The 288358-nt window shown below is 48.1% G+C and overlaps 4 protein-coding genes and 2 long non-coding RNA genes across 9 annotated transcripts; 2 read left to right on the forward strand and 4 right to left on the reverse strand.

Annotated features, from left to right (window-relative positions):
- Positions 1-5357: 5357 nt before the first annotated feature.
- On the forward strand, positions 5358-7724 carry TUBB4B (tubulin beta 4B class IVb). The gene is made up of 4 exons (XM_067561462.1): positions 5358-5514; positions 5662-5770; positions 5864-5974; positions 6495-7724. Exons 1-4 carry the CDS (start codon positions 5458-5460, stop codon positions 7553-7555), a joined length of 1338 nt encoding a protein of 445 aa, XP_067417563.1. The 5' UTR covers positions 5358-5457; the 3' UTR covers positions 7556-7724.
- Positions 7002-44773, reverse strand: CIMIP2A (ciliary microtubule inner protein 2A). Its single transcript, XM_067561436.1, has 6 exons — positions 44718-44773; positions 37891-38044; positions 29566-29683; positions 26598-26692; positions 21343-21460; positions 7002-7802 (listed from the first exon to the last, which is right to left on the reverse strand). Exons 1-6 carry the CDS (start codon positions 44771-44773, stop codon positions 7717-7719), a joined length of 627 nt encoding a protein of 208 aa, XP_067417537.1. The 3' UTR covers positions 7002-7716.
- Positions 44774-54561: 9788 nt separating this feature from the next.
- Positions 54562-146044, reverse strand: LOC137161956 (discoidin domain-containing receptor 2-like). 3 transcript variants are annotated; one of them, XM_067561447.1, is made up of 17 exons: positions 145501-146044; positions 99250-99388; positions 96533-96635; positions 91331-91559; positions 89742-89889; positions 89391-89496; positions 86828-87014; positions 81642-81888; positions 80820-80912; positions 80065-80222; positions 79594-79789; positions 75127-75371; positions 73466-73587; positions 71769-71966; positions 65349-65583; positions 62101-62250; positions 54562-56857 (listed from the first exon to the last, which is right to left on the reverse strand). In XM_067561447.1, the coding sequence occupies exons 1-17, from the start codon at positions 145603-145605 to the stop codon at positions 56717-56719; spliced, it is 2802 nt and encodes a 933-aa protein (XP_067417548.1). In that variant the 5' UTR covers positions 145606-146044; the 3' UTR covers positions 54562-56716. The 3 variants fall into 3 exon arrangements, with proteins under 3 accessions (XP_067417548.1, XP_067417549.1, XP_067417550.1); XM_067561448.1 differs by lacking the exon at positions 71769-71966; XM_067561449.1 differs by lacking the exons at positions 54562-56857; positions 62101-62250; positions 65349-65583 and adding an exon at positions 68639-69120.
- An 8717-nt stretch (positions 146045-154761) lies between these two features.
- LOC137161986 (uncharacterized) lies at positions 154762-178568 on the reverse strand. Its single transcript, XR_010922230.1, has 3 exons — positions 178409-178568; positions 178062-178166; positions 154762-154982 (listed from the first exon to the last, which is right to left on the reverse strand). It is a non-coding gene; the product is annotated as an uncharacterized lncRNA (long non-coding RNA).
- Positions 178569-222748: 44180 nt separating this feature from the next.
- Positions 222749-259088, reverse strand: TOR4A (torsin family 4 member A). 2 transcript variants are annotated; one of them, XM_067561463.1, is made up of 2 exons: positions 258969-259088; positions 222749-226834 (listed from the first exon to the last, which is right to left on the reverse strand). In XM_067561463.1, the coding sequence occupies exon 2, from the start codon at positions 226795-226797 to the stop codon at positions 225520-225522; it is 1278 nt and encodes a 425-aa protein (XP_067417564.1). In that variant the 5' UTR covers positions 226798-226834; positions 258969-259088; the 3' UTR covers positions 222749-225519. The 2 variants fall into 2 exon arrangements, with proteins under 2 accessions (XP_067417564.1, XP_067417565.1); XM_067561464.1 differs by lacking the exon at positions 258969-259088 and adding an exon at positions 235480-235504.
- A 20456-nt stretch (positions 259089-279544) lies between these two features.
- On the forward strand, positions 279545-286624 carry LOC137161988 (uncharacterized). Its single transcript, XR_010922232.1, has 2 exons — positions 279545-279625; positions 282190-286624. It is a non-coding gene; the product is annotated as an uncharacterized lncRNA (long non-coding RNA).
- Positions 286625-288358: the final 1734 nt, after the last annotated feature.

Here is a 288358-nt window from a genome sequence, read left to right on the forward strand (position 1 = left end):
ACTAAAATTCTACCTATTTTCCATGGCTAATTTCCAAGCAGGCAAAAAGTTATATGTTACTGGGACATTTTATGAACTGGTGTACACACTTTTTACATTTGAGCTTACAATTAGGATCCAAGTTTTAGGTCCAATAATGACAGCTAACTTCCCACACCAAGCGCTGACAGTGTTCAGGGCCATCCCCTGTTGGCCTCCCACATCCAGCACCAGCAGAGCACGTGTACCAACTACAGCTGTCCTCCCAGAGCCAGCAGCACCCAGACCCTAGGCCCCACCCCTTGGGGGACTCTCTAGGCATCACCAGAGACACACAGGGCCCACAACTAGCTGGCCTCTGTGACTACTGCTGGCAACATCCATGCCCTACTCCATGCTGGCCTCCCAGAAATCAACACTGGTAGCACCCAGGCCCTACATCCTGATGGTCTCCCACACTCATTGCCAGCAGTTCCCAATCTCAATCGCCGCCGGCCTCCCAGGGTATGGTTACACTGCAAAAACCAAAAAACTCACAGATTTTGGCAGCAAGCCTCAGAGCCCAGGTCTACAGACTCAGGTTCGTGCTACGGCACTACAAATAGCTGGCTCTGAAGCACAGGGAGCAGGGTAGATCCCAGAGCCCAAGTTCAGCCTGAGTCAGAATGTCTATATGGCTATAGAATGAGCCCCATGAGTCTGTAGACTTGGGCTCTGAGACTTGCTGCTGTGGGAGCTTTTTGCCATGTAGACATACACCCAGAGCCTGTGTTGGTGGCACCTGGGCCCCATTCACAGCTGGCCTCCCACATCAAGGGCTGGTAGCACACAGGACCATCTCATACTGTGTTATGGGGTGTGGGGGGGGGGGGAGGGGAGGGAGTTCCCAGAATTGGGGTCAGGGTCTCAGATCCTATCCTCACACCTCTGCACAAACAACAATCTGGGGGGAGAGGGTCAGTATTAACTCCCAAGCACCACACTTAATAGTACAACGTTTATCTAACCCAGGCAAAGCCAAGAGTAGACCCAGGTCTGGATCTCTAGCAGACGTTACACAGATTCCCTCACCCCTGGTGCAGCATACAACAAAACAGCTGTTCCCCACACCTGGGTAGACACACACAGACTCTCTGCCCCACACCACTGTGGATCAGTTCAACCTGTCCCTGAGCTTTGGGCTGGTGCTGGCATGTCCTGTGAGCTCAGCACAGTGAGTCGGCTGCTGGTCTCAGCTCCTATCAGCTGCAGAATAGGCATTTATAAGGGTCCCTTTTTGCCAGGGATCAGTTCTCCTTCAAATAACTTCCTCTCTCCAGCCCAGGGCTCCTGCTTCACCTTTGTTTTTTCTCCAATTTCCATCCCCCCCTCTGTTCAACCTCCCCCCCCCCCAAGAGGAAGAGTTAATTGTCTGTGTTTGACTGGCACTCTCCCCCAGCCAATCAGGTTTGTGAAGAGTAGTAGGGACATGGGAAGAAGGGGAAGGAGCAATCCCACCAGCTCCATGGTGGGGAGGGGAGAGCAGGGGTGCACAGTGGGCAGGGCAGGGCAGGGCGAGGGGCAAGACCGTGGGGAACTCTGTTTGGGTGCAGGGTGAGAGGCAGGGCTGTGGGAAGAGCTGTGTTGGGGAGGGTAGGATGAGGCGATGGCCTATAGGAGGAGCTGTATTGGGGGGCAGAGGGCTGTGGGGGTACAAGGTGAGGGGTGGGGTTCTGTGGGGTCTGTTAAGGGGGCAGGGCCATGGGAGGAGCTGTGTTGGGGGAACAGGAGGCTGTGTGGGGAAGCAGGTTACAGGCCAGTGATATAGGGGACTCAGTTTGGAGGGAGGGGTGAGGCTGTGGAGGACAGGCTGTTCGGGGTCTCTGTGTGAGGGGGGAAGGCAGGTGTAAGTGTGAAAGGGGGTCAATTTATGAACTTGCCAGGGTGCCAGTTAGATTTTAAAGCTGAAATCTAACAAACTAGATTTGCCAATATATAATATAATCCAATAGGATAACCCCTTTTGTTGAGTCCAGGGACTAGTTTAACGCTGGGTTGTTTTCAGATCAACTTTTAACTTGAACACTATTTCTCAAATCAGGACACTTGCTTATTCTTAATCAACCAATAATTTATTAATTCACCCAGAGCCACATCAACAGTTCACAACTCAAACATAGACACATCCAATTGTGTACACTACACACACAGTACACACTTGCAAGCATTTATCAGCCTAGAGTTGTGGCTCCAGTTATACCAAGGACCAATGCAAATCACCAAGATTCCTTATTACATTAACTTATGATAATCAATTCTGAATTGTTTAGTATCTAACATTTATCAGACTTCCAAAGATGCACTTGTCTTTAAGGCACTTTGAAAAGTTTGGTTATTTCTCTTTGACTAGACTGGTCCAAAAGGGATAAGTTTAGAATATTAAAAGCAACTGCTTAAAACAATTCTTTTTCAAACTCTCTTAGGCCACTTTGGACTTATAAAGCAGTTAAAATGTAAAATATGGTTATTTGAGGTCTCACTAGAGAGTGTAGACTCAGCAAGATAACCTACAGTTATTTATGTTAAAGAATAGAAGGAGAAATACAATCTTTGAAAGGAAATCTTGCTCTCTTAACTCTGGGATGCGGGAGAATACTTTCCACATGGCTGGTCTAGGCATTGGTCATACTTAGAATTCTGTAACTTCTTGTACTGGATTCAATCAACTCCCTTGAGCACAAACTGGTGAGTGACCTCAGGATATATACCCTAGTTTCCTTAGAGGAGGCCTCTCTCTGATTCCTATTGGACATGTACCAACCAACTGGGTCCTCAGATTTCAGCTTAATTTTTCTGCAGCTCCCACTGGTACCCAGTAGATGACACTGGTGTATAACAAATGTCCTATATCTTTTTCTTATCCAAGGTTTCTTTTTAAGTTTGATTCATTTCATGTAGTATATTTCATTATGTGCCCCTACTATCAATTGGGATCCCTACTTTTAAGCAATTTCTCTTAATATCCCAGTGTTATACCCTGGTTTTTATCAACATTTCCTTTTCCTTGTGCCAGACAATTCCTATTACTTCTAGAGTGTAACAATTATTTACAAAGAAAACCAACAAAATCCTTATACTCTTCTAAATTTGGAGGATACTCTATGTTCTTTGATTATACCAAGAATTTCACATTAGTTAGGACTTAAAATGGAACAAGATACGTTTTCCACATATAGAAAGATATGGATCTGACACGAGGCAAACAAATGTGCAGATTCTAATTTAAGGTGAAAGACAGATTATTCATGGTATTTTTGATTTACAAGGAAACAATGTATAGTTTATAATTTGGGGGTGAAAACCTGTGGTTTAGATTTCTTGTGGGTAACAGTTTGCCTAATTTGACCTTCAGTCTTACAACCACACTTCTAGTTTGTTTAACTTGCAGTTTCCCTACTCATCTCGTCTTGATTCATTCAACATGCAAGGTGCCACTTTGCATTGCAAAGGAAAGCAGGGTGTAAATTGTTTGGTAACGAGTTTTTTAGCTAAGCTGGGGGACAGAAAGAGATGTATACATACACAAATAAGAACTTTTACTTAAGTGATTAACAATACCCTTATTTAGCCATTTTAGTTTCTTTAGCTGGAGAGGGGAATGCCCAACCTGATCTGTGTGGCTCCTTAAACAAACTGCCTCCACATGATGGCCTTATCTACCCTAGCACTTATGTCAGCAAAACTTTTGTCATTCAGGGGTCTGAAAAAAAAGCACACCCCAAGCAGCATAAGTTTTGCCAGCATAAGTGCTAGTGTGGACAGTGCTATGTTGGTGGGTAACACTCTCCCACCAACATAGCTACCAATGCTTGTTTAGGTGGTTTTATGATGTCGGAGGGAGACCTCTTTCCCGTCGCCATAACATGCTACACAAGTGTTTTTACAGCAGCACAGCTATATCGGTATAGCCGTGCCGCTGTAAATTTTAAGTGTAAACTAGCTCAAAGGGCCAGTCTACACTTAAAACACTGCATTGCAGCCGGAGCACTTTAATGAAAGCGCTCTGTGATGGCAGGAGTTAATCCATCTCCCTGGAGGCAGTAACTATGTTGATGGGAGAAGCTCTCTCTCCGACAAAGCAGTCTATGCCAGGAGTTAGGTTGGGATAACTACATCGCCCCGAGCAATGTAGTTATCCTGATGTAAGTCTGTAGTTTTCTTTCTGAAGGCTGGGACTCATTAATCAATCATTCAAGGCGTATCAATCAGTCCCACATATCCCTCACGAGAGAGATGGGGCTGTGGGGGAGTCCTGTGTGGTGGGGCAGAGGGCTGTGGGGGGATGGCAGGGTGGGTTCAGTGGGAGAAGTTGTATTTGGGGGGCAGGGTGAGGCGCAGGGCTGTGAGGGGCACTGTTGCTGGGCAGGGGGCTGTGTGGGAGACAGGGTGAGGGTCAGGAGCTCTGTGGGGGGCAGAGGCTGGCGCCAGGCAGTATGAAGGGGTGGGACGGAGGGCTGTGCGAGGGGGCCGGGGCAGTAGTCAGGCAAGGCTATGGGGGATATATGGGGGGCAGGGACTGTGGGAAGGGGCAGGGCTGTGGGGGGCAGGGGAGCTGTGGGAGGGAAGCAGGGGGGCAAGGCTGTGGGGGGCTCTGCTGCTGGAGCAGGGGAGAGGGAGGCGGGGCGCTGCTGAGGCAGGGGCTAGGGGACTGGGAGCTGGGGGAGGCAGTGTGAAGGGTGGGACTGAGCGGGCTCGGGTGGGGTGGGGCTGTGGTGACAGGCGGCCTTGCAGGGGCCTGTAGCGCGGCAGGGTGAGGGCGGTTGGGCAAGGTGCTCGCCGTGTTTACATTCCGCTGCTTCCAGGGTAACCGCGGCCTCCCTCCGCGTCCACCGCAACCGGGCAGCGAGACAACTCCGCTTACGGTCCTAACGTAGCGCTCCAAGGCAGCCCGCGCTGCATAGCTCACCCGCTGCGCTACGTAAACTACGCAGATGACTTCAGGAATACGCCTTCCTTCGAGGCGCAAGCCACCACCTAACGCCAGTGGGTCGCCCAGCAGCCGCGGTTACTAAGACACTGCGTCTTCACCCACTCAGCCGGACGTTAGCTCATTGCTGAGGGAGCCAGCCAATCATCCACGACATCAATCATTCAATCGAACCAATGAGCAGCGCCCTGAGGAGGGCGAATGCGGCTTGTGACGACGAGAGCCGTTGAACAGTCTGACCAATCGAGAAAAGGGTGCAATGGGGCGGGATTAGTCATTTGATTGACACGTCGTTTTAACCGACCGGAGTGCTTAGTTTGCCGGGCCTCGTTCTGAGCGCCCATTCGTTGCCGCCGGCAGTCGCTGTGGGCGGGGGGAGGAACGGCGCGCGCGCCATCCGTTGGTATATAAACGGTGGGCGGTTGGCTGACGCAGCTAATAGGAGACTGTGCCGCGGGCTGCTACGTGAGGGCCGTCGTTGTTGCTGAAGAGCGTTGGGTGCCGCCACCGCCATGAGGGAGATCGTGCACCTGCAGGCTGGGCAGTGCGGGAACCAGATCGGGGCCAAGGTCAGCTCTGCGGCGACGCGGGCGGGAGGGGTGGGGCGCGGCCCGGCCCGGCCCGCTCCAGCGCGGCGGCGGGGAGTAACGGCTGCGGCAGGGGGGGGGGGGCGGGGCTGGGCCGCTCGCTCGCCCTGACCGCTGTGTCCCTTGCAGTTCTGGGAGGTGATCAGTGACGAGCACGGCATCGACCCCACCGGCACCTACCATGGCGACAGCGACCTGCAGCTGGAGCGCATCAACGTCTACTACAACGAGGCCACAGGTAGGCGAGGGCTCCGCCCGCCGCCGCCGCCCTTCCCTCCCTCCCCCTCCCCGGCGGCCGCGGCCCGCACTCACGCGCCTCCTTGTCTTGCAGGCGGCAAGTACGTGCCGCGCGCCGTGCTGGTGGATCTGGAGCCGGGCACGATGGACTCGGTGCGCTCCGGGCCTTTCGGCCAGATCTTCCGACCCGACAACTTCGTTTTCGGTGAGTGGGGGCGGGCGGCGGATTTGCACGCGGGCGCTGGCCGAGCGGCGGATCGGGGGGTAGGGTGGCTCCGTGGTTCTCGTGCACGCTCGGGGCTTGTTTTCGGGGCGGGGGGGATGATTGTCAGCAGCTTGGTAAGCTGCCCGTGAGCAGATGAAGGGGAAGTGCTGCGTGCACCTCGGCCATGCATTGCGGTGCATGCGGTGAGCAGCAGTTAGTGTAAGTAGCTCAGCGCTAACGTTTTGTAATGCAGATTTTAGGTAAGTAAACGGGCTATGAGTGTAACCGATTTTGTATGTTCTTTTTTAACATTAGTTTTTGAGTTGAAAGCAGAATTACTGTACAGCACTGAATATTGCTAAAATGTGTGGTGTCTTCCCTATACCTGAGATGCAATGAGAACAAATACTTAAAGGGGGGAAATATTTTCCCTTCTCATCATTTGGGGCTGATCCCTCATTTTGCTTGTAAGCCAAAAGGCTTAGTGTATTAATCCAATGTGAAAATGGCTCTCTTCCAGGTCAGAGTGGAGCAGGAAACAACTGGGCAAAGGGCCACTACACTGAAGGTGCGGAATTGGTTGACTCTGTATTAGATGTTGTAAGGAAAGAAGCAGAAAGCTGTGATTGTCTGCAGGGCTTTCAGCTTACCCACTCTCTTGGTGGTGGCACTGGTTCTGGCATGGGCACCCTCTTAATCAGCAAGATTCGTGAAGAGTATCCTGACAGGATCATGAACACTTTCAGTGTTGTACCATCTCCTAAAGTATCGGACACTGTAGTGGAGCCCTACAATGCCACTCTTTCTGTACACCAACTTGTAGAGAACACAGATGAAACCTATTGTATTGATAATGAAGCACTGTATGACATCTGTTTCAGAACCCTAAAGTTAACTACTCCAACATATGGTGATCTGAACCATTTGGTGTCAGCAACCATGAGTGGGGTTACCACCTGCTTGCGTTTTCCAGGTCAGCTTAATGCTGACTTGCGTAAACTGGCAGTTAACATGGTTCCTTTCCCCCGTTTGCACTTCTTTATGCCTGGCTTTGCTCCACTCACCAGCCGTGGGAGCCAACAATATCGTGCTTTAACTGTACCAGAGCTCACACAGCAGATGTTTGATGCAAAGAACATGATGGCTGCATGTGACCCACGTCATGGCCGCTATCTCACTGTAGCTGCAGTTTTCAGAGGCCGCATGTCAATGAAAGAGGTGGATGAACAAATGCTTAATGTACAAAACAAGAACAGCAGCTACTTTGTTGAATGGATTCCCAATAATGTTAAAACTGCAGTCTGTGATATCCCACCCCGGGGCCTGAAAATGTCTGCTACATTTATTGGTAATAGTACAGCTATCCAGGAGCTATTTAAGCGTATTTCTGAGCAGTTCACTGCTATGTTTCGCCGAAAGGCTTTCTTGCATTGGTACACTGGAGAGGGCATGGATGAGATGGAGTTCACTGAGGCTGAGAGCAATATGAATGACCTGGTATCTGAGTATCAGCAGTATCAAGATGCTACAGCTGAGGAGGAGGGGGAGTTTGAGGAGGAAGCTGAGGAAGAGGCAGCATAAAACTTGTGCAGTAGCTACTTCTGTAAATTATGTTTAAAGCTGTATGAACTCCATTCACACTCAAACTTGTCTTTATTCATGTCTCTATTGTGCACTTTCCACTTCTGTTTCCTGCTGACTTCATGTCAAATGCTGTACAGACACCACAATTAAAGCATTTTTCACAGCGCATAGTTTTGTGTCTGCCCTTTCTGGTAGGCTTTTCGGGTACTGTTGCCAAATGTTAAGGCATAGCTGTGTCTGAGGGCTGGAAAACATCAAAATACAGTAAGTTATATTTGCATAAGCATTGGGCTCTTTAGCTCTTAATTTTAACTGGAGAAAATACTGGAACAAAAGTGGTTTTACAGCTGCTGTGTAAGACTCAATAGGTATGTCTAGCTGCAGTGCTGCCTCTACTAATCAGACAGAATTAAGGTCTCTACTAGAGGTGAGAAGCAGTTATGCATCTAATTAATTGTATAATTAGAAATACACTTTCTAGCTGTTAATTTAGGGCAGACTTACTAAATATCTATACTGAATACTCTATAACTTGCAAACATTTGCTGCAAAACTAGTGGATTTCTTTGAGTGATGTTAAAGATCTGCTCAACTTGCATGGGCCCAGATAAGTGAAATGCAAGGATCTTGCATTTTTAAAAATTTTAATGGGCTTTCAAAAACACAACCAGCTCTAATTTTGCAGGTTTGCCGGTTTTGGGGGAGGGCTGCTTTTAGATGAAGGTAGGGCCTGAACGTCCATCCTGCTTGCTGATAACTCAAAAATGATGCGCAAGACTCAAATAGGAGCCTGTTAATTTGGGCCATTTTTGGGGTTTGGGTGCTGGCCTAGTAAGTCTGGTTTATATGGTGGAATCTCCTATTACAGCTTTTTTAAAAATCTTTTTGAAGTAAAACAAACCTGAGCTGGCTTTTTAATGGCACATGATGATGCCTTTCAGGTCTTCAGTCTACCAGCGAGCAACAAGCCTTTGCTTCTGTAACCTTTAATGGTTGTGTGCTCTCTAAAGTGCCCAAGAGTAATGAGAGCCCTGACCTATAGCAGGAAGTCATACAGGGGGCTAGAATCACAAAAAAATTTAAGTGCCTAAGGCACAGATTTCTGCAGTACTGAAACTCAAAAATCCCTCTCACCTACAGAGTACAGTAGCAATCTAAACTCAGTGGACTCTTAAATCTTTGCAGTAGAAGTTCCCTGATCAGCTAAGGGTAGCTTTAAACTTAAAATGCTGTAGCGCCTTCTTCTGCCAGCATAGGTACTCTGCCTCCCAGAGAGGCAGCTATGCTAATAGGAGATGTCTTCCTGTTGACGGTACTATCTACAGTGGTGAATAGGTGGTTTAACTTGCTTGGAGGGTGGATTTTTTTTTTTTACACCCTTGAGTGATGTAATTATACCAACCTAATTTCCTAGTTTAGAGCTGGCCTAATTTTTTGCATCTGAGTATGTACATGACAGTTGTGCTTGTGCCTGATGGAAAAGGTTTAGAGTACTTCATAAATACAGGAAAGCCTGCCTAACTCCTGTGTGGGCCTGAAGTGATAAGTATGCTCACTGTTGCTTAACTCCATAGAAAATAGCTGGGGCAGCTAAAGGAGCACTCAACCTTTAACCCAGTGATTAAAGTAGTTATGGAGGAAACACCCAGCTCCAGTCACCCTTCTGCTGTATGAGGAAAAGTCAGGAATCCAGTCCCCCTACTCTGCTGGGGGTTGGTTTAACCAAAGTGGAACAGCTTCAAGGGGAGAGACTGATAGACCTCCACATCAGAATATCCCATGGCCCAGTGGTTAGGGCATTCACCTGAGGGTAGACAGTCAAGTTCAAATCCCTTTCACAGCTCAGGAGTGTACACTAACCAGTGAACTAAAACCTAGGAGGAAGTAGCTGCTGTTGGCAGCTTCCTGCAAAAGAAGCCTGACTCCAGCAGAGAGGGTTCAGAGGTGAGAATCCCAAGTAGAGATAAGCACCTCCCTCCACTCAGGATTTAGGCATGAACCTCCTGAGAAGGATGATACTTCCATCCCCCTGTGGGATTGAGAACCCCCCTTCCCCTCTCCTTGCCATCTCCTATTGGCTAGTTTAGGTGGGTCTGGGTTCTGGCTTTTGTGACTCCCATTGTCAGGGATCTTGAGTGCTGAATTCAGGTTTTGTGAGTCAGTGATTTTCCAGGTGCCTTTAGTCCCCTGGCCCTTTCTGGAGATTGTTTTCTCTGCTCAGCCACCCCTTCTGAGGCATTTGCTGTGGCTGGTGCCTGTGCAGGCTTCAGGGAGAGAGCTGAGCCAAGAAAACCCAGTGGCAAAAGGAAAGGTCTGTACCCTGCCCCCTCTCCTTGGTGAGTGACTTGATTGGGAGTTTGGCTGGCTCTGGGGATAGTGTGGTTTCCCTCAACTCAGTCTGGGGTGGAGGGGGGCAGGGGGTCACCTCGGGTCCCTCTCCCCCAGGCAGGAAAGGAGGGAGGCAAAATTGTTAAAACAGCTCTGGGGCAAGCAGCTCCTCGCCATGAGGGGAGTGATGCCATGGGGCCTCTGCACTAGATGGAAGATAACACCAAGGTTCCTAGAGCTTGCTCAACAACCATGCTCCTGCCTGCAGATCTCAGTTGTCACCTCCTCCCCCTCTGTTTCCTTGTGTCATGGATGAAGGGCATTGAACACAGCACGGGCACTTCCAGCACTGGAGAAAGCAGTAAGGCTGTGGGGCCAGGATCCCTCCCTCTGTTCCCACATGAATAACAGCCACCCCTGCAACTCTCATGGCCCTGACTGAGGCATCCACAGGAAACACTCATGTGGATCTCGTAAGAGAGGGGTGAAACTTTTGGGGAGATCATCTTGGTACCTCCTTTAGGGGTCCAGAAGGTTCCATGCAGGGGAAGGATGGCAATAAGGGTTTATACACGCTTACGTTGCTCAGGGGTGGAAATAAGCCACCTCCCTGAGCAATGTAAATTACACCTACCTAAGCACAGGTAGGGATAGTACTACATTGGCAGGAGAACTACTTCTGCCAACATCACTACCACCCCTCACAGAGGTGCATTTATTATGCCAATGGGAGATCTCTGTCCTGTTGGCAGAGAGCTTCTTCACCAGACGTGCTACAGCGGTGCAGCTGTGTCAATGTAGCACTTCCATTGTAGATTAGCCCTAAAACCACCCTCTGACAATAGGGAGATCATCACCACTTGAAATATTTTGGAGCAATCCAAGCCTAATTTCACTCCCTGCTCTGAAGCAGGACTCTGGGGACAAACGCTGAAAGGGGAAATGAAATCAGCGCTATTTTCCCCTTCTCATGCTCAGATCACTGCAGAAAAGATCAGCCCCTGGATGTGCTGATTCTTCTAGCCCCACACAGCAAATTCTTAGGAGAACAAGGCCCACTGTCTAAATTGGAGTTGGTGAATCAAATAATGAAATACATATATTAAAAATAAAGACTAGACTTTCAGACATAATATAGTGAAATTGCTTAGGAGATCTGCAAGTGCTTTAGACAAGGTGCAGCTTTCTCTTTCTGTTCTTTGAGAAAATATAATAGAGGAATGGGCATGTCCTACCATACCTAAAAGTATGGGGCCTGTTGTCACCAGCTGTCATTGCAGGTCACCAAGCTGCCTCCTCCTTGCAGTTGGCCCAATGAAGGCAAGAGGGACAGCATCCCAGATGCAGAAGACCAGGCACAAAGGTCTCTTGACTCACCATGTCTTTCTGGCCTTTATTTTATAAGGCCAGAAGGTCCCTCCAGTGTGCACCAGTCTAAATGCAAGCTGGTGTCACTATGAAAGGTAACCATGTCTGTCTTTCCTACTGGTCAAGGGTGCAACAGAAGAGGAAGAGTGACTTCCTCCCTATCCAGCTAGCCATGCTCAAGTAGACATCACCGCAGCTCCCTCCCCAAGGTCTGAAAATTCTGAGGTGGCCTCAAATCAATGAAACAAACTATACAAATATATATGAGCTGTCATCTGAAATTCTAAGTGTCTCCTCCACAGGCTGTCACCATGAGTGAGCACTTTTGCAAATGAGGTCCCTTAAAGCATAACAGTCCAACAGCCTAAAAACTTCTCCCTAAAAAAGACAGAGGCACACATCAGTTGCACGTAGGGTGGACTGATTTTAATAATCAAAAGTTAAATACTCAGTTTTAATTTTTTGCTTTTGTGCATTTTAGTTATATTCTTAAGGATTGATTCTCAAGGGCTGGTATAATTTGGTGTTTTTAACCAACCAAAGGGATAGACTGTATACATATTTATTTATGCACTTACACAGCTTAACATACATTTAATAGATTCTTAATTACATTTTTTATGATGTTAGAAAGTGGTACAAGGCTCTAGTGGAACCAGTGCTGTTCAACATATTCATAAAGATCTGGAAAAGTGGATGAACAACGAGGTGGCAAAATTTGCAGACAATGCAAATTAGGATAAGTCCAAAGCTGACGGCAACAAGTTACAAATAGATAACAAAATGGCAGCTAAAATTCATTACTGATAAGTGCAAAGTAATGCACCTAATCCCAACTGTATATACAAAATGATGGGGGTCTAAATTAGCTGTTTCCACTCAAGAAAGATCTTGGAGTTATCATGGATAGTTCTGTGAAAACATTGCTCAATGTGCAGCAGCAATCAAAAAAGCTGACAATGTTAGGAATCGTTAGGAAAGGGATCGATAGTAAGGCAGGAGACAACAAAGCCATTATATAAATCTGTGATACACCCACACCTTAAACACTGCATCCAATTCTGGTTGCCCTATCTCAAAAAAGATATATCAGAATTGGAAAAGGTGTAGTGAATGACAACAAAAACGTTTAGTGGTATGGAACAGCTTCTGCATAAGAAGAGTAAAAAGACTGGGACCGTTCATCTTAGAAAAGACAACTAAGGGTGGGATATGATAGAGGTCTATAAAATCATGAGTGGTGTCAAGAAAGTAATTAAGGAAGTGTTTTTTACCCCTTCACATAGAACCAAGAACCAGGGGTTACCCAATGAAATTAATAGGCAGCAGGTTTAAAACTAACACTAAGAAAATGCTTTTTCACACAATGCACAGTCAACCTGTGGAACTCATTGTCAGGAGATGTTGTGAAGACCCAAAATATAAGTGGATTAAAAAAATTAGATAAATTCATGGAAGATAGATCCATTAATGGCTATTAACCTAGATGGTCAGGGATGCAACCCCGTGCTCTGGGTGTTCCTAAACCTCTGACTGCCAGAAGCTGGGTCTGGCGACAGGATGGAGGACTTAATAGTCCAATTCTGTTCATTCCCTCAAGCATCTGGCATTGGCCACTCTCAGAAGCCAGGATTCTGGACCAGATGGATCATTGGTCTGACCCAGTATGGTCATTCTTATGTTCTCATGGTGAATTAGGCATTTCTTATTTACTCAGGCTATGTTTACACTGACTGCGGCAAAGTCGCCGCCATCAGATCGACTTATCTGGATCGACTGAGCGGTCAATGAAGACCAGCTCAGTCGATCCAGAAGTCAACATTATTAATCTGCCCCCGCAAGTGGCGTAGCACTGCGTCGACAGGAACGCGGTTCCCGTTGGCACAGTGCAGTGAAGACGGCGCGCAGAAGAGAAGCACAGCAGTCAACGGGAGTTACCCAAGTTCTTTGCGTACTTTGCGTAACTCCCGTCAACTGCCGCTGAATCGCAGAGGTAGGTGTGTAGACCAAGCCTAAGTGATTGATTATTTTGAATTTGGACTGAAACTGGAATTCAATTAAAATGTACAAAACCAGCATTTTAAAATAGTTTGTCGTTACATAAATAAAAATACTTCAAATGTGCTGGAACACAAGAAAAAATGAATTTATCCAAACATGTTTTGCATTTAAAATTAACTAGTTTATTAAACAAAAATAGTATTAATTTTAGTTAGTGAATTGAACTGATAGTTTGAGTCACCATGTCCTTCAAGATTTTAGAATTAGTAGATATCCTCCTCTCTCCATTTTTAGTCAGACTGGAAGAAGAAAACAAGCTTTCTAGTTTTTTGAACTCTGACTCAGTTTCTCAAATTTGAACGAAATTGAGCTTAAGTAGCTGAATAAACGGAAAAGAAGAAAATATTTTCTGTGCACCTCTGGAAGAAAATACTGCTGTCAAAAGCTGGTTTAGCACTTCAACAAAACTCTGGTTCCAGGTGCTTAACCACCAGTTCAGTAGTCTGACTTTCTTTGAAATGGCAGCAGCAAACATGAACAGCTTGAATTTTTTAATTTAATTTAAATAAATTATAGTAAATTTAGGCCTTAATGGAGGTTGTCAATTTCAATTAAATTTTAAATAATTTTTTAAATTTAAATTAAATACAGTTTTAAAGAAACCTATCTAAATACAAAAAAACCTAATTTAAAAAAAAGATTTTTTTTGCAGCCTGTTTGTCATAGAGCTTTGGTTATACTGGGTCCTTGATATCAGGCACTGAGGCAAATCAGTTGCCAGGTCTCTTACTGATAAAATGGGAAACTTTGTGGATAGCTGGAGCTATACAGAGTCATCGGGGAAAGTCAGTGAACTTAAAATCCTAGCTTCTGCCAGACACTGTACAAAGGAATATAGTTGAAGCAGTCTGTGAAGTACAGTATAAGATACCACCACCATGAAGAACCTGGAGTTTAGCTGGACAGGAGTTCTCAAAACATTTTTTGCTGGGACCCCCTTTGAAAATATTTCGGGCTATGATAACCCCCCTACCCCTCCCCCAAAAAAGTGAGACCCCCCCCATGCCATGCCACGCCACCTTTACTTCTGCACTGCTGCTGGGGATGGCACTGCCTTCAGAGCACCTGGCCACCCGCCGCTGATCTCTGGCCACCCAGAAAGGGCTCTGGCTGCATGAGGCTGACAGTTGCAGCCATGGCATGCACAGGGACTGATAACTCATGATCCCCCCAGTAATAACCTCGTGACCCCTTGAGGGGTCCCGACCCCCACTTTGAGAACCCCTGAGCTAGAAGTATACAGTGCTGAGGTGCAGTCAGTATCAATTCAGTTGCCACAGTGCTACCAGGACTCCTAACCAGCCTGTGAGACCCTCATTTTGGGGGAAAATGGCTACCGACAACTGGTCAAAATGCAGTCACTGGACATTATCCAGATGGAGTTGTACACAAATCACAGGAACAGCTTTGTCCCATTCCCAATCTGAAGCAACTCAAGGAAACGTCAAGGAATGAGTGAAATCATCCATCACCTACTGCAAATTACAGCAATACAATACAATTCCCATCCTACTTGTAGCCTCAGGCAACTGAGAACTTACAGGTGAAGGCTCCATCTGAGATCTCTGCATAAATTCCTAAAGGAAACATCTTCATATTTACATTACACCTTAATTTTGCATAGGGAAAGCAGCTTTAGTTCACCTCTGTTACAGTCATTACTAGTTGATCAGACAAGTGATCCCAGGTGCAGCCTACAAAAGTGGTGTTTATGTTAAATAGAAAGTTAATAGAAGTGCGCTAAAATGTAAGCAGAGAACAGGTTTTGATGCCTAAATGTAGGCTTGACAATAATGAGGCCTGGTAAATTATAGAGAAAGTGAAGTGAGACAGCCCAGAGGCAAATTAGCGCTAAGTTAGGACATAACCCAGGTCATGTTGTAAACATGGTTGGTTCTAATTAGTTTTAACAAAAGTTTTAGATGAAATATGAAGTAATGTTTAATATTAAATAGCCAATGAGGGAATAAAAGGTATTTTAAATACGGTAGCAGAAATAGGTATATTCAGGATCTGAATGAGCTCTCTGCTGACATCTGATGATCAGCTGGGGGAAGAGACTTCAGGCACAGATCTTGTTTGCATATACATGCCTGCTCTGCCTAGGTGTGCAGCATGATGGAGCTGCTTTGCCAAAATGATTACTTTTGGCTGGTGTTGGGTTCCAGATCACGTTAGTGCAGGGTAATAAATTTTGTTTTCCTTATGTTATGAGGAAAGGGCAGCAGAACTGTACTTGGCCTGTCCTGACTGAGGGGATCACCCTAAACTGAACCTCACTCATTAAGCTGAGGGTAGGGATGCCAAAGTCCAGTAGAGATGAGAGAGGTTTGGATTCTTAGCTAGTTAAGGTGGCGTCTCCTCCTCGAGGACTAGATATTGTCTGGCTTCTCTTTCTCCAGAATTTAAAGCTAGAGCTGATTAGACTCAACTGAGAGTTATTGTTCCTGTTCAGAGATAACGCACTGATAAGCCAGTCTTGAGAGGCTATGCATAGGGATAGCGATGAAATGAAAGACAGTGCAGAAGCTGTGCCGGCAGCGAGGTTCCCTGCTACCCAGTGAAATCACTAAGAGCTAAAGTCACTAAGATCTTGGGTTCAGGCCAGCAGCAGAGGGAAGTTATGGTCAGCCCCTGCCACTGCAGCAGCGTGGGGCTGCAGCAGGTGTCAAAGGTCAGCCCCTAACAGCGCTCCAACTGCTAGTCCTCCCCAGGTATTTTTAGTACAAGTCAGGAACAGGTTGCGGGCTTCTGAGAATTTTTGTTTATTGCCCGTGACCTGTCCATGGCTTTTACTAAAAATACAAAATCTTAGTCTTACTAATTAATTATGGAGTGTTGTTTTAAAATGGTAGCATGCTAATTTAGCACACTCATCCAGCATCATGGTAGCATTAGAGAAAGGATTACAAATGATTTTATATCTATTATTCTCATCCAGGGACTGATCACCCCAGATGAAACATTTCATCTTGGAATATGAGTATAGATGCTGTGTATGGTTTTATTGTAATTCCTGCTTGCTTTAACCAACTATTCTATCTTAAAGAAACCATCTGTTTCTATCACTCATTGTGTCAACCACAGTTTTCCACTCAACTAATTTATCTGTAGCCACATTGGAGAACATTGGAGAATTTAATCTGGTTATTGGTATAATTATTGACACTTAAAATACTAATTGAAACTATTTAAATCAAAGGTTACACGGAGTCTCTTCAAGGATCATGGCTTTAAAGAAGGAGATTAATTTAACTGTTCCAAGACAATTTTTCTGATCAGGGTTCTGTATAGAGAGAAGGCTGATGGAAAGACAAAGAGTGATGGGGTTTCTGGAGTATCTGGATTCAGGACAAACACAGGCACATGGTGCCAGAGAAGTCAATCATAGGTTGGGCTGAGTATGAATACTGTCAGGTACATGGTCTCATCACAGGAGAACATTAACATAAGATGAAAATGACCATAAAGGAAAGCAAGTGGTGTGTCAAAAACAAAATCCAATTCTTATGAAAACATCTTAGAAATGCTGGTGTCATACCCAGGCATGCTTCAGTTAATCAGAATTCTTCTCTATAATTCAGTAATTCCTGTAAATCCTCACCCTATCACCTCTGTTGGCAGAGATCAAGGTCCCATTCTATATTTTCTTCCTCAGCTGATGAATGTAGAGGATCAGATTTTTGAAGGGATTCTCCTCCCGTAATGAACCAAATAGAGCATCACTCTGTCAGATGCCAGATGGGGATAAAGAAGGGGCTCAGGCTCTGAGGAAAGCCACAGTGCCTTTGTCTAAGGGAAAAGAAAAAGCTCCCGGCTTATGAGTCTTTTAGCCCCGGCTCCAAGCGGGGTGGGCTTTCCTTGCAGTTGGTATCCCCCTGGCCCTCACACAGGGCAGGGCTCGTACGGCACCCATGACTCCCAGCCTTCCCACAGGCGGGCAGGCAAAGAAGTCTTGAGCCCCCGGCTCTCAAGCAGGGCTGGCAAGCACATGCAGTCTATAGTCCTTAGCTCTCAAACAGGACGGGGCTGGTAAGCAGTCTGTTGCCCCCAGCCCTAAAGTAGGCAGGGCAGATAAACAGTCTATAGCCCCGGCCTTCAAGCCGGGCAGGGCTGGCGAAGTAGTCAATAGCCCCCGGCCCTCGAGTGGGCGGGGCAGGTGCAGTGGTCTGTAGCCCCCGGCCTTACAGTCAGGTGGGGCTGGCAAAGCTCGGTCTCCTCTGGCCAGCAAGTTCTGAGGAAGCCAAGCACTTCCAAGGTGATTAGGGAAGAGGGGAGGGGGATGCAGGCCCACCTGACTCCACTGCGTCCCGGCCCAGGGTCCTAGGAGTGGCAAAGTGGTTTGCCACTGGGTCAGCAGGGCTCCAGCCACAACACACTGACTGGTTCGACTTAGCCAAACTCTAGTCGGCTGTCCCTGGGCTACTTCCTCCCACCCGATCCCTGGGTACCTGCATCCACGTATCTCCCTCCGGGTCACTGGGGTAGACAGCAAACGGGCATCCTGCGAGTCCCTCACCATCGACCGGTGGCAGGTCCAGAAACTCCTCTGGGTTGTCCACAGAGGGCAGCTCCTCCAGGTCACAGGGCTTTCTCCGGTACCTGAGGCTCAGTCCACTCCTGTGGGTCCCCCACTTCAGGCAGCTCCACCAGGTCAGGTTTCTTCCACCCACTCCCAGCTACTGGGGTCCGGAGGCCCTCTCCAGTCTCTCCGGCCCGGCAATCTGGGCAGGCTTTGGAGGCTCCGGTTGGTGGGGTGGTTCCTCCAAACAGCCGCAGGGCCTGGGTCAGGCCTGGCCCACAGCCTCGGGGAAGACACGTCTGCCTCCAGCAGCAGCTTCCCCTGTACTGAGCTGCTGGGCCAGCCTTTTATACTTCCCTTCCCTGTTCTGGCTCCGCCCTTCTACTTCCAGGTAGTTTGGCCTGCAGGGCCTGGTTCTGTCCAGTAGGGGCATTGCGACCCTTCCTTGGGCCCAGGCTCCGAAGAAGGCCACAACGCCTTGTTACAAGGAGGCTTTGTACTAATCCCAACATTAAATACTTCCTTAGGACAACAATGTTCTTCCAGCCCCATGAGGTCAGAGAGCATGACTTTGGAAGCACATTCTGCTCCTTACAACACTACCCAGAGTGCACTCTTGAAGGAGGTGTCATCATATTTCCTCTCACTAAAGTGGGTCTCCTGGTAGCTGCTATCTCCAATCTGATGAATTTTTTAATTTCAGAGAACTCTGTTGAGACCCAGTACTGTACTTTTAACTCAGACAAGCAGTCCTCACAACTGCTATAGCATTCAATACCTAACCTACGTATATTCAAGAAATGTCCTTCCTTCTTCCTTCCTTCCTTCCTTCTTCAAAGTTCAGTCCTTAGGAGCATTGACAATTTCAGAGCAGAGAAGTTCTCCTATATAGAGAACTGCTAGGTGACCACATGGCCATCAGTATGTGAACTCACAAAATTCTGTATATTGTCCATTCAATTTAGCCAGTGCTGTTTTTGACAGAAGACTTCTCCATGCCTTAGTGCCCAGGGGAAGATGAAGGATGGAATCATAGATGTGTAGGACTAGAAGGGACTTCACTAGGTGGCCACTCCAGCCCTCATGGTCCTGCTCTCACCCTTGTGAGACATTGTGGAGGAAGAAAACATTGTGAGAGTGGAAAGAAGTATCTTCCCCTCCCTTTATTTCCATTGTGGGAGCACTAGCTCCTCCTCTCCTGTTCTGCTGCCCAGTGCAGTCTCCTCTGGTTAAAGATGCATACGCAATTGTTGAAGTCAGTTCAGTTTAGGAATGCTCTTCGATTCTTTGTTGATACTGAGCTTTCACACAGCACTCTCTGCAAGTAAAGTGTGTACACCTGGCTAGGAGACTGAATGCCCCATCCTTGTGGTGTTGTCTTGGCCTGAGTAATACACACTTGCATTGCTGCTCAATTGGACAACAGCAATGCATGCTATCTGGGCATGAAGTTCTCAACCCTAAGGGTACCTAATATAGGACATAAATGTCCAGGGTAGAGGTTGCTGTCATTAACTCCATGCCAAGGCTGTGGAATGGGTCTCATGCAGGATCTAAGAACTCACTGTTATCCATGCCTCAGCTTCAATTAGACAATGAGAAAGTCAATTGACAGCATCTTCAAGGATGGATGAAATGGAAATTGGCATTTCAATCCATGTCTTATTGTACGTTGAAGAGGAGCGGTGGCAGAGCAGAACTCGCTGGTGCAACATGTGAGATCAGCTTCGGGGCAGCAAAACAATTGTCCAGTAAAGAAACAAAGCCAAAACAGAGCACCCTCATCCTCTCTCCTGTCAGGCTCCATAGGCAAGATATTAGCCCCTTGTGATCACAGGCAGCTGACAGATCTTAGAGCACCTTTTAAAGTATTTATCCACAGTCATTGGGTCAGATAGAGGGCGACCCTGAGAATGATTCTGTACTCTCATGGTTAGGGCATCCCCCTATGAGGTGGGAGACCCCGGCTCCAGTCACTCTTTCATTAGTTATCCACAGTGCATTAATGAGGGCGCACCATGTCAGGATAGCCCATAGCTCAGTGGTTAGAGCACCCCCTTGAAAAGTAGGAGACCATGGTGCAAGTCCTTTCACTTCCTTTGGGAGGGAGGGAGGGGGGAATTGAACTCCCACATCCCAGATGAGTGCTCTAACCAATGGGATAAAAGTCGTTAGATGGGCAGCAGCACCACCTCCTCTCCTGCCATTTAATGTGGACTGAGGCAGGCAGGCACCTACCTTATTCCCTTAAGAAATGCCATAGACATGCAAGCCACCGGACACCAGGCAGTGGGTTCCTGCTGATGGATTGCTAAGCAGAGACAGGTACCTCCCTTCAGCCTGGAGTTAGGTGCCTATCTCCGGGAGAGGGGCAGGGTTTAGCACTCTCCTCTCTCATCAGCATCTGCCATTGGCTAGCTTAGGTGGCTCCCGGCCTACTGTGATGTCTTTTGTGAATCACATTCTAAGGCACGTATCTTTCCCCATTCATTGCCGAGGGAGCCCGGGTGCCTAACTCATCTAGGTGGATCGCAGTGTTTTTCCTGTGATTTTTCAAAGTGCTGTGATGCTCAACATTGCAATGCAGCAGTTCCTTCATGGATCCCACTGAATTCCTCATTCATATTATTTCATAATAAACTTATTTGCAACCTCAGTTATTCTAATGGAGTCTGCTACTGGTATTATAAAAATAACATCTTAAGACAAGAGTCTCCCTAAGGAAGACAACTTACTATCTTGCAAAGTTATTTTTCAGTATCATGTCTCCAATGGCCTCTTCCTGGCCAAAGCTCAGAACCAGGACTCTATTATCACCCTCCTTTACCTGTCAGCTGCCTTTGACATTGGCAACCATGCTCTTCTTCTCGAAATCTTGTCCTTCCTTGGCTTTTGTGACTCTGTGAACACTTGTTCTCCTCCTACCTCTCTAACTGCTCCTTCAGCATTTCTTTGGGAAGAGCCTCCTCACCCCCCTTCCAACGTTCTGTGGCAGTTCCACAGGGCTCTGTCCTTAGATCTATTCTCTTCTCTTAATTCCTGACACTGTGTCTCTGGGCAATCTCATTCGCAAACAAACGCAATCATCTTTATGCTGAAAACTCACAGCTTTCCCCTCAGCTCTGGACTTGTCTCCTCTGCCCTAATTAAACCTTTAGCCTCTCTTTTTGAAATCTCCTGGTGGATGCCCAGACATCAGTTGAAGTTCAACTCAGCCAAAAACAGGCTATTCATGTTCCCTCCAAGCATTCCCTGCTGGTCATGCTGAACAGAACTGACTCATTGTGGCTTTGTGCGTCTCCCATCTGTTTGTTGCATCCACCTGTTGTCTCATGCCATATTTAGATTGCAAGTTCTACAGGATGGATCATCTCTTTGTTTGTACAGGCCCAGAACAATGGGTGTGGAATGAGTGATCCAGGACTCAGGCCACAGGCTGTAGCTTGATACTAATAATTATAAAAATAATATCAGCGGTTCTTGTTCTTTCAGACAATAAACTTACTTGGTACAAAGCCTGTGTAGAAAGGTATCAGTCCAGCGCTGGTGTAAATTTTTTTATTAGGCCAATATGTCTGTGGTAGTCTCTTACCAAAGTTCCACACTGGGTTTCTTATCATAAACTGAAAGAACAAAGAGTAGCTTTTATTTTCAAATTCAAAGCATTGCCAGACAAATTAATACCACTTCAATCCACATTTTACAACAAAAACCAAGGAATTAATGCTAAAGCAGAGTCAGATTGGGAGCTGGTCTGTGGCCGTTGGGCCACCTGGCTCAGCATAGCACAACTGGACTGCAGTGATTAGAACGCCTCACTCACCATGGCACAGCTGGAGTATGGCTGTCAGAACACCAGGCTCACCATCTCACAGGACCTGTGGCATTGCACCACGACGTGGCACTGCTCCCCCCATTCCAACTCTGCAGGGGCAGAAGCCGCATCACCACAATAGTCATCTGCTGAAGAGTATGCCACTGATTCTCTTTGGGCAGGTTGAAGCTCTCATCTTCCTTGGACAGGCAATGAGGCCTCCTCCTTCCATTTCCTGCCCTCCACACAGGCATACAGAGGGATAGGATCCCCAACATTATTTTCAGCCGCTTGGGTGGGGAGGGCTAGACAAACTGCGGCCTTCCCTTTCTGTCACAAACAGGTTTCCACTGGATGATGCTGGGGGAGCCCCTCCAGTGCAGTGGTTCTTGGAGCTAACGTCACACTGAAACACATGAGGCAGCCCCCCACCCTTACAGCTATTGTCCCAGGCTCTCTGCAGACTCGGGCAGACATTGCTGCATTGATTACACTTGAGTCACATTGTAAAGCTTTTCTTTACAACCATGAAGGCTAATAAAAAACAGTTATTTACCTGCAGTACCTGATTCTTCAAGATGTTTGACCATGTGGGTCCCACATGGTAAGTTTAAAGTGCAAATTACACCAGTCACTACTAACAGGTTCTTTTACTTTGTTTGAGATTGGTGAAGCGCACACAGAGACTTTCTGAGCTTAAGTTAGTACCGAAAAGTATAATAGAGTAAAAAAAGTATAGCAAGAATGACCTCCTGGATCATGCATAGTTATAGGCTTAGACTTGTACAAGATAAAGCAATTCTCCCAATACTGACATACTTACAACCTTATGGAGACCTCTAGAAACAAAGATGGAAGAAACAGTCAGTGGAATACACCACAAGAGGAGATGAAGTTTTGGGCAGCCACATACACAATCACTCCCCAGGTCCCACGTGTGAACATTCATGTATCAGGTTTTCTATTCTCCCTTTTTCATACATTTACACGTCCATGACTATATTTACATAGGTCTCAGCTCCTTATCCATATGTGGCTTTATGGGTACCCATAAGTGGGGTTCTGATTGCACACATAAGCTATTTGTATCAATACTACTTTAATACATTACTGCAGTTAACCTCATGGTTACACATACTAAAAATCCCCCCCAAAATCCATTATTTTTTAGTTCTGTTGTGTATTACAACACCATATATATCAACAAGGAGAAGTGCAGAGTCCTGCACTTAGGACGGAAGAATCCCATGCACAGCTACAGACTGGGGACCAACGGGCTAGGCAGCAGTTCTGCAGAAAAGGACCTGGGGGTTACAGTGGATAAAAAGCTGGATATAAGTCGGCAGTGTGCCCTGGTTGTCAAGAAGGCTAATAGCATATTGGGCTGCATTAGTAGGAGTATTGCCAGCAGATCAAGGGAAGTGATTATTCCCCTCTATTTGGCATTGGTGAGGCTGCATTTGGAGTATTGTGTCCAGTTTTGGGCCCCCCACTACAAAAAGGATGTGGAGAAGTTGGAGAGAGTCCAGTGGAGGGCAACAAAAATGATTAGGGGGCTGGAGCACAAGACTTATGAGGAGACACTGAGGGAACTGGGCTTGTTTAGTCTGCAAAAGAGAAGAATGAGGGGGGATTTGATAGCAGCCTTTAACTACTTGAAAGGGGGTTCCAGGGAGGATGGAGCTAGGCTGTTCTCAGTGGTGGCAGATGACAGAACAAGGAGCAATGGTCTCACATTGCAGTGGGGGATGTCTAGGTTGGATATTAGGAAAAAGTTTTTCCCTAGGAGGGTGGTAAAGCACTGGAATGGGTTACCTTTTATGCTGCGGCTTGACAAAGCCCTGGCTGGGATGATTTAGCTGAGGTTAGTCCTGCTCTGAGCAGGGGGTTGGACTAGATGATCTCCTGAGGTCCCTTCCAACTCTAATCTTTTATGATTACATATTGCAAAATACTGTCATGCTAACTCCTTTGTTACTTAGGCTAACTATCAAAACTACTAACAGGCCCACTAGGCCTCAGCTTCTTGTCTATCTTAGTTGTTATACAGATTGAATCTTATGTTTCCTTACTTGCATAATTTGCATTATAGCTCTAATGGCTTTTTAAAGCATTTTAATACGCATTTTTATAATTTTTCTATGTGAGTTCATTTGCGAGCATAGTATTACAGAAAAACAATAAAAGACAAAAACACCATATCCCCTCTTCGATATGTTTATGAGTACATACATGGGGAACAAATATTTGAGAATGGGCTCTTCAATCTAGAAGAGAAAGATAACATGATCCCATGGCTGGAAGTTGAAGTTAGACAAATTCAGCTTGGACATAACAGGGAGAATAATTAACCTTTGAAACAGTTTACCAAATGCTCCATCATGGGCAATTTTAAAATCAAGATTGGATGTTTTTCTAAAAGAGCTGCTCTAGGAATTATTTGGGGGAAGTTCTGTGGCCTGTGTTATACAGGAGGTCAGACTAGATGATCCCAGTGGCTCTTTCTGGCATGGATCTATGAAGGCCTAGTATCGATCAGTCTCAGGATTGCAGAAGTGCAAAGGTGATTTTTTGCATTGCACTGCCCTCCCACTCCCAGCCTCCATGCCTTGTACTTCTCAGCCAGAATTTAGGGGCTGGCCCATAGTTCTTGTCAAGTACAAGCTGTCAGGCTGTCTGGATTAACTCACAAGTGTGAGTGCGAACCTCAGGGTAGGCTGTTAAGAAACAGGGCACAAACCCCCAAATTGCCTGTGAGGCCTACACTTAGGCTACGTTTACACTGACGGCGGCAAAATCGCCGCCGCCAGATCGATCTTTCAGGATCGATTGAGCGGTCAGTATAGACCCGCTCAATCGATCAGGAAGTCTTGGACTGAGTAAGTCCACCCCCTCAAGTAGCGTAGCGCTAAAATCGACGGGAACGCTGTTCCTGTCGGCTCAGCGCAGTGAGAACAGCGTGCAGTGGGGAAGCTGAGCAGTCGACGTCAGTTACGCAAACTACGCAGAGTAGTTTGCGTAACCTCCATGCCTTGACTGCCGCCGAATCGCGCGGTCAGTGTGAACAAGCCCTTAGATTCTTCTTTGAGTGCTTGCTCATGTCCATTCCACTATAGGTGTGTGCACGCCTCCATGCACAGTTACTTGGAACTTTTTTCCCCTTAGCAGATCCCATAAGGCTGGCTCTGGCGCCCCCTGGAGCCCCGCGCACATGCCGCGGTATATGAGGCACTGCCCGCCCTATGCCCCCTCAGTCCTTTCTTTCCGCCCGTTACGGTTGCTGGAATTAGCCTTGCTCACAGCAAGTACTATTCCCCTTGTTTAAGAGACTAGTTTGGTATTCTAAGTTAGTTTTATTGAGTTAAGTAGTTAAGTGTTGTTAAGTGTAGTTAGAGATAAGGCAGTCCCTGTGGGGACTTCGCGTGGCTGGGCCATGCTGATGAGGGCAGCTTGCCGCTGACTCCTACCCACCTCCAAGGTATGGCTATTTAATCACCTATATGGGAATGGATATGAGCAATCACCTGAAGTAGAAAACAGGGTTACTTACCAGTAACTGCTGTTCTTTGAGATGTGTTGCTCATGTCCATTCCACACCCACCCTCCGTCCCCCCTGTCGGAGTCGGCAGAAAGAAGGGACTGAGGGCCCGCAGGGCCAGCGGCACCTTATATACCGCAGCATGAGCGCGGCACTCCAGGGAGCGCCTGAGCCGGCCCTACGGGACTTGCTAAGGGGAAAAAAGTTCCGGGAACCAGTGCACGGGGCACACACTCACCTATATTGGAATGGATATGAGCAACACATCTCAAAGAACAACAGTTACTGGTAAGTAACCTTGTTTGTTTGTTTTAAGTGAAAGCTCAGATGATTCCATAATCACCTGACTCCAAATGCTAGGGATTTAATAAAATCACAAGAGCTGACAACACTGAAACGGTCCCTTTTTAAAAGAAAATTGTCAAAAATGGCAACCAGAAATCTCTCTTCAGTCTCTGGGTAATGCAAGAAAATTGTAAAAGTGCAAGTAGAGGGATGAACCCCAAGGTTTAGCCTTTACTAAGTTCTCCTTCAAGCAAAACTCTCAGTAATACAATAAATGTCTGCGTTAGAACTAAGGGAAGGTCTACACTCAAAATGCTGCTGATGGGAGGGCTTTTCCCATCAGCATAGGTACACCACCTCCCCGAGAGGCAGCAGCTATGTTGACAAGAGAAGCCCTCCCATCGACATAGCACTGTCTACACAGTGAGTTAAGTTGGTATAACTGCATCACTCAGGGTGTGGATTTTTTACACTCCTGAGCAACATAGTTATACTCACATAATGTAGACCTAGCCTAAATAAGTGCTTTGGGCATTGTTACAGAGCCTGGGTCTTATATGAAATTACTGAAGCTTTCTCAGTGAAGAAAAGGAAATGATCTAGCATTAGTATCCTGGTGACACATTATCCATTATCAGGTATTTATTGTGTACGTTTTAGCAGCCATCTAGCGTCATTGTAATGCCATGTTGTTGTAGCTGTGTTGGTCTCAGGACATTAGAGAGACAAGGTGGGTGATGTAATATCTTTATTGGATCAAGTTTTCTTGGTGAGAGAGACAAGTTTTCGAGCTACACGGAGTTGAGGAAGAGCTCTGTGTAGCTCAAAAGCACGTCTATCTGACCAATAGAAGTTGGTCCAATGAAAGATATTGCCCCACTCACCTTGTCTGTAGTAGAGCATCATTGTCATTTTGCTTAGTAGATAAATAAGAAATGGAATGGCTGCCCAGTTCATTATAATCAGTTATGGCAAATGAGATATCTTCAGTTTATTGTCTAGGAGTGCTTTACCTTGAATATACAAATCCAGTTCCTGTTACAGTCAAAGGAAAGACTCCCAATGAGAGATGGGTCAGAGCCTCAGTCAGTTTGCTGAAATAATGCGTGCAGATATAATTTACCTGATTTTGGTCAAATTCATTCATGGCATCTTTAACTCCCTTGAGGTAGTTAACACCCATCATCCAGGTAAAGTGTGGTATGAATCCAGTGTAGCCTTTGGGTGAAGATAAGAGAGCTCATTTATTACTTGAGAATACATCAGTACAAACTGAAAGATACAAGCAGGAGCCTTTGGGAGAACCAGATACATATATTAAAGTCCTATGTTAGGCAAATTCAGATTTTTTTTTAAACCTTCTCTAGATTAAATTCTAAAATCAGGTATTTCACACCTAGTGCTTATTTTGAAACTTGGCTTTTTTCATTATCCCAAGGAAAATCCTGTGAGCTGGATGGGTTTCTTTGCCCACATATGACCTGCATATGATGGGAACAGAAATACTGGAGTTCCATAACCAGTAACCCTGAGAGTGGCCTGTCGTAGTGGAATATGTAGATAGCGAAGTATAGGAAACAGGAAGTCCATCTCTCATGTTCCTTTTCCCACCCAGCAACTCTTCATTGAGGAGCAGAGAAGAAAGAAGCTAGGAAAGGGAAAAACAAGAAAAGAAGGGGGGAAAAGTGAGCATTCAGAATCTCCTCCTCCCACAGACAGAGACTTCCTTTGGAGGCAGTGCAGTTCTACTGCTTCCTCTGTAAACGTTCAGATGTTGGAGCCGGGGTGTACCTCATCCACTCAGTACCTATAAAATTGAGAGGCTTCCTGTACTTTCTTTTCTGTCCCCAACCAGAAGGGATTAAGGAGGGATAACTTTCTGGTGCGTAGGGCCATATTGCTTTTTAAAATAGGCACCAACCCTTTGGCTCAGACTTTCCAAGTGTCATGCATCTCATAGGGCTATAACTGCTCAGGGAGGGAGAAGAGAAGGAAGTAACTTTTTTGTGCACTTTACAACCCTTTGTATGAACTAAGGCCTCATACCTCTGTCTTAGGGGAGGCAACTATCATTCACATGTTTCATAGATGGGGTAACTGAGAGTCACTCCAGGCACAGCTGAGAAGACAATCGCAGTCTAATGTGGTAGACCTAAGTCTCATCCATGTTGCCATACTGTTTTTCAGAATGAATGTGCCAAACTATGTGCTTGTCTATGCAGTTTCTAGCTACACGACCACAGTCTCTTCCCCGACCCAGGAATCCAGCCCAGGAATCCTGATGCCCAACATTCTGCTGTTGTCTTACAAATAGTTGTAAAGCCCACTGGCAAAGCATGTGTTATGCCTCCCTTTGTGCCCCGGTCCACACTGAGAATAGCAAGGTAGAACTGATGCTAGTTACTCCCATAGCTGAAATGACAATGATCTATGTGGTGGAATTTATATCGATATGACACCTTCTTCAATTATTGTGAGGACCTTGGAATGATTGTACTCCATGAACTGGCTTTATTTTCCAAAATACTATATTTAGAATTGAATTTGTACGTGTTAATATTTGATTTATTGTTCCATTTAATGTATGTAATTTGAAGAATAGGAACTCTCACTCTAAGAACATGAGGGGGTACTTAATTACAGCCTATGCTTGAAAGAGATTTTGCCTATATGGACAACAAATGGTAGACTTTGTCCACTCTCATAGAAGGTCAAAACTTGATTTAATAAACTCATTTGTCCAGAAAGCAAGCATTGTTCTCAAGGGTGTAACACTGGCACTTACTGGAGGCCTGGAGGGGGGGTGTCACGAATTTTCACATCAATCAATTAATACATTTTACCTCTGCTTTTTCCTTAGCTTCATGCATATAAGGCAAGCTGAATGCCATATGTTAGATGTAAAAGCAATTTAGCTTACTATTCACACAGGACTAGATAATTTGGATACTCTCCACGTATTTTATCTTGTACTCAGACAACAACAACAAAAAAGGCAGGCCATGTCTTTCCAACCATTATCCAGATGGCTTACGCACCATGTAGTAGTGGCCCACTGATCTCTTCTACATAGTAGCAGGTAGCTGCTGATCGTCTCCTTCAGGTCCCAAATAAGATCCCACTCTATTAAAGCCAAGGCAGCTGCAACAGCATGCCTAAGACACATACCAATTACAGAAATCTGTAAAGCTGCCAAATGGCGCTTCATACACATTTAAAAAACACCTAAAAACAACATTACTCTCTGGACCTAGGGTTCAGTGCTGATGCTCAATTTGGCAGATCTGTCATTCGATCTTTTCTTAATTAAGATTCCTCATCCTACCTTTCTTACGGGACTAGTGTTTGCCATGCTATCCTATGCGTGGGAAGATGCAGAAGCCATTTATTTGTAATCAGAGTTCTTTGAGATGGACTTGGCAAATTCTCACTCCCTCAACAACTTTCCCCTCTGAATTAGAGATGGACTAAAACTGGAATCTTCTATCTGACCTCACCCTCATACTGCAACTGGACTTTGGGGGCCAGCTCCAAACTTGGGTGTTGCAACTCCCAACCTTAGGTCCCCAGGCTCCCCATGCATCTATGGGGAGCCTGGGGACCTAAGGTTGGGGGGTGAGAAATCCTGCATGGCAGGGCACCTAGGGGTATGGTGCAGTATGAGAGTGAGGTCAGATATAAGATTCCGGCTTTAGTTCATCTCTAATTCAGAGGGGAAAGTTTAACCCAGTTGTAACTTTTGGTTTTAAGAAAGCACCTTTTTGAATCTGGGCCTTCGTGATTGGGGGAAAAAAGGACTTTGGATTGTAATCAAAACTCAACCAATAAGGAGTTGCTAAACCAAATCAGGCACCCATGTATCTGTATAACCCAGCTGATCTTGCACCATTCACCCAGTCTCTGTGTGTCTTCATTTCCCCCGTCTGTAAAATGTGGATAATGATACGTATCTTTGCAATTGAGGTGACACCATTGGCAAATCTCTCTGAGATTTTCAAAGGGAAGAGAGGATGAGGAGAAAGTTCATTTTGCAGTGAAATGTCTGAGTTACTGTTTGGGCTAATCTTGTATCTGGTCTTGTTCTCTCCTACCTGAAATGGCTTTCCGTTGGATCAGGTTTGGTACATCCAGCTTTGGGAGCTGATTGTATCTGCTTACATCCACTGTCTCAGTCACTGCTTCCAAAGGCACTCCCTCAATCCTGACTGGCTAAAAACCAAAGTAAAAGAAGTGCCAATGAAATCTTCCTTCCTTTCCTGGGTCTCTTCTGTTCCCGGCCTTGCCAGAGCCCATGATCACAGCTGCTGCTTTGGTTTTTATGTCTTTACTGTACTTTTAACACCTGAGACTAATCTGAGATCCTCTTCTGGAGTCACTAATATGGCAGGCCAGCTGGCTATGCATGGCAGATTTTCAAGAGTTCAGCTGAGAATAAATGGAGCTGTTAGGGGCTGAATTCTTTTGAAAATCTGTCGTATAAAGTAGTGCTTAGAGCATGGGATAAGGATGCCGGACTCCTTGGATCTACATCCCACACTGCTACTGACTTGCTTGGGGAAAATCGCCTCATCTCTGCCTTCAGTGGATTTGCAGAAGCATGACTGAGTGTAACCTAGTGAGCAATCCTATTGACACATAACAAGGAATAGACTCACGCACACTCTCCCATAACTGGTTGGTGCCGCAGGACTAAAAGAAAGAAAACAATACAATCTTGGTTCTGTCACTGAAATCAGCAGATATGACTAGACACACAGGGTACGTCTACACAGTAATCCCCCTGCCCCCACGGCAGCAAGTCTCAGAGCCCTGGTTAATTAAGGGGCTCATGCTACAGGGCTAAAAATAGCTGGGTAGACATTCAGGCTGGTCCTGGTGAGAGGAGAAGGTCTCAGAGCCTGGGCTTCAGCCTGAGCCCAAATATCTTCATGGCTCTTTTTAGCCGTGTGGTGTGAACCCGGTAAGGCTGTCAATTGACTCCGGCGCTGAGACTCACTGCCACTGCTGGGGTGGGGGAGGAGGATGGGGAGAAGGAAGGGGGTTCTTGCTATGTAGACATACGCACTGCAAGCAGATCTGCTGATTCGGAAGGTGTCTGTGCCATCTCTAAGAGTGCAGTTGCACCTCAGTAAATTGCTCATTTTTTTCTTTGCTCGTGAGACTGGTCCTATTAGCATCAATGGGGTTTGAGTAGAAATCCTTCCCCCCCCTCCCCCCAAAAAAAAACAAAAACGAAAAAAAAGACAAAATACAGAGAAAGAGGAAGTGGTTCAAAAACAAAAATATCCAGGCATGGAAAACTCCTTCATACCCAAATAGTAGTTCTGTGCCAGGAGTTCATCTCATGCACCTATAGGCTGCTGGTATGGCTCAGAAAATTCCACTATGACCAGTGTTAGCAAAGCATGAAGATTTATTTATATCCATGCAAAACCCTGGAGAGTGCTGGCATAATACTGAAAAATTCCCCCCCGTGCCTAAATAATTGTGCACAGATTCATAGATTTCAGTATAATGATGTAGTTTGACCTCCTGTATAACACAGGCCAGAAACTCCCCTTAAATGATGGTCACCTCTTAATCTTCCCTTGGCTAAACTAAATAGAGTAATTAAATATTCCCTGCGCCAGAGAGAGTAAAAATGACTCTACAGCTTAGTGCACGCATCTGGGGGGTGGAACTATTGCATTCCAGTCCCTGCTCCAGTGATTATTTAGTTATAGAAAGTGGAACAGCTTCAGACAGGAGAAGCAGAGAGAGGCCGCCCAAGTATGCAATAGCCTGGGGTTAGGACACACCCCAGGGAGGTGGCAGATCTGGGTTCAGGTCCCTTTTCCAAACCAGAGAGAGTAGGAATTTGAAACCAGGTCTGCCACCTTCTAGGTGAATGCCCTGACCTATTGGCTATAATAGGTTCTCCTCCATGCTGCATAAGAAAGAACTGACCTAACACCAGGAGCAGGCTCACAGCTGAAAATCCTGACCAGAGGGAGGTGCCTAAATATATCTGGATCTGCCCGCTTTCCCAGGTACTGTAATGATGAGCCTGGTGTATGCACTTATATAGAATAGAAATAAGGTGTACATTTTTAACAGTGAGGGTAATCAGCCATTGGAACAACTTACCAAGGTTCATGGATTCTCCACTGCTGACAGTTTTTAAATCAAGATTGGCTGGTTTTTCTAAAAGACCTGCTCTAGCACAACCAGAAGTTGAACTCGAGGCAGGAATCACTGTGGGAGGTTCTGTGGTCTGTGTCATGCAGGAGGTCAAACCGGTCCATTCCAGCCTTAAAAAAAACCTGTGACTCCATGAGGTGTGTAGCAGTAGTGAGACACAGAACGCTCCTCTTTGCCCCCATACCTGGGCAGTGCCATTCCAGAATCTCCCTCTTCCAGACCTGTAGGAAGTTCCTGGTAACGCCAGAATAGCATGGAGCTCTCTCCCAGGCTCACATACCTATGCAGTGATTGCGATGTGGCAGAATGAACTCATCACCATCCATCCTGGCCCATCTGTGCAGCTGCACATCCCTTTCCATGCTGAGCAGTGTAAAGACAGCAGAGAGAACTCCCTTTGTGTCCATTTACCTGGGTAGAGAGAACTCCTGCCATGACTACGCACCTGTGTGTTATAGGTATGGCATGGAACGCCCAAAATCCTCACGTGCTCACAGGCCTAGGGAGTATGAATGGTACTATCCATGGACTTCTCAATGGATTTCTCCAGGCCTGCACAAAGCCAGCCTGACAGTCACGCCAGTGTAACAGAGTGAACCTCCTCCCTGCTGCCTACTGCTGCACAGAGATCTCTCGCAACCATGCCCACATACCTGTTTGGTTCCCTGGAGGCAGGGAGCGCTCCTCCATCCCTGCCCACATGCCAGTGCAATGTCAGGATGGCAGGGGCCACGAGTCTTCTGCTGCCCGCATGCCAGAGAAGTGGCAGGATAGTACGGTGCCTTCCTCTCTTCCTGCTCGGATGGCAACTGCGGGCCAGGAGGGCAGGATGAACTCTTCCATCCATGCCCACATGCCAGTCGAATGCCAGGATGGGAGGGGATGGATGTTCTCTGCTCACATGGCTGTGTAGAGTCACCAGTGTCTGTGTCCACCCAGGGCTGTTGTCCCTTTGCTAGCGCTTGCATTGGGGCTCTGGATTCAGCGGCTGGCATTGGAGAGCATATTCTGAGTTGGGCATTTTGGTAGGGAATGAACCCTGTAACCGAGAACAAGCCACGCTTTATGAATGGGTATTTGCAAACAATCAGGGGAAGGAGAGGGTGCCCATTTCAAGGGGGGAAGGTCTGCCCCGTACACCTACGTGCACTGAGGCGGTCCCACTGTCCCCAGTGAACAGGCGTATCGAAAGCTGCCTCATTCACTGCACCGATGGGTGCTAAGTGCTGAAGCTGTGCGGATCTAGCAGCAATTACACAGATATGAACATTTTTGAGGCATGCCATAGGCACTCCCTTGGAGCTAGTTGGATGAGATCAGAGACCTTCCGGTATCCCCCAATCTGTCCCATCCTAACACCTTCGCATAGCTCATTTAATTAGGGCTTTCGGCCCAGAGAAATTGAAGAGCATAACTTTGCTAGACACTAGAAATCATGGACTGAATAGAGATGCTAGATTTATGGCTTATTACATCAATCCATAACCCACTTACAACCCCCCAGCTGCTCCCCTCTTCCTTTCCCCCTTTATGACTGGAGACGTGTTAACGGGCCACTTCACCGTGAATGGTTCCTTGAAATATGCGTTAACTGCTTACACTAAACGATCTGCTCCACCTTGTCTTTAGCGGTGACCCCTGAGAGCAAGTCTACACTACAAAATGAAGTTGACCTAAGTTACGGCGACGTACAGCCACCGCAGTAATTAAATTGCTTTTGCACGTCCACACTACACTCCTTGTGTTGCCGGTGGCGTGTCCTCACCAGAAGCTCCTGTACTGATTTAACTGTCAGCGTGAGGCATCGGGGGATGGCTTCTGAAAGGCAGCAACAGTCGATGTAAGCAAAGCAATGTCTACTCGGACACTGCATTGACCTAACTACATCGACCTAAGCGCAATGCCTCTCATGGGGTGGAGTTATTAAGTCGGAGTAATGGTCGACTTACATCAGTGGGAGCAACATTTTAGTGTAGATGTTACAGAGTTAGATCAGCGTAAGCTGCCTTACTTCAACCTAACTCTGTAGTGTAGAGTAGGGCTGAGTTAGTTTCCCAGGCCTGAAGGAGAGCTCAGTGTAAGCTATTAAATACTTTTGTGAATGACCTGAAAGAAAACAAAATCATCACTGATAAAGTTAACAGATGACACACTGATAAATAATGACGAGGACAGGTCGCTGACACAGAGTAATCTGGATTGGTAGGTAAACTGGGCACAAACAAACAATGTGCATTTTAATATGGCTAAATGTAAAGGTATACATCTTGGAACAAAGCATGTCGGCTATTCTTAAAGTATGGGGACTCTATCCTGGGAATCAGTGACTCTGAAAAAGATTTGGGGAGTCATGGTGGATAATCATCTGAACATGAGCTTCTCATGTGATGCTGTGGCCAAAAGAGCTAATTAGGTCCCATGATGCGTAAACGGGGATCCTATATTGGAATGGATATGAGCAACACATCTCGAAGAAGAACAGTTACTGGTAAGTAACCCTGTTTTATTGCTGCTTCTCTTCGCGGGATGTTGGTAAGATATGTATGAGGATGGGGAATCAATGTCAATGTTAAATTCTCATAGCAGTACTCAACTGCTCATTGGCCAGTTTTGTATGTGCATTACCTACTCATACGGTCACGCAGTATTCAGCAGCTGGGAAGACGAGGGCCAAGGTGATTGTCTGCAAGGAATGAGCATCTGCCCCCCACTGGTCCTGGCTTGTTTGTGGATTATACTGTTCCTCGCCTTTATTCTGGCAGTGGTTTTCATCAGACGTTAGGCCACAATCCAGAACCACACCAAGATATCTTGGGAAATCCTCCTGCCTGAGTTTGGTGTTGCAGGTGACATTCAGGCACGTCTTTTACATGTTGGTTGCTTGGGTGAAATGAGGAGGCAGCTGTATTTTGAGAGCCTGGTCAGAGTTGGCCTAACCAGCAGAACTTCTTCAGGTTCTGCAGATATTGTGTGAGGATGCATTCTGCTTGGGTGAAAGGCTCCCTTGAAGGAGAGCGTGAGATCCTCCACATATCCACATGTTCATGACTGGCTCGATGGCATGCCACTAACATAAGTATTAGAGAGAGACAATGCCAAGACGAATTTCTGTGGGAACCCAAGGTCTGCTGGTCTGTTCCATTAGAAGAATGCCACACTTGCAATTGTGATGAGCATAACTGTCAGCATTGTTGACACTTTCAGAATCAGGCTGTCCTGCCAAACCTTGTCAGATGCTGAGGACAAGTTCACAAAGGCTGCTGCTGTTCTGAGCCCTTATTGATAGCCAGCTTCAATGTAGGTCATCAGTGCATTTACCTGATCACAGGTATTTGAACCTAGATTCATCTTTTGAGATGCAATACTCAAAGAGGGGTGTAGTATCCTTCCCACAAGTGTATACATTATGCATAGTAATGATACCAGCTGCTAATTTTTCAGCTTACCATCTGCTTTCTGCAGTTTCAGGATGGTGGAGACCTGTGCCTGTTGCCACGTCTTAGGCATTTGCTCATGGGCATGCTCGTTGGTAAAGAAGCATGTCAACCAGTTGTGGCCATGATCTAGATTTTTCAGAATTTCTGAAAAACGCCATCTGGACCCGCTGTCTTGCCAAGTTCGGTGAGTTTTATTGTCTTGTCAACTCTTTTCTAGTGAAAGGCTTTGATAGAGTCAGTGTTGCTGGGCAGTTGGATAGGGAACCAATAAAGCTCTGTCTTCACTTTCCTTTTGTGCTGCTCTGTTTGGGCTTTGGAATTCTGGAGCATCTGCGTGGCAATGGTGTCAGCTGTGACATACGGCACTCTGCGATGGGGAGGGTTTGCACTGCCATGATTACGGGGAGGCTTCCAGGCTTCCCTGATTGAGTGGGTGAAATCTAGGCTCTGCATGGCTTTTGCACACCATTCTCATCTAGCAGATATCGGTGCTTCCAGGAGCGCAGTTGCAGCAGCAGTGTTATCTGTTGTCATGTACTCCTTTAGGAGTACCTCACTGCCTACCAGGGAGCAAGGAGTGCAGGTTTCCTGTAGCCACAGGGGATGCTCCTTTTCACAGCCGCTTTAAGGAGATTGATGAACCTGTCATCACTGTCTATGTTCACGAGCCACTTGTTCATGGTTTCCATGTAGTCACTGCAACGGTCCTACCTGAAGTTCCAACATGGTTTTGGTAGCAATGTGATTAAGGGAGACTGGCCTGTGTGACAAAAGGACAGTGTTGGCTATGAGGAAAATCACTGAGGACAGTTTGTTCCACAACGAGGTGCCATGTGTTCCAGGCACCGGACATGAAGCACAGTCTCTTTTCTCCATCTTGCAGGAGGAAAGGTTCGTGGTTGCTTAAGATCAAACAATAGGTGCTTATCTTTGTTCAAGATCCATTTTAGAAGCTGTTCGTCCATGGTATAATTGTTATTAGAACCTCAGGATGTAGGATGGCGATTGAAATCTCCAATCCATATTGAAGGGTGGCTGTGAATTGCTAAAACCAGTGTGGGCCAGGTGACATATGGTGGTTTATAGATACTGGTGAGCTTAAGCTGGCTGACTCTCGTTGTGATAGCATATGGTATTGAAGAGTGTGAGCCCCCAGAGCAGGTGTCTCATGAACATTGCAAGTCCATATATTGGGTGGTGCTGGCTCGCTCCTAAGCGATATCCTGGAATGTGACATTTTGATGATTTCTTGATCTCCAATAAGTGAATCTCTTACAGTGTGAGGACATCGATCTTCTGTTCGTGTATTAGACTGGTCAGGTCATTGCATTTTGCAGGAGAGAGGCCTTCTACATGGAAGTGACATACACGTAGTTATGAGCCTATTTTTCTCTTTCAGTGTTCACCCTGCAATGGGCCATTTCACTTGAGATCATCACACGAGTCACTTTTTAGACGGTGAGTCTATCGATTGGTGTTCAGTTGTCATATTGATGGCGTGCTCGTGCCGAAGCACTTAATAGGGAAGGCCAAGTGAAGATTGTCATCACCTCCTATAGGAGTGTACTCAAGCATATGGAGCATGTCTTGGGAGAGACAATCACTGAGCCACATCAGACAGGGATGGACATTTTGGTGTCATCGAAGTACAATTCTTGAACTCAACACTGTGAAGCCATCCCTGATCAGATCGGGAGTAAAACTATTCAGAGGCACATGATTGTATCATAAAGCAGATCTGCAAATCTCTTCCACCTACCTAGGGTGTACCACACAGCGGAGCAATGCAACACTGACCAGTTGCTATAAACTCTTACAGTCACAACTGCTGCTTCTCAAACATGACCGGGAAAACAAATGAGAAAAAAAGTCTGCTGAGCTGGAGTGAACGAGGAGCTGAACATTGAAGAGGAGCTCATGCTGCGCCCAGGATGCAGCTGATGATGCAACCTTGGTTTCAGATACTCAGATCTGTTCCACAGGGATCACGTGTGCTGCCCAAAGGCACTTCTAGTCTAGAGGAATCCAGGGTCAATCCTGAGGGTGCACGCAAAATCCTGTCAGTGGGAATCTACGTGGGCACTTCTCTAAAGAGAAGAAAATGCTTCACTCTACAGTTGCTTGGCAACAGGAGATCGAGAAGTCCCATTGCATGGGGAGGAAGATTCTTAGATTCATAGATTCTAAGGTCAGAAGGAACCATTGTGATCATCTAGGCTGGCCTCCTGTATAACAGGCCATGGAACATCCCTGAAATAATTCCTGTTTGAACGGGAGCAGATCTTTTAGCAAAACACCCAGTCATGATTTAAAAATTGCTAGTGATGGAGAATCCATCATGAGCCTTGGTAAATTGTTCCCATGGTTAATTACCCTCATGCCAGGCCATTCTACAGGTCTATATTGCTGCCTGTACTGCTCCCTTTCAGACACAGGACACACAGCTCATTCCATGAACAGGTTCATAGAGTTTAAGGCCGGAAGAGACCACCGGATCATCTAGTCAGACCGCCTGTATATCACAGGCCACCTGCACCACCCAGCACCCGCAATGAAACCAAAGTAAATGAGACCCACGGGAGATTGATTGTGGTGCTGTGATTGTTCCATGAAAACATGGCCTAATAGTTCAAATCTTATAAATACAAACCCAGGCCACCTAGGGGAAACTTCTGACTTCAGCTGGAAGAACGTCCCTTTATGTCTATGCCTTGGACAAAGTCCTGAGTTTCACTCACCAGTGTATCCAGGAAAGTAACTGTAGTTTTGATCTAGCATCTGGTTTGAAGGATGCTTTGTACTACTGAAGTCCTCTATGAACCTTGGCTTCTCCAGGGGTGCCAGCACAGAGCAAGGGCTTTTCTGAATACTTGGGTCTGTTAGCAGGCGAGAGGTGGTTTTGCCATAGGTTTCTCCAAGCTGGTAGCGGATCTGAGGATAAAAGCCCCCATATCTGCAGAGGAAATCACAGACATGCTTATTGGTTTGGCAGTGATGAGTCTTTTAATGTTACATCTCCTCAACATATAGAGAGAAGAATTAGTTTCATTGTTATCATTGCATATATCTGAAAGAGTGTGTAATGAGAGTGTTTGTGGGTGCAAACGTGTGGGATGGGCGAGTGTGAATTGCATATGAAGAGGTGTCTGGCTATGAATGTGCACATGCCAATGTGTTGCTGTGTGAAAGGCATGAAAGCGTGCAAATTGGAAGCGTGTATGTGGATGTGTGAGACGCTTTTTTGGGGAGTCCAGCACTGTAAGTCACCTTGTTACCCCTCTGAGAATTTTGCTGCTACTAAACTGGGTGTCAGCTTCTTGACATTTCAGTCTGTTAGCTGGCCCAACAAACTCTTCAGGACTTTGCCAGTCCTTGCCTTGCCATGCAGGTAACCCTGGGTGTACTTCAGTTCCCAAACTCTCTGGAATAGTGTTCCTTTACGGCATCCAGCCCCTGAAATACCAGGTGCGCTGTCTCCAAAGAGACAGAATACACACCAGCCTGTTGGCTCAGCTGAGGACACCCCCCCCCCCCACTTCAGTATAACAAGAGTGAGATGAATTTATGATAAACCAAGAGTAAGTGTAATAATAGAGATTTAAGTGTTACTAAGCAGTGATCATAGAAACAGAAAATGGTTACAAATAAAAGAAAAGAGTAATACGCTGCGAGGTGTCTACATAGAACCTTAGCAGTCTCCAAGCTTTGTCTACACGTGTTTTCTCACCTACGGTTACTTTTCAGGCTCACTAACCAAGGTAGCTGGGAAACCACCGTTCATAGATGCAAAGATCACTGACCTCTTTGTCCCCTCAGTGATGGATAACAAGATGCCTTTTGGCCTCTCCTTATATTCCCTCAAGTTCATTGTCTTTGCCTCAAAAGTCAGGCTGATGCCCCAGGTCCGCCCTGGGGCTCACGCGGTGGTGTCCTACAGAGTGCTGATGACATGGTATCCCCGTGCTCAATTTACATCACAGGCAAATGGGCAAACCAGCCATCCTTTGTCTAGTCTTTGTCTGTTTAAGAACTCTGCCCCCAAACTATAGTTTAGGACTATATTTCCAGCAGACATACATAACTCTGAAAACACCCTCCATACATCACACAATGATATTATTGACCAGTGTGTCACCAGCTTTCATTTGATTCTACACACAACACTCTTGACAGATAAATGCTATGACAATGAGTTAGGTGTAGGAAGTGTGTCACACCTGATGGGAGATCACAGATCAGTGAGCCCTTTCTCTGTCAGTTGACCCCGAGGGGCTTGTATGGTCACCAGGTCTTTAGGTGTGCATGCCGATGTGTATGCGGGGTTTGTAGGGATGTGAAAGTGTGCACCCGGGGCTGCATACAAGTGTGAAAGTTTACTAATGGGACTGTAGCTTGCATGTCAGTTAGTGCTCGTCTGCGCGTGTGTGTGTGAAAGTGTAGAAGTTGTGAATGTGCCTGAGTGAGTGTGTGCATGTGGTAGGTGGAAGAGATGGGCTAAGTTGTGGCCGTTTAATTTTGGCAAAACCTCAGTCACCGTCTGTCATTTTTATAATTAAATGTAAAACCTTTCTCGGTTCCCGATGTGACGCTGGCAGATCAGGTGCTCGCTCATGCCAAGGCTCCAGGCCTTACTGAACACTTACAAATGCAGAGCGGGAAACGAGTCTAGTTTTCTGGTGTGTTAGCATAATCAAAATAGATATTAGCTGTTAAGCTGAGAAGAATGTGTTTAGTCTTTAGACTTTATAAAATGCTTGGAGGATGCTGCATGTATTGATCTCATTTCTCTCTATAGCCCGTGATATAAAGTTGTGTGGAGTGTTTGCATTGTAAACCTCTCACTGTGCAACTCAACAGGAAAAGCAGCACTGGTAAGGTAAAGTGCTTGCCCTGCGTACAAGAGTAGCCCATTGAAGGCAACTGACGTATTGTGTAGCATCCAAAGACAGAGACTTGTTGACTGAATTCTTAATGCACTCCAGGAAGGAGAGCCCTACACATGAACTCACCCCATCAGTTCTGGCCTCTGGAGAGGGGGGGATAAAAATCCCTAACAAGGAAAAAATGAATTTCTTTTATGCTGTATGGACTCGGAGGGGCAAGGATTCCTAAACATAAGCATAGACGGCTGACAGATTATTATAGCTCTATCACTTTTGAAACCATAAACTGACCTCACTTTTCTGTATGTGTTGCCTTCTTTAACCTGTAAATAACTCTTATTTCTTTTTCCTAGTTAATAACCCTTTAGATAGTTTATTACAGGATTGGCTACAGGCATTTGTCTTTGGTGTAAGATCTGGGGTACCCATTGATCTGGGGTAAGTGACTAATCTTTTGGGACTGGAAGCAACCTGAATATTTTGTGATTTTTGGTATTAAAGTGACCATGTATCATTAAGTCCAGCTTGCCTGGGTGGCAAGATAGACTGGAGAGCTTAAGGGGATGGTCTCTGATCCGTGGAAAGATTGTTACAGTGATGCAGGAGGTCACGTTTATTACTGGGTTGGTGAAATCTAATTATAAAACATCACCAGTTTGGCATGTCTGCCCTGTTTTTGAGTCTGCCCTGAAGTAGGCACTCATGGTCATGGGCCACTCCAGTCAGCATGACACCAGGTTTTGTGTTTGCATTCACAGCCTGTAAGAATACTGAATATTTTACAATCTCCAAATGTTCTGTATTCAATTGTGAGTCTAAAAATGAAAAAATGAGCTTTTTGCCTTTAAACAATTCCTGTCCTTCTGCTATAAGGGGATTTTTAAAAAAAGCAAACTCCAGCAAAACACTGAAAAAATAAATATGCAATAGTTGATTTGTATTTCAAAGGGAAAGTTACAGGAAGGTACACAATTCAGTAAGTAGTTAAGGACACGGAATACATAGATAGATGGTGTAAACAGGAAATAGCATATTGAAATAGTACGAGTGTAACTGTGGGCTAACAACTAAAACCAAAGTTTGGTGCAATAAATGAATTTGTAACCAAGTAGCAAGCAAATTATTTACAGGGCTTGGTATGGCATCTTCTTGACTGAGCAGGCATTTAAGATATTTGTTTGACTATGTCATAGTTCACCGGGTCATGAACAAAATCATTTTGTGTTGGTGCATTTGTTCAGAGCCAACATGTGACTACATGGTTTGTTTACTCTTTTGCCTCCTGTAGTACTATGTTGCTAAGGCCCATTAAAAGATTAGAAAACATGCCTTACAGTGAATGACTCAAGGAGCTCAATCCATTTAACTTAACAAAGAGAAGGTTAAAGGTGACTTGATCAGTTTATACGTACCTGTGGCCTTGGAATCTATGAAATATTAAAATAAATATTAAAAAAAACTTAACTACAAGAAAAAAAAAAAAAAACTTGAAGGTTAAACAATAATATGCCATGTAAGGACATCTTTGATAATTAACAAAAACCAGAACATTCCTGTCCAATATACATGCACATATCACATACATACAAAAACTATGTTTAAAAAGAACATCATTTAGGTTGCAAAGTCAAATCCTCAAAAGTTAGGAAATGCCAGTATTTAGGTTGCTTGTGCTACTTTAATTCAATTCTCTGACATGTATTAATTATGATATAGTCTTTAATTACATGATTAATCACATGCTTTTTTTTTTCAGTGGGCTCTGGCCTCCATCAAACGCACAGGGTTGATGGTGGCCAGTGAATGAACAACAATGTATTCATGTTTTCTTTCCAATCTGAAGCCAGAAGGGAATTCCTTTGTATGAAGTGCAAGTCGATGGCTGTGCTGGAGGAAAAACATTTTTTGGATTATAAGGACAGGTACAGATACTACAGCTCCTCAGAGAGTCTGTCTACACTGCATCTGATTGCAAGCCTGGGTAGACAGATTCATTTTAGTGGGGCTCAAGCTAGCATGCTAAAAATAGCAGTGTGGATGTTGAGGCCTGGGCTGGAGCCCCTGCCAGTGGTACGCATTGTGCGTAATGTGTGTATGGCTGCAGGTGGCACTGGACATCCAGACTGAGGAAGCATCACCGCCCCTGATCCCAAGAAGAAAGGAACTGGCAACCCAGGAAACAGAGTGAGGAAATCAGAGAGGAGACTTGGCTGTTCATAACCATCAGAGACAAGAGGATGTGATGGCATTGTACACAGCTGTAGGCAGATGAGGATGGGCAGGCTGTGACCTCCAGAGAGGACCGGGAGGAATTCCACACAGCTAGAAGTTTCCAGTTGATACCATGTCCTCAGCATGGAAAGTGGAAGATCTCTCTGAAGATCCAGATGGTTGGACGGAAGAGAGAGTTGACACCTGTCTCAGCCCCACCTGTAAGAAAATCACGCTTGTCCACAAAAATACCTTCATCCACCCAAGGAAGAAGACGATCCTTGTTGGGGATTCTTAACCAAGAATGGAAAGAACATGCCGCAAGGGCCAGGCTGATGACAGGACAATGCCCTGCCAGAGCCGAGCCATGAGATGTCCCTGCTGAAGATTTCTGAAGTCAGTGGGGAAGGATACACTGGTGATGATGCATATCGGCAATAGTGACACTATTGTGGGATGCTCACAGATTATAGATGACTTCAGGGAACTCAGAAGGGTGCTGAAGGAGAGGAATGTCCAAGCAATCTTCTTGGAGATCCTTCCTGTCCCGTAAGCAGGGAGATTCTAGAAGTGAACTGCTGGCTAGGTAAGTGGTGGACTGTTCTGGTTTTGTGGATCATTGGGCCACCTTCTGTCGGAAGAGGGGGGGGCTGTAAAGTTTGGATGGCCTCCATCTCAGTACAAGGAGAGTGCCTTAACCACTGGGTTAGAAAACTGATAAAGGAAGCAAAAGGACACAAGATGAAACCTATGACCAGTAGGGTTAAGGACAATAAAGGTTTCTTTAAAATATATTAGGAACAAAGGTAATCCCAACAATGATATTGGTTCATTATTAGAGGGAAATGGTAGAACTGTCAATAATAAGGCAGAAAAGGCAGAAGAGTAAATATTTCTGTTATGTATTTGGGAAAAAGCCAGATGATGCATTTTTTATATCATAATTGGATGTTTTTCTAAAAGTTCTGTTCTAATAATTATTTTGGGGAAGTTCTATGGCCTGTGGTATACGGAAGGTCAGACAAGATGATCACAGTGGTCCCCTCTGGCCTTGCAATCTAATGAGCACAGACTTTGTCTATTCCCTCCAAGTTTGACCCCTTCTGCCCCATCCCCTCCAACCTGTCCCTGTTCCATTGCTGTCTCTTCCCCGCCGTCTCCTCAACCTAGTTCCATTCTCCTCGACTAGCCAGCACCAGTTCCCAATCCTCCGTCTTCTCATCCTAGGCCCTGTCTCCCCCTCTAGATTCCCACCCAGTCCCAGTCTCCCCATTCCTATTCTCAGCATCCTTGCCCAGTCAGTCCCAGTTCCCCTCCTCCCAGATCCTCATCCAATCTGTCTCCTTCCCTTCCATCTCCTTCTCCCTACCTTACTGGTTTCCAGTCCTAGTTTCCTGGCCCAGCCAGTCCCAGTTTCTGCCTAGCTCCTCATCGGATATCAGGCTTCCAGCCATCCACAGGCTCCAAGTTCATGCCACACTTCCCTCCCTGGTTCCCTCTAGCTCCCAGTCGTAGTTTCCTTGTCCAGCCAATCCCAACCCATAATACCTCCCCCATGCTTCTTGTCCTAATCCACGCCTCCAAATTGGGAACAGAGGCGAGTCAGGCTCCATCCTTTCATTTATGGTGTTTGGCTCTGGCCTGGCCAGCCAAGAACAGCAATTAAAGAGAAAGATCTGCTCAGCCTTTCCCCCCACCCCCCCGCCAACAGCCTCAGGCTGGAGCATGCTCAATGCAGGTGGAGCCTTTTGGAAATTTAGCTGCAAACCTCTAGTAAATGTCTTCTGAGCATGTGTAAGCTGCATTTTTTCAAAGTCTTATGACTCAGTCAAATTTGGGCATATTTTCAAAGGGATGGCAACATGCACATTCCCTGATATAAAGGCCAAGCCCCTGCCAAATTTCAAATCCCTACTCCAAAGCACACGGGCAGTTGAGGTTCTAAAAGAAAAAGGGCAGCAGAATTTTTTAATATGGGCAAAACATATTTTTCCCTAGCCTTTGTTCTTGGAAACAGCTGAACCATTTTGGCTGCAGGTCTCCAAAATAACTCAGAAACAGGTACTGTGCGTGGAAAATTTCAGCCCAAACAGTCTACATTTGGCAAAAGATTTGAGCCATTGAAAACAGCGTCTTATAAAAGGATGTGTCAGGCAACCTTAATAATAGGTGGTGCTACCAGCCCCACCTATAACATGTAGGTATATACATTAAAAAATCTCCCTCCACCCCCACATACTCAGGCACACATACTTACACACTGCACACAATAAAAGCTATGTTAAAAGAATGTTAAAGTTGCAAAGTCAAGCACTCACAAATTAGGAAATGCCAGACCTTAATTCAGTCCCCTTGTGCATTACACCATCCCTCATTATATTATATGCAAATGTTCCCCTGCCTCGGTCAGTGGACTTTAAATGGAAAGTTTAGTTAAAAGATAACAATACATTTCCCCCTCTCCCTCAAATTACATCAAGTCCCTTCAGCAAGTGTAAGGGAGAGGTTGGTCGTGTGAGAGTCAGCCCTTACCCCGGGATGTAGTAAGGCTCAGGGGTGAAGAGGCTGTGTTTCTGTGGGGCTGTCATTGGAGCTCAGCATCAGTATTGGGTCTTCAATTTACAAGAGGCAGCTGCAGGGCCTGGGTGTGTGTGTGTGGGGGGGTGTCAAACACCATTGCCATGGCAACCATTGTGAAGCTGCCCCAGGCCCAGCAGCAGCAGCAAAGCCAGACAACTGAATTCACTCAGAATTACACATCAAAGCAGAGGAAGCCCTGGAAGTTTGGTGCTTATCAGGTGTCTGAATCAACATGTGCAACAGACAAAAGCGGCCAAGTTCAAAGGTGAGGCTAAGGTCTCTCCAGGACGGTGAATAAAAGCACTTTTCTTAACCGTCGAGAGACTAACCCATTTCTGCAGGCATCAGCTTTCATGGGCTGCAGCCCACCTCATCAGATGCATCGTTGCAGCCCACGAAAGCTTATGCTGCAGAAATTTGTTAGTCTTTAAGGTGCTCCAGGACTCTGGTTGTTTTTGCTGTATACAGACAACCCGGCTACCCCTCTGGAACTTTTCTTAAACTTGCGCTGCCTTACCTGAGTTAGCTCACTACAATTGGAACCCCCCCCCCTCCCCCCGGCTCCGTGAACACCTTTGTAGACACAGTGTAACACCTTTAAGGTTGTGTTAGCAGGTTGTGTAGCAGTCTGTCATATAGCTTCTACCTATGTTACAAAATACCCAGCTAACGTGATTGTCAAGGTGTTAAACTGTCTACACAAGGTGCTAAAAGGGGTTTCAAATCATGTTAGTGAACTCGATTTTAAAAAGGTGCTTCTTATAGCATACTTTTAACACACAACTTGTGTGCTAACACAAAAGTTCTTCAATCATGTCTAAGTCATGGTACTGCATACCATAGGGTCCCCCTTGTGTTTGGCCATGAATCGCATCAGCACAAATCAAGTGATCAGCTATGCTACCCACGCCTGACCCACTGAGCCCTACGAGAATCAAGTTTGCCATGACCCTTGTGACCTTATGAGTGATATGCCAGGCAGGGTGTTCCATTTCAGGAGCCAGAGAGTGAAGAGGATACCGTGGAGGATGTACCATTCCTACCCAGTGAGTCCTGTTGGTTTGCCATCTTTCTTTCCTTGGGCTTTGTGGACAGTGTTGTGAGGGTCCACACAAAGCTGCCTTTGTTGGTGTTGGTGTTGTTATAAGGAAGTTCTGGCTCTATGACAAGGTGGAACTGGTCACCTCTCTCTATAGTTCCCTCCACCCTTTGGTCATGAGGAAAGTTTACAGCTAAACTAAAGACTAATTTACAACTAATGATAGCAATGCTCCCTGGTGGGATGAAGGTGCCTGTGCCACAAGCTTCCAGAATCTTCTGGAGAACAGTGTCCATGAGTGTCACTCACCCTTACAGTGAATGAGATGATTTTTTACCCTGCTGCAGCTCTCACTAGAGAATCACAATGATCGAACGCCATTGTGCCCATTGTTCGGTCTCTTACTGTACAGACACACAGTGAGAGACTTCCCTGCCCACAGACCTCACAGTCCAAAGTGTGGGGGGGAGTTTGTGATGTGGGCGCCGGAACAAATACAAATAATAAAAATGCAACAGTAAAATATTAACACAACATACACATTCACATCTACATACAAAGATTTGCACTATAAAATCATTTCCTGGGGCTGTACATTATCTTTTATATGTAGATGTATGTACTTTTCCCCAAAGCACACAGCTCTTTCACTGTAGCTCTCAGGGTAATTAGGAAAAGGAACATGGCGGAGGGGAAGCATACTGTCATCCTCTGTGTGAACCAGCCCATATAGGTACACCCACCACTCACGCTGTCAGTGGAGCATCGGGTCCATTTGTGGGCACCACACTTTAGGAAAGACATGGATAAATTGGAGTGAATCCAGACAAGAGCAACAAAATATAATAAAAGGTTTAGAAAAACCTGACCTGCGAGGAAAGGTTAAAAACGGGGCATGTTTAGTCTTGAAAAAAGAAGATTGAGGGGGGAATCTGATAGCAGGTTTCAAGTACATATACAGAGGACAGTGAGAGATTGCTCTCCATGTCTACTGAAGGTAGGCCAAGAAGTAATTGGCTTAATCCGCAGTCAGGGAGATTTAGGTTAGATAATCCAACTATAAAGGTAACACAGTGCTGGAATAGGTTTTCAAGTCAGGTTGTGGAATCCCTGTCATTGGAGGTTTTAAAGACCAGGCTGGACACACACCTGTCAGGAATGGTCTAGGTTTACTTGGTCCTGTCTCAGTGTGGGACTGGACTGGATGACCTATGAAAGTCCCTTCCAGCCCTACATTTCTATGATTCCTGAGATCCCAGCATGGATGTGTGAGCTGAGACTTTTTGGAAGAGGGCTGCCTGCCTGTTTGTGACCGCCTCTGTTCCAGGCCTGCTGAATGTGTTAATAAAGCAAGTTACACTTAAGAGTAGACCTCGGTGTCACTGTTTGCTCCTCCACTGGCAAGCCAAGCTACCAGGCCCCAGAATTCTGCTACTGCTCAGCAAAGGGAGATGCTGGTGCCAGAGTGTCACACTGGGGTGGGAAGCAGGAGCAACCATCGGCTGCTTTGTTTCTTCATGGGCCTGGATGAGCCTGTCTGGATTTACATAGGGTCCAAGAGCTAATTTTGACTAATTTGGAGCTGATGGTATTGCTATTTCTGCAGCTGTCATCGTACCTTGGTTCCTAGCACACTTGTGCCTGAGCCAGCAGCCTATAAACAGTTAGCCATAGTCACCTTTTCAAGGTACCCCAGGGAGACTGGGGTAGGTGTTTCGAGATGGTACATGGACTAGCTTTGGTCTTGGTGTAACATGGTTTGTTGTTGGCATGATAAGATGATAACTCTTAAAGGCGCTGTTGGATATTCAGGTGCTGGCTGTGTCTGGTGGAGCACGGTTGTCAAAGAAGCCTCCAGAGTTCAACTCCTAAGGAAGTGTCTGTACTGAAGATTTATATCAGTTGAACCTATATTCATAGGCTAGATTGGACACTGTGATTTGTGATCATCTTGCCTGACTTCCTGCATAACCTAGGCCATAGAACTTCCCCGAAATAATTTGAACTGGAGCATATATTGTTTTTAAAAATCCAATCGTGATTTAAATATTCAGTAATTTAGAGAAAGCTGTAACTGCAAGCGGAATCACTGATAAGTCAATTTACTTACCAATTCTGTGCTACGGAATTGCTGCATCTGACAAAGTATTTGCACAGAACATGAATTCCTATTCCTGCAAGAGACTACAGCTGGATTTTCTAGAGCAGTGTTTCTCAAATAGTGTTCCGCGGAACCCTGGTGTTCCGTGGGCTGAGTTGAAGGGTTCCGCGAAAAAGCGGAACCGCGCCGCCGAAATTAACAGAAATCGCACGCCACGGAACAGCTGTCAGCGCGCCATGGAACAGCTGTGATTGCACCACGGAAAACATCTTAGAGAGCGCACCCCTGAAAGCAGCCTACACCGCGCTGCTGAAAAGGGGAAGATTTCCTGGACTTGTTGGCGGAGGGTATGGCATTGCCGTGCAAGGGAGGCGCAGCGAAATATAATTGAGAAACACTGTTCTAGAGGAACCTACTAAAAGCAGAAATTATAATCGGATTCACTTTCTCTTCTTAGGAATCCAGTATCAATCTTTACCATAAGACAGTTACACACACGTAGTTAATAATTTCAATTACCTTTCTATGGATAACAGTCCAAAGATAAATCCTGACAGCAAGGCAGTTACAATGCACCTTTGCTAGACTAACTAAAAATAGATTTATTTCTCTTTAAAGTAAAGAATGCTCACACACACACACACACCCATCTCTCCCCCTCCCCCCCCCCTTACAAAATAAATACAGGGATTGGAGCTTCTGACAATCAGAGAGCTCCTGCTTTTATGTAGGCTCACCTTGAGTATTATATTGCCTAAATAAAATATTTTGTTCTTTGAGTGATTGCTCATGTCCATTCCACTATCGGTGTGTGCACGCCTCCATGCATGGTTCCTGGAACTTTTTTCCCCTTAGCAGATCCCATAGGGCCGGCTCCAGTGCCCCCTGGAGCCCCGCGCACATGCCACGGTATATGCAGTGTTGCCGGTCCTACGCCCCTCTCAGTCCCTTCTTTCTGCCAACTCCGGCAGCGGGGACGGGAGGTGGGTTGTGGAATGGACATGAGTAACACATCTCGAAGAACATCAGTTACTGGTAAGTAACCCTGTTTTCTTCTTCGAGTGCTTGCTCATGTCCATTCCAATATAGGTGATTAAATAGCCATACCTTGGAGGTGGGTAGGAGTCGCCGGTGAGCTGCCCTCATCAGCACGGCTCTGCCGAATCCCGCGTCCCCTCTCACCTGCTGGACGATGGCATGGTGGGATGTGAAGGTGTGCACCGACGACCAGGTGGCAGCTTTGCAGATGTCCTGCAGGGGCACTCTCTCCAGGAAAGCTGCAGACAAGGCTTGAGCTCTGGTTGAGTGCGCAGTGATGGTTCCCGGAAGCGGCACCCTCATCTGCTCATAGCAGAACTTGATGCACGATGTAATCCACGAGGAGATGCTCTGGGTGGAGACAGGTGAGCCTTTCATCCGGTCCGCTACTGCGACGAGGAGCTGCGTCAATTTTCGGAATGGCTTTGTACGCTCAATGTAGTAGGCCAGGGCTTGTCTCACGTCCAGCAAATGCCATCTCCTCTCCTCCTCCGAACCGTGCGGCTTGGGAAAAAGAACGGGGAGAAAAATATCTTGGTTACAATGAAATTGGGAAACCACCTTGGGCAGGAAGGCTGGATGCAGCCTCAACTGCACCTCATCCTTATAGAATACCGTATAAGGGGGCTCCGAGGTCAAGGCTCTACTCTCAGAGACCCTCCTAGCCGAGGTAATGGCCACCAGGAAGACTACCTTCCATGAAAGGATGAGCAGAGGGCATGAAGCCATGGGTTTGAAGGGGGGCCCCATGAGTCTCAAGAGGACCAGGTTGAGATCCCACAGGGAGGCACCGGGTCATGGACCTGCGGATAAAGCCTCTCCACCCCCTTGAGGAACCTGACCGACATGGGATGGGAGAACAGTGGTCTCCCCTCTAGAGATCCAACTGACAGACTCAATCTGGGTTACTTCTGGTAGCTCCATCTCCCTGCAGGGCTGGGCAAGGTCTGACTGATGCTCTGCCAGTCAGGGTACAGGGCCATGCCTTGTGTCTCAATAATACGTATATTCTCATTATACTTATTTTCCTTCTTGGGCCTAAGACTTTATAGGTACCTTAACAGATAACTGCAGCAGACCAGAAAGGTCCAACTAACCTGCAAAATTACAGGAAACTGCACTGATCTCCAACCCACAGATTCAGTCTGGGTTACCTCTGGCAGCTATCCCTGCTCCCCGTAGGTGCTCTATGTGGTCACCAGCTTTGTATCCCTGCCACAACTCACTACTGATTGGCCAGGAGCTTACAGCTTCTAATTAAGGGGGTATGTGTGCTCCTGCAGGAATGTCTGCCAAGGAATGTCTATCAGGAATGCTCAGTCTGCCACACCAGCTACAAAACAGCTGCTGAGCATGGGTAACAACTTCCAGCACTCCCCCTTGTGTGCTGAAATAGCAACTACTTCTCTGCAGTCACTCAAGACTCAGAACTGTCCACCTTGTTTGGGAACGTTTCCATATCAACTCAGAGCAAGTAGAGGCAGCCATGGTAATGACAGCAATAAGTGGTTCTGGCTGAACACCATGAAATAAGAAAAAGCAATGGCGGTTACGTGTGGCTTACTTAGATACAGAAACTAACAGGACAAGCGATGTGCGTGTTCTGTGCTCCAGGGCACTGAGACGTCTGTAGCTCCATGAGAAGTCATTGCCAAAGGATCCTGTTTAGACAGGTAAAAGTTGTGACTGCTTGTGGTGAAAGTACTGCCCGTGGCCTTTATAGCTGCTACAAATGGCACTTCGGGCATTGCAAACCTACTTCCTACAGCTTATTTTGCATTTGAAAATAAAGGTATTTTTCACTAATCCTGAGTCCCTTTGCTTAGTGGCGGTTACTTTCACCATTCTGTCCCCTCACATGACATCCATTGCGGAGGGCGCAAGGTTCCTCACCAAGCTGCTACTGATAAACAGAGAGATGGCAACTGACCCTCACAGGGCAGGTGGTACAGACAGAGAGGCGGGTAGGGGACAATAAGCAGACTGATTGGTAATTTTCCACTGTTCACTGGGAAATGCCACTTTTTCCACACTGAAATTTGCCACCTGAAATTTCAGTTTTGCTGAAAAATTTAGATTTTTTTGAGCAGGAAAATTGAAATGACAACTCCCTGGCTGCTCACCGGGAAAGCTCTTGTCGACTTCATTTTTCTGGCTGCAGGGAGAAAGCAAAATTGACAAGAGCCTTCCTGGCAGGCAGGCAGGGACCTGCAGACTGGCTGGGCTGGCAGGCTGAGCTTTCCTTTTTCCCCTTGCTCTTCATCCCACCTGGCACTTCAGCCCATTTTAATGTGCCCAACTCATGTTACTTTCTCAGTGCTCACTCATCTGACACCCACATTTTTTTCTATCCCACACACATTTGCTGTCATCTCACTTTTAGCATTATACAGTTTAAACGTCAGAAATAGTGTCTGATGAACGGGACACTGCAGAGAATTCTGAGGAAATTACTCAGACTTCGTTTCCTTCACAGTTGTTTTTCTTGTATATGTCTCCATAGGCTTTACAAATTACATGTTTTTGTGGTCACTGCCCCCAAATTCCCTCCCCCCACCCCTTCTGATCTGTGACCAGTTCCTCTTTTTTTTATGTGTTTGTGGCTAATAACTGAGACCGAATTGCAGCTCTATATTTTAGATTTATAAAATATCATACATCCTCAGTTAGGCCTAGGAAGAGCTTTTGAAGATAAATGTAGTGTAAATGGGTTCTTTTTTCAATCCTTCCCTTCGGGAATTCAGGCCAACGTCTCCTCAAAAGGCAGAATTAAAATGAAGAATTTATTTTTCACTTTTCAGCTTAGAAACCAGAAGGGTATTAAGTCAAAGGAAACATTTGTTGAAATCCTATATATTTCCTTACAAATCTGAATGACCATTTCCAGTACACGCTGTACAAGAAACATACCCCAAATAAAGAGCAGATAATCCAACAAGTTTTTAAAAAATGGAAGAAAATAGCAAGGAGGCATTTTCTGTAGTCACACATCCTCATGAAAAAGATCTAGCAGGAAGTGCAGCAGGAGCAAGGATTAGAATGTCTAGTAAATGGAAAAATGAACGTCTCCTCAAGACAGTTACCAAACTACAACAAAAATCCTCTGGGATTAGGGATGCATTTAGAGCGGAGAAAAAACAGTAGCAAACACTAGAATGAAGAGAAACGTAGACAAATGGTATAGTTGATAGTCCTGTAAAATATACTGTGCTTCCCCCGCAAGTTGTTGGGCGGGATGCAGAGATCACTGGAGAAGGTTCTGTGACCCGTGTTATGCAAATCAGACTAGATGATTATAATGGTCCCCCTCTGGCTTTAAAAAGCTATGAATCTGTGCCCTGGTCTACACTGACCTGGAGATTCGGCAGCAGTCGATGGGAGTTACGCAAACTACGCAGAGTAGCTTGCATAACTCCCGTCAACTGCTGGGCTTCCCTTCTGCACGCCGTCTTCACTGCACTGCACTGACGGGGACAGCGTTCCCGTCGACGCAGCACTACGCTACTTGAGGGGGTGGTTTTACTCAGTCGACTTCATGATCAATTGAGTGGGTCTACACTGACTGCTCAATCGATCCAGAAACATCGATCTGGTGGCGGTGACTTTGCCGCCGTCAGTATAAACATTCCCATTATGTATGTCCGTCTCTTCATTTTGCAAATAAGCATTGCTTTTAACCTGCTTTTATGCAGCACCCTCTAATCTCATTGCTAAACCCTTTTTGTATCAGTGACTTTTTAAAATGGAGTCAGTTCATTGATGTCTTGCAAATGTTCAAGAGACAAGGCGGGTGAGGCGATATCTTTTATTGCACCAACTTCTAGTTGTATATAGTGGTCAAAGGGGTATAGATAGATAGATGTTTTGTTTCTTGCATTTGATCAGGAAGTAGATGTGGCTGTTAACGTTTGTTTCCTTTTTCTTCATGTTGTGGTGTTTCTCTTTCAGACAGCAAAATTCAGTATCTTCCATTGTTGTACGCAGTGCTGTTGTAGCCGTGTTGGCCCCAGGCTAAAACAACACTGCACTCAAGAAACAAGGTGGGTGAGGTAATGTCTAATATCCTGGAATCAACATGACTACAACAGTGCAAATATTCGACATTCTTGTTTAGGGTTGAGCCTGCAAACATTTAGTCACGTGAATTCTTTTGCTTATGTGAGTTGTCACATTGAAGTCAATGGACGATTTCTTGTGAGAGTAAAGTTTTTCACGTGCAGGATTAGTCCTTAGTAATTAGGAGTGACAAATGTTTTTATTGTTGTGCAGAAATGCTCCAGATTAACCCGAACATGACCATCCAAAATTAAACTGGGTAACATCCAGTTAATATCCAAAGTCTGGCATGACAGCACCTTTGCCTTCTTGACTGAAGTATGCACAAAGGAAACCTCCAACTCTATATGGCTGAGCAGCTTCACTTCAGCCAAATGATTACCAGCAGTCATTCTCACACCTCTCTAAGGAATCCTTATGGAACATATCGGAAAATTAATAACCAACATCAATGTACATCATGGCTACGTATCTATTCAGTGCAATCATCTGATCCATTCTATCATCATATACCATAGCTAGCTCTATGGAAGCACTCAGCACATGGAGGAACAGAGAACATCTTGGACATAACATGTCTGCATGTTGAGACAAGTCAGTGATTTCTGAAGACAACATCCTAATGCTCACCAACCCCCTCAAGTCTAGCGTAATGGCAAACCTAGTGTACATCTTTGTCCCCCAGCAGAGGCCATAACCATGATGCAGAATCTTGTACCAAGACTTCTGCCCATATTCTTAACAGTAGATGTTGAGATGGGTTGTCGATGAAGATGACTCCTTGGCAGGATATGCTTTGTAAACCTTACAAGGTTATTTATTCCCAGTGCACAGCTCAAGTAATTGGGCTCCGTGCGGGAGGCAGGAATTGGACAGGGGCTAGTAATGCTATGTGTTCCGGGGGCTAGGATAGGGGCTTCTGCTGTACTTCCTTCATGCGGGTAAGGAAATGACTGGTGCTCCCAAGTAGACACACAGATCCACCACTGCAACAAAACCCTCCATCCACAGCGGTGTGTGAAGATCCGCTGCAGACCTGTGTTCCACGTTAGGATGAGGAAACCCTGCATGGTTAGCCAAATCCTCCTCCCCGCACAGGGGAACCATGCCAGTTCTACTCCAGTTCGGCCCAGCTATGCCTACAGGGCAAAGAAAGCATCTGACACTGGCTGTTTACATCTGTCTATGACCCAAAACTGAGAACTGTTCCTGATTGTAAAACTACCTGTTATATTTCCTCAAGCCAGAATGTTTTGAGCTAATAAAAAAAGGACAAAAATTCTAACGGAAAGAAGTGCTACATTTAAGGGGAGGTATCCCGGGGCACCAGGAGAACAACTCCAGTTATGCTTCCATTTCTCCTTCAGCCCATGTCAATTCTGCATTGATGATGCAGGCCTTTCTTCTCAATTTATGCTTAGGAATTCCTTCCTGTATCCATTTCATGAAATGGGGCCAGTGGATATTTATTCCAAGATCACAAACTACCATTTATATAACCAGGCTACAGCATGTTGATCTAGAGTTTCTGTCCTCAGATAATAATGAGAAATTCACTTCTGTTGAGGTTACCATCAAAATTTATTGATACGAGAGACAAATGTTGCATCAGTCAGTATTTAAAATGAGGGAAACTAAATCCTGATATTAACAAACACAAGAAGTCAGTTTATGTATGCTTACATATTGTGAATTTTTAAAATCAGAAGTATCTGGATCTCTCTCCTAAGGCAGTGAAGATGAAGGCAGAGGTTCCAAAACAAACTATTATTTACTTCTGATTAGCCAGTCAAGAAGCATATAATTGCATAACTGAACTGATTGGCTGAAGCAAGAAAAAATGTTAGCTTCTGAAGAGCCAATCAGGATGCAGTCATTTGCATATGAGATCTAACTGGTTAACATTGCTACAGACTTCAGTATAATTGATCTCTGAGGAAGCAAACAGCAGAAATTTACTGATGCATCACAGGACAGTTTCGAGCCAATTCTGCACCAAGATTTTCTTCTTGCACACAACAGTCATAATTATTTTCATATTGTAGCAATATGCACTTTCCTTTCTCCCCCTCAATACATGCAGAGCTCTTTCACATCAGCCCGTGCTCTGGCAGTGGATAGAATATGCTTGTGACTCAGGAGAGGTTAATTCCTGCTCTGAATTAGGTGCTTTATAAGAGTTTAAAAAGCCTGGAGAAGGAAGTGCTAAATTTTCACGTCTTCCATTTTAAGAGTTTTTTCATTTGGTCCTAAAGCATTGTGTTATGTGATTAAAAAGGGTACAGTGGGACATCCATCCAGACACCTGATAAATCAGCAATGGAAGAAGTAGGCTGAGGCATAAGCTCTGAATTTCCTGCCTCTCTCCAGAGGGATTTTGAGAACATTATAAAACTTTGGGAAAGAACATTCTGTGACATAATCAAAATAAGAAATTATTTGCAGTTCAATGACTAGATATTTTGTAAATAGGAGGCGTATGGTATGAAAAGCAAGTCCACCACGATTTGCGATAACAGCCTCATCTGGTGTGTCAGCCCCTCCTATTGATGCCAAAGTGAGACTGCCAGACAGGGCCAGGCAGGAAGCACATGTTTGCCTGTATGGTACAGCTGACCCTGCCGCAGCAGGAATGTCGGACAAGTTGATAAGATGCCCACCCAGTACAGGTGGGCAGATGCTGGTGTGTTAGGTGCTGTCTCCTTTTTGCTCAGGCAAGCACTGGGCTCTGACAAATGACGCAGCAATTCTGCTTTCACCCATCCAGTCTCATCTCCCTCCCACCATCTAATAGCATTGACCTAGACATCTCATATTAATGGGTATTTATACAGGATTCATTGCACATCAGTCCATTCTGGCTACACGTTCATAAGGATAAGAAATCTACATAGAGACAGTAGTACAGTATCAGCTATTTTCCAATACAAACCTCTACCCCAACCTTTATTTGCAGGTCAAAGAAAGATCCTCTACTACAGTCATCTTCCTGTGACCTTTGACATTCATTTTTTAAGATAAAAATCCAGTGTGGGAAAAAGGCACACATATATAACAAAAGCAGTGCTTAAAAACCACAGGAATAAAAAGACACGGACTTGGATTCTTCTATCCACATCATCTGCAGTCCCTGACAATATTACCGCCAAAGGGTTGCTAAATCTAACTCTGTCTGGTTCTCAAGTCCCTTTAACCACTGCCTATTTCTATTCATTTACAGTTATTTACATTATATATATTTTCTTTAGCAAGGACATATTGAATTGCTTGCTAACGTGCACAGAACTTCTATATTTTTAGAAGACTGGAGCCTTTATTTCTCCACATCCTTTCTTCCAATCCTAGGTCCTGAGCTGTTAGCCTTCTCTTCTCTCTTCAGGGGAGAGCTGGGAGTCCCTTGTAAAGTCTTCTCCAGTTTTTTTGTCCACAGGTGTCTGTAGCAGTGGGGTGCCAAAGAAACCTCCCCTCACAGTATTCCCAGGAAATGATGCAGAACGGGAGATGATTCTTCTACCACTAAGATAGGTTCCTTGGGTCATGTATGTAAGACCATGGCCAATAAAATGAGCAGCTGCCATGGACATCTCAATTTAAAAGAGATTACAGTCTAAGGGAGTGTAGTGAGGACTACCTGCCCATCTGTTTAGGAGATGCAGGCAAAAAGACACACCATCTAAATCATCCCATTCTCAGCAATTTGTCTCTTTTCCACTCAGGTCAAATGTTAAAGTCCATTTGTTCTACCAGAAAGTGGTGAATCATGTCAAAAGTGGGTCGATCCTTTATATCTCGGCTCCAACACTTTAACATCAGGTCAAACACAGAGTTCGGACACAGAGGAGTTTGGGACAGAAAGATCTGCAAGTGGGAAAAATACAACTAGGTCAATGCAAAATTTCAGATAATGAAACCTTACCCAATTAATAACAAGGGACGGCTGTCCTTTCTATAGGTTTTACAAGGCAATGAACAGCCATGCATCATCTTAACAAGTACTGGCGTGATTTTGTCAGGCGAGTAAAGTTTCACTGTCATTTTCTTTGTCTGCCCCACAGAGAGGAAACAGATACAAACACAGTAGTCGTGTGGGTGTTTTGTCAGCTCAGTTGATAGCAAAGCTGTGATCAGAAAATGGGATCTTCATCCAGTGAGAAATTCCAACATTTCAAAATTTTGTTCCAAATCAAAACAAAAAATCAAAATTTTCAAATTTCCTGTGGAACAAAAATGCTGAAAATTTAATAATGGAGAATTGTTTTGTTAAGATAAAAATGTTTCTTGTTAATAATAAAAACGTTGCAATGATAAAGTCAAAATGAAATGTTTTTACCTTATTGAAATGAAACATTCTCAGAACGAGAAAGTCAAAACCACTCCTTTATGTCAAAAATTTAGTCGAAATTGACACGTTCCCATGAAATGTTTTGATTTCAACAAAACTGCATTTTCCAAACAAAAACTCTCTGTTGAAAATTTTTCAACCAGCTATAGTTGACAATCCATTTCCCAGTGTGATGAACTGGGGTTCTGTCTGTACAACTTAGGAATTCTGGTTGATAGTATGAAAAACTGCTGTACTGTGACTGCCTCTACATATCTGAATCCACCATTTCTGATGGGTTCTGTAGCAGGTACACACCAGACAGGGACAATGGGAAATACTTAAGGTTAACAATTGTTCTTACACTTCACAAAAGTTATGCTAAAAAGCAGCTGCATACTTAGAAAAAACAGTTTAAGCTGACTCCTCTGAAGGGAGAGGAGGAGGTCAGAGCCGGGGAAATGTACATGGGTAGAATGAAAGAGGCCAGGGAACAACGGGGGGTTTAAATAAAGAAAAACAAGGTGAAAGAGAGAGAGAAAGGAGAGGAAGCATGGTGCAGGAGAGAGGAAGATCATCCAAGCTGGGTAAAGGATTCCATGCGGGAGAGACCAGCCTCCCTTCCTCGACCCAATTGAATCCCCAAGGACTCCCCAGGGAAAGATGAGCTAGTGAGGAGACTGTGGTTATGGCTACACTGATGGCGGCAAAGTCGCCGCCATCAGATCAATTTCTCTGGATCGACTGAGCAGTCAGTGAAGACCTGCTCAGTCAATCCAGAAATCGACGTATTAAGACCACCTTCGCAAGTGGCGGAGCGCTGCATCAATGGGAACGCAGTGAAGACGGCACGCAGAAGAGAAGCAGAGAAGTCGACAGGAGTTATGCAAGTTTTTTGTGTAGCTTGCGTAACTCCAGTTGACTGCCGCCGAATCTGAGAGGTAAGTGTAGACAAGCCCTGTAGGTGCAGATGTTTATTGGTTCATATAATCTGTGCTCTCCATGGTTAAGCAAAGAGCATAAATGTATCAGGCCCTATGCAAAGTGTGTGACTGTGTGCTCACTGTGTCACAACTGCCATATGCCCCCGAGAGAGAGAAGCTGTAACCCGAAGCGTCATGCCCTTTGGTTGGAGTTTGGGGAGCAGATTAAGTTACTGGGGCAGCCTGAGGGGCAGCACTGGTCAAAGGAGGAAACTGCTGCAGCTTGCTGAGCCCCAGCACGGCTTGAAACACCCCCAGGGATCCATAGCAGCAGGGGCTTGGCTTCCCCTCTCAGCTGTCCTAGTGGGTGGTAAGGAGGGTGACTGGCTAGGATGTGGCACCTAGTATCACAGCAAAGCGCTGTGCCCTCCGCCAGCAGTTGGCCCTTTGCTGGCAGCCTCAGCAGAGAAGCCAAGGCCTGTGCGTCATCATGATATAAACAAATCTCCAGGTTGAAGCACATTGGTACTGTGTGTGTGTGTGTCACCCTGCTGCTCCAACTGTGCTAGAAATAAACTTCAAACCTAAGGGCTGTTGAACTGGTACCTTTCACCTTCCCTCTCATTGAACAATTGTGAACTATTTTTTTTAATAAGAAAAATCAAACCAAGGATTAGATTTTACCCCTGAAAACCCAACTTGGAGCAAATATCTCAGGCTGAAAGCATAACCATCAGGAAATGCAGAAGCCGTTAGGGGCTTTGCTCAAAATTCTTTACCCTGCATTGCAGCAGACTTTGGAAGTGCTTTTCAAAGGAATCTATCCATCTGAAGTAGCTCTAGGGCATTGTTCAAAGGGCTTTTTTCCCTGACCCTTAACTGAAGTAGCTCTAAAATTACTTTACACAGATCCAAAGGTGAGATCTGGGCTACACCTCTGTCAGTTCAGGTGCTCAGACACTACTCCCATAGGTGTGTAGTGAGAGAGCTCCTCATACCCTTAGACAAGGCAATGAAGCCAGTGTACATTCTGGGGTCTCCTGATGTCTTGGGGATGGGCCACAATTATTTGTCTTCCTCTTCTCTAGCCTTTCTCTTGTGTTGAATTGTCCCGAGTGTCTAATTGGCCCCAGTTTGGAAACATTTTGTCCATTTGGAAGAATGAAGAAATCTGGGCAGAGCTGGATCTCCTGAAATGTATTTAATGTTCCAAATTATTCTACATCTTTATTCGTCAATTGTTTTAAGCTCTGTGAGTTGATACCAATTCATTCTCCATGCACTATTTCAGGGGTGGCCAAACTTAATGACCCGCGGAGCCGCATACAACAATCTTCAGCCTCCGGGCTTCAGCCCAGTGGGGTCAAGTGGGACTCGGGGCATGGCACGCGCGCCCCACAGGACAGAAGCCCCACCACCACCCTGCCATAGCCAGTAGGCCTGGCAGATGCCTCCCACGGGGCAGAAGCCCTTAGCCTCATCACCCCACTATGGGGTTCAAGGCCTGAGCCCCGACAGATGTGCCTGATGGGGATGAAGCCCTCAGACCACTCTCCTAGCTGGGCAGAAACCTCTAGCCCCCCCACCGCTCCACTGCTTGGCAGAAGCCCTGAACTCCCCACCCCAATCTGGTAGGCAGAGAATGGGGGGTAGGGGGGGGCGTTGGGGGCTCCACCAGCCACACTTTAACTGTAAAAGAGCCCCACGCAGCTCCCAAGCCACCGTTTGGCCACCCCAGCACTATCTGCTCAGTGCAGGGGTTACCAAATTGGGATTCATCACGTAAAGCAGGTGATGTTTGAACAATCTCTTCCAGTGACCAGCCCTGGAGGTGTACATTTAAAATGTCATGAAGACGTGTACATGTGACTTGGAAATTCATAGGGAAGAACAAATGTTCCTGCAAGGGAAACATTCCCTGGGGGAAGCAAACGAAGAAGCAGGGTGGGTGAGTTCACTTGCCAGGAATTCAATCCAGAATTGGAGTGCATATTTCCCGAAGTTTGTTGCAGTCTTCTCCCCTCCCTTGCAGCTGTGCCTGTCTGCTGCGTGCCTCCAGCGTACCCCGTGCCATATCACATAGAAAAGACACAGAGCCTCCTCCAAGGCGCTTCTGTGCCACGCTAGGACATACCTGAGAACTCGCATTGTCGGCAGCTTCCATTTGCCTGTCTAGCCCAGCGCCACCCACCTCCTTGCGCTCACCTACTCCTAGGAACTGCCCTCACAGGTCAGCTCTGCCTCTCCCTCCATCTCATCTCCAGCCAGCGCTGCTCCCGCTCGGAGCTCCCTCGATCAGAAAGCCCTCGCCAACCCGCACTCCATCGCCCACAGCATCGCCCACAGCCGCCCGTCCCTCCATAGCCTCAGGGCTACCGACATCCACGACTCCTCTGCCAGTCTCAGCCTCCTCAGCACGCTCCCTCTGCTCTGCTTTCTTCTGCCCTGATGACTCCTGCACCCCCCTGCACCGCTACATAGGCTGACTCCCTGGCTCCAAGCCTGGTTCATTCCTAGCAACTGCAAACTGTGCTCTGGCTCTGATGCTCCTGGAGGGACCCGCAGGGAGTCCCAGGACCATGCCTAGTTCCTCCTCTGCCGACTTCTTGTCTCCCACTTTCCCTCTCTCACTGAATCCCATCTAAGCCCCATCACTTCCTCACTACCTCCAGCTTCCTCCTTAAACCCTCTCCCCCTGCTCTCTGGACAGGATTGTACTGACTTCTTCCCACGGCAAATGGACAAAGCCCCGTCTCCTCAAACACCTTCCCCTTTTCCTGACCTCAAGGTGTTTCCCCTGCTCCAGCAATCCTGTCCTATGGCTTACCTCCATTGCCTCCGGTTGCATCCTCCTTCTCAATCTCTCATGACCCGCTGGCCCTTTCCCCTCCTAATGTAAACCAAATGTGGGTCCCCCCCTACCTTCAATAAACCATCCCTCAACTCCTGCTGTCTCTCCCTTCATTTCCAAATTCACTGAGCACGCAGTCTGCAACCAACATGCACTGAACTCCCCTCCTCCAGCTCCGACATGGATCCCACCCTGCCTGGCTCCTGTCCTCCCCACTCCACGGACACTGCTCTCACGCGGGTCTCTAATGACCCGTTCTTGGCCAAATCAAGTCCTCTTCTCCAACCTCCTCAGCCTCTCTGCAACTTCTGACACGGGCTCATAGATTTGATTCTAAGGCCGGGAGTGCGATGACGATGAACAGCGCTTTCCCACGTCCCTTCTTTGGGGTGCACCATGCCCAGGCCTGGCGTCTATGAGACGAGACAGCAGTCACTTGGCTCCCAAGAAGAGGAACAGAGTTCCCGAGGCAGCAAGGAATACAGAGTGCAGTCAGAGAAGGATCCCAAGGATTTTGCCATCTGGCAGGAAGACAGGTGGCAGGGCAAGGCACAGGAGGCAGGAAGGAAGCAGGCAGCAAGAGCCTCCTGCAGGGTGAGCATGAGGCAGGCCAGTGTCACAGAAAAGGCCCCGGCAGAGGGGAGGAGCTGATCCCACTGGAGACAGGTGGAGGAGAGACCAAGAAAGTCAAGGCTGACAGTGAGTGAGTGGCTGCATCAAAGGCAGCAGGAGAGGGCGGAGGGGGAGACGCTCTTGGACTGGGCCAGGGGGAGGTTACGAAGGGACTCCGGGACAACACGGCGGATCCAGCTGGGTGTAAGAGGAGAGGAAGAGCCTAGGCTCCCCAGGGTCTTTGGGGTGAAGGCGGTAGAGAGGGAGGGTAGTTGCTGGAGAGGCAAGGGATGAAAGGCGGAGGATGCCAGGGCTGTTTGAAGGCCAGGAAAAGGGAGCAGCTGAGCAAGATTCAGGACAGCAAGGGGGCGAGGTGGTACCTGAGCTCCCTCACCTGCCTGCCCTGGCTCCGGAAGAACTCCCCTGTGTTCTCAATGACCTGCTCATCCGAGAGGTGGCTGTACGGCTGCTCCTTACACAGCGTGAACATCTCCCAGAGAGTGACCCCGAACGCCCAGACGTCGCTGGCCGTGGTGAACTTGCCCTGCGGAGAGAAGAGCGGGTTGGCTGCTGTCCCAGGCAGAGGGCTGCTTTGTTCCTAGCCTATCGACTTGGGACACACCTGGTGGGGAGATCAGACCATTTCAATTCACTGTTGGTAGATGGGAGCCGTAGGGAAGCACAGGCCCAGCCAGAGGGGGTAACTGTAGCCTCACAGGCTGCATCTCTGGTCAGCCACCCATGGTACAGGACTTTTAACCTTAGGGGGAGGGATGTTGGATGTTGACTGCAAGGAGGCGAAGAAACACATGGTGCCTGCAACCTTGGCCGTAGGGTTTTGAGGAAGCTGCTCTCTTTTACCTGGGAAAATGCTTTCCATGCAGCCCTCCCAGAGCAAGACAGTCTCATAATGCACTGTGACCCCTTCTAGTCTGACCCATGTGCAGCGGGGAGAGAGTGACCACAACAACAGAGCCCCGCTGCAGGGTGGATGGGGGGCGTCCGCTGGTCACCACCAGATGGCCCTAAAAGGCTGCAGCTTGGGGAAGGGTCCCTGGTTCAGAAAGCAAGTCTGAGAGAAATTCAGGGCGATGCTACCTCTCTCTGAGAGCCAGCGTTCGGGTGTCACCAGCAGCAGCAATCCAAGGGGGGAGCCGCTGTGCGCTCCCCAACAGCACTAGCGCTCCCTTTGCTCGGAGCAGCACGCGGTCACTTCTCGGTGGCTGTGTCTTTTTGCATTAACCAGCTGATGAAATGATCGCAAGGTGGAGTGACACCAATACATTAAAGGAGGGGGGCAATGAGTCGCTGGGGGCTTGGCATGGGCACAGGTCATCCTGGATGCAGATTAGGCGCCACAGAGAAAGAAAATGGGCCAGAAGGAGCAGTTGTGTGTGACACATCCCTTAATAATCTGGAAGAGGGGATTAAACATCGTGGCTGACACATACAATGTTTTTTGGAGTTGGAAACACCATTGGGGACAGAGAAATAATACAAAGGGACCTAAGACAGTATAAAAACACACACAGAAAACAACCAAATAAGGTACAAGTGGGGGAAATGTAGGTAATCCACTGGAGACAGACCACTCAAGCACATAGACACGCGATGGGAGGCAAAGCTCTGGGGGTGACACTAGACAGGAAGTTAGTCTTGGGGTTGCAATGAGATACAGCTGCCAAATAAGATCACAAAAAAGCAGCACAGGTGATCAGGGGGTTGGCGGGCCCAGCTTGTGAGAAACCATCGAAGAGGAGGTGACTACAGACAGCATTAGAAGAGCCGGCAAATATTGGAAAGGTGTTCACGCAAGGAGGAGGAGGAATAATGTTGTGTGTTACAGGACAGCATGATGAGGAGCAATGGTGAGAAACTATGAAAAGGTTTACCTACAAAATGTGTGGGCCTCTCTCTTGGGGTGATGATAATTGTATTGGGAACTATGGCAAGTGTGGTGTAACGGCATGACTGGATAGATGAGTTGGACAAGGACAATCAGGCTGAGTACGAGGGGAATGTCCTGAGGGTGAAATGCATCAGGCTGTAGAGCTGTCTCCTGAGGCGAAGAGGTGGGAGCCCCGCTGCTTGGGATCTTTAAAACTAGACGAGGCAAACCAGCAAAGGCCATCCTGCGGAAACCAGTCTTATGGCGGGCTGCGCAAAGGAATGAATGGCGCCCCTCAGTGCTTTTTTGCCTCTAACCCCCATCCCTCTGAATCTCGCTGCCTCTCTGGACCCTTGTTACGATACTGCGGGCAGCTCTGCCTATCTAGTATTTCACTCCAGGGCCAGATTTATCGAGGTAATCAGGTGCCGAGAGATGCAGACAGGCACTTCCTGGCATTTTCAAAAGTGTCTCAGCAGGGTCCAGACCCACAAAGGGACTTAGGCGCTGTGATGCTAGCTTTTTGCAGCATGGACATACCCTTAGGCGCCTGCTTTGCCCCACACAACATGGCTGGAGGAGGCCGTGCTGGTGGTGCCACCTTCTCCCTTTTAGCCCAGTCGTTAGAGCGCTAACTGGGATGGAGGGGACCCAGGTTCAATTCCCCCCCTCTGCCTGAAGGGGAGAAAAGATTGAATGGGAGCCTCCCACCACACAGCTTAGTGCCCTAACCACTGAGCTCCAGGGCAGTCTGGCTCCTTATGTCTCGCTGACTGAAGCCGTTGCAATGTGGATTAAACAATTCGAGAGTCACTGGGTCAGAGAGAGACAGAGAGCCAGTGAGTGACTCTGTAGCTAGGTGGTTAGGGCATGCATAGGGGATGGGAGACCCAGAGTCCAGTCCCCCTGCTTCCGTGACTTCTATTATTTAGCCCCAGTGGAACAGCTTCAACAGGAGAGAGTGATGGAGCGCTGCACGCTAGAATACCCCCGAGCTCAGCAGTTCGCGCACGCAGCTGAGAGATGCAAGACCCCTCTTCAAATCCTTTCTTCCCCTGTCAGAGGAAGACTGCCCAGAGCTGAAGAAAGTGCTCCAACCGGAACTCGTATTTACTCTGGACTTTGGTTACTCCAGAACGGGGAGAGGGTTTGGTTTAGTTAAACATACTCAGCAGCCAGGTGAAACTGAGACCTCAGCCACACTGGCACAGGGCAGGGACGAAATCTGTCACCGGGTAAACACTTAACTCGAGTTTAAGCTAGTGAGTTGAGGAACAGGGAGAAGAAGATCTCCCTCCCTCCAGATTTTGGCAATTGAGAAACTGAGGCACAGACAGGTGACGTGCTCAGATTCAAGTAGGAAATCTGTAGCATTCCGGAGTAGAAACCCAGCCTCCAGACCTTCAGTCTTGTGCTGTAACCACAGAGATGGAGTCGGTACTGTCTGACGGAACAGTGCCATTGCAGACAGCGTCTTTACACGAAGGAGAGGCAGAGGCGGCACACACATGGGATGCGTGGCATACAGGGCGCGTCCAGTTACCACAGGGAATACAGGAGAAGAGGTACAGCCAGCTGCCAAGATCCTACTAATCAGTAAAGGAGGCAATAAGGATAGAAAAGGAGCCTTGTGCTGTGACGCAGTTTCATGTATGAAGTGCACACACACACACACACTCTCTCTCTCTCTTTCTCTCTCCTGAGGGGGCACATACAAAAAGAAGAAGAGGTAGCGTGCTGTGAGCAGCCCCTACCAGGAGGATGCTTTCCCAGGCCATCCAGCGTATAGGCAGCACAGCTCTGCCCTGGATACGATAATAATCCCCGCTGTACAGATTCCTGCTCATTCCGAAATCGGCAATCTTGATGGTGTAGCTGTTCCCAACCAGGCAGTTGCGGGTGGCCAGATCTCTGTGCACAAAGTTTAGGGAGGCTAAATACTTCATTCCAGAGGCGATCTGGGTGGCCATGAACAGGAGGTTGGAATAGCTGCATTTAAAATAAACAAGAGAAAAATCAAAGGAGAGTTTCTTTGCAATCGCCTTTATCTTGCCTGTTCCTGCTGTGGCCACCTTGCATGCTGTGTGCTGTAATGACAGCGTGTCCCTTCCCTCTCTATCGCTAAACTGTGCACTTACAACGAACCAACTGCCTTCCCTGCAGCCCCTGGACTCGCAGGGTGAGCCATGTCTGTGCAGTGACTGGCCAGGAGCAGAGAGGTCGCACCTGCAAGTCAGGTTCCGTCTACATTGCAGCTGGCAGCGAGCGTCTCTGCCTGGCTAGACCAATTTGCGCTAGTGGGCCTTACGCTAGCGCGCTAAAAAGAGCCGTGTGGCTGTCGCAGCACAGATGGAAGCTGGGACTAGCCATCCAAGCATCTCAAAGAATCCCCAAAGCCCTCAGCTCCCATTTAGTCACCAAAATAAGTAGCCAGATTTCCAAGGCTGCTCAACACTGGGTGCTGGAAAATCTGGCCCCAATGGTGGGTGCTGTCACCCAAGTCCCTGATTTATGGGTGCCGGGTGGGGCTTAGGCATCTAAGTGACCGGACTTGCAGTCCCAGACAGAGGCTAGTGTCTGTAAGTCTGGCTCTAAACGACACATGGTTAGTTCTTGAGGAAGAGCTTGTATTCCTGCAGGGCTGAGAAAGGGCAAGACGTCCTGATCACCGCCGTTACCACGTTTCTGGAAATGAGGTTTGTTACTTCTCTTGTGCTTAATCCTGCCCCCTTGTGCGCGTGCACTATAACTCGGTCTTTAATGACATGATCACGCGTGGGGTTTTCCAGAGGACCCTGTCTCAAACGGGGGGAAAGAATAGCAAAGATGGAAAATGCAGCTCCTCTCTGGCGTTGACTCTTCCTTGCAACCTCCCCAGTGGACAAACAGAGGCCCAGGCCACCATCTTATTAGCCACTCCGAGACCTGGCAAACTAGTAGCACCGATGGGCAATTTAGGGCATTGCTTTTAGCTGCCTTTGTCACAGATTCACAGCAGTGTTGCAAAATATGCAGTCTTGGCTGGCTCTTATTAGACAGAAGGCAAAAGGAGACGGACAGGAAAGAGAAGAAATGGGGTGGAAAAGGAAAAGAACATATGGAGGGGTGTGTGGGTGGGGGCAGGGTCCGATGACGTCTCACGTCCCAGATAGTTTGGGATGTGACTGAAGCCAGTGGAGGTGGTGACGTCATCTGGGAGCCTCTCAGGACTGCTCTTGTCATGACTTTGGCTCAGGATCTGGGCCATGAAGGCCTAGCAGTGTTACAGTGGATCGTGGGGGACCTAGCAGATGGTGGGGATGGCAGCCAGGATGGTGGCACTCACTCCTTCAGATTCTCCTGTCTTTCAGTCAGCCAGTTTCTGTGTCTATTAATTCCCCCCCCCCAAGCCCATCTCTTTTTGGAGGACTCCAAAAAACGAGTGATAGGCAAAATAGTTCAGCCCCTCATCATTCAGTCCATCAATTGGGTCTAGTTTCCAACACCCCAATTTCGGTCCATTGATTTTTGGTCCCACGCTTCTTGTTTACCAGGCATTATCTTTACACAGTCCCTGAATCAGGTGGCCTTTTTGTTTAAACTAATTCAGTCTGTCTCCCTTCTGTACCTTTTCCCATTCATATTTATTGCTCTGAGTTATTGTGACATTTTCTGAACCTTTATCCACTTCCCACCTTTCGGTGCACACCTGGGTAGGTCTTAGTGGCCCCAGTTATCACTACAGTAACCAAGGACAAATGTCGATCCTCTTTTCTTGGCTCCCAAACTGAGAGACCCAGGAAAGTGCCACCCACCAGGATTTTGCTGAGAATGTCCCAGTTTTTCCAAGATTTATCCTGATTTTTATACGATGAACCTGAGGAATGACAGAGGGGTCCAAAATGTCACGTGCGCGGTCAAACAGTTAAAAGTGGCAATCTATGGCATGCTTTATATCACCAGAGGTTGTTACGTTTCTAGTAAAGCAGGTTGGGCCCGATTTAAAAAGATATTTAGGCACCTAAAGATCCAAATACGCAGGTGCCTATTGAGACTTACAAAAGCGCCTAAGTGATTTAGGTGCCTCACTTCCATTCTTCTGCTAGACTGACGAGCCCATTATCAAATAAGCTCCCCATGTAGATACTTAACCTTCTCTTTCTGACTCTAAATAGATTGAGCTTCTTGAGTCTTTCACTATAAGGGATGTTTTCTAATCCTTTAATAAGTCTTGTGGCTCTTAACCATACCTTCTCCAATATATCGACATCCTTCTTCAATTATAGACCCCAGAACAGGCCACAGTATTCAAGTAGTGGTTGCACCAGTGCTAAAAACAGAAGTAAAATAGCCTCTCCACCCCTACTTGAGATTCCCGTTTACACATCCAAGGATACCATTAGCTCTTTTGGCCAGAGCATCACACTGAAATCTCATGTACAGTTGATCAGCCACTATATGCCCCAAGTCTTTTTCCAGAGTCACTGCTTCCCAGGACAGAGTCCCCCATTCTATAAATGTAGTGCACGGTCTTTGTTATCACCTTATATTTGCCAATATTATAACACATATGGTGCCCAGCTTACCAGGCAATTCAGATCAGTGACCTGTCCTCCTCATTATTTACCACTTCCCTAACTTTTATGTCACCTGCAAACTTTATCAGTAATGACTTTATGGTTTTTTTCAGGTCACGGATACAAATGTTACATAGAGTAGGGCCAAGAACTGATCCTTGTGGGACATCACTAGAAATACACCCACCCCATGATGATTCCCCATTTACAATTACATTCTGAGACCTGTCGGTTGGCCAGTTTTTAATCCATCTAAAGTGTGCCTTGTTAATTTTGCATTGCTCTAGTTTTTTAATCAAAATGTCATGTGGTAGCAAGTCAAACGTCTTACAGAAGTCCAAGTATATTATGTCAACACTATTGATCTATCAACCAAACTTGTAATCTCATCAAAAAAGATATCAAGATATCAGAATCTATTTTCCATAAACCCAGGTTACTTGGTACTAATTATATTATCCTCCATTAATTCTTTATCAATCAAGTCCATTATCAGCTGTTCCATTATTTTGCCCAGCATCAATGTCAGGCTGACAGGCCTATAATTAACCAAGTCATCCTGTTTACTCTTAAAATACTGCTAGAACATCAGCTTTCTTCCAGCAGTTTTGGAACTTTCCCAGTGTCCCAAGAGTTATTGAATATCAACATTAATGGTCCAGTGAGCTCCTTGGCCAGCTCGTTTAAGAAAAATGTTTCTACACAAAAATTAATAGATGAATCTGTAGTATATCTGATGCAATTGGCCATTTAAAAGTATTTAGGCTCCTTTTCAGCCATTATGTGTCCTAATTGAAAGGTTATATGCTAACGGGTAACCAAAATAGAAACGCTTAGTTGGATACAGTTTTTTTCATTGTACAGACAAAATTCCTCACCCATATACACAAAACTTCTTCATAGGATAAAGTCTTCTCTGTGAGGTAAAAACATCGCCAGCAGCAGCTACATTTTTCAATCAAATTTTATCCTACAATGGAGAAAGTTTTATGAGTTGCTCCAGACACAGAAGGTTTTATCTGCCGGAGAAGCGCAGCTGCTGCTGAATTAACTCTTCTCTCTCAAGCGGGCAGATGGAATCTTCTCTGTCAGTACCTGCACTGGTACTGCACACAAGTTCTGGGAGCCATCCCCCATAGGTCGCCCCCAAGCCCTCACACTCAACTCAACTCTCTTCATTTAAACGTTAAAAAAACCCGGGATATGAATACACAAAAGATTTGCTGTGAAGCAGTTCGGGTTGTCACACACACAAAATACTTGACACAAACACACAAATTCAAGGGGATGAATAATAAAGCCACCTATCAGTATATCCTTCTAGTTGTCCCCCCATAGGCACCCACTTGATCACTGCTACCAGTACTGTCCACAGCTGTGGATATTAGATGTTGTAGTTGTGACCCAGAGGGCACAGAGGCACATAGGGTGAAGGAATCCTCTGGGTTCACCAAAAGGAGTTTTGTAAAGTCTCTTCTGAAAGCCTGTGTCACACTCATCATCATAATCATAGTGAAATGTAGGTGCAGATAGAGTGTAAGGAGTTATGTATGCATACTGAAAATTATGTTCTTAAAGCATGTAAGTTAAGACAAGTCATTAGAAGGTGATAAACAGATTCTAGGCAGGAAGGGGGGAGCAAATCCTTACCTCTCTAGCAAACCATTGTGTATTGTATGCCTCTGTGCCAGTTCAATTGGCATAACAACAATGGCCAGACCTGGAGACTGGCTATGTTAGTTGCCCGGGCTGGGGCAGGCCTGAGGATTTACAAAGACAAAGAAACCCCAAGATAAGCCTCTGAAGAGATAACCTCCTGGGGTAAGGGACCATATTTGTAACTGCATAAAATAAGTGGAGAGGGCAGGATTTCATCCTTCAGTCTGGGAAGAAAAGCTGCCAGCAGGTTTGATCTTTGGAAAGGAAGGTCTCAGCCATCCTGGCTGAAAATGTTGAGAAGATGACTTGGGGCAAGCTATCCTGTGGGAGACGGGAATGTCTCGTGAGTTCAGTTTAGGATCTAGAAAGCAGGTTATGAGTTTATTCCCATTTGTTTCCAATATTCTTTCTTACTTTCATTTGAATCGCTGTTCTCTGATAATAGAGTTATTCTCGTTTTCACTATAAATATATCTCAGGCCATGTCTACACTCAAGAGCTTATCGCGGCACAGCTGTAGCAGTACAGGCATGCCACTGTAAAATCTCTAGCGTAGCTGCTCTATGCCGATGGGAGGGAGCTCTCCCTTTGATCCACCCCAACGAGCAGCGGTAGCTGTGTCAGCTGGAGAAGCTCTCCCGCCAACACAGCGCTGTCCACACCGCGCTTCTGTCGGTGTGACTTATGTCGTTCAGGGGGTGGCTTATTCACACCCTGAGTGACAGACGTTATACTGACATAAGTGGCAGTGTAGACACTGTCTGTGTGTTCTGTGTTAAGCAGAGTGGTGTGATCCTGAGGCGAAACTAGTAAGCTGGTGTATACTACTCCTTTGGGAGTAGAGACTCTGAGGTCTGGTCTACACGACGGACCTATATCAGAATAACTACGTTGCTCAGGGCTGTGAAAAATCCATAGCCCTGAGCGACGTAGTTATACTGACCCAACGCCCCGTGTAGACAGTGCTATGTGGGTGGAAGAGCATCTCCTGCCAACACAGCTACTGCCTCTCAGGGAGGTGGAATGACTACACCGATGGGAGAGCTCTCTCCCGTCAGCGTAGAGCTGTGTCAGTGCAGCTGCAGCGTTTGCCCTGAGAGTGTCCAGGGGCACAGCGGCTGGGCATCCCAGAGGAACACTCGGAGGATGCGGGGGTTGGCGTGTGCCTGTCGCTAACCAGCACAGAGAGAGCGAGGCTGACAGGCTGGACGGCAATGCTTGTGTTGCACAGACTGGTGGTAGCAAGCAGCATCACAAGCTAGGGTACCCCTAGGAAGCGTCGGAGTAGTTTGCTGTGTGAGGAGAGGGTGGTTTGGTAGGGGGCTGACAGAAGCCCACTTTGGCAATTAACTGATCTTTGACTACTAGCGGTAAACATGCCCAACGGACTGTGAAGGGATGTTAGATGGGCGGGTTCTGAGTTACTACAAAGAATTTTTTCCGGGTGTCTGGCTGGTGAGTCTTGCCCACATGCTCAGGGTTTAGCTGAGCATATTTGGGGTTGGGAAGGAATTTTTCCCCTGGACAGATTGGCAGAGACCCTGGTTTTTTTTGTTTTTGCCTTCCTCTGCAGCATGGGGCACGGGTCACTTGCTGGTGGATTCTCTGTACCTTGACATCTTTAAACCATTATTTGAGAGGACTTCAGTAACTCAGTCATAGGTCAGGGGTCTATTACTGGAGTGGGTGGGTGAGGTTCTATGGCCTGCATTGTGCAGGGGGTCAGACTAGATGATCATAATGGTCCCTTCTGACCTTAAAGTCTATGAAGCTGGAATCCTGTGGCAGGCAAAATTAATGTTGTGATACATGGTTTGTGGCGTACACGGTTTGTGATATGTTACATGTGTAGCAACTTTAACTGGTTCACAATTCAGATTTTTTTTTTTTTAATATTAATATACTTTAAGTTAAGGGCGCTGAAAATATTGCATTTGAACCTGCGACTTCTCCTCTTACCTAACGCAGGGAATGTTGTTTGAAATGGCGAATTTACTGCAGATCTCCCGCTGTGACAGGAACTGGTTGAGGTCTCCGTTCTCCATGTACTCTGTTATCATGCACAGAGGGTCATCATGCACACACACCCCCAACAGTCGGATGATATTTGGGTCCTTCAGCCGGGACATGATCTTGATCTCCTTTAGGAAATCATTTCTTAAAAAGAGAAAGACATAAGTCTGATTCCTTGAACACTGTCCTTTTTTCCTTTGCTTGAGAAATCTGGGAGGAGCGAAGGGGAGATAAACAGGCTGTACGCTAAGGGTGAGAGTTTTTCTGAAGTCTCCCAAAAGAGTTATCTGTCTTTTTCTCCCTGAATTATTCTCCCACTGATTTCTTTGTTCTGCTTTGTAACCAGAATGGACCCTCTTGGAATCCCCTTTGTACCCACAGCTGCAGCAGAGAAACAACTTAAGCATGCAGGACTTAGCCACACAGGCTCTGCTCGGACCCCAAGAGGAAATGTAGAAGGGAGTCGTGGGGGAGAAGGTGCAGGGGTTGTTCCAGATGTGGTGCTGTCAAGGTCCCAGGATAAAGGATGATGTAATAGCACCATGCAGGCAGTGAAAGTTTCTATACATCAGTCTCTACTGTGTCCATCCCTGTAGTACCTGATCAGGTTTTTCTATCAACATGTCTGTATTTCTATGGTTTCTCCTATGAACTGCCAGACTGGATCAGCTCCTGGGGCCAGACAGAAGTATTCTGTCACTGACGGTGCCTAGGACCACAGGAAAGGGTAAGAAACCCAAGTACAGGCTGCCATTATGGGAAACCTGCTCTCTGGAAGAGTTTCCTCCTAACCCCTCATAGCTGGAAGTTGGCTCATGCCATATAAACTATGGAGGGTTTTTATCTGGTGTAACGTCACTGTGGATGTTCCTGCTGTATATAAATGTCCAGCCTTCCGTGAAACTGTCCAACCTCATTGTTTTCATGTAATTCCTTATAACTTGCATCCTTTTCAAAGTACTCCTCCTCTGTGTCTTTGTGACCCTCTGCTGGAGGAACTGGACTTGTGCAACTGTCTCTGTGTGCACAGTGTTAGTGGATAAGCCCCACTGTGCCCTGCTGGATAGGGGAGTGATATTATCAAATGTATCATTATTAATCACCTTTGCCCATCAAGTATGGACTATAGCCCCCTGCTCACGAGCGCCACTCGGCAGCCAGGACAAAACTGACATTGCGCTGTCTTCCCATTCTCTCTGTTCAAATACCCAGACACACACTCATTCACTAACTCTTCATATATCACAGAATCATAGAATAAGAAGATGAGGGTTGGAAGGGACTCAGGAGTCATCTAGTCCAACCCCCTGCTCAAAGCAGGACCAACCCCAAATGAATCATCCCAGCCAGGGCTTTGTCAAGCCGCACCTTAAAAACCTCTAGGGATGGAGATTCCACCACCTCCCTCGGTAACCCATTCCAGTGCTTCACCACCCTGCTAGGGAAAAGGTGTTTCCTAATGTCCAACTTAGACCTCCCCCACTGCAATGCACACACCAAGGGCTGATCTGCCCCTCACTTACACAAGTGTGAACTGGATTAGCTCATTGAAGTCAGTGAAGCTACCCTGTGTATAACTAATGTCAGAGCAGAATCAGGCTTCCTATTCAGATGATTGCTGTTGCATCGTGTCGGGCAGTTACCTGGCTGTTTTGTTGACATTGGATCTTAGCATTTTCACCGCCACTAGGACCGGTTGGTTGGTGAGTTCCATAGATGAGAGTCCCAAAAATTCCAACAGGCCATCTGCTTCACACAGGTGCACCTGGAAAAGGGAGTTCAGTGTCAGCCAGGAACACGTGTGTGGTAAGGTCAGAGAAGAAGAGGAAAAACACCTCAGGTTATGGATAATCATGATCAGACTTTATCATGGAGGTCACGGATTCCATGACTTCCAGGGACCTCGGTGAAATGAGTCTTTTCAGCTTTCACCCCTTGACCCTGGCTGTGGGGCGGAAGCTGTCAGCTTCTGAGGGCCACAGAACTCTCAGGGGGCAGCAGTGGGAATCCCCAGCTCCGAGCCCCCATGCTGGCAGCAGGGATCCTGCGGCTCCAAGCCCCAGACAGCTACAGGGACCCTGCTCTGCTACTCTGAGCCACCAGCGGCAGATGACAGGGGGCTCGAAGTCACCAGCGGGCGACAGGGACCCCGCGGCTTGAAGCTGCCGTCACCAGCAGGTGACGGGTGGGCAGCAGATGCCCCGTGGCTCACCTGCGGCATGGAGCCATCACTGCCGGCGGTGGCAGGGACCTCACGGCGGGTGGCGGAGGGACCCTGCAAGCCCCGAGCCACCACCGGGGAACCCCGGAGCCTGAAGCCCCAAGCTGGTGCAGGCGGCAGCTCCAAGCTGCGAGCAGCGAGGGGACCCTGGAGCTCCGTGGTCCTTCCGCCACTCACGGCAGCTCTGAGCTCTCCCCTCTACCCTCAGCAGTGGCTCTGTGCTCTGGGGTCCCCACCACCCACGGCAGCAGATGGCTGGGGTCCCCGGAGCTCTCAGCCATCACGGGGGACCCCGCAGTTCCCAGTTGCTGCAGCTCCCAGGTGTCGGGAGTGTCAGGCAGTGAAGAGAGAGGCTGTGAGTTTTCAACAGTGAATAAGTATTCCAGAGAGCCCAGGAGAAGAGGAGAGTGGGAACAGGGGTGTGGTTAGCAGGGCAGGGACCGTAGGGCTGAGCTGGCTGTGAAGAAGGGCACTGGAGACGGAAAGGCTGGGACTCTCGGCAGTGCCAGGGCGGGGGCAGCTGTGGCCAGAAAGGAGGAGACAGCGGAGGTGGGTTTTGGATTTGTGGGGGTCAGGGAGGGTGGCAAGAGGAGAAGGTAGAGCTGGTGGGAGCAATAGAGGCCGGCGGACAGGAGGGTTGTGGAGATGGTGATGGAGGGAGGGAGGCAGGGAAAGTGAAGGGCAAGTGAGAGCATTTTACAGAGCAGAGGTTTATCGTGGACAGGGCCAGGGGAGCGAGGGGAGAGCACGGCTGGGGGAACCGCCAGCAACTCGTGGGAGTTAAGACCAGGCTGCCCAAGGCTCCTGACACAAACCAGGGGAGGGAGAATGCAGAGAGGTCTGGGTCCCTCAGCGCCGGTGGTCAGTCTCCATGGCCTGCTCGGGGGCCAGGAGGGCACGTGCAGACACCCCTCCCAGAATGCCAAGGGCGGGTACGTGAGCCCTGCTGGAGCCCCCCAGGCTACAGTCTGGTGCAGTGTGGACCGGGCGGGCAGGCGGCTCACAGACCGGCTGTGCCCGCCCCATTGTACTGGGGCATGTGCCTCCATTCCCATTGCAAAAGGGATGGGGAGGCGCCAGTACCTCTCCGAACTGCCCTTCTCCCAGCTTCTCCTTGAGCCGCAGCTGCTGCCGGGGGAACTCGCCCACGGAGATGTCCTTCTTGGTGAGTGAATCGACAGTCAGGGCTGGCACAGCGTACATGTTGTTGCCGGTCACGCCCTGCAGACTGACGATGTCCGTCTCCGCGTAGTGCGGCACGTTGTTCTGGAAGCCCTGGTGCGGGGTGGACTTGGTGAGGTCGGGCTCGGCATAGTCGCCACTGCACGCTGAGGGAAAACCAAAGGCCTGTTTAGTGGAGCAGGCCCGCCTCCTCCAAGCCACTGCGGCCGGATTGCTGCCGGGCCCAGGAACCCCGGGCGGCTCGTCTCAGACGCAACGCTGCTGCTCCTGCCTGCATGGAGATTTCGCTAACTAGGCCCCTGGTAAACCACACACATCAGCACGTGGAGGGTCTGGATTAGCATTGTCTAAGCTTGTGTTAAATGGCCATCGACCAACTCAAGTTCCACCCAGAGACAAAACTCTCCCCTAGAGAGCCCTGGATGTGTGTGACACGGGGCATCTCAGCGTTCCCAGGTAAGGACTCGAGGGGCGGCTGTGCTGTGAACGCTGCCTGGGGCTCCATCGCCTCTCCCCACGCCAAGGTTGGATCGCTACAATGCACTCCACGGGGGGCTGCAGCTCAGCTGGGAACAGGACCTGGCTCTGGGGCAGAGTGCCTGTGGAGTGGTGTTTCTTTGGAGCAGCACACGTCCCCACGGTCTGCACTGGCTGCCTATTGGTTTCTGGACAGAGTTTAAGCTGCTGTTTTTGAGCTACAAATCCCTAACTGGGCTGAGACCTGGCTACTTGAGGGACCACCTCCCCTCTTGCCAGACTGTCTCAGCTGCGATCAGTGGGGGGCACTCTAGCTGGTCCCCCGCCATTTAAAAGAGATGGGGGCTGGTGGCATAGCAGCCTCAGTGCAGGGCTCTCAGCTCAGGAACAGGCTTCCCCTCATCTGAAATAGCCCAGCTCCACTGACCTTGTGAGCACGCCGTGGGACGTGTCTGTTTACATGGCTGCTGCGGGGGGGGTCTCAGAGAGATATCAGCCAGTTGCTCTGCAGCTGATCTCATTTTGGTCAGTAATTTACGGCAGGGGGCACAGGGCCATGGATAGGCCCCCTTTTTATTATTTTGGTACAGCCCTAATGTACTACTGTGATGTTTAATACAAACCCCGCTGTGGTAAAAGGATGCTGCTCAGGCTGCAAAGTCAAACCCTTAGTCACGCGGAAATGACCGAATTAAGGTGTTGATGCAACCTTAATTCCACTGTAAAAACAACGAGAGTCCTGGAGCACCTGAAAGACTAACACGTTTCTGTGGGCATCAGCTTTCATGGGCTGCAACCCACTTCATCAGATGCCTTAACCTCCTCCGAGCAACATGCCATCAAATACAAGTTGCATTGTAATGCAGTTACTCTCAAGGGCCACAGCCAAGAGCTCTGAGGTCACAAGATCGCCTAGGCTGCAGACTGGACACCTTTACCGTATAGCCTTTCGTTACAGGAACACACACTGCTTTTACCATACGGCTCCCGCCTCATTAAGTGCACAGGATGGATGATGCTGTGGGGACGAGGTCGCTATCCAGTGCCTCCTTTTGTCCTGAACATTCAATCCACAGCCTTATTTACTGCTTCCCCTACACTGAATAGGGAACAATGAATGTCCTCACGGGAATCGCTGTGATGCTCATCACTGTAGCATGTGAACCTCACAAACATTAGTGACTTGATCTTCACAACCCACCGGAGAGATAGGAGAGCGAGTGTAACCCCATTTTACAGATGGGGCCTGAGGCCCAGAGAGATTTAAGTCAATTTAAAAAACACGTCCAGTCATTTTGAGTGCTTCAATGACTGCAGGCCCAACCTGAGAACACTTACAGCCCCTGACCTTCTTCACTACATTTCTTCCAGCTTCTGCTGTGAATGGGGCAGGAATGATAAGGACAACAGCCTCATATGCTATACAGCCTCTTCTCATTCATCATCCTTCCAATACACTAACTGAGGCAGGGGTCCTGTGGAAAAGGTGGTATGTGATCATGTAAGAACAAAGGAACGCCCATACTGGGTCAGACCAATGGTCCATCTAGAACAGTGTCCTGTCTTCCGACAGTGGCCAATGCCAGGTGCTTCAGAGGGAATGAACAGAACAAGTGATCCATCCCCTGCCACCCAATCCCACAGCACCTGACAGTCAGAGGTTTAGGGACACCCAGAGCACAGGGTTGTGTCCCTGACCATTTTGGCTAATAGCCACTGATGGATCTGTCCTCCATGAACTTATCTCATTCTTTTTTGAACCCAGTTATAGTTTTGGCCTTCACAACATCCCCTGGCAACGAGTTCCACAGGGTAACAGTGCGTTCTGTGAAGTACTTCCTTTTTGTTTGGTTTAAACCTGCTGTCTATTAATTTCATTGGGTGATCCCTGGTTCTTGTGTTAATGTGAAGGGGTAAATAACACTTCCTTATTCACTTTCTCCACAACAGTCATGATTTTATAGACCTCTATCATATGCCCTGCCTAGCCATCTTTTTTTCCAAGCTGAAAAGTCCCAGTCTTTTTAATCTCTCCTCATACAAAAGCTGTTCCATACCCCTAATCATTTTTGTTGTCCTTCTCTGCACCTTTTTCAATTCTAATGTATCTTTTTTGAGATGGGTCAACCAGAATTGCACACAGCATTCAAGGTGTGGGCGTACCATGGGTTTAGATAGTTGCATGATGATATTTTCTGTCTTATTATCTATCCATTTCCTAATGGTTCCTAATATTTGGTTAGCGTTTTAGATTGCCACTGCACATTGAGTGGATGTTTTCAGAGAACTATCCACAATGACTCCAAGATCTCTTTCTTAAGTGGTGACAGCTATATTAAACCCCATAATTTTGTATATATAGTTGGGATTATGTTTTCCAATGTGCATTACTTTGCATTTATCAACATTGAATTTCATCTGTCATTTTGTTGCCCAGTCACCCAGTTTAGTGAGATCACTTTGTAATTCTTCTCGTACTGCTTTGGGCTTAATATAAAATTACTGAAGATAGTTGTCTGCAAATGTTGCCACCTCATTGTTCACCCCTTTTCCCAGATCATTTATGAATATGTTAATCAGCACTGGTCCCAATACAGATCCTTGAGGAACAACGCTATTTACCTCTCTCCATTCTGAAAACTGACCATTTATTCCTACCCTTTGCATCCTGTCTTTTAACCAGTTACTGATCCATGAGAGGACCTTCCCTCTTATCTCACGACTTCTTACTTTGCTTAAGAACCTTTGGTGAGAGACCCTGTCTAAGGCTTTCTGAAAGTCTAAATACACTATATCCACTGGATCACCCTTGTCCACGTTTGTTATCCCCCTCGAAGAATTCTAATAGATTGGTGAGGTATGATTTTCCCTTACAAAAGTCGTGTTGACTCTTCGCCAACAAATCATGTTCGTCTATGTGTCTGATAATTCTGTTCTTTACTATCATTTCAACCAATTTGCCTGGTACGAAAGTTAGGCTTACCAGCCTGTCATTGCCAAGATTGCCTCTGGAGCTTTTTAAAAAAATTGGCATCACATTAGCTATCGTCCAGTCATCTGTAATTAAAGACCATCATAACGCATGTGCAGGAGGGAACCAAATTAAGTTTGCATGGGCAGCTTAGTTCTGGCATTTCCTAACTTTTTAGTGCTTCACTTTGCAACCTTAACATTCTTTTAATGCTTTTTAATTATTAAGTAATTTCATACAAAAAACGTGGAAAACCAGAAATTCTTTCAGGTGGAGTCGTATTGCCCTCTCAAATGCGCAAATTAGGTCCACAGCACAGACCTCTGTCTAACACGTAAGCTAAAGACAGCAGCAGTTTACCTTCCTTGCAGCATGGTGCATGGATTATCTGCAGGGATCGTCTGGACATAACCCACCTAATCAATTCCCTGCCACTGCAGGGGCCTCGGGCCTTGGTGGCATCTCATTCTCTCTTGTTCTCTGCCAGTGACATACAACAGTGTGGTCTCCTAAGGACTGAAATGCTTCAATTTAACTGACACCATTTGACTCAACAGAGGGGTACCTGTGTGAAATGAAATGGCTGTGATGCACAGGAAGTCAGACTAGAGAATTTAATCATCTCTCCCAGCCTTAAACGCTATGAAATGACAAGTAACGGGAAGTTATCCTCTACGTGGAACAGCCACCAAAGGGGGATGGGACTCACACTTTGCCAGTGACTTGCCAGCAAATTGCTACAGAGCAGGGGACGGCCGAATGTCAAGACTCCTGGGTTCTGTCCCTGGCTCTGGGGAGGGGAGTGGAGTGGAGTGGTCAGAGCAGACTGCCAGGGCACTGGATGGAAATAAAAGGCACGAATATAGTAACTGGACAATCCCCACCAGCACTGCTGATTTCAATACACGGGCCACTTCTACCTGAATCCTCGGCACTCTGGGAGAGTTCTGGCAGCTTGTGGAGCAGTGTCACTGGCTGGTGATATTCCAGGTCCAGCGGGAAGACCCGTTCGTAGGTGGGATTAGACTGGTGGGTCTGGGTCTGGTTGTTGACGATGGTGTAGCTGTAGAAGGAGAGACGAACCATGGCGTCCTCCTCCAGGATTCGCCGCGGGGCCTTCGGAAGAGAGAACAAGCTGCTGAGTGACTCTGAGGTGGCCAGGCAACGTGCTGGCTGATTGGGGCCTGCTCCGTGCTGAGGGGTCCAGGATGCGACGGTGGGGAGCGGGGAGTGGGAGCGCCATGACACCACGGCATCCTGTCCACTGGCGACATCGCAGCACCGCCGCGGCAAGCGGGACAGGGACTCCCCGACACTTCATAATGCAAGGGAGAGCTCGGCAGAGCCAGCACGGCTCCAGCCTCCCACATGCAGCAGCACCGTCACGTTACCTTCTCCAGCCTCTTCTGGACATACTGCTTCCACAGGATGACGATTATAACGATCAGGAGCAGAAGGATAATAGCCACAAGGCAGCCAACCAGGATGGAGGTGCTGGAGTCCTCTGCTTTCTCGCCTAGCCAGGTGCTGGTTACAGAAGAAGTGGTCTCTGTACGGAGGAAGAAATTGAAAAGAAACTGGAGTCACGAGATGTAAGGATTGCACTCACTGGCTAGCTGTCACAGGACCAGATTTCCTTCTACAGTCTGGTGCAGAAGAGAACGGGGGCAACTTCCTGGACAAAGCTAATCTGTGTTCACACTGGTTTAATCAGAAAGCCTCTGTTCCCGGAAGGTCACAAATAACTTGGTGCTAACGGCTTCTGCAGCCACATGCTGCTCTTGCCTTTGGAAATGATGGCTCTGGGCTACTGTAACTCACAGGAGGGTGGGAAACGAACCCGCACTCAGTGTCAGGGGGTAGGTTTCAAGGTTTGATTGGCTGCACGTGTGCGCTTGGGTCTCCTGCCTCCTAAAGTGGCCTGGCCTATCCTATGTCTGGCACTGGGGTGGGGCAGAGACAGCCCTGGATCAGGGGGCTGCAGCATAAAGCACTTAGTAGTGCTAGAGGTGGAGGGTTATGCTGGGTGCATACAGTGCTGCAGGAAGCACTTTGCAGGGAGGGAGGGAAAGAGCATGGCCTTTCACCCCTCAGTGTGGTCTGGCACCTCTGTGCAGTGGGGGAGGCACTGTGCACAAGTCCTTACCCCAGGCTCCCTCAGTAGCGTTGGACTCTGCATCCAGCGGCTCTGCTGTGCTTGTGGCTAGAGTAACCACCATAGGGTTGACATTCTCCATGTCTGTGGAAGGCAAGAGCAGGTGTCAGTCTGTCACGTGCCACCTCTGCCAGCAGTCTCTGGGATCCCCAAGCAAAGCCCGGGCCATTCACACCCAGGCCATTCACACCAGAGGCTGCTCAGAAAGAACGTACTGTGCAAGGGCCCCGCCTGCACACCCTAGTGCAGGAGCGTGGCCTTTGCTCGCTGACTCTCTGGGACTGCTGGCATGGGACTGGCCTTGCAGGACGGGTCCCAGTGCCAGGTTAAGTCCAGCCCAGACCAGAGGAGGTGATGGGAGCCGGCTGCCTCATTGCAGCATGAGGCTTTGGGGGGGTCATGACTAATCCTTGTTTGTAATGAGGCTCCTCAGGAGTTCAAAAGTCCTGATACAGAAACCAGAACGGCAGGAGACTGGCTGGAAAACCAGGAGTTTGTTAAATAAAAACACCCCCAAAAAACTGTTCTTTGCTCTGGCTTCCCAAGTCCTGCCTCCTTGTTCTCCCCAAAACCGTGTGTACTAATCACAAGCTGGAAATTCAACCTCCAGTGCTCCCGCTGTCCGATTTCCCCCCGCCCCTCTCCCCGACTGCCACCTTCCTCCCACTGATGGTCCTGCTTCCCAGCCCTTGAATCCTGTGTATCTTCCATCAACACTGCCTCTGCCAGCCTCATTCCCCACTCGGGTTCCCCCCCGTCTGCCTCCGGCTCCCCACAATACCCTACAGCTCCTCAGACTGGACGGAGACTTACCGGACTGGAAGGAAATCTCACTGATCATCATCCAGGTGTCGGCAAAGTAGAAATGGCAAAGGACAGCTTTGCCCACCCGCTGGTTCAGGGGGATGGTCACAAACCTCGCACTGGGGTTTTTGTCATCCAAGATGGTGGTCACGCCAACAGGTTCAGATTCCCACTCTGCAATCAGCCGTGGTTTGAACTGACATTCCACCTTCTGGAAGATCTTCACCCCTTTGGAAAACATGTTGTTGCAATGCACCTGGCAAGAGTGAAAAAGGACCAACCAGACTGAATTCTCTCCTCAGACTCCCCAGGAGCGGCAGCTTTGTTGACACAAGGACCAGGTCCTAAACATGCCACCAATGCTCTCTATAAACCTAAAATCCTTGCATGGAAACTTGCCTAAATGCATATGGTCACAAGCACAACGTACCCTGCAGAATCTGGGACAAACACTTGAGAACAAGGCCTCTGGCATCTGAGGGCTGCATCCTGAATTCTGCAGAAAACCGGAAATTGTCTTGTCCCCCGGGCAGATTCACACATGGAGACGAAGGTGATGGTTTGTATCACAGGAGTTTTTACGCTCCCCAAGCGGGGCCTCACCATGCTAGTGCTGTACGGCTGCTTTGGAAGCAGTGACTCTGTGGATACTGCAACTGTCCAGTGGAAAAGGGGCTGGACACACCACAGAGACACTTGGGGGACTCAAGGGTTTGGGGATCCCGTTGCTAACCTGCAGAGCAACAGCGGGGCCTGCGAGGCCTAGCGGGGAGTTCGTGTGTTGGCTGTAGCCAGTGGAGCTGGGGAGCTGAGTGCAGCAGGCACAGATAAAGCTTCCTCACACTAAGGGCAGGTGGTAGCGAGGTGCCTCCCCATGCTGGCTACCCCCACGAAGCATCACACCGATGCCCTGGAGCAGGGGTCGTCCATTATTTTTTGTCAAGGTCCAAATTTCTTGGCCAAGGTACAATCAAGGTCCAGACTCCAGGGCAAATAATAATAATTAGTACATAAAAACGTGAGGCTCTGTTCAAAAGTGTCCGGCAGTCCGAATTTGGCCCACGATCCACCTATTGACTACCCCTGCCCTGGAGGGAAGCAGGGAAGAGGCTGACAGAAGCAGCAGCCATGGTCCATGCAGCCTGAATGCAGCTGGGATCGCTGCCAGGTCCATGGGCAGACGAACTGAGAATACAGCTGGACAGGGACTGACCAAGGCTAGAAATGCAGCAGCAAACAGACTGAGAGCAAGAGTGAGCGTACCAGGAGCAAGAGCAAAAAAACCCAGGAAAAACAGCGCCAGCCTGAGGTGAGAGAAGAGGACCAACGGCAGCACGAGGAGAAGCAGTGTCAGTGCAAGGAGAGAGAGGAGGAGAAGGAGGGGCATTATCAGCACGAGATGGAGAAACTGCACCAGAAAAATCCTAGTCCTAATCCTAGCAGGTGAAGCCAGACCCCATGTGCCTGTCCTGGGGGGAGGAATAGATTCCAATGTAATTCCTCGCCTTGGGAAAGGAGAGGACATGGGTGTGTTTCTAAATGCTTTTGAAATGAGGTGTGAATTGCACAAGGTGGGGCAGGAGGACCTGGTACAGTATCTGGCTCCAGTATAGTCAGGGACAAAGGCTTTGGGCATTTTCATTCTGATGGACAGGGAGGACTATAAAAATTATGGGTGATGGAAACAAGCTTTGCTGCAAACGTTTAAATTGAGCCCAGAGGTGTAACGAGGAAGGTTTCAGGGAGGTCAGAAAAAAGGGGGCATGACCTATGCTGAGGTTTCAGCCCAAATTAGGGGTTACGTAAGAAAATGGGGAACTGGTTGGGGGGGTTACCACGCTGAATAAGGCCTGTGAATTCATGCGTTTGGAACAATTACACCCATCAGCAACAGCAGTTCAGCAGGTGCTCAAAGCATTTCCCCAGAGCTGTGTTGGTTCCTGCACCTGCGTGTTCCCAGCCTTTCTCCTGCCTTGGACTCAGCCCTGCTCCGCCCTTGGGGAGATATTCATTGGCTGGAGAGATACAGGGACAGCTAAAAGGATAGTTAAGCCCCATGTCATGAAAGCCCATCAAATGCTCCCAAGGTATGAAATCTGGGTTAAAGTTCCTGGGGTTAAAAGCCTTCCCTCTATCTACAGCATGGATAGACCGAGGAAGAGCCAGGGGTGCTGGCTGTAGGTTGTGGTCAGATATTCCGTATTCTTTGCTTTTGGGGGATAATATTATGGCTTTAAAAGCAGAAATGGCAAAGCAGGCCCCCTCAGTTAGCATCAGGTCTGCAAGGGATTGTGTAGCCAACATGCAAATGGGACGGCTGACTGGGAGGGGAGGATGTTTGTTCCCTGTCAGTATCCAAGAGGAATCAGGTGTATATGGACAAATACCTGAGGAGAGCAGGGGTGACACAGCCTCCTTCTCCAAGGGAGGGAGGAGACCTACTGATGTGAAAGGAAATCTTCTAAATCCTGAAAGCTTGGCTAGGGAAATTAGCTTGCTGCCTACTCTTTCCAGCAACCCCGGGACAGTACAGAGCATGGTGCAGGCAAGTGTCCCCAGCCAGAATTAGCGACACTGAGGCAGCTGAGGTGCACTGCCAAATCAGTGACACCCACCCAAGGTGGGATATGTCCAAGTAGAGTGTAAAAGGCTGCTTGGGAGATGACAATGGTAACCACAACCCGGAAGGAGGGGGAACTTCATCCCCCAGTCTCTGCCTGCCTGCTGGTCTGCGAAAGTGTAAAGACCCTGAGCCAGGTCAGAGAGGAAATTCTGACTCAGTGTGTGGGGAGCCAAAAGCCACTCCAATGGGGTGGGAAATCAGTACTCCTCCGTCTGCCCCAACATCCCTGGGCCCTGCGCTCCAGCGAGGTGAGGCAGAGACAGGAATTTGTTTATAGGGGAGGGTTGAAGAGTCTCTCTTGCTTGACCCCTCTGCTGTTAAAAGCCGTGCATGGCTGAATTTTTAATAGTGAGAGTAATTAGCCATTGGAAAATAAACTTAAAGATGCAGTGGATTCTCTGTCACTTGAAGACTTTAAACCAAAACTGGATTTCTCTTTCTAAAAGGCATGCTCTAGCTCCAGCATCCGTCACTGGGTTGGGTGCAGCAATCAGTGGGTGAGGTTTTTCTGGGCTGTGTTAAGCAGGAGGTCAGTTTAGATGATCATAGTGGTCCCTTCTGGCTTTAAAATCCATGAACCCATGACCTGGATGGGTCAGTTATACATTGCATAAAAACATCATCAGTTTTAACATCTCTACTTTCAGTTTTCATGAATGTCTCTTTGTTCTTTTCTCGTGAGAAAGGGTCTGTAGAAGCAGATGATTTACCTTCTCTACACCATTCATTCGTTTGTATACCTCTTTTTTATCCCCTCCTCTATTTAAACACTCTTAATCTTTGCAAGCTCTCGGGGGTTGAACTGGCTACTTTGTGGTAGATGGTCTAACCGTACGTTTCCCAGGGCAATGCTATCTTGTGCTCAGGAATCTCTGCTTTCATTAAAAAGAAATGTAAATGGTTGTGAAATTGCCCTTTGAACTGTGAATGAGTGAGCCTGAAATGCTAGCTCGGAGAGAGATGCACACTTCTTCTAGTTAGTTCCAAAGATTGTTCACTGAAATTAGCTGATGACAGTGTAGCTCCTTCATTGGCAATGAAAGCATGGGAGAAAGGGAAGGGACAATCAGATTGCAAAGAGCTACTATGAGCGTCGTCTTGTTTGGGTGTCTTGTTTTGGCACGCGAACTCTGGGAGCCTGGTCTCTTTTCCCTTCTAAATTACCCCATCTCCCCTTATGCCTCTGGAGGTTTCTAACCATTCTTGTTACCTGTCACTGGACCCTTCTTTTCTGCTATATCTTTCCAAGATAGGGTGACCGGTACTGAACAGTTTTCCACAGCAGGACGTCATGCCCATTTATATAACGACATTATATTTCCTGTCCCATTCTTTAGGCATCCTCACAGTTTGCTCTCTAGTGTCACTGCACACTAAGCAGGTGTTTTCACTGAAATGTCTAAAGTGATGCCCAGATCTTTCTCCTAAAATGTTATAAGAAGTTTAGATCCCAACACTGTACATGAACAGTTCATATTATTTCTCCCCGTGTCTGGCATTTGTCAGCACTGAGTATCACCCATTCACTTACTGTAAAGTTAGGTTCCTCATGGTCTCCCCTAGACTTGACTAACTTAAATAATTGTGTGTCATCTACAGATTTTACCATCTGATGCTCACCCCTTTTCTACATGATGAATTAATATACTAAACAACATGGACTCTAGTACCAGATTCTGTTAATTGAGCTAATCTTTGTTAATCTTACTGTTTGTTTTCTGCCTCTTAGTCAGTTTTTAACTCATGACAGAACTTTACCTCCCACCCTTCACAAATGACAACTTATATGGGAATTAGCCAAAGGCTGTCTGAAAACACAAATAAATTGCTTCTTCTTTATCAAGTATTTTACTGACACCCTCAAAGTACCATAGTAGATTGGAGAGGCATGTCTCACCTTAACAGGAGCTGTATTTTCCCTGTCATAACATGGTTATCTAGTCACTCTATATATCTGTCTTTAAATTATTGTTTCAACCAGTTTTCCTGATACTTTAGTATCACTGGTGTGTAAATCATGGCATGATTTTAAACTCTGGTGCACCATTTGCTATCTCACAGTTCGGTGGTATAGTACCTTATTGTAATGAGAGATTGCACATCGCTTTTATAAGTTCTAAGTTCTTTCTGAATTCCTGGCTGTAGAACTTCTGTCCCGGTAACTTGTTTCTCTTTAATTTATCACTTTGTTCCAGTGTTTCCTTTTTCTCCTGTCTGCATCTGAGGATGCTTTGTATGTTACCTGGTATGTTTCTGTATCTTTACTGAGTGAGGGTGTCTCTCAGAAGCATGTTTCTAGTCTGAGAACTTGCATTTGAAAGTTCAAAATAATCTCTAAAACCTGCTTCAAATTAGCTATTTCTACAAATATCTCTGCCCGTAAAGTAACTCATTGCAATACTAAAAGCCATAAGAGCCAGTGAAACTTCTTATTTAAATAAATATTGAACAGAGCATGTGTGGAGGTATCATTCGAGAACCAGAACACCAAGGAGAAGCTGGGATCCTGTGTCCCACACAGACACGAAGCCATGAATACAATAGGCTGGGGAGAGGGGAAGGACTGCAGTACCTTCATAGAGGTGAAGTTCCTCTGCCGGTCAAACTGAAACTCCATTTCAACAGAACCTGTGCTGAAGCTCTCATTCTTCCAGCCGACATAATCATACCCTGGCCACACCCGGTACTGGTGACTCTGTGTGAAATCGTCCAGTCCCAGTACACCATCTGTTAGCTGGCCCAGGCCTCCATACAAATGCCTAGCAAGAAATGCCTAATGGTTAGACAGAGCACCAGAGGGGAGTGAGAACAGACTCATAGACTCCTCTCTTGGTATTGGGAAAGGATTGATTTAATTATACCTATGACACCCTGGAGACATGAGTGCCTAGTTTCAGTCCCGACTATCTCCTGAATGTTCCCACAGCTCTCCGTGACTCAAGGCAGCTTGTTCTGTTTTGAGGGATAGTGAAAATCCTTTTCTCTAATCCTGCATGAGAAGATGCAGCCAAGTGGTCGATGCAAAGCCGAGACTGGAGAAGATATTACTGGGCTCCGAGCCTTTCCAGAGTCTGTCAAGCCCCTTGGTGGATCAGAACACAAGTTGCTCAGGACCATAAATCGTCAGCTTTCTCTTGCTGAATGGTTTAGGCCAGAGTCTCTCAACCTTTCCAGACTACTGTACCCCTTTCAGGAGTCTGATTTGTCTTGTGTACCCCCAAGTTTCACCTCACTTAAAAACTACTTGCTTACAAAACCAGGCATAAAAATTTTCACAGTTGTGCAAAACTGGATCTTAAGCATTTTTAATTTTCACAGTTGCAGAAAATGATGGGAGGGTTAGACAATAATTATTTAATGATAGCAGATGTTGAAATTCAAAAAGTTAAAGCTTTATAACCATTAAAACAGAAATTGTCAACATCACAGAGTAAAAATATCCAAAGTAAATATCCTTAAATCAAATGGTGAGGGGGTGTTTACCCCACCCTTCCCCAGAAAGGGTAAATGAAGACTGAGAAGGGGGCTAATTAACCCCACAGGCCACAGCTGAGGGGAATCAGGTGGCTACGTAATCCCATGACTGAGTCAGGGAGTCCATCTGAGGAGGAATAAGCTGGGCTGGTACTATAAAAACAGGCAATTGGAAGCAGAGGGGACAGCTGGGAAACTCTGCAGTCACTCCCTGGGAGAAGAGAGGTGCATTTGGGCTGGCGAACCCAGAGAGGGGGGAAGTCAGGAAGGTAGGACTGGGCTCAGGGAAAGGCAATAAAGTCTAGAAGGGAACAAACCTTGATTGTTGGCTAGAGGGTCCCTGAGCCAGAAGTTGGAGTAGAGGGTGGGCCCAGACTCTCTTGCCAGCCATGAAGGGAGTGACACCATGGGGCAGTGAAGGGGAAGACTGCCTGAGACTGCTAGAGTGGAGAGAGACTTTGAAAGACAGGAGTACCCCGAGAAGGGGAAAATGTTTAGCGTGACCTAGTCAGAGGGCTGAGTCATGAAGAGGCAGCAGCAGCTTGTGGAGCAATAGAGGGGCTGCAGACCCAGACAGAGAGGCAGTGAGACGGCGTGGAAGTGTGGGAAGGGATGTTGACCTCACGAGCCAGTCTCCAGGGTGACCAGGAGGAGGTGCCATCCTAGTGGTGAGTGACGTACCCCATCACAGTTGGTGGAGAATGCGGGCAATGACAGTCACTCCTGATACAAGGGGAGTGCAAGAGACTCAGACAGTTGGAGACAGCTGCCTCTGATACAAGGGGCGAGGGAACAGTTGTAGAAGAGACACTTGAGGCAAAGGGACAATGGAACCGTCGTGTGCAGACACTGGACCACAGAGTTGCCGCCCCCTGTTCATGGCTATCACCGGATCTCCTCAGTGTCATTGCAGGTCTAGTCAGACTCCCAAGTTGTAACCCTGAGGTGCCAATGGTGGCTGGACAACCTCAATCCTAGAGGCAGCTGTAGTTAGCATTACCTCTGTCGTGCCTGGACTGAGCCTCAACCATGCCCCAAACTCTGGAACCGCGCTGGCAGAAAGCCACGCAAGGCAGTGCCCTCCACTCCCACGTGGAGCAGCTGATGGAGTAACAATGTCAGTGATCGACAGCAGTAAAAGCAGCTGACATATCTAATACTACCAGCATGGAGAGCTGATCAGCGCCCATCGCTAGGAGATCACTGACAAGCGCAGCCTCTGAGTCAAACCCAGCCTGTGTCAGCCTGACAAGGGTCACAGGGCTCCGACGCAGACAAATACTGCGCGAGCTGTTTTGCCACAATTCTCTCCATCCCTTTAACCAAAAGTGGAAGGCAAACACCTGCACAATAGCTGGCCATATAACAATGGGTGCATGCAGACCCCCTTCATCCCTTTGTCTCCAGTAATGGACCCAGTACTTTCCCACTAACCTGCACCAGCCAGAAGGGCATGGGTCTCATGCACTACAAGCCTGCATATCTGTAGTTACAGCCTCTGTCCAACACATCACCCAAGGAATTAAAACAACCACATCACTCAACTGGCAATGTGGCAAATGCAAGAAGGATTCTGGAACTAAAAGCGTGGTGATCGCTTCAGGGACAAAGAGGAGATAATGTGCACAGTGCCAGAGAGAGACCAGGGTCACTACACCCACCTGCGCTCCTGGAAGCCATCGTAGGTTGAGTCATTCAGGTAAATGATGGGAGAGCCAGGGGCCGCTATCGTCCCTCCCGCTGGGATGTTGTAGGACGCCAGACCATCTAGAAAAGAAGGCCACAGAGCTGAGAAAACACGTCAGCAGCCACTTCTGATTTTCTCTGCCCTCATGATTTCCTCTTTCTTCTTGATCTGAGCAAACATTGGTCAACAGGAAGCTCTAGGGGCCTGGCACTCACATGGCAAGAGGGGGGCTGCCAGTGTGTCTCCGTCACACCGCTGGGTATGGGCAGCTCAGGGATCATGGGTAGAAGCCACTGTAGAAGTAAAGATGGAAATCAATCCTTACCAAACCAGATGCAGCCGTAGAGCTCCACCCTCATGCAGACAGTCATGGGCAGCTCCGTTACAGGGATCACCCGGATATAACGGGCTATGATGGGGGGCCGAAGATCTTTCAGGACCACATCATATGTATCAATGTTGCCTTGAATCACCTGGAAACAAAGGATGACTTAAATGACCAGCTGCAGAGACAGCAGGACACACACTCATTGCCTTAAACGCAGCCAGAGAAGGTGAGCCTGGAAAAAAGAAGCTGGCAAAACAAAACTCTACTGCCTGACTCCAACACTATCCTGAAGGACAAGGTGGCACAACTGCACAGCCCCTCACTGCTGTGTGTGTGTGATGTGGGGGGGAGGATGGGGAGAGCTAGGGAGAAGCTGGGCTCTGCAGTTTGGAAACAGTGGAAGACAATTCTTGTGTAAGTCCAGTGAAGTGAATAGGCTTAAACAAAGGATGATTTTGGCCCAGATTGGTCAGCACAATGTGGCCTGAACCCTCTGCCTCACCAGCTGATATTCCCTTTTCCCTCACACTGGAGGCTGTTCATGCTATAATAAATGATAAGTTAATAAAAATAATTATTATTAATAACAACAATCTGACAACATGAGGGAGCAGCAAGAGTCTTGTGATAGCTGGCGATACACCAGCAGGAACCTTTTGCTATCCAGGATGTATGTCATTCAATAACAAGAGAATCAAAAGCTGCCAATCAATGTTCACGGTGTTCTAGTCTCAGGTAAAGCAGCTCGTTATGATTTGCTGTGCATTTCCAATGATGGAGAATGTCATTGCGACAGTTAGTATTCCACCCAGAGCTGGATTAAGATCTGGGCCCTCCAGGCCCAGGATCTGGGAGTCATGTGATTATGTCTGAATCCCATCTGCATTAAGAGAAAAAGATGGCCTCTCATGGGTGCTGAAAAAAAATCCTGAAAATATAATCTGAGTGTAACCAATATAGCACCGTCTGCCTGAGTCTGAAGAGAGCCTGAGACGATAGCTCTGAGAGTTGGAACATTCCTGAGTATAACCAATATAATCTTTTTTTGAAAACAGGCATCCTGCATCCTATCCTACCCAACCTATTGATCAATATCCAATCCATGCCCTCCCTCCGAGAAGGGTGCTCTGGGTGGAGACCTGCTGCACTCTGGACAGCAGAGGAGATGGCTCTGCAGTTTGTACTATAGGTGAGGAGAGGAGACACCCCTGGCTAATCGGAAGGTGGTGAGCACATGGTGCGGGATCTGGATTTCAACATGTCTTGGCTGAGCCTCCATGCACGTGGGGTCTGGGGATTAGCCAGGTGATTCACTCTCAGGTGAGAGGAATGGCTGATGCTTGAGTCTCAGTTATAGAGAATTGTGCTGCACATCCTAGTTGGCCGGGGGCTCAGGCCCTGGACTGGACCCCTTGGAAAGGCTGAGCACTGACAGAGAGGTGACCTGCTCCAGAGAAAGGCAGCAGGCAAAGGTGGGGGGGACTGCATCCCCTGGAATTCAGTCTCTGCGGCTTTTACAACTGCTGTGGAAAGGCCAGCGGCTGTGCTGAGGGGATAGAAGCCCTGTAAATCTCCGCTTTACCCACCTGCCTGCCCTGCCGATCCTTCCAGGAGATCCAGCGCTCCCCATTGCGGCTGTAGTCAATGCGGTAGGCCCGGGCGAACTCTTTGCCTGTGGCGCGGGCGTGCCGTCCCTGCGTCCCAATCAGCGTGATGAAAAAGAGCTTGTGCAGGTCGATCTGGAGGAACTGCACATCTTCGGGCTGCAACAAGCCTGCTGGGCACCACGCTCCATCCCCCTCTTCCCTCTGCAACCTGACGGGGTGAGAGAAGCACACCTAAAAGGCCTTACTCCCAAGGATCTAGCCTTCTGGGCAATTGTCCCTACCAAGGAAATCAGGCAAATCAGACTGTTAAAACCATGCTAAAAAAAAGGGGGGGGTAAATGAGTCAGGAAAAGGATGGGTTGTTACTTGACCACTTGTTTTGATGGCTATAAGGGGAAGCATAACAAAAGCTATGGCGGTTACCCCTTTTGAGACTCTCACTGGAAGGGTGGTGAGACTCCTGGAGTACTCATTCATTATCCCAACGACTGACATAATGCAGACTGTAACAGAGCAGTGGGTTAAGGAATTGGCATGATACACAACATAGTGGTGAGAAACTTAAGGCAGGCCCAGTGAAAAATGAAAAGATACTTTGATGGCCAACTCCCTGGCAAGGAGCATGAAGTGGGAAAGCCAGTATTTGTGCCGTATGTCTCAGTTAAAAAGCCTTTTCCAAAGGCGAGTTGGGAGGTCCCCTACTAGGTAATGAACAAAGCTGGTTCATCCGTATATTGGGTTTGGGTAAAGGATGGAAAAGAGATGGTGAATCGATGGTTGCTTGCACTGCAGCTAAGTCACACAGGGAGGAGGGCAGAAAAGAATCTGCTGACATAAAAAGAAGGAAGTGAGGACAATGGTTTTCTCTTTCAGGTGCTGATCCCCATGGAAGGCACAATATGCACTACATCAGGATCTGTGGAATTCAGAATACAGCAGAGGTTCCCCAGTAATCATGAAGGAAACCTGCAGTGCTCTGATACAGACTGGACCGCAGCCAAGCTCCTACAGCACAAGCATCTCACCGGAACAGGGACTCGGGCTGGGGCCTTGACTGGGCAGTGTATTTGAATGGGATGGCAATGGCTAACCTAACCATTCACAGTGCGCAGGTAACACACACAGGAAACTTGACAGTTACATTAGCAGATCACCGAACTACCAGCCATCAATCTACCTAGAAAGTGACCGAGACTGTGACCTTCTTCCTGAATGTGATTAAGGGCTGGGCAGAGTATCACCACCATTCCTGAACATACTGGAGTAGTGAGGCTTCCTACTCCTGAATTAAAGCAAAATGATGAAGACCATGTGCAGAAATGGAAGCAGGGCTCGGTGAGAAATCGTGAACATTGAATTATGTATAACGTACAGTACCAAATGATACCTGTAAGTGTTGACTTTAACCAATTTTACATTACCACAGTAGCTCGATCATGCAAAATATATGCACTTTTATATGCAAACGATAGCAAAAGTGATGCAAAATTTTAGACAGTCAATGGAAGGGGTGGAATCACGACTTGATCACATTTATAATATGCAAGTCGAATAAAGTCCAGACCAGTAATATATATACTTGGTGCCTTCACTGGGCCAATTTCACAAAACTGAAAATAATTATGAGCAAAATCAGTTGGGAGGAAGAAGTTAATCAGAAAAATATTAATAATATTTGGGAATCATTTAGAAATACCTTCCTCGATGCTCAAAAGCCACAATCCCAAGACTGTGCTGCTTAAAAAGCCAACCTAAACAAGGGATCTGTGTAAGCTCAGAAGCTTCTCTCTCTAATAAACAGAAGTTGGGATAATAAAAACATGTTAATTTTTTATTAACATTTCGTGCGGTTCCAAGTCAAAACCTAGATATCTTTTTTGATGAGATTACAAGTGCCTTACAGAAGTCTAAGTATTTTACATCAGCACTATTACCTTTATCAACCAAACTTGTAATCTCATCCACAAAAGATATCAAGTTAGTTTGACAAGATTTGTTTTCCATAAACCCATGCTGATTTGCATTTATTACATTACCTTTCTTTAGTTCTTTATTAACTGAGTCCCATATCTGCTGCTCCATTATCTTGTCTGGGATCAATGTCAGGTTGACAGGCCTATAATTACCTGAGCCATCTCATTTATCCTTTTTAACAATTGGAACATTAGCTCTCTTCCAGTCTGAAGGAGCTTCCCCAGTGCTCCAAGACTTATTGAAAATCAACATTAATGGTCCAGTGAGCTCCTCGGCCAGCTCTTTTAAAACTCCTTATTTGTATACTTGCACCCAGTGGATGTGTTCCCTGTGGGGTCCTGCAGGGATTGGGTCTTGGCCCTATGCTATTTAACATCTTCATCAATATGATATAGATACCCTGGGAAGGAGTCACTCTGAAAAAAAAAATTGGGGGTTGTGGTGAATAATCAGCTGAACATGAGCTGAAAATTAAAAAAAAAATTAATTTAGTTCAACCTGAGTAGAACATGTATTTCAATTTTTTAGCACTGCCAGTGAACCAAAAATAAATTTGCCCAGCTCCACAAATAATAATAATAATAAAAAAAAAATAAGCTCTTATCTAGTGCTTTTCACCAGTAGAGCTCAAAGCGCTTTTCAAAGCTCAATATCATTATCCTCATTTTACAGATGAGGAAACTGAGGAACAGAGAGGTGAAATGACTTGCCTAAGGTCATCCAATTGGCCTATGGCAGAGTCAGAAATAGAAACTATGTCCCCTTTCTCCCAGTCCATTGTACTATCCACTTAGACAACACTGCCTTGTAGGAGATGAACCTACAGCTAACTAAGGGTGTTAATGTCATTTTAACCAGTGTGCTTTAACTTCACATTGTTAGTTAATTCTTCTTAACTTTCCTAACATTCAGTGGAAAACAGAACATGTAAATGGAGGACTTCACAGCTTCCACTACTTCAAGTCTTTGGAGAAATGTTAAGTACCATAATTAATCTGCAATGTATTTAAATTATACAAATTATAAAAATCTTACTAATTCTCAAAAATAATAGAAACAATAGAATATTACTACTGTGACATCACCCATGGTACAATCTGGACCGATGAACAGCAGCTGTGTCCCCTCAGTTCTCCAACCTGGGGTGTCTTTTACATTGCTTTGCTGTGAGAGCTGCCACTCCTGCTCTGCTCACACACAGCCTCCAGCAGGTAACTTATTCCCAATTACACTGCAAGAGTGCTGTAGCCATGCATTACACTGCAGAGCAACACCAGCAATTTCCCAGTCCCAGACTTTCCCCCAGAAATGTGCGACAACCCAGCTCTCTCCTGGACAATACAAGCTCATATAAAGTCCATCACTGTATTAATAGAAAATGATATGCACCCATCTTGTAACCCCAAATGATATTTTCCAAACACTTCAATCCAAACACACTGGTTTAGATAAAACGAGACAACCAATTTATTAACTACAAAAGATAGATAAGTGACTACAACTAATGCCTAATTTATCAAGCTAGAGTGAATTCAAAGCAAAGCTCTCTCTCATCATATGTTCTAGCAGTCTTACTGGCTGAATCTTTCAGTCAGGATCCCTCTCCCAATCCAAAGCTGTTTCTTTTGTTCTTCAGGTGTTATGAATGCCGTGGGTAGAGAGAAAGAAGGAAATTACTTGGGGCATCTGTTCCCTATTCTTATACTTTTCCCCCTCTTCTTTGAGAATCATCTCCAGCTGGGGCTCAGGAGACAGAAAGTGTGTGGAGACAGGAACCTCCAGCTGCTTCTTTGCCAAGATGTAAATTTCTTGCTCACACCCTTCTTCCTGCCAAAGAATGGCTGCTTAACCAGGTGATGGTCCATTTGATTTCATTGACACCTGGCTGTGGCGCCAGTTTGCCTTTTGTCTCTGAGGAACTGGTGTGTGGCTGCTTTTCTAAACTTGGAATATGTCCCCGGAATGTCATTCAGTAGCATTTTATAACTTTACGTACAAAGTTGCTACGCATGTATTACCGGGACAATAATGATCAGCCGACTATGAGTTTTCAAATGGGAGTCTTGAAAAAGGGGTGAACATAGGAGTACAGAGTGTCAGAATTATCCACAGATCAACAACAGTAAGTCGGGGTAAGGTTGGAAATATATTGTAAGTCATCAGTTAGTCTTATTAAAGGAAGAGTAATGATGAAAAATGAAAATGTGGTACTGCTGAAAAAGACTGAAACATTTCTTGACAGCGAAAGGAATTGATTTGACAATTCCGTATCTGTATATTTCCCAGATTTTAAGGCATTCTACTGGCTTTTTAAAAAAATGTATTGGAACAACCTTAATTGAACATAAAGGTAGTTTTGCAGAGGTGATAACGGGCCAATCTACCTTGAATAGTCCCTTACATATGAGCTAACTCCTTACGCTAAACAATCTAGCATTTCCACCTAGCATTTTGCTGTGATGCTGGGAGTGCTCTCTCTAATATCCTGGGACCGACACAGGTGCATCTACACTGCATACAACAATTCCAGCTGGTCTCAATTGCTGGGGAGGAGCAGAGAGATATGGTCACTAAGGTAGATGGGATTCAGAACACAGAAGGCTGTAGCAATAATAACCAACACTTGCAATGCACCTAGAAAGGATCTGCTGTTTATGGAGTGCAGCTGTGATATGCTCTGAGTGTGAGATACTGCTAACTAAGCAGCCACCCTTTCTGGGGGGCCTGGATAACGGTGAAAAAGCTCTTCTAAAGGAAACGTGGCCATCTACTTAACAAGCAAAGATGAATAAAGCCCTCTTGGTCACTGCTGCTACCTGGACATCCAGAAACAGCCAAAGAACCAGCAGGACCCCTGTGCTACAAATTGTGAATGTGCCCCATTGACTGACGATACTAAAAGTCCCAGCAGCATGAGTGCCTTTTTGTGGTTCATATTTTCAACCAAACTGTCTGAAACAGTAAACCTGAAACACGGGCTCCCAGAGGCATTGCCCCTGGCCACAGAAAATCCCAAGTGCTTTGGTCACTTGTTTATGCTATATCTTTATCCGAACACAGTACGGAATATGGTCACCTAGGTATGCGGTGAGTTTTAATAAAGCTGACATTAGGGAAAGAGGATTTTACCTTAGGCTAAAAGATTTTCCGTCCATTTCTATATATTCTAGAGTACGATTGGATTGAGTCTGCAAGGGATTAACTCACCGTGCATACTGGGGCCCTGTGGAGTCATACCACTGACTGGAGGCCGTGATGTCTTCATCTCGGATGGTGCCTTCATGCATCCCCAAAGGGTATCGGCATATTGCTGGAGGGGGAACAGGAGCAGGTTAAACATCAGTACCAGATTTTTAATTTGAAGCTCAAGACAATTTTGGTTAAAAGACCATCCTGGTTAGGAGGAGAAGTGAAGGTAGTTTTATAAACAAATATGAAAAAGGAGAAGTAGACAGCAATCAGTATACATCAGAAGAAATGAAGGATATCAAATTGATAAGGGAAAATGGATTAGGGAAAAATCCAAGGCTGGCAGAACAAAGGACAAGGAGATTTTTTAAATATATCAGGAACAAAAGAAACCCTAACCATGGTATAGACATAGATAAATAGATTTTAAGGTCAGAAGGAATCACTGTGATGACCTAATCTGACCACCTGCATAACACAGGCCATAGCATTTCCTCATTACTAGCTGGAGGTGGTAAAATCATTAATAATGATATAGAAAAGGCAGAAGTGTTCAATAAATATTACTGTTCTGTATTTGGAAAGAAGTGGCATGAGGTACTCAAATCCCATGCGAATGATGAACTACTTTCCAGTCCACTGGCACCTAAGGATGAAGCTTAACAGCATCTGTTAAGGATAAACAAATTTGAAATCAAAAGGCCTGGATAACTTGTGGCCAAGAGTCCTAAAAGAGTTGGCCAATAAGAGGTCTGTGCCACTGCTGTTAACTTCTAATAAATCTTGGGATACTGGAAAAATTCTAGAAGACTGGTAGCGTGCTAATGTCATGAGAGTCTCTAAAAAAGGCAAGCAGGATGGCCTGGGTAATTACAGGCTGGTCAGCTTGACATCAGTCCTGGGCAATATAATGGAAAGCTGGTCCAGGATTCAATCAATAAAGAATTAAAGGATGGAGATATAATTAATGCCAGTCAACACAGTTTTATGGAAAACAGCTCTTGCAAAACAACCTGAATGAGAAGATGGAGATCCCCAGAGTTCTTCTGGGTAGCCCTGAGAGATTTTTGAGAATCTTGCAGATTACTACATCTCTACGGCCATTTGGAATTATAACTGTATATTTGTATATAATTTGTATATAATTGTAACTCGCCTGTATATATATTTTACCTGCTTTAACCTTACCAATAACTCTCATTCCTTTTTCTTAGTTAATAAACCTTTAGTTAGTTTACTATAGAGTTGGCTATGAGCATTGTCTTTGGTGTAAGGTCTAGGGTACCAGTTCTGGGGCAAGTGACTGGTCTCTTGGGACTGGTCTCAACCTGAATGTGATGTGATTTTTGGTGTGTGACCATTTTTCACATAGCCCAGCTTGCGTGGGAGGGGGAAGGGGGTGCATGAGAGACTGGAGTGTCTACGGGGATTGTCTATGGCTCCATTATAAGACTACTGTAGTACTTTGGGAGTTCAGAGTGGGTACTAGGTTGCTGAAATCTAATTACAGAACACCCCCCCGGCTTGGTGTGTCTGCCCTGTTTTCTGACAATCTGCCCAGAGGTAGGCACTCATGGTCAACAGCCACTGCAGACAGCGTGACAAGGGCAGTAGTAATATACTTAGAGAGACATGGCTACCACTACACTGCATAGTGTAAAATCGTCATTGGCGATCCCTCGAATTGAGGGTGATCTCTTTCACGGGTTTTATTTTATATGGGTCCTTTGGTGACGGATGATTCGGATCCTTGAGCCGCAGATTCATTGACAGACGTTGCAGGTAATATTAGAAGGCAGAATTGGGCCACGATTACTGCACGACAATTGTCTGTCCTTTCTTTTCTGTCATTTTCCTGCGACCACGGTGAGGTGATTTTCCTCAAAAATGGTCGTTCCTTCTTTGCCATGTCTTCGCCAGTCATCCCTATCTTGGGCTACTGTCCCCAGTGCGTGACACTGAAGCCTCATCTCTTGATGTTTGACATGAGGGTGTCTTTGAAGAGTTTCTTTTGGCCTCCCTATTTCCTTTCTCCTTTGGTGAGTTGGGTGCCCAGCAATTGTTATGGGAGGCGTGCACTAGTGCCCGCTCCACCTCAGCTGCTGCTGGATAATCAAAGCCTCAACACCAAGGCCCTGCTTATCGTTACTCGCTTCTCCATTATCACTCCTTTCTTCTCCATTTTCCTAGCAGCTATGAAAACACTAATCCAAGACCATCTCCCACAGGGCATTGGCATCCAATGGCAAACAGACAGCAACCTCTGGTAATGCACTCATAAATAAACTGATACAGCCCACCATTGTGCTCACAAACCATTTCCCCCTGCAAACCAAGGATGTGGGTACACAAGGCGTTCCTTATTTTCCTCTCTCTCCTGCACCCAGCTGCACTGTCTGGCTGCTTGTACAGGGCCAGCGCACTCATCACCCCAATCCTGGCCAAAGCTCTCCCTCTTCTCCCCACATACGTCACGCAGTGCGCCGTATCCATCCAGTGGAATGGATGACATTATACACACAATGCGCCAGTGTGGGGCTCGGGTTTCCACAGGGCGGTGTTTCTCCCCGCACGCTAGGAAGACTAGGCGCCTGGCACCCCGGCAGCTGTTCCGGCCCCACGTTTGTAACTTCACACAACTGGGTCCATTGCAAGGAGGCAGGAAAACAAGAGGGGGGATGAAAACACACAAGGCAGGAGATTAGGGTCCTGCCCCCCGCTTGGTAGCTCCCTACCAGGGTTGACTTCAGCCCTGGACGGTTCAGGCAGGGCAGCGAGGAGCAGCATGCAGAGGATCATGGTGCGCAGTGGGACGCGTGGCACCGGGTCAGTCGGGCGTGAGTCCTTCACAGCCAGCAGCTGCCATCTACATTTCTGAAAGACAAAGCGAGAGGGAAGATGAAAGTCCTGCAGCCAGCGGCAGATCCTCAGGGCCGTACCGCAGCGCAAGGGGCCACCAGGTCCTGTGCGCACGGGAAACAGCACTCGCTGGCACAGGAACAGGCCGCAGGTCTCCCCTGGCCAGGAGCTAGTGTGTTATGCTAATATTTGCCCGGCTGCTTGTGCTGACTCTGGAGTTATTCAGTGCTGTGGGAAATTCACCTTCTAAAAACCCCGCAGCGCTGTGTATTGTGCACAGCAGCACACCAGTGTCACCGAAAAATAAATCCTGGTGGGTCACTTGTTAACAGCTCCAGTGCAAAGTCACCTCTGCCCCTGCTTATTCACTCGCCTCCTTTAAAAAACAAAAACCACATTGATGCCCAGACACCTCTTTACGGCAAAGCATCCAGGGTTCACTTTCAAAACACGCCTGGTGAGAAAGGAAGCCAACCCTCCCCGGATCGCTGCAGTTCTGGTGTGAGGACACACGGGGGCAGAACGATTTCACTTGGAAAGCAGAGCCTTGCTTTGTGGGACCTGTACAGGGTGCTGAGCACAGGGCAGGGCCAGGCACCAGCATCATGGCTGTACGGGGAGCAGCCCTGGTCACTCCTGGGGGCAGAGAGCAGCAGCAGCATGTGATTCAGTGACTAGTTGAGCATGTAAAGCCTCATTGCTAACACCATCCGCTCTGCCTGCAGCCAGCAGCTACCTGTGTAGCTGTGCTGGGCAAATCCCTTTCACTCAGGCTGCCTCTGCATTTCTGTTGGGACAGGCCTTTCCCCCTTGCCCGTAAGCTCCTCAGATTCAGACCCTCTGGGAGGGTGTTTCCCAGGTCAGCTCTGCACCTAACGGTCCGTTTATTTGTTTAAAGTGGAACAAAAGCGTGTGGCTGTTTTCCAGTGTGGCGAGAGAGAAAAGACACCATTCCGTCCTCCCTAAAACCCCGCTGCCCTAGCCCAAAAGCAATTTGGGGGAGCAATGCAAACTGGGCCAGCGAGACAGTCCAGAGACTGGAGAGAGGCCTTTGCTGTCAGCTTCGGTGGAGCTGAGTTTTAAGGTTTCAAGTGCATGCTTCTCTCACACACGCTGATACTAATGATCTGCCAGTGCTATTTGTGCCCCTGATGTTTCTCTCTGGAGGCACGTATCGAATAGGGCAGAGCTCTGCCTCACTCAGCACACACAAGCCTGCACTCAGTTTGCAAGGGCTCTGTCAGAGCTCCCGTCTTGCTGAGCATATCCTGCAGGAATGCCACCCAGCAAATCATTCCACGAGAAAGTAAGTCATTGCTTCCTATCCGTTAGGGTTTTTTTTAAACTAGGAAATGCCATAAAAAGCTACCTTAGAAGAACAGTAAGATTATACAGTGGAGCACTCAAAAGCCTGCGTCACATTCACCTGCGTAACCTCAACCTTTGCCCCTTGTGCGTGTGCATCATTACCCGACCACATGGTATTTCTGACGCAGAACCTGCCCAGCTAGTGACAGCATTCAGACTGCAGGGTGAAAGATGACACAATGATAACAAAAGACAGCCGCCCGGTGCACTGCGTCCCATTCAGCCAGTGCCCTGAGTAGGGTTAGGGGGCATGTGTGACCGTGGGACTGAAGCCATATGGCAAAGCAGATGGGAACCTCTGCTTGTTCTGCCCTGACTTTTAAGTGCTGCATTTTGCAAATGAATCTTTGAAGCGCGTGTTCCATACAGAGAGCTACAGAAATGAAAACCTGAACCAGCAGCCAGAGGGCCCAGGAAACACTCGCACATCCTACGGAGGGAGTGGAACAGAGGGCGAGTGCTCCAGTCCTACGCCAGGAGGAGTCTTTTAGCAAACACGGCACCGCCGACTGCCCTCGCACAACTGCAAACGCGTGGTAACTGCTGACACTGCCCCGGCAAACCCTTCCTGCCAGGCAGCCCCTTGCAGGATGGCACATGTGGCGGGGGATGGAGACACGGCCCTGCCGCCTTTGGGATGCTGTTGACTGCCGTTGCAACTGACGCTTTCAGACGCCACGCACAGGGCAGGGGGAGGCGAAAGGAAACCCAATAACGCTGCTATGTGCTCAGGGCCTTGCTTTAGCTCAGGATGCTGTCCAGGCCATGGCCAAGGCCAGCGTCGATGTGACTGGAGGGCACCTGTTGCACTGTTCGGATTAGGCCGTAATTGCTCAAATACATACAAAGATGAGCCTGATCAGCTCAAAATCCGATGTCAATAAAGATACCCGGGGCCATGACGGGCCCAACAAAACGAGTGCAAATACCCGTACATCCCCAGATGCCACCCCGTGGATCTGAGATTACCGAAGATAACAAGTGAGAAGATTTTGTATCAGAAGAAACCGCGTGGGGTAGCTTTACCATCATGCACTGAGTCTCAAAGGTGGCGTTTTCTGACATTTAAACGTGCGCCCATTTAGCAGAGTGTAACCCCCAAGGAGCTCACCTAGGTCAGAGTCTGCTGGGCAAGGCAGAGGGATTGAGGAGAGACACTATCTAGGGTGACGGGGGCCCTGTCAGCTGGGGGGAGGATGGCCCGGAGTCTAGATGGCCACCAGCCCCCTCCTTAGAGGAGGAGCAGCGTCAGAGAGAAAGGAAGGGGCAGAGTCAGGTAACTGGTAAGTGAAAGCCTGGGAAGAAGAGCTACCCTGACCAGTAGGAAGTGAGATGCCCACCCCCGGGAGCACTGGAGAGCGGAGCAACCAGTCTGGAGCCAGCCATGAAAGGCTGCGGGTGAGCTGATGAGTCCCAGGGTGCAGGCAGGGTTCCTCTGAGAATGGGCCTCTGGGCACCCGACAGCAACACCCTCTCCAAGCAGACTCCCGGTGTCTAGAGTGCCAGAACATCTCTGCTGCCTCCCCCTTCTCCTGCAGGCAGCACTCCGCTGAGACGCCTTGGATGGCTTCTGAGAGTGTGAGGGACCCTCCTCTCACGGCTTGGCTTTGAGGCACGGGAGTAGAAAGCATTTCTCTGCCCCAAGCCCCTTCTACAGGGAGTGGCACCGTGGGCATCAGTCTCTCTCACGCTGTGACACTCTCAGAGGGTTGGCACCGCCACTTGGCAGCTCCATCAGAAGTCTCTCCCCACCCTTGGATGGCTGTGAGATCTCAGGCCTTGGGTTTGTTTGTTTGGGTTTTTTTTTGGCTAAGCGTAGGCCTTGTTCTTGGGCTAAGCAGTAGCAGCCATAATAGGAGAGACAGCAGCCATACGCTAAGTAGCAGGTAGTCACATCTTCACACTCCTGAAACTGCTTCAAGACAATGTAATAGCCGGCTGTTAAGAAGGTGCTACTGTCCTAATAGCACCTACCACCTCTTTAAGATCTTAAAGAAAACTTCTGTTTGATAGCATTCTGTCTGGAAAAGAATCACTTATCAACAGTTGTGGTTGTAAAATTTACACTTATTGTTTTGCCTTTATGGTACCCACTTCTCTATGGTTTATCTGAATGCTTTCTGTCTGGTTCGTTGATTGTTTCTGCCTGTTGCATAACTAAGTGTGCACTATTTAAATCAATTAAGGTGGTGGGATATGATTGGTTAAAGGACTGTAATGGGCTAGGATTGGTGTTTTGTAGTACTTTAGTTTAAAATGATTGGTTAAGGTACAGCTAAGCAGGATCCAGCTAAGGTCCAAAAGGAAGTTCTTTGGAACCTAACTCCAGGACACAGCCCAAATCAGAGGTGCCAGACCTCAACACCCGGCCAACCATACTGTGCAGAAGCTGGAGTCTCAGATGATCTAATCCTGATTGGCCACCAGGAGAAGTTTGTCTGCCTTAGTGGGAGTGGTGAGTATTGTATGCTTAGCGTGTGTGTTCTGTTTTGGTAATTGTTAATAAATAGAGAATAAGGAGATTACTGTGTAAGACTCTCTCCCTGGTAAAAGATCCTGCAAACCGGCAGAGAATTACACCTGGAGCCCTACGAATTGGGATAAGGTGGGCACTTATTAACCTGGAGCCCTATGGACTGGGAACGGGTGACCCTGAGCCCTAGAGTGTGAATTGGGTAAGGGTAGGTGCCTTTCCTCCAGAGCCTTATGGATTGGAAAAGGGTGGAGGTGCCTTAAGTGGGTTATGCCTGACGCCCTACGGATTGGGGAAAAGGTGGGGTGCCCTAGTGTGTGAGTAACACTACCTGGCTAGCTGCACAGTCGCTCCGCGCGGCGTTCGGATGGCTGCCTCCCAGTTCCCCTCTCGTGCATGCTCGCTGAGCCTGCATTCAAGGAGAAGTTGCCCCAGCTTTGCATGTCACAGTGAGGAGAGCTCTGCTAATGGAGTCGTTCTGGGCAGGGGGCTGGGCAGTCAGGCTTTTTGCTGGCTGGTTTGTATATTGGGGTATCTGGCACTGGTGGACACCTGACAGTTCTGGGTGGGCCAGGCAAGGTGCTGGCAAGCGGGGGGTTAGTGTTGTTGAGCCCGAGGAGTGAGGGGTCTAGTTTCTGATCCTGAGATGCTTGTGGTAGAGGCGACGTTTGCTGCTTTGCCCAAGGTGGAACCAGAAGCTGATTCTCCTTCCCTGCCTGTGGACCGGCGAGGGAGATCGGCCTGGCAGCCCTGGGGCAGGAGTCACCGGACACACAGACTGCTTCTCTGCAGCACTGGAGCAATGGGGCGTCTCTTGGGGTCCGATCTCAGTCAGTGAAAGCCACTGTGCAACTGGGCCCAAGACTTCATTCCTGGATGGTAGCACGGGCTGGATTACGCTGCCGAACAGTTGTAGCAGCAGTTCTCTCTCTCCTGGTTTTTCGTGTAGTGCTTTTTGAATGAGTTCAGCACTCCCGGCTGTATTTGTTATGACTTTATTCTAACCCTGCTGTCACACATCGACCCGCACAGAAACTGCCATATCTGGTGCGCAAGACCCCCATCGGCACCAAAACCCCAGGCACTAGTAAATCCTGAAGAAGGCAGGAAAGCATTATCGCGGTTTGCTGGGCTGGCTGGATCAAATTGCTAATTGCTAACAGCTGGCTGCATCAGAATAAAACCCTGTTACGATCATCATGTGAGCAGAAAAAATGTCAGTCCCCCTGAAAAATATTTCACTCACTGGGGATGTCCCCACAGCAAAGAAAATCCTGTGGCTGGCCCCTGCCAGCCAGCTGCAGGGCTGTTACATTGCTGTGTAGACTTCCGGGCTGGCGCCTGACCACTGGGACCTTCCCACCCCACAGGATCCAGCCCAAAAATCTACACAGCAATGAAATAGCCCCGCAGTCTGAGTCCCCTAAGCCTGAGTCGACTGGCATGGGCCAGCCACAGGTGACTAGTTGCTGTGTAGACACACTCCTTGAGAAGCGGAGGAGAGAGCAACTTTCTCCAACATTCAGAGCAGACACCAAGCCTGCCTCTTCGCTCAGATGCAGGCAAAGACCACCACTGTCCCCAGCGTAGTGTGCGACCCACCTGCTAGCGAAGGCATTCTATAATATTCCCAACAGTGGGCACAGGAGGGAGCTGCTGTTTACATTTCTAACTGGATCTGCATGAAATAGGAGGAGTTTTGGGGCCCCTCCTACGTCCATCCTCTCTTCAGAGCTCCATTGAGGAAGGCTGGAACAGTCGGGAGACTTTTGGATCCAAGCTGAAAGTGACACAATTGTTTCAACTTGCTAGTTTGCAAACGGTTACCTGGCAATGGGACTTCATGGTCACTGGAGGCGTCCTGCTATGGGGGCACAATGCCCTACCATCAAGATGTTCTATGGCTATTATCCACCTGCCGGTGGCAGCACACAGCCTGGTGTCTTACTGTATGGGCAGGAGAAATCGGCTTCTCTCTTTGATTACAGGTTGCAACGCGCTGCTGTCTAGACCTGCCTTTGGCATGGTTATAGTCAGGGAAATGGCTCTGTGAACGGCTGACTGGCAAACTATATAAACCCTCTCACTGTCACTCTCTGGTCGGGCTGGCTGGAGGACGACAAGTCTGTTTCATGACAGTTGTCACGGCTTCAGAATGTGTTTTCATTCCGCATTGGAATGAAAACCAAACCACTCAAACGTTTCCATGAGATGGTGGCAAATCAGTCACACGCTGTCTCTTCAGAAGTGATCAGAGAACCCTGGAACTCAGAATCCCTCCCATGCTAAACATTTTGGCTTTGATGAAACAGCATATTTCAATGAAAATACAATCTGTATGAAAATTTTCCACCTAGCTCTTTTTTCCTGTGTGTCATCATTGCTGTTGACAAAGATTCTGCCTTTGTAATGTAGCTGGCAGTTTGCTGAAGATGCACAGGACTGGAATACAACTCACTGTCTTCCCACAGTGTTGCCTTGGTAGAGCTATCAGTACTAAACATGGTGTCAGAAGTAGGATTCTGCACAGCAGGGATGCGCTGTATGAAGGGGCCACTATTCCAGCAAACATGCCCATAACCACACTTTGGATCTGTTGTCTGGTTGCCAGTTACTGCACTTTCCTCAATCAAGTGTCATTGAGCTATTATTATCTGGAAGAAGAATGACAACAGAACAACCAAGAAAACTGCTTCTGGAGTTCAAGCCACAGATAAAAGACAGCCTGATCCAGGGCCAATGGGGATGTCTTTATGGCAACAATGACATAGGAGCAATACATTGAAAGGACATCTTGCCTTGTGGCTGAGAAAGGTACACAGGCGCCGTATGATCAGGGCTCCACCCTTACCAACAGGAACCAGGCTGCCAGCACAGCAAAAAGATAAGGGTTGGGGATTATCAGGGGCTGAGGAAAGCTGATAACTGCTGAGGCTCACTCAGACCAGACACACAGTCCCTACTCTCTCTGAACTCCTAACTCTTACCCTCTTACCCTATTTTTGTTGCAAGTGGCCAACGGCTCTAGCTGGAGCTAGTTGTCCCTACTTTAGGTTGTCCCTACTCTAGTTCCCTACTCTAGTTGTCCCTACTCTAGGATCCTTACTCTCTAGCTGGAGGTGCCTGGGCAGGAAAGATGCTGCCTGTCATCAGCTTTTATTTTAGACTGATACAGTCAGCTGCTGCCTGCTTCCGTTGTACATTTCAGTATTTACCACTGTAGGTTCATACATTCATGGATATTAAGGCCAGAAGGGACTATAATGACCATCTAGTCTGACCTGTATAACGCATCCAGCCCAATAACTTGTGGTTCAGTTAGAGGGTATTGTTTAGAAAGACACATCCAGTCTTGACGTAAAGACTCCAGTTGACAGAAAATCCAGCACACACCCAGATAAGTTGTTCCAATGGTTAATAACTCTCATTGCTAAACATTGGCACCTTACTTCCAGTCTGAATTTGGCTCTCATTCTGCCTTTGGCTGCTAGATAGAACAGCCTGTTGCGACCAGAAATCTCCTCCACATGTAGATAGTTATAGACCATAATCAAGTCACCTCTTGACCTTCGCTTGGATAAACTAAATAAACAGAGTTTCTCAAGTTCCTTTATGTAAGGCAACTTTTCCAGACCCTGAATCATTCTTGTGGCTCTTTTCTGATCCTTTTCCAGTTAGTCAACAAATCTCAGGCTATCCAAAGAAGCATCTGACATAGAATCATAGAAATGAAGGACTGGAAGGGAAGTTGATAAGTCATCCAGTCCTGTCCCCTGTACTGAGGCAGGACTATGTATGATCAAGACCATCCCTGACAGGTGTTTGTGGAACCTGTTCTTAAAAGCATCCAATGACAGACATTCCACAACCTCTCTAGGTGATTTGTTCCAGGGCTTAACTACCCTGACAGCTAGGAAAAGTTTCCTAATGTCTATCCTAAATCTCCCTTGCTGCAATTTAAGCCCATTGCTTCTTGGCCTGTCCTCAGTGGATCAGGAGAACAATTTATCACCCTCCTCTTTACAACAATCTTTTACATACTTGGAGACTGTCATGTCCCCCTCTCAGTCTTCTCTTCTCCGCACTAAAAAAATCCATTGTTTTTTCAATCTTTCCTTGCAGGTCATGTTTTCTAGACCTTTCATCATTTCTGTTGCTCTCCTCTGGACTTTCTCCAATTTGTGCACATCTTTCCCAAAGTGCAGTGCCCAGAATTTGGACACAGGATTTTAGTTGAGGCCTTATCAGTGCTGAGTAGAGTGGAAGGATTACCTCACATGTCTTTACTTACAACACTCCTGGTCATTCATCCCAGAAAGATGTTCACCTTTTTTTTTTTTTTTTCCCAGCAGTGTGACACTGTTGACTCATATTTAGTTTGTGATCCACTAGAACCCCCAGATCCTTTTCTGCAGTACTCCTTTCTAAGCAGTCATTTCCCATTTTGTATTTGTGCATTTGATTATTTCTTCCTAAGCATAGTACTTCGCATTTGTCCTTACATAATTTCATCCTATTTGTTTCAGACAATTTCTCTAGTTAGCCAAGATCCTTTTGAATTCTAATCCTGTCCTCCAAACTGCTTGTAACCCCTCTCAGCCTGGTATCATCCAAAAACTTTGCAAGTGTGCTCTCTATGTCATTATCCAAACCATTTATGAAGATATTGCATAGAACCAGACCCAGGAAAGATCCCCGTGGGACTACACTCAATATGCCCCTCCAGCTTGACTCAGAGATAACTACTCTCTGAGGACGGTTTTCCAATCAGCTATGTACCCACTTTACAGTAGGTTTGTCTAGGCATATTCATTAATTTGCTTGTGAGACTGTACCAAAAGCTTACTAAATGCAGGATGATGATTTTCTGATCTTGAAAGGACCCCTCTCTGAACAGATCCCCCTGTGACATGAAGGCCCTTGTGAAAGAAGAGGAAAGAGCAATTGTTCAAGGGGTTGCTGAGGTAGACTCAGAATGTATAAGGCAGCAGAGAATCAGGTTCTGAAAGTTCCTTGAACGGCAAACACACCTACTGTAACTAGTGATGCATGAATGCATGAGACTCAGTACACAGATGGAGACCAAGGGAAACTGTCCTTGTGATTGCTCAGCACACACCATCCAAATCTCTTGCTTAAATCCAAAGCACATTTTTCCCACCAATGCTAGTCCTTGATGGGAGTCCAATGCTCCAGGCTAGTACTAGGCTTAATATGGTCTGTTCCAGAGCTAAGATTACATCAGGATTTTCCTTTTAAATGAACCTGGTGTAGTCTTCTAGTTCTGTTCTGTCTTGAATAATTTTTAAGCGTCTGTGAAATGATTATTCTTAGCATGTTTGTACTGTAGAATATACTCTTGCCTGGAAAAGTAGGTACCTGTTATGTACAGGGTATCAACAAATCCTGTTTTCCAACTTTTCAGACTGGGGACCTCTCCTGTATTTTGAAAATTTTTGGATTAAAAACCATAGCATGTAAACTCAGAATTCACACCACTTAGTAAAGGAGACAATCGTCTAGGGCAAAACACACAGACATTGAACAAAAAGTAAAGAACAGTTAATATCACTGAAAGTCACCAAGGCTTCCCAGGGCATCAGCTATGATGGGAGAGGATTTGGGGCATAGGCGTATATGACACATATCACTTCTGTGATAACTGTATAAAATTCTTCATCACGAGAAACATTCTACATAACAGAGGGGCTTAGCAACGCAGTGTGCACAGTGCTTGTCTTTATTTCCAAAGTCACATTACATTAGACTAGGCAAAGGTACAGAACTTACCCAAAAACTAAAATAAAACCTACACTATACATTAGACACTATAACAAAATCAAAGTAACTACACTCATGATCTGCATAGCAATAGCTCAGTCTTTAATTTAACAATGACCTTTCCACAGATCAAAACTCACCACATTGTCTTATCACGTGAAGATTTCTTATCTTAAACTCAGACTGAAAAACACTAGGACTGGACACAGCATTCAAGCAGTGGTCACACCAGTGCAAAATACAGGTAAAATAATCTCTCTACTCCTACTTCAGCTCCCCTGTTCATGCATCCCAGCACCGCACTAGGTCCTTTGGCCACAGCCTCACACTCTTAGCTCATGTTCGACTCGTTATCCACCATGATTCCCAAATCTTTTTCAGAATCGCTGCTTTCCAGGACAGAGTCCCTCATCCGGTAAGTGTGGTCTACACTCTCTGTTCCTACATGTAAACATTTACATCTAGTCCTATTAACACACATATTGTTTGCTTGGCTTGGTTTGTCAAACATCTGGAAGAGGAAGAAAATACAGCTACACACCAAGATTGCCCAACACTACTGTCCTTCCGACACTAATGGATGCCTCAGAAATGTGGCTGATTGTGGAAATACACAACAGGAAGCTACAGGCATTCTGCCAACGTTGCTTCAGAAGAATCTTGGGAATTCATTGGCGAGATCGTGTAACCAACGTGGAAGTGCTGCCCCAACCACATGGAACAGCAGACTATGGACTCAGTAACTGGACAGAGACAGCTACAGTGGTTTGGCAGTGTCATCAGGCTACCCCATGGCAGAAGCACAAGATACATCTTAGATTGGATTCCACCTGGAGGGCAGAGAAGGTGTGGAGGACCTATTGTAGGATGATTGAAAAGAATGCTGCCATCATGGAAACAGCTTACGATGGAGTCAAGCCTCTTGCCCTGGATAGGCGGCAGTGGGGGGAAATGGATTGCCTCATCTGCCACTGGGCACAGGAAATTCTAAATCTAAATATATCTGAGGCACGAGCATGTCCCATTCAATGTGGACCATCCAGCCTCACATTTCCACTCACCAAGAGACTGAACAAATCCAATGAGCTGCTGTCTGAATGGCAGCTCCATGCAACTCTATGAGTCAGCACGAGAGAATCCTGCTTTGGGCCCAGCTGGACTCGCCAGCACAATAAGGAAAATTGCACCATCCGGAGTTGCCCTCCCTGGAATTCAGAGCGATTTTCACCAAACATGACAGGCTGTTACAGATTTATTGTGAAATAGGAGCCATCTACATTTGAGCTACCAACAGAAACACACAGGGCAGAGGTGCAAGCGGCAAGGGGGCGGAGAGGGAGAGAGAGAGTTAGTTAGTTAAGGGAAACTCTAGACCCACAGAAGTGGAAAAGGCCCTACCTGCCCAGCTCAGAGGGAACCACCGAACTAATCATATTTCTAACTCCATTGAGCCAGCTGGGCTGCAGCTTTCCATCAGAACAGAGGGTATGTTCAAACTTGACAAACTCCTCCCTCCGCCCTGGCTTTGTCACTGCTGTTCCTATGGCAACTCCTGACCATGGAAACAGAGCTTTTTTTTCTAGGCAAATCCCTCCTCTTGGATTCCTCTGCTCTGCTCTCCCCCCTCCATCGACCCCATTCCTTGCTCCAGTGACGCCCCCAGAGCTGCTCTGTTGGCAGGAAGCCCAGACTCTGCCTGGGACACAGGCCAAGCTTTGAATACAATGTAGTAAAACCACAACATATAGCAGCTTTCTGGCTCAGGAAACAGGGCCTATGTAGCCCCCCCCGGGCAAGCCAGGCCAGTCTGCACTCTAGCGTTGCAACAGAGCACCGGCTGGCAGCGTCTCGTTTAATTCACAGGCCTTGCTGTGCATCTGCACAGAAATGTGTAGCACAGACAGACCGCACTGTGATGGATTTTCTCCCCCCTCTTGCTTTTTAAAAGGTGTGCTCTGAAAAATACAAACAACAAAATACCAATTAAATGAACACAGATGTCAGAATTACTGCCTTCAGGGTGAGGGAGAGAAACAAATACGTTTGGTTCATTCGGGCTTTAGCTTTTTTCTTTCTCAACAGGGAAAAGGACCAACACAAAGTCCTGAGTTCTGCATGTGTGCGTTACAAACACCCTTTATCCAGTGTTGTTGCTAGTAATGCCACCACATGAATCCAGTTATATCACAACAGCTTTCCTACGCCTGTGCAACCTCACATTTCATTTTCATTTCACATTTAAAAAAAAGGCAAAATAAGGGAGGGGGGAAGACAAAACTGAGCATCAGGGCCTGAGTGTTACTCTGCATTTAGGAGGTTGAGTGGGGAGGCAAGGGTTGGTGTGAATCTGTTGTAAGGTTTGCAAACCTGCACCATGCTCCTCGCACGCCTAGACTGGATTATGATTTTAGGTTGAAACCATAATAAACCAGGCAATTTTGCCTGGTTCAGGTCCAAAACCAAACTAACTTGGCAGCTTGGCTGAATTTCACCTTGAGATTTTGTGTCCAGCCCAAACCTGAAAGCAAAGTTCTCGAGTACTAATCCATCAGACCCATAGAAAAGTCCACATGGAAAGCCCTAACTGAACTGTTCTCAGCCTTCAGGCTATGGGTGGCAAGCAGGTGGCACGCTGACTGGCCATCAGTATAATATAAGGATCTTTGTAACTGCTGAATAACATGCCAAATGTGGCATGTCACATCCTTTGGGGATGCCCACGAGCTGTACCAGGTTACAATTTGCAAACAGCTGCTCTGCGGGTAATACAGCTCGAATATTATTGAGACCCAGCATGGCCTTTCTCACCTCAGCCTTCGCGGACTTCAGATGTTAATTCTACCACTCTAACAGGACAAGAGAAACCCGTCAATTATACATTCGTTAATCGTGTGCGTATGAACTTCTGCTGCGTCCGCCACGCCTTAGATATACTCAGAACAAACTGGTTTTGTAGGGTTTTTAAAACGATCCCGCCTGCTATTTCGGTCAAGGATGAAGTCACTGGAACTCCACAGTAAGGCTGCCCGTACATTCTGAGTTCTGCCTTCTTGTGCATCCAGCGGAGCACTGCATGAGTACCCCCGCCTCATGGAAAAAAATAGCGTGGGATCAAAGTCTGTATCACAACAGGGTGTTGAATGGAACTTGCATGGGCCAATTAAAGAAAATTCAGAAAACCTAGTTCTGTTACATACCATAACAACCCACCCTCCCCTTGGACACCAGCCTCGAGGCCTGAGCCCTGAATTTTCAGTTCTGTAACACAGATGGCTGCTACCTGTGTTTGCTGGTAGCAGGAAAAGACTTATCCCAAGGAAGGAGAAGGACTGTGAGCTAGGGCCATGTGCTGGGTCTGTTCTGGTTCCCCTCTGTCCCAGCCCCTGGCTTTGGCAGATCCCAGGCACTCGTGCTGTAGTGCAGTGTGTGCCGCTGGGGCTGCATCGGCCAGGTTGTGAACCCACACGTAGGATATTCATGCTCAGTTCTGAGGTTGGCAGCCTGCCAATATATTCTTGGGAGGGTTTTGAACCGTTTATATCGCAGCAAACTTGAACAAAATTTCACGAGCCAAAGAAAAGACACTGCTCTAGCCACAGGGCTTCCCCACTGCCAAATGCTAAACGCCAGCTACAAACAACGTTGATATTTAGGGCTCCTCAGAAACGATGGCAGGAATTTTTCAGAATGGAAATGTTAGACCCACTCTGCCAGCTCCCTCGATCATCAAATAAATCAGCACATTAAGGCCTTGTCTACATGGGAAAGTCTGACCAATTATACTGTTATAATCCGCCCACGTAGACACTCCTATCCCTCTATAAGAGCAGCTTTTAAAAAAATGTTTTTGGTTCAGTTTAAATCCCTTCCCAAGCGACATAAACTAAACCAAAAAAAGCCCACTCTTATAAAGAAATAAGAGTGTCTACAGCAGTATCACCCCCATGTGAATACAGCGGGTTAGGTTATGCTGAAAAATATTCCCGGGTAGATAAGGCCTCAGTCCAGTTGATCAGCAACCAGTTATGGTTTTTCAGTGGAGAGTTTCACGTGAGTGGTGACAATTATTATCGAAGACAGTGGAATCAGGTGAAAGAGTCGGAGAGGAGCCCAGACCCTGTTTCTCCTACACAGCAGCATGAAGGAGATTAATTGATTTATATGTACATGTATGTGCATGTATGTTGGGTGTTTGTGGGTGGTGTGAGTGTGAGTTTGTTGCTGTGTGTGTGTGTGAGCATGAGAGTGAGAGGGTGGGCTTAATGTGGGGGAAAGGGTTGCAGTGTGTGTTGAATGGTGCGAGGGGGAGTGGTGTGGGGGCAGCTGTTGAGGGGGTATTGGAGTACAGGGAGTTGGTGTTGGCAGGCTATGGTGGGGGGTGTTGGTGCATGTGGGGGGGAATTTGTTGTAGAGAGGTGAAGATCCCCCCAGCTCCCATGGTGAAGTGAAGCTGCACTGCTGAGAGTTGCGCAGTGAGGCAAAGTCTCAGCCCTGAGGGCAGTAAGTGTCATAGTCTAGGGCTGGGTCCCATCGAATGTCTGCCTCCTACACTCACCACCTTCCCCTACTGGGTGACTGGTTCCTGATTCCCGTGGAGCGCAGCTGCGGGGGGCCGTTGTGGTCATGGCAAGAGGTGTGATCTCTCGGGGAGCCGGCACCGATCCCATGGGGGCTTTGGATGTGAGTGCAGAGAACGTGAACTGGACTCTGTTCAGTGGGAAACCAGTGCAGAGAGCCAAGCACCATGATGATGTTGAACAATATGAGGGGAAAACTGCCTGGTGGCACAGTGCCTATGGCTGCACTGGTGATGTTGGAGCATGTTGTCTTGACTATTGTCTGACTGTGATTGTGCCAGCAAGTATTGCCCTAGCTGCTGCAAAAAAAGTGTATGAAACCCAACTTGCCAGGGGCCTGGAGCAGCTCCCATTGCGTCAGTGGGCAATGATGCCATCTTGGTGGAGCAAAACCCCGAATTCTACTGATAGAAAAGCACAACTGGAAAACCACGTAACTTCCAATGAGACACAGCACCACCTTCCTGATTGACACCGGGGTGTTTTCTCTGCAAGATGCCTTTGTTAAAAGTAATGCGTTTCCTATCAAAGACTGACTAATCAACTTGAGTACGTGAAAGAAAGCAGGGAAAAGTCTTTCCTTGGTGGAACTGGACCAAGCAGACATTGTAACAAATCCCACTCCAAGTTATTCCAACCAAAGAACCCCAGTAACCGTTTTGCAACTCCGAGGGGACATATTTCTGATCTATCATCATGGTTCTTTGAATTGTGTTTTGGGAGATTTCCTGGTGACCTCATAGCAACTCATGTGATCAGCAAAATCACCTTCCCCAAAGACCAGAAATTATGTCAATAAGCAATGTACAGTGCTGCTCCAACAGCAGTAACGCAGCAGGGGCAGGATCCAAATGGAGAAGAGCTGTCTCCCTGAGCTCAGTCCAGTTCTCGTTGGGTGGCATTTTTATATTTACTGAAACTAATTACTGTCCTTCATTTCAGAAATGTAGACAGGGCCAATTAACACATGAAGGTTCATTAACATGCCATCAAAGTCCCACGGAGTTTCGACCACAGGCATAACAGCTCAACATCCCCATCTACCGTGGATGCTGATTTGAGATGCCCTAACAAGCAGTCTGCACTGGATTATTCAACTCCTGAAGTTATCGTCAAGAGTATTATAAGCAGAGCTAGCAGTGATGCCTATAGTTAAGGTTGCCCAACACTTTTAAGCCCCTATTTTATTTGCTTATAACTTTGCCAAATTTTAAACATTTATACTAACATTTTCCAGGCTGGCTGTCCCACTCAGACTGATTGGATTTCTGTCAGCAAAAATAGTCCAGCCATTTCCAAGAATAAGATTAGTGAAAAATATGGGGGGTTTTGCCAATGTTTACAAAGTCTTACACTTGTTTAGCTGACAAACACGAATGCCTCTGTGCTTCAGAACAGGAACGTAAAGTTTGGGGGCGGAGTGAAGTCCGGGGGCTCACCCTGAGATCAGAGAGTTGCCTTTTAATGTCTTCACTAAGGTGACGAGCATCATAGTAAATTCCCTGAGGAAATTCAGAATGATGTATTCAGTGTCACGTTTAGGTGGTTTGCGGTAAATACGGCTTGAGGCAACAAATTGAATGATGAGAATAAAACAAACATTGACTAGCTATCCATTCAGTGAGCAGTGTCCATCCTGTGCACTGACTGAGGCAGAGATACTGTGAAAAAATAGCATGTGATCATGTATTAAAGACTGTATCATAATAATGCATGCACACAAGGAAGCCAAATTAAGTTGGCATGGGCAACCATAATTCTGGCATTACCTACATTTTGAGTGTTTGATTCTGCAACCTTTGCAGTCTTCTAATGTTGTTGGTTTGTACGTAGTTATCTATCCAGATCAGCTTCCAGGCCACAATGGCTTTAGCAGATTTTGAAATACTGAGGCCTGGTCTACACTAGAGAGTTTTGTCGACAAAACAGTGCTGGTGTACACACTACAGTCACCTCCCTGCCGACAAAACTGCTGTTTTCCCGACAAAATAAAACCACCTCTACGAGAGGCGTAGGGCTGTTGTCGGCAGAGCTAAGGCGACACAGTGTCAGTGTAGACACTGTGTCCCCTTGGAGTGGTGGAGGGGCTGTCATACTTGTCAATTTCACTGCTCTACTGGAGAAGTGAAATTGACAAGTGGGGGAGGGAGGGCTAGATCCTGGCTCAGCAAACCGCTGGGTTCCCAGCTATGAGCCACCCCGCGGGCAGCTGCCGCTGCGAGCCCCCGGGACTCAGACAAGCTGAGGGCAGCTGCCGCCTGGCTGCGAGCCCGAGAGGTGGGCGGCTGCAGCCGGGCTCTGAGCCACGGCGTGGGAGGCTGCTCCCGGCTGCAAGCCACAGCGCGGGGGATCCCATCCGGGGCGCGTGAGGCTGCTCCCCAGGGTGCTGGCGACTGCTGCCCAGCCAGGTGCAAACAATGCTGCTGGACCATTCTTTGCTAAGTGGACTTTCACTGCTAAGTGACCATTCTTTGGCAGGAAAGGGGACAGAGACAAAAAATCTACATCTTAGCAAAGAAACAGCATGGAATTTCCTTCCACACAGACTGCTTTTCATCTTGCTCCCAACTGCAAATGCTTCTCATGGGGGAACAGGACAATAAAAAGAAGGGGCAGACACCCCGAGACCCCTCTTTCTCTCTCCCTGCCCACTGCATTCTCTGCATATAAAAAGACAAAGGAAGCTGCTCTTGGATTCTGGGGAAGGGTCCTGACATAAAGAATTCGATTAGTAAAAGTGCTGGAAGCATGTGGTGAGAAACTTGGCTTGAATCTAATATAGTTTGTTAAGTTAGGCACTAGAAAGAGTTTTTATCTTTATTTTTCTTGTAACCATTTTTGACTTTTATGCCTCATGACTTATACTCACTTAAAATCTGTCTCTTTGTAGTTCAGAAACATGTTTAATTGTTTTAGCAAATTGAGTATGTTTAAGTTGAAGGGCAAGTCTACACTTACAACGCTGCATCACCCCTGTAGCACTTCAGTGAAGATGCTCTTGATGGGAGAGAGCTCTCCAGTTGGTGTAGTTAATCCACCTCCCTGAGAGGTGGTAGCTAGGTCAGCGGAAAACGTTCTGCTGATATAGTGCTGTCTACACAGGGGGTTAGGTCGGTGTAACTACTTTGCTCAGGGGGCTGGATTTTTTTGGCACCCCCAAGTGACATAGTTATGCTGATACAGGTCTGTAGTGTAGACCAGACCGAAGTGTCTGAATAACTATTTAAAATAATTAAAGGGCATATTATTCCCTTAAAGGAATAACAGATGTAATATATTCCCCATGTAGGTACTCATGAATCAAATCACCCCTTAACCTCTTTTTTAAGCTAAATTTGAATGTATCATGACAAGGCCAGTTTTCTACTCCTTTAATCATTCCTGCGCCTCTTCTCTGAACCCTCCCCAATTTATCAACATTCTTCTTCAACTGGGGGCACCAGAATTAGACACAGTATTCTAGCGGCAGTCACACAAGTGCCAAATAAAGAGGTAAAATAACCAACTCTAGATTCTCCTGTTTATACATCCCAGGATTGCAACTGTTTTGGCCACAGCATCACACTAGGAGCTCATGTTCCTCTGATTATCCACCACCAACGCCAATTTTTTTTCAGGGTCACTGTTTCCCAGGAGAGTTCCCATGGTGTAAGTATGGCTGACATTCTTGGGTTCTAGAGGTATACATTTACATTTAGCTGTATTAAAACACGTATTTTCCTTGCACCCAGCTTACTAGGAGATCGAGATTGCTCTGAATCAGTGACTTTTCCTCTTCATTATTTACCACTCCCCCAATTTTTGTGTCTTCTACAAACTTTATCAGTGATGGTTCTGTTTTCTTCCAGGTCAGTGATAAAACATTGAATTGGGCAGAGCCAAGAACCAATCTCTGCAGGACCCCCCTGGAAACACGCCTGCTCAATGACCATTCCCCATTTTCATTTACATTTTGAGACCTATCAGTTACCCAGTTTCTAATCCATTTAACGTGTGCCATGTTAATTTTATATCATTCTAGACTTTTAATCAAAACGTCGTCCGGCCCCAACTCAAACATTTTACAGAAATTATTACCTTTATCAAGCAAACTTGTAATCTCATCAAGAAAAGTTTCTATTCAAGTTAGTTTGACGGGATCTATTTCCATAAACCCATGTTGACTTGCATTAATTACATTGCCCTTCTTTAATTCTTTATTACTTGAACCCTGTATCAACTGCTCCATTATCTTGCCTGGGATCGATGTCAGACTGAAAGGCCTATAATTATCCGGGTCATCCCTTTTTAAAACTTGGCACAATATTAGCTTTTTTCCACTCTTCTTTACAAGGGCGGTGCGTGACACTCAGAGACAGGGTCCTCTCACCTCGCTAGGCAACCAGGAATGCACCGTTCAAAGATCCCTCATTTCAAACGGGATCATTCATTACAGGCCCAACCTCCTTAATATCCAAATGGAATTGACGACCCCCTCACTTTACTGTAGGAAATTCCCTACGTCAGAGAAACAGACTCGTGGGTCTGAGGTTAGAGAGTGATTTAAACGAAGGGAGGGTGCCATGGCCTTTCCTGGTACCTACACAAGCATTCTTTGGTGTCCCTCCTTCTGGGTCTCTGTCACACAGTGTTTCTCACCCTTGGCTCTGGGCAGGAAGCATCTTCATCTTGCGGGTAAAGTTCAAGGAAAAACTCTCCCATCCCAGGCTCAGGCTCCAATTTAGCTCAGCCTTGACTGCTCATGTTCCTCCCTCACCTTCTCCCACACTCTCTCCTTTTCCCATCCTCTGTCCCCTCCCACCACCTCTGACGCTGGTCTCTGCTGCCATTTCTATCCCTGTGGGGTGCGGCACACTGCCCAGCCCCCCAATCTGGCAAAGCTGAATAAACAATCGAACCCAACTCCCAGATGATCTTTAACTATCCCCTTTCATCTGCTTCTAGTCATGCTTTCCAGCTTATTATGTTGTCCCCCTCCTACATCACGCACAGCCTCAGTTGCTCTGTTATGCCATTCCCAGGGTCACAAACGAGGCAGACACACGGTCAGATCGAGGTCTGGAGTAGGAGATCGCTTGCCTCCGATGTGAGATGCAATCAGCACAGCTACACCACTTTCCTGGCTGTGTCCTGAATGATGCGGAACTAAACAGCTGGGAGGAGACAGCCTGGCTGATAAAGGTCTTGCAGTGTCATCCAGCCAGGATCTGGCTGTGCAGATGAAAATCAAGGTCCTCATCCATTATACGGCCCAGGTGCTTTCTCTTAAATCACACTGGGATGCAGCTGACAAATTTCACATGCTCTGGACCCTGCTCCTTCTTAAAGGGGCCAGTCACACTGTGACACCACTAGGACACCCTTGGTCTTTTTCAGTCACTGTTTCCCAGGACAAAGTCCTCCTCCTGCAAGTATGGCCTACATTCTTCGGTCCTAGAGGCATACATTTACATGTCGCCATATTTGCTTGCACGCAGCTTACCAACCTGTATCAGGGCCCTGTGCCCTTCATTAAACACTGTGCGTTCTCTGCAGACTTTAACCGAGATGATTTTGTTTTCTTCAAGGTCATTCACAGAGATGTTAAATAGCAGAGAGTCAAGAACCAATCCCTGCAGGACCCGACTAGAAGAAACATCCCCTCGCTAACGACTCCTCATTTACAGTTACATTTTGAGGCCTGTCACTCAGCCAGCGTTCAATCCATTTAATGTGTGCCATGTTCATTTTGTAAAAACTGGAATGATAATAAAAAATTAGACACAAGAAGTCCTGTACCCAGTGGATTTTAGCCACCTGCAGCATCTCTGTCTGCCATATGCTTTGCATTTATGGGCTCCAGCCCCAAGAACCACAGTAACTTTCTGCGGGAAACTCCACTAGGTAGAGGGAGTCAATGTATGTTCTCCCCTAGTCCTGAATCGTGCCCCTGCCCCACCTATTCCCACTCCCCACCTGCAGACCCTGGACAGACAGTGATCCAGGCAAAGGGGCACTGCTGCAGAAGCGCAGAGAGGCCCCATCTTCTGTGCTCTGTATGAGGAAACGCCCCCCTTTGCACAAGTAGCATGGTGGCATTATTGCGTCCAACGATACTACCAAACTAAACCAGGTCTCCACAGAGCTTAGTGGAAAGGCCTGACTAGCCGTCTGCTCAGAAAGCTACCCTCTCGCAGAGTACGATAAAGAAACAATCCAGCCCTCTGTTACAGTGCTGAGTTTGAGAGCGTTGTGCCAATTCTCAGCGCCTTTATTAAAACGAGTACTAGTGACCTAAGGAATCTAACTCTCCCTTTCTGCATGACTTCCCTTTACAGCCACATTCCACTGGGGCAATGAAACTGTCATCCACTGGGGTTGGGGTGCGACCCTTGGCACGCGGCACTCACACCCTGCACACTACTGCAATAATATTTAAATAAAATATGCCTTGTGAGGTATCCTATGAAAGCTAGTGACACACTGGTTATTATATCATTAGAAAAGGCATGTGGTAACCTAATATGTGATGTTATGAATTCCCTGGGTTCTCTGACTTGTTATCTGCTGGGCGAGGTCTGGGCCGGCAGGAGTTTGCTGGGGAGGCAGACAAGCTGGCGTGGCAGGGAGCTGACACACAGTCCAAGTGCCAGCATAGCTCACTCTTGCTGCGGCAGAGGGGTAACGGTGGCTCCCAGCTCTGAGTATCCGCAGCAGCACGTTACCGGGGGCCTGTGAACCCAGGAACAGAGCCATCGTAGGAGCCAGACTAAGCCCAAAAGGCACCCTGCCAGCGGGTACGGGAGAGATCGCCAGGCCGAATGCACTGAGAGCTAAATACAAAACCCCCTTCTCAGGCCAGCCTTCCCACCCCAGAGCCTCATTCTCATACTTTTGGATTTACAGGAAAAAGCCAGAGCACCAAAGCCTGTCCCCTGGGGGCAGGGAAGGGAGCGAGATAGTTGTCACCGTATTTACTTGTGGGCGACTCTCCAATACTATAGTGATGTGTGCACCAGCCTAGGAACCCAGCGAGAAAGAGAGAGAGACTGAAATTGCTGTTCAGACACATGATCTGCAGCGCTTGCCAGCACGTATGCCGCAGAGGGGCTTTTCCAAACGCTCCCATGTTCCTTCCTGAGTCCTCTCGCTCCGCTTTAGGCAGAGCCGGGGGACAAGCAGGAGTCTCATGCTGCTACAGTCCTCTTACAGTCAGCCGGCACTTTGTTAAGCTGTCTCCGTTGGTTCTAAAACAGTGAGTCCATATGCTGCATGCTTATTGTCCCAGGTCAGGGTTACATGGAGCATTCCCTCTCCCCTCTCACCCAGCTGCAATGGGGAGCTCCCGGTAAAAGGCAGGTCCCAGCAGGAGGGGATACACAAGAGGCCAGCTCTGTGGAATGACTCTGCTGCTGAACGAATGAACACTCTGAGGTCAGGAAGAGAGGCCTATGGTTTAACCCTCAAAGCCCTGCACTAGTTTGGAACGTGTTTGCCCACGCTCCGCATTCACACGGCTGCCACGGGGCTGGATTCTGTGACAATCCTGCATTGTGTGAACGAACCTCAGTCTCTCGGGTCCCAAGAAAGCATGGGGGTGGGGGGAGGAGAAGGAATGGATTCTTGGGGAGCCCCTTCCCCATCCCTTTAAGAACATCAGTCAGTCCTTCCAGGTGACGAACTGGGGCAGCTCCCTCTAGCGTCTCAGTGATGCTCCAGAGGAGGGCCAGAAGGGGTCTGTACAGGGCAAGGAGTGATGCATTGTCTCCCCAGGACTCACCTAAGTGCATTGCTTCTGCAAAGGCAGAGAGGGAGTGTAGCATTGGATTCAAGACAGCTGGGGCCTGATTCGCTCCCTTTATGCCACTCTGACAGAATAAAGGGGCCCTCGAGGAGGCAGAAATGCCCCTGGAAATACTGTCAGCACAGTTACAAAGCCCTTGTCAGCCCTAAACTGACCCCACTCCTAGCCCCCAGTGTAGGGAGGGGGATTTATAGAGGGTAGAGGGAAGCAGAACATCAATCAGAGTAGCCTAAAGGCCACTCTAAGTTACACTGGTGGGTAGGCAGGCCCCTGCTTGCCCAAGATTATGGTGGTTTAAAATCCCATGACGCTATCTATTTCTGCACCAAGAGCAGGGACAAAGTAACTTTCATCCTAGTTTCCAGGCAGTTTTGAGCCTGGAAGATAGCCTGACCTCGGCTCACTCAGTGGCAATACAGGGATCAGAACAGTCGCATGAGGCTTGGTTCATAAAGGTTTCATAAACTGAACCCTGAAGTGGCAGGTCTGGGTGAGGCACCGGGAAGTGCGATGAAAAGCATTGCACAGGGGACGGCTGTGTGAAGCTCAGGTTTGCTCAACACTCTCATAAGAATGTATGTGCACACCTAGAGCTGGTTACTGGGAAGGCAAGTGACAGCATCGGCCATTGGGGCAGGCTCCTTTGAGAGTCTGGCCCTTTATCTCCGAGGCCGATGAGACCTGCGGCTCTGGGAGGCCGGCCGCCTGCACTTCCCTTCACTGCTTCAGCTCGCCAAACCTTCCTTCCCACCCCCAGGGTGAATCAGCACCAGAACAAGGCACCAGGAGAGCCAGCCTCAGACACATCGGTGGGTGGGAATTGCCGCGCACAGCTGGAGGAGAAGCCCTGCTGTCACACCTGTTGCTGGTACTCTCTGTGTTGGTTTGACATGGGCAGCTTGTTAATACAATCTGACAATGGACCATGTGTGTCCCGTCAGCATGTGCCGGGGGTTGCGGGCTGGAGCAGAGTGCCAGGGAATAAAGACCAGTCAGATACAAGCAGACATTCCAGCAAGGCGGAATTGTTCACATAACCTCAGGCGCCATCTCCTACCCCCGGCCTTTGTCTTGTGGACTCCCAGGGGTACCTCACTTCAGCATGACGCTCCCACTCCAAAGCTGGTTCCAACCAAAGCTAATCAGCCTCTCTCACTACAGCCTGCGTCCGAGAGCCACAGGAAGACGGGTACAAAGCTGAAACAGACTCTGAGCTGTCGGCTCCTGCCAAGGAGGAAGGAGAGGAATGTGAAAGGGCAGGAGATGGGCTCAGCACACCCACCCTTCCACAGGGAATAGCACAGCCCATCGCAGAGGTACAGGCAGAGCCCAGCACTCTGGGAGACAAGAAAGGGCAGACCTCTGACACAACGAAGAGCGACCAATACAAGGGGCTACAGACACTGAATCTGCCTGTAGCTCTGTCCCTGAGTGAATGGAGAGCACCATCATGAGAACCTCGGGACAGCAGCTGCCAGAGGAGTCTCCAAAACACAGCACTGGGGACCCTGACTTAGAGATGGAAAAAGACCCGACTGAGGACTGAGGACTGAGGACAATAATTGTGACATTCCTGCAACTCCCCGATAAGAAGCATAGCCTTCAAATATCCAGAAAGCAGCATATCCAAGCAGGGCAACCCATCAGCTCTCTTTCCTGACACTGGGGTGGAAACAACGGGGAAAGTGGAGGCTCTGGCGCCGCTCTTGGGAATCCCGGCTGGATTGTCGAATCCTGCCCAAACAGCCTTTCTGTACGATGGGAAAGAGATTTGAACTGTCCCTCTTTCCCTCGATACCTTGCGGCATCTGACACAGTTCTGGGTTCAAACAAAACTCAGTGGCACACTGAAAATGGGAAACCTGGAGACATGCATGCAAACTGGAAATCCCAATGAACAGCATGATAGCTACTGCACTGATTGGGTTAGTCAGGATCGGAGTTCACTCATTACAGCCCTCGGCTTTTGCATCTAACTGAAGCTGGTGCAGCATTTCCAAATTTCCCCTCTGCCCCACCAGAGCACTGCAAAACGCAGGGACCTTGCCACAGAATTTCCGTCCGGCTTGCTAAGGAGTAAATAAGTCCTTGGTTATGGAGACCTGTGGGTTAAAGCTGCCTCCTCGGCTGGCTTCTGTCCGTGTCTGCACTTCAGTCATCGCTCTTGCTAAGCGGGGAGGTCTCCAGCCGCTGCAGGGGCAGGGATGTTGCAATCCCCAATTTCAGCTGAGGCAATGACTAGGCATTGCAGAAAGTCCATCCCAGCAAAGCTTTCAGACGAAATGGCTCCGCAGCCTGGCAGAGCCAGGTGCCGGTCATGGAGGCAGACTGCCTTTGGAAATGCCACAAGCCTCTGCATGTCACCATCCTTCTCTGAAAGTCTGGGAGAACCACCATGCTCCCAGTAACATCTAGGACCAGTGCTTAAGGCACTGGTGTGCACTGCGTGAGTTTCCCCACTGGCAGGAGGGGGACAGTGGCCGTGTTTGTGTCACACTTTGCTGGGTACAGGCTCTTTGGTCTCAGGAGACAAATAGGGCCGGTTCGGGAGGGTATCACTTTACAGGCCCCTCCTGCTTGGGCAGAGCAAGGAGGAGACATAGGCCAACATTTCAGGGGTGGCCTCCGCCAGGGCTCACAACTGAATTGCACCTGAGCCTGTGTTGCCCACGTGAGGGCTGGCAGAACGTTCTCAGGCCCTTCTGACAAGCAGGTGCTTCCATACCAGTGGCCAGGATGTGTGCACCTGTCCCACCAGGGACTGCCATAAGAACTTACAGCTCTCCCCTAGGACACGAAAGATACTACAATTTTCATCCTCAGCACAGGTGGGGACCACAGTTTGCATGGGTCGATGCCCTCTGGCTGAGTGGTAGCTGAAATTCAGGACCAATCAGGGTGAGTCCCAGGCCAAAGGAGATGTCAGTGATACAGGGTCAGGGTTTGTATTTTACAAACATGTTTTCCAGCCCTGTTTACCTGAGCAATAGCTGAAACACACTTTGCAGGAGCTTGGGCCAGGCACCTCCACTCTGCCCCAGGAACCAATGATCTGCCTCTGTTTGGATCCAAGGTCCCAGCCAGACTAGCAAAGAGAGGCAGACTGGTCCTGCTGACTGCCCACACAACAGGTTTGTTAGAGTCCCTGAGGCTTGCTCTGAATCACAGAATCATAGAACCACAGGGTTAGAAGGGATCACCAGGGTCATCTAGTCTAACCCCCTGCCAAGATGCAGGATTTGTTGTGTCTAAACCAGCCAGGACAGATGGCTCTCCAGCCTCCTTTTGAAAACCTCCAGTGAAGGAGCTTCCACAATCTCCCCAGGCTGTCTGTTCCATTGTCCTGCTACTCTTACAGTTAGGAAATGTTTCCTGAGATTTAATCTACATCTGCTCCGCTGTAGTTTGAACTCCTTGTCTCTTGTTCTGCCCTCTGTGGCAAGAGAAAACAACTTTTCTCCATCTTTTTTATGGCAACCTTTCAAGTATTTGAAGACCACTATCATGTCCCCCCTTAACCTCCTCTTTCTCCAAACTAAATGCATCCAGTTCCTTCAATCTTTGCTCACATGGCTTTCATTCCATCCCTTTGATCATCTTTGTCAGTCGCCTCTGGATCATTTCCATTTTCTCTACAGCCTTTCTAGACGTTGGGGACTAAAATCGGACACAATACGGTCCAGCTGAGGCCTAACCAGTGCCAAGCAGAGTGGTACTATCACCTCCCGTGACTTGCTTGCTCTGCCTGTTAATGCAACCTAAAATTGCAGCTGCTTTTTTTGCAACAGCATCACATGGTTGACTCATGTTGAGGTTGTGATTCACCACAATTCCTAGATCCTTCTCAGCAGTGCTGCTGTCAAGCCAGTTAGCTCCCATTCTGCATCTGGGCATTTGATTTTATTTCCCGAAGTGCACCATCTTACTTTGTCTTTGTTGAATTTCATTTTGTTATAGCCCAGTTCTCCAATTAATCAAGATTCCTTTGAATTTTAGCTCTCTCCTCCAAAGTATTTGCAAACACCCTCTTCCCCCTGATTTCATCAGTATGCTCTCTATTAATTAATAAAGATGTTAAATAACACTGGACTCTGCACACAAACCTGCACCTGTTTAACTAAAGGTATGTTTTTAAGCCAATTTAGTTAAATGGGTGCAACTCTGTGGGGTTTAAGCATTTATTTAACATGGGTTTATAAAGCACCTTTATACCAATATAACTGTGTCCTCACTAGGAACTGCTGTAACTACTTTGGTAGAAAAATCTCACACCTGACAGACATAGTTAAACTGATATGAAAATCATGTGTAGACAAGGCTTAAGTTGGGATTTTGTTTTCCTGTACCTCCCTCAGATGGCCCACATAGATAAAGGCAGAGTTAGCCCTTGGACCCAACTGTATCTCATACACCACTTTATTCCTCAGGTCTCTACTGGAGAGGGTCCATCCCAAAGTTTATCCAATTCAGGGCTCCTACCCTTCCTTCTCCTAGGGTTGTGAAACCAGACCAGGTCCCCTCTTTTAAAAGTTTCCCCATCTTTCCTGACATCAAAGAGCTTTTAAAATTAGTAATTAACCCCTGGAACAACTCGCCAAGACTCTTGGGGGATTCTCCGTCACTGGCTCTTTTTGAATCAAGATTGAATGTTTTTCCTAGGAATTATTTAGGGAAAGTTCTATGGCCTGTGTTCTACCAGAGGTCAGACTATATGCTCACAATGGTCACTCCTGCTCTTGGAATCCATGAATGAATCTATCTATCTCTGAATCTAGATTCACAACGGAATGCAGGCATGGGGTAACACTGAATGCTGACACACCGGACTTTTGGCCACCTAGAAAAATCACTGGGATTCACAAAACTTGAGTGAGGCACCTAGACTCACTAGACAACGAGTGGAGAAAGATACACACCTGAAAACGGGATTCACTAAAGCCAGCACACGAGGCAGTGCCTCATCTAATCAAGGCGATGGGCGGTACTAAAATGAGGGGTGTATCCTAAGCCCTGTCCCTCTTGTCACATGATGCAGACACCTAAAAATGCAGGTGCGATCATTAGTATTAGGTGCAATGGAAATGGCACCAAGCTCAGTAAAACTGGTTCTGACAGATCCTGGAGCAAACTTGCCATACAAGTACTTTCTAGGAGGCACATGGATTCTTTGGCCTCTGGCAGAGCTATCCTTGTTAAGCTGTTTGGCCACCATTAAAGAAATATAAATAAAAACATTAATGAAATGGAGCAGCCATAATGCAGATGCATGATGGCACTTGGCCGGTATGGCCACTGGCGTGGCTCCTCTCTGAGCCCCAAGTCCACTTCCCAACCAGATGTCCAACAAGAATGTGGCAGATTCTTCTCCTAAGGAAAAGGAACAGCTGCAAGTTCAGTGTGCTGTATGGGCTACGCCTCTGTCTCAGCCCTCCGTCCTCAGCAGCCCTCTGGTGCTGATGGGTGCGGCATTTTCACACCTTATATGCTATTCCCAGAGAGACTTGAGCGGACTGGCTGTTTTCCCCATATCAATCCATCTGGTTGGGGAAGATGCTCCGCCCTATTCTGCTGCCTTTCAAATTCCAGCTGGGAGATCCTTGGGAAGAGACAAAACTGTTTGCTTTGCCTGCCGCTCCCTCTCTCCCTCCCTCCCTGATCTCCCCTTCCCCGCCTCTCCAATCTGCGGCCTGCAGACACAGTGCAATCACATTGCTGCATTCTCTCATTGAAATCCCTTCGCTGGCTGAAACGATTGGCAGCACCATTTCAGGCTCTGCGTGCAGAACAACTGGAGCTTTGCATTCCTGCAACCCGGCTTGGGCAGAGCCCCCAAGCTCCAAGAAGGGAAGTCAAATCAGGTCAAGCAGGCGTCATCCACACTGGGAGCCCTTCCAAACAACCTCCCCGAGACTTGCTGCTTTAGGCGCGGACAAGCCCACACTTCCAAATCCTGGAAGCAGCCCCACCCAGTTTAATTATTTGCTTGCACGTTCTGTGGGGTAGCAGCATTAGTTCCGAAAGGGCCAGACATACAAAGCTCCGCACTTGAGACCTCAGGCAAAAAGTAAGCTGTACGCTTAAACTGATACTTTGCAAACGCTTTGGGACAAGGACCATGGCTTCCTAGGTCTATAGCCTTTGGGCCCTACCATAATATAAGGATTAAATAACAATATTATTAAGAAGCAAAAGCCGTCAAGCCTCGCTGGGTTTCATCCAAGAGTTCTGAAACATCTCAGGCACGAAACGGCTGAGCTGCTAACAAAAATATGCATTCTCCTTGAAATCCGCCAGATGCACCAAATGTTTTAGCCATCTTAAAAAACGGTGATCCAGTGAGCAAGGACACGTAATTGAAATGATCACTTAAAAAAGAACTATGACACATTATCAGTAAGCCAGGATAGGGTGAGACCGGCATGGATAGTGATGCTGCTCAGAAGATGAAGCAGACATTCAATAATTCTTTTTCCACTCATGAGGCCCCAGGCCTTATTTACTGCTCACCAGCCAAACCCTGCCACAACATGGAATTACTCATCTCTTTGTGGGCTTTATTATGGCACTTATCACTGTGGTAACCGAGTGTCTCACAAACATTAATGAATTTATCTTCACGGGTCTCCTGGAAGCTAGGCGAGTATTATTATCCCCATTTTACAGACGGGAAACTGATGGAAAAAGAAACGGTTACTTACTATAACCATGGTACTTCAAGACATGATGCAGGCCTGTGTCCACTCTGGAAGATACGGTAAGAGCATGATGGTCCATAAATGGAAGGATGGATGACCGCATGGCCGACCTGCAAACGTCCAATATGGAAATGTCACTGAGGAATCCTATTGACATGGCTCGTGCACTCGTCAAAAGGGCTTGTGTCTGCTGAGGAGATGTAGCTGAAGCTATCTGGTGTGCAGTCTTGATAGAAGACGTTATTCATGTAGAGACGTTCTGTGCAGAGACGGCTTGTCCCTTCATGCGGTCCGCATATGATACAAACAGGCGAGGCAAAGCACGAAATGGTTGAGTCCTGTTCAGATAAAAGGCTAGACACCGCCTGACATCCAACGTATGGAAGCACTGTTCCTCTGGGGTAAATACAGGTAAATACACTGCCTGATTCAGAGAAACTGAGAGACCACCTTGGATGAAATCTTTGGGCGTGGTCGAAGCATGATCTTCTCTTTGGAGAACAACGTGTAAGGAGACCCCGCCACCAGGGCCTGCAACTCACACCCCCTTGTGGACATAATGGCCATCGGGAACACAGTTTTCTGAGATAGGAGGGGCAGTGAACAGGATGCAAGGGGCTTGAATGGAGGGCCCATTAGAGCCGGCAGAACCATGTTTAGGTCCCAGAAAGGAACCAGCTCTTGGACCAGAGGATGTAGGCAGAGGAGTCCTTTGAGAAAGCTCATCACCATGGCACTGGAAAAAACTGATTTTCCCTGAATAGGGGGATGAAACGCTGATATTGCTGCCAAATGCACCCTCAGTGACTGAGCGCCAGGCCCAATAACTGCAGATACAATAGGTCCTCCAAGATGTCCTGAATGGAAGACCCTGTGGGTTGGGTCCAGCGGGCCAAGCATCACACTGAAAACCAGTTCCTCTTTACTAAGTAGGCCGTCCTAGTGCACGACTTCCCACTGTTGAGTAGGACTTGTTTGACAGCCACCGAGCACTGCTCATCCCCTTCATTCAGCCATGCAGCAGCCGGAAGCTGCAGGGAGCTGAGTGCAGAATGAAGAAGCAGCAGCAGTACGAGAGGCTGAACTGACAGAGCAAGGAGGTCTGAGAACCGGCACTGTCTCGGCTACACAGGAGCAATGAAGATGAGCTTGATCCGATCTGCCTTGAGCTTGAGGATGACCTGAGGAGTGATCGGATTAGGGGAAAAGGCATACAGAATAGCTGACTGCAGAGGAAGGCGTTGGAGAGGAAGGCCGGGCTGAGGCCCCGAGCACAGAACAGAACAGATAACACTTCCTATTTTCCCTCACTGCAAACAGGTCGATCGTGCGGCTGCCCCACGTTGCGAAGAGGACCTGGAGGACACTTTCTTTCAGGGACGACTTGTAGCACAGGGAGAAAACCCAGCTGAGGTGAGCCACGAGACGATTGTGCACTGCTACAGGAGTGAGATCTTTTTCGATGCAGAATTGCCAGAGGTTGATTGCCTCTAGGCCGAATCACCTGGAATGTGCTCCCCCTTGTTTGTTCATATAATACACTGCGGTGATATCGTCGGCGAGCATGTGAACCACTGAGCGTCTGATATGGTCCTGGCAGGCACAATAAGCATCATGGATGGCCAGAAGTTCTAGCATGTTGATATGGAGTGAGGCTTCCTGTTCCCCCCAGGCCCTGCACCTTCAGCAAGTCTAGATGCACTCCCCAGCCCAGAAGGAAAGCATCGGTAACCACAGACATGGTTGGATAGGGCTGACTGAAGGGGGCTCCCTGGCATACGTTTCATGGGGACACCCACCAGCATAAGGAGTCTAGGATGAGTGGAGAAAGGCGAATCAATCTGTCCACGGAATGTAGGGTAGGGTGGTGGACCATCCTGAGCCACATTTGAAGAGCGCAAAGGTGCAGCTTGGCTAACAGGACCACATACATACAAACGGACGTGTGTCCCAACAGGCTCAGACATACCCAGACGGTCGTGGAGGGCTGAGATTGCAGACTGAGGCAGAGCTGTTGAATTGCCTGGAAGCAATGGGTCGGTTGGAAGGCTGTTGACCTCATGGAATTTAACAGGGTCCCAACGAACTTGATTTTTTGAGTTGGAGCCCAGGTTGACCTTCCAGTGTTTAAAATGAGTCCCAAACAGTTAAGCAATGCCACATGGTGTTAATGTGGGCAAGCACTTTATCTCTGGAGCTGCCGCTCAGTAACCAATAGTCGGGGTACAGGAAAACGTGGATTCCTTTCCTCCTGAGATAGACCATAACCACAGCCATGCATTTGGTGAAAACTCAGGGGGCAGAAGAGAGGCCAAATGAGAGATGCACATATGGAAAGTGGCATTGTCCTACAAAGAAACAAAGACACTTCCTGTGGCTCGACAGAACCATCACATGAATTTAGGCATCCTGAAGGTCCAGAGCAGTGAACCAGTCATTCTAAAACAGCATGAGGGGGATAGCGAATAAAGGGACCACATGGAAACTCATATATTTGATGCATTGGTTGAGGCCACGAAGGTGAAGAATGGGTCTCATCCCGCCCGTGGGTTTCGGTATCAGGAAGTACCGGGAGTAGAAGCTGTGTCCCCAATGTTTCAGCAGAATTTCTTCCACCGCTCCCAACGCCAGCAGAGAGCGGACCTGCTCAATGAGCAGTGTCTCATGAGAGGGGTCTCTGAAGAGCGAAGGGGAGCGAGAGTGGGGAAGAGGTGTGGAGACGAACTGGATGGCGTAGCCTGATCTGACAGTGTCTAGGACCCAGCTGTCAGAGGTAATCAAGTCCCAAGCATTGTAAAAATGGGCCAACCTGTCCCCAAAGGGAATGGGGGGGACAAAGAGGGCGGAGCAACAACTGGAACAGGGCTCTAGACTAGGGAGTCAAAATGGGCGCTTAGCAGGTGCCGGGAGAGTATGTGGACTGGCCAAACCCCAAGCCCGATTGCTCCCTCTTATGAGATCTATCCCTCTTTCCTGAGGCTTTGGGGGAAAAGGGCTGCACAAAGGAGCGCTCCAGGCAACATTGTTGCTGTTGCTGAGCCCCATTGTGGTGTATCTTCATGAACGGCAGGAAGCAAATACTCACCAGCAACCGTACAACACGAACACCAACCCAGGAACCTATCCCTGCAACAAACCCCGTTGCCAGCTCTGCCCGCACATCGACTCTAGTGACACCATCACAGGTCCTAACCACACCAGCCACACCCTCAGGAGCTCATTCACCTGCATATCTACTAATGTAATACGCCATCATGTGCCAGCAATGCCCCTCTGCCATGTACATTGGCCAAACCGGACTGTCACTGCGCAAAAGAATAAATGGACACAATTCAGACATAAAATATGGTAACATCCAGAAACCAGTCGGAGAGCACTTCAATCTCCCAGGACACTCTGTAGCTGACTTGAAAGTTGCCATACTTCTACAAAAAAACTTCAAAAACAGACTTCAGCGAGAAACTGCAGAGCTGGACCTGATCTGCAAACTTGACACAATCAGACTGGGTCTGAACAGGGACTTAGCATGGTTCTCTCATGACAAGAAGTATTTGTCACTGTTCACACATTCTCACCTTCTAATCAGTGGTTGTGAATAGGCCTCATCTACTCTAACTGAATGGACTTTGCTAACAGCTACCCTCCCCATTGCTGTTCCTTACCCTTGGATGTATATATAGACCCGCTATCTGAGTTCTATTCCTTACATCTGACGAACTGGGTTATAGCCCACGAAAGCTTATGCCTGCAGAAATTAAATGTGTTAGTCTTTAAAGTGCTACAGGACTCTGGTTGTTTTTGCTGCATACAGACCACACGGCTACCCCTCTGGAAGTAGCCCTGGAATCCTTCAAGGAATGCAAAGCGTCATCTTTCTTGTTGGAGAACAAGGGCTGGCCGTCAAAGAGCAAGTCCTCAATGGCTTACTGGACATCCAAAGCAATTCCAGAGTTTTGCAGCCAGGAAGCCCTTCTCATAGTAACTGCGAGGGCGTTAGCCTGGCTGAAGTGTCTGCAAGGTTAGGGGTGGATTGCAGGGACGTTCCGGCAATCAAGCAGCTTTCTGTGACAGACGTCCGAAACGCCTCACACAAGGCCTCGGGCAACTGGTTCACAAACTGGACGTGGCTGACCAAGTGAGAAAACCACACTTGGACAGCAAAGCTTGCTGATTCGCAGTCCACATCCTTAGGAACAATGGAGTATAGACTTTCTGCCCAGAAGGCCTAACCGCTTGGTATCGCTGCCTAACTTGAACCTATCCTGCCAGGCCCTATCATTCACCGCCATTATAAACAGGGGATTCGGGACTGGATGGGAACAGAACCTTTCAAATCCCTGCACAGGAACGAAGCAGCATGGCAGAACTGAAGCCAGCGTACTCCCGAGGGCGCTCGCCAGCTCGAGGAGTGCATCATTAATCGGGAGAGCCAACCCCGTGCGCCTTCCTCCAGATCCCGCTGCCTGGCTGCTAGTGAAGCTGAGAAGCCAGAACTCTATCTCTGAGTTCAATTGTAGTTACCTGATTTCTGAACGCGAGGCCCCGTTTGTCCCAAGTTTGGCACTCAAAAAATAAAGAAAATCGTAACTGGCACCTGCAAACATTTGGGTTAAAGTCACTTCTCCACCATCATGCAGGAAGCCTGTTGCAAATAGTCTCCTAGTAGCATTTAACCATAACGACCATTCTTTTTCTTCCTCCAGTCACCTCTCTTGATCTCTACACACCTTCCAACTTCTGGAGTGAGTGAGGCAAGGTTCTCCAGACAACAGCCTCATCCACTGCACAGCCCTAATTCATTCTCTGAGCGCTATCCATTGTGTGCATTGGATGAGGCTGGGGTCCTGTGGAGAACATAGCATGTGATCACATCATTAAAGACTGTATTATGATGCATACACACACAGGTGCTGAATTAAGGCTGCACAGGCAACTTTAATTCTGGCAATTCCTAAGTTCCATAGATTCACAGATTCCAAGGCCAGAAAGGACCATTGTGATTGTCTAGTCTGACATCCTCTATAACACAGGCACGTTACTAATTTTACAACCTTCATAACGTTCCTTTAATATATGTTTTGCATGCAATTATGATTTGGGTCAGTGAAAACTGGAAGAAACTCTAAGAAACTTCAGAGGGATCTGACAAAGTTAGGTAAATGGACAGAATGCGGCAGATGAAATTCACTGCTGACAAATGCATGTTAATGAACATGGGAAGGAATAATATACATTTCCTGAACACTTTGCTTGATTCTAAATTAACTGTCCCCAACTCCAGAAAAGAGTTGTCTGGCCTTCAACCAATCCCCCAACCTCTCCAAGTTCAACATCAGAAGCAGGCTCCTGACCTGACATGCCACGACCTATCAACTCAAAGCAGCATCAGACCCTGCCAGAACAGATGCAAAACCTACAGAGAGATCTCCATAGCTACCATGATCAACACGCCCCCCCCAACACAACACACCTTTGAAGATCCCTGGGTCCTATACCTGCCTATCACAACATGGGGCGTACCTCATCCAGTGCACTAATGTCCCAACAACAACCATGAGTGTGAAGGCAGACAATCACTATGCTCTCGAAAGAGCTCACACAGAAAAATTATAAAAGACACAAACATCTTATCACCCAGTGATCACAAAACGATCACTCCAGATCTGACCTCTCAGTCTTTGTCCTCAAAGGAAACATGCACACTTTCAAAAGACGAGCCTGGGAGCTTAAATTCACAACTTTGCTAGATCTTGAGTGGTCTCCTAGAAGATGTGCTAACTACTTATGCTGACCAATTTGTTCCACCTTTTATTTAGCTGTGACACCCTGAGAACCTGTCCCAGATCTGAGGAAGAGCTCTGCGTAGCTCAAAAGCTTGTCTCTTTCACCAACAGAAGTTGGTCCAATAAAAAATATTCCCTCACCCACCTTGTCTCTCTAATATCCTGGGACCCACACGGCTACCACAACACTGCAAACACGAGGACATCAGGCATGTGATTTGTATATTAAATCTTTCTGGCTCACCAGCCAAAGTGTAGATTCTTTTTCTGCAAAACACACCATGATCTCATCTGCAAGCAATTAGCCTGAGAAATCAGCTTGTTAAAGGAAGCTCCTAGGAAGGCAGAGCTGTCTTTGTGGAATTTGGTGGCCTGCATAATTTTCAGTGGTTTTGTTAAACCCCAACTGCTCTTCTCCCCTATGGGGTTACACAACTAAGAGCCATTTCTCCTCCCACAGAATCCCAGACAGCAGGACAGCTTGCCAGTACCTGGCTGGATCTTCATATTATGGTTGTGTACAGTTTTCAAGGGCTCTGGTTTCTGTGCAAACGTCATCGTTTTAGAAGTGATGTGGAAACTGTGTAAGAACAAACTTGCAGAGCTGCAGGCAGGATATCAGCCAGAGCTGGAGTCAGCTGCGCTGACATGGAGGCAGGGAATGAGGCAGATGTTGTTGCTGTCTATGACTGTCTCTCCCTTTCCCAGACTCCAATCTCCGTGGCTCTCAACGTGTGGCAGCATCTCACTTCACTACCCATCCCACAAGCAGTACCCCAGCCAGCTACATTGCTGCAGGGGGGAGAGGTGCTGTCTCTAGCGAGATCCAGATGCAGAGGAGGAACTGGGAACAACAGCAGTGCAGCCCATCAGCTCCTCACAAGGACTGACTGAGCTCTCTGGAACAGTCACCTTTGCCATGGTATTGGTATTGGGGGGAAGAGACGACGACGAAATCCTTGGCTTCCTCTGGAATTAAATCCATTGTGAAACACTGAAATGTCCAGCATTCCCGGGCTATTCACTATGCCCGATCCACGCTAGTCAGGGTCTCGGCTCTCTGCATTGCTAGTGAAAGCTTTCGGGAAATGTGAGTAGGTCCACTGTGCAAGAGCGCACGCTGCTGGATCACAAACCTTGCTACCCATTCCTCTTTCTGCAGCAGGATGTGCCTGGCTTTTTGGCACATGCACTGTGGCAGGGAACTTTCTTCCCCTGCTCAAACCTGAGTCTGGGCCAGGCAGAACTGCATCCCCTGCACAGGATCACAGGGACTGCTCCTTCCTTTCTGCTTCCCCTACGTTCCAGCGAGCAGAGGTGGGTGACTGCATCAATCGGCTCCCAGCAATGCATCCCAGCTCCTGAACGGCACAATCCGGCCCTCTATAAAGGCACTTGTATGCAGGAGATTCTAAAGAAAATCCTTCAAAACGCAACACAATATTTGTAAATACTAGAGAAAAAACAAGTTAACACGACTGACTGCTCGGCCCAAGCGAGCGGGGCTCCAAGCACGGACCCCATTTCCCGAGGCTCAATCGGGTGCTGCTTACAACCTGCTTCGTCCGCTGGGGGTATTCACAGCTCTCAAGACCTGTTTTCAGTTGGCCTCATACAAGTAACAAGTGTGAAACGCCAAGTCAGCAAAGCTCAGACTGGAAATAAGAACAAACGGTGAACAATGACCACTGGATCCATTCACTGCCGTGTGCAGTGTTGGAGTAGCCGGGGTGTCTCTCCGATATCCCGGGACCAAACTGGGTGAGGGAATCTCTTTTATTGGACCAATTTCTTGTTGGTGAGAGAGACACGCTGTCCCGCTTACACAAAGCTGAAGAAGAGCTCTGTCCAACTGGAAAGCTCGTCTCTCTCACCAACAGAAGGTGGTCCAGTAAAAGATATGACCTCACCCGCCTTGTCTCTCTGATCCTGGGTCAAGCTAACCAGGTGGATTCTCCCGCATTTCGAGTCTTTAAATTGAGACTGGGTGTCTCAATCGAAGAACCTCTGCTCTAGTTCAACCCAGATTTGTTGGGTTGGGATGCAGGAGTCCCTGGGCAGAATTGACTGGCCTGTGTGGTGTAGGAGGCTGACTAGATGATAACTATGTTCCCCTCTGGCCGTACAACTGTGAACATCCTTTGAGATGAAAGCAGCCCCAGGAATGCTGCCATAAAGGAGACTTGTGGCTCTCCGTGACAAAGCAGTTCTGCCACTGAAACTTCCCAGCTGAGCAAACTGTAATGAAGGAACAAATTTCCTGCAAACTCTCTCCTCTTGGCTAATTTCCTGGTCCTAATAGCAGAAACTGCCTGCCCAATTCCTGAAAGCAAAGCATCCAGCCCGCAGTAAGGACAGCTGCTCACGTACCACGGCAAAGGCCAGCCTAGACCCAAGCTCACAGGGGAGGCCAGGAGGAGCATCTCTGAACACAGGGACCATCCCCCAGCCTTCTGCCTCGAGCAGCTCAGCCAGCCCAGCTCTACAGAGCACAGAGCTGGCCAAACGGACTATGCAAGAAATGAAGGGCAAAAAGGCCTGAAGCGCTCGACTGCTTTTTAAAATCAGTCCTTGAGCAGATAAACTGGAGGAAACGCCGATAATCGTCTAGCTGGTTGGGAGACGGGAAGCGCTTGCAACACCAGCTGAAAGAGCAGTTCAGGAAAACCCTTAGCACACGTCAGTGTAAACAAATGGGCCAGGCGAGGCCAGCACACTGCTTCGGGGACTGAGACTCAGACACTGAACCTTCAGTGTCACGGCACCTGCATGAAGGGCCCGGGCCTATGCCTGAGCCAAGCGAAGCTGCGGTGCCGGCTGGCGGGAAAGACTGGGAAGAACTTGGCCCGGCTGTCCCGCGCTCTATTATCGAGTGCAGCTGTCCTGAGAGAGCCGTCAGCCCGCAGCCTGCACTGCCACTGGTTTGGCCAGAGTGCCAAAACCCGGCCACGGCCAGCTGGGACCAGTCCAGAGAGTGTGTCCCATCCCACTGGCACAGACCTGCCCCATGGCATTGGGGCCTCCAGGCTCAATTCCTGCAGCTCCTGATAGCTCGCAGTGAACCCCCACGCCTCAGAAAGCTCCAGCTGGAACCAGCAGCAGCCTGTTGGCCCAGCATGGCAGGTTGCCCGGAGCACATCACCTTGTTGCTCGGCTCTCTGCACCGGCTTCTCACCGAACAGATCCAAGTTCACATTCTCTGGGCTGACATCCAAAGCCCCCATGGGATCGGCGCCGGCTCCCTGAGAGATCACACCTCTCGCCATGACCACAACAGCCCCCCGCAGCTGCGCACCACGGGAGCCTGGAGCCAGTCACCCAGTAGGGGAGGATGGGGAGTGCGGGAGGCAGCCGTTCCCCAGGACCCAGCCCTAGACTACAGCATCCACTGCCCCCAGGGCTGAGACCTCGCCTCATCCTGCAACTCTCAGCAGTGCAGCTTCGCTTCGCCACGGGGGCGGGGGAAGGTCTTTGCAACAACTTCACATGCAAACAACCCCCCAAAACACCTGCTGACATTAACTGCAACTGCCACCAATACCAACCCCCTCCCAGCAACACCAGCCCTCTCCAGCAACCCCCCCACACCCAGGGACCAACGACCCCCTTTCTTTCATCCGCACACAAGTAACATACATGTGCCCATCAACAACAAACCCACAGACACACACACACCCTCCACAAAAACACACACACCAAACAATCGACATGCACCACGCACACACAACCGAGCACTCACTCACACACACAAAAAAACACCCCAATGAAACATTCTCACACACAGGCCAACAACCGACCCCTTCACAGAACAAACTCCCTCTCACCCACACAAGCCAGACACACACATATCACTACCACACACCTCTAACCCCCTACACACAGAGACCCAACAGCAAACTCCTTCGCACACCCAGACCAATAACACTCTTATACCTGCATGCACATAAACACACAACATGCCAACTCATCTCTCTCTCTCTCTCTCTCACACACACACACACACACAAAAGAAACCTACTCAAGTTGATTCTCCAACAGGCTGGGAAGGAATAGAGTGGTTTTTATTACCATTTCAGCCTTTAAATACTTGGGAGGTGTCCAGATACTATGAAGATGGGGCTATGGAGCTACCTGAATAGGTAACATACCTATGCACACGCAAAGCTGAAAGTTCCCATGGCCCTTATATGTGACCATTCCCTGAGAGGCACAGAAAGGTCAGAGAAAGTAAATATTGCCTGGGCAATTTCCGTCCATAACTGTGGCTTCTCTCCCTAGGTTCGGCTACTGCGGCTTGCTGAGCTCACTGCTGTGGAGAGCAAAGGGGACACAGGGATCCCGCTGCCATGGATCTTACAGTTGCCAGGCCTGATTTTAATGCAGCCACAGCCTGGTTTCCCCTCGTACCTGCAGGCACAACTGACGGCGCTGAGGCCTGGTCTATACGAAAAGATTAGGTCAACGGAAGTTGCCTTGTATCAAGCTCTTTGTGCTTGTGTCTACACGCAAATTGGTCTCTGGCCAATGTAAGCGCCCCTTTATGGCAACACAGTAAAACCAGCTGCCCCAACAGCATGGAGCCATGGTCAACCTACTGAAACAGACACAGTGCAAGCACAGATATCGAGTGATCTATGTCGACTCTAACGTCCCTCCAGCAGCTGTCCCACAATGCCCGACAATGACCACTCTAGCCACAACTGTGAACTCCATTGCCCAGGGGTTGAGCAGACTGGAAGCCTTGCCCCCCTTTAAAACGCCTGCGTATTTTTGAAATGCCTTTTCTTGATTGCCCAGCGTGCCAAGCACACCTAGCAGCTCTCCCTTGCTGTGCGCAACTGCCCAGCCAACCATGCCAACTCCATGCACCAGATGCACGTCCTCCTGGTGCGCACAGGAAATATTGGATCTCCTGGATCTGTGGGGAGAAGAGGCTGTGCGGACACAGTTACCAACCGGCCGTAGAAATGGGGACATCGATGAAAAGATGGCACAGGGCATGCAGGTGAAGCGGTCTGACACATGAAAGCGAAGGAACTGCACTACGCATACCGCAAGGCCAGGGAAGCCAACAATCAATCTGGTACTGCCACAGACCTACCTCTTACAACAAGCTGTATGCCATATTTGGCAAAGACCCCTGCAGTACCCTGCAGACCACCACGGATACCTCCGAGGAGCCCAAGACACAAAACCTGGCCATGAACAGTAAGGAGGAAGTGGGGGTAGGTCCAGTCATGCCACAAGCAAGACTCCACCAGTCTATCAGTCCCACCAGCCGAGTACGGATGAGCCCAACAAAGGGGAAGGAATCGTGGGGGAACACATGCATGCATTTTTCCTTACACGTTTAACAGTAAAGGTGGCGCCCAGCCCAACCCCAAGTTAGCAGGACACAAGTATGGACTCTCCATCGTTTTATTTGCACGCGAAGTTGAAGTACAACAAACAGAGGTGGGGTGATCTGCTTTCCATTCCCGTGTTGGTCTAGGTGGGGAGCAGTTTATGTACACAGGAATGTCCTTTGTCTCCTCCTGAGAGAGCTTGATGAAACTTTCATGGAGGCACGCTGCCATCCGCTCCCGAAGGTTTCTAGGGAGGGCTGCCTTATTTCTTCCTCCATGGTAGGACGCTTTCTCATATCTCTCTGCGATGTCTTCCGCAGGCACCATTGCTGTAAACAGGCTAGCTGGTGGCCCAGGCAGCTGTGGCATGACAGCAGCAGCTGTGCTCTCTGTGCCTTTGTCATCTCACTCCTAAGACTATCAGCTGAAATCATCACCACCCCTGGTAAAATAGCACCAGTGCTCAGTGCCATTGCCCAGGACTCGTTCCCAGGAAAGCAGGAGCTGAAATGTTATTGTGGCATGCAACTGAACAACTGCCTCCTCATTTCCCTCTGCCTTCACCTCTGTGGGCCACGCTCACCACGGACAGCGGTGCTGGGCAGAGGTGCTCCAAAGCAGAAGTGTCAACAAGCATGTCTGATGCTTTTATAGGAACGAGGAAAGAGAGTTCTGAAACTTCTCTTTCGCTTTCCATCGTGACTGTAAATCCAAGGCCACATCTGTCTGTTCTACCTGCCAGAGAAGGTGGGTGAGGTGATGCCGTTCATTGGACCAACTTCTGCTGGTGAGAGAGACAAACGTTAGAGCTTACACAGGCTTTTCTTCAGCTGTTGTGGTTGCCATGAGGCTTTGAGGGGTGCCCTTCCACCCCGAGGAATGCCTGACCCGAGGAGGAGAAAGAGAAAAAACAAAAAAGAAGACAAGGGAGGACAGGTTCAGTGAGATCCTGCAAGCCAGGGCTGCTTCGAACAGTGAAAAAGAGGCCTGGAAGGTGAATATGTCAGACAGCTTTGAGAAGGGAAGAGTGGACAGGAGAAAGGACCAGGGGTCCCAGCAGGAAAAGAAGAGGGAGATACACCAGGTAATAAAGGGGCTTCTCAGGCAACAAACAAATGCAGCAGACTCTTGTTGACTTACACGTCTAACAATCACAAGTTCGCTTCCCTTTGTAGCCCATGCAGAACTCCATATCATCAGCTTCCTCCCCCCCTACCATTCCCATTCCCTTTGCTTCACAGATGTTCTGCAAGACACAGCAGGCAGCTATCACCACTGGGATGTTTTTATCGCCGAACTTGTGAGTAAACAATGCCAGCGCCTCTTCAATCTACCAAACCACATTCAACTGTCATTCTGCACTTGCTGGGTTGGTGGTGCCAAGGTGGCCAGCGTCCGGCTACCTCAACCAGGGGAGCAGAGGGTAGGCTATTGGCATTTCAATATCGCCAGTGGGAACCCCCCAGTTGAAAAAGGACGTCCCTACTTGCAGCTTTCTGAAAAGACCCGCGTTCTCAGAGATGCAAGTATCATGCACCTTCTCTGACCAGCCCGCACTGACATCAGGGAAGTGTACCCGGTGATCCACCAACACTTGCATAACCATAGAAAAGCAGTCCTTTCTACTGATGTACTCAGTGGCAAGGTGGGCTGATGGCACAATAAGGATGAGTGCACCATCTATCGTCCCAACACAGTTCGGGAACCCCACTGCTGCAAAACTATCCACGACGTCATGCACACTGCCCAGTCACAGTCCTGCGTTGCAGGAGATGATTAATGGCCCTACGCGCTAGCATGACAACTGTCCCCACTGTGGATTTTCCAACTCCCAAATGATTGCCCACGATCAGTAGCAATCTGGTGTTGCAAGTTTCCACAGCATGATCACAACTCTTTGCTCCACTGTCAGTTTAGCTCTCATTCTGGTTTTGAGGGTCGGGGTGACCTCGGCACACAGATTCAGCAGCGTGGCCTTTCGCATTAGAAGGTTCTGCAGCCGCGGCTTGTCATTATGTGATCCCACCACGCAGTGCTCATTTTTGGGCCCATTCTGGGCCCAGAAACAGCATTCCACCATCTGCAGCTACCCCGCAAATGCCCCCAACAACCAGGCATTGATTTTCTCTTATGTCCTTCAGCAAACTGCCCTCAAACGAACAGTCGCACCCCCCATTGCTGAGGCTCTGCAAATACCGAAGGATGGTTCATCCTGTGTTTGCAACGTTCAACACAATAGTGCAGAGATCTGTGGGCTCCATGCTTCTGTCAGAGATGGCAGGCAGCAACATGCGCTGTGTGCGTTTGCGGGATTAAAAAAAACCACGGAAGTGAAAAGTGTGGGATATGGATGGCATTATGGAATGGAGAAAGTTGCATGAACGGAACTTGACCCCATGCTCCTACTCACCCTTGCATGACTCATTTCTGCCCCACCATGAACTGTGAAAATTTCCCAAAAGACAGCGCGCACTGTATGATGGTGAGTCGCACACTGACATACCTGCCGGCGGTGCACTGCATTGTGCATCGACACAAGCACTCCTGGGGAGTACACATTGCACTGACACAAGCAGCCAAGTATGGACACACATGATCAATACACTAACTGATGGTTGAGCCTGCTTTGAGCAGGGGGTTGAACTAGATGACTTCCCGAGGTCCCTCCCAACCCTAATTCTCTATGGAAACAAGAAAGAAAAAATGAAAGAAAAACCCAAACTTTGATCATCATTCTTTCAGTGGTGAAAAGAATACAGGGAAAAAACCGGGAGGGAAAGGGGAAGACAGACCCACAAAAATGAAAATTTGAAATTGAGTATCAACAAAAAACTGGAAAGTTTTTAATAAGCAAAAGCTTCTGGTGGAAGTTTTCAGTTTAGAAAAAAAAGCCTTTTTTGTTAAAAAAACAAAAACAAAAAGTTTTGAACTAAAATTCCAACCAGCTCTAGTTTCTCACTCTTGTGGTGGTGAAGAAACCCTTAAAAATACGGCGAGACGATCTCCCATATAGATGGTGCCGCTTTACCAAGTCTGCAAGGAAAGCCTGAAACTGCTCCATTCACCTCATAATCAAGTAACTGAAACATAACGGCAAAGTGACTAACACTGCCACTGCTGCACTGGGCGTACCATTTACTTTCATATTTAAATGAGAACACGGAGATTTCTAATTAATTAATGGCACTGCCACAAAATCTCCAGCCTCCTACAGCAGGATGTCAGAGAATTCAGGGGCCTTGCTGGAGATTTTAGGTGGAGCTTGCTGAGGAATATGTGGGCCTGTGATTGACTATCCCAATATCTTGCTTTTTTGCAACCCCTGGCTTTGACCTGGGGCCATTTCCATGGTCTCTGGTGACTCTCATACACAGAAGCTGCCACAGACAATTCTTTGCAGGCTGCTAATTAGGATCATTAAAGGTTTATATTCTGGTAGCACCCAAGGTCCCCATGGTGGTCCGAGTCCTGTTGTGCTGGGTGCTGTACCAACACAGAGGGGACTGATCCCCAGGCTTTTCCCTGCTGGGAATCTAAGGGCCACCTAAACTGCCCTTCTGCCCCTCGCACACTTCTCCTTACAGACCCTAGAAGATAACTCATTGGGGTCTTTCCCATGCTTTGCAGGTGATGGGTGTTAGACCCCATCACAAGACCACACAGATATGGTGGGGCTCCAGGAGTGGGTACTTAGTGCTACAGTGCTGTAACATGATCTCCTGAAGACGGGGGATCTGGTGAGTGGGGCTGTCAGGATCCGAGAGAGCAAGGAGGGAGCATTGGGATCCACGAGGCCAATTAGGGGTGAATGTGTAGGATTCAGGAGAGGGGATGGAAGGTAAAGAGATCCAGGAGCGTGAGGAATGGGGTGTCAGGATGAAGGAAAACAAAGGGGGAGGGAACACTAGAATCCAGGGGAGCAGGGGATGAGCAGAGCTTTCCTTTTTCTCCATTTCCCGATTCCAAACCCTCCCCTTCCCTCCCACTCTCTTCCAGTCCTGGTTCTGCCACCCCAAAACACCTGACAGCCTAGAACTAGCTTGTCCTGCCAAACACGCACCATCCATGTAATTTTGCTCCCCTCCCCTCTTCCCCCCTCCCCCCCCCACACTCTCTGATAGAGTTTCAAAACTAATGAGGGTGAAGCAGCATTCCTGGGATTTGGATGTGAAGAGATCTATCAGTTAGTTAGATTTTCATCCATTTAACACGCGCCACATTGATTTTGTACAGTGCTATTTTGTAATCAGAATGGAGTCAGTTTGAAGCCAAAAGCCTTACTTTAGTCCGAATACACACTACATCGACTCAGTAACCGTTATTAACCAGACATAATCATGTCAAAGAACGATATCAGGTTTGTTTCACAAGACTTGTATTATATGAAACCATGCTGACTGGCATTTAATCTTTTAGCTCTTTATAAAACTCCTATGAGCTGTCACTATTTTACCCAGAATTGATGTCAGGGAGACAGCCTTAAAGTCTCTGAAATTCAGAGACCTTTACATTAGTCTGACTGAGGCTATGTCTACACTGACGGCGGTAAAGTCGCCGCCGTCAGATCGACTTCTCTGGATCAACTGAGCGGTCAGTGAAGACCTGCTCAGTCGATCCAGAAATCGACGTATTAAGACCACCCCTGCAAGTGGCGCAGTGAAGATGGCGTGCAGAAGAGAAGCAGAGAAATCGACGGGAGTTACGCAAGTTTTTTGCATAGCTTGTGTAACTCCGGTCGACTGCCGCCGAATCTCGGAGGTAAGTGTAGACAAGCCCTCAATTAGACTAATTCATATGCTATTAATCCTGCAGTGCAGAGTCTCCTTCTCACACACAAAATCAATATAACATTTCAAAGCAGAGTCCAAGGCCTGACACACGACATAGCTAGGTCGACGTAAGCTGCCTTGTGTCGACTTAGCTGTGGAAACAGGGTGACCAACTGATGTGAGTCCAGTTTCAGGACAGCATGATCTCACTTGCGGGACATCACGGGACACGGCAAAATTAAAATAAATCAATCCCTTTCATGTAACCAAGGGCACTAATTTAACCCTGTACCAAAATAGCCTCTTTCGGGAAGCTGCAGACAGTTAAAACAACACATTTAACTAAATTCTGCATTCAGTAGTTAGCTGCTAGCTATCGATACAGCTCGCTTGCTAACAAGGTAAACAACCCTGGCCTGTGGCCAGCCCCGTCCCTTCCATTCCCCCACGCTCGCCTGCCAGCCAGCCCTGAGCCCCCCCAATCCACCCCAAACCCGACACGGAGCAGCCCCCTGACTCCATGTTTTGTGGGACAACGCGTAGTCATTGCAAGACGCGGGACAAAGGATCCAGCTGCGGGACGGTCGGTCACCCTATATGGAAGAGTCTTCACTTAAATGTGGCTCCCGAGGTAAGCGCCTCTCTGTGCTGATTTATAAGGACGCCTCCCTGGGGCTCACTGAATCCCAGGTCAACATCGTCAGGCGGACGCCGCATCGGCGCAGACACGGCAACGCTTACACGGGCTGCTACGGGCCCACACGGACGGACGACGCCGGGGACACGAGCGCTCCTGGTGAGGCCGGGCAGTGCCAACCAGAGAAGCCAGGAGTGACTATGTCACAGCAGCGCCGACCCTTGGCCCATGCAAGCTAGGCCCAGTCACTTGGTGGTGCAGACACGGCCCAGAGTAGCCAGAGCTGGGGACACCGCCGGGTGTTCACCCGCTCCTGCTACAGCCAACAGCGTCTCCCGCTGCGCGCCAAGGCAGAGCGCACGCCACGTGCTCAGGAATCAGGGCACAAACCCAGCCCGGCCCGCGGGCGGAACCCACCCCCCCGCCGGGCTCCGCAGCCGGGGCGGGGACTGGGAATCGCACCGCCCGTCCCAGCCAGACTCGGGCTAAGCGGGCACCGGCCGGGCCCCTGCCCGTGCGCAGGGCGGCGCGCTCCGAGCCCGCCCAGCGGGGCTGACACCGATCCAAGCGGAGGATGCAGCTTCCCGAGCTCCGGGAAGCGTCCCGGGGGAGGGCGGGCTCCCGGCTAGTCCCTTCCCTTGGCCGCTTGCCCTCTGCCGGCCGGGCTGGAGTGGGAGAGCCGCAGGCGAGTCCCACGCTAGCCCCGCGCCGCGCCCGGCCGGCCCCGCCAGGGGCAGGATTGGCAGCACCGCGGCGCGCTGGAGGAGCTCCGGATCCGACTCCGGGTCTGACTCCGGCGCCAAGGAAACGCGCCTCCCGAAGGCTCGCCCAGCCGAGCTTTTGCAAAGGTGCCGAGGGCGCCTGGCGGGGCAAGGCAGCGAGCCCGGGCTGGGACGGGGCCCCGGGCCCCTCTTACCGTGCAGCGCGGCGCAAAGCGGGGGTCCCCCGGCCCGGCCCGGCCCGGCGCTCGCGCTCCTCCAAACTTTCCACGGTGGTTTTTTTTTTTTTTTTTTTTTTGCATCACATCCCCCTTCCGGCCGGGGGCGGGGGGACGCGCCGAGCCGCTCTTAAAGCAACAGAGCCGCTGCTGGCTGCAGCTCCGCGGGGCTGGGGTCGCCCCCAGCGAGGCGCCGGGGAGGGAGGAGCGATACGCCCGGCTGCCCTGCCTCGGCCCCGTGGCACTGAGCGCCGTGCGGGGGGGGAGGTCACAGCGGCGGCGGCCTCGCTCCGTCTCCTGGCGTGGGACCCTGGGGCCGCTGGGCTCGCGGGGCTGACCCGCTCTGCGGGGGCCGGAGGGTGGGTTGGTTGCGCCCCCTGTAAAGGTGCCGGGCGGCACAGGAGGGTGCAGTACCCCGTGCCTCCTTGCCCACTTAATTGCAGGTTCCTGCGTGGTCTGTAACCAGGCTCGCTCTCGGGTGGGAGCTGCCTGTCACCCTTCAGCTCCACCCTCAAAAGTTAGGTCAAGGGGGCTAAGTCACTCACGGGTGTGAAAAATCACACCCCCGCGTTAACCGACCTAGCCCCTGCCCCGCGTGAAGACAGCGCTTGGTTGGTGGATGGAAGAAGTCTGCTGTTGACCCAGCTATCACTTTTCAAGGAGGTGGATTTACTACACCAGTGGGCGGCTTGGTCCACACTGCCGCTGAGATGCGCAAGCGACTCTGCGTCGCTCGCACATCTCCTGTCGACGTCCTCACTTTGACGTAGCGCAGCATCCCCACCACGCTGAGCCGACGGGAAATGCCTTCCCCTTGACACAGCGTTCATCTTTTTGTGGGGGTGGATGAATGACATCGACTTCCAAACCGATTGGGCGGGTCTCCACTGCAGCTCCATCGATCCCGCAGAAGCGCCGCCATCAATATAGACCTACTGGGAGAAACCCTCCCATCAGCGTAGTAAGTGTCTACACTGTAGAGCTGCAGCTGTGCTGCTGGAGTGGTTTAAGAGTAGACGTCAGATCTCCACCACTGCTCACTGGTGCACATGTCCACAGAGCCGCGGTAGTGGGCTGGCTAGAAGGGTATGTAGATGATACAAAACAGGAGGGCGGGGAGGGTTTGCAAACACATTGGGGGTTAGAGCTAAAATTTAGAGGCATCTTGATAAATGGGAGAACTGGGCAATAGACAACAAAATGAAATTCAGTAAAGAAAGGTAACAAAACAGGTTAAGGACTATTTAGAAAAGCTGGATGATATGCACAAGTCCATGGGCTTGGATGCAATGCAGCTGAGAGAGTTGGCTGATGTGATTGCACAGACATTCACCATTATCTTTGAAAACTCGTGGCACTCAGGGGGAGGTCCCAGATGATTGGAAAAAGACAAACATAGTGCCGATCATTTACAAAAGGGAAGGAGGAGGATCCGGGGAACTACAGACCAGTCAGTCTCACCTCAGTCCCCAGAAAAATCATGGAGCAGGTCCTAAAGGAATCCATTTTGAAGCACTTGGAGGAGAGGAAGGGGATCAGGAACAGTTAGCTTGGATTCACCTGACCAACCTGATGCCTCACCAACCTGATTCCCTTCTATGATGAGATGACTGGCTCTGTTGATACACTTTGACTTTAGCAAAGCTTTTGATACGGTCTCCCACAGTATTCTTGCCAGCAAGTTAAAGAAGTATGGGTTGGATGAATGGACTATAAGGTGGATAGAAAGTTGGCTAGATCGTTGGGCTCAATGGGTAGTGAATGATGGCTCAATGTCTAGTTGGTAGCGGGTATTAAGTGGAGTGCCCCAAGGGTCGGTCCTGGGACCAGTTTTGTTCAACATCTTTATTAATGATCTGGAGGATGGGGTGGATTGCACCCTCAGCTAGTTTGCAGATGACAGTAAGTTGAGGGGAGTGGTAGATACACTGGAGGATAGGGATAGGCTACAGAGTGACCTAGACAAACTAGAGGATTGGGTCAAAAGAAATCTGAGGAGGTTCAACAAGGACAAATGCAGAGTCCTGCACGTAGGACAGAAGAATCCCATGCACAGCTGCAGACTGGGGACTGACTGGCTAGGCAGCAGTTCTGCAGAAAAGAATATGGATATGAGTCAACAGTGTGCCCTTGTTGCCCAGAAGGCTAATGGCATATTGGGCTGCATTAGTAGGAGCATTGCCAGCAGATCGTGGGAAGTGATTATTCCCCTCTATTCGGCATTGGTGAGGCCACATTTGGAGTAAGTATTGTGTCCAGTTTTGGGCTCCCCACTAGAGAAAGAATGGACAAATTGGAGAGAGTCCAGGGGAGGGCAACGACAATGATTATGGGGCTGGAGCACAAGACTTATGAGGAGAGGCTGAAGGAACTTGGCTTGCTTAGCCTGCAGAAGAGTGAGGGAGGATGTGATAGCAGCCTTAACTACCTGAAGGGCGTTCCAGGGAGGATGGAGCTAGGCTGTTCGCAGTGGTGACAGGTGACAGAACAAGGAGCAATGGTCTCAAGTTGCAGTGGGGGAGGTCTAGGTTGGATATTAGGAAAAACTTTTTCCCTAGAAGGGTGGTGAAGCATTGGAATGGGTTACCTAGGGAGGTGGTGGAATCTCCATCCTTAGAGGTTTTTAAGGCTCAGCTTGCCAAAGCCCTGGCTGGGATGATTTAGTTGGGGTTGCTTCTGCTTTGAGCAGGGGGCTGGACTAGATGACTTCCTGAGGGCCCTTCCATTCCTAATCTATGATTCAGTGGTTTCCGTAATTTTATCAGTGTGCTGCTTGTGTCACTTATGTTTCTATATGAAGCTCTATTTCTCCCTTCTAAGCCTAGTACAGAACTTAGTTCAGCAGGGCAACAATAAAATGCAGTTGCACACAAATTAACAGAGCATCTGAGCAGGCAGGGTCGATCAACCTTCCCCCAACCTTATGTCACACTTGTCCAAGTAAAAACTGCTTTGATGAGCAGACCTCACAGGATTTTTGAGCATTACAGGGATCTTTGACTTAGGTAAGAGGAGCATTGCTGCAGAGCAAATAGGGAAGCCGAGAACATGAAAGAGTAAATGAAGTTAGGAGAGAATCTGACAACCAACTTGATCATAAGTTGTTTTATTGCCAGGTATATAAAACTTATGATACTAGTGTAATAGCCACACACGGAGAGAGAAACAAACCAAACAGTTACAATATTACAAGGTTTCAATTGGGGTATTGGGGAAATCTAGCCCAAGTTTGATTACAAAAGTCACGCTTAGAAAGTTATACCTGGAGTAAGAGAGAGATCAAATTAGGTCTGAGGGGGAAAAGTGGGCTTAACCAGAGAGAGCTGGGGGGCTCACCACTCTGAAGCTTGAACGGATCAAAGGTTCCCAGGTAGACAGACTGTTCAGCTGAGGATCCGGAGTGCTTGAGACAGGCAGAGCCTCCAACACGATCAGTGAAGGTATTTCAGTCAGAAAAAGGTGACGTCCCAGTGGAATTGCTGCAGGTTTTGGATCCCAGCACCAGACCAGAATTTTGAACTTGGGTAGGGGTTTTTGTAGGGAAACAACAATGGTTCAAGAGAGATCACTAGATTTGTTATGGGTAAACGATGGCTCAAATGAGTATACCAGAGCTGTTTTGTTTAGGCTGGACAATAGGAACTGTTCGTTCCTGGCTATGGGCAGTGTTACTCCAAGGGAGATCACAATGCAATCAGGCAGATTCAGTATTTTGGATACCAATAAAGGATTCGTTACTAGAATTGATCTGATAAAGGCTGAGCTGGGTGTGTGCAGGCGTGGATTCATTAACATGTGGAGCAGAGATCCCCCATCATGCCGTGTTTCTCTGGTCCCAGAGTTCAGTGTGGTCCTTGCCTAGGAATCTGTTCTCTGCTCTGAATGCTAATGGAGGTGCCTTCCTGTCCCATCTTTGATGCAAATGAGAGTAGGGGAGTTGCTTTAATCCTGTCACCCTTGTCCGGAGGGGCTTAGGTGTGTCTCCCACTGCCTTTTCATTGCTTTTTGTAGGTCTTTCTTCTGATCAGTTCTGATTCAGGCAGATGGGGGGGGAGGGGAGTCCTTTGTGAGTCAGACAGGCTAGGTACTGCGTCAGGGTTTCCCAGAACACAAAGCTGACAGGTAACGCTGCCTCTTCTGCTCTGTCTTTTCACTGCAACACTGTCTCCATAGCAAAGCTAAGGGTCAGCCTCCCCAGATCAGCTTGTCCGTGACCTCAGCTCTAGTGATCACTGAGAAAGGACCAGGACTCTTTACCGAGTCTAGTCAGCTCTGTCTTTAAACCCTGGAGGGAGAGGATCAAATGGCTCCCACGACCCTTTACACCACCAAGTAGAAACTCCTGTCCTCACCCTTTCTCTCTCTGCCTTGCCTCATTTGGGGAGCCAGGTTCAATGTCAGGGTGACCCCTGCTCAATTAGGTCATATTAAGTCCATCAGGATGACAACATTTCATTACCCCTGAACCCAAGACTCAAGTGAACTGTCACCCAAAACAGCCCAAACTGATCACTTTGGCAGAGCAGGTGGGTCTGCTGATCACCTAGGCCCAGTAGGTGAGTCTGTGCAAATATGTTCTGAAGTCTTTTCCCCCAGTTCATCACTAGATGGCAAAGGAGAGCCCATTCAGAGCACGGCTGACGTCCCCCCCCCCCCCCCAGCCCAGAATTTGTTATCCTGGCAAATCACACTCATTATTGCACTAGTTCTATTGTTGCTGCACAGAGGCTTTTCAGACAGCCCCTGCTGCTGGCACACACCTGTGAGCTAAGTACATTGGTTCTTCACTAACCTCCCCAGGTGCATCATACGTTATCCTGTTTATTGGCCCCATAATCCTGTCATGCCTATTGCAGTGAGTGTCACAAGGGCAGAAGAGACTGCTCCTGGGGGTAAGCATGAGGAAGGTTCCCTTGAGAACCCTTTAGACACAGGCTGACATAGGCTCCTCCACAGGGCATGCGCAGAAATTTAAATCTGACCCCTTCTGGAGCGGCACGTTCTGCGCCCTCCCCAGCCCTGGGAGGAGCTCACTCTTCCCTTCCCCACCCCACTCCGGGGCCAGAGGAGTTCTGTGCCCCTGACAATTATTGGAGGGGCCCTGTGCCCCTGCTTGCCTCCCTCCCTCCCCCCCGCTATGTGCACACCCCTGCTCCTCCATCTCTTCATAGACTCAGCAATGTAGGAGTAGAAGGGACCTCGACAGGTCATCTAGCCCCATCCATTGCACTGAGGCAGGACTAAGTATGATTTAGACCAGCCCTGACTGGTATTTGTCTAACCTCTTCTTAAAAACATCCAATGACGGAGATTGCACAACCTCCTTACAGAATTTGCTACAGTGCTTAATTACCTTTAAAGTTAGGAAGTTTTTCTAATGTCTCACCTAAATTTCCTTTGCTGCAGTTTAAGCCCGTTACTTCTTGTCCTGTACTCCGGGGTTGAGGAGAACCATTTAACACCCTCCTCTTTATAACAGCCTTTTATGTACTTGAAAACTGTTATGTCCCTTCTCAGTCTTTTCTTCTCCAGACTAAACAAACCCCATTTTTTCAATCTTTCCTCATAGACCCCTTAATCATTTTTATTGCTCTTCCCTGGAGTTTCTCCAGTTTGTCCACATCTTTTCTAAAGTGTGGTGCCCAGAACTGGACACAGTACCCCAGTTGTGGCGTTATCAATTCTGAACAAAGTGGAAGAATTACTTTTCATGTCTTATTTGCACTATGCCTGCTAATACATCCCAGAATGAGGTTTCATTTTTTGCAACAGTATTACATTGTTGACTCTTATTTAGTCTGTGATCTACTACAACCCCCGGATCCTTGTCTGCAGTATTCCTCGGCAGCCATTTCCCATTTCGTATTTGTGCAACTAATTATTCCTTCTTATGCATTGTAGGCCTTGCTGGAGCATAGCTGAGAGGGTGAACCAAAGTAGCCTGGCCTTGGCAGAATAGCAACACACTAGGTGTCAGCTGACCAAGTAAGCACATTCCTGCCCTGAGCTGATGGTACAAGAGCACACCGAGTTCTCCAGCAACTGAATAAACACATTCCTAGGAGATGGTACAGGGACACACAAGACCCCTTGTAAGAGAAGGAGGGGATAATGGATGAGGGAGTTTTGTTCAGACTAGCAGGTACAAAGTACAGGATAATAATGAAAAACATGGAATGTACTATGTGACTAGTTTGTATCAATATATAAAAGGAGAAGTCATATGAAGGGCATCTTTGTGTTGATCTTGGGAAGAGCATCCTAGTGCGCTGATTGAACGGGTACCATTGTCGCAGGCATGCATGTGTTAGTGGCCATGTAACTCCTATGGGGTACTAGTACCGTGTTTTGTCAACAATCAGCTTGGCCAAGCACCTTCACCGTTAAACCAAGCCTGTGGACTTTCTTATGAATAACACTGAGGTCTGCTGAATCAGGAAGTTGCACCGTCTACTCATGCGGCTAACACTCGTGCTCCAAAAACACCAACACTAAGAGCTTAGCAGCCGTTACAACACTGTGCAGTGCTAACAATGCTGGCCACCCCAGCCGTTGATTTGATGAGTGGTGAGCGGCCTGCTCTCGCATTCACAACCTGAAATGGCAGAAAACTCTGAGCTAGGGAACCCTCTCATCCCCCCAGTACCAATCCCCATGGAGTTTGATAAGGTTTGGACACACTGGGTAATGAGTAAGTGAGGTCAAAAAAAAGAAAGCAGGGAAACCTGGACTGGACTCTGTAAGGCTAGGGCAGAGGCTGTAGGCTTCAAGAAGAAGAGTAGGAAATGTAGAATATTGCAAACTATGGGTATGGCCGTTAGATGGCTAAGACAACATGCCACAAAACTGGCAGCGGAAGTAACGGAAATAAAAAATAAAGAGTCAGAAGACACAACAGAAGCCTGGAAGCTCCAGCTCTGCTAACAGGGCAGCAAGCAGGCCAGCGACATGATCTGTGACAGCAAGCACGGATACAGAATAGAAAATTGGAAACAGCTATGGAGAATCTGCAAGAAAGAGACATGCCGTCCCCTGTTATAAATCTGGGTGGGCAACAACAAGCTTTGGGTATTTAGATAGTGCCTGAAGGATGGGGACAGAAATGGAAAAAGGTGGCACTAGGAAAGTTAAAAGGTGGAACATGGGATGATTGGAATGGTCATGACCCACCACCTGCAACCACCGCCATCTGATAGGCGCCACGTTGTGCCCAAACCTAAACAGAGGTCTAGACTGGCGCCTGTCAGAACGGGAGAAGTCAGTCCACGGAAGGGAGAAGCAGCGAGCTATACTTTCACTAGATTGGTGAATCAGATGGAGGAGGAAATGGAACAGTTCACAGAGTACCTTAGGCAACAGGGGCCGCGACTTGACCACAGGGGCATGGATAAAAAATTTCAAAGAGACCAACCGAGAGTGAGCGGGGTAACACCTAGAATTGATGCATTAGCGCATGGAGTTGCCCAGAAACAGTTAACTGCAGTAAGAAAGGACCCTCCTGCAATCCTTTTGGCATGCAGACAAAAGCAACAGACACTGGGGAGACAAATTCAGGTTTTCAGGGAGCAGGTAGCAACCCCCAGTCTCCTCCCAGAGCCAGGATAAAAGCTTTAACCCATGGAGCCCCGCTCCTTGTTCAGAGCTAATAATATTACCTGCTTTCTCAAATATTTTTACGTCCCAGTTAAGTTTCCTGTGTGTCCTCTCTGAATTTGCTAAACTTGCTGCTGCTGCCGGTTCTTTAAAATGAACTCACAGAGTTAATCAGCCTCTCTTGGCGCATGTCTCCCTCTTCCCCCACTTCTGCCCTCTCTTTGTTTTAAAAGAGACAGTTATTGCAGACGCCCCCATTGCAGAGAGAAATGGAGCAACTGAAAACACCGAAGGAAATGGTCAAAACACTTAAGGTGGTAATGTTACTTTAAATAAGTCCAGTAAATTAATTATTTTAACCCTTCAGGAATACAACAGCTGAAAAGTCTCTTAACTTTCTTGATGATATGGTTGCCAAGCAACAGAAATATTAACTCTGCTTTTAATCCTAGCCACTAACTAATATCTGAAACATCTTATTTTTAAAATAGAAATAATACAAAATAAGGGAAACTTCCTTACGTTAACTGAATGAATATAACAAAGTAGGCAAATAATCTTATATGGATATTCATCAATTCTTATTAAAAGATTTACATAAAGAGGTAATTACTTGCCTAATTAAATGTTTAACTTTTGTTTACTTTTTCTGTTTTCTAAAATGCATTGCTTTAATAACTTTAAGCTCTTAGTGTCTTATTTTCTATAGTTATAAATACAGTTCTGGCACCATTCGTCTTTAATTGTAAATTTGTCCTGCATGTCGTGTGTTGTCCTGTGTCTTTGTGCGTTGTGCGTCACATGACTCACTTGTTTGTATTTATTTTGAAACAACAAAAGCCAATTTTATACTCTTATTTTTTTAAATATAAGTGGTACCACACTATTTTAATATTATAGTTGGGCCATAACCATCATAATACCACATAGTTTTTTTTTGCAAAGCTCACAAAAGCCTCAGTTATTAATATATGTGAATATATTCCTGCCTCAGTTAGTAATGCAATTGTAAACAAAAAGGATTCTCTTTTATTAATCACAGGTGTTTTTATTCAAAGGAAAAAATGCAAAGGTAGTATTAACAAAATGTCAATTTCTTTTGGGTTTTTATAAACTTGTGCGCACTCTTATTAAATATTAAAATATAGTTATAAGAATGTTATAGCCAGAATGTCTAAAATGTAACTATATATATTATGTCTGGTTATATTGCAAAATGTTAAAACTAACCTAACAAAAGCACAAAGTGTCATAAAAGTTTAATACCCTCAAAGTGTTTGCATAGACCTGCATTTAAACTTCATTTTGGTTTAATTTTATACTATTTTCCTTTACGTTATGTTAAAGGGAAGTAGTGATTATTAAAGTTTGTGCTTTCAAACAGTTAACAAAAGTTGAATTGGTATCACAAGCAAATTAACTCTAAAACGCTTGGGTAAGAATTCAATTAATAACTCTTTTCAAAAACAAAGAGCTCAGTGGAAAGCAATACACCCTCCCACAGAAGATTACTAAAATAGATGTTGACAGTCAAGCAGTGTATTATGAAAAAATTAGTAAAGCACATGTTAAGTGAAAATGAATGTCTATGCAACACCTGCAAAAGCATCTAAAACAGATATATTTGTGCTAAACAATTGGGAAAATCAGAACAAAAGCATACTTCTGTTATAAAAGACTTGGTCCCTATTGCATTGCAAACAACCTAAGTTAATCTATGTATTAAATTTGGGTCATTGAAAACAAAAAAAGTAAAACAAACAAGCAAAAACTTTATTATGTGAACCGGCTTACGCTATTTAAGGATGCAACCTTCAGATCAAAGACACCAGAAGATATCAGTGCATAGTGAAGAAACCACTGGGCATCTGAAGAAGAAGAGATAAAGTGCTTTATAAATAACAGACTACTACACTTCAGTCTGCCATAAATATACAAATGAGCATGCAATCAACTATAGAGACCTTATGGAAACCGCTAGCTGGGGCAGGTCTAACTGTTGCTTAAAATGTATATTATCACGAAGCAAAAGTGAGTTCATGTGCCTGTGGTTTTAAATCTTTCTCACTGAAATATGGCTGAATTTGGTTACCATGTAGAACCAAATGTATCATTACCGTATACTTCTTTGTTAATGAATGTACTAGCATCTTATCAGGAACGTGCATAAGATTCAAGGGCTGAGCAAAAAGCTATTCTGCAGTCTGGTATCTTTCAAAACAGGATTTTGGAGTCTCTAGATGGAATTATTGGGTATATTGCAAAATTATCTGAATCTGGAGATCTATTTGGAACAGGGGAAATATGAAATCTATCTATCTATCTATATATATATATATATAAACACAACACTAACTATTTGACCATCAGGCAGTGGAAACTATAGTGTCGAGGTTCTGGCTACTGAAAAAACAATACATCAGTTACAATAGGCATGATATTGCTAAATTATTTCACCATACACAAGTAAAAATTAACACACTAATCGCAGCAAACAATATGAAGGCAAGGAAAAAACATTGGTAAATAAATTATTTGTACTGCTTATAGGAGTTACATAGTAACTACCGTAACCAACTCATTAGGAAGCATTGAGAAAGAAAAATGGGCAGAGTTTATTAGTAATAAACAGCTAACTGGTGTTGCCCTCAGTATATAACAAAACAGTGGTAAATTGGCATTGTGTCACATTGTGTAGACAATTTCTCTGTTAGTACCAGTCATAACTGGGGTCAGTGACGCTGCACCATAACTGAGGCACACGTTATTCAAAACAATCCTGCTCAGAGTCTGGGGACCAATACCGAATCCTGACATAGTGCCATTTGATGAACTGGCGACTGTCCATTCAGCAGGCTCTCTGGAAGACAGCATCTACATGAAACAACTGGATCCACGTCAACTGCTGGTGTATCACCCAGCAATACAGACCTGAAGAGCACCACACCTGGCTTGTAGACCAGGGATGTGTTGACGTCACAACTCCACTGTGTGGCCACAATGGTTCAGGCCAGTCCAATGGAACAGAGAAGCTGGCCGCTCTGGTCTCCTGCCTGGTAAAGCTGACTAGATGGTGACAACCAGCAGCAAGGGTAGCCTAGAACATGGATGGACAGTAGGGTGCAGTAACGGATTACAAGGCATTTATATATGTAGGCCTCACCTGTGATGTCATTGCTCCATATTTCTCTTTTTGCACTGTACTAATGCCCACCCCCGTTCTTCAGAACAACTCTAGGATTACATCTCTGAAATAGAGTCCCGGACCTAACAGTCCCAGGCCCACTATAAGGGACTAAGAACAGAAGACTAAAGGAAACTATCCACAGGTCAGACAAGGTCATATGCAGACCATTGGGCGTGAGGGGCATGAATATATGGATAGGTAAAGCAAAATGGCAAAAACAGTGTTTAGCTCACTGGGTCATTTTCAGTTCCTACATTATGCTTTTCTGGTATGATGGATGATATCCCTCCCATAAAAAGACAAAGAGGAGAGGAACGCAGGCCTTGCTAGAGCCCTTGGCATAGCTGAGAGGGTGAACCAAAGTAGCCTGGCCTTGGCAGAATAGCAATACACTAGGGCTATAGCAACACTGACAGCTGCAAAGTCGTCGCCGTCTGATCGATTTCTCCGGACTGACTGAGCAGTCAGTGAAGACCCGCTCAGTTGATCCAGAAATCAATGTACTAAGAGCACCTTCACAAGTGGCGTAGCGCTGCGTCGATGGGAATCTGATTCCCGTCGGCGCAGTGCAGTGAAGATGGCACGCAGAAGAAAAGCAGAGAAGTCGATGGGAGTTACGCAAGTTTTTTGAGTAGCTTGCGTAACTCCCGTCGACTGCCACCGAATCTCGGAGGTAAGTGTAGACAGGGTCTCGGTGTCAGCTGACCAAGTAAGTACATACCTGACCTCAGAGGATGGGACAGGAACATCTCGAGTTCTCCAGTAACCAAGGACACACATTCCTAGGAGAAAGGACAGGGACACACACAGACCCCTTGTAAGAGAAGGAGGGGAGGACAGGATAATGGATTTTGTTTGAACTAGCAGGTACAAGGTAATGACGAAAAGCAGATGGAACGTAATACGTGACTTGCTTGTATAAATGTTTAAAGGGAGACGTCACAGGAAGCACTGGGGCTGGTCAGGGGACAGCATCCTCGTGCGCTGACTGAACCAGGACCATTGTCGTGGGCATACATGTGTTAATGGACCTGCAGCTCCTTAGGGGTTCAAGTACCGTGCTTTGTCTACAATAAACCTGGCCGAGTTTAGAACAGCCCTTCCCTCGTTGCTTTCCCCACCTTATAGTAATAAAAAGTGGTCTCTAACGCATTTCAAAACAAGTTGAATAATCTGTGCCCTGTCATATTATTTTCCAGACAGCAGTCTGGGTAGCTGAAGTCCCCATCACCACCAAGTGCTGTGTTTTGGATGATTTTGTTAGTTTAAAAAAAGCCTAATCCACTTCTTCTTTCTGGTCTATAGTACATCTCTACCATGACATCACCCTTTTTTACCCCTTTGATTCTTACCCAGAGACTTTCAACAGGTCTGCTTCTACTTCTATCTCAACTGCAGTGCAAATATATACATCTTTGATATACAAGGCAACAAACACCGCCCCACCTTTTTTTCCCTGCCTGCCCTTCCTGAACAAGCTGCATCCTTTTACACCAATATTCCAGTCGGGTGAATTATCCCACCACGTCTTTAATGCCAATTATGTCGCAATTGTGATTACTCACTAGTATCTCTAGTTCTTCCTGTTTATTCTGCATACTTCTTGCATTAGTATACAGACATCTAAGATGTTCATTTGATTTTCCCTCTGTATTCCGTTGTCTCTCTTTTGTCCCTGCTATGATTGCCCATGTTTCTGCCCTCTCCCCCAGAGTTCAACCCTTCGCCCTGGTCTCTGTATTCTGGACTTACCTGCGGGCTTTTGTCTCCTGTCCCTGTTCAACCTTATTTAAAGCCCACCTCACTAGGTTAGCCAATCTGTATCTCTCATTCTAGTAACAGAGGATCCAGGTCACCACAGATTCCTTCTACCTGTATGTCCCCACAGTCCAACAACCTAAGAGTAAATTAAGACTTTTAGTAAGTTCATGTCTCCTACAACAGTCACCATAAGATGCTGCAATATGGCAGGGCTCCAGAAACTCCTCAGGCCATGTGTTCAGACTGATAGAAATCTGAAGTATGCAGGATAGTTGTAGCTGTTTTGATCCCAAGATATTAGCGAGACAAAGTGGGTGAGGTATCTTTTATTGGACATGAAGAAGAGCTCTGTGTAAGCTGAAAAGCTGGTCTCTCTCACCAACAGAAGTTGGTCCAGTAAAAGATATTACCTCACTCACCTTGCCTCTCAGAAGTCTGAAGGAGAGATGAAGGCTGTCCTCCTTATCATCTTCTCCCAGAGGGATCTGGTAGTATCCACTCTGAAGATCCAACACTGTCTCCCTTGCAAATAGTCCAAGGCATCTTGTATTCGAAGTGTGAAGCACAAGGATTTTTTTTTTTTTAAAAAAGAATTAGGCAGCACAGAATACTGAAAAGGTTTATTCACTGCACCGGGAAGTCTGGTAAACAGCTTTAAAGGTGTTATGGTTTTTCAAGAGGCACTTATATATGTTTTTTTTATTAATTAAGCAATTTATTTACTTATAAATACAGACATTGTTTTACCCAGAAAGAACCAGAATGATAATGACACATACAGAACATACGTGTAGAGACACCTGAATTACATTGAAAGATTTATGACTACATTTGGGTGGGGGTGGAGGGGCGGGGTTGGTTGGAGGAGGAGGATTCTTACAGGAGGTTTCGTGCCAGAAGACTTGTAAGGAATGTGAGACAGAATTACTGAATTCGAGTTATCAGGTATTTACATACGCCGTTGTTTTTGAGGCTTTGGCATGCCTGCCTGTTAGTTATGTGAGTTTTGGCCTGCAGTTTGCTAACTGAAAATTGTCTCAGGCCTAACAGAGGCATTGTGTACTGGTCAGCTACAGTGCACCTATTTAGGTTGTGGTAGTCCATACACATCCATGTCTTCCCACTCTCCTGACAGACTATGCAGTAGGCAGAGGAGCTGTGGGATTCTGTGATGATGCCATTCGTGAGCAGCTCCTGAAAATATTGTCACACATCCTCCATCTCTGAAAGAGCAATCTCCCTAGATTGCTCCCTGGGGGTATGTCTACACTGAAATTAGCAGTCACTTCAGATCCGGTGTCAAGCACTGCTTTATGTTCTGTCCCTTCAATCCTCACAGTGACCTCTGCTCGAGGCCCTTTCAGTCCTGGTAGGACAGTCCTCTCCAGAGGAGCTTTCAAGCCCTGATGGCCAGGCTGGTTCCCTTCCCAAGTCCCTTTGGCCCTTCCTCGACTCTTCCCAGCTGGTCCTCAGCTTTTCATGCACAAAGGCAGGATTTTCTTCATGAGGACCCTTGGCAGTGCTGTGTTCATTCTGGCCACACTGTAGCAGAGGAAGGATTGTCCTTTCCCCCTTTCGTTCTGGTGGGAAGGCGGCTCTGAAATCTGACTTCTCCATTACCGCAAACAGGAAGCAAAACCCTCGCCCCACAGGACGCCAGGCAGTGTCCTCTGCCTCAGGTCCCCACCCTGTGGTGCGAAAGTCCAATGAACAAAAGTCTCTTAAACACACCACTGTCCCTTTCCTTCCTCTGCATCCCACTCACAGTCTGTTGTCCAATGTCCCAGAGTCGGGGGGATATTCGGGGGAGGGGGTTCGCCTCTCATCTCTGACAGAGAGGTCAAGTTATCCACCCCCCCCCCCGCTCACCACAGTCACCGCCACAGCTTCTCACTGTCTCTGCTGCCCCTAATGTTGCTGTTCTCCATCATCACTAGCATTGCCACCAGCACTGTGACGCTGTGTTCGGCGGTTCCACCCCCTAGACCTGCTCTCAGTGCAACGCTGTCTCCATAGTAGGTCAACGCTTCTGCCCCATTAGACTAGCTTATCCGTGATCTCAGCTCTAGAACCAGGACTCTCAATTGAGTCTAGTCAGCTGCGGCTTGAAACCCTGGAGAGAGAGGATCAAATAGCTGCTAGGGCCATTTAAACAGATCTACAGCACCCGGAAGAAATACTGGTTCCCACCCCCCCTTTGGTACCATGACACCCTGCTTAGCAAGTGAGGTTAAAGTCTGGAAGACACCCTGCCCCCACAATTAGGGCATATTAAGTACAGGTCTGCTGCCCTTAATCATATAGCCAGGGTAACAACGTTTCATTACCCCTGCGCACAAGACTAAAAAGTGAATCTTAACCCAAAACAGCCACTTTGGCCGAGCAGATGGGTCTGCTGCTCACTTAGGCAGAGTATTGCCTCTATGCAAACAGGTTCTGCTCCTGAAGTCCTTCCCCCCGGCTCATCGCTAGATGGCAGAGGAGAGCTCATTCAGACACTGATCACAACTAGATCACTGGTGATGGCCGTCACATCGTCAGGTGAATGAAGTACCTATGTTTGTCACAGAGGTAAACAGCTCCTCCCTCCTCAATCACTGTGGCACACACAATAGTTTGTTGTGACTTTACACAGTCCGTCTCTACTAATACAGACCAGGTGGTTTTTGGAAATCTTAGTCTTTTGCTCTTGAAACCCTTCGTCCAGAAGGTTCCTAGCCTCTGTGAACCATGATGCTGGAGCATTAACAAAGTGTGTCACCTCCCTTGACTTGGTCAATATTTTGGAAGATTGTGCTAGGCACAAATACAGCCTGTGCTGAGGTTATACTTTCCTCTCAACAAAAGACATTATCAACGACACGCTCCCAGGAATGCATATTTTTTTGGTCTAGGTTAATATTTTAAGTGTGAAATTTCTTAGCAGAAAACACTTCTGTGTAAAATCTGAAATTCTTTTAGCAATTAGGAGGCAAATTAATTAAAGAGACAAATACAACACCTCCACCAGAGCAATGTAAAGCTGTAAAATAAGAAGAAACTATGGACCTGGGAACATGTGCACAAAAATCTGATTTAAATCTTAAAATCGGATTCATTGCAGAAGAAAGAACCCTTCTTCTTTCACTCTAACATCTGATTTTTGCAAACTCCTCAGAACCTCTTCAGGGTCTTCTGCAAGTTTCCCTTGCTCCCCTTCGTTAGCAATACGAGGCATTTCCCTGTGCTCCCCTTCGATAGCAATATGCTGCTGTTTAACCCCTTTGTCTCTGGAGCACTGCAGGTGCGCTGGCTACACCACAGCCTTTGTGTGTACAGATTTTTCAAAATCCAGCTCTGCTGCCCCCTGGCGATATGCTTGGGACATGTAAGTTTTATACAATTCACCTTTCCTGCAAGTTCACAGGTACCTCTGGGAGATTTGGAACTGGCTACTTACTCACCCCCTACCTAGGCGTTTTGGGTGGCAGAATAATTCCTCCCAATTCTTACACTGTCTGAATTTTCTGAAACTCAAACTAAATTAGTTCCCACTTTTAAAAATCTTCTCTCAAATGATACAGGCCAGACAACCTCTTGACACACACAGCTGGCATCTTCATTTACATGCTGCCTTGCTACTCTGGCTGTTACTAATCCCAGTGTTAGCTGCAGCGTTCTGTTCTGCTATTAATTCCCCCTCTGCATGATGACAGATGATTCATCAATCCAGTTTAATCTTAACTAGTCAAGTTCTACCAATCAGCGAAGACCTGGTTCTTTCCATCACAGTTACTGTCGTGATAAACAGATTCCTTTGGAAGCAAGTTATCTGCAGCCCCCAGATATGTTTCTCTCTCCTTATCAGAGGTTTTCAAAGCTCCGTTGTTTTTTTCTCCGTTTTCTGCTAGGAGATTTTCCATTTCTGCAGAGATCAGAGATACTAAGGCCCTGGTGTCAATTTCCATTTTCAGTTCCACATCGCTCATGTTTGGAATAAGCCAATATGGAGCATTTGAGCTCTGTTCCTGCTGCACTGAATACAGGTCTGAGAAATGGCACGTCCCACACTGTGTGCGGTCATGGAAAGCCACAGCTTCTGAGACAGACTGCTCTGTAAATACCTAGTCCAACAGGTCATATTTGAGGGCAATCATAACGTCTCTCCTGTGATGTTGTGGCATGTCAAAGTCTGGGCTGCATGTCCCTACTCACCACAGCTCCAACACAGCAGCAGACTGAAAAAAACCCAGTTCTGCTTGAAGTAGCAGCCCCCACCTGAACCATGGATTTCCACCACTTTGCTGACGTCCTTTCAGATCTGTTCTCTCCTTCACCTCTGGACGAGGCCTTTTGCTGAAACTGTAGCACATTTTTGGTGGTCCAATAGCTCCATCCCTGTGCCAGCTTCATCCTTGATTTGTCTGCTCCGAGACACTGCACACGGTGAGCAAACAGCAGGTGGCTGTGGCCATGACTGGCCCTGTGCCATCCGTACAGTTCTCAGCCTCTCCCTCCAGGAGGTTGCCCATGTTCTGGAGTCCCTATTTGGGGTTTTTATCCCACTCCCTATGCACTGTCCAGTCCCATGCCCAGCATCAGCCACGCTCCATGTGGATCTGCTGATGCTCAGTGCTTTCTTGAAAGTGTCTTGTTATGTCCAGGTGCTCCTCGAAGTGCACACATTTCACTGGTGCATGGGAACAAGATGCTGGTGGGGACATGTGCTGGGCTGCACACACCAGGTCATTTGAATGTCGTCTGTTGAAAACTCCCCTCTACTGGAGACCTCTGGTCTGCGCTGGGCACCTCTTGCTTCACAGATTGTATTTAAACCCTGCACAGATTTGCTCCAGATGCCCTTCCAGGAATTCTCTCCCTCGCTGTAATCCCATTTTGGCTGCTTCCATCAGCCGAGATCCCTCAAACATTCTCTCACCACTGGTAGGCAAGAAGAATCTTCTCCTCTTTCACTCCTGCAGGTTGCTCCAGCCTTTCTGCGATCAACAGCTCACTGTCTGCAACTGACTTCGGAGCTCAGCCGGAAAATGCTCCTCTTGTCTGTGTACCTTGGAATATGTCTCCACTGTCGAGTTTTTATTATTATTCCTCACAGGCAGATACCATCTTGGGGGATTTAGTGCACAATCAGTTAGGAGCTGTGTTGGAGCTGTGGTGAGCAGGGACATGCAGACCAGACTTTTACACGCCACAACGTCACAGGAGAGACATTATTATTGCACTCAGATATGATTGTCTTTTGCTGTATTATGTTTACGTGATACACTTTGTGTGAAGGGTTCTTGTCTCATTTACACTCCAGCCCTTTTGCCATGTAAATGAGAATCAAGCCCATGATCATCAGCCGACACAAGATGGTGTTTTGCATCCGAGTCTGAATAGTAAGAAATAATAGCTGACATGCTGACTGTATACTCATGGGTTCTTGTAAGTAACGTGCAATCCCCGCTCCTGGAGCTTACTAGGTAGTTATTGGAATAATGGACTCCAGTGCCAGGATGGTTTGTGGAGCTCACTGCAACAAATCTGCGGTTACTGTAGCCCCACTTGTAGGGGAATGGAAATAACGGCAATGCTTCCCACCGGTAGGGAGGGTGGGTTTGTGGGTCAGGCACTAGACTGGGACGCAGGAAAACGGAGCTCAATGTCTGACTCTGCCAAAAACTCCTGTGTGACCTGGGGCACTTCCCTCTCTGGACCTCAGTTCCCAATCAGTAAAATGGGACGACACTCCCCTGCCTCCCTGGTATTGGGAGAGGACTAACCAAAAACCCACTAAGTTTCAGCCAGGTGATAACAGCCCCCTGAAACCCCAGCAGGGGCAGGCAACATCCATGCCATTAGCATTGTGCGTGGGTGTGGCAGAATCCCTGATAAGAAACCAGATCCTGGTTGGTATCTGGGGAAAACACTAAGCGAGATAGAATCATAGAGATACTACTGGAAGACCCAGAATTAACCACTGGCAAAACACTTAGAATTAGCCAAACAACTGAAGTCACCCAGTCCAGACTGACATTGATGGAGGGGGGTCAGTATTCTGATATTGTAGAGAACCCAAAGTACTGCAAGCAATACTACTACAATACGGCAGAAAGGCACATGGAGCTCAAAGTCAGAGTCAAGCAGGAACAGCACATGGAGCTGCACAAGCTGTGACATCCAGCACAAACCCGGACAGTGTCTGGCGTATGGGAAGAGATACAAGAATCGCAATGAATTTACGTGACTTCAGGAGTTTGCAAGCACCAGAAGAGCGTGCACAGCATGCACAAAGAGGACAACGACAGCACCATTAGCTCAGATGAATTCTTTATGGGAGCAATGGACAATATAGCAGCAGCAGATGATGGGACTATCAAGCTGAAAGCAAATGGGACATTTATTACTTTTAAGTTGGCCGCTGGCATACATGTCAATATGTTGCCAGAAACAACATCCTTAGTTAAAAGAAAAGGTACAGGTACTGGTAAAACTCAAGGCTTACAGTGGTGAGCTTATCCCCACTAAAGGTGTATCTGAACTAAATGTACAGGTAAATAACAAATTAGCAACGATATAATTTCTAATAACAACAGGGAAAAGATCACCCATTATTGGGTTAGAAGTGTGTCAAGCCTTTAGTCTCATCAAGGGGCTACTCACTGGAGGAATAAGGGACCAAAACAATTGGGGAAGAGTTTGAGGATGCTTCCAGGGGACAGGGAAGCTCTCAACAGAATAGAGCTGAAAAAGCCCAACTGACCCACAATTCACACCCCTAAGAAGATTCCCCGGTCCCTAAAGCAGCCTTAAAGAGGAGCAGAATAGACTCATTGCTCTGGGAATCAGAGAGCAAATACAAGAACCAAGAGCGAGAACCCTGTTGATCACCGTAGAAAGAAAAGACAGAGCCCTTCACCTATGTACAGAACCAAAAGAATTACATAAATATGTAGAAAAGGAACATTACAGATGCCAAATTTTTCTATGCTTGATACATCCGCAGAGTTCTGGCCGATGCCCTTAAAAAGTGGTACAGAGCTCGTATTTGTTCACATTCAATCCCTTCTTTGGAAGACACTGTTTCTGCAAACTGCCATTTGGGTTGTGTTCAGCACCTGAATTGTTTCACTGGAATATACACCAATTTTTGGATGGTAGAGAGCAGTGGCTCTCAATCTTCCAGACTACTGTACCCCCTTCAGGAGTCTGATTTGTCTTGCGTACCCACCAGTTTCACCTCACTTAAAAACTACTTGCTTACAAAAAATCAGACTTAAAAATACAAGTGTCACTGCACCCTATTGCTGAAAAATTGCTTACTTTTTCATTTTTGCCATGTAACTATACAATAAATCAATTGGAATATAAATATTGTACTTACATTTCAGTGTATGGTATATACAGCAGCACGAACAAGTCACTGTCTGTATGAAATTTCGGTTTGTACTGACTTCGCTAGTGCTTTTTATGCAGTAAAAGTAGGCAAATCTCTAGATGAGTTGATGTACCTCCTGGAACACCTCTGCGTACCCCAGGGGTACATGTAGCCTGATTGAGAACCACTGGTATAGAGGGTACTAAGGTTACATAGATGACTTTTTGATATGGGGGAAAAACAACAGAAGAACATGACCAGAGGCTCCAAGCAGCTTTAGTGAAAGCTAAACAAACAAAAATGTAAATTCTGTGTAATGGAAACAACATACCTAGGAGAGAAGTGAACCCAGCAAAGTGTACAGGGGAGAGCAGAGTAAGGTTGAGGCCATCACTTACATGCCTGCCCCAAAAAGGGTTCTGAGCAGGGAAATTTGTGCCTAATCTAGCTGCTTGAATCAGCCAGCTATTGTGCAAAGATGTCCAGTGGACATGAGATGCAAATCTTAAAGAGTTTGAGAAACTGAAGGAGTTCGAGTCAGAGCTTAAGGCCACCAGATCATCCAATCTGATCTCGTGTATCACAGGCCACCAGCACCCGCACACTAAACCCAACAACCCAAATGAGACCCAAGTATTGCAGCCCTCCGAAGACCAGACTATTATGAGCCACAGGCAGAGAACAGGAGTGACTGAAGTGCACCAGTGCTCAAGTGCCCCGCAATGGCAGAGGAATCATTAAACAAGATATATCTAGGTAATCCTGGCACGTGACCCACACCCTAGGCTGCAGAGGAAGGTGAAAACCCCCGAAGGTCACTGCCACTCTTAGCTGGAGGAAAATTCCTCCCCAACCCCACATGAGGTGATCAGTTAGACCCTGAGCATGTGTCTATAGCAAGTTTCCTCCATTTACCATTGAGTGCCTTAGGCTGCTGACAAGCATGAACTTCCTGATCCCCCAATCATTTCATAGGGGTGTTAACTAAAGCCACCTGGCACTTTAAAGGCCACGGCGAAGTATTTTAGTGCTTGTTCTGGCATGTAGAATGGGCAAGAGATGGGAGTGAAGGCCACGGTGGAAGGTGGGAACTGAGAATTGCTGCTGGGTATGAAATGCAGCAATAGGAAGGCAGAAGAGACACAAAGACGGGGACAGGGAGAGAGACAGGAAAAGGAGGTCGGTAGCAGAAGAGGGGCCCAGGGCGGACCTAGCACTGGTCCCAATAGAGCAGATTTTCCCTCTGAGTGCACTCAATAATAAAGAGTGAGAAGAACAGTGTGTTCAGTTACCACCGAATGGCCCAGGCATTATTCTACCAGTATTTCTATCTCCCGTTCAGATCCCTTGCTCACCATGGGCTGAGTCCCCCTCCACCAAACCGTCCAACACCCTGCTCTAAGGCACTGGCCTATAGGCCAGCTCACCCTGTGGTCTGTGTCACAGTTCTGGGTTCACTGCATCTGCCCCCTCCCCCTCCATGGTCTGCTCCAGGGCACCCCTTTAGGTCTCATGCCTCCAACTGTCACCTCTTTATAGATCATAGAAGATGAGGGTTGCAAGGGACCTCAGGAGGTATCTAGTCCAACCCCCTACTCAAAGTAGGACCAACCCCAACTAAACCATCCCAGCCAGGGCTCTGACAAGCTGCACCTTAAAAACCTCTAAAGATGGAGATTCCACCACCTCCCTAGGTAACCCATTCCAGTGCTTCACCACCCTCCAGGGGAAAAATTTTTCCCTAATGTCCAACCTAGACCTCCCCCCTGCAACTTGAGACCATTGCTCCTTGTTCTGTCATCTGCCACCACTGAGAACAGCCTAGCCCCATCCTCCCTGGAACCCCCTGTCAGATAGTTAAAGCTGCTATCAAATCCCCCCTAATTCTTCTCTTCTGCAGACTAAATAAATCCAATTCCCTCAATCTCTCCTCATAAGTCTTGTGCTCCAGCCCCTAATCATTTTCGTTTCCCTCTCCCGGACTCTCTCCAATTTGTCCACATCCTTTTTGTAGTGGGGGGCCCAAAACTGGACACAATACTCCAGATGCAGCCTCACCAATGCCAAAGAGATGGGAATAGTCACCTCCCGTGATCTGCTGGCAATGCTCCTACTACTGCAGGACCCACTCCTCTCTCCGTCCAGGGTGGGGATTTAGGCTCGATTCTCCCTGCTATTCACTGTGGCTAGCCCGGCAGGTTGGGCCTGAGTCCAGCGCCTGCAGTTGACTCTCTCCTCGGGGCGATGACAGGGCTACCAGCAACCAGGCAGCTCTCACCAATCACCGGACAAGTTACTTTGGACAAAAGCATTACGTAACAAACAACAAAAAGTCTGCAGCTTCCCAGATGTCCTCCAATTTCTCCCTGGAGCCCCTGGCGGGCTTCAATCCTTCAAACCCTTCCAGGGTTTTGCCCTCGTGGTTACAATCCCGTAGCAGTTCTTTCATCCGGTGAGGGTCATTCTAACCTTTCCTACCACCGGCGCTTTCTCTGTCTGCTGGGCCTCTTGACCCCAGTCTGAACCAGTCCATGCAATCCTCCAAGGGAACTCTGGAGTTCTTTACCTCTCCAGGGATCTGCAGCAATTACCCCCACTGACTGGAGGAATATCAGTAACCAGCCCCATGGCTAAGCTCACAAAGACACATCCAGCCAATGGGTGATTTATGGATGGGCATGCGGGGCTGGAACCCCTTTAGGGGCTACAGTACTTCTGTGCTATTCCAGGGCAGCGGGGAGGGGGGGTTGTGTTTTGGGGCTGCCTCACGGTGCCTTTGTGCTCAGCTGCACGATGCGTTCCATCTCGGGCTCCTGCTGCCGGGGCTCCTGAAACTATGTGGTGCTGAGGACACCCGGAGAGCCAGGCTCCCCCACCACCCACACACTCCTGCCCCATTGCACGCTACCCAGGCTGGCCCCTGCTGCTCAGATGCAGCAGCCAGTGTGAGATGCCAAAGGATACGACTGGGGCTGTGCTCCTTCTGGGCTGGCGCTCCCAGGGGTGAGTGCGGCAGGATAGCCCCCGTCCCCGGTAGGTGCACTCTCCGATGCATGGGGATGGCCTGGCAGAAAGGGATACTGGACCGGCGGGTCCCTGTGCACCTGGAACTGGCTCCGTACAGAGCCCAGAGGGGGCTCACTCCCTAATCTTGCCTGAGTCGAGCTCTGCAGAAAAGGCAGCAGGTTTCATTATCCCCCTTCATGCAACAGGGCTGCTGGGAGACAGCCTGGCCCAATGACCAGGACTCCTGGGTTCTATTTCCGGCTCGACAGGTCAGCGCACACACCAGGGTGGGCTGTTGGCGTTATATGCTCCTTTTCCCTGTGCAGAGGAAGATGGGACCCTGGGGCCCCGTGCAGGCTCCAGGGAGAGTGATTGGTGGGGGGAAAGCCAGGTGCAGCGCATTGCTTTCTTTAACAGCCCCCTTAAGAGGTGCAGGCGGGTGAAGAGGGCTGTATAAAGTCCGTGTCTCACTCTGTCTGTGCAGCACCAGACACACTGGGGCCCTGATCTCAGCTGGAGCCTCTTGATTCTACTGTGACAAACCACCACCACCGCAAGGGCTGGGTGGAGACATGACTCCATCAGCCGAGTGGGCTGGCTGGCGGAGCGGAGCGGAGCCTGCTGGGGGAGGAGGCGTTAATTACACACACAGTGTTAATTACACACAGACTGAGGGCTCCGCTTGAGGCTGATCCGCAATTCCTTCCCCAGGCAGGATGCCCTGTGTGTGGCCGCAGCCTAACCCCCACCTGTCATGGGCGGTGTCCTTGTGACTCAGGCTTTGCCCTTCGTTACCAGGGAGAGGTCGACCAGCAGACTGAGGTGTCGCAATAACCGAACTGCTGCAAGTCGAGGGGCTCAAATAAGGACACAAAGGCAGGCGGGGAAGGAGCCCTGCGTGGGACTCGGCTGGCTAGAGCCGAGGCCGGCAGGTCGATGCCGATGAAAGACAGAGCACGCGGCAACAGCTGAAACGGCTGCAAATGCCAAAGCAGCAGAATTTCTGTCTGCAGCCTCTGAACTAGCTGGCGAACTCCAAGGTGGATCCGGCAGCTGCAGCACTAAAGTAAACAGGGGGCCGCAATCACGCTCGTTTGTGGAAATGAGCTCAGTTGAGGGGCAGGGGAGGGGAAATGCGTGGGATGAGAATGTCAGCAAAGAAAGTAAACTTTCCACCCGCCTAATCAGCAGCTTGGGGTGGGACGAGCTGAGGTATGTCTTTGAAAGAGCCTGTGGGAACCGTTTGTGGATGTTTCCCACCAGCAGCGGGGCAGGTTTCCATGTTGTGCTGCAGGCTTTGGCTGGGTAGAGAGACGGACTCCCTGGACCGGAACAGTAGCATGCTTTCCGGTCCCCTCCCCCCAAGTCCAGCCAGGAAAGGGGATTGCTGAAAAGTAGCGTTAAGTACCATCTAGTCTTCCTCCTTACGGATTCATTGTGCATTAGTCACTCTCAGCGGCACGCTAAGGCGGTCCCCACCCCCGCCAGAGCTTTGCCAAAGCTGCTAAGGTGCTAGCCACCTGGCGTACATGGCTGTCTGGCTCTGGCAATTGTTTGCAAGCCCAACTCATGCCCGCTTGTTCCCAGCACCACACAGAGCTGCCAATAGCTGCCAAAGCAAAGAGAGAGATCTATAGTAGGGCTCCCACTGCTGCATCCCTTTGCCCGCAGCATCCATTCCTGAGCTGGCTGCAGGCAGCTCCGTAGTGCCAGGCCCTCTCCCCTGCCTCCCCATTTCTCTCAGGGATCCCCCGCAGCACATTTTGCTGAGACACCTTAGACGGTTCCTGAGAGTTTGAGAAATCTTCCTCTCTTACTCCTTGGCTTTGGGGCACTGGCGTAGAAGCTGTCTCTCTGCCCCAACCCGGCTGGCTACCGATTTTGTGTTCCTTCTTTTCTGGATGCCCAACGTGAGATGCCCAGGGTCAGATTTGCAGAAGTGCTGAGCACTCACAGCTGAAAGCGACACCCGTGGGAGCCCTGCTCGGAACATATAAAGTGCTATAAAAATACTACATCCTCTGAAAAATCAGGCCCTAAGTGTCTCAGGTTGGGCACCCAAAATTAGTGGAAGCTTTTGACAATTTTGATATTAATGTCTCTGTGCCTCCACTCCCCAGCTGTAAAATGGGGATAATTCTACCCCCCCTCACCTCACAGGGGTGTTGTAAATATAAATTAATTAATGTCTGTGAAGCATCCTGATACTATTCTGAGAGCAACATAGAAACACACATGAGGAAATGAATAATTCTTTAGTCAGTGCAGGATCTGGATGCTTTAAATAAGGTCTGGGCTCACACATTGAATGAAGAGGCTAAAAAGAAATATTGAATATCCGTTCAATAAATGAGGGTAGGCCTCCAGTGGAAAAAATAATGTAATATGTAATAACTCATGTGCATAAAGGGGTCGAATTAAGGTTGCATAGGCAGCCTTAATGGTGGAATTTCCTAACATGGCCAAACCTGGGCAGATTTTAATAGGGAAAGCAAAAGGTACACCTTTGTCCAGAAGGCGACCCGCCCTGCCAAATTTCCAGCCCCTGCCCCCAAAGCATGGCGGCACTAGAGTGTCTCAACTAAACGGTGTCCAAATTTTTTTTTTTAAACATGGGCAAAACAACTATCTTCCCTGATCTCATTCTCGGAAAAGGGCCCACCAGTTTGGCTCATGTAATCCCGTGAGTCCAGGAGCAGGAGACTTGAGAAAAACCACCAGATATTGTGAGCCGCGTTATAAAATTGTGAGAGTTGACAACACAACAACACCAAGGGAGGGTGCCCAGGAGGCAAATGTAGTTCAAATTCAAATTCACCGTGTTGCAAACAAAATGAATCAACGTGGTAAAGAATGTGAAGTGAAGAATTTACCATTTCTTACATACAACCTCTGGGTGTCTGGCTACCAAGCAAGAGGACTAGGGAAAGGTCATTGCTGAAATTTAATATAACTGCCATTTAAATAAGGCCTGAACCCACACATTGAATGAGGAGGATAAAAAGAAATTTTGAATAACTAACTACCACTCCACTGAATGAGAGTAGGCATCCAGTGGAAAAAATAGTACGTAATCATGTCATTAATATTATACACTAATGCATATGCACAGGGGGGTCAAACTGAAGGTTGCACAGGCAACCTTAATGGTGGAATGAGTCTCATGATTGGAACAGTAAAATCTCTGGTTATATCAATTTAGGAAGGACAGAGTGGGTAAAAGAGGTGTTTGGGGGAGAAGGCACTCTGCATTAAGTGTACAGTCATAACTCAGAACCATAGGGTCTTGAATACACGTGGAGAAATGTATTGACTAACAGAGCCCGGGGGTTGGGGAGAGGGAAGGAGGAGTGATATTGCTGGAGGAGATGTGTACCTGAGCCCGTCCCTTCATCTTGAACTCTGGGGGAAGGGAATAAAAATCCCTGACAAGAAGAAATTGCATCTTTCTGGCTGTTGGGACTCTGTTGGGCCAGAGACTCTAAACTGAAGACAGAGATCCCTGGGGGCTGCCTCCTGCATCTGCCCTGGCAGTCACTTTGAATTGACAGATCCCTACACCTGTCACTTTTAGGATTTAGATTATAATTCATTGGTGTGTACATTTGCTTGCTTTAACCTGTAAATAACCCTCATTCCTTTTTTCTAAGTTAATGAACCTTTAGAGAGTTTATTACAGGATAGGTGACAGGCCTTGTCTTTGGTGTAGAACCTAGAGTTAAGGTGACCAGATTTTATAGGGACAGTCCTGATAATTGGGGCTTTGTCTTATATAAATGCCTATTACCCCCCATCTATCTAATCATCCTATCTAGAGTACCAATTGATCTGGGATAAGTGACTGATCTTTTGGGACTGGAAGCAACCTAAATGTGGTGTGATTTCTGGTGTAAGTGACCATTATCACTAAGTCCAGTTTATCTGGGTGGCAAGATAGACTTGAGAGTCTAAGGGGACCGTCTGTGACTCCTGGTAAGACTGGTACAGTGATAACAGAAGTTCACATTTGTTATTGGCTTGGTGAAACCTAATTACAGAACAGACCAGCAATTTGGGCATCTGCCCTGAGGGAGGCACTGCAGACAGTGTGACAGCTGCCATAAGTGTAGACAAGGCACAAAGAGGATGTTAAACAACATCTATTAGGGATAAAGATTTTTAAATCAGCAGGCCTGGATAAATGGCACCCAAGAGTCCTAAAAGAACTAGGGAGGAGCTAGCGGGCCCACTGTTGCTCATTTCTAATACATTTTTCACTACTGGTGAAATTCCAGAAGACTGAAGAGTGCTAGTGTTGTACCAATATTCAAAAAGGGCAGGCAGGCTGACCTGGGTAACTACAGGCTGGTCATCTTGACACCACTCCCAAGCAAAATAATGGAAGAGCTGACATGGAATTCCACGGATAAAGAATTAACGTAGAGCAGAGATACTCAGATCAAGGCTTGTGAACCGCAAGTGCCTCTTTAACGTGTCTCCTGCGGCTCTGTGCAGCGCATGATATTAAATCGTGCTATTAAAACACTGATTTAATCATTAGCCAATCAGGAGCCTTCTACTATGTTATTAAACAATTGTAGTTGATAAAAATAATAACTTGGTCAGTCATTTTGCTGTGAGAAAAAAAATATATATTAAAAACTAAGTATTTCCGTCCTACTGTTTACAAGTGACTATATAGTACTAAAGAAAATGGAACAATGAGTTCACATGACTTTGGCTTTTTTGGGTAATGTTTATTGCTAATTTGGTTCCTGAACCACTGAGATCTGAGTATCACTGATGTACAGGAATATAGTTAATGCCGGTCAACGTGATTTTATGGAAAATAGGTCTTTTGAATCAAATTGGTTTTGTTCTTTGATAAGAGTACAAGTGTGGTTGAGAAAGGCACATAAATATAATACACTTCAGCTTCTGTAAGGTGTTTGACTGAGTGCCACATGACATTCTGATTGAAAAGTTACCACTGTGCAGTATCAATAAAGCACAGGTTGAACAGATGAACTGGCTAACAGATCTCAAAAACGTAGTTGTCAATGGGGAATCATTACTAAGTGGTGGTAGGGTTCCACACAGTACATAGCTGGGTTCCACAGGAATTAACAGTAGGCCTTAAACTATTAAACATTTTCATCCATGATCTGGAAGAAAATATAAAATGAACGGTTAAATAAAAGGTCAGATGACACAAAGACTGAGGGAGTGGGAAATAATGGTGAGGACAGGACAGTCATACAAAGATCAGGATGGCTTGGTAAACTGGGTTCATTCAAATAAAATGCATTTTAATACAGCCAAGCACAGGTCATCCTAGCAACAAGGAATGCAGCCCGTATCTACAGAATAGGGAACTGTATCCTGGAAAGCGGGAGACTCTGAAAAGGCTCTAGAGATCATCGTGGACAAGCAACTCAACCTCACCTTCCACCTTTGCTGTGGCAAAAGGTCTAATGTGATCCTGGGATGTATAAAGTGGGGAGGGATGAGCAGAAGTAGGAAGATGATTTTACCTCTGTCTATGGCAGTGGTTCCCAACCTTTGAGTGTGCAGACCCCTTTTCAACCTCCAAACATTTCACAGACCACCACGTGCTACTAGTTTTATTTGAAATTGTACATTTCCTTGGTGAGGATGTTATTTTCCTTTTCCACAGACCCCCGGTAGTAGCCTCGTGGACCACCAGGGATCCTCAAACCACAGGTTGGGAACCACTGGTCCATGGCACTGGTGAGATCAGTTCTGGAATGCCGGGTCACATTTCGGTGCCCACATTTTTAAAAGGAGGTTGAAAAATTGGGGAGGATAAAGGGAAAGGCCACAAAGGCATTTTCTGCTGCCATCAAATAATCTTTCTGTGAGAGCATGACAGAGGTTAATTGGTTTAGTTTATCAAAAAGCAGACTGAGGGGTGACTTGATTACAGTGTATAAGGCCTGGTCTACACTACGAAGTTAGATAGACATAAGCCGTCTTGGGTCAGCCTAGCTGTGCATATGTCTACACTTCAATTTGTCTCCCACTGAATAAGTGTCTAGTTATAGAAACTCAGTAACCTCTCTGAGCAGCACTGAGCCATGGTCAATGTACTGAGGATGATGCAATGCGAGTGTAGACACTACATTACTTACATCAATCCTAACAGTCCAAGGACAATGGTACCTCTCTGTGTTTTATTTGCAGCTGCTGCTGCTGTTGTGACCCTGAGGGATTCCCCCTCCATCTCCCTGGAATGAATGAGCCAGATCAGGAGGAGAAAGAAGAGGACCCAGGATGACTTCTTCAGTGAGATCCTGCGAGCCAGTGCTGCACCAGATCGTGAGCAAAGGGCCTGCAGGATGAACATTGCAGACAGTCTGGAGACGGAAAGAGCAGACAGGAGAAAGACCCAGTAGGTCCAGCAGGAAAAGGAGAGGGAGACACACCAGGACATAATGGGGCGTCTACAGCTGCAAACGCAGATGCTGCAGATTCTTGTGGACCTACAGACAGAGCCCTGCAAATCCACGGATATCCACGGATTGTTTTTTGTGGCTTGCTGGGACCTCCATGGCTTCTGGGGCAGCTGTCAGCCCCAGGGCTCCCACCGAAGAGCAGATCGGCAGTGGGCGGGGGAGGGGCTGGCCCCTGATCAGCTGTTTGGGGGCCCCTGGAGCTGCAAAACAGCCCATTGGTGGACCCAGGGCTGCTGCTGTGGATGTGGTGCTGATGTAAGAGATGGAGTGCGGATCGCGGGTAGGGGATAAGTTAATTCTGGCAGATGTGAATCGAATACGGATCCACATTTTTGTACCATGCAGGGCTCTTGCTTAGATAAAACAATAAAACAAAGTTTATTGACTACAGAGAGAGAGATTTTAAGTGAGCACAAGTGATGAAGCGCAAGTCAGAAATGGTTAAAGAAAAATAAAGATGAAAAGCTTCCCGGGGCCTAACTTACACTAAATTAGATTCAAAGCAAAGTTTTCTCCCCCGTTTCCGGCAGACACTGACCCAGACATCGCAGGAGCATTGCAGAAATAGCAGCGAGAGCCAGTGAGCAGACAGGCAGCAGCGTGTCCCTGCCCGGCGGGTGCCCCAGAGACACTTCCTTTCTGCTGCTGCTGCCTGGATTAAACTTCCCACACCGCTGCCCAGAGGAAGTGAGAGTGAGGGGGGCAGGGAGTGTCACCCGAGTATGTGTGACCCACCCAGCCGCTTCCTGCGATGCAGTGATGGGTCTGGACCCACTGTTTGATGCTTTGTCTTGAGCGAGGGCAGTGTTTCCCAGAGGCTCCAAAGCAAGAGTCTGAAACTTGGTGAGCGCCTATCTCACTAGCAGGGCCCAATCCCTTGGGCCTGCTTAGGGTCACAAATGGGGGAGGGGGCAGGAGAGGAGAGGCAGTGTCTAGGTACCGTTAAGGATTTGGGCCAGAGACACTAGCTGGCAATGATGAAGTCCTACTACTGACACGCCTGTCCCAGCAAAGATCTTGGCATCTCAGTGAAAATGACGCTGCTGGCCAACATGCAGTCCTGTTGGTCCCTCGATATCGGAGAGACAAGGTGGGTAAAGGGATATCTTTTACTGGACCAGCTTCTGTTGGCGAGAGAGACAAGCTTTCGAGCCTCACAGAGCGCGACCCTCTTACCAACACAAGTTGGTTCAGTAAAACGTCACCCGCCTTGTCATTGCTGGCTGGGGCTTTTCCACCACTCCATGGGGACATCAGGATTATTCTGAATGGACCCCGTTCTGTCTAGCAGCTGCAGCCTGAGTTAGCAATGTGAGAAACGCCCAGCAATTCTCTCAAATAGAAGAAATCCCTGCCACAAAGAGCACTGGTAGAGAAGCCGGTCGAGGGATGGCCACAATAATCTGTTCTGGTTACACACATTTGGAAATCATGTGAATATCGCCCATGAGCAGTAGCAGCAGCTACTGTGTTGGATTGTTGGCAGTGCCTGTTCTGTCTTAAACTTTAAGCTGCAGTACAAGTCCGTAGGTAGAGGAGAGAGTGTAAATCACGCTCTGGCACACATCCTCAGGGGACAGACTAGTTGGGACGTATCAAGTCTTTTCAGTCTGTAACCAGGATGATTGCATGACTAAGAATATCCCAGCCCACCAGTGTAAATCCCCTGGCATTATTGCTTCCAAACAGTGATTCATCCTGCATTGTGCTCCCGGTTGGAATGTTCAGGCTCCCTGCTCAGCATCCCCTGGTCCTCTGCAGTGTCTCTCTCCTGCTCCCCAGAGATCCTGGTAGGAGCTTATCAATCAGGGAGCCAATTGGCAGACCCAAAATGGAAAGGAGCCTGTACAAACATTAGCACGACCCTCCCGAACTATCCTGTGAAGCAGAACTGTAGGCAAAGCCAACGGGGCTGTAACAGGCCAGATCCCTTTGTCTGGCATCTCAGGACGGTGGCCTGAGAGGATATCTAATTCTACATGTATTCCATCTTCTCCAAGGGCTAGCTCGGCTGTGTGAATATTGCTCACATGCTACTGAAGATGATCTAAAATGTGGCATTCTGATTATTCTGATTCAAGTGTTGGGTGCTGTACACTGTTGCGTATCCAGCCCTGATATAATCAGCCCATTCTGCCCTGCTCCAGGTCATTCGTGAATTGAAAAGCAGCTGCCCCAGCAGGGACTCCTGAGGTCTCCAGGTATCTCTGCAGAACCCCTTTGCTAGTCAGCGCGCACACCTGCGTTCCAGGTGCCGATGGGCAGCCTACAGAGTCGAGGCTTTATGGGAGGATGGCGTCATTTCGACACGTCCTTCCAGCCATTCCCCGGAACGGGCTCCTGCTCACATATGTAAGGATCTCTGGGGCAAGGCTGAGTAGCCCACTCCCCCGCTGCAGCTTAGGGAGATCCACGGGGCTTTGCGCCTCCCTCAGTTTGGGACAAAGAGAGAGAAAACACAGATGTGGAACAGAGAGGGTCTCTGTCCACTGGATCAGCTCACTGGGGACGTAATGAATTCCCTGCCGCCGAGCGTCTGTAATGGAGATGGAGCATCTCTTCCCGTAAAACTGACTGTAGCCCAACGCCAGGTTCCAGTGTTGTTCAAGCTCCATTTCATTGCAGTGACACCACTAGCCTCTGCTGCAGACAGTCACTAGAGTGCAAGATGCTCCAGCCCCCACGGGAGTTTGAACCCTGCCCTCTGCAGGAAGAGCAGCCAATCAGGCTGGCTGCAGGGGGTGGGCAGAAGCCGGAAGAGTTTGGGGAGAGGGGGTGGAAGAGGGAGCAGAAAGAGCCTGGGTAGCTCGGCTCCTGCCTCCCCTCTGAACATGGGAGAGGGCGTCTGCTTTTCAGTGTTAACCAATAGACATCGAGGACACACCCCCAATAATAAAACTTATGAAATCAGTGTTTATACAAAAAACAATGGAAAAAGCACAGGAAATAGCTACGTGTATCGAAGGACTTGTCTACACGGAGCAACAACACACACTACAGGGATATGACTCCTGAAGTGCACTAACATGGTGCACATTAACTGGTCTGCATAGACCCCCTGGAGGCCACTGAAGGTTCCCTTGTGCTCTTCAACATAGTGCTGTTTGAAACGATATTAACATACTAGGGAACATGACAAAGGACTACTCGTTACAGTATTGTAATGAAGGGCACTCACCTCTTGAGCGCCTCCTAGTGGCTGGGTGTGGTACTGCAGTCCTCTTCAGTGGCATGGCTGTCCCGCACAGCCACAAAGTCCAAATGAATCACTGCAAAGAACTGGCTGCAAATAACCCAATATATGAACAGTCCCATCGCCCTCACCAAGGTCTTTAGCCCTGGATCTGGGCTCTTTACATTCAGCCCTTTGTTCGGGCTCTCAAATAAGCCCTGTCCCCTTCTTCAGGTTTTAGTCACAGTGCCCTTTAGAGGAATCTGAGCCTAGCCACTACTCCAGGCCCACCCCAGGGGCCCTATAAATAGCAGCCACATACTGCTCAGTTTCAGTTTGATGCTGCTGCTTACCTGGGCCTTTTCCCACCTGGCCCCTTTTAGCTTCACCCGTAACTCAAGGTTAAGTTTCTTTGCTCCTCTCTGTCCCTGTAAACCCAGCTAAGCAAAATGCAGCCACACACACGCTCTGGTTAAGCCTCACGCGTCTTTGGCCAGAGAGGAGCCTGCAGCCCTTACCCCAGCTCTACCAAGGAACTGACCTGCTAAGGCCCTGCAGCTCCTTTTATCTGAGCCTCCTGGGCTCTGATTGGCTGCTTCCGTGAGGCCTCTCTAGGACACACCTCCACTGCTCCTTTGCTGCTTCTGGGGGTGGAGGGTGGGTGAAGGAGTACAGGGCTCCTGTGGGGAGCCACAAAGGCCAGGTCCATCCCATCACAAGCACATACGTTTTTGGACATCTACATAAAACTCAAAAATTGCTAAAAATAACCCTGAAAAATGAAATTTCTGACCCCTGAAACTAGAAGCCCTGGCAATGGGTCGGTCTGTGCTCCCTCTCCTTCCTTCTGCCTCCCTGCAACACCAGGCCTGAGAAGGAGGAGAGGGTCCCCTCGAGCTGCCCCTCCCTGCCCAAGACCTAGGATGAGAAAGAGAAGGAAACCACGGCAGTTGCCCCCCCTGGCACTGAGGCCTGGGAGATGGGAAGATGGAGCCTCGCAGTTGCTGGAGGAACAGAGGTGTGCTGAAGGCAAGTGGCAGATGTGGGGCTTGGGGGCAGAACTGATGTGTGTCTGGGGGGCTGGGCTGCTGTGGGGTTGGGGATACATCAGTTGCAGGGCTGGGCCGATGTGGAGCTGGCAGGGTCACGCAGAATTAATTAAAATACGTGGGTTTAGAAGAAAGTTGAATCACTGCTCCATCAGGCAGCATTTGATACAAAGCTGGGGAATGTGAGCTCGGTTCCTCTCCGTGAGAGCTCCTGCAGCTGGAGAGAGGGGTTATCAAAAATCAAAAGACTGGTCCAAAAACATAATTTAATATATATATTTTTAAATCCCATGTTTTGGGGAACCTGACGCAGGACTTTTTAACGTTGGGGCTGCATGGGGAGGGGAGGATGGGCCACGGGTGCCCTGCATCCTACGCATTGCATATGTCCTCTGCCCCTTGCCCCGCCACATGGACTGAAACCTCCCGGGCTGTTTCGTACCTCAAGGGAGAAGGGAAGAACAGTGCTACTGTGTGTGTCCATCTGTATGTACGTGATTGGTAGGTGTAGCTGTGTGCACAGGGGCAGGGGATTCGCCCCGTGGCTGGGTGTGTCCATCTCTATCTCCATGTCCCTCTCTGTGGGTGTCTCTCTACAGCTGCGTATTCAGGAATTTCTTTTTAACTGTTTTGTAGAGGGGCTATCCTTGGCTGGACGCTGCCCCGCAGAGCATTGGCTAGCACCTGTAGTACAGGTCAGCTCAGGGTACCTCCTCCCAAGAGCAGGAGAGGAACTGGGAGGCAGATTGTGACCCCCTGTCTTGCAAAGAGCGTCCCAAGTCCTTTTGTGGTCACACAGCAATGCTGGGGTCTAAGCCACAGCTCAGATCTCTGGTAAACTGGAGCGAGGGTTCGGTGCCTCCCAGTGGCTGAAGGGTAACCAGCGTATTGGGATGCCGTAATTATCCCAAAACAAAGACTGGGAACCGGGAAACTCAGAGGTAGGAAAAGAAATCTAAATGAAATGCACAGTAAAGGCCCCCAGATTGCCTCAACTCTGCCCTGCTGTGAGAGCACCCGGCACTATTCCTGTCTTTATTCTTTTCTTACGTAGGGTATTATCTATACTTACGGTGCCACGAGGAGCACATACACTGCACACACCCCTAGCACAGGTATAAACAGCAGGGTAGACGATGAGGCACTGCTTAAGCGAGTAAAGACACACCAGAACCTTCCATGTCTACGCCGGGCACTTTTAGCTGTGTAGTGTCCCGTTGCCTCCCTGACGCCGGAGGCTTTTCCCACTGTAGTGAAAGCTCCGGCAGCAGGGAAAGGCTCTAGCGGGGGAGAGGCAACAGGGAAAGGCTGGTTAGAGCTGCCCTGGGGCCACAGTTGGGGGGAACAATACAGTCATGTCTTCCCGAGGGCGAAGGGGCTGGTTTAAGTCTTCTCTTCTGCAACCAGGGGCTAACTTCCAGTCATAATGAAACACAAATGTTCTTAACACTGGCCCAGAGGCCCACAATGTCAAGCTTCGAATCCAGGCGAAAGGGGAGCCCCAGGGAGCTTTTCCCTCCTCCTCCCATCCCCCATCTCCCTCCTGCTCCCCATAACCCCTCGTACTGCCCCAGTCTCCCTCCTACACACACTTTTCGCTGCCCTACCTTTGTCTCCATCTCCCTCTTGTTCCTTGCAATCTCCTCAGTGTCTTGTACTTCAGTCCCACAGGGAACAATGGGCAATGGGGGTCATCTTTACTATGGGCAAACTCACTTCCACATGCCAAGGCTGTAGGGAAATGGAAGCCATCTTTACTGAGGGCAGCCCTTGACTTATTTCCCATTGACGATTAGGGGAAATGACAGCCATTTTGAATACGGTATAGAATCAAGAGCAGCAGTCATTGACTTTGCTCAGTTACAAACCTATCTTCAAATGCAGCATGTGCATGAGTTTCAATGATATGGGAGGTTAGAAGGAGAAACCATTGGTTGGCTAACGAGGGACTAGTGACAGATGAGAAGCGGAGAACAGCTTGCTTCAAAGGCCCATTAGTCATTGTAACTGAAACCAATGACCAGATCTACTTGAAAACTCCCAGAGAAGCAGCTCCATGCTCAGAGAGCACATGTTGTCAATTTGGAGAGGACACACATGATTATTCAAAGTGGGGGAGGTCGAGGTTGGATATTAGGAAGAACCTTTTCACTAGGAGGGTGGTAAAGCAGTGGAATGGGTGACCTAGGGAGGTGGCGGAATCTCTATCCTTAGAGGTTTTCAAGGCCTGGCTTGACCAAGCCCTGGCTGGGATGATTTAGTTGGGGTTGGTCCTGCTTTGAGCAGCCCTCATTTTCTGTGATTCTATGAGGTTGAGTCTCTCAATAAGGCAAAACTCAAGTCAGCCTCCACTATGGAGAGGTAAACTGTGCATCCATAAAGCAGATAACATACAGCTCAAATACAACGAAACAGGGCTTCTGGATGAGCTCCTCATCCCACCCCTCTCTGCTGGTGGCTAACCCTAATATTCACAGAATATTCCACAGCGTCAGCTCGGGCAACACATTTGAGTACTAGTCCCCGAACTGACATAAACCAGCACATGCCTGGAAAGTGTCCCGAGAGGCTAAAGCTCCGTCCTGAACTCTATTCTTTGGGGTCTATGGAGCATGGCACAGAAGCAGCAGGATGGTCCATGCTGAGCTCAAAGAAAGGCCCATGAAAATCGAAGGCAGATGAGGCGAGAAGGGGTCAACGGGATGACTTGCCTGAGTGAGGACACTGCCTTGCACTGCAGGGTCCCGGGCGCACATCGACAGCGGCTGTCCAGCAGACGCGGCGCTGCAGTACATCCACGCACTGCAACCTTTCGGGGAATTCTGGTTGGAAAAAAATGGTTACCTTCCAAGTAAATTGCCACTTTTCCACATGTAGCACCTTCGCCAACTTTAATTTTAAATAAAAATTAATTCCAAAACACAGATGGTCCCTGTTAGAAAGTGATCGCAACATTTTTATTTTAAACAATGATACAGAAGGGCAAAAGCAGCTAAGAATTTATTAACTGTTGTAAACAGCATGCTCTTCTCCAGGACTAGAACTCTGTTTCAGCCTTGTGATGGTCAACAGTGGAGCTACCAGCCCCTAGCCAAAAGGGTTTACATGGAGGTGCTAAACTAACAAGAACTCTTACTATCATCATATATAAGCCAGGACATGTTCCACAGCACAATCCTGAGACATACACATATAACCTAATGCCTCTACTTTTCCTCTTCTGGAGCTGTTTGAAACATTATCTTGGAAACCTGATCTCTCATTATAGTTTCAAAATGAATCATCAGCAAACAAGCTGCACAGCTCTCTCCAGAGCAGTGGGCTTTGGTGATGATGCTTTTTCTGCCCTTAATTAGCCCCCGTTTCACCTGCTTGAGTCCTTGAGTTTTAGTTCCAGCTTCCTTGGAATGAACTGCAGTTCCACTAGGTCCTTCCCTACGGTTAGTGTCCTCCATAAGCAGCAGGTAGAAGCAGGACAGCTTCTCTTCTGGGGACTGGTGCTCTTTGCAAGAGAAACTGCTCAGTCTTTGTCTCTAGGAGACACACAGCCGTGCTTGTGTTGGATGAGATGCAGCTGCTGCAGTTTTCAGGAGAGTTTGGCGCCCATGATCTGATAGGAAGATGGCTGAAGTGGCCTCTAAAATAGTTGTCCTTTCTCCTGAGCTGTTGGACACACTCCTGATCTCCATATTTATCCTCCAGAGTTGCTGTCGCACAGGGCTGCTGCTCACTGACGTCTTTGCCGTTGCCCCGTCTATCTTGCTCAGGATCTTCCATAAAGATTTGCATGAGAATAACCCCAGCAAGGAAGAGCAGCCACCTCTTGCCTGAGTCTGCCTCCTGGCGTGGCAGGTATCTCCTCACCTGTGGCGGATACAGCACTCTCCTGGGTTTCCTGCTTCTCTTTGCGAAATGGCCTGGAGATTGCTCAGCTTCTGTCTTAGTAACCCTCTTTGGTGTGCTTCCCACCAGTCCTGTTCTAGAGAAAAGGTTCTCTCCAGTGAAGGACAACATCTCCTTAGTAGCCCCCCCACACAGCCTGCAGTGAGAGTCCTGAAAGCTATTTGAATTCTAGATGGCAAGAGTTTTGTTTTGAAAAATAAAAAGGTAGATCCATAAAATAATAGAGCTTTTCTTTATTCGTGTTAAGGCAAATATTGCAGGTGCCAAGCGCTGACCTCCTGGAGTGATTTATGCCTCTTTCGGGGCAGCTCTTATCTGATTGCACTCCCCATTCCTACCTGTGCTATAAATACTTTCTTGCTGAGTGAGGTTGTCATGGGAGGAACTCATCTGACTCACAAGCAACACCGGAATGCATCTACCCCAAACACCAGTCTGTCTGCCCCTGGGTGTTTAAAATAACCAGAGATGTAAGAACAAGTCGCAAGCCCTGGCATTCTCACTTCCATTCCCTTTATTACAGCTATCTATCACATGGCCTTTCCTTTGCCTTGAGACGCTTTCCCTGCTCTTGAAAGAGCATCCCTAGCATGATCACCCATTGCCTTCTTTTCTGAAGTAGAAGTATCTCCTGCAGGTACTAGGGAATGAGTGCTTCTGTCTGTGGACAGGGGTGTGCAAGCTGCCCCTCCCTGCTCCCCCATCCCCTCGTTAGCCAACGTGCCCTGCCCCCGAGGGAGCCGACCCTCGGCAGCCCAGTCCCTTTGATGATCCTGCGCTCTCCTGGTTAAGCCTCAGCAGGAAGTGAGGCACCAAGCCCTCCCTGTGGCAACGTTCAATCGAAATGTGACTGGAAAAGGAAAAAGAGAACTTGTGGTTGGGTTCTTTTCGCTTCGTTAGGTTGGAAAAAGAAGGCTTAGAAGGGGTGAGGGCCCGGGCCCCGGAGTGCACAGAAGGCTCCAGCAGTTCCTAGCATCTTCAGCACCATGTCAGAAGGTTTGACTGACCCTGGTTAAGGCCCCCACCACACAGAAGCTCCCGGTGGCCTTCACGCTGGTTCAGCTGCCCTGGTGGAAATTGGGTGAAATTTCGAATGTGAAAACGGACAGGCAAAGAGCCAGAACAGCCCCCTTTTATTAACAGAGTCCCACCCAGCCTCTGTGTCTATCACAAAGTAGCAGAAAAGGCCACAAGCCCACATTTTAAAATACTCTTTGCAAGTTGCCTTTCGTGCTGTGGTCTCCCAAGGTGCCAGCGAGCAGCGCTGGCTGCCGTACAGCGCAGACACCGCGCCGTGTTGTAGGTGTGGTGGTTGCAAAGACCAAAGGTCAGGGAGGCCCCTCCTCTTGGGAGGCAGGGCTCTGAAATGCAAAAGGCAGGCAGCAGCGTACGGCATGCTTTGGTTTCTGGGTTATGTAAAGCGTGAATACAAATACGATTATTAAACACAAGCTCTCATTGCTTTCAATGCAAAGAACAATACGTAAACAGTCTCCCGTGAGGACCTGGACAAGACTATCCAGTCACTTCCCATGAAACCCTAACCACCTATCAGATGGTAACAACATTTAGTCCTTAATTATATGAGCCAGAGAGCCAGTGACTTTGAAATCCCATTTCACAATGGTTCCTTCTGGCATCGGAATCTATGAATCCCTTTCCCCAGACCCCCTGCCATTCAATCCCTGAGCTAGCCTAGCTATGTGCAGCCCAGCTCTGTTACTTCTGCAACCACGGCAATCCTGATTGAATCCAAACAGCAGAAGCCAGCCGCTGGGTGAAGCTCAGCACGGTTGTTTCTGACATACTGTTCCTCTAGGCCAAAAAAAAAAAAAAAACCGCTCACATTCCTGGCTGAGTATTTAATACTGAGATACAGCCAAGGGAATACAAATAGAATTAATGGGTAATGTTTTTCTGCCAGGTGATGTAAAGTCCTGTAGGTGTGAGACAAAAGATGCTGCTTCCAAAATAATCCAACCAATTATTTCAATTAACTCAAATCATGGCAGAGTAATCCCTAGAGGAAACATATTTTGGCTAAGGAATAGACCCAAACAACCCTTAGCACGCTCTGTCCTTCACCTCTCAGCAAATATACGAATCATAATGGGGTCTAAAAATTGTCTCCTTATCTGGACAAAATCCCCAATCAGCGGTTTGACTCTGCCTGGGCTGAGGTCTCAGTGATGTCCCATGTTCAGAACTCCGGAGTCTCATGTAAGCAGTGCTGCAAACCAAAACATGCCAAAATCATCAGTTAGGCCCCAGATCATGAGACTGCCTTAAAAATCACGAGATTTTTAAAAAAAAAAGTAATAAATGTGGAATTCTTTTTCTTTGCCTTCTGGCAGAGATGCCAAGAGCCTGCCAATAGTCGGGGGGGGGGAGGGTCAGAGTGAGGGCAGCCGGCTTCAGCAGTGTTACTGAGCATGCTCAGTCCATGTGAGTAATGAGCATGCTCAGTACAAGCCAAGCAGTAAATCTGGGAGGGAGGGGCACGAGACCCTGCATGACCTCCCCTTGCCACGCATCACCTCTGGCATCTGAGCTGTTAGGTGGCTGTGTGGTCTAACACATATATGGATCATTCAGGGGATTAGCAAGGAGTATCCTTCTGCTCCCAGGCCACTGGTTCGAACCCAGCTAAGTTCAGCACTGAGTAAACTTTCTCATCAACAGATCATAGAGTTTACGGCCAGAAGGGACCATCATGATCATCTAGTGGTCTCTGACAATCTGATCAAGGGGAAAAACCCTTCCTGATCACAAATATGGTACTCAGTTATTGGAATGAGTTGGGCAGGGACTCCGTTTAGTTCCCAGTGAGCATGTGTCCAGAGCACAGACTAGCAACCACATCTGATGCTCACTGATCACCTGGATGACATTCTCAGTCCAGTGAGAAGGGGCTGAATGAGCCACGCTGACTTAACTCCACTTTCAGTCCTAGATGCGGCCTCTCCATGTCAGGGTGAGGAACGCTGGAGGAGGGAGGTGGCGTGATGGAAATTTGCCCTGATGTTGCTTTGCAGTATCTGCCCTCTAACTAAAACGAGGCATTAACTCTACCAGGTTGTTAATGCCCCCCACTTCACCAGCCTTCACCTCACCCCAAACCATACTTCAGCATTGCCCAGGGCTGGAATGAGGGATGCTAGAGCCTCCATGCAAAGCAACTCTGCCGTTACCTTCCTTCAGTGAGATCCCACACTCTGAGACGGCCTGTAAAGTGAGTGAAGCAGGTATCTCTGCAGCTGGACCCACCAGACTGCAGCCCCTGCATGGCAGGAACAGCCACGCACCGCGACAGGACGGATTCACAAAGTCTAATCTTCCACGGGCTAATGAGGAGCTGTAAGATTGCCATGGTGAGCTTCGCTAGCTGCTATTGAACTCCTCTTTAGGTGACAAGGCTTTGTACTTAGTTAAAAATCAGCAGCTGCACTGACCCAAGGGAGGGTATTGCAGCTAAGTTAGTTTCAGCCAGTTTGCTCACGAAGGCTTACAGGTGCGGTTTAGAGTAGGTATAGCGTTCATTTTGATGAATTTGTCTAACGAGGCCCAGGGAGCACTCAGTACCTGCTATGTCTTGTCTACATGAGAGGACTGGTCTCGCTCACATGACCCGGTCCACACGATGCAAAGGCTTAACTGGGTAATTAATACTTATTCTCTAATCCAGTGTGAAAGTGCATGACGATGTTCCTTGCAATCGAGTTAGTGCAGACTAACGTCTGCGTGCACACACTGCTTACTTGCATATCGAGTTAATGCACACACTGCTCACTTGCACTAGCACAACAGGTCATCAACTGCTAGCCCAGGCTGCTTTGCATGATGCCAGGACCTACCCAGGTGTTTATCTCTGTGCCCATCAGTGGTCTGGGGTCCTTTTACCTGGACGTCACCTCCCTGTTTATACGCTGACAGAAGGCCAGGCTCAGTCCATTTGCTCCTGGAGCTGCATTCCGGCAGTGCTGGTACCATTGTTATTGCCAGCATTACACCATGTGTTGTGCAGAGCTCCCTGATCTCCTGGCCATCCGGGGAGATTGAGGTGCAGGCGGCACTTTCCCAGACCCGTTAGGATAGGAGGCAGATCCCTGCCGTCTTCTTAGCGATTGCGCTAAGGGTCTCTGGTTGCAGCATTGACTAGGATTCCGGCAGAGTCAGGAGCTGAAAAGGGCAAGAAAACAAAGGACAAAACCAGGGCCCCAAGCCAGGCTTCTGCTACCTGTCCCTAGCAGAAGCAGGACGACACTTTCTCTTGGGACACCACCACCAAGCCTCGGTTTGCTATCGACACCGCTGAAGGCACCGAGGAGACTGCAGACCCGGGGGACAACCGAGATTCAGATGAGGTGATTTCCCCCCAAGATCCAGGATCTCATTGTTTCACAAGGGCCTGAACCAGACCCAGAGGATGCTGTGTGGACATTAAATTACTCTGCATTATTCGTGATGGCTGTTAGGTGCTGTGAAATGCAGCTGGGCTTTGTTTTGTTCCAGGTGTCTGATGGGCACAGCCATTTTGGGCGGATGTGAGCTAAGTGCCTTCCGCTCTTTTAGCACCCCACTTCTTCATCCCCAGTCCCAGCCCACCTCCTAGCCGATCCTTGCCACCCCTTGCCTGCAAAATAATGACTGCACCAGGGGAATTGGGCTCTGAAGCATACCGCTGCCTGAGAATAAAACAACTTACTGCTCCAGCCAGGCCACACCCCACTTGCTTGTCCCCGCTTCCGTCTCACCTCCTAGATGATCTCCGCAGTCCCCTATCCCGCCCACCCAAGTGCTTAAAATGGCGACCACATGCTGTGAATTCCCCCTGCCTCCCTCCCGCACAGTGGATTCAACTAATCAAAGCTTATCTAGTGAATACATTTACTGAAACACCGCGATGGGAACAAAGTTAGTTTGGTTCACTGTGTGATGTGTGCCCTGCATGAGGTTACACTGCCGTCTAGGAAGTGTATGTCACGTGATCATATTTCACAGCCCTCCAGATTCCCGTCATTCACAAAAGCATAAAGATTGCATGGGCGTACAAACTTTTACGGCACTTAGCTGAGATATATTTCATTTCCGTTTTATCACAGGCAGCATTATTAACCCACACGGCTCCGAGCAAACAACCCCTGCAGCACTTTATTTATGTGACTGTGCACTTTGTGCATGTCTGCGGGGGAGTTGAAGCGGAATTCAAGGCCAGGAAAATGCTTTATTTTGAGGTAGACATTGCCCAGTAGCAGAGACTCATCGCTTGCATCAGCATGGGTCATAATACCCTTCCACCCCTGGAGCCCTTCTGCGGGAACCATCCTGGTGACCGACATTAATGCAGGAGCTTCCGGAATCTTGTAGAGCACAGCGTCCAAATTCTTCCCTCCTGCAACTCAGGCGGCTCCCTCTAGTTTCATGCAGGTTATTAAAACTTAGCTAGACAGCAGCTATCTCAAGCTCGCCCAAGAGAAGCCAGTGATGGTGCTGGTAGGAAGAGGGAAACCAGCACATTGCTCTCATCTTCTGTTGAGGGTACGCTCACTCCAATCATGTATAGTCTTGGGCTCCTATTGGTTTCATCGTTGTTCCTGGAAATGGACCATGAATGTACATTTTTCAGCTCATAGGAGATTCATGGAATCGTAGTCCAGTCCCCTGCACTTATGGCAGGACCAACCATTACCTAGACTGCACCCATTCCTCTCAGATGAGGGTCTAGATGGACATGACTGTCACCCCCAGATCGGGCCACTGCAGCGCACTCTGCCTGTGGATGACTTTGCAGGACATGTGGAAGTTCCAGCTAATGCAACACAGAACAGCTGCTGCTAACCAAGAGAGATTCATGAGATCCCACGAAACACTAAAGTCCCGTGACTCTCCCTTCAACTCTAGATCCACTTCGAGGCACTTGGATGAAGTGCATTCTTCAGCATGTGATTGTGTATTCTGTGCATAAATACTATGGTGATGGGGGCTTTACGGATGCCGTGAGTAGACAGACAGATAGCTGCACACTGGAGCAGCGTAACAGGGGCCCAGGTCCGGATTGCAATGCAGTGACATGCTTGTCCCGGGGAGCGGGACTGGCACAGACCCTGCCACTAGAGTTGGGTGAGGAACAGATTTTTCAGGTCACCGGCAATTCTGAAGCATCTGACAAAATGATTTTGGGTTGAACCAAAAAGGAAATTTTTTCCAAACTTTTGACAAACTGGGGGAAAAAAATGGTTTGGGGTTGAATGAAATATTTTGTTTAAAAAAAAAAAAATTCTTTTCAATTTTGACTATTTTTAAACATTTTTTATTAAAAAAAAAAATAAAAGTAAAGGGAATTTTGAAATTAAAAGTCATTTTGGACCTAAAAATTGAAATGTGTCATTCCGAAAATGTTGACATTGAACATTTATTTTTTTTTTTTTTTTTGTTGGTAGGGTTTTTGGGTGGAGGGCATCCAGTCCAAACAATTTGGTGAAAGACACATTTTTAAAAAAATTTCCATGTTGCCAAGTCTGATTTTGCTCCAAAAAAAGTTCCGTGCACACAATTTCACCCTAGCTCTCGCTGCCTCCATGCTGAGCACGCTTAGTGCTTCGCTCTTCTCCCTTACTCCTTGAGTTCCTGCAAGCAGAGCAACTCTGAGTACAATGGAAGAAACAGTGAGGAAAATAGGGGGAGCCTGGTGGAACCCTTCCCCCAACCCCCACCCCATATCAGGAATGCTCAATGCTATTCATTTGTCTCTACTTTCTCAATGATTCTTATTCCTTTAATGAAACCTAAAATGGTTCTGGTTTTGCATCAGGTTCTCTGTTGAATCCTAATATTTTTGCCCCTTCTTTTGTAATAACCATCACCAAGCAACTGCCTTAGCGCCCACGAGCTAGTACTTATGCAATAATCCCACGCACATATAAGGTACAGAAACAGGTGTTGAGTCACTCACCTCGGTGCTGTATTTCTGCACAGCCAGCAAGGTAATAACAACCTGGTCCTAAATATAGAAAAATATAATTAGAGAATATAGAATCAAGGTGGTTTCAAATGCTGCCTGCCCAAATTCACAAGCATTTCCTGCAGGTGACCATAAATCCTTTGATTCAGATCTAGGCGTATACTCTAAAATTACCTCTAATAGTTATCAAACACATGAATCATTAGGGAGGGGAAAAAATTACACTGGGTTACATTTTCATCAATCCGTCTTTCAGGCGGGGTGTGCAGTCACGAGTCCCGTCAATCACCAGCCATTCTCACACAGCACCTAGGTCAGAACAGGCGAGAGCATTAGTTATACGGATAGTCATAATGTTGGATGAGTCACTGGCCAGTGTAGTGTATCCCATCTAGGGAAATCAGACTGTTTGAGGAGCTACCTCTCGTTGCTTGCAGTGCAGCTGCAGCCATGTCGGTCCCAGGATATTAGAGAAGCAGGGTGGGGGAGGTCATATCTTTTATTGGACCACTTCTGGTGCTGAGAGACAGACGCTGTCGAGCCACACAGGCTCTTCTTCAGGTCTGGGGAAAGTTACCCGCAGTCACAGCTAAATGCAAGGTGGAGCAGATAGCTTAGCATAAGTCGTTAGCACATATTCTGAGGGACCACCCTGTCTTGTTTGATTCAGCACAGCTCCCCAACAGGGATGGTGAGTGCTCAGCACCTCACAGAATCTAACCATTTATTCAGGTGTCTTACTTAAGGCATCCACGTTTGAAAAATGTGGACTAATTTTTCCCCAGGCGTAAGGATTCTGAATGTGAGATTCTGACCAGCTGGCCCATATTCAGTTCCCTGCTCCCCATGCAGACCCCATGTCAGTGGTTTGCTTGTTCGGGAGAGCTGGGATACTGCATCTAGCCTTGTAACAGTAGCCCCTGGAGTCAGCAGCCAATAACCCTGTTATTGGGCTGTCTTAGTCTCTCTTACAAGCACCCTTTCTTGCAGGGTGAAAAGTTCCAGAGGGGTAGCCGGGTTAGTCTGTGTACAGCAAAAACAACGAGAGTGCTGTAGTACTTTAAAGACTAACAAATTTCTGTGGGCATAAGCTTTCCTGGGCTGCAACCCACTTCGTCAGATGCATGAAATAGAAATCAGAGAGGAGGTACATCCAAGGGTAAGAAACAACAATGGGAAGGGTAGGTGTAAACAAAGTCCATTCAGTTAGAGTAGATGAGGCCTATTCACAACCGTTGATTACCATTGAACACTGTTCACACATTCTCACCTTCTAATCAATGGTTGTGGTCTTTAAAGCGCTACAGGACTCTCGTTTTTTCTTGCAGGGCATCTGAAGAAAACTTCATCTTTGGCAAAAGTGGAGCAAATGAGGCCATCTGAACCCCTTGGGTTGGAGAAGAAACCTGGACTCCTCTGTCTAAGAAGGAACCCGAATCCCCTGTGGCTGGAAGGGGACCTGGCAGAGACTTGGTGGAGAGGAATGCAGTTCTTCCACACTTTCCTGGAAACAAGTGACATTGCAGAGAAACTGGAGTGGGTGGAATCTTCCATACTTCTCCCTAGGGAAGGTTGCTAGGCATTGGAGATCTACAATACATCCCAGTGGGAGCTCAAAGGGCACGGCAAACTGCTAAGCAAATTTGCTGTGTCACCAAATGAAGCAAGACGGGGGTATGTCTGCATTGCAGTAAAACACCTGCGGCTGGCCCCATGTCAGCTGACCTCGTCAGGCTACAGGGCTATAAAATTGCAATATGGACCTTTAGGTTTGGCTGGATCCTGGGCTCTGGGACCCCACAAGCAGAGAGTCCCAGACCTCAGGCTCCAGCCCAAGCCTGAGTGTCTACAATGCAGTCTTACAACCCTGCCATCCGAGCCAAGTCCGCTGACGTGGACCAGCTGCGGGTGTTCTACTGCGGAGTAGATACACCCCATGGTCATCAGCTCCTCTTCAGACTGTCCAACAAGGAGGATACCCCCATTTTGCTACATCAATTTAGAAATAGATTTATTAACTGGGGTGCCATTTCTTGTGCAGAATGAGCTTTGTAAAGAGGAGTGGATATGTGCAGAGCTAGAGAAAACTGCACTCCCCCTAATGAAGGGTTCACAGCAGCGAAAGGACTGAAACGGAGCTGATGAACCTACACCAAGGCAGTTATCCTTTGCTCCTCGCACAACTCCACAACATGAAGGAACCATGCAGGCCCAGTGGGGTCCAAACAACTGTGTTTGGTGAATATACACAACAAGCCAGGCCTACCCACATAGAAATAACCCTGCTCCGGCTGAGTTCTGGCAGCTTCTAAAACACAGAATACAGTGAGCACCTGTACAGCGCTCATAAACTATTTAACGGGGCACTACTCTATTTTAATACACTATATACTCCTCTTCCTTTAATGTAAAGAACCTAAAAACTACTACAACTGCTTTACTACCACCACAGTTATCACTAAACGTACAGAACGCTACCAATGCAGTGTGAGATGATTTATGGTTTCTATGACTAATGTCGTATAGGCATTGTAACCGCACCTGGAGCAGCGTCTGCGCTTTGTGGTGTAGCTATAGCAGCAACAGCTTTTTGCTCTGTGGTGTAGTAGGCAAGGGACAGGAGGCTCATGGGCGCTACCACAAAGCAATGTCTGTGGGTGGATTGTTTCCTCATTGTTTTCGATAGGCATCTCTGGTATTCAGCATGATGCCCTACATGTGCTCAAAAACTGGTTTTCCTGTCTTCTCCCGAATGTGTTTGGTGCCGCTTCTATCCGATAGGACAGAGGGACCAGTCTGTGCAGGGCCCAAGCATAATGTTTTTGGGCCCAGTACAAACTTGTAACACGGGCCCCCTCCCATACACATCCCACATCCCCTCATCCTGTACATACAATCTCATGAGCCATGAACAATTTTTTCTCCATGGTAGTGGGGGTTGCAGCCTGGGCCAGGCCCCCCAAGGCCTCCAGGCCCTGATAAAATGTACCCTTCCCCCACTCCCATGTGGGGGCCCTGAGTCTGTGACTAACCAATCCAGGTTTCCATCTGTTATCTTGGTAACTCTTACTGAGACATCTCCCCTGGGAAAAATGCGCAGCCAGAAATGGCAATTTGCAGCCAGGCGATCACACTGTTCCTTACAAACCTCTCTCTGTAGATTGGGCTTTAATAAGTCCAGGCAAGACCTCAAATTACATCCCATAAATACCATTGGCGGCATTTGACCGGTAGTTGCACGGGCAGCATTCCTCTAGGCCAAAAGAAAATCCCCAATCCTGTAGGACATAGCACAGATCGCTTGCTTGAATTTGTGGATGAAGCTTTCCACTAATCAATTTGAGACAGTGTAGTGAGGACCCAGTGTGACACGTTTGATCCCATTGCTTTTGACAAACAATTGAAACTATTTGGGTGTGAATCTCACTTACAATCTACTCAAGAAAACACACTTTAATACTTCCACCACCTGCACTGAACTAGTTGATTTCATACCGAATACGTCAGGTCATTTAGAACGGGCACTGACTGCAACCAAAAACCTCTGCCCCACAAATGGTTCGGTGAAGTCTAGGTAGATTAGTTGCCAGGGAATAGTTGGCCACTCCCAAGCGTGCAAAGGAGCATGTTTAGGCATGTGTTGTGTTTGCTGACAACCCAGAGATTGTTTTAGCAAGCAAACAAACACATTCACGTCACACAGAAAATGCACATAAAGACTTCACACTTCTATATTAGACTAATTTGCTTTTCTAATATGTTATCTATTGCCTCTGAACCGGTTCCCAGCATGCCCTCTGCCATAGAGAGGATCCCCCATTTCATGGACAGCACCTGGCCTAGACCCTGCCCCTTAGTTTCTGGATGGTTGCCATTTCAAATCTCTTCTCTTTAAAGGGTTTGCAGGGGTTTTTTTCCCCCCTTTCTCTCAGATTATGGTGATAGAAATTCCTTCTTTTCTTAGGTTTTCCAAAACTGGGGTTCTATTTTCAGGTTCAATATTTTCCCATTAACTGTCTCTGCCTGGCTGGAAGATGGATGGGTACTTGAAGTTAGTTTCATGTAAACAACTGGCTTGGGAGGAACCCCTCCCTGCTGTGAGGTGTATTTGAAACTGTGATACCGGCCATGAGCATATTATACTCTATACATAAATACATAGATTCATAATCACGGTCTGTAAACATATGGCTATCAAGTTCAGAATGTTACAAGCTTGCATAAAAGACCTTACCTGGCATATTTTAAAACATAATATCATTGTATACAACCAGTTGATTCAATTGCTTATTCGTTGGGTTCAGACCCCTCATTATTCCCTTGGGGTGTCTGGACCCTGACTGTCACACCCACCTTTGAAGTCTGCATTTACACTGTTGGATGGAAGGCAGGACATAGAATCATAGAGTTGGAAGGGACCTCAGGAGGTCATCTAGTCCAACCCCCTGCTCAAAGCAGGACTAACCTCAGCTATATCATCCCAACCAGGGCTTTGTCAAGCCTCAGCTTAAAAACCTGTAAGGATGGAGATTCCACCACCTCCCTAGGTAACCCATTCCAATGCTACCACCCTCCTAGTAAAAAACTTTTTCCTAATGTCCAACCTAGACCTCCCCCTGCAACTTGAGACCGTTGCTCCTTGTTCTGTCATCTGCCACCACCGAGAACAGCCTAGCCCCATCCTCCCTGGAACCCCCTTTCAGGTAGTTAAAAGCTGCTATCAAATCCCCCCTCACTCATGGCTCAGTGTCTGACATTATTTGTGCATATCCCACCTGGGCAGGCAGACGTCCACTAGCTGCTGAAACGGCTAATTCATTTAGTAACAAGCAGCCTAGCAAACGGGAACAACATTTACTCCCCGCTGTTCTGAGAAAAGATGCCAATTATTAACTTTTGATGAAAAGCTCTATGTCTTGGCTTCAGTCCCCGAAGGCATCCTGCCCTTCTCAGGAGCCATGTGTCTACTCACTATAAACTGTAACCTTAAAAACCCTGCTGTATTCAGAATCAGACACAGATGTTGTTGAAGTACATCATTTTGCAAATATGGTCCCTAGGGGTGTTTCTAAGTGTGCTGTAATTTACGAGGTGTGGTTAGCTAACTGCCTGATCTCTTGCCCAAGATCCTGACTAATAGGAGCAGTTAAAGTGCCCTCTCTCTGCATGCCTTATGCTACACTGTTCTCTTCCTGGGATGCCCAGGCAGATGCTGGTTAGTCTTGTTGCTCTCATTACATGCCAACAACATTCAAACCCTGGCCTACGTTAGTGGGAAGGGTCCCTGGATTGTTTCGGGCACCAGCTCAATGCCAAGAATCTACTATCCAGTCTGAAAGGCTGGGCGGTCCCCATGGGTCTGAAATAACAACAGTACACGAGTTCCAGAAAATTCAGTCACTTAGTGTGTGTCTACACAGACACCCAGGGCTGGCCTAGGTCAGCTGACGTGGCCGCGCATGGCTCAGGCTAAGGGGCTCTTTCATTGTGCTGTAGATGTTCAGGCTGGGGCTGGAGCCTGGCTCTAGGACCCTGTGAGATGGGAGGGTCCCAGAGCTTGAGTTGTAGCCTGAGCCTGCACAGCTACATTGCAATTAAACAGCCCCTTAGCCTGAGCCTTGCACGGCAAAGTCAGCTGGCCCAGGCAGCCGTGGTTTCTAATTGCTGTATAGTCAGAGAGCTGGGGAAGGATGGGAGTGCCGGGCTTTCACAGAACCAGGAGCCAGGCTCCCAACTCCCTTAGATTCTTTTGAAAATCCCAGCCTCGGCCCACTAGTTCATCCCTTGCCAGTGCAGAATTATCTCCTGAAAAATGCTTTCTGGAGTTAAATATCTCAGGCAGGAGACTCCCTCCATCTCTGTTGCGGGGCTACACATCTCACCATTAGGAATTTTCTCCCGCTATTCAGCTTAAACTTTCTACTCCTTCATTTCATCCCAATACTTGTAGTTAAAGCCCCTTTCCCCAGGCTGAGCAATTCTGTTCCTGCTTTGGGGCTTACTAACATCAAACACCTGCAAGCTCTTCTCTTCTGCACCCTTCATTACAGTGCCGGGCTGCACATTGTAATTCTGTTCATAGCAGCGTAGAAAGGTAAGATTGAAAGGGACCTCACTAGGTTATCTAGTCTGGAACCTGCACAGCAGCAGGACTAATAAGTATTATCTAGACCATCCCAGACACTGTTTGTCTAACCCAATGGTTTTCAACCTTTTTCATTTGTGGACCCCTAAACAATTTCAATTGGAGGTGGGGGCCCCCATGGAAATTCAACCTGTGGTGCTCTGCCATAGACGTCTTAGACTGAAAACCGACTGAACAGAATTCAGCTGTAATTGATGCACATGCTCAGTATGGCATTTGACAGCATGAAGAAGGGTGCTAAATTGTGGGCTTCCATGGGAACGCCAACACTTCTGGGTTTTGACCGGTGGGGGGGGTCTTCACATACTTTTGACGGATCAGAAAAAATTGAATGCCTTTTCTGGGATCTGAAACTTTATTTTCATAGTCACCTTTTGCTGACCCCTTAGACGTAGTCTGCAGGCCCCCAGGGGTCCACGGACCACAAACTGAAAACCACGGGTCTAACTTCTTCTTAAAACATCCAGTGACAGAAATTCCACAACCTCCCTACATAATTTTTTCTGCTGCTTAACTGCCCTAACAGTTAGGATGTTTTCCTAATGTCTAATCTAAATCTCCCTTGCTGCAATTTAAGCTCATTACTTTTTGTCCTGTACTTAGTGGTTAAGGAGAACAATTTATCACCTTCCTTTTTTTAACAACCTTTTAAGTGCTTGAAGACTGTTATCATGTACCAGAGGCACAATCCAGACTAATGAGGGGCTGTGTCAGCCCTGCCCTGCAACCTTGAGTGCCTTACATGCCTTGCTGTAGTATCTCCCTTCTAGGCTGCTCACAAACACCCTTCCAACATGCAAGCCACCCCTGAGTGTCTGTGTGTAACTGCAGCCTGCCAGCTACACCCTGGCTCTCACCAGCTTTGGTTATACTGCAGGGTGACCCCAACACGTCCCTGGTCACAGATCTTCCCCCAGAAACAGCTGTCCTGTACTGCCCAGCCCTCCCCTGGAGAGGACAAATATGTTGGCTGTTATTCCGTTAAGGGAATAATATGCAATCTTATTCTTTGAAATAGAGTACCCAGACATTCCAATTTAAAGATGCTGGATTATTATAAAACATTGAAACAAGTTTATTAACTACAAGGAGAGAGATTTTAAGTGAGTACAAGTAATGAGGAATAAAAGTCAGAAATGGTTACAAGAAAATAAAAAGAAAATGCTCACTAGTATTGTCATGGGGTAAACTTGCCCTGTCCCATTTTGGGAGTGGGGTACGGGTCGCTATAGCCCATGGCTGTGTCTCCCAACCCTCTTAGCTTGACGGAGTGCAGCTTAACGCCCAAAGTCAATATGGCTCTGTCAGGGCTGTGTGGCCCAATGGCCAGAGTCAATTTGGCTGCCCTTTCCCTCCAGGCTGTAAGGTGGGCAACTGCCAGGGTAGAGGGACCTGGGTCCTCCCTGCTCCACTGGGTCCCATCCCATGACCCTGACAGTGGCAGAATGTTCCACCACTGGGTCAGCAGGGATCTGACGACAACACACTGACACTGTCCAGCTCAGCAGCTGGTCCCCTGGGATACTTCCTACCTGGTCTTCCCGATGGCCGTCTGTGCGTCCTTGGGGTCCTGTGTTCCCTTGACTGGGGTGGTTCCCGGTAGGTCCAGCCAGTCCCATGCATCCCACATAGTCCTGAGGTCCATCAGAGTCTCAGGGCTTTTGGCTTCTGCAGCCCAGAGATTCTATGGCTCCCTGGCTGGAGCAGGTAGCCTGTGTCCTCCCTCTTCAGCGGTCAGCACCGACTGAGCTGCATGGCTCCCTCTTATATCTCATCTCCAGCTGGAGCATGCCCAGTAGAGTTGAAGGGGTGTGGCCTTCTCGGCCCACAGGGTAGAGTTAACCCTTGGCAAACCAATGTGGGGTAAGCGTTCCCCATCACAAGTATCTACTTAAGAAACTAACTTAGCTGCAAAGCCAACTTTCTCACCACGTGTTTCCAGCAAAGTTACTAACCAAACTCTTCCCCAAAGTCCAGTGGCTGTTTCCTTTGTCTTCTCAGGTACAGAGAATGTGTCGGGAGGCAGAAAGAGAGGGGTGCCTTGGGGTATGTGTCCCTTCTTTTTATAGTTTCAGTCCCTCTCTTGAAAAATATTTCCAGCTGAGACCCAGGAGATAAAGAGTCTGTGTGGAAGGATGTTCCCTGCTGTTTATTCCCACCTGTTTGAACTTTCTTTGTTTTCCTTCCCTGCTTTATGACTCTGTTTACTGCTTAAATGCAAATTAAGGCAAAGCACTTCTTTTGTTTAGGACAGATCTGACTCCTGACTGGGAAGGGCTATGGGGTTTGGCGCATGGGTTAATAACATCACACAGGGGAATCTTATAACTTCATATACAGTATTGCCACACCTATTTTACCAGGACAATATTGACCAACAAATTATGAGTTTTCAAATGATACCTTACAAGGCCTACTGTGTACAAAGATTATTACAATAGCGTGTAGGGTGTGAATACAGGGATGAATTCTATCACACATATCTGCCCTCAGTCTTCTCCTCTCCACACTAAACAAAACACAATTTTTTCAATCTTTCCTTGCAGTTCATGTTTTCTAGATCTTTAATCATTTTTGTTGCTATCCTCTGGACTTTCTCCAATTCATCCACATCTTTCCCAAAATGTGGTGCAGAGCTTGCCATTTTTGTCAGGATTTCAGTTTGCCCACCCTGTTCTCCTTGGTACTCAGTTTGCAGGATTAGGATTGCTCCTCCTCCTCCTGGCATTGTACTTGATGCTTCCCGTTATTTCTGGTTGGGCTGAAAGTACAGTGTTTCAGTTAGTATCTATGCATTCCCCTCACAGGACCTCCTTTCTCTGGGTGAACAGAATAAACTGGAAGTTCTGGGTTACAGTGAGTGACTGCCCTATATAGATTTGATTTTATTACTCTCTCTGTGTTTATGGTTACGTACATTTACCCAGTCACCAGGCCCCCACTGATTTACGATCATAAGTCCTTTCTCTGCTTTGGGCTATGATTTAGGCTGTGCTGAGAGCAATTTCACAGACCATCTTCAGTCTTTCATGGTGTCCTTTGATCCAGTCATCCAAGCTGGTCACATTTTCCTCCTTGGGACCTTCTTTGCTAAGGTTGTCTGGTGGCAACCTGGGAATCTCTCCTGAACATGAGGTAAAAGAGAGGGTAACCTGTGGAAGTGTGAACATGACTGTTGTAAGCCAATACTAACACAGGCAGGTGCTCCTTCCAGGTTCACTTCTTTTCGGGTGGAAGTGTCCTTAACATGTTGTGCATTATCCTTTTAAGTCTCTCACACTGAGTTTTTCCTTGCAGGGGGTAGGGTGCTGTCTGGTTGTTAGCCATGCCATACAGTTTACACAATTTAGTGATAACCTCTGACTCAAAATTCCTTCCCTGGTCCGAATGCAATCATGATGGACAACTATAATATAGGAACCAGTGCTTTAGAAGAGCCTGGGCAGTCGTTGGTGCAGTATGATTTCTGGTTGGAACAGCGATGGTAAACCAGGTAAACATGTCAGTGAAGACTAATATACTTTCATACCCATCTGAAGACCTTCCTTGCAGGCTGCAGTCCATTGCTATGACATCTCTTGGCGCTGTAACATTGGTACATGTTAAAGGAGCGTTGGTCCAAGGAAATATGTCCTTGGCTATGGCACATCGCTTGCATTGCTTAACCCCAGACTGTACATCACTGAATATCGTGGGCCAGTAATAACGTCTCATCATCTCACGAGTGCTCCTATCTCTGAAATGCCCTCCGTGGTCATGTTTAGCCTCATTAACTTGCTTGCGTAAGGATACGGGCACTACCAGTTGCCACACCTCTTCTCCATCTCTTGGGTCATAGATCAGCCGGAATAACACTCCGTGGTGTAACTTCAGATGTGCCCACTGATGGGTTAATTTCTTGGGTTGTGAGTGCTTGATTCCAAATGTCCGGTTAGGCCTTGTTTGCTTCACAACTGCTTCTAGGACCATTCCGATGTCACCCTGCTGCTGCAGAACCTCAATCTCTTCCTGGGAGTACCCTGAAATTGTTAGGCCAAACCTGGAAGACACAGGAATTCCCCCCCACCTCCCGCCACTGCATTCTGTGAAGCCTTCTTTACACCTCTGTGACAGGATCCCCGGGGTGCAACCTGGTCTGTGGGACTGCTGAGCCCTCGCAACCCCCGAGCCGGGGCTGCCTCCCACGCTGTGATGCTGACATCAAGTGACAAGCCTCTGACAGGCACTGCACTACATAGCCATCTACAGGCAGGGACATGCCCGACTGAGTTACATGAATGACCTTCCCAGCCACTCATGAACCGTCAATAGAGAGGCTCCAGCCATTCCCCCCAGCTCCCCAGCCTTGCACTCCCAAAGGACTAAGCTTCGCCACGTTGGTTACTCCCCCCACCATCTCCTGGAACCTCAGGACCCATGACACTGCTGGGCCTTCATCATCCTGGTCCTGAAAGATGTCCTGACCAGACCAGGCCCAAGGGAGGGACCCAGCTGATATCGCCACCTCCGCTGGTTCTGCCTAAATCCCAAATACCACCGAGGACATGAGCCTCTCTCATTCCTCTTCCCCCGCTTGCTTCTTCCCTTTTCTATCCCTCTCTTTTGCCTTCTGTCTCACAAAAGTCTGCTTAGCCAGCCAAGACTGTGTATATTTTTCTGTAAGCCTGTAACCAGAGGCAGCTAACAGCAATGCCCTGAACAGGGAGTCTAAATACATCTGTGAATCTGGGCCTGAGACTTCTGGATACTTAAAACCCCTAAACCTCCACAGAGCTCAAGGTTCACTCAGCACTCACCATTACTGTACCCAGTACAGCCTGTGTGTAATGGTGTGACAGCATGCAGAACCCCTGGGGTACTGCCTGGTAGCTGGGATACCACTGAGCCCGCTGTCTGACCAGCTTGGTCTCCCTCTCACACTGTGATGCTGTGACAGGCCACACACTGGTTCTGCACTTACACAGCCCTCCACAGGCCAGAAGCACAGACCACACCCAGTTTAGTTCAATGAATGCTTTCCAGCCACTCAGGAACCAACAATAGAGAAATTCCAGATGGCTCCTCAGCCCAGGACCCCAGGACCATGCCGTCTAACCTGGACAAAAAGCCTGACCAGTGGAGATTATTATCCAGTCCGCCCCCCTTCCCTCTAAGTGGAAAAGACATGCAACAGCTTTTGTTATTAAGCAGTTTGTTTAAACACTTCACTCAAAGACACACGGGTTAAGATAAACCATCAAACAAGTTTATTAATTACAGAAAAATAGATTTTGAGTGAGTATAAGTGCAAATGTAAAGAGATTTTTAGAAGTTACCAAATGAAATTAACATAAGGTCGCATTCTAAATTCTACATACTAACAAGCTCTTGAATGAGCAATGTCTCACCCTTGTTAGTTGATACAAGCAGTTTTTTAAACACAGGCTGGGCAACCTTCCTTGTCTGGGATTCCCCTCCTCCCTTTCAAAGTATTGTTGTCTTCCAGATGACCCTTCAGGTGTTCAGTTGAATGGGACTGGAGTCAAGTGACGATGTCACACTCCTTCTTGTATAGTCTGTTTCAGCTTGCTAGAACAGTCCATGCATGTGACGTGGTGGCTGCTTCCTACTGGTCAAGCAACCCCATTGTGAATGTACTTCCTATAGCAAAGCCTTCACTGTAAACAATTCTTGTTAGTGGAATCCATTCTTGAGTGGATGAGAGATTGCCTTTAGCGCTGTCTGGCCACTCCATTGTTGTGCCTGAAAGGCTGTTTGTGGGAGTTTCCCACCTTGCAACATGTTCTAGTAGCAGTTACAACAATATTTTATAACATCACATACGATGGTAGCACACACAATCCAAGAGGCTACTAATGTTCAGCAGATCAAGACTTTTAAAATAATCCCAAACAAGGCATGCCTTGTACAGAACATTTCAGAATTACATGACCTGGGTGAATATGGCGTTTCTGGGGTGTTGTTTTCAGACACAGAGTTTCACAAATGGTCTAAATGCAGAAAGCTCAGTAGAGGTTTCAGGCCTGGGCTTTGAATCCGGTAATCAAGTAACCAAGGTGCTAAAGACGACACCACCCTTGCTACCTCATGGAGCAATGGCTGGCCAAGCGAGTATGAGTAAGAGGGTATGGGAACGGCAGCACTCATCTGTCAGTAAATCACTGGCCAGTAATCTGCCCCGTCACCTCTATTATCCAGAGTTAGTCATGCGGATTAGAAAAAAGGCAAAGAGAGAAGCGGGCAAAAAGGCCCAAAGCTGTTCTATAAAATGCAGGCTAGAGAAGTACCACCGGAACTAGCAAAGGCCCAGAGCAACCCTATGCATTGGCAGCAGCCTAACTCCTCTCTGCACAAGTCAGTCCTGTGCAGCAAGCACTCAGCTGGGAAAGCGAACGTTCTCCCTGAATCAGAGCAGGACGGCAGTTAAGGGCAGCCTTCCTCTGCATGGCTGCCCATCCATCCCACCCTCTCTGCCCAATCACCAGGGCTGATGTTACTATTAGTACAACAGCTTTTATATAGTACTTTGCATGCATGGATCTCAAAGGGCTTTCTACAGGAGTTCAGTATCACTACCCGCATTCTACAGATTTGGAGGCTGAGGCCCAGGGAGGGAATGACTTGCCCGAGGTCACCCAGCAGGTTAGTGGCAGATCTGGGAATAGAAAATGAACTCCTGAGTCCAGGGTCCACTCCTGATAGCCTCTTCATTCCAGTGACTAGGGGACAGAAGTGAGTTGGGAGTTGCCCAAGACCTTCAGAACTCACCCTTGACAATCCCCTGGAGCCTTGTTCAGAATGGCCTTGCTCTCAGACTGCAGGAGCATTTCCATTGGACTGAAAAGAGCAGGGCAGATCCCTGGGGGCTGGGCAGTTCCCCTTGGACTGAACAGATCTTTTGGGGATGATTCAGAACCCACCTGCTGGATGGGGGCAGAGTCCAGAATGGGAGGAGTATTGGAGGGGAGCACACAGGGAGAGCATGGCGGTGCAGAAAGCGAAAGAGGAAGGCGCTGTGGGTTGTGAAATAAGAGAAAGGAAGTATTGCGCAAGGTCCATCTGAAGGGGTTTTCCGCTGGAAGACCTAGCTGAATGGCCGGAAGGGGAACTCAGGACACGCTGCTCAGAGTCCATGGCTAATTGCAGCTTTATAAAAATGGGCTAAGGTGGAGATTCAGTCGTCAGGCAAGGCTCCAGGAGCACTAGCAATCAAACAGCCTTCCAGCAGCCTGGCGAGAAGAGCTGAGACAGTGCCATCCCCAACGCCCTCACCACACACTGCGGGCTCCAAAAGCAAATGGTAACCAGGCCAACCACATACCAGGTGTCAATATTTACAGAGCTCCGGCACAGAAGGCCAAATCCATCTCTCATGCAATCCTGCCGACTTCCTTGGGCTTCCAGCAGGGAGAATAGGCTGTGAACTACTTTTCATGATCGCCCAACCTTAACTGCATCCACTCAGTGGGGAGGTGGCTGGAATGTGCTTCCAAGCTGAGGCTCAGGCCCTGCTCCCTCTCCCAGTACAGCATTTCATTTCCTTGCTTCCTGATAACACTTCAGGACCAACGCAAAGGGAGGGAACTTTTGTTCCTGAAGCATGGGGACCACCCACCAGCCCTGTGTCGTAGGGCACCCTGAGAAGGGCAGCCAGGACTACGTACCTCCTCAGCCCCTGTCATCAGAGAAACCTTCACACATCCCCTGCTCTCAGCTTCCTCTGGGTCCAAAGTGGATCTGGGCTAAAGTCAAAGTGTTGGGGCTTGTGATTGCATGTAAGAGACGGACAGGTCCGAGGAACAAATCAATGCTACCTGGGTTATGTGGAGTTGTGATGCTGCTGCCTATGGTAGAGAGATCCCCACAGAGGTCCGTCAGGTCTGCAGAGAACAGGCGCATCTGAAGTTCCAAGAAAGCTGCTGCCAGCACTGACATTTTGAGGGTGTGACATAAGGCCCCGGGGCATTCACTAATCTGTGTCAGCAACGCTCATCAGACCTGACATACTCAATACACCTAGCACGCTGTTGTCCTGATACATACCCAAAAACTGGCATGTAATATAATTGGAAAACTAATTCCTCACATATCAATATTCTTGCATGATGTATGGACAGGATGTGTACAAAGAGTTATGGCTATGTGTTAAAATTATGTTCTTCAAATGTGTTTGACAAGCAATGCATAAGCACCGTCTGCTTTAGCTAAAGAATGTGTATTTGCTTGTCTGACCAGCCTGGTTGTAAGGCAGAAATAAAGAAGGTACATTTATAAAAAAGGTAAACAAGCCCATCAAACTAGCAAGTGGAGGAAATAGCCTCTTCACTATCTTCATGGGGTAAGGAGACTGCAAAAATTAGCATGGACTCAGCTCCCTGGTAGACACAGCGAGCTGAACCCCCAAGAGAGCTTCCTGCCGCCTGCAGCAGGGTCAATGAACTTTGGGGAATTACAAAGAGAAAGAAAAAGCCATTTTGGCGTCCTCCACCTGACGAGATAAAGAAACCAAGCACTCTGAGATCTGTGCAGGGTCCTGGCCAGACAGTCTGATCAGCCAGACTGGAAAAGAGACGTTGAGAAACCTTTCTTTGACCAAGAGAATCTAATGTGCTAAATCAGGTTTTAGTATATTAGAAGCATATTTTTATTTTTGTTTGCTTGTAATCCTTTCTATATATACTCTTTATACTTGGAATCATTTAATTCTATCTCCTTTTGTTAAATAAACATGTTTTGCTTTTACTATAAACCCACTCAGTGCACTGATCGAAAGGAAGGGTGTGTTAACTCCAGTTATGCTAACAGGCTGCAGAATATTGGCTCTTTAAAGGAGCAACAAAATTAACAACTTTTGTCATTGTTCAGCAAAGGGGCTGAATACTGCAGGCAGGTGTCTCGGGGGAACTCAGGAGTTGGGTTTCACTATTTGTTACCTGCAAAGCCAGGTTTGGACTCGCAGAGTCGTGAAGAGTTTGCTAGCAAATCTGACTAGCTGGTGCGGCAGGGAGTTGTCACACAACTTGGCAGTAGCAAATCTCTCACTTGCTGAGAGAGAGGGGGATGACACACTAACTCCCAATTCTGGGAACCTCAGCAGATGGTCCCAAAGAGCCCTTCTTGTAAGTCTTTAAGAGCGTGTGAGAAATTCACCAATCGTCCAACCCTTTACATATTTCTGTTTAGTTCTGGGAACTTATTTTTTCCCATAACTTCATTATCTTTAAGAATTGAATGTGAAGCAGTTTACTGTATAGAAGTGACAGTCTGTATCCCTGTTTTCACTCCTTGAACACTATTATAATAATCTTTGTACAAATATGCCTTGTGAGATAGAATCATAGATGAGGGTTGGACGGGACCTCAGGAGGTATCTAGTCCAACCGCTGCTCAAAGCAGGACCAACCCCAACTAAATCATCCCAGCCAGGGTTTGGTCAAGCCAAGCCTTAAAAATCTCTAAGAATGGAGATTCCACCACCTCCCTCGGTAACCATTCCAGTGCTTCACCATCTTCCTAGTGACAAAGTTTTTCCTAATATCCAACCTAGACCTCCCCAACTGCAACTTAAGACCATTGCTCCTAGTTCTGTCATCTGCCACCACTGAGAACAGTCTAGCTCCATCCTCCCTGGAACCCCCTTTCAGGTAGCTAACAGCCGCTATCAAATCCCCGCTCATTAGTCTCTTCTGCAGACTAAACAATATCATTTGAAAACTCATAACTCACTGATCAATTTTATCCTGATAAAACATGTGTGACAACATCGCATGTAAAATTATAAGAGTCCAGAGAGTGGTGTTACTAAGACATGTTCCAACTCTAGGAAGCAGCCATCAGTTCCTCCAAGACAAAAGAGAAGTTGATTATTCTCTGGCAGGAAAAGGGACATGGGTGAAAAATCTATATCTTAAAATGAAACAGTTTGCGGTTCCCGTCCACACAGACTTTCGGTCTCCTGAATCTCAGCTGGAGATGCTTCTTGAAGAAGGGAAAACCTATAAGAAGGGAGGGTGAATGCCACAAATCATTCCTCCCTTTCTCTCTACCTACGGCATCCACGATACCTGAAGAACAAAAGAAGCAGCACCGGACTGGGGAAAGGATCCTGACTGAACGAAGTTCAGCCTGTAGGACTTGCTGAAACATGCAGGGAGAGAGACCATTGATTTGAATTCACTGTAGCTTGTTCAGTTAGGCATTAGTTGTGTTTTGCTTTTTTTTTTTGTAACCAATTCTGACTGTCATGCGTCATTATTTATGTTCACTTAAAATCGATCCTTTTGTAATTAATAAACTGGTTTTATCTAAACGAGTGTTTTTGCACCGAAGTGTTTGGGAAACTCCATTTAGGACAACAGGATTTGTGCATATCATTTTCTAATAATAAAATGATGGACTTTATGTGAGCTTGTGTCGTCCAGGAGAGAGCTGGGTTGTGCAAGACGCACATTTCTGGGGCTGGGACTGGGAATTGCTGGTGTTGCTCTGCAGTGCAATTCATGAGTGGCTGGCTACCGCACTCATACACTATGAGTGGGAGTCACTCACATGCTGGAGGCTGTGTGTGCAGGTGAGGAGTGGTAGCTCTCACAGTGAAGTACTGTAAAAGGCACCCCAGGTTGGGGAGCTGAGTTGATGCAGCTGTTCCTCAGTCCAGATTGTACCCTGGGTATGTCACAGTAGATTAATTCCGTGTCCTATTTGGAGGGTCCCTCTGTGGGTGGAACAGTCCACTGTGTATCACTGAGTTCACTAAGGAAATCCTCCTTCTGAGCAGGGAACCTGGTGGAGCAGTTGCACGCGTCGCCCTGCCAGGCGGCTGGGCATGGTTAAGCAATAGACATGACTTGGTGTTATGAGCAATTTGGTGACCTCTGGAGTCACTGATGATCTGGATGAATCCTCGAGAGCAGGAGTCTCCCAAATAGTGAGATCCAGCGCCAGCGGGAGGCACAAATTACAGTGCTGACATCCAAGAGCACTGGTGGAGAAAGCCGGGGAGGGGCGGGGGTGAGGGGAGGGCTGCTAAGAGACAGGCCAAGGTGACCACCTGTATGAGCAGCAGAGCTGGGTCAGGTATTGCCCAGAGCCTCAGGATGGACTGAGTGCGCTCACCCTATGCACTCTGCATATGTCTCTAGCCCTTACCCCAGCCCTACACCGCAACTACCCATATTCAGGACTCCACGCTCATCTTCCTCTTGCTCCCTGAGCAGCCCCTCGACTCCCTGTGTGAGGGTCACTGGCTGGTAGGCAGAGTGACAGACACCCAAGCCCTCCAATCCTCATCTTGCTCAGACTCTGCTGCTTCTGGAACTGCAGCAGCCATCCTGTCAGCAATCCCCACCGCCCCCCACGAGCCCCAGGGACTGCTGGGAGTAGCCTACACGTATGGCGGAAAGGCCTCCTGCCAGCTCCTTAGGGCAGGAGAATGCCAAGGAGGCTGTGATGTGGCAGGGCATGGGATGGGGAGTATTAAGCCTGCTCTGGTGAGGTGAGGGTTAAGGAGGCATGCTCTGCTAGGCATGCTCCCTGTGGCAGGAGCAGGAGCAGCACAGCTCAGCAGGCTGGGCTGACAGCGGAGGCGAGCAGTTTGGTGCCGCAACCTCCTCCCCAGAAGCCTCCAGGACTCCAAGCTGCCGGGACTGAGCCTCCTAGCCGAGCCACTGGAAACCCATTGACCGTGGGAGCCAAGAGTGGCAAATCGCTTTCACTGGGGGAAGGGGCTACGTAGCGAAAGTGGGGATGAAGCCAGGAGGGATCCCAAGACCGAGCTGTGACACCGCTGGAGGTACAGGCAAAGGGGGAGGAAGTGACCAAGGGGGCATGAGGAAGGGTAGCAGACCGTAGGCCACGCATATGGTCTACCGCTTTGCAGGACCCTGGGCCAGAACACGGTGAAGTAGGGTGGGCCCGGGTTCTCCTACCTCCCACCAGGAACTACAGCTGCTAGGCAGAGCAGCCCATGGCTCTCGCCATTGGGCACCACTGCCGTGCTCTATAGTGGCCCTGGACACTCACTGCTAGGCGGTACTGCCAGTCTGGGGCACCCAGGCAGGCCGTGACATGGCATCGCTGGGCGGATGCTGCCAGCAGGTGCCTCAGCTGATGACTCATCGCTGCGAAGGGAAGGAGTGACGCTATCCAGCATTGAGCAGTGCTGTGGCAGAGGAGCCTCTTAGGGTTAGGGACTCACTCCCGCGTGCAGCCCGGAGCTCAGTTCAGACACAGCTGCTCTGTGTGTTTGGACCTAGAGAGAAACCTCTGGTGTCTGGGTGGAGGCCAGTCCCACTGGCCATCTGGGAAAGAAAAAAGGAAACTCTGCATCTCGGGACTCACTCCAGGGCAGGTCAAGCCTTCGGCACAATTCTGACTAGAGACTTGCACCAAATCTCTGCCCGCTTACAGTGCTGCTATTGCTACTGGCGGCAGGCATCCATATGCAATGACAGGACGTGATTACTTGCAACAAGAATCTAATTACAGAGCCAGCAGCATTTGGGCGGGGGCTTCCCCTTATGCGATGTCTTGCGGGGCAGGTGGAGCTGGCACAGTGCTCTGAATACCACAGAAAGATGCATGTGACTTGGAGCGAGGGAAAACTGGCTCCATCTGGCAGAACCCAGGTACAAAGGATCCCTTCCCACATACCTGCTGGGAATGCCACCTTCAGGCGCTCCCATTGCTAAGCCTGTAAACAGGTGTATGCTGTTGCATTTCATACAGCTGCCTTTGACGTGATGGTGCAACTGGATAAAGGCACAGTGTGAGCTTACTGCCATGACACACCCAACATTTAATCCACAGAAACACCTATGATGGAATCGTAACACTCTTTATTATTGTTATTGTAGGGCAGATCTGCCCATTGCCTGGCAGATGGACCAGGCCATTAGAAACACAGCAAAGGCATCAATGCAAGGTATACATATTCCAGAAAGAAAACTGCATTAAAAGACCCTTCCGGTTGCAAAGAGAAGCACTTAAAAGTCAAGAAATGACAACTTGAAAGTTTCCCTCATTCCCTTAACTCTGCCCCCTGGTGCATATGCATGATCCAGTTGTTAATGACATGACCACATACTATTATTTCTGCCAGGATCCGGCTTCAGCTTTGCATGGTACACAGAGATAGGGGCATTTATGGCATATTTATTGTTGTCTTCCTTTTCCATTTTCATTTCACAGCATCGGGCTTGTTCACTAGTGGCCCACATGTGATCTCATTTCTGCTGGGTTCATCTGGATTCACACCCAGAAACTCCAGAAACACTCCACACTCCAGAAACACCCAGAAACTCCATTATTCACATTACTCACGCACATCAATGTGCAGGGGCAGTAGCATGCTGGGAGACCATTTGTAACAAAGGAATGGCATGAGTGAAGTACATATTTAATCCCTTATGCCGTGGCCGAATCAAAACGGATTTCAGAAGGATATATCTGCAGTCTCTGGCCAGCCTTCCTGCCAAAGGTAATGTTTCAACCGTCCACCGCTCCAAAAGGAGGTTGCAGCAATTTTGTTCTCCTTTCACTGCCTTCCATTTCCAAAACCGTTCCATTGTTTTTACTCAAACTTTCCCTTGGGATCCCCCGTCAGCGGACTCGGAACATAGCTGAGAAAATTACAAGTAACTGAAAAATGCCCTGTAAAATGAAAATACTTAGTAAGCCTTCACAGTAGGAGCAACTCCATGACAAGTAGAGCACATATCGCTCCCTCCTCTGCAGCTCAGTTCTGGATCAATTCCACAAAGGAACGCGCCGAACTCAATGAGAGTTACAACCATTGAGTTCTCTGAGTTTGAGAGCAAGAAGCTGCTGGTGGGAGCCTGGGTTTTCTTGTTTGTGCAATTCTTTACTGAAACGACAGGGGAGCAGATGGCCATTTCCTTGCAATGCTGTGTCTTACCCCAGGAACCAGTCTGGTGCTCTGTGGGATTAGGGGTTATACTCTTTCAGGCAGAACCAACGGCTACGCCGGCAGCTACTGTGCTTTCCTTCACAATTCAAACTTGTAGAAGAGACAGATACCCTCGCACCTGTGCTGAAGGCCAGGCAGAGCCACTCACCGGGTGCTGATGGTTCAGCATCCTGGGACAGCGGAGGTCGAGGGGCAATGCCCATCCCCCAGAGGGGAGGCTAACGTTGGAGTGAGCAGCAGACGAAGAAGACCCGAGGTAAGCGATAGGTGGAGAGAGGCTGTAGGGAATTCATGCTGGACATAGACTGGCTTCTCAGCTAACTTCATCTAGCACAGGTGCTCCCAAGGGCCTGACACCTGAATCGTGAGACAACAGGGATTTAGACATGCAGCAAGTTCATCCTGTTCCCCTTGCTAACATTGTACGTGACCTCTTGTCCCTTTAAATGTTCAGGGGGCTCTGTGAGCTCCCCCTCCACAGTGAGAAGCCTCACTCTTGTGTTAGTTTCAGGTTGCAGGTTCAGTTGCAGCCAGAATAAAGCCAGCACCACAGATGGTTGTGTGTCCATCTCCTTCTCTGCTGGCTCCAGCCTATAAACACTGGTGATGGAGTATTTCTATCCCATACATGTCCGGTGCGCCTGGCTCCAGCCTATAAACACTGGTGACGGAGTATTTCTATCCCATACATGTCCGGTGCCCCTAGCTCCAGCCTATAAACACTGGTGACGGAGTATTTCTATCCCATACATGTCCGGTGCCCCTGGCTCCAGCCTATAAACACTGGTGATGAAGTATTTCTATCCCATACATGTCCGGTGCCCCTGTTGCCTGAACAAGAAAGAAGAAAAAATAAGCAAATAATCCTATTAAAAAGGGGGTTAAGATCACCTAGCGGCACAGGGTGACAGACTGCTGTTTTGCTCCTGGGGCAGTGTGAACCAATGAGCCAGTGAGGGGGAAGTAGGAAAATAAAGATCCAACAGAGGAATCGGCTGCTGCTCAGGGCTTGTGCAGACAAAGAAGCCGTGAAGTGGAAGCACGAAGCCATCTTGACTGACCTGCAAGCAGGCCGGCAAAGAGCCTTTGCCTGCAATGAGGGTCTACAGCCAGCAGAGAGAGCCCACGTACAGCCAGAGGCGAGTGTAAGCACACCGTCAGCAGAGGGCGATCAGATGCAGGTAGTGCACAGTTTTAAAAAAAAAAAAGTCCCTGTGGAAAAGGCATCCTGGCGGTGTGAAGTCCAACCGGAGACCAGAGAAATGGCACCTTTTGTGGGCAATATTGGTGAGCTCCACAAAACCCAGGAATCCTGGTTTTGAGCAATTGGTAACCTGGAACACCATTCCAGATGGACAATGGGTTTCAAGCTTGCTGACACCGGCGGGTCCGAAGGCGTACAGACTGCTGCATGGCCTAGCTGTGCCTGGAACTGCTATGTGCACCACAATCACTGCAGGAATGCAGGGACATTCTGTCTCCTACCTCTTCGATGATCGCAGAACGATAGCAGTTCCATCAGGGAAGTGGAGAGTCAGTAGCGCAGTTTGTGGCTGTTCTAAGGAAGTTGTCAGAGCACTGTCAGTTTGGACAAACATTAAGTGATGCCCTGCATCAGTTAGTCTCTGGATTATGCAATGACCAGGCCCAGAAGAAGCCACTGATTGTCTCAGCACTTACATTGAAGAAGGCTGTTGACATGGCTGTTGCAGAGACTGCAGAGAAGGATTCTCTGGAATTTAGTGTGAACCGCGAAGTTCGCCTCCTGCATCGGCGAGACAAAAGACCATGGGAGTGTAAGACATTTCCGTGTGGCCATTGTGTGCAAATTATGCACTTGATAAGGGATTGCTGGACACGTCAGGTTATGTGCAGGAAGTGCCAGAAGAAAGGACACATTTCTGTGACCTCTCGCACAGTTCACTGACCAGCAACACAAAGTCACCATCCAGCCAAGAAGACACTTATGAAGACTGAACCTATGAAAGGATGGAAGTTGAGAATTCATAATGTGGGAAAAGACAAGCGCTCTAGTGACACTGAGTAGTATGCCTGTTATCAGAAGCTGGAGTTAGAGATGGAAAGTTAGCCCCAAAAGGGACACTCCAGGTGAAAATTCAACTAGATGGACAATCAGTTTTATCCTTGTATGTGACTGAAGGACGGTGTCCACCATTATTTGGCAGATCTTGGCTTGAGAAGCTCACGGTGAATTGGATTGAGATCAAGGAGATCATGAAAGCACCTCAAAATCTTCAAGAAATACTGGACGGACACTCCAAAGCTTCAGAAAAAGCACTTGGACAAATGAGCAATGTGTCAGTGAAGCACACTGTTGGGTCTGACAGCCAGCCAAAATATTGCAAGCTCAGAGTTGTGCCTTATGCTCTGAACCCTCTGGTTGAACATTGGACTCTTGTCAGTGGTTTCACGCAGTGAGTGGGCTACACCCATTATACCAGTGATCAAGAAGGATGGCTCAGTCCAAATATATGGAGATTTCAACGTGACCACTGAATCCAGTTTTATGGGCAGACCAGTATCCACTCCTTCATACTGAAGATGTGTTTGCTACACTTAGTGGTGGACAGTGGTTCAGTAAATTGGATTTGCTCAATGCATATCTACAAATGGAGATAGCGCCGGCATCTCACAATCAACACACAAAAGGCCTTTTTTGTTACAACCGATTGTCTTTTGGTATATCTACACCTGCCCTGTTCCAGAAACCCATGGATGAGATTCTGAAGGGACTGAACAGAGTTCAGTGCTATTTGGATGACATCCTTGTTACAGGAAAGGATCAAGAGGATCTTTGAAATTTGGTTGCTGTGTTGCAACGTTTGGAAGACCACAGACAGAGTACATTGAGACAAATGTGACTTTTTCATATCTTCATACCTGGAGAATTTGTAAAATGCATGGGCCCTGTTTCATTTGTGGTAAAACTATCCGACGGTATTTTATAGAAATGACATATGGGCCAGTTGAAGCCACAACTAGTACCAGGGTCTGGGGGTGTTTAGTAGCACTTTCTGTTCCTCCAATTGAACTTCCTTCTGTTACAACTTCTAATTTTGATGGAAGAAACTTTGGTACCAGATACAGCTGATTCCTTACCACCAGTTGTTCCTGTTGTCAGGACATTGCCATACCGTCATCATCATGTTATCCCAAGAGAGAGCAAAAACCAGTTGTGCAAAGTTGTTTGGTTAGTGGGTTACTATTCCAGGGAAGAATAATCCCTTGCAATTTAAAAGTCTGTAGTTGTCCATCTACAACTTTAGTTAGGTTATACAGTGTTTCATGTTCGCCATGTAATGGATAACGTGTATGAGCTTAGAAAGCTTTTGAAAATAGGGTAGAAAAATGTGACTTCTTGACCCCTTAAATATTCTGTACTCTCTCCCCTCCCCAGTGCAAAGCCTCACTTTTGGGTTAGTTTCAGTTCTGCAGTCAGAACAATAAAGCCACCAGCAGACAGGTGTGTTTTCATCAGATCCCTCTGCATCTGTCTGGCTACCTCCTTCTCTGCCGGCTCCAGAAATAGAACACAGTACAAGTCCAGACACTCTCTGGGGAAGATTCAGGCACTCGCCCTGGGAGAGGGAGTTGATTCATAAAAAAGATTCAGAAGAACAAACTTTTCAGCCAGTTTCCGTTTTTCTTTGTTTTCAAGCAAATACTTTTTTCAATGCTTGACTGTGTGGGCAGTCCTCTAAATGGTGCATAGTCATCCTGGCTTTGTGGCTCATCTTGGCTCTGAACAAGGTTTCTTCATAAATCTGAGTCCAGATAAGATTATCACCCCACCTTCTGGAGAGAGTTTGAGGCAGTTTGGTCTGGTCTTTTTTACTTCTCGTGTATTCCTTTTGACACTGTTCTTAGCTGTGAACCAAATCACTCCTCAGCAGAGCATTATGGATGATCTGAAGCAGATCCCTAGCATTCAAGGAAAGTGGGTAGTGTTTATAAAGACCGTGTTTGGAGCACAAGGAAGGAGGCAGAGTCACCTCAACAAAACCGGGGCAGCACATGGAATTCAGCAAACCCTGCACGGCCATAAGGAGAAAAGGTAGAACCCAGCATGGCAGCGAAAGGCCCTGCTGCCATTGTGGAAGGCATAGCAGCCTGTGTTATAATCTTGGGTCTCTGGGGTTTAAGTGCTAGCAACGACGGTGACAGCAAGGTGGCTGCAATACTCCCTGCTCCAACCAGTCCTTGCCACTTGGCTTTCCCAAGGGCATGTGGCCCTCTGATTTTGTGGGAGGGAGGTCATTGCACTGAGATTGTGATTCTTTCCCTGCTTTGTGTTTCACAGCCTTCTGCTAGGGATTTTGCTGTAGTGCAGTTGAGTGTCCATTGAGGCACAAGCCCTGCTGATGGCTTGGGGCATGTCATTAGCTCACTGCCAGAGCAGCTTGGCCGGCCAGATGCTACAGAGTCCAAACAGAGGAACCTGGAAAAGAACTGGAAGAGGAGTGGAGCAACGGCTGGGGGCACAATGCGCCACATGGGATCGATTGGTTAAGAACAGGAAAGCGGGGAAAGTTAAGGACAAGGAAAGGATGAAGGCACTGTGCACAGGTGAGCTGTGTTTTAAGCCTACACTTGCAAAGGAATGGTTTAGGAAAGACATCGGAGAAGTCGTTAGTTTCAAGTCCCCCACCCCACCCCCCGGGAAAGGAAATGAGTCTCCTTTACATTCGGAATTAAAAAGACCAGCCTGAGGGTTTCCGCTTACTCAGCCTCCATGAATCATCAACCTGGAAGGCTGATTCCCTCCTGCCGGGCCTAGCATCTGGCTCAGGAATTGTCCTGTCTCAAAGTCTTCTCACAGCATCCCAACGGGGAACCTGGACACCCTGTGTGAGTCGGGGCCAGAGGAGAAATGCAAGTCCACTAAGAAAGGTGAGGCATCTATCGCTCTGCATAGGTGGGGAGCAAGCTGTCTTAGGGAATTAGCATCTTAAAGATCATTCAGTTCTTCCACACATCTGAGTCACAGCGTTGCCTAAGGAACTGGGTCTGTCTTCTCTACACCTATCCTGGTTGCTACACTTGTCTTCAGCTGTCCAGACCCAGATGCACCTCATGGAACAAAAGGGTTAGGCTTCTTTGCAGAGGCAAGACTCTAGGCCACAAAATTGCCAATAGCCTGAGAAAGGACTTCACTGCCCTGACCATCCCTGCATCCGTATCATTATTATACTGGCTCCCCAGGCAAAGAACCTCTGTTAAGCTGGATCTAGACTGTAAACGTTGTAAACTCAAGAGAAAAAACAACAAGAGAATGCTGTAGTTTGCTCAAACTCACAAATCGTAGACCCAGATAGTGCCTCCTTGCCCACTTCCAGGGGCGTGGGTGAAAACCCGCCGAGGAGCCAGCCAGAGACTCCGGAGGTCAGCACAGAAGCAGCCAAAGCAGGGACCTTCGGCCATTGGTAGAACTGTCTGCAGTTTTGATTGGACTTTCTCCACCCTGCACTGATTGGCTGTTTGCTCCAACTCTCACTTCCTGCCCTGCCAATGTTTCTTCACCCCAGCTTCACTCCACACATGTCCCTCCTTCTCTGCCCAGTGATGGTCCCCATCACCACCCTCCCTTTCACTTGTCTCTCCATTTAGCTGGTCCCCTCCTAAATAAACCTCTTGTGGCACTCTATGCCTCAGAACAGCTCCCTGGAACTTCATATTCACCACTGTCAAATAATTATGATATGTTTTGTAGAAAATATGCGTCGTGAGGTATCATTTTAAAAGTCTTGATCTGCTAAACATTAATATCCTGTTGGATTGTATGGCTATCCTTGTATGTGAAGTTATGAAGTATTGCTGTATATGTTACTAAAATATGTTGTGAGATTGGGCACACCCACACCCAGCCTTTCAGGTACAACAATGGAGTAGGCCAGATGTGCTGATGGCCCATTAAAGGGAATCCACTCTCCCAACAGCCAACCCAAAAGACTTCTCAGAGAAAGCACACAGAAAATGGAGACTGCTTGACCAATGGGGGTGGACCCCCACTGTCACAGCATAGCTGAAATCGACCCCAGCTGACTGTTTCCTGGTCCTATCGAACATCCAGTCTCCACAGATTAGAACAGCTGCCCAGACATCTCGCTTTCTTAACCATGTCAATGCAAATACGAGGATCCTGTTGCGTGATGACTGGCAGAACCCGCCAAAGACAAGATTAAAATTCCACAACCCTCTATGGAATCGCATCAAGACCCTGACACTCAACTTCAATGCTGAGGCTCAATGGAGAGCCACGTAGAGTGTTTCAAATGCTCAAAACAAACAGCTCGTTGTTGACCGTGCCAAGGAACCACCAGGTTTAGATTTATGTCGGAAAGGTTGGTGCAGCTTGAATCACACCAGGACATCTCATGGGAGATGTGGACAAACCCTCTTTAAATAGAAAACGAGGCAAACACCTGTATGTGACTCTGCTCACCAGTCACAAACAATGGAGCACATCATACCGGAGTGCCCCCTTCGTTCTTCTGCTGGGGGCATAAAGGACATTCACCAGCTCACTGCTGCACCAATGTGCTGGCTATCAAATCTAGATATAAATTTGTAATCGTTGCTATCTAACCAAGCCATCCAAAAGAAAAATAGCATAGATCTTCCCAGCAAGCTGGCAGAAGCTATAAAAAAGGGCAAGTGACATCATCACTTGGCTTCACTGCCCCCTCAACTCAACACCTGGAAACACATCTGGAGAACAAAGGATTTTGAACTGGGGAGGGGGTCCTGGGTTGGAGAGGCATTCTAGCTTGTGGATTGAAGATCTGTGACCTGTTTGTCCTATCAGGGTGAGACACTGTTTGATTCAAATCCTGTTTAGTTTGTAGAAGATAGACTGTGAATTTACTTCTATTTCTTAAATTAACCAACTCTGATCTTTTATGCCTACCACTTATAATTACATAAAATATCTTTCTGTAGTTAATAAATCTGTTTTATATTTTACCTAAAACAGTGTTTCGGTTGAAGTGATTGGGAAATCTGCTCAGGTTACAAAAGCTGATGCATGGCCACTTTCCTTTGATGAAGTGCAAACTGAATAATGAACTTACACTGGTCAGGTTTCTCACCAGTTCAAGTGTGGGAGAGCTGGGGGGAATTGACTGGTGCCTCATTATTATTGGTTTGTGAGGAACTGGGGAAAACACTCGTGTAACTCAGTTGGGTGTGTCCCTGCCTGTGAATGTCTGGGTAAGTGCGGTTTGCTGACAGAATCACAGTGAGAGAGGGAGCATTCACGCAATCTAGCTGGGTGTGGAGCCCTGCATCCTGTTGTGCTAGGTGATAACAGTGCCCGGAGGGGGTTGCTGCTCGTCATTGGCAAGGCACTGTGAGAGACAGCCCGAGCTGGAAGGTTAAGGGGGCCACAGCATTTCCATCGTTTCCAGGCTGCACCCCAGGGGATTCCGCCACACCTTCCTCCCCAGAAAATACTGTGGCACTACCATGCCATTTGCTGCCACCTCACTGCTCACTCTGCTGGTGCGTTCTTCCCTTTCCCTGCCACGTGTCTGTCTGATCTGTTTAGATTGTCAGGGCATCAGGATTGGGCAGGGACTCTCTGGCCAGGGGTCGTCTGCTACTCCATTTCTGTACCGCGCCTATTCCTGGCAGGGCCTTTTGCACAACCGTTATGAAAAGGACTGATAATATGTTCCTGAGGTTAAATAAGCTAACAATACACACAGCTGGGTGGGTCTGAATCATCTGGAAGTATGTTTATATTCTGTTATAAATAAATACCTACATAAATAGCAACTATTCTCAATTGCCACTCCACCTAGCCATCACTCATTGGCGGACAACAGAGCACCAGTGGGTCTTAAAGAGGGCTATGGATTAGTTCAGGGGAGCATTTCATGTGTAGAGCGTACAGAGACGTGTGAGAGCAGACAAAGTGGGAGGGATTAAAGCTGGACTCTCTGGTTAAATGGAGGGGTTGGATGAGTAACGTGAAAACGTAAGATAAGTAGGCAGGGGAAATGTGATGAAAGGCCTTGAAGGTGAGAATAAGTCTACTGAGATTGAGGCAGTGAAAAATGGGGAGTCAGCAGCGGCATTCAAGTGTTCCAGGGACAATCCAGATCTTGAAATACTTGGTCCGAACCTTTAACCACACATCACCCGCCCTCCCCACCAAGCAACATTTCCACTGGTGTTATTTGGGTAACATTAATGATAATGTTGGCCAAAATCTTGTTTTTGAAATATATGTAAGAACAGAGCCACAAACCCCCCCCCCCCCTTCCTACCAAGAGGCACATCAGTCTGAATCAAAAGCTAAAACCTCAAACTGACTCTTACTGTTCTACCCTTTTCAATGTTAATTCAAGTCTGTCTGCACTTTGTATAATTTTAAGATTGTTTGTAAATGTCTGTACTATGTCCACTGGCCAGTTTATCTGTTAATTTTACCTGCTTCCAATATATTTGTAAAAATCCTATTCTAAGTACAAAAGCCACACTGTGCAATGTAATGTATCTATCTAATTGTGAAAGACACTGTCAAAAATGAAATAAGGTTTGCTCTAAAAATAATATGTAAGTTCTTCAGCTAGGAGTTGGCCCTGAGTGATTGAAGTGTGAATGGCAGAGCAATTGAGTTGGGTGTAGACAAAAAGAGTGATTGAACAATTAGTCTGAGTAAGGGATATTGAAACAGACATGAAGAAAACACCAGCCTCACCTAAAACGCTTGAGGGAAGACGAAAGAAGCAAAGATGATCAAATGGCCGAAGAGGAACCCACCCTGATGACTTTGGAGCCAGCACATTTCAAAGGACAAAATCTGATCAGGCTTGCAAGAATGTGGGTGCTTAAGGATCACACCAAGAATGCAGTTGCAGCATGACAATGCAAAACCCATAGACTGACATGGGGTCCTTTCCCTATAAAATGGGACAAGAAGATGAAAGCTGGAGGTTCGGGTCTACAACATCACATCAGCCAGGAGCACCGATGCGCATCGGCAGAACCTTGCTCCTCATCCTCATGCTCTAGTCACCTGGCCAGTGACTATCATGAGCATCAAGAGGCTGGTAACTATGACATCTGGAAGATCCCTGTGTATGTTTGTCTGTCTCCCTGTCTGTGTATGCCTGTCAGTCTGTGTGAGTGTGAATGAAAGCATCAATTGAAACATGTGTTTCTGTAATTGTAGTATTGATATAATGTTAATACTGTTTTCCTAGTGTTTACATTATTATTAATGCTATTTCACTAAGTAAAGCACAATATTGATGTTGTTACGGTGTTGATACTTTTCTTTTCTTTGATACTATTTACCAAGTTTCTGTGTTCACAATAAACGTGGCTTGTTGCCTTATCTCTTATAAGATCCTGTAATGTTTGTTATTTGGGTAACACTGGTATGGGTGAGATTCTGCCCTGAAATCAATGGTGTTAAACCAGTCCCATTGATTCAAAACCCTGCGGGGGACAAGAAGCCTGCGGTAATATCGCATGCCCATTGGAGGGCTTTACAAGCCATTCCTCAATGACCTGCATGTAACAAATGGAGTGAATTAGCTCAGCCCAGGGGCTAATGGATGAGTTCCCGGCTGAATGTACCCAGGCAGTTCAAGCATGCCAGTGTCCTCCGGAAAGGAGAAACAGGGAGGAGGCTTAGTGGGGGCCCAGCATTTTTGCCTGTACTAGTGCTTTACTCGTGGTGACTGAACAACAACGAGGCCTCTGCACTCCTGTGGTGCCTCCATCTGCAGACCACGATGTGATTTACAAACATTGACGCCTCCGAGCTGCGTGGGTACCATTATCCACGTTCCATAGCGGGGAAGCTGAGGCTCAGAGACAGGCAGTGACTTAGGGCACGTCTACACTAGAATCGTAAGTCGACTTATATTAGGTGAACTTACAGACGCCGCACTGCAGTGCTGCGTGTGCGCACTGCCCTCCTCAGGCTTACAGCGACCTAAGAAGGGCAGTGTGGGGGGCTGACAGCCCAGTCTCTCAGCTCTGTTGGCAGCTCCCCCAGCCACTTCCTCATGGCAGCTCAGCCCCACAGGCTCCTGGCAGGCAGCCCCCCTACAGTACCCATTCCCCACTGGGAACAGGGAAAGCAACCCAGGGCTTCTCACCTCAGCTCCCAGCTGGGAGCGGGATCCAGCTGCCCAGCTCTCCAGGGGAGCAGGGGGCAGCTGGGCTCTCTCTGCCTGGCTTTCTTGCCAATTTCACAGCTCCTGCCATGAAATTGACAAGTAAGCCAACAGCCCATGTAAGTAAGTCAGTGTCTACATAAACACCACGTCACCCTAACCTTACCAACATAAGCCCTACGCCTCGATGTAGTAGGGCACTTACAGCGGCAGGAAGAAGGCTGTAGGGTAGACAGCAACATAATTAGGTCAACGCCGGCTGCCTCACGTTGACCTAATTGTGCAGGGTAGAGCAGCCCTTACTGAAGATCACACCGCCTGTTCACGCAGAACCGCAATGAGAACAAAGGTTGCCTGATTCACAATGCTCCAGCCACTCCTGCGCTCTCTCTACACAACAAACAGGAAAGTGAGGCAGGGAAGAGACAAACTGTTCTGCGTAATGTGAATGCCCTGTGCTGTTCAGGGCATTCACACTGAAAAAACAGGGACCTAGGCTTAAACTCTGCAGTGCGCTGGTGGTTGTTCCTTCCCCTTCTGGCTCAGAGGCAGGCCATAATGCCTCACTATATCACCGTGATCACAGCGTAGTGGCAGGGGAATTAGCCAGTGAAGTGTTAAGGCCTTGACCCTTTTGGTGGGGCCAAACACTAAGCAAATTTAAGGGCGCTCCAGCCCTCAAGGCAGGGCTGGGCCATGAGCTGTCTATGAGACTCTGGCCCCCCGGCAGGGCAGAACAAGTAAGCTGGCGATGGGCCCTGGCCCTCAGGGAGCCTAGGGGAGTTCTGTCCCTCAGGCAGGGCAGAGCTAACAAGCCGAGGCTATTTGGCTGCAGGAGGAAGGTTGCCACCCCAGGGTGGGGTTGACAGGAGGGGTGGGGAGACCTTGGCCCACCCTACTCCACCGGGTGCCAGCCCAGGGCCTTAACAGTGGCAGAGAGCTCCACCACAGAGTCACGCGGTGACACAAGCGCTGACAAGAAGAACCAGACTCAAGTCTGGTTTCCCTGAGCTACTTCCTACCCCAGTTCAGGGAGAGGCTCTGTCATCCAGGAGTCCTCTGCCCCGTCAGGGCCACTGGCAGCCTCAGCAGCTCCTCTCCAGACTCAATTTCCTCCAGGGTCAGGGCACCACCCATCTCAAGAAGACACGTCTGTCTCCTTCCCTGGCTCTGGGGCAACTGAGCTGGAGGCCCCGCCTTTTATATTCCCTGTCCCGCCTCTCAACTTCCGGTTTGAGGAGTAGGTCCAGCCTGTCCCCGCCCACCCTGGCACAGAGTGGTCCCTCCCCCTCTGGCTCGGAGGGCGGCCACACCGCTTCATTACAAACGCACCGACACATTCAAGTGAAAAATGCCAAATGATGCTCCAGCCGCGCTGCGAACCTTGGCTGCACCGCATTCTGAATGCAGGCCTGGATTGTCAGCTACGTCTCAGAGCCCGGAGGAGAAGAAGGGAAGGCAGCTGTGTACCAGGAGAGGGACAGGGGTTGTAGCGGGGGGAGGCACGCTGGGGTGGTGTGCAAGGGGTGCGTAGAGGAGGCGGAGAAAAGCGGTGAGTGAGTGGGGTTGTCCCAATGCAGTGTGGAATGGTAAGAATACCAGCTGAGGGGGTGCTGAGGCGACAGGCTGGGGTGGCAGTGGTGGCTGAAGGGGAGCACTGGGGGAACTGAGGCAGCAGAGATATCAGTGAAGGAGAAGCAGTGGCAGGTGAGGTAGAGGGAGGTAGCAGTGACAGGGGTTGGGGCTGACGGGGGAGAGGGTAGCAGTGTGTCTGAGCAGTGTGGGCATGGGGGTATAAGGTCCAAGTGTGGTAAGGGTCGCAGGGGCCATGCAACAGGGCACTACGGTGGGGTAGCGAGGCGGTGGAGGTGGGTAGCAGGGGCAGGGAAGGGGGCAAGCTACCAGACGGCAGGAAGGCTGAGGCAGCTCGGGGCTGGACTGTGGGGAGGGGCATGCAGCAGGGATAACAGTGGGGGGGGGGGTGAGACAATAGGAGCATAGTAGAGGGCAGTAGGGCCTGAGCTATGGGGAGCATTGGGGGGCTGCAGGGGAAATCCCTGGGCCAAACGAGGTGGCGTGAGGTTGCACAGGGAGCAATGTGTTGGGGGGTGCCTTCGACAGGCGCCAAGAGCCTGTTGTGATGTCAGGGTTGCTGGAGACAGACACATAAACCACGGACTTTTATTTTCTTTAAAGGGAGTCATTATTACGGCTGAATCTCAAAAAGTTCCCGCTGCACACGTTCCAGCTTTTCTGAGCCGTTGTTAGCGAGTGAGCCCTAAAAACTCAAACCTTGCATGATGATTTCTGACTGCCAGTGAATTAGTGAAAATCAGCCGTAGAATGGTAGCTGGGCTGCATCTTTCACTACGGAGAGATCAGCGTCTCCCCATAAACCCAAACGCCTGAGCTGTCCGTACTTAGCTATAGCCGGCATCCTCTCTTCTTTCTAAGGTGCTTCCAGGCAATAGACACACAGGGTGCCTCATTCTTATCTACTGGAGTCAATGATAAAAATACCCCTCTTGTTGAAACCACAGGGACAGATCAGACCCACGACTCCCTTTGAAATTTACAACTAGGTGAAATTTTTTGTCTGAAACTTTTGTTTTTGCTGACAAATGCAGATTTGCATCAGCTGAAACATTTTGTGAGTTAAAATTCAATAAATTGTTTCACTGAAAAGCCCCTCCCCCCCCAAAAAAAAAATTCAAAGGAAAAATCAAAATATTTTGGGGTTTTGAATCAAAATGACTTTTATTTTTGAAATCTGCTTCAATTTTATTTTTAGAATATTAAAAAAACATTTTAAAAAACTCAAAAAAAGACCCAAACCAAATTTATATATATATATTTTTTCAAAATGTCCAATATTCACATAATTCTAATGATATCAATGCAAACAGGATTGGGCCCATACCTCTACATAAAAAAATCACCAACACCTCAGCTTAATTACATGCTATTTTCATCAATTCTTCCACTGCACATGAATGTTCAAGGAGATTTAACCATATGGGAAGTATGAAAGCAACAAGCTGATTTTGAGCTAGAGGGGGACAAAGAAAGGTTAGACAAGGGAGAGTATTTCCAACGAGGGGAATATTTTAAAGACCTGCAACTCCACAGCAGTTGTATACATTTCCTTCACACTTTGCATGTACCAGATTTCCAAGCTAGAGTTACAGTGGAACTAAAACAGGGCTTCATAATGGAAGTTGGTTGCAACCTTTAACAGCAGAGAGAGGTGACTGTCTCTCCGTAACAATGGCATTATAATATTTTTAGTGCTGTTTCCTCTCCCTTTCCTCCTGCAACTTAATATTTTTGTTTTTGACGACTGCTGCACAGTGAATACAGGTTTCATAGAGCTGTTCACGGGATGCCCAGCACTTGTTCTGGAGTAGTTTAGAACCCAGTAACATGCACAAACAGCTCAAAATGCACATTACCGATGATTTCCCATTTAAAGACTCCCTAGATAATCAATGCTGTGAATTGTATTCAGAAACAAACAAGCAGCAGAGTTTATACCAAAGGCTTTTTTAACAAGCAGGCAGCTGCATTCTCCACTAGCTGATGCTTCTGAGTATCCTTCAAGGGTCGTCCCAAGAAAAGTGCATTGCTGGGCATGGTCAGCATTAGGTATAAAGGGCTACAACTTCTAACAATCAAAGACGGTGGAACATATTCTAGGAGCCTGCTGCCGCCTGGGAATCCAAGAGCAGCAATGGAGAAAAAGAACTCAAGAATGCATAATACTGCCACCAAGGGTCGGTGTGTAACAAACAGTCACAGTCAGTATCAACTGTTCCAAATGTTTCCCCTTCATCACCTTCATCTTGGCTAGACTGATCTTAAGCCAGTTAGCCTTTATCCACGGTCCAGTGAGACACTGGAAAAACAAAGAGGCTGCAGAATCTGAGTGTGAAGAAAAAGTGGGACACAGCTAAGCATGCTGAAGTGACTGTGCCCCAAATGTTTTCCCATCTCCCCCACATTAAATTGCTCCTGCTGTCTACATATACTGTGGGATTGAGTCTCATCTCCTAGACTTCCTGACACACTGAATAAACGCCTGGTACCGGGCTATGAGGGGCACAAAAGCAGTCACAGTACACAGGAAGGCTATGTCTACTCAGCAATGTAAGCCCAGGGTTAGTGGGCCTCGAGTCAGCTGAGCTGCGTCAGGGAACCCTGGGCTTGACCATCTGCGCTGCATTTTAACCCTAGGTTAAGAATTTTCTGACCCGTGCTCAAACCTAAGGGCTGGCATCAACAATGCAGGGACAGAAGTTTAACGTAAAATGAAGGTATCTGAAGAAAAACACACACACCCCAGACAGACGGCTGCTGGCTGCGGAGCAGTGAAGGGCACCTCCCAGGAATCCCTCATCCGCGCTCCTGCCGCACCCCAGGAGGCTGTGGGGAAGTTTTGGGGCCTGGCTTCTACTCACCGCCCTGACAGTGCATGCAGCCCGGGTGTCCCTGCGCACGCAGCGAGGAGCTCGGGAGCAAGGCCCAGAGAGCAGAGTGGGACCAAGCACCGCCCCGCAGAGAGGGTGAGCAGCAGAGCTCCCGGCTCAGCACAGCCGGGGGAGGAATGACATCCCCCCGGAGCCGTCTCCTGCCTGTCAGCTCTGGGCAAGCTCCATGCAGCAGCGAGGAGGAGCCGCGAGGAGGAGCTGCTGCTGTGAGAGTCGCAGGACCAGGGAGCACGCTCAGCCAGGCAGTAAGGGCTCTTCCAGCCGCTGCCCTGGCTGCTGCAGTGCTGCGCCTCTGCTGCTGGGAACTCTGGGATACATCGGGAGGACTTCCGGGACCCTAGTCAAGCCAGGGCCGCATACACACAGGAAAGCAATAGGGCTTGCACCCTGTGTCCCAGCTTAACACGGGCTCAGATTGTCCAGCTCTGCAGGGTCCTAGGACCCTGGGCCTGAGCCCCAAGTTAGCACATTTGCAGTGTGGACGCAAAAGGGGTTTGGCTTGAGCCCGGGCTCGGACCCGGTTTAAATTGCTGTGCAGACATACCCTCAGAGAGATATCCTGGCCTTAGTCAGCAGGGGATTCTTTGCAGGCCAGGGGGAGTTCAGTGATTAGAGTCCAGTAAATCAACAGGAGAACAGAGCTCACGTATTAGAAGAAGTGACAGCTGCTGTTCTGCCTCCTGGGACCCTCTTACACTGTGTGCACTGGAACATATCTGTCCTTTTGAGGAAATGCATCTAGGGCCAAACTCTGCTGTCCGTCATACCAGTGTACGGCGGGGCTGGTTGACTACAAAGTCCTGAGAACGGGATGTAGGCCTCTTATTTATGTTTGCTGCTACAGTAGGTTGACTTTGGCCACGACCTGCTTGCAGCCGGTGATGGAGTACTCCCTGTCCCCTGTCGAGTAATAGCTGAGCTGGCTGGCTAAACTCTCAATATGGCTCTGGTCGGGATACAGTCCTTCCCGCATCATCTCCTCCAGGAAGCAGTTTATGACATGACTCTTCTCCAGCAGAAGAAAGGGGATGATGTCAGCAGACTTCCAAAGAGGATGTAAGTGGATCAGAAAAGGCTGGATAATGCCCAGCAGTTCTTTGATTTTTCTTTGCTGGTGCAGAGTGTCAGTGGAAACATTCTGGAGGACAAACTTTGTGATTTCACTGCCCCCAATGTTGCTTATTATAATGTAGATGGCATTGAGGAACTCGTTGGTCTGGTTGGGTTGGAAGAATCTGCTGAGCGTCTCCAACAGGCCCAGAGACATGAGCTCGACCTCATCCAGAATAAACAATGGTATCTTCTCTTCTATTTCTGCTCTGGTTACCATATCAGAAATCTTCTCAGACAAATCTGATTGGCAAGCAGGAGTAGCCTCCTTGTCTGGACAATGGTGCATCACAAAGTACTGAAGCACAAAGTCATTGTCCATGACTGAACGGAAGTGTTTAGCCAGCAGCCGTCCAACATGGCTCTTTCCAACCCCAGTTGGACCATTGAAGGAGATCACTAGGGGCTTGTTGTGTATGTGGGTGGCCAGATAGTCTTTCAACAATTCCATAGTTCTTTCCACAGCCAACTTCTGCCCAAATACTTCCCGATACATGGTTTTCTCCAGCCCATCTATGTCATACTTTTGGAGGTTATCATCCAGATTCTCAATAGCATTTAGTATTTGGAAGCAGATGATGCCAATGAGCAGGAGAAGGCAGCGCTTTGCTTTACTTTTCTGCTCTGTTGGAAGGTACTTTTTGGAGCTATCCGGATACAACACCATTTTGGACTTTCTGCGCTTCTTCCGTCTGTATTTATTCACAGCTAACTGGTCCACAGAAGTGTCAAATGTGAAGTACCGAGAATTTTCAAAGCTGGCCTGATTAAAGAGGGACATCTGAGGATTACATATGTTTGTTCGGCTCAAGGAAATTTGCCTCTGAAGAAACCTAGCTTGGATCAGCTCTGGAGATTGTTCTCTGGGGAGATCCAGGTGCAGGCGGCTTTTCTTCAGGACCCGGACTTTTCGTCGCAGACGGATGACTGCTCGCATGGGAGAGGAAATCAGAGAGATCTTCTGTGAAGCAATGGGAGTCTCAGTGTGGGGCTGACTTCCATCCATCTTGCTTTCTTCTCATACACCATTCAGATTGTCTTCTCTAAAAAACACAAAGACAGTGTGAAAATAAATGAATGGAAGATCAAGAGGGGACTTGATCATGGTGCATACATATCTCCATGGGTAGAAAATACTAGGCTGTTTTAGCTAGCAGAAGACGACAAAACAAAAACCAGGGCTGGAAGTTAAAACCAGACAAATTCAAACTAGAAAGAAAGGTACAAATGTTTAGCAGTGAGGGCGAGTAAGCACTGGAACAATCTACCAAGGGAAGCGATGGATTCTCCATCTCTTGATGTCTTCAGATCAAGACTGGAGGGCTTTCTGGAAGACACTTTAACTACACACAAGTTATTGGGCTCAATACAGGGGCAACTGAGTGAAATTCTATGGCCTGTGAGGTCAGGCTAGATGGTCTAATGGTCCCTTCAATGGATATTGAGAGAGAAGCTGTTAGAGGTGCACTCACTCAGGGACTGTGTATTGATCTAGGTAATTTTATGGCCCCATCACTCTGAGCACCCATCAGACATTACTGGACTTATCCTCACAACACCCTGTGAGGTAGGGAAGTGCTATTATCCCCATTGCACAGATAAGAAGTTGCGGCCCAGAGAGATTAAGGGCCATATTTTGCTGTTAGTCATACACACAGTGAGAAGCTTTGAAATGCTGGAGCTGTGCAAGCTAGTTAGTTGACAGATAAGGTGCCAGTAGATGGTGTGCAGCAATATGTAGCACAGTTCCTGGATTCTGCAGGAACAATAAAACTTGTTGTGCACTGTAAATGGTTTCCTCTAGTAGCTCGGCATTAACTCCTAACCCTAGACCAGAACCTAGAACACCAATATGAGTCACTGGGAAGACCAAACCAAACACAGCAACAACCTACACTGCCCAGATCCCTTCCCAGAACTATCCCACTATCAGAGACCTCCCCAGAGTGATACACTTTCTTTTCCAGGAGTAACTCAAGAGGACATTAAACAGGAGCTGCTAAAGTAGAGGGGGGTTTTAATTTTAAAATCCACTCCAGAAAATTTGTATCTGAAAATTTTAATAAGAGCTGGCCAAGGAGTTCTCTGGACTGTTAATGTGGATTTTTGTTAGGTGTAGGAACACTGACTAGGTTCCAGAAGACTGGAAGAAAGCTAAAGTTCTGCAAATATTTTAAAAGGGTAAACTGGATGATTCAGGTAATTGCAGGCCTGTCAGCCTGACATCGATCCTGAAGAAACCAGTGAAGCGGCTGGTATGGGACTCGATTATTATTAAGAATTAAAAGAGAGCAATATAATTAAATGAACATGGGATTATGGAAAACAGATCCTGTCAAACTAGCTTTATATCTTTTTAAAAAAAAAATAAGATTACAAGTTTAGTTTATAAAGGTAATGGTGTTGATGCAATGTACTTAGACTTCTGTAAGGCATTTCACTTGGTACCACATGACACTTGACACTTTGATTAACAGATTAGAACGATAGAAAATTAACGCAGCACACATTAAATGGATTAAAAACTGGCTAATTGATAAATCTCCAAATGTAATTGTAAACTGGCAATCATCATCAAGTTGGTGTGCTTCTATGCGGGTCTCGCAGGGATTGATTCTTGGCCCAACACTATTTAACATTTTTATCAATGACATGGAAGAAACCAAAATCATCCATGATAAAATTGCAGATGAAGTTTCTCCGTAAGATCTGCTCTAGTTCGAACAGGAATCGTTTTGGGGCAGTTCTCTGGGCTGTAGACAGGGGGTCAGACCAGATGATCACAACGGTCCCTTCTGACGCCGGAATCTACGAATGTCTGACATGCGCAAAGCTGAGGCAGCCTGTCCCCAAATACAGGCTCAGTGACCGTGAAATAGGAGGCAACAGCTGCAGTCTGAACTCAGTGAGGAGCGACTGTGCAGCCTGCAAGGCAGAGGGGGACTAGAGCAGAGAGACACCTTCTACTCCCCACAGCCCAGGAGTGAGAGAGGGAGATTCCCTCAAACTCTCAGGAACCGAAAAAACGTCTGAGCAAAAAGCAACTAGGAAAATCCTCCTCTGACAGGCCGAAGGGCCGCTCACCTCCTGCCCCGGTCAGGCGCTGCGCCAGCTGCTCCCCGGGCCGGCTGCATGCTGCTCACTGCCAGGCCCCAGCACCTGCAGGCAGGTAGTTCGGGAGGCAGTGGGGCCTGGGAGAGCACGGCATAGCTGCGCCATCTAGTGGCCAGTGGTTTCCAATGGCACGCACGGCACACTGGTGAGCGCCAGGTAGCGTGCAGCCTCCGGCGCCTTGCTGAAGCTCTCCCATGGAGGGTCCCCAGCCGGGGCCCGCTGAAGCCACGGTGTCACCGGAGGGCCCGGTGGGGTGGCACAGATGCATGGCGCAGGGAGACTGCCTGGACCGCTGTCCGCCTGCCCCTGCAGCCCAGCCAGCTCCCGCCTGCGGGCATCACCGCGCAGCCAGCCTCCCCTGCCTTTCCCTGCTCCGCTCCCCTTCGCTGACCATCTCCATCCTTGGCCTGGTCCCCCTGCATGAGCCTGGGGCCCCAGTTCAGTGCAGGGGGGCAGACACCCCTGAAGGGCAGGGGCGCTGTGGAGAGTGCCGGGCTGGAGAACTGCTGAGGGGTGCCGCTGTGAGAGAAGCTGCCAAAAAAGGGGCCAGTTAGTGCCAATTGTGATGACATTGTAGACTCAGGGCAGAAACGACCACTCCAGAGGCCGAAGAATGGTGGGAGAGCGTCTTTGTAACCTCACAGACCCATAGTCACCCGCTCACTCGGCCAGCACTTGACCCCAGGTTATTTGCCAGGGCAGAGAATACATTTGCTTTTTACCGTCTCTGTTTCATTTGTGGAAGCAGGAAACATCTAAACCACTTCTTGCTGAGCGATTTATTCACATGAGGGTTTTTGCTTTGCTAACGTGAGAGTAAATCGTGAGTCAGTCACCACAAAACAAATTAAGAGATAGACAACAAAAGTGTACAGGGTCAAGAAGCCCTGAAGAATTCTGCTAAATTCTCTGCCTCCGCCCCCCAAGTTAGCCTTCAGCTGTGCTTGCTCCAGTTTCTCCTCTACTTTATTCAGGCCCAGACATCACACAGGTTAAATATGCTTTAAGTAAGCAGGGGATCGAAATTCATTATCCCCCACTTACTTCCGTGTGGAATACTCTGCTTTTCGAATAGGTGAGAGTTCCTAATTACTTCCGGGATAGTTCTGATTGTTAAATGTATCTCTGTAATACGAATTCTGTTAGCGCTTCATCACTACAGATGGGACCCAGCAAACTGTGCACACTGGGAGTTTGAGGAATCATGTCACATACCTATAGGAGCCACTTGTATTGCCAACCCCAAATGTTCAAAAATCATGAGTCAGGCTCACCAAAAATCACGAGATTGGCTTTCAAATCATGGGATTATGGAAAAATCATAGATCTGGTGTTTTTTTTATTTCCCTTCTGCTTTTTGAGCCTTTAGGGTGCACTGGAGTCACATTTTGAAGTTTTCTCCACAGCCACGAGGGCTAGAAACGTATTTTTCCTTTAAGAATGAAGGCTGAAATCATCACATATCTACTTGACTCCAGGAGCTGGGGCTTTAAGGAAACAATAACTATGGTGAAACTCATGACAAAACCATGAGAGTTGGCAGCACTGTACGGTCTGTCTGAACATTAATTACCAGGAAAGGGATTCTATGGAACCTGTGTCAGATAACGTCTCCTTTGGGACTTTGCCAGGAGTAGCAGAACCAGTTAGGTCAGATGCCTATGAGTAACCATGGAAATGCCAGAGGACAAGCCAGCAAGTGAAAGTCATTAAAGCAAATGGTCTGGAAAGATCCTACTGGGCAAAGGGGCGTGCAGACAGGCCTGGGGGTGGAGACTTCTCTGCTTGGGCCCAGCGACCTTTCAGCTCAGTTTCATTCTTTGTTTCCGGCCCGCCACACAAGTTTTGGGTTTGGCTCCCTGTGAGCAAGTGTGTGAGGGAAGAGACAAGTTCCATCACTACGGCTCAGGCCAGAGAATCTCAGACTGTCTTGCTGTGTTTTGCCAAGAACTCAATGCTCCAGGGAAAGCCTGGAGAACCCCTCTGCCCCCCCACCCACCCCTCAGTATGACTCTCTGTCAGGTCTTGAGAAAGGGGTGAAGAGAGGATTGCACTGCCTGCAGCCACTGTGCCTTGGATCTCACCACTAGTCTTCCATCCCCCCGTTTGTGTCACTGTGTCTCATATGCTTTTACACCTGCTGTTAGCAGAGACCTGGCCCTGCCTTATTTGTCTCCCTGGCCAGTGGTGATGGCAATAGCACTGGACGTGCAGGCTATGTGGATCTGCAGGCCATGGCCCATAGCCAGACGTCCACTTCCTCAGGAGTGAGAGATTCATGGAGCCAGAGGTAGACCTGACTTGGATACAATATGCTTCTCTTGCATAAAGAAATGGTTTCTGTTCCTGCCTTACATCTGGAGAATAACAAAGTTAACTGGACGGGGCTGGGGGGCATGTTCTCTTCCTAAAAACGTTAGGGTGAAGTTGCGGGAGTTTATGGGGTGTGGTTGATGGAGCTGTTTGAAGCCAAGAAGATCAGAGCCAAAGGTGAATGTTTCTCTCCACTCCTCACATTTGATGCTGACTCGACAGTTAACTACACTGTCCAGTGATTATGGTTTGATCTACCTAGTGTTGACTGCACTTTACCACGCTGTCCACAATGATAGTAACAGCTGGCTTTCAGCCAAGTGCCCTGTGTGTTGTGTGTTTCGGTAACTGCCTAGAGCAAGGATGCAGACAGCACCCACGCTCTCATGGGAAATCCTGAGTGTTGCTTCAACTCTGCTCAGTTCAACCTGTTTCCAAAGCTGGAAATCCCATATTTTTCAGGGGGCGAGATCTCCAAGCCTTCCCTCTTCAGGGTGAGGGTGTGACCCTGATTCAAGTGGGATGTGCAGTGGTGGGATGGGTTAGAATGAGGAGGGAAGAAATTAGTTTGTGATGATTGGTAAATGAGCGTGTCCATTCTGTGAGTGAGGCAGATACAAGAAGGAAATAATTCCTAACAACCCCTTCATCATGAAATGTTCTGAGCTAGATTCTGATGCCCAGCATTATTTTCTTAATATCTTCGTTTTGACTGGATTTTCTGTGTCCTGTGCTGATTGGTTGTTTGCTTCAACCCTCCGCTCCACCTCAGCTCCACACCTGTCCCTCTCACCCTCCTTCCCTTCACTCTGCTTTCCATTTCATTGATCCTGTCCTAGGCAAAAAAAATAAGGGCACTAACATGCCATTTGCTGGCATCCCACTCTTCATTCTGTTTGCGTGTTCGATCCCTTTCCCTACCCTGTGTCTCTCTGGTCTAGTTAAACTGTAAGCTCTTCAGGGCACGGACCATTTGCTACTCTGTATTGTACAGCACAGAGATTGATCCGGGTGGTGCCTGATCTGCAAGGATACTATGTCCCGTTTGGGATTTGCCAGGAGGATGAGAATGATGATAGCACAGTGGCACCCCATTCTTGGATGACCCATAAGCACTACCGTCATAAACACAACTGAAAATAATCATTCCTGAATTATTCTATAATAGAAATTTCTAAACAAATGAATTAGTAAAATGAACACTCAGTAATTCAGGTACTCAGTACAAATTACCCGGCATTCCTACAGGTGGTTAAGCCATGCACAAATTCTGTTCTTCTGCTTTGCTACTTAATTGATTTTAATGTCAAAACTCAACATTTCAATACATTTTACCCAGTGTTGTAATGAACCCGCCAATAAATAAGGAGCCTAGCAAGCAAACCAACCACAATGCAATACATTTTAGCTTCGAAACATGCTCTGCAAAGAAAACTGCAGTCATGAGTACACAAAGACTGCCTCTATGCCAGCAAACCAGGACTCTCCTACCAGAGTAGCTCTGTGATCATAGTGACAATAGAAGCTGTGTAACTCAAGAGTTTTTAAACTGACATTTAGCCGTACTCGAGGTAAGAGAAGTTGGATTAGACACTTTAACAAAACTGCACCTACCTGCACTGCAGCTTCTGCCATTACAATCTCCAGTGAAATTGCACTGACAATAATTATGGAGATTTGCTGTTAATAAATGTGCTATTATTAGTGCCCAGAGGCCTGAGCCATTTCACTGAATGAGGCACTATACAAACGTATCGTAAATATCAGTCCCTGTCTCCAAGAAGCTACAATTTCAAAACAAGGCATAACAAAGGGCTGACTAAGCAAACAGGCAAGGGAAAGTCAATGGGAGTTAGGCACCTAACTCCTTAAGTGCTTTGGAAAATCCCATTAGCCACTTATCTGCCCTTTTAGGTGCCTAAATACCTTTGTAAATCTGGCTCTAGACTCCTGACATTTCTACCTTAAAAGCCTTAAAACAGTTCCTTGTAAATATTTTTACTCATTTGCATTTTTGTGTCACCCTATATCTGCCAAACAAAGCTACCCAGCACAGCAAATATTCCTAGGTAGGTGAATTTGGATATTAGCTCCTTCAGCAGGCAGGATAGTGAAATTAACATCTTTAGAAAAGTGCCCAGTTCTCTGTCAGTGAGACCAATGGAGAAGAGAATGTTACTTCCAACTCCACACTAGAACAAGAGCTATTATGTGACAATCTACATGAGGGAATTGTAGGAAAATACTATCACCAGTTCTGCTGAAGCAATAGTAGTGCCTGTGAGCGCCCTCGAGTAAACAACATTGTCACTGCTTCTTGCGTTTTGATCATCATGTTAACTAAACCTGCAGAAACTGAAAGTCACCGTTTTCCAAGGACGTCTTCAAGAAAGGGCTGAATTAGATTCCAAATTGAGACTACACAGGCCATTCAAGGGAGATAAAAATGATGATTGGTAGAGCCGGCTGGAAAATGGAACTTGCTGAAAACTCAAAAAATCGAGATCCTTTGACTGAAAACCAAACGTTTGGGAAAATCTAAACAAAAAGGTTAAGTTTCAGGTCAGGACAACTCAAATCAAAATATTTCAGTTTGCTGAACTGAACTGAACCATTTTATTTCACGGCAATTTGACAATGAAGTGTGTCCACCCGCATTGCCATGTGTCACATGGGCATTGTAGTCTGGATCCCTCCTGCTCCCATTCAGCCAGGTGGGCTGGGCTGCCAGGCTGGACTACATTTCCTTTGATGTACCATCTGTCTTGCTGATCTGTTGCAGTGCATCATGGAAGTCATATGTTTGTGGTGCCTCAGCCTCCCCCTGACCAGTCACAGAGCCTCATGGGAGTTGTAGTCAGGCCCAGAGTCTGGTCCACAGTGGAGAATGAGCATGAAACTCCCAAAGTACAGCTCCCATGAGGCTCTGCGGCAGGTCAGGAGGATGTGGTTTAGTGTCAGCTGAAATGAAAGGTTTGGGTTTGGGAATGTTGGAATCACTAGGTGGATCAAAAATGCCTGAATAAAATGTTTTGATATTTCCAAATGGAAAGTTTCCGTTTTTGGCCACACTTTGGGGGTTTTGGATGTTCTGTTTTTCAGTGAAGAGTTGGCATTTTTCCTAGAACGCAAACACTACTGCAAATATAAGCAATGATTAGAATTCGAACTAATCAGCAGCTGGTTCCCCGGCTGCAGCATTTCAAAAACGCAGGGTTCTGAGTGGAGAGAGGCCAGCCTCAGAACGCTGGAGAGAGCAGAGCCAGAGGGGAGGCACTGAGGGCTGAATGAGAGCAGCGTACAATCAGACCGGAGTTGTAAATAGCTCCTTCTGTGAGCTTAGGGTGAAGGGGAGAAGGGAAGGGAGGCCGGAGCTGGAGACAGCTGCAGTCAAAGATAGTTCTTCTCATATGGGGGACACTGGAGCTGGCTTGGCATTTTGGGAAGAAAAGTCAGAGAAAGAAAGCGGTGGAGCATGACTGAGAGGAAGCAGGTAGGTCTAGCAGAAAGGGGAGTCAGTAGCAGGGATGGACGGACTGAGGAGACAGCTGGAGGGGGGAGTAGACAGGTGTCATTGGCAGAGGAGACGGGAGCAATAGGTGAGGAAGGAGTGGAGGAAAGTCACACTGTCTTGTCAAAGACAGGGGTGATGGAAGAGTGAATAAGAGATGGTGCTGCTAGATGTAGGAGAGTGACGCTCAGGGCTCAATGAACCAGGGCTGGAGGCTGACCAAACAAAATTATCCCTCCACCAACTGAAGAAGGGAGAGGATAATCCTCCCCCTTTCCACCAAATGGGGACAAGCTTCCTTGCACTCTGGCTCTTGTGGCACTAACTTTGTTTCTTGTCCAGCTGTTATAAGCGAACTGCAATGCTGCAAAGGTTTATCAGCCATAGGACCTCCTACGCCCCCTGCATCTCCTCCCTAGATCAGGAAATAGCCCAGGAGGAAATGCCAGACCAGTGCAAAGACACCATTACAATCACAGAGTCTAATGACTGTGCTAAAGCTGCCGTTTTAGTCGCTGTGCTAGGACAGCCCTGGCAATGGAGGAAGTGACACTGCATGGACCGAGCTGGAACAATGCTGTGGCTCAAACGTGGCCCCACTAAGTGAGCACAGCAGTCTGGAAAGAGCTAGCTGCCCACCTGGTCATAGGGACAGAGCGCGCGCTATGGGCCCTTGGAGAAGAAAAATGCAACTCTGAAAGAGAGTGGGAAGGGGTAGCAAGAGGAGCATGAGAGTAAGAGAATAGTTACCAGTGAGCTTCTTCCTCTGTGACTCACTGGGAGATCTTCATTCCTTGTTCCTGCCTTCAAGTCAATGGAGCGGCAGCAGCAGCAGCAATCCAGGCAGGGTAAGTGAGGAACTCTGTAGCCGCAGACTAGCTGGTTATTCCTCTTAGTACCTTCGCATCTGTCGAAAAGGACTTGGTCAGGGAGAGGAAATGACAAATGGGAGTGGCCCCTGTCTCCGTGCTTCCTTCTCCCAGTTGCATGAGGCCTTATCTGTATCCTATTCTGCAGCTGTGTTTGCTGCTGGGCTGCTCACGTTTTCTGCAGCATGGACAGCGTATTCACACGCACACGCTCTTGGCCTGTCGGCTGCAGACAGGCGACACGGTAAGTTTCACTCCTGTTCTCCAAGCTGTTCGGAAGCAGGTCAGAAATATCCTGTCACCGGCAGTATCTCCTCGTGGGCACAAGGAGCGTTAGGAGAGACGCAGCCGTGACACAGATCAGCCTTCGGACAGTGGGGACAAGATACAGGTGACATTATTGCCTAGATCTGGAGGCATTGGAAACTAAACAAAAACAAATGCTTCAAAGTTCAGCTCTGCTGCTGCTCCAGCAGCACACTGTTCCATGCAGTCTGCTACCTCAGAATCCACTTTCAGATAGGCAGCCATACGGAAAGCACAGCAGCAGGGCAGGAATGGGCCTGCCTAGGGCAGCAAAGGACAGACAAATTGAGCAGCTGCCATAGAAAATTAAAAATTACCTGCCATGAACACAGTCTTAGGGGAAAGGGGCAAGTTGGGGAAACCAGACTGAGCACATAGTTATTGCCAGGCTGAATCAGTCCCATGGTCCATCTGTCCTGCCCCTGACGGTGGCAGTGCCAGATATTTCAGAAGAAAGTGTAAAGAATCTTGTACTGGGCAGATGTAGGATAACCTCCCACTCACGTTAGGTCACCTCCTAAACTCATAGAGTTAGAGATTGGTTGCAGGCAAGAAGCATGAGGTCTAATGACACATGTTCGCATTAAATCTGATAAATCTAGGCATTCCTGTTAGCTGATTCCTGATTCCTTTTTGAAATGCTGGCCATCTTACACAAGTTTTAAGCATTAAGTACACGTATTAAGTATCAATATAGCAGTTTTATAGTACAAATTAGCCTGTACCTTTGTTATAATCCTGTTCATTTATGCTAAGTATCCCATAACAACTTGCATTAGCTGAGGTAAGGTTTGGCTTAAGTGGATAAGAAAATTGTCAGTATCAAGACATACAATTATTTCCTTATAGCAACAGAAAGAGTCACCCTCACAATATTGGTACAGGCCTAGGAGGTGTCTTCACGCCCCTTAGTACCTAGAATGCATGTAACCGGAACACAGATAAGGGTGCATCATGACCTGGAATATATGGTGAGATCAGAACAAAGATAAGTGGTACACCATAATATCAGAAAAACAAACTAAAAGCTATTTGGTTGACTCTAGTTTAAAATGACGTATACGGTATTGGTTTTCTGGTTTTGTAGCCTTTGTAATCTCCCTGAGCATTTCAAAGTCCCAATCACCTTCCTGGCCAGGTGGTCGGAAGTATATCCCTACAGCTATTTTCTTATTAGTCAAGCATGGAATTTCTGTTGGTAGCTTGAGGTCTAATAGGGGCTGTCTACACTGCAATTTAACACCCGTGGCTGGCCCGGGCCAGCTGATTCAGGCTCACAGAGCACAGGATGTGGGGCTGTTTAACTGCAATCTAGACATTCCCTGAGTTCTGGGACCCTCCCACTACACAGGGTCCTAGACCCAGGCTCCAGCCCAAGCCTGAATGTTCACTGCAATTAAACAACCCCTTAGCCCAAGCCCTACCAGCTTAAGGCAGCTGGCCCGGGCAGCCACAGGTTTTTAACAGCATTAAACATACCCATACAGGCTCCAGAAGGTCCCAGCAGGCAGAATCAGGACTAAACGCAGAAGCTTCCTATAACAAAGGCAATGCTTAGTCACAGGCTGCTCAGAAAGAATCGAGCAAATTTCCATACGTGTCTAGAGTGTCTATACAATGTAGCTACAGCTGCATACCCACCTCTGCAAAGCTCTGTGAGGCATACAGCTTAATTTGCCTACCAAATATCTGCACACGATGGAATTTCTGTATAGTATGTGCCGGAGGAGGAAGGATGGTTTTAAGGTTAAGACAATGAGTAACTATCTGTAGCATTGGGCTAGTAATTTAAATCAGAATATATAGCAATGGCCACTAATCTATCTGTGTCTCCATTTCCCATTTGTAAAAGAGGGATGATAATACTCCTAGAATACGCATAAAAATACTCATAGAGTCATAGATTAAGGCCAGAAGAGAGCATAAAATCATCTCATCTGACCTCTGTATCACAGACCACCAACACCCGCACACTAAACCCAATAATCAGAATTAGACCAAGGTATTACGGCCCACAGGAGACTAGACTGTTATGTACCACAGGTGAATAGGAGGGTGTGATGCAGAGGCTCACTGGCAAAGGTCCCCTGTTCTTTGGGAACAACTCTCACCTCGGACTTGACAAACTCAGTACACCAAATACATCTTCCAGGACATTTAACCATAAAGATTAACAGTCTACTAGCCGCTAGTTGAGTGAGCACTAGTGAGGCTCTGACCTTCTGTCCTTTGGTTACCCTTGATCATCCTTGTGATTGCCCTTTCCTTGTGTGTTAATGTGGGGGCAGGGCTGACCTAGGAGAGAAGGGCTTGAAAGTCAGATGCTAACCAACAGGAGGAGCTAGTGGAAAGAGGGCAGCAAACAGAGGAGTCTGAGAGACAGTCTGTAGAAGGGAGAAAGAATAAAATCAGCCTGGTTTGGAAAGTTTGCATCGCCAAAACCAACACTGATCCAGGCTCCTCCACCTGCATACCTGTGTCCAGACAGAGAACCCAGCCACAGACGCCTCTACCCAGGTCCTGGTGTGGATTTGCAGAGACTGTGGCCTGCATTTCCCCATCACAGAAAGCCAGGCTGGGGAGACCATCCAGTATGAGAAGTACCTGCTGGTAGAGTCTCCCAGGAAGCAGGTGGGAGAGCTACAGGAGGAGGTGGCTATGCTAAGGAGCACCCGTAAACACAAGGAATTCATTGAAAACATGCATATGGAGACCTCCAAGGCTGAGGAAGCAACCCAGCTGGAGAGGACTGCAGTAGGATCACAAGGGCAAGGGGAAATGGCTCCTTCAAAGGGAGACAGCTAGCTGCTGGTTACTTCTGGCAGCAAGCAGTGCTCCACCCCGTCCCCCATCCCATCAGCCATAGAGGTAAAAACAACAGAATGCTGCCCTAGCAATGGGGGATGAGGAACCTGCCTGAACGGTGGAGGAGGAAAAGCCGTGTACCCCCGAGGTTGGACGGATCATGACCACCACTCCCAAGAGGAAATGTAGACTCCCTTCTAAGGGGAATGGAAGCATTCATCTGCCGGCCTGACCTGGCATCCCAAACGGTGTGCTGCCTGCCCAGGGCCCAAATCTGAGACATGACAGAAGAATTGCCAAGGATCTTCCGGTCCTCTGACTACTGCCCCGAGCTGCTCATCCACGTGGACACTAATGATTCTGCGACGTCTGACCCTGAGTAGATCACAAGTGACTACAGGGCTCTGAGAGTGAAAGTGAAGGAGTTGGGGGTGAAGGTGGTGTGCTCATCGATCCTGCCAGTCAAAAGTAGGGGACCAGGTAGAGACAAATACATCCTGGAGGTGACTGCATGGCTGTGCATATGGTGTCACCAGGAGAGTTTTCACTTCTTCGACCACGGGATGCTGTTACGAGAAGAAGGGCGGCTGAGCAGAGATAGAGGCCGCCTATCAAAGAGAGGGAGGAGTGTCTTTGGACAGAGATTGGCTAACCTAGTGAGGCAGGCTTTAAACTAGATTCAATGGGAGTAGGAGACAAAAGCCCACAAGTAGGTCCAAAACATAAAGACCTGGGTGAAGGGTTGGAATCTGGGGGAAACATGGGCAATCACAGCAGGGACAAAAGAGAGATAAGAGGGAATATAGAGGGAAAATCTAATAAAAACATCTTAGATGTCTGTATATTAATGCAAAAAGAATGGGGAATAAACAGGAGGAACTAGAAATACTAGTAAATAATCACAACTATGACATAGCTGGCATCAGAGACTTGGTGGGATAATACACATGGCTGGAATATTGGTACAGAAGGGTACAGCTTGTTCAGGAAGGACAGGCAGGGAAGAAAGGGAGGAGGTGTTTGTTGGCTTCTGTATCAAAGATGTATGTATACACTTGCACTGAGACTGAGATAGAAGTGGAGATAACAAAGTCTGCTGAAAATTGAACCTGTTCAGTACGTTCAACAGTTGACAGCTGCTGAAAATCTAACAATACAAAGAGTAAAAAACAAGGGTGATGTCATGATAGGGTCTACTATATGGACCACCTAACCAAGAAGAAGAGGTGGATGAAGTGTTTTTTAAACAACTAACAAAATCACCCAAGACACAGGACTAGGTGGTGATGGGAGACTTGAATTACCCAGACATCTGTTGGGAAAGTAATATGGCAGGGCACAGATCATCCAGCAAGTTCTTGGAATGCATTGGAGACAACTTTTTATTACAGAAGGTGGAGAAAGTGACTGGGGAGAGTCTGTTCTAGAATCATAGAATCATGGGGTTAGAAGGGACTGCAAGGGTCATATAACCCCCTGCCAAGATGCAGGATTGGTTGTGTCTAAACCATCCAAGACAGATGGCTATCCAGCCTCATTTTGAAAACATCCAGTGAAGGAGCTTCCACAACCTTCCAAGGCAGGCTGTTCCATTGTCCTACTGTTTTTACAGCTAGGAAGTGTTTCCTGAGATTTAATCTAAATCTGCTATGCTCTAGTTTGAACCCATTGCCTCTTGTCTGGCCCTCCGTAGCAAGACAGAACAACATTTTTCCATCTGTTTTATGGGAGCCTTTCAAGTATTTGAAGACTGCTATCATGTTCCCCTGTAATCTCCTCTTTTCCAAATTAAATATACCCAGTGCCTTCAGCCTTTGCTCATCAGGCTGTCATTCCATCCTTCTGATCATCTCTGTCACTTTCCTTTGGATCTTTTTTAGTTTCTCTACATCCTTTCTATACATCGGTGACCAAAAGTGGACACAGTACTTCAGCTGAGGCCTAACCAGCGCCCAACAGGGCAGTACTATCATCACCTCCCGTGACTTGCATGCTCTGCCTCTGTTAATGCAACCTAAAATTGCTTTTGCTTTTTTTGCAACAGCTTCGCGTTGCTGACTCCTGTTGAGGTTGTGATCCACCACAACTCCCAGATCCTTCTCTGCAGTGCTGTTGCCAAGCCAGTTATCTTGCATTTTGTTTTTCGTTTTTCTTCCCTACGTTGTCTTTGTTGAATTTCATTTTGTTGTCTATAGCCCAGTTACAAAGTTTATCAAGAGCCCCCTGAATTTTAGTTCTATCCTCCAAAGCATTGGCAACCCCACCCTAGCTTTGTGTCATCTGCAAATTTGATCAGTATGCTCCCTATACATACATCCAGGTCATTAATAAAGGTGTTAAACAACACTGAACCCAGAACAGATCCCTGTGGAACCCCACGTGAGCCCGCCATCAAATCTGACATCATTCCATTAATAGTAACTCTTTGTTTGCTGTTGTTTAACCAATTATGTATTCACTTAATGGTGGTTCTGCCAAGCCCTCATTTCTTCAGCTTATGTATCAGAATCTCATGTGGGAGTGTGTCAAAAGCCTCGCTGAAGTCCAGATATATTATGTCCACTACATTCCCCCTATCCACCAAACCAGTTACCCTGTCAAAGAAGGAAATCAAGGAAATTGTTCTTAGTAAATCCATGCTAGCTGCTAGTGATCACCCCTTCATCCTCCAGGTATTTGCAAATTGAACGTTTTATATATTGTTCTAGTACCTTCCCAGGTATCTAGATTTGATTCTAATAAACAGGGAGAAACTGGTTGAGAATTTGAAGCTGGAAGGCAGCTTGGGTGAAAGTGATCATGGAATGACTGAACTCATGATTCTAAGGAATGGTATGAGGAAAAACAGCAGAGTAAAGACAATGGACTTCAACAAAGCAGACTTTAGAAAACTCAGCGAATTGGTAGGCAGGATCCATGGAAAGCATGTCTAAGGGAAAAAAGGTTCAGGAGAATTGGCAGTTTTTCAAAGAGACATTAATAAGTGCACAAAAGCAAACAATCTCAAAGCATAGGAACTATAGTAAGAGACCATCCTGGCTTAACCAGGAGAATTTCAACAACCTGAAACTCAAAAAAGTTATACAAAAAGTAGAAACTAAGGTCAAATTATGAAGGATGAATATGAAAAAACAACACAAGCATGTAGGGACAAAATTAGAAAGACCAAGGCATAAAACAAGATTAAACTAGCTAGGGACAAAAGGGTAACAAGAAAACATTTTACAAATACCTTAGAAGCAAGATAGTTCCAGAGGGGTAGCCGTGTTAGTCTGTATACAGCAAAAACAACTAGAGTTCTGTGGCACTTTAAAGACTAACAAATTTAATATTTGCAGGCAGAAAAGACTTCAGCTCTCTTCTTCAGATGCAGTAATACAGAAAATAGGTAACACAGAGGCATCTTATGGATATCCAGGTGCATTGAGAACAATGGGGGAGGTGGAGTCCGGTACTTAAGACCTAATGACGACCATTGAGTAGGAGGTGAGAATGGGTGAGCAAAGTAATTTAGTAATTTGGTAGTGAGACAGCCACTCCAAGTCTCTGTTTAAATCCAGTTTGAAGGTGTCAAGTTTGCAGATCATTTCTAACTCAGCAGTTTCTCTTTGAAGTCTGTTTTTGGAGTTTTTTTGGAGAAGTAGAATCATAGAATCATAGAATCATAGAATATTAGAGTTGGAAGGGACCTCAGGAGGTCATCTAGTCCAACCCCCTGCTCAAAGCAGGACTAACCTCTGCTATATCATCCCAACCAGGGCTTTGTCAAGCCGCAGCTTAAAAACCTCTAAGGATGGAGATTCCACCACCTCCCTAGGTAACCCATTCCAGTGCTTCACCACCCTCCTAGTAAAAAACTTTTTCCTAATGTCCAACCTAGACCTCCCTCCCTGCAACTTGAGACCGTTGCTCCTTGTTCTGTCATCTGCCACCACTGAGAACAGCCTAGCCCCATCCTCCCTAGAACCCCCTTTCAGGTAGTTAAAGGCCGCTATCAAATCCCCCCTCACTCTTCTCTTTTGCAGACTAAACAAGCCCAGTTCCCTCAGCCTCTCCTCATAAGTCCTGTGCTCCAGCCCCCTAATCATTTTTGTTGCCCTCCGCTGGACTCTCTCCAACTTGTCCACATCCTTTTTGTATTGGGGGGCCCAAAACTGGACACAATATTCTAAATGCGGCCTCACCAATGCCGAATAGAGGGGAATAATCACTTCCCGTGACCTGCTAGCAATGCCCCTCCTAATGCAGCCCAATATGCCATTGGCCTTCTTGACAACCAGGGCACACTGCTGACTCATATCCAGCTTTTTATCCACCGTTACCCCCAGGTCCTTTTCTGCAGAGCTGCTACCCAGCTCGTCGGTCCCCAGTCTATAGCTGTGCATGGGATTCTTCCTTCCTAAGTGGAGGACTCTGCACTTATCTTTGTTGAACCTCATTAGATTTCTTTTGGCCCAATCCTCCAGTTTGTTTAGGTCACTCTGTATCTTATCCCTACCCTCTAGGGTATCTACCACTCCCCCCAGCTTAGTGTCGTCCGCAAACTTGCTGAGGGTGCAATCTACCCCATCCTCCAGATCATTAATAAAGATGTTGAACAAAACCGGCCCCAGGACCGACCCCTGGGGAACTCCGCTTGTGACCGGTTGCCAGCTAGACACGGAGCCATTGATCACTACTCGTTGAGCCCTATGCTCTAGCCAGTTCACTATCCATTTTATAGTCCATTCATCCAACCCATACTTCTTTAACTTGCTGATAAGAATACTGTGAGAAACCGTATCAAAAGCTTTGCTAAAGTCAAGGTATATCACATCCACCGCCTTCCCCACATCCACAGAACCAGTCACCTCATCATAGAAAGCAATCAGGTTGGTCAGGCATGACTTTCCCTTGGTGAATCCGTGTTGACTGTTCCTGATCACCTTCCTCTCTTCCAAGTGCCTTAAAATGGATTCCTTAAGGACCTGCTCCATGATCTTTCCAGGGATTGAGGTGAGGCTGACCGGTCTGTAGTTCCCCGGATCCTCTTTCCTCCCTTTTTTGAAGATGGGCACTATATTTGCTTTTTTCCAGTCCTCAGGGACCTCCCGCTGTTGCCACGAGCTTTCAAAGATAATAGCCAATGGCTCTGAAATCACCTCAGCCAACTCCCTCAGCACCCTCGGGTGCATTGCATCCGGCCCCATGGACTTGTGAATGTCCAATCCTTCTAAATAGTCTTGAACCTGTTCCTTCAGCACTGCGGGATGTTTGCCTCCTTCCCATTCTGTGCCACCCAGTACAGCAGTCTGGGAGCTGATCTTGTCTGTGAAGACAGAGGCAAAAAAGGCATTGAGTACCTCAGCTTTCTCCACATCCTCCGTCACTAGGTCGCCTCCCTCTTTCTTTAAGGGGCCTACACTTTCCCGAATCTTCCTCTTGTTGGCAACATGCCTGTAGAAACCCTTTTTGTTCCCCTTCACGTCCCTTGCTAGCTGCAACTCCAATTGCGCTTTGGCCTTCCTCATTTCATTCCTGCACGTTCGAGCAGTGTTTATATAATCCTCCCTAGTCATCTGACCAAGCTTCCACTTCTTGTAAGCTTCTTTTTTGTGTTTAAGTTCGCCAAAGACTTCTTTGTTAAGCCAAGCTGGACGCCTACCATATTTGCTATTCTTTCTGCACATCGGGATGGTTTGCTCTTGTGCCCTCAATAAGGTTTCTTTAAAATACAGCCAGCTCTCTTGGGTTCCTTTCCCCCTCATATTAGCCTCCCAGGGAATCCTGCCCATCAGTTCCCTGAGGGAATCAAAGTCCGCTTTTCTGAAGTCCATGGTCCGTATCCTGCTGTTCCCCTTTCTTCCTTTCATCAGGATCCTGAACTCGACCATCTCATGGTCACTGCTGCCTAGGTTGCCACCCACTTCTACTTCCCCTACCAAATCTTCCCTGTTTGTGAGCAGCAGGTCAAGAGAAGCACGGCCCCTAGTTGGTTGCTCCAGCACTTGCACCAGGAAATTGTCAGCGACACTCTCCAAAAACTTCCTGGATTGTTTGTGCTCTGCTGTATTGCTCTTCCAGCAGATGTCAGGGTGATTGAAGTCTCCCATGAGAATCAGGCCCTGTGAACTGGAAACTTTCCCCAGTTGAGTAAAGAAAGCCTCATCTACCTCATCCTCCTGGTCTGGTGGTCTGTAACAGACACCCACCACGACATCACGCTTATTGTTCTTGCTTCTAAGCTTAACCCAGAGACACTCAACTGACTTATCTCCAGTTTCATACAGCAACTTTCAGTGGAGTACAGCAACTTTCAGGTCAGAGACAGAATGCCCTGGGGAATTAAAGTGTTCTCCCACTGGTTTATGGATGTTATTATTTTTTATGTCTGAGTTGAGTCCATTTATCCTTGTGCGTAGTGATAGTCCAGTTGTAAGCGTTTCGGCTCCGGGGGAGGCCACAGCACCTTCCTACACACAGGGAAATTAGCTCGCGCTGGGCGAGTGAGCCGTTCTCACACTTCACCCTTAGGTAGGGTGAGCACTCAGTCCACCACTCCGGCCCTCAGGCAGGGCGAGCGAGCAAGGAGTCTATTGCTCCAACCGTGAGGCAGGGTGAGCAGGTCGCTCAGGCCCTCCGTCTGGGCAAGCGAGTAAGGAGTCTATTGCTCCAACCCTTAGGCAGGGTGAGCAGATCGCTCAGACCCTCAGTCCGGGCGAGCGAGTAAGGAGTCTATTGCTCCAACCCTTAGGCAGGGTGAGCAGAGGCGGCAATGGCTTCAGGTGGGGTCAGGAGAACAATTCTCCTGGGGTGGCTAGTGAAAAGGGGAAGGGGAGGGGGACGCAGGCCCACCCGTCTCCACGGCGTCCCAGCCCAGGGCCCTAGCAGTGGCAGAAGTGGCTGCCACTGTGTCGGCGGGGCTCCCGCCGCAACACACCGACTAAAAGGCGGCTTCAGCCACAGGCCATGGCTGTCCCTGGGCTACTTCCTCCCCACTGACCCTAGTACCTGCCTCTTCCGTGTCGCAAGGATAGTCCACCTGGGGTAGCGCCGTTAGTCCTTCCTCATCGACCAGGGGTAAGGCAGGAAACTCCTCTTCAGGGGGCAGCTCCTCCAGGTCGTTGTATGTTGGGAGAGGCTCGGCCTCGGGCAGCTCCTCCAAGTCCTGCCCCGCTGCAGGGAGGGGCTCGGCGGCCGGCAGTTCCTCCAAATCCGGCCCGACCTCCGGGGGTGCCCGCCACTCGGGCTGCTCTGGGGTCTCGGCCCAGTCTGGCGGTTCCAGAGCACGGCCCCGGGCTCGGGGTCGGGGTAACTCGGCCCAGTCGTCCTGGCCGGGTTGCCTAGTCCAGCTTCTCGAGGGCCCTATCCAATCCCCGGGTCCAGGTGGGGCCGGGGTTCGTCGTCGTCGGCGGCTAGGCTCTGGCCTAGGCCTCTGCTGGCGGGGCAGCAAGTCTGCCTCTGGCAGCAGTCTGGGCCCTACTGAGCTCAGGGGCCAGGCTTTTGTACTTCCCCTTCCTGTTGAGGCTCCGCCCCGCGGCTGCCAATTGGCCTGGCTGGATGGTCCTATCGCGGCCCGGGTCCCTTGTTGCCGGGCAGACTCCGGGGCAGGGTGTGAGTTGGACCAATCAGAGCGCTCGTGTCTTTCCTCAGGATCTGGCTCCGGGGGAGGCCACAGCGCCTTCCTACACCAGTTTGGTCAATGTACATGGCAGAGGGGCATTGCTGGCACATGATGGCATATATAACATTAGTGGATATGCAGGTGAATGAGCCCCTTATGGTGTGATTGATGTGGTTAGGACCAGTGATGATGTCATTAGAGACGATGTGTGGGCAGAGCTGACAACGGGGTTTGTTGTAGGGATAGGTTCCTGGGTAGGATTTTTTGTAGGGTGTACAGTTGCTGGTGAGTATTTGCAAGATAGGGTAGGCCCATTACTCAATGGGGAGGGAAAGACAATGACAGAAAATGCAGCAATGGCCGAAATGTTATATGCCTTTTTTGTTTCAGTTTTCACCAAAAAGTTAGCAGTGATTGGACGACTAACATGGTGAACATCGGGTGAAAATGGGGAGGATCTGAGGCTAAAATAGAGAAAGAACAATTTAAGAATTACTTAGATAAGTTAGATGTCTTCAAGTCAGCAGGGCCTGATTAAATACATCCTAGAACACTTAAGGAACTAGCTGAAGAGATGTCTAAGCCATTAGCGATTATCTTTGAGAACTCATGGAGGACGGAAGAGATCCCAGAGGACTGGAAAACGGCAAATATAGTTCCTATCTATAAAAAGAGGAATAAAGACAATACAGGGAATTATAAAGAAGTCATCTTAACTTCAGTACCCAGAAAGATAACAGCAAATAATCAAGCAATCAATTTGCAAACATGTAGAAGAAAATAGGGTGAATAGTAACAGCCAACATGGATTTGTCAAGAACAAATCCAGTCAAACCAATCCAATATCCTTCTTCGACAGTGTCACAAGCCTTGTGGATAGAAGGAAGCAGAAGATGTGATATATCTTGACTTTAGTAAGGCTTTTGCTACTGTCTCACATAACCTTCTCATAAACAAACTAGAGAAATATAGCCTACCCAAACCTATTATAAAGTGGTGCATAAAAAGCATGAAAAGCTTACTCAGAGAGTAGTTATCTATGGTTCACAATCAAGCTGGAAGGGCATATTGAGTGGGGTCCCACAGGCATCTGCCCTGGGTCCAATCCTATTCAATATTTTCATAAAAATTATTTAGATAATGGCATAGAGCAGCGGTTCCATAAACTGGGTATGCGTGCCACCAGTGGTTCGCAGGCCACCTCCCAGTGGTATGCATCCATCAACTAATTAAGGCCTGGTCTACACTGACTGCGAAATTCGGCAGCAGTCAACAGGAAATACACAAGCTATGTAGAGTACCTTGCATATCTCCCGTTGACTTCGTAAATTCTAATGAGCGCGGCGTCCCCACTACGCTGTGCCAACTGGAAATGCCCTCCCATTGATGCAGTGTTAGTCTTTTTCCGGGGGTGAAATTATTAAGTCGATTTCCAGATCAATTGAAGGGGTCTCTACTTCTGCTCAAATTGATCTCGAAAAATCGATCTCACAGTGGAAAAGACTGCAGAATTCTTTTTTAAAATCATTTCACTCCACCACCTCAGATGGGGTAAGTTTATATTGTATTTATTAATATTTTGCAAGACTACAGCTTTTTATATACATAACTATGCTATTGATACAATGTGTTTTAACAAGACTTAGGTTTTAAGACAGTTTTCATATATAGCCTGTTTATTAAAAAATGGTGGCACTACAGGTGGTGGCGTTTTATGTTGGTGGTGTGCAACATGGTAGAGTTTTGGAACCGATGGCAAAGAGAGTACATGCGTAAAGTTTGCAGAGGATACCAAGCTGGAAGGTGTCACAAGTGCTTTGGAGGACAGGATTAGAATTCAAAACAATCTTAAACTGGAGAAATGGTCTGAAATGCGTGGTGAGGTGGGCCTGTTTGGCCCTGTGGGTCTGCGCTCCCTACGGCTATGCCAGTGGTGTGGCTGGAAGCAGGGGGGGGCCGGTCCTGTCCTCTACCCTGGGCCCTGACCCAGGGACCCTGCGAGGAGTAGCCTCAAACAGCTTAGTCCATGGGCTACTACCTTCCCTGGGTCGCTTGTCCGCAGCTTGTGGTCCTCCTTCAGGCTTTTGGGGCCGGCGTCCCTTGGCCTGGCCTGGACGGGCTTCTCCTTAACTCCCATGTCTGGGTGCTGTTGCCACACCCACGCTAGCTCCAAGCCTTGTAGCAGCTATGCTCCGCTTCGCTCCACTCCACTTCTCCACTCAACTCCCTCTCAGCTGCCCCTGCCTGCCTGAAACAGAGGCTTTTACCTGCTGTGGCCAGCTCCCTAATTGGCTTCAGGTGCCCCAATTAACCTGGAGTAACCCTGGCTGTGTTACCCAGGGAACGGGGATTTGCTGAGCCTGGGGCTGATATACATGCCTTCCAGCACCCTCCTATAGCTGTCAGGGCTGGCTCCGTCACAAATGAATAGGATGAAATTCAATAAGGACAAATGCAAAGTACTCCACTTTGGAAGGAATAACGAATTGCACAAATATGAAATGGGAAATGACGTCCCAGGAAGGGAGTACTAGAGAGACAAGGTGGGTGAGGTAATATCATTTTTTGGACCAACTTCTGTTGATGAGAGAGACAAGCTTTCGAACTACAAAGAGCTCTTCTTCAGGTCAGTTCCTTCAGGTAGGAAGGAATATTGCAAAGGATCTGAGGGTTTGATCACAAACTAAATGTGAGTCAATAATGTAACACTGTTGTTAAAAAAGCAAACATCATTCTGGGATATATTACCAGGACTCTTGTAAGCAAGACACAAGAGTAATTCTTCCACTCTACTCAGCACTGATAAGGCCTCAACTGGAGTACTGAGCACAATACTTTGGGAAAGACATGGACAAATTGGAGAAAGTCCAGAGGAGAGCAACAAAAATGATTAAAGGTCTAAAAAACATGATCTAGGAGGAAAGATTGAAAAACAGTTTATTTAGTCTGGAGAAGAGAAGATTGAAGGAGGGACATGGTAACAGTCTTCAAGTGTGTAAAATTTTGTCATAAAGCGGAGGGTGATAAATTGTTCTCCTTGACCTCTGAGGATGGAACAATTGCAGGAAGTGAGATTTAGGTTGGACATTAGGAAAACTTCCCAACTGTAAGAGTAGTTAAGCACTGGAACAAATTACCTTAGGAGACTGTGGAATCACCATCCTTGGAGGTTTCTAAGAAGAGGTTAGACAAAACACCTTTCAGGGATGGTCTATAATACTTAGTCCTGCCTCAGTACAAGGGACTGGACTAGATGACCTGTTAAGGTCACTTTCAGTCCTACATTTCTATGGTTCTATGTAAAAGTAACACGGAGGTGCCTGAAGATCTGACCTAGTGGAGGTTGATAAAGAGTTTATCAAAGATGCCAAGGTGAATGGCGAGGTGTGCCAAGGTTGGAAGGATACCGATGCCCAGATTTCGCTGGTCAGACAATATGTGGTTATGGAAGCTGTTACGCTCCCAGGGGAAAATGTAAAATTCCTTGGATTGGGGAAATTTGAAACTTAGCTCAAGTAGAGATGGAGTGGGAAGGTTTAAAACGTACTTAAAAACTGGTATAATGGACAGCGTTCCAGCAGACATAATAGTTGGTACTGATCTCTTGTCTCTCTGTAAAGCTGTTCATATTATAACTCCTTGTAAGAAGAAGTATAACTCCTGAGTCCCCAGCCATGAACCCTCTAGAAGGTGCAGCAACGCCTGCGCCCGTAGCAGCAGGCAGTAACACCAGGTGTTCAGAGCAGGGAGTTGAGAAATCAGCTTCTTTGAGCTAGTCTACACTTAAAACTCACAGCAGCACAGCTGTACCAATATAGCTGTGCCGAAGTAAGAGCGCTTGTGTAGCCGCATTACGTCAACGGGACAGAGTTCTCCCACTGACATAATAAAACCACCTAAACACCCCTGAGCGACAAAAGTTTTGCTGGCATAAGAGTGCTAATGTAGACAAGGCCTTTGTCTGAGAGCTCTGGGTATGAAAACAAACCTAGCAATGTTTGTCACAGAGCAAGAAGTTGACCCTTCTCTAGGAGGCATAAGGGAGGCTATTGGCAGAGATGCCCCTAATAAGGAAAGCCCGGGAAAGTTCTTTATGCAGGAGGGCAGGCTATACAGCGAAGCCCAGGTGGGTAAGAAGAGGCACTTGGGGGAGCCCTGCAGACAGCTTGTGGTGCTCATGTCAGCGGGGGAACGGTCCCACTATTGTGGAGAACTTCCCTGGCTCATACACTACACCAGTGGAATTGGCTAGTGAAACAATCCGAGTCCTTGCCCCCACTCCCTTTCCCCAGAGTCCAGCCTGACCTCGAGGGCTCCCCTCCCACTCTCCTGTGTGGCGGGGTCCTTGTAACCCCGGCCAGGCTGGGCCCAGGATTCCTGGGGCTCAACCCCCCCAATCTTGCCGTGGTCCCTCGGGGCAGGGGCTAGGGTGTCCCACCCCCAGGTACTCTCTCCACACTGGTCACTTCCCTGACCCACCGATCAGTGCATACAGCGCAAAGCAAGTACAACGTATACAACAGCCACCAATTTAAAAATAAGGAATAAAAGGAAAGGTTTAAGGAAAACGCCCAACGCCGGCCCGGGGACCGCACCCAGCATCTCTGGGGCGTCAGGGAAGCTCACAGCCTGCTCCACACACGTCGCAGGCCCCCTGCCCAGGCCTGGCTGCGCTGCAGAGACACAGAGAGTCAGACACTTGCTCTGGCAGGGGCCACAGGCCCCCAGGCACTCGGGGGCAGGGCCCTTCTCCCCAGCGTCATCCCCCCCATCGGGGTCACGATCCCCCCTCCCAGTCCGGCCTGTGAGGCCTCTGGGCTGGGGGCTTCTCCCTGCTCCGGGCCCTGCCCAGGGTCCTCTTCGCTCCGCCCAGCCGCTCCCAGCTCCGGACGGCCCCAGCCTGCCTCAGCACGGCCGCTGCTCGGCCCCAACTCAGCTCAGCTCAGTTCAGCTCCCTGGGCTGCTCCTCTGGTTCGCTCTGGCTCTGCCCCCAGCCCCGCTCAGGCCCCTGCTGCTCCTTAGCTCGGCCCAGCTCTGGCCCAGGCAGCTCCAGCTCACATGGAGGATGGGACCCCGGGACCCTGACTCCCTCATTGGCCTGTCCGCCCCGTCAGCCAGGCTGACCGGAGTGTTAGCCTCTCCCCACCGGCCCTGGGCAGGGCCCAGCATCATTTTTTCAGTACAAACGTGTAACGCGGGCCCCCTCCCACACCCACACCACCACCCCTCCGCCCAGACGCAGCATCTCATGAGCCATGAAAGAAGTCTGAATTCTGAAATTCCTGTGACACATTCAACAGTTCTGAAAAATGCCCCCCCGCCACACACCCCCTTTGCTCTCTTGGTTTAACACAACACCCAGCCTGAGAGTCCGAGAAGTTTGCTGACTGTTTTGTAACTTTTTGGTCATTATAAAGGTGTTACAGCCTGTCAGTGTCTTCATTCTGTTCATCTGCTGCCCTAGTTCGTATATTGCCTGGCTGCAGAAAGGCCTTGTCTGATGTGAAAAACTGGAGGATAGATTGGTGTCCTTTAGCTTATTTAGTTCCTTTCTTTTACCTCCTTACGTTTCTGGCTGCCTGATTTGTATTTATAGCCACCACCAGACATGGCAGTATGGGTGTGTGTGTGTGACTGTGAGTGAATTAGACACTTACTCACATATATTTTGGGCTGCAAATCCTACCAGAAGAAGCAGCAGCACCGGCTCCCACTATCTTATGGTGCTTTGCTTTGCCCCGCCCACCAGCTGTCCCGCCCTCCTGCCTGTGCACAAGGCACTCTGGGACTGGTAGTTCTTGATGGTGAGATGATAGACCATGTCACAGAGAGGAGCACAAATCCCTCTGTCTCTGTCTCAAACGACAAGTCCTAGTTTAACTGCCCAAGCACACACTCTCTGGTCTAGAGACGGGCCTGGGCTGGGCCAGCAGGCCCAGCAACTCACTGTTCACAATGTTGCTTGAGACTGCGCTAACACTGCTTCCGATTGCACCAGCAAATCTCACAAGATCCAGACAATAGATACATAGATACAGGGAAATAAGTTTCTGTAAATATCCTCAGGCATGAGCTACAGTTTAGCCTCAATTTTTTCCTAATGGGGGTTGCAGCCTACACCGGGTCCCCCAGGGCCTCCAGGTCCTTGTAAAGTGTACCCTTCCTCCCCCCATGTGGGGGTCCTGGCCTTGGGGACTGTCAGTCTCAGGGGCTTGATTTCTCATCTGCCCTGCCCCTTTCCTTTGGTGCTAACCAAAACACACCTCTCAGTTTCAGTATGGGGCCAACAGCCCCTGGACACTCAGAACAGAAGGTATCATGCAGAGCTATTACAGGTAGCACATGATTGCCCGTTGGCGGGTCACTTGGGCAGGGAAAGAACTTTTGAAAGGTTTGAAAAGGCTTATGGACAACTTTTATTGGCCTCATACTCTTCATGAGCTAAAGGAGTATTGCAGGGTGTGTGATTTACATCAGAAGTGCAAGAAAGATAACTCTCTCCGCAAGGCTCCATTCCAGCCTTTATCTGTGACTACAGAAGCATCCCACAGGGTTGCCATGGATATCATAGGGCCATTTTCCAGACCTTCCAAAAATGGGAAAATTAGCCATGGTTGGTTTTGCAACCAGATATCCAGAGGCAGTTGCCAAATGTGGAAGCTGAGACAGTTGGAGACACCGTATTCACTACATTCAGCAGAGTGGGTTTTTCAAAAGAAATGCTATCAGGTATATGGTCAGATTTTATGTCCCTGATATTTAGTGAGCTGAGGAAGAAGTGTGGGATAAAACAATTAGTCTGCCCCAATCCCTCACAAGCAGTTTAGTGGAAAGGTTCACTAGGAATTCTTAAGTCCAATACTAAGAATGTATGTGGACAGAAAATCTGCAGATTGGGATGTGTTATTGCCTTATCTATTATTTGCTTACAGGAAAGTACCCCAAGAATCCATAGGGTTTGCTTTGGCTTTAGGGAAGACAGGTCAAAGGCCCCGTAGATCTCATTAGAGACTCCTAAGAGGTGGGCTATGAACCAAAGGGAGTGCCCACAGCTGAATATATAACCAAGTTTCAGAGAGGATTTAAAATCCATGATGGATGTAGCACAGCAAAATCTTTTGAAGAGCCAGGCTTCACACGGAGAGAGGTACAACGGAAATACCTATGCAAGATGGTTTGATGTGGGAGACTTGGTATTGATGTTACTCCCAGTAAAGAAGCACTAGATGCAAAATTCTCGGGAAGGAGCTTTTGAGGTTGTGGAGAGGGTTGGTGAGGTTACTTCTGACGTGCAGAAGCTCCTCAATGAGGTTGCCTCATAGACGGCACGCATAAATAAATGGAAAGTTTATCATCACCGTGAGGCCGTTGTGAATATGATGTGTTGTAAATAAGAGGACTGCATCACAGCCCTTCTAATAGATTTGGTGGTGGAGAGCCATGGGGAAACTTCCCTGGAGAACACTGATAAATCTGAAAGGTTAACCCCATGGAAAAGGTTAGAAATCATGGCTGTGTTGAAACACCACCAGCAGGTGTTCTCGTGCATTTACAGAGTCTAATAACTCTGGGGCATTTCCAGGGGTCATGGTCCCCAGAAAGGATGGATCTATAAGATTCTGTGTTGACTACAGAAAACATAATGCTGTCCTAGCACCTGATCCTTACTCTATGCCAAGGACTCATAGGCTCTGATGACGTGCTAGATGTACTAAGTGCTGCAAAATTCCTGAGCTCTTTGGTCCTTACCAGGAGATACAGTCAAAACCCTTTAGACAATGAGACACAGAAAAAAATCTGCTTTCATAACTGATTTGGGGCTTTATGAATTTGAAGTGTTCCTATTTGGACTAATCAATGCAAGGAGCCACATTTCAGAGGCTTGTTCACCAGATGTTATGTGAACTACAGGACCTCACATGCGTATATAGATGAGATCGCCGTTTTTAGCAGCACTTGGCAAGACCACAAAAATCATGTGGGCATTGTGTTGCAAAGACTCAAAGACGCAGGTTGGATGGCTGTGGTGTCAAAATACAAAATAGGAGCAGCTAAAGTCACTTATTTTGGTCATTGGGTTGAGGGAGGCAAATTCATCCTGATCCCCCGAAGGCAGAATCTATTATCAACTGGCCTATACCCCAAACTAGTAGCATAGATTTATAGAGGGTGTGAGTGATATTGTATAAGTGATCACAGACCTCTGTAAAAAGAATACACCACAAAGTGGTTTGGTCTGAGGCCTGTCAAAAGGGCTTTGATAAAATAAAAACGGTCCTGTCACAAAAGTCAGGTCTGGCCTGTCCTGATTTTAATGAAGTGTTTGAGCTTTGAACAGATGTGTCCAATACCAGACTGGGAACTGTTCTGGTACAAGCAGGGGAGAGCAACCCCATTGCATTCTCAAACAAAAAACTGACCACCACTGAATAAAATGATTCTGTCATATAGGGAGAGTGCTACGTGACTGTGTGGGTAGTCAAACAGTGAAAACATTCCCTGTACAGTGTTAACAGATCACCCTCCATTGGTGTGGTTGCATAGGACCAAAGATACCAACTCTAGGCAGCTGTGCTGGAGCATAGTGCTGCAGGAAAATGAGATGGAAATTGTGCATATCAAGGGGAAAGAAAACTTAGTAGCAGTTGCCCTGACCAGAACAGAGAGCCCAGAACTGATGTCTTCAGAATAGTGTTAATGTCTGGGGGGAGATATGACACAGAGGCTCCTTGGCAAAGGGTCCCCTGTTCTTTGCAAACTCTTTTCTCAGACCTGACAAATTCACTACACCAAACATGTCTTACAGGATATTTATCCATAAAGAGTAACATGTAAGATATCTACAGAAAGCTCATAACTCATCAAGATTCATAATCATGAGATGTATGTACAGGTAATATTTAAGGAATAATGTATTTATGTTGAAAGTGTGCTCGATGGACTTGAAATAGAGTCATCAGGAGGTGATGTGTCTTGGTGATGACCCATTCAAGCAAGAGGGAGTTGTAATCCCTCCCTAGTCAGCTAGCAAGGTAATGCAAGATTCTATTGTCTATCCTGGTCACATCCCAGGACAGTCTGTGGGAAACCAGCAATGCCAACTGCAAACTATTGAAATGATTTGAAGGTGAAAAGGACTATTACAGCAGGCAGGAGAGTGCCCTGGCTATGAATAAAGACAAAAGACTGTTTCAGTGTAACAGAGTGTAGGGAGAAGCACTCTGGATCCATTCAATGAGGAAACCCCTTAAGGAGTGGGGGTTTTCCAGGAACAATGATATTGTGGTGCTTGTGAAACCACTGCCAGCCAGCTCTGCCATGGATTGGACTTTGGGGGGAAGCCAACTTTATTAGATAGCAAAGATAACTACTGATAAGTGTAGACCCAGCTTTGCATTTTATGATTTTGTTTCGTGCTGTATCCAGTTGTTTCCATCCCTGTCTCTCACTTCTAGTTAACTCTCTATTCTCTGTTAAGAACATAAGAATAGCCATACCAGGTCAGACCAATGGTCCATCTAGCCCAGTATCCTGTCTTCTGACAGTGGCAAATGCAGGTGCTTCAGAGGAAATGAACAGAATAAGGCAATTGATCGAGTAATCAACCCGTCATCCACCCCCAGCTTCTGGCAGTCAGAGGCTCGGGACACCCAGAGCACGGGGTTCATCCCTGACCATCTTGGCTAATAGCCATTGATGGACCTACCTTCCATGAAATTATCTCATTCTTTTTTTGAGCCCTGTTATAATTTCGGCCTTCACAGCACCCCCTGGCAATGAGTTCCACAGGTTGACTGTGCCTTGTTAAATAAACCTACTTTTGTTTTATTATAAGAGCTCACAAGTGCTGTGTGGTTTACAGGTAAAACTGGTAAACCAGAGTACACTGCACCTTTGGGGACAGCGGATCTGGGATTTCTGTGAGTAACCTGTGTCAGAGGCTGGATATCACAGGGGAATGATTCAAAGGACCGTGGGGCCTGGAGTGCACCTATCTATAACCTACAAGGCAAAGTTAGGGCTGGCACAGCCCAGAGGAGAATGGCAGAGTGGCTGACAGTGTCAGGCAGCTGACACCCAAAGACTCCCTCTCACTGGAGGCCGGGGGCAACAGGATGACTCACAAGCCTCGATGCCCTGAGAACCGTCACTGAGGGACCAAGATGCACCAGTGCTCAAGGCCCCCACAATGGTAGGGAAATGAATATGTGAGATGTTCCCAGATAATCCTGGCAAGTGACCCGTGTCCACATGCTGCCATGTGCTGCCCTACCTCAGAGAGGGGCTGTGTAAATAAACTCAGTGTTGTCTGAGAGAGTTAACAACCTACAGCTGTGTAGGGACATGTTTGGAGGAGGAGGAGGCAGGAATGGAAGGATATGAGAGGCCCAAAGCTTTCTCAGGTGAGTGTAAGAGGGGAAGAGAGTGTTGGGTCCCTCTGGAGCGGTTGGATGCTTGTGGGTGGATATAAGTGGAGGTCCCCTGCACTTCTGTTGTGCAGAAGTGGAAGGCAGGGAGCAGAGGGACCAAGGGGCCATGGTAGAAGTGGTCTGGAGATCTGAGGGATACATCCCACTGAGGTACCCTCTGGGATGTCTAGGAACAGTGCAGGCGCAGGGCCAGTGTTGGGCCAAAGCACTGTCGTCGGGGCTGGAACCCTACGTGGCAGTCCCTGAGACTTCAAAGTAATGTCTAACGTTGTCTGCAAGGACTTGGTATCCCAGCCATAAGAGAGCAAACCAATCCTGTTGCTAGAGAGGTACCAGGAAACCCTGCCAACCTGGCTCATTTGCATGCTTGAAAAGCAAAAGAAATGTGAAAAGTTCCAGAGGGGTAACCGTGTTAGTCTGTATACAGCAAAAACAGAGAGACCTGTAGCACTTTAAGGAAAGGTGTTTACTCAAGTGTCGGTGCCATACAACAGGGCTTTCTGTGGCACCAAAGCCTAGACAGTCGGCTTGCAGAACTGTTCCAGAGAACCTCTCACTGTCCTGCTAACGGTAGTGCCCCTCTGGACCCACCTCACAATGTCCCACAGCCAGAGACTCCAAAGGAGCATTCATGCAGGAGACTGAAAATGAGATGGGGTGGGACAGGACCCTCCTTCCCTTTGTATAAATGACCATCTATTACCTTTGTGTCATGAATTTTGTTTCTGATGTAAGTAATGCTCAGCAATAACGGAGGAGGACCTAAATCTGTGTGAAATGCAGGGAATTTGGTGCCTGAAATGAGCGACATCTCTCCAGAGAAGTAACAGGCCTTGGGCACAATGTCCATAGATTCATAGATTCTAAGGCTAGAAGGGACCGTTGTGATCATCCAATCCAGTGGTTCTCAACCTCTTTGCCACGATGGGCCCGCATATGCAGCTCTCTCTCTGTGTGTTATGTGGGTCGCATCCACACAACATATACTACCCATATGGCTCTGGTGCTCTCACATGGGCCGTGGCTGTATGCTGATTGGGCTGCGGGTTGAGAACCGTTGATCTAGTCTGACCTCCTGTACAGCACAGGCCAGAAAACTGCCCTGAATTCATTCCTTTTGAACTAGAGCAGAGCTTTTAGAACAGCCTGCAGTCACCTCGGCACTGCGGATGGTCTGTCTACACCCTGGCCTGAACTAGACACGGATGGAACAGGTTGATGACTACACCATACAGTATTTCACTTACATTCCATTATACACAGTTTCACTCCATCATTCCTGTTTATTGACAGACAACGGAGAAGGGGAATGGGGCTGCCCTGCCCTCCCAAAGACACTAGAAAGAGGGAATGAGAAGCCAGGCACTGGCACTGGAGAGTAAACCGCACCCCTCTCAGATCACAGCAAGCTTTTGTACTTCCCCCATCACTGAATTTCCTGTGCATGTTTGCACTGCTGGGGCTGGTTAGTGCATGCCCTTCGGAGCTGTAACATTGCACCCTTGTGATGAAACAGCATCATATGCTGATGTAAAATCCAGAGCCAGAGGACAGACCAAGGAATGCAACACATTATAGACTTTTTCTTTGGTAGGAGAGTCCAGAAAACTACACAGAAAAGACCCCGTGTTCTGTCCTGTGGACAGGGGCAGCGGCGCAAGGCTGGGGGCAGCAGAGCAGGGCACAGGCATAGGTGCTGGAACTAGGGGTGCTGCGGGTGCTACCGCACCCCCTGCTGGAAGTGGTTTCATCATATATAGGGTTTACCGTTGGGTTCAATGGCTCTCAGCACCCCAGTATATAAATTATTCCAGTCCCCTGGGCCCAGGGCCCGGTGCCATGGCCGGGGCTGCGCAGCTGGACTCCATCTTACTTGCAGTATCAACTTTTTAAATTTGATCGTAAGCTAGACGCAGCTCCAAGCTTCTCATGTATCTGTCTTTCCAGCTGCTCAGAAACAGGGGGAGGGGAGGAAAGCACAGTTCCTCCTTTCTCCTTCCTCCCGCCCTGTGAGCAGCTGGGATGGGGAGCCGGAGGGTGGGGGGGGGGGGGGTCAGGGATCCTTCTCTTCTTCCTCTCTCTGTTTGGCCCCTGTCCCTCCCTCCTCTGTTTAAAGCTTCGCTCTTTAATTTTCAGGGGAGTTTTCTATGGAGTGGTCTTGGAGGACAGTGGTTGGATGCTACCGTCTCTAACTGCCCCCAATCCAACCCCCACCGCTGGTCTCACCTCCATGCGTCCTGGCGAGCTGCATGCCTTCAAGCCCTCGGTTCCTTGACTACGCAGAGCAGGGGCCAGAGCTGGCTGCCACCAGAGCAGCATTCACTGAGCTCAGTCATAAGGGAAAAGGAAACCACTACTCGCCAGGGTGCTGTGCACGCAGGGAAACAGCTCTGTGCTGAGGGCGTGAGCTGCTGCTGGTCCCACTGCCCTTCCTGGAGGGCTAGGCAAGCAAAGAATGCAAATCATGCATAAACAAAAACTTCCATTGACCAATTCCTGGAAAAGCACCTCGACCGGAGCCTGCGCTGTGCTGGGGAAAGGGGCCAAGGTGCAGTGTCATGCCCTGCTCCGCTTTCCGGGGCTGCTGCCGCACTTCACCTAGCAGCATTTTATTAAGACAACGTATTCCCCGAAAGCGAGAGCGCTCATTGCCGTCTGCATCCCCTGGTCACATCCTGATCTCTGCAGACAGCAGGGGCAGCACTAAACCACACCTGAGTCCGCGTTTGGCCTCTCAAGGTGCAGTCTGCTATAGATATGAATGCACCAGCCAGCCTGGCTGGGCAAGGGCTGCCCAGTTCTCAGGAACAGCCCCAGCCTTGGTTTTCTCACCCCTCCATCCGTCCCTCCCTCCGAGCTGTGCTGCACGCCTCACCACGCGAACGGCCCTCGCGCTGTGTTTGCCCCATTCAGGAAGCTAGAGCGGGTGCAGAATGTGGCTGCCGGCCTGTCAGAAGGAATCAGTCACAGGGGCCCCATTGCATCAGTTCTCCCGGAACATCGCTGGCTTCCTCTTTGATCCGAGAGGCTGGCTTTGGCCAGAGACCCCTGTGCCAAAATGTTCACAAGCCAGCATCGGCAGCTGGTGCTCTGCGTGCTCCAAAAGGGGCTCAGTGCAGCTGGGGGCACTCAGGAAGTTTGGCTGTTCCTAAGTACCCTGCACGCTCTGGGGGGTGGGGGGCGCCGAGAGCGCGTGGGCTGGGCACTGCATGGGCACATTCAGCAGTGCTGAAACACCCCCCACGTGGCAGGCGCCTCTGATTTGGTTCCGTCGCAGGCCCAGCAGAGCCAGAAGCTGGAAGTTGGGGTGTTCGGGCACCAGTCACACCGTGGCGACTCTGCACACCACACTGATGAAAACAGGCAGGGTGGAGGAGAGCGATGGGCAGTGAGAGAGAGCACACAGCAGCTGGGGCCTGAGGGGGGGCAAAGGCAGGAGAGGGCCCATCTAGGGTTTTGCAGTTCCTGATGGGAGGTATACATCAGCGGTTCTCAACCGGGGATCCGTGTACCCCTGGGGTACTCAGAGCTCTTTCAGGGGGTACATCAACTCATCTAGATCAGTGTTTTTCAACCTGGGGGTTGCAGCCCCCAGTGGGGCCACAGGCACAGGCTCACCTTCCCCTTGGGCAGCTCTATGTTAAGCTGCGTGGGAACCTGGCAATGACAACGCATCAGCCGTGCGCTGTAAGGTCACCGCTCTCCTAGCCCTGCTGGCCACTAGGTCGTTCCAAAGGACCATGGGCTGCCATTGAAGTCAGCCAGTTTCTGTCTCCCACTGCCTCACGGGCTTCCTCAGTGCAACCCCTCCCCCCTCCGTCGGCAGAAAGAAGCCTTTGGAAATGATGCAGGAAGTCTGTGAGACAGCGCACTTCCCCTGTGGGGGCACGCGTTTCTCGGCGTTCCCGGCATGGACCGCGCTGCCTTCAGACACACAAACACCCTGAATCTGTGCCCTGAGAAGCCCAGATCCAGCTGCCCTCCCGGGGCCCAGCGGACAGAGACAGGAAAGGGGGGCAGGAAAGCAGCCCCTGTGACTGGATTGTGTATTCGGCTCAGCTGTGTCCCAAAAGGGGAAATCAGCCTGCACACTATCTGTGCAGAAGCCAGGAGGGCCCACACTGACCTAGCGGGGCTGTGGGGCTGAGCCCTAGGCAGGAAGAGCTGCCTGTCAGATACACAGGCATTAATTAGAAATGGTGCCTCAGGTACTAGGCGTGAGGAGCCAGGCTATTGGACTGCTCCCAGCTGGCCAACCCAGTTTTTTGTAGTCTTTAACTATGTAACTGTTTAAGACACTGTGGTACCTACAACCTTTGGGTGTCAGCACTTACCAGGACCCACCGGGAACTACAGGTTATCAGCTGAAGTGTATCCAGTTCTTGCCCCTGGGTTGTACTACTCCTGTGTTTTAGAGGATACTTAATGAGACTGCAGTTCACACCGGCAGCATATGCACAATCAAATACTTTGGGCTGGGGGGAGAGGGGGAAATCCAGCTGTGTTAACGGGCTGTGAGTTACAGCTAAATGGGCCAATTAACATCCTGGCATTCCTCCAAGTCCAAAGCATTTGATCATGCAGACATGTCCTAAAACACAGAAACCACTGTCAGTGTCTGAAGAATCTGGGCTTCTGTAGGCTGCAGCTGTGGGATGGTTGGACGTTAGCTAAGATAGACACATGGGGGCTCTTTTTTTTGTTTCAAAATCATTCTCCCCCCACCCCCCCACATCATAGTTGGTTCCATTTGCTGTTTGTTGCTATGTCACTGGTCCCAGGGTCCTGAAGGGAAGAAATGCAGGTCATCAGTCAGACGTCCAGGGCAGTGACGAATGGTACACAGAGGGGAGTGTAACCAGACCCTAGTCTAAGGGGGAAGAATCGTGTGATTTCACCCTGAGACGGGTAAAGGCAAGAGGCTGACTGCCTGAGACAAGAAAGGAGCCAGAGGCGCAGCTAGCCCATTAACCATAACAAGGTACATCATCTGCTGTGATCAAGTCACCTCTGAACCTTCTCTCTGACAAGGTAAATAGACCAGACTCCTTTACTCAGGCAGGTTTTCCAGACTTTGATTATTCGTGGGGCTCTTCTCTGAACTTTTTCCAACTTATCACCATTCTTTTTGAAGTGTGGCCAACAGAACTGGACGCAGTACCCAGTAACCGTCACCACTAATACTTTATAGGGGCATCTATAGCACCTCCCGGCTACTGCTACTCCCTCTTTAGCTCTGCTTGTACATCTAAATAATAGCATTTGATGCCATGACCATGTCACTGCGCTGTGCGTGCCTACGGAGTTGGTTTGCACCATGATCTCTAAAGGCCTTCTGTGAGTCACTGCTTCCCAAATTATAGCCTCCCACCCTATAACTGTGTGACCTACATTCATGGTTCCTAGCTGTAAGATTCTCCATTCCTTGCAGCTTTTAAATCAAGAGGAGATGTCTTTCTAAAAGATATGCTCTACCTCAGTGTTTCTCAGCTGCTAGTCTGTGGACCAGCACCAGTCCCTCAGATCTCACTGACACAGTTTAGGAAGGCAGCAAGCTGGTCCCTGGTATCCAAAAGGTTGAGAAACTCTCCTTCAGCTCACCCAGAATTTATGGGCTCAGTGCAGGGTGAGCTCCTCTGGCTTGAGTTGTGCAAGTAGGGAGACTAGATCAGGGGTGTCAAAGTTATCTGGCCACAAGGGCCATTTAAGACAAAATTGTTCACTGGGTGGGCTGCGCTGTAAAAAAAATATATATTAAAAGGGCAGCACACTGGCAGAGTTTTCACTTACTCACTTTCCATACCTGCTTAATACTGTATTTTATTATTGATAATAAAATGAAAAAAATGAAGTCGTTTACTTTCAACTGAACTATCTACTAATATAAAACAGATTTCAGAGTACATAATGCATTACCACATTTCAACTACAATTACGTTTTTCTTGGTGAAAATGCAAATTAAATTTACCTTTTATGACTTCTGCCCGGAAACCTGACACTTCTTCTCTCACGCCAGTGTGGGCCAGCAGCACTCTGGGAGCTGGGGCGGACCGGCGCTTGGCACTGGGGTGGGCCGGCGCTGGGGCACCACTCAGGCTGGCGGCACTCCAGGGGCGGGCCAGCCCGGCAGCGCTCCAAGGGCTGGGGGCACTGGGGCCGGTGCAACTTAGAGTGCATGGGCCACAAAAATTAACCATACGTTTGACAGCCCTGGACTAGAGGATTGTCCCTTTTGGCCTTAGAATCTATTCATCTCTTCCAGTAACGGTCTCATCAATGCTTCTAAAGAGGTAATACCACTAGCCCGCGCCTATACAACCGTGGTTCCCAACGTTTTTGAGTGAAAGCCCCATAGGGTAACACTAGGTAAAATATGCACCGCCCCCCCACTCCACCCCCTCACCGGCCATAAACACATATAACCCCTATAAACACATAGAATTATAACAACAGTAAATTACATCATAATAATAAATGAGACTTACCTGAGTAAGAAGCTAAACCGTCCCTGGCGCAGCCGCCACCGCACGCCCCGTGTGGCCCCCCCTTCCTGTCCCTCATGGACTGAGGGCAATGGAGGCAGGTTCTGGAGGTTGGCCAGGGATGCTCCAGGCCCCACCAGTGTGGTGCTGCTCCTCTCCAGCCAGGCTGCTCCTCCACTCCGGCTGCATGGACCTCGGGGGGCAGGGGGAGGCACTATGCCCGGCATGGAGCTCGGAGTGGGGGGGGGCTGTGCCCGGCATGGAGCTCAGGGGGGGGGGGGGCTGTGCCCGGCATGGAGCTCGGGGGAGGAGCTGCTTCTCCACTCTGGCTGGTGTGGAACTCAAGGCTGCAGTGCTGAGCTCAGGGGGCTAAATGACCCCAATATTACTGAAGCCTCATGGACCCCCTGAAATCTTTGGCACCCCCCTCAAGTGGTCCCCCCCCCCCAGGTTGGGAACCATTGCTATACAATATTCACAAACTGTGATGCAATTAGATGTCCCAAACTGCTCCTCCAATGTCCCTCCATTCTGGCCTCTGATGGACAAAAACCTTGTGTATCACAACTTGACCCTGGTCATATAAGTGCTGGACAAACTGAATATGATTTTTAGAAAACCACCTTCTTCATTCTTAGGTCAGCTGTGATAGAGGCTCAGACCTAACAATCTGGACTGAGCTCCATGCAGGGAAGATGATTATAGAGTGGCTGAGTTAAATGCAAAATTGTTTCATTTTCCATTACTTCTGCTTCCTTTTTTCAATAGTTTCCTTCAGAAATAGACAAATATTTGGGGCTTTTAATCATTTTACTAAGACTGTTTTCCAGGCTTGTTCCTGCAGAGTCACTGTTTCTGTCTTCCTGTCTAGGAGCCATACGCAGTTTCAGGATGCTGCGTGTGCTGCATGGGGTGGGGAAGTTGAGACGGCTTTTGTGGTTTGTATAAATAAGGTCCTTTGTATCTGTTGCTACACTCCTTCAGCCTTTCCTCATTCTCACACCCAAAATACACAACAACGGCTCCAGCCTGCCTTGTCCTTCTTCTGCAAAACAGCACATTGTGAGTGCACACACAAGGATGAAAATCATAGCTGGTGTTACTAGCATTGGGCTTGGCATATGTGGATGTCCAGTATCACAATGAGGCAGCCCTTCCTTACCTAGAACTACAGCATCAGAGTGCTGTAAACGGAAGTGGAGAGGAAAGGGTACAAGGAAGCACAAGAAGGAAAAACAAACCTCAGACATGAACTCTGGATAAAATAACGGGGAAAGGAGAAGAGTGTGAAACAAAAGGGAGAAAGAGTGAACCCTCACCAAGGTTACCCACATGTCTGGAGAGAAGCTATGGCCACTTTCTGGTACTCATGGACCCCCCATGTTCAAACTTTGCTGCAAACGTCACCCAACTGAACGGCCCCAGAGTGGAAGAATTAACCCAATGCTGCAGCCACCCCCTGGGCCTGATCCACATGGCACTGGCAGCAAACCTCCTCCCACTTCCCCATCCACATGGGTCACCATGGTTTGCAGACAAATTACAACAGAAAAAGCAGGAAGGAAGCAGCCTAAGAAGCTGTGAACTGTGATGCACTCACACTCTGCCATGACCCATGCAGGCCCATTCCATGGTTTTGGCACTGACAGACCCCGTGACTAACCTTATTTTCTTCCTCCATCTTTGTGAGCACCGCCTTCACTACAGCTTGCCCGTCTAACGATTTTTGTTTCCACTCTGCTACCTCCTACTTTAACTTACCCTGTTCCATCTGGGCTTTGCTGGCCTCTTTCTGTGCGGCCCGGACATCCTTAGGCATGAGCACAAGGTTGGCTTCCACTCCAATGTCTGTTAACAAGACCATCTACACGCACAGACCAATGCACCCCAGAACCAAGACACTCCCCCTGGGCTTTAGCAGTGGGGCAAGTGGGGACAACCCCCAGAGCTGACTTTGGCATTGCCCTCCAAATACAGCAGCTGTGGTGATTTCTTTAAGAAGAAGAATGCTGACATCCTACCGCCACATCTGGAATGTGACTGCCCGACTGAGCCACAACCAGGGGCCACAGTGTCATTTGGCCAAAGGTTTCATCCAGTCATCTATCTTTCCTGCTGTGGCCCCAGTTCTTTTTGTTAAAAAGAAAGATGAAACCCTGTGCCTATGTGGATTACCAGGCCCACAACCAGGGAAACATCAAGAATCAAGGAAGGTTGTGGAATCATCATCACGGGAGATTTTTAGGAGCAGGTTAGACAAACACCTGTCAGGGATGGTCTAGATAATGCTTGGTCCTGCCATAAGTGCAGGGGACTGGGCTAGAAGACCTCTCAAGGTCCCTTCCAGCCCTATGAATCAGTGGTACCCTTTTCTGCTCATCCTGGAACTACTGGACTGAGTATGATCAGCCCAGGTAGTGATGAAACTGAGTCTGTGGGGCATCTACAACGTAGTTCAGATCTGAGCAGGGGACAAATGGAAGATGGCTTTTCGCACCCAGTATGGCCACTATGAATACCTGGTAATGCCTTTTGGACTCACGAATGCCCCTGCAGTCATCCAGCACTTCATGAATGAAGTCTTCCATGACATCCAAGACCCATGCATCATATTCTACCTAGATGATATGCTCATTGTCTCTGAGGGTCCTGAGCAACACACCCAGCACATTTGGTTGGTCTTGGAGTGGCTCCACCAACATGGTCTGTCTGTAAAACTGGAAAAGTGCCGCTTCAGTCATGATTCCATAGAGTTCCTGGGCTACATCCTATCCCCTGAGGGCCTCCAAATGGACTCCAAGAAGATGGAAGTGGTACAGACATAGGCACCACCCCGAAACATCAAGGCGCAACAGTGCTTCCTGGGGTTTGCTAATTTTTCTAGGTGCTTCATCTCTGGACTTTTGGGTCAAATTACCTGAATCCCATGTAAATGTTGAGTAAGAGACACTTCCCCAGCCAAGCCCCATTTGCCTGAAGAGAAGATGCACTGGGCTGTGAGCCTGGAGACCATAGTTCTTCTCCTGACTGCTGTTAATATTTCTGTGCAGTTCACAACCCTCATTACCAACCAAGGCCTCCAGTCATACTGCAGAGGACAGACAAGCAGCATTGCCTCCTTTTACAAATAAGGTAACTAAGAGGTTGCACAAGATAATTTCAAGCAGATGGGGGCCAAAACCTTTAACATCACAGAGCAAATTTTAGCCTCACTTCCCTAAAGAATGAGTGAGCCAAAGCTGTAGGCGTGGCTAGCCTGTCTGTCACCACTCATCTAGCTGCTAGAACACCATCTGCTCAACACTGGAATCCTGCTATCCAACATACCACTGGCTCAAATAGCTGTGCAACCCACTGACAAAGTTTGTGCCATGAGATGCACATTTCCTCAAACCGTCACAGCTGGGTGGATGGCTATGATGGACACTTAGACTGCATTACAATACGTGGTCACTAGGTGGTGCAGTGTGATTAATACTGCAGCACACGTGAGTGCTGGAGGCAGTCTACTGTCTTCTTTTATGATAAAGTGGTTGTAATTGTTGCTAGCATCCATTTTGCCTTGTCACTGTGTCACTAACCCAAGAGGTTATCAGAAGAAAAACAATAGCAACTGCAGGATTTCATCAGAAAAATACCAGTTCCATGCACCAGAGAGCTTCATTGTCAACCGACCATCAGGCTGGCCTGACTGGACGGGGCCGTTTGCATGTTTCCACATCACAGCTAAACTTCACATGGAGAGTGGGGATGGGAGATGCAGGCTTTTTCCCTTGTCCGTGCCATGGGCAGGGAAGTGGAACCTAGCTTTTAAATCCTTAGCCTTTGGAGGGGAGAGTCACAAGAATTGTGCTCTGGTGTTGACTAAATTTGAGGAGCATTTTATACCTCAGCATAAACTGGCTTATGAGTGAGCATGTTTCTACCAGCATCTCCCAAAACCTGGGGAGTCTGTGGAATCTTTTCTAAGATGCTTGTATGACAATGCAAAAAAACCGATTTCTGAAGACAAAAAGGAAGAGCACATTAGAGATAAGAGTAGTGATTGGCATTTTAGAGAAGGGGCTGCTACAGAAACTGTAAATGAAGAGAGATTTAACCCTTCACGGAGCAACAGAAATGGCAAGACAATTGGAAATGATTAAAAAAAATCAAAATAGAGACTAGTGGCCACCAGAAAAAAAACCTCGAGGAAGTGACTTAGAAACAGACTCTTGCTAGGAGATGCTGCAAAAAGCAAATGTTCCTTAAAGGCAATGTGGGGTTGAAAGGAGTGCCTGGCAAGTCTATGGGCATGTGAAAACTTCTACTGGTATCTGTGTGAGTTGAGTTCATTTCTACTGATAGCCAGCCATAAACCTCTTGCACCCCTTTTCAATGGTTGCAGAGCCTGGCATCACAGTCAAATATCGATGGGCTAGAGGAAGAGGTGAAGGCTTATGTGGATGCTATGGAAACTTACATGCCAGTGTCAGGTAAGAGACTACACCTGCTACAAACAACCACCAGGGCAGATAAGCAACTTTGAGAAGTTTTTAGTTCCATTTGGGCAGGATGGCCCCAGTATCTAAAGAACACTATGGCCTTGGCAAGAGACGACTTTGCTGTACGCGGACAATTACATGAGTCCAATAGATTAGTGATCAAAGGAGATCGCATTGGCATCGCAAGCTCTTTGAGAGGAGAAATTCTAGATCTCATCCATGAAGCACATAAAGGCCAGGAACAGGCCAATCAGTCAGAGTGGTGGCCTGGAGTCAGCAAAGACATGAAGAATGAAGTACCGTCATGCAAACATTACAGAAGTAACCGGCCAACACCATGCAAAGAGCCTCTAATAACAACACTTCTACCAGACAGGCCTTGGAAAAGGCTAACAGAAGATGTATGTGAGTTCAGAAGATCTCATTACCTAGTTGTAGTGAATTATTTTTCTAGATATTAGCCACAAGGAAAGGGAGAGGCTGAGACGACTGCACGGACAGCCAAGAAAATATTGAAGCAGGAAGATCCATTCCTTGCTCTTCTGAACCACTGATCAACACTGTGAGTAGCTACCAGCGATAGCTCAGCTCAGCTCCTGATGGGAAGGCAACTTGGGACAACTGTTCCAAGAATAGAAAAGAGCCTCGCCCCAAAGTGGCCAAACCAGAGAAGAGGAGCCAAATCCAGTCAAAACACAGAAAGAGCTTACGAACACTTTTATACCCAACTTCACTCAAAGACTCACCTGATCTGAATCTAGCTGAGCACAGACTGGATGAAGGAAAAGGATGGAGAACTCCAGCAGTTGTAAAGAAAAAGAATGCATGGCCCAGATCATACACTAGCGAGACAGACTGTGCGGAGTTCAACACAAACCTTTCACATCTTCAGTTTGTTCCAGAAATTGTTCAATCAACTGAGCAAACCCTACAAATTGCAGGCGCAGAACCCAGGGGAAGACGATTCACCTATTCTAAACTGGCCAGGATAATTGATGCAAATAAAAGACAACCTAGTCACCAAGGCTTTATTCATTCAGGCCGTATAGTTAAAAAAAAACGGTCTGACTGAGGGATGAGTAACAGATGGATGCGTGTGGAAATTTTAAAATAATTTTTAAAATAGTTTTATAGTTTTTAAAGCTGCCAAAATGTGGGGGACGCGGCGGGGGAGAAGACGTGATGGAAAGGTTAAACTGCATTATAATGTGTCGTCACTAGGTGGTAGTGTGTGAAGCATACTGCAGCCCATCATTACCTAGGGACCCCCCCGCCCCCGGCTTCCCCTTCCCTGATTACCCCCCTCTTTTCTTTTCTTTTTTTAACAGTGAAGTTGTTGCTGTTGCAAGTGTCCACTTTGCCTCTGTCTCTGTATCTAACCTGGCACTGGGATTGCACTTCCCCTCCCCTCTGGACGCTGATTCCTGGCAGTCACAGCTGGGCGGTGCCCTCCCCTTCCCGCAGCAGCCCCTCTCTGCTCTCCCACCTGCTTGGCCTTGGCTCAGGTTTCTGCTTCCCTTCTCCACGGCAGCACCCCGCAGCCCCTCTCCTTGTGGCATCGCCGTCAGCCCCATCAAGGGGCGACTGCGCCTGGCAGGGGCAGCAGGAAGGGGATTGCACCCTTGGGTTTTCCCATTCTGCTCCCCTGGGTCCCTCTTGTGCTGACGCCCTGCCAGCCCCATGAAAGGGGCGGGACCTGGGGCCACACCTGGCCAGCTCCCCGCACCTTGTCTGCCTGGTGCTCTCCTGCTCCACCGGCTGCGGGGGGGGCTACTTGCTATGCAAAGACAATAGCATCCCCTAGTGGTCAACAAGAGGATCTCTGCCTCCTGCTGGCTGGCTCCAGCTGCTCCACTTATCGCCAGCGAAAGGAAGCCTGGCGTTGTAGGCGTATCTCCTCCATGTAACAGACCTAAACTGCCGCCATTCCCCCGCTGACCAGTTCAGCACAGACATCAGTGCAGTGCTGCCGACTCCAAGCATGCAAAAATCATGAGTCAGCCCCCCCCCACAAAGGGTTGCACGGAGGTCTTCCGGCCCCTGCGGCAAAATCTGAAACAGAGGATCCCCCCGTCCCCCATCAAAAGAATCACCGCTAAGGGGCGGCCCAGGAGAGCAAGCCTGCCCCACACTCCCTCTGCAGCGGTGGCTGCTGTCATGGGGGCAGGGCGGGGCTGGGACCTACTCCAGGCAATTTTCTTCCCTCGTCCTTCTAGCAACCTTTGATGGACTTGAAAACTGTTTTCACGTCTCCCCTCTCCAGACTAAACAAACCCAATGTTTTCAATCTTCCCTCATCGCTCATGTTTTCAAGCCCTTTCATCACTTGTGTTGCTATTCTCTGAACTGTCGCTAATTTGTCCACATCTTTCCTGAAACGTGGCGCCCAGAACTGGCCTGATCAGCGCAGAGTAGAAGGGAAGAATTACTTCTCATCTCTTGCTTACGACACTCCTGCTAACACACCCCAGAATAATGTTTGCTTCCCCCATTCTGGTGATTTTTTCAGCTGATTGTTACAAAAAGAAGACAAAGAAAAGTGAGAATCTAAAGCACCGTGGCACAGGCCCTGTCCTTTGGCCACATTGCTGCTCCTTGTACGTCGATTCCGGGAATATCAGTTATACATTGAGCGTGTTTGTCTAGGGACCATTTTATAACCATAAGTGAAGCTTTGCGTGTCAAGCTGAACTGACCAAATCTTAATGTGATGACAAATCCGGCACGTTGCGAACTCAGTCATCACTTGCTTCTGGGGAAGGCTGCAGGAGGCAGCGTTCAAAACTCCCTTCTCATAGCCGAGTGCACTGTTACCTCAGCTGCTAAAGGGGAAACCAAGAGTTCACGTCTCACTTGTAAGTGCAGGTTAAATTCCCTTATTATGGAGTACAGCCAGGAACCCCCACCTGGGAGGCGGAACCCCATCTGTTTTATACAGGCCCTGTCGATGCAGATCCAGACCCCAGGTCTCTAACATGACAAATCCCATTCTTAGTCACTGTGCCCCACAGCTTCTCAGAATGGCTAAGCAGGTTTTGGTTACCTTGTCTCTAACCACTAGAAACCACACTCCTTTCCTAGAGTGAGGGCCAGAATCCAGGTCCCTGATCACCCGTCTGCTAGAGCTCGCTAGAAAACCATTGTGTAACCCGCAGGGAAAGGATGTTTGAGCTTCTCCAGAGGTTGGTCTAGGAAGGAGCTAGCACCTGCGCCTGTATTTCAGACAGCAAGGCCCTACAGAAATCAAGGGGGTTCACACCTTGCTGCTGATTGTGGGGGATGGGATGTGCCCAGAGGAAAGGTGTGACGCTGAGCCAGAAAGGGTTAAGCGACTAGCAGGCTAAATGACTCAAATTCAGCCTTTAAAGACATATTAGAAAAATATATCAATGGTCATTAGGGCCATTCCTTATAAACGGCTAACAGAGCCTGGCTAGATATGCCAGAGTGTTTGAAATGCAAACTGTGTTGTAGAGAATTAGAAGTAAATGCTAATTATGTTTGCCTCTGTGTATCTATATCTTGTTAGATGTTAACGAAGTGATTTTATTAGCTTGTAAATGGTAAACTTCTCTTCCTGCCTGTTACTGTATTCTAATGATCCAGAGATCAAAAAGGAATATCAGCAATTAGATGAAACGTGGTGTAATAATATCGTCATCTTTATTTTTCTTTGTAGTTTATAGAATCATAGAATCATAGAGTTGGAAGGGACCTCAGGAGGTATCTAGTCCAACCTCCTGCTCAAAGCAGGACTAACCTCAGTTAAATAATCCCAGTGAGGGTTTTGTCAAGCCGCAGGTTGTATGTCTACCATACGAACTACCAATGAACTTTTGGATGGTTAATGGCCTTATGCTAATCAGTGTCATTAATTATTTATGTATACATAGGAAATAGGAATTGACTGTTCAAAGCAACAATGTACATTACCTAGTCTTTGGGTATCTAGCTCCATTCTGGATTAACCCTGCTATTTCTCATGGAAGAATTTATAGAGACTCTGCACACGGATTGTTTATTGGATTATAACCTATGGAAATGATTCTGAAAGAACTTTTGCAACTGAGCAGCTCACCATCTCTACTATGATACTGACCTGAGAACTTGACTCATATCTGTCTATATAATGCTTTTTAACCACAATAACTCTTTATTTGCTTCTTTAATAAATCTTAGATTAGTTCATTAGAATTGGCTGGAAGCATGTAATTGGGTAAAGTCTGAAATATTCATTAACCTGGTGGGTAATGTGTCCAATCCCTTGGGATCAGTAGAACTTTATCTATGGTGAACAAGATTGTAAGTAATCCTCACCATATTTGAGTTGGCTGTCTAGGTGGGAGCCCAGGGCTGGATTGCTTAAGGGAAATTGTAATTTTGGGCTTCTTGATAACCAGTAATATACTATAGAAGCTGTTTTGTTGCTGGATTGGTGAGTCTAATTATTAGAACAAACCGCCAGTTTTGAGGATCGTCTGCACCATTCTTTGCAGTTTGCCCTGATTGAGCAATCTAAGTTTTCTCCTCCAGGCACAACGGTCACAGAAAGTCACTTTAAAACTATGATCATCTGTAAATTAGGGTGTGACTCACCTCAATACGTACGTCACATTTCAGTCATTTGCTCATTGTACCCCATGAGACAGCCAGATGGGCCGTCTCGCCTCATCGTGCCGGTGCCGTGCAGTGCAGATGGTTTCAGGATCAGGTGAAAAGCCGAAAGAAAGAGAAGAGGAATATTGGGGAGGGAGGGGGCAGAAAGAAGCACATGAGGGAGGGAAGGACAGCAGGATCACACATGTATCAGGCTGGGGTCCTCGCTGGTGCAGTGTTGATGGTCAAGTGTCCTCTCAGGGGAATCAAGGGCTGGTGTCAAGGGGTCACAATCCTTCTGCCACACCACAGTGACGGTACAATTAAGTATCTCGGACTTAGTACACATACGTATACAGTCACTGAAGCAGGGACTTGCATGTGGGTCCCCCACCTCCCAGGGGAGGGGCGTTTTGGGACAGCCCGTATCCCCCCGAAAGTCCTGCTTGCCTCAGCCCTTTCCTGCCTGTCACAGCAGCTTCCCAGCCACTAGCATTGGGGACAGGGGGAGGGGGAAGAAAAATCAATCCGTGGTAAACAAGCAGGAAGCAAGCCAGGGAGCCTCTGCTTTTCAGACAGCCCCTGGTAAATGGGCCGGCATGCTCCCTCCACATCCACTGCACCAATTGCCAGCCAGAAAAGCTGTAGCGGGGAAAATGTCAAGTGTCTTTATATAACTCGGTGTGCTGGAGGTGAGGTCACCGAGAGGGGAGCGTGACATTGGAGACTTGTTTTGACCAGCAGCAGCTGAGCAGGAAGGCCCGGGAGGGCTGGCAGTGGAGGGCTGGCAGGAGCTGCCTTGCAGGTTGGGATCCGTTCCGCCGCAGAACCCTCGACGCAGCTCCCGGGCACAACGGGCCAGGTTCCAACCTGCGCTGGCTCAGAGATTGAGAAGAGCCAATTTTCTCCTTCCATGTCCAGGGGCTGCGGAAGCTGGTACAGGCCCTGGTGCAGGCCAGGGGAGCCCCAAGGGCAGAAGAGCCATCTTCTGACTTGCAATGGGGGTGGGGGGGCTTATCAATCATAAGAGGACTCAGTTTAGGCCCCAGGATGGAGACGGATCTTTAATAGCTGGGAAAAGCCTGACCAAACCTTTTAAGAACTTGGTCCCCATAGGGGTGGAGAACTCCGACCTGCCAGCGATGGGGGGAAGGAACATTGAGATAATCCAGAGTAAACTGAATGGGAGCCTGTGAAGGAGAGCTATCTGTCCACTGGGACCAAAGAGAGAACCTCTTCCACTTCATGAGGTAGGTGTACCTGCTGGAGGACCACCCGCTGTTCAGAAGAACAGTCTGAACTGCAGCAGAGCAGGCAGGCTGCTGACTATCTCACCACTGAGCATCCAGGCAGCCAGGTGCAGGCTGAGTGGGTTAGGGTGCAGAGTCTGGGTACGGCCCTGTGAAATTATGTTGGGTGCCAAGGAAGGAGAATTGGCTCCCAAACAGAGAGACTCAGCAGGTTGAAGAACCAGTACTGACAAGGCCAGATGGGTGCTATCAAAAAACAGAACAGCATAATCTTGCCTGAGTTTGTCTAGCACCCTGGGAGCTATCAGGATGTGTGGGGAACGTAGAGAAGTTTCCCCTTTCCAGACAGTAGGAAGGCATCTGTCACAGACCCTGGGCTGAGACCTCCCCTTGAGCAGAATTGGTGTCACTTCCTGTTCTGTTGGGTGGTGAAAAGATCAAACTCTGTTACCCCCCAGGTTTGAAAAATGGACTTGACGATATTGGGCTGAGCGACTATTCATGATCTCCGCTGAATGAGCTGGTGAAACAGTCTGCCAAGGAGTTCTTAGCCCAGGGAGGGAAGATGCTTTGAGTGAGATTCCGTTCTCAGTGCAGAAATTCCGTTGCATCATGGCAAAGAGGGTCTGACCTGGCATATCCCTGTTTGCTGAGATAAAACATCGTCACAATGTTGTCTGTGAGTGCTCATATGGATTAACCCACTATGTGGGGAAGAAACACTTGACTGTCCAGATGAATAGCCCAGAGCTCCCAGTGGGGATCGCTGAGTGTCGTTAACTTACAGCTGCCAGAACAACACTTGAAGCCTGGAGATTTTGACATGCTCTGGTGCTGAGCCAAAACTCAAGAGGAACAAAGGGAACAAGACGAACGTGACCCTAGCACAAGCAAGACTAGCTAACTAGGAACTTTTTTTTTAACCTGTTTACACCAAAAAAGCCTTTTGAAAACATTTCCTAAGCAAGGCACAGAAAAAAATGTGAACAGCTCATCCTCACTCCACAGGCATCATGCAGGAGCAGGTGGGGGTTGGGGCACTCCGCTCCTTTATACTCTTGGCTGGCAGCATGAACCCGAGGAGGGCCATGTACTGCCCCGAGGGGTACTGGTATGGGGAAAAGCTCTCCAGTTGTGATGCACTGGCATGCAGACACCTGAAGTGGAATGGACATGTGCAAGTACCTAGAGAACAGCTGGTCCAAGCTGAACCCAGCAAAGAGGGAAATGACTCCGACTGGAAAAGGAAATTCTCTGGTGTAATGTTCAGTAGAATTCAGGGGACAGGCTGGCTGGAGAGAGAGATCGGCACTTTTAATTAACACACAAAGAAGCAGCCAGCTCAGCCTGAGTCTGCTCGGACTTCTGGAGACACCCAATTCATACTCGCAGTGCTCAGAGCTTAACTCAGCCATCGACAGCCACCCTCCCACTTCCACGCAACCATTGCATTTGCATAGTCTTTCCCATGCTAGTCACATGGTACCCATCCTGCCTGCGGAGCCGCGATTAAGAAGGTCTTTATATATCATCACCAAGACCTTGACCATTTGGCAGCCTGGCAGCCAGCATAGGTGGGAAGATTGGTATCACCAGCTCTCATTTCTCTTGGAGACCACGCAGAGGTCTCTCTTGTCCAGAGTCCCCATCGCCAGTGCAGAAAGCAATATGGAATGACTGTGTGGTGCCCACAATGCTAACAATGAATGTAGGTGCATGGCTGTGGCCGTGCTGCACCTGCTGGCTCGGATGATACCTCCATGCAGAATGCCAGTCCCTGACACTTTCCTGGAATAGATTCATTTCCAGTTTTTCCAGCTCTCAGTGTAGAGGCGTAGGTGCCTCTTAAGTCCCAGGTAAGCACACAGGAGTGAAACTGAAGAGTTGGAAAGAGCTGGCCCTTGAAAGAGCTGGCCAAAAATTTTGATGGAACCATTTTCCATTAGAAAATGCAATTTCACTGAAATCTAAATGTTTCACTGGAACGTGTCTCTTTTGACAAAATGTTTGACAGAAAAAAGTCAAACAAATCATTTTGACTTTCTTGCTTTGTTTTGATAATGTCCAAAATGTTTCACTGTGGCTTTATCATTTTGATTCATTTTGTTTTAACTTTTATATTAAAAATAATATTAATAATTATATTTACACATCACAATCATTTCAATAGATTTAATATTTATATCAATGTTTTGACACTATCAACGTGAAATAATTTGATGGTCCCAATTTGAAATTTTTCAGATTTTTGGTTGCGTGGGAAACGTCGGCTTTTTGTTCCAAACTGGAACAAAGACATATTTCAAAATGTCAGAATTTCCCACAAGAGGGAAATTCCATTGTCTGACCAGCTGTAAACTTAGTGACTCTGCATTCGATTCCCTGCCTGCTGTGGAAAGGCCATTTGTGCACTCTGAGTTACTCAAAACCCTGCCACATCAGCTTTGCTAATGAGAAGTAACCAGGCCGCAGCTTCATGGATATTTCAGATCCGATCGCAATGTTTCAGAGAGTTTAAGCCCAAAAAGGCCCATGAGATCATCTAGTCTGACATCATTACATTTCACCGAGATACCCCTATACTGAGTCCTGCGATTTTAGTTAGACCAAAGCATTTCTGTCCTCAGGAGACTAAACTGTTGTGCACCATTGGCAGAGAAAAGAAGAGACCAAGTCACCACCAAGTCCTGTGGCCCATGCAATGGCAGGTGAGACATCTCCAGGTGATCCCAGCAGATGATTCATGCCCCATGCTGCAGATGAAGGTGACCCTTCCCCCTACACCCCAAAATCTCTGCCAATCTAAGCGGGGGGAAATTCCTTCCTGACCGCAAATCTGGGCTTTGACTCTGAGCAGATGAATAAGACGTACCACCCAGGCCTCTAGAGAGAGGATTCTCTGAACCACCTCAGAGCACTGGTTCACCTCATCTGGTGTCCCAGAGGACAGGTCTGATTCAGAGCAATCTGGATCGCTTGGTGAACTGGGTGCAAGCATACAACATGTGGTTGAATATGTCTAGATGTAAATATATACCCCTAGGAACAAAGAATGTCAGCCGTATTTACAGGATGGGGGGGCTGTATCCCGGAAGCAGTGACTCTGAAAAAGATTTGGGGGGGCATGGGTGGATAATCAGCTGAACATGAGCTCTCAGGCTCGAACTGTGGCCAAAAGAGCTAATGTGATCCTGGGATGTATAAACGGGAATCTGGAGCATGAGTCAAGAGGTTATTTTACCTCCGTATTTGGCCCTGGTGTGACCGCTGCTGGAATATTTTGTCCAGTTCTGGTGACCACAATTCAAGAAGGATGTTGATAAATTGGAGAGGGTTCAGAGAAGATCCATGAGAATGATTACAGGATTAGAAAACCTGCGTTACAGTGGCAGACTCAAGCAGCTTAATCTATTTATCTTAAGAAAAAGAGGGCTAGGAGGTGACTAGATTTCAGTCTTTAAGTACCTAACTGGGGAACAAATATTTAATAACAGGCTCTTCACGCTAGCAAAGAGAGGGATAACAGGATCCAATGTCTGGAAGCTGAAACTAGAACATGCCCAGTAAACCATTCCAATGTTTGATCACCCTCACTGCTAAGAGATTGCCGCAGTTTCAAGGTTCAATTTCTCCAATTTCAGCTTCCAGCTCTTGGACCTTGTTCTGCCTTTGTCAGCAAGGTTGAAAAGCCCCCAGTGTCAGATCGCTCTTCAAAGGGTAAGTACCTAGACATAGTGATCCAGTCACCTCAACTTTCTCTTCGAGGAGTGGAATAAGTCGAGGTCCTTTAGTCTCATATTATAAGGCTTGTTTTCCAGCCCCTGGGTCATTTTGGTGGCCCTCTTTTAAAGTCTTTCCAGTGCTTCCACATCCTTCTTGAAGTGGACTGGACACATCATTCTAGTAGCGGTCTTACCAGCGCTGTGCACAGAGGCAAGATCACATCCCTGCTTCTGTTTGATATTCCCTTTTTCTACATCCAAGGATCGCATTAGTCCTTTTCATCACAGCACTGCTTTGACAGCTCACGTTGAGGTGAACATCTACAATGTCCCTCAGCCTTTTTCTGAAGGGCTTGATTTCCAAGAGAGTCTTCCAGTCTACGACATGCAGTCTTTGTTCCCAGATGTATTATCTTGCATTTGGCTGTGTTAAAATGTATTTTGTTGTTGTTGTGACCATTTAGCCAGGCAATTCAGATCACTCTGTAACCGTGACCTGTCCTCCTCATTATTTACTACCCCACCAGTCTTTGTGTCATCTGCAAACTTCATCAGCAAACAATTTATATTCTCTAGATCATTGATGAAAATATTGACTAGCATTAGCCCAAGAACCCGTCCCAGGGGAATGCTAGAAACAGCCCCGCTCATTGATGTAGCCCCATTAACAACTACATTTTTTGATCTACGCCTTGAAATGCTTCTCTAGAGGTCCAGCAGGAACATTTCTTACCAAGAAAGAGCGTGAGTCAAGTGTTCATCCTGGCCACCCTTTGAAGGGAAGCTCTAGGAAATGACAGCCAACTCAGGGAATTGTGGGAATTAGAGGGTATTATGGGAATTTGACCTCTTCTCCCACAATACTCCAGTGACCCCAGAAGGCCTTTTGAAATCTCCCAGAAGCTGCTACTTGAAGGAGCTGTGCTGAGAACTGTGGACAAGATTCCTCGGGGCAGCAGACTTAAGGCTTATAAGCGATTGTCCTGAAACCTGGGGGAAAGCCTCAGCCCATTTCATCAAAGTCACGCCAAGAAGAACCTGAGCTTCGTGAACCTCAGGCCTGGGCATTTCTGGGGTTTTACCCCCATACCACAGCCAGGCCGAGATTTGGTTCTGCCTGCTCTGCTGACACCTGCTACTGGGAAAAAGCGGAAACTCCACCCAGCAATGGGTCTGTGCCTCCGGCCACCCAACCTTTCCAATCTGACCACAGACAGACAGACAGACGACTGCCTGCCGAGGAAAGAGCCACAAGTCTGGCCTGGAGACTATCACCTGCCTGTGGCCAGTCTGGGAAAGGAACATCAGCGCTTTCCCCTTCTCCTGTGTTTTCTCAGCTGGGAATGTCTGCGGATAGGGAAAAGGAACTGACAAAATGTGGAGTTTTTTAAGTAGCTGCAAACATGCTGGCTGTGTCACCTCTTACCTTCCCTCGCTCACGGGAAGGACAAAGAAACTGGGTGTGTAAGTTGTCATGTTCTTTACATGCTTACGGCCCAATCTCCAGCAGGCTGCCCATGCCCCAGCCCAGGATCTGAATGCCAGCAGGCTGCCATGTCCCCCCCTGCTTCCTGATTCCAGCCAGGACACCCCCACCCTCCCTTCAGGGTCCAGCTCTCAACAGGGCTCTGTGCCCAGGGCTCAGGTTGCAGCAGAGCTCCGGTTGCAGCAGGGCTCCACGCACTGGGTGCATGTTGGATATGGAGCCTTTTCAAATCTCTGGTCCTTCATTCCACAGCGGGAGCTGCTGGGCACCAAGAACCTTGCCCTGTGCTAATATCTTTCTTCAGAGGCTTTCGCGCCCCCTACAAACCTCCCCCCGGGAGCTCAGGCTCAGGTCAGGGTTAACGTTTCCCTATGACAGACAGGGACACTGAGGCACACACTGGGGAAGTGGCCTGGCATGCAAGTCACTGGCAGAGACAGGACAAAAGCCAGGAGAGACCCAGCCCCCACTCTACTCATTGGAGCACCCTGCACTCACAGGGGCCGCGGGGCTGAAGGTTTGTCCGCAGGCAGAGTGTGCATGGCTCAGTTTCCTTGTGTTTGTAAATGAGGGTCATTTGCCTGCCACGGACTCCAGTGTTTGCAGGGGCCCCCTTCAGTGCCGCTTGCCCAGACGTGCAGCCAGGGGCCAGGGATGTTACATGAATCCAGCAGCCGCCTTCTTGAGCAGCTGGGGTTATTTCTGGACGGCTTGGGAGGGGCCAGTGCTGATTGGCCAGGAGCTATAATAAATGCCTGCTCAGCGCTCCCCTGCTCCTAGGTGCTGGTGGACAGACAGCACAGGCACAATAGGAACCAGAGACAGTCTGCGTGGGGGCTCCCTGAGCAGCCTTTTCCTCCAGGTAAGGAGTGCTTTGATCACGGCTTAGCTACACCTGCTCCCCTTTCTAATCTCCCAGCCCCTCCAGAGCCAGAGGAGTGGCTGAGCCCTTCTCCCCGGCCAGGAAATGCTCTCCTGGGGCAGTGGCACCGGTAACCCAGCAGCAGCTTGCCTTTATGGAGCTGACTCAGGGGGGTCACCTGAGCCAGCTTCCCATCTCAAAAGCCAAAACAAGGGGCTGAGCAGACTGGGTCTCTGATCTGGCAAGGAAGTGTCTCTCCACAGCTGGCAGTCTGATGCCCAGCCCCAGCCCCAAACTCCCCTGGGAGATGCCAGCTGCCACTTTAGAAAAGCATCAGGACCAGTGCTGGGCAGAAATTAACCCTCTGGCTCAGGGAACAGGCATGCTGCTGGCTGAGCACCTGGAAGCAGCGGGAAAGGGGCCAATGCCCAGCTAGGCCTGGCAGTTCTGCGTATTGGGGGGAAGCCCTGGCCCCAACGGGGTGACTTGTGAGGCTGCCCTGCCCCCCAAAGAGCCAAGTGCTGTGACATTCTCCCCTGGTGCGGGGGGAGGCTTGGCCTGCTGGCGGAGCTCTGCACTGTGCCCTAGCCCTGGGATGCCCTCGGAGGGGGGCTGCTCTGGACACAGTCCATGAACACTTGGCTCAATATTTTCCAAAGTGCCCCTGACTCTGTCACCATGGCTGGGCACTGGAACTAACGCAAAAGTCAACCAGGCCTGAATCGTAACTCTGCCATGGGCTGTCGGGAGTGGCAAATGCCAGGATCGTTTTGAAGCACTGTTGCAAGTGCTAGCATAGCCTAGATCCAGGCACTTCCGGCACCCTGGCCTACAGCCCCTGTCTGAACATAGCTGGAAACCCCTGAGCCCCCTTTCCACCAGCACAGGCACTAGGGCGACTGCTAAATAAGCATTGCATTTACTTAGTGCAGCGAAAGCTGCATGGATGCTGGGAGGGCAGGAGTCCGCCATGCCTGGGTGAAAGAGTCCAAACGGAAGGCTGCAGTTGCATAAACAAGCAGCAAAGGCATGTTGGTTATTGACCTTGTGCACCCGGGCGTCTGAGGTCAGGCGAGAGCCTGATGCTCCGCTGACAACCCTAGCCTGCATATTGAGGTTTGGCTGGGGTGGGCCCATCTGCACAACAAATTGTGGGGAGGGTCCATGCCCGGATACCCTTAGGCAGGAGGAGGACTGTGCTGGACCAATGCCTGGACCTGCTCTGGGCAGACAGTCCCTGCTTTGCCAGATTGATACAGAATCTAGCATAAGAGGCTCTTCCCGGAGAATTTCTTACCCTGCTGGAGCCAACTGACCCTAGAGACCTTGCCCACAACCTGTCCTGCAGACTGAAGAGCTGCGTACAGACACTGGGGGGCTCTCCTGGGTCCATTGGGAGCGCCCCTTGGGGCTGGGGACTGTGGGTGTTTCAGAGTTGATCTGTGTGGGTCTCAGTGGCAACAGTTCCCTCTGTAGCCTCCTCCACATCTCTTCAACCCACCGTTTTTCAAACTTGGATGGCTAATCTCATCCCCTTTCAGCCCACCATGTGGTGTTAAAGACTGACTCCTGGATTACATCCTCGTATAACTACTTCCTCTTCCTTTTTCCATGCTTTGAGCAGTAAAACACTTCAGATGTCCCCATTACCTATCATCAGCGGCATCTGAGTGAATATAAACAGGGCGGTTCCTCACAGCTACTATTTCAGGCTACCTGCAAACTCAGGCAGCCATCATGGCACCTGTTATACTGGGGTCATGTTTTGCAGGCTTTCACTGCAGCTGTAACGGCTAAAGATTCCCCCCCCCCCCAAAAAAAAAAAAGAAAGCTGAGACTCTGGAGAGCACTTAGCTTGTCTGTTGGCACCCTGCCGGCCGATGCTGGGCAACCGCCCACATCCTAGGAAAGCACTGCTGCAGCTCAGAGGCTGGGACAGGCTGAGGGGCTCCTACATGTGGTCTCCCCAGCCCCTCGGGAGGGCAGAACATGTTGGCTGCATTCCTTCCCTCCTCTGCCAATGAGGAGAGGCATCTGTGTAGTCTCTTCTGTGGCTGGTGTCACTTGCCAGCTGCTCTGTACCTATGCAGATCCTGAAGGGGCAGCAGCAAGAGAGAGTCCCTGGATGCCTGTGGTGTTCCCCAGGTAGCCAGCAGCTGTAACTAGCACTATTCCCGCACTGTAGCATGGCTGCAGGAGATCTTGGCTGGGCTATTCAGATGTGTGGCAGGGCTGCCACATACCTGAGTGTCACACAACATGCATGACACTGACTGCCCTGCAGATCACACTCAGGATTCACGTACTATTAAACCAGAAAAAAAAATCCATCTTCACCAAACCTGCATTGTCCAGGTGAAGACCTCCACACCGGTCTCCATCAGGCTGGGGTCTACTTGTACCTGGTTACAAAGTCCTCGTAGGTCTACCCCTTTCTCGCCAAAAAACAGGGCAAGCAACCCTCTGCAGAGGTGTCTCATCACGTCCTAGCTACCCTTTGAGTAAGGCCGAGGTGCCTGTCAGAAAAGCTTTGACAGCCCCTCACTCACTGTTTTTTCTCACAGGGCTTCAGGAAGGAACTGGAACAGCAAACAAGGATTCTGGTTGGCATGCAGGGTTGTTAACATAACATTGCATTGGTTCCTCCGGCTGTGACCATGAAGCCTGATGTCACCATGAAGACCAAACTGATAAGTCAGGATGATCTGGAGACTCCAGGGCCGTGCCAGGCTGAGACAGGCTCCCGCAGGCATGGAAGCGTCCACTCCATGCTTCTCTCTAGATTTAAATGTCTTCTTCAGCTCCCCAAGCAAGAGGCGTCTTTGGCCAACCTTGAGCAGGGACAAGCCTGGCTGGCACCTGGCTCCTCCCGGCCTGGCAGCTGCCCCTGGAAGAAGCTGCTGGTTGCCCTAGGCACACTGATCATCCTCACATTCATGGTTCTGCTGCTCCTCTGGCATTACAAGTGCATCGTCGTTGACCAATACTGTGAGGGGAACAGCGAGGTGCTGCCCCCCCTATTCAAAACTCTTCAGAGAAAGGGGACATGAAACTAGGCTGGGACTACTCCCAGAGAGACCGCGCTCCTGCCTTCCAGGTGGGCTGTGTGGGCCTCTAATCCACTGCACTCTGCTAAGCAGTTCTGTCTGGGGAACCTCCCACCGCAGCCTTCAGCAGGGATGTGACTCCTTAGCTAATGGACCAGTCCATCCTGACAAACGCAGCATGCTTGCTCTGGCAGGCTCCTGTTCCAGTTACTCTGTAACCGTCTCGCATCCGCTTGCCTGCTTCCCTCCGCGCCTGGGGAAGGTAGCACTGATATCCCACCTTAGAAGTGCTGTAACGTGTTTGATTCACACTAAACTTCAGGACAATTCCACCTTGTAGTTCTGGCTGAACTGGAGGTCTCTCTTGCTCCGAGGGGCACATCACTGCCAGGTCTGGGGCCTGGCATTCTGGGAGTACGGGGTCTAGGGCTTCCCTGCTTATGACCGGACAAGTGGCTTCTGGTTTGTTACAGGCCTGCAACTTTCAAGCTCAGAAAATACCTTGTAAACCCCTCACATGCCCCTGTATAGGCCAAATAGTCTGGGCTGGATTTCCTATGGTCCCTGTGTCGTCATTCACACCTGTGCAGAGGGGTAAAATATTGCTGCTGAGAACTATCCCTGTTTCCACCCCTGCACCGGTGTGAATGATGACCCAAGCTGCAGGGCCATGAAGAAGCAGGCGCTGATTCTCTGAGTGGAGGTGGCCAGGGTGGAAGGTGGACGAGAATGTGCATCTGGTCTCCACTCCTCTCTGTGGAACAGAATTGACTCCTGCCCTGTCCAGAGAGACTTGTATCTGCTGAACCGCCTTTGATTAGGTTTTCATGTCTGTTAGGCTTGTCCTGCTAATCGCAGTTGTTTGTTGTGGCCTCCAATCTTGTCACTGTCAACCCTGCAGCCTTCGGAACTTAACAGCGTCAGCCCTTGGTGGGGTGGGAGCAGGTCAGAAGAAGGAAGGGATGGAGCAAAGGGAGACGGCTTGGCCTGGGCAGTCCTGCACCCTGATAATCTTGTGCTCCCGGCTGCTTTATGGGGCAGAGCACCAGGAAATGCACCAGCCCCACAGCAGGACAGGAGGAAGCCCGCTGCTTCAGACACTGAGCCCAGCCAGAGAAGAATCTCAGCCCCTGTGTTGATTTCTTCACTGCTGTGACACAGTGCTTGTGGCGATAGAAATTAGGGGCTTCCACAGTAATAGCGCATCATTCCCAGCTTTATCTGAGCGAGCTCTGGAGTGAAACTCAAGACCTGGCTTTAATTCCCAGTACAGCCCCAGGCCTCCTGGGGGACCTTGAACAAATCACCCAAGCTAGCCTGTCTCTCCATTCCCCAGCGGTAAAGAACTAGGCACAATGCTCTCTCTCTCCTGGGGAGAGAAGGTAAATCCATGAACAAGTGAGGTGCACGGCTGCTGGGGTGATGAGGGCTGCATGGGTACCTAGACAGACAGAAAGCTGCCTCTCCGTCCAAGGGTAGGTCTACCCTGTGATTAAACACCCACAGCTGGCCCGTGTCAGCTGACTCCAGCTCATGGGGCTTGGGCTGGAAAAGTGGGGCGGGGCTCGGGCTGGAGCGTGGGCAGCGGGACCCTCCCCGAACATCTACACCGCAAGGTTACAGGGCTGTCAGCTGACCCAGGCTGGCTGCAGCTGTTTAAGTGCCGGGGAGGCATCCCCTAAGTAGCTGGTGAACTCACACCGGCCCTTTGCTCCGCTTCCATTTAGGCACCAAAGGAAGCAGCCAGACTTTCCAGAGTGGGGCGTGCACGCTGCTCACATCACAGTGTGAGAAAGAAGGCTTAGAGCCCAGCTGCTCCAACCTGCTCACCACCCTGGGTGCTGAGTACGGGGAAATCTGACCCAATGTCTTGTGCTACCTGCCATTCACCATGACCTGGCCTCCCCCCTCCCCCTCCTCCTGTTGGCAGCTGACATGAAGGGTAACTGTGGGCTGGGTGTATGCAGTAGCACCATCCGCACGGGGGAAAGCTCCTGCTGCTGCTATTCCCCTCCCCTGCTGCCTTGTTTATCTGGATGTGTTGCCTAGTTGCCTCAGTCCCTGTGCCCCAGATTAACAACCTCCTGGACACACAGATGGGCATGTGTGCTTCCCCCTCCCCCGGACTTCTGGACAATTTGCCTGATTGAATTTCTCACAGGCTGACTCTCAGCCCTGTCCCTAGCTCTCTGCCCATGTTTCCAAACAAACCTGCCCCAAAGTTGCTGAGCAGAGCCTGAGGGCTGCTCTCAGCAGAGGGCCCTGTGGGTGAGGATAGCGGAGAAGGGACCTAGCAACACACCTTGCTTTAATGTCTAGACCCAAGAGCTTTCGATGCGGTAGCTGCTGGGAGATGAGGCCTGGGCGGGATCCCTGCTGAAGACTTTCCTGGCAAAAGCGTTGTTCTGAGGGGTTTGCCGTCAATTCACTTCTTCATAAATGGGCTCCTCTTCCACGCTGGGGGTGGGAGGAAAACAAGTCAGTTGCCTGGGGCACTCTGTAAAGTGCCAGCTGCTGCCAGGGTGGCTGTGATGAGCCCAGAGAACTCCTAGACCCCAAGTCCCCACAAAACCCCACGTTCTGTTCAGTGCAATGACTGTATGTTTCTGTCAAGTGAGATGACTTCACGGTAGGGGCACGACTAGAGCCAGCTATGGAGCTGGGCCTGGCTCTGCTGGGAGTCTATGGATTGCTGCAGCACCCTCTAGGTCGGACAATGATCTCTTACATGTCCCCATCTCCCCCGCAAAAAAAAAAAAAAAATCCCAGGGGGAATGCCGGCCACCTGATGTACTAGCTCTAAAACAAATAACTGGCACTGGTTTCCCTATAGGTTATGAGGTCTGTTGGTACCCCACTGCCATCCTCCCTACCTGTGAGCTGGAATCTTAGAGCCCGCTGGCAGGAGGGTGCGTGGGTACTATGCTGTGTGAGTGGCACTCTGTGATCTTCTGGGCCCCATCCCTCAGCTTGCAACCAAGGGGAGTGTAATAGGTTAGAACGCCCACAACACAAGGATAAAGGGGGGGGCAGCAACAGCCAAGAAGGTGCAAGTGTTGGGTGCTCAGACTAAGGAGCAGGATGAGCGGGACGTGGCACCTGCCCCGCACACACCCTGTCAAACGTTACACCCATTCTGGCTCAGTGGGGCTCGAGGACGCAAGGAGAAGAGCACGTGCCTTCTTGCAGCACCCTGAGATTTCTTTGCTCTCCCCTTTACAACCCTGTTTGGCAGGCTACAGGCCAGGATGCTGTGGTCACAGAGATGGAAGTGGGCACCCCTCATTCAAATTGCAGCCAGTGTGCTTCTCCCATAAAGCAGGGCTGCCTCAGAAGCCAGCACAGAATGACTTTAATCCCTACCAGGAAACCAGCAAAACAACAGGCTGGGATTTGGATTCAGCTCTTCAGCTTCATTACATAGAAAGGGTGGCCATCAACTGAGTGATGGAAGGAGCTGCCTCTTTTCCTGGGGGGCAAGACAGGAGTTTTCTCTGATCAAAAAAGTCCAGCTGTAATGGGCTTATGGACTATACCCATCCAGAGAAGGTAGGGGTAGAACGGGCTCCTGTCCGAAGAGAGCAGTGCTAAGAGTAGAATGAAAAGGTAGAGGAGAGAGGAAAAGTCTCATATATGCACATTTCTCCCTTACACTGTGTCACACAGAGGCCTGGGGTGCCAGCTGGCAAAGAGTTCCCTGTTCTTTACAAGCAACTCCTATATCAGACTGACAAACCCACTACGCCTGATACTCCACTTGCACACCACAGCACTTATGCACAGTAATATACTGCCACGTCCAACACTGACAAACACCATATGGCCCAAGGGCCCTGGCTTTGCTTTTCAGAGTCAGAGAAACCATCTCACAATTCTGCTAGGAGATATTAACCGCCAAGGCTTCTCCACCTGCTACCCAGCGGGGAGCCAGTGCAGCCTTGTCAATTTCACACCTGAGCTGTGTAAATGGGCCCCACTATTCACTTTTTATCTTTTGTTAACTTAAGCCCCTCTTTTTGGACAAAGTAGGTTAGCAGGTTACAGATTGCTGTAAAAAGCCACCATGCATTTAGCGGGGAGTTGCTTTCCCAGACCTGAAGAAGAGCTCTGTGGGGCTCAAAAGCTTGTCAACAGATCTTGGTCCAATAAATGATATCACCTGCCCCACCTTGTCTCCTCCTGTTTTGTGCGTGTGTGCGCATAACAAACTGGCAGTTCTGTTTTGTGATGTGAGATGACTCTTCATGTTAGAAGCCCGGTGGGCAAAATGTCTCACTTTGCCAGCAATCTGTGAACAGGTGCTTGTTTTGAACACAGGCGCTCATTAAAGGTTTTTTGCATACACAGCTGCATTTGTAAATACTGCCCAAAAACCTCCGACCACGGGAAACCCAGATATCCCACACGAGGCAGCCCCTGCAACAGAAACAACGTACTGAAGAGCATTGTGCAGAGAAGAACGGTGAAGTGTTGTCATTTCTTAGTCGTAAGAAACATTTCCATGACAGTAGTGCCCACCAGGTCCCAGTGGGGGTTGAGGCCTCAGTGTGCTGAGCACTGTACCAACAAAGAGCCAGTCCCTACCCTAGAGACATTACCCTCGGGTAATTACACAGACAAAGGGTTGAGGACAAGGCTAACATGCCAAGTAGCCTGGTGCTGATTGGCAGAGTTTTGTTAATTACATGTTTTGTTGTTGTGTGTTTTTCATGTTTAGTAGCAGGGGGTGGATCATAAGAGGGATGAGGACTGGCGGGATTGTGGGAGTCAACAGGAAGAAGTAGGGAAAGGAGTTAGCTTAGCTATGGTCATCAGGCTGTTTCTAGACTTCCAGCTGGAGGAGGAGAAAGTAATGAATGTATGGATTAGACCAGGGAGCTTTTCCCCAGACATAAGGCTTGGTGTGAGATAAAACACTTCAGGGACTTCAAAGGCAGTGACATCTGCACATTCACGCCATGCTCGATACAGACGAACAATCCTGGGGCAATGAGGCCAGGGTAAAGGCTCTCATGTCAGGCCTGACACATGTACAGAATTATTCCTGGGATCTATCCAGCAAGGAGCTCATCATTTAAGATGATGTACAGTACCCATTATTTTCCGGTGCCTCCCTTATTTGGGGCCTTATTCATGCATCCCATATCGTCTGTCTTGTATTACAGCGAGAGCCACACAGGCATTGTGATACCATGGTAGGCTATTATATCATGCATCAAACGTTAGAACAAGCCGGCCCTGAGATCTAAGCTCTCTGATAGGTGTCCTGTATTTCCTTGAAACACAGGTGGTCATTCTGCCCACAACCTTGTCAGACCTGGTCTTCACCTTGAATGGTCCCTTGATACCTGTGTTAACCATTTATGCTAAATAATTTGGTCCACCTTGTATTTAGCTTTGTACATTTCCCAGACCTGAAGAAGAGCTGTGTGTAACCTTGAAAGTGTCTTTCTCTCATCAGCAGAAGTTGGTCCAGTAACAGATATTACCTCACCCACCTTGTTTTGCTGATATTTAGGAGGAATAGAAACAAACTACCAGGAAATAGCTGGGGAAAATGTGGGAATTGGAAAAGAATTTCAAAATACCCCTCTGTAAGCTAGGGTCTGAATGAGATCTTCCCTGCCTCTACTGCTGAGCTGGGGGAGAACACCCCTGGAACAGACATCCGCTCTGCCTAGGTGAT

This window comes from Emydura macquarii, unplaced genomic scaffold (genome assembly GCF_026122565.2).
Source record: "Emydura macquarii macquarii isolate MOO-44397 ecotype Brisbane River unplaced genomic scaffold, CSIRO-AGI_Emac_v2 contig_2417, whole genome shotgun sequence".
Lineage (NCBI taxonomy): Eukaryota > Metazoa > Chordata > Testudines > Chelidae > Emydura > Emydura macquarii.

Bases quoted from the DNA above. Each gene is read 5' to 3' on its own strand.
- TUBB4B (XM_067561462.1), top strand. From the start codon at position 5,458: ATGAGGGAGATCGTGCACCTGCAGGCTGGGCAGTGCGGGAACCAGATC. The intron at 5,515-5,661 runs GTCAGCTCTGCG...TGTCCCTTGCAG, and splicing joins GGAACCAGATCGGGGCCAAG to TTCTGGGAGGTGATCAGTGA. The intron at 5,975-6,494 runs GTGAGTGGGGGC...GCTCTCTTCCAG, and splicing joins ACCCGACAACTTCGTTTTCG to GTCAGAGTGGAGCAGGAAAC.
- CIMIP2A (XM_067561436.1), bottom strand. From the start codon at position 44,773: ATGACAGCCCCACAGAAACACAGCCTCTTCACCCCTGAGCCTTACTAC. The intron at 38,045-44,717 runs GTAAGGGCTGAC...TTTCCTCTGCAG, and splicing joins GAGCCTTACTACATCCCGGG to ATATGGGGGCTTTTATCCTC. The intron at 26,693-29,565 runs GTAGGAGAGAAC...CTTCACCCAAAG, and splicing joins CCAACGGAAAGCCATTTCAG to GCTACACTGGATTCATACCA.
- LOC137161956 (XM_067561447.1), bottom strand. From the start codon at position 145,605: ATGCAAAAAAAAAAAAAAAAAAAAAACCACCGTGGAAAGTTTGGAGGA. The intron at 91,560-96,532 runs GTGAGTTAATCC...TCACCCCGTCAG, and splicing joins ACAGGGCCCCAGTATGCACG to GTTGCAGAGGGAAGAGGGGG. The intron at 71,967-73,465 runs GTAACTGCCCGA...TCTCTTTTTAAG, and splicing joins AATGTCAACAAAACAGCCAG to AAATGATTTCCTAAAGGAGA.
- TOR4A (XM_067561463.1), bottom strand. From the start codon at position 226,797: ATGGATGGAAGTCAGCCCCACACTGAGACTCCCATTGCTTCACAGAAG.